Source organism: Heteronotia binoei, chromosome 3 (genome assembly GCF_032191835.1).
Source record: "Heteronotia binoei isolate CCM8104 ecotype False Entrance Well chromosome 3, APGP_CSIRO_Hbin_v1, whole genome shotgun sequence".
NCBI lineage: Eukaryota > Metazoa > Chordata > Lepidosauria > Squamata > Gekkonidae > Heteronotia > Heteronotia binoei.
Window position 1 is genome coordinate 154,838,860 of NC_083225.1, and position 288,358 is coordinate 155,127,217.

Consider the following 288,358-nt stretch of genomic DNA (forward strand, 5'->3'; position numbering starts at 1 on the left):
AAGCAGGTAGAAACATGGCAAACCATAACAAAACGGTAGACAAGCTGATTCCCCTTTTATACGAATAAGTCTTTTTATTGAATTTGTTTAGACAATTAGAAAGAACAAAGAAAGAGGAGGAAACCATCTCATGAACAGTAGAACCCCAAAAGAGCTTTCCAAGCACTGGAGTGTAGGGCTACTATAGGCAGCACCTTACATTTCCTGTTGTTATAAAAGCAGAGAGAGAAAGAGTTACTTTGTTCTTCTCTTTTTTCATATTGTGATTTTGAAAGCCACTTTTGCCCCCCCCCGGCCCCCAACTTCCAACTACTGAACGGAGAACCCAGCAGTGAGCACATGAGGAGAGAGGTTGCTCCCTGGAAAACATGTATAAAGACGGCAGCCATCTATCTGCCTGGTGTGCTCAGAAGTCGATGGAGCAAGTTGTGTGTGTCCTACATGAGGAAGGAGGGACTCTGTGTGTGTGTGTGTGTGCGTGTGGACAAAGGGAGAATCAATTGTTTTTTTCAAAAGCAAAGAAGGCACAGAATCTCAGCTCAGCTTCAAACACAGCACAACCCCAGGGGCTCTCTCTGGGGAGGGCAACTAAAGGAAGGCCCACGCTGGCAGCTCTCCCTCAGTGACCTCCCTGCCCATTTGGAAGAAAAGAAAAGTTAGGGTGAGGCAGAGTGGAAGTGGAAGAGCGCTTGTGGCTGACCTTTAGGAACCCCATTTCCAGTGCATGGCGGAAGGTGGAGAAGAGCCCGTGGAACAAGCCGCCTCGTTCGTAGTGCCAGGGTTAGATTGGAAAGATGTCTGTTGTCAGTGCAGAAGGAAAGCCTCTTCAGTGCTTTTGAGGGGAGTGTTTTCCCTTTAAGGAGATCAGTGTGTCAGCATTACAAATGAGGCAGGTCTGGACGGCGGGACTCCGGAAGGTGTCCCTTGGCTCTGCCTCCTCGAGGTATTAGGAAACGGCCCCCTGGCTCTGAATCCCCCTCTGGGGCATGAAAGACCCTCATCGGTTTCTAAACAATCCATTTTGATTAAGGCTAGTTAAATTGCAAGAGTCAGAACCTGTCAAGCCGCATGGGCAGGTGAGAAGTGAGGGTGACCAGGCCTTGCGCCAGCCTGCTATGATGGGATGCCACTTGGAGCTGGCCAGGCTGCAAATGGCATATGGGGGGGAGAGAGAGATTAGGGGGCCAATGCAGCCAGAAGCCATCCCTGGGCTGCTCCTTACTCACTCTTTCCCCCTCCTCCCAGTACTAAAAAGAAGCCCAAAAGAGGGAAGGTTCAATGTGACACCTCCGTGTGAACATTCCTCAGATGCCTGGCCAGCCCCATCAGCCCTGTAGGGAGACCCTGCCATGCAAAAGGCCTAAGCGTCAAAGCCCAGCTCCGGGGAAAGGGAAGCCACATGTCTGGGGAAACACAGCAGCCCATTTAAGCAAGGGAGGCTTCAGCTATCCATCCTGCATCATTCCTCAAACTCCTCCTCTCAGCAACAGCAGCAGCAGCATGTTCTGGTGCCAAGCAGCTCATCAAAGGCAGGGGGGCAAAGCTGGGGTGACAGCGGTTTCCATGGTGGTGACGAAGGTGCAAGAAAGCATCCAAAAAACTAGTGCAGGGAGAACATCCAGTTGGGGAAGCAAAGAGAGGGGAGGGAGACCAAAAGAAGAAATAAAGACACAAACATAATTCTCCAGCCATTTCTCCCTAACCCCAATCCTTTTCTTGCTTTGCCTGATTTGTGATTATCTCTCTGCCTTGTCCTTCTTGGCCAGAAGCTCACTGCTTGCTCCCTTTTCAGTTTCTGTTTGGAGCCCAGTAGTAGACATGCCAAGGTAAAGCTGTTGAGTCCTCTCCTCTGAAGGCCCATCCTTTGACCAGAAGACTCTGCAAACCCTGTCTCACCTCACCCACCGTCCTTGTGGCCACCTTCCTGACTTCCCATTAGGCAGAGCTTGGCAAGCAAGCATGGCATCATTCCCCTGCGATGTGTTGAGTTGCCCCCTTTTCCCCTGGCCTTGGCACATCCAGCTATAGCTGAGGAGCCCCCTGAGATCATAAGGGTAGGGTAGCAAGGAAAGGACCAGAGGATATACTTGATAGAGGGTGCAAGAGAGCACGAGGAGTGGTTTGATCTTCTCCTTCAATGCATTTCAGGCAGGAAGAGGAGAGTCTCGTTTGGATTAGGTCTTCACCCCCCCCACTCAGTGCAACAGGTTCTCATGTTCCTTAGAGCCATGCCTACACCAAAGAGCCTGCTCGGCTCTGAGCGGGCACCATGACAGGCACAGCCCCTATTCTCTCCAGCGTTGCCTGACTCACGGCATAGGAGCGTGTGTGCTGGGGTCTTGGCTTCCGGCTCACTGAGCCATTGCTCCTGGACATCTCCTGAGGAGAGGGGGCGGTGTTGGTTGTCACCACCAATGTCTTGGGTGGAGGTGGGGTCGGGTGGCCTCCATTGGCATAGATGGGGCGGGCGTTGGTGCTCCCAGAGCGGGAGAAGGTCTGGCGTGCATCATTGTTGAGGCGAGTGAAGGAGTCTGTGGCATGGTTGGCTTTGGGGTCATTCCAGTACCGGCTGTTGTAGGTGTTGGATGAGGTGAGAGTGTCATTCTCTGATGAGGAAGCATCGCCATGAAATGCTTTTGTGGATGAAGAGCATTTGGGTGGCAGATCATCCTCCCTGAAGGAAGCCAAAGGAGATTATTAGGGTGGCAGTTGTGCACCTTTTTCAATACTCTTATCCTCAGTATGTTCACAGACACACCCAACACTCTAAATACTACACTATGCTTGGTCTCAGCTACATCATGGAGAAGACAGGCATTGTCATTATAGCCCCATCCACCATTACCAGGCCTTGAGTGGTCACAATGCTGCCAGTAATATTCCAGAATGGGGGAGTTTGCCTGTCCTCCATGTGGTGTCCATGGGTACCATGGTGCCTATTGATACCTTTCCTGGCACTGACCAAGTGTTTTTAAAAAGTGCGTGGGGTCAAATGGGGTTTTTGCCTAGCAAAGCTTCTGACTGGCCACTGGAGATTCCATTTGCTGTGCAGATTTTTTTTTAAAGATTGCTTTAACAGCAGGTTCCACCACAGTAGAAGGATCCTCACTGTTTGACTGAAAGGAAGATGCAGCAGCCATTTTGTGACTAGCTCCACCTCCTGTGGTAGCCATTTTGTGGTTGTCATTTTGTGGCCACACCCACCATGCTATGTCAGAATTCCAAAAGTGCCTGCTGGCTCAAAAAAGTTGAAGACCCCTACCATATCTGATGAGGTAAAGAGCCTAGAGATTCTCCCAGAGCTGTTGCTGGGAGTGCCATTTTCCATTTGTCCTTAATGTTGAAGCTTTGTTTCTTTCTGGTCTCAGCACTGAGACTCGTGGTCTGTAATTTCCAGGCCTGATTACTACAATGTGTTCTATGTGAGGTTGCCCTAGAAAACAATACAGAAATTTCGCCTCATGAAGAAAATGCTGGTCAGCTCCTATCAGGTGCTTGGAGACCTCTATGGCTGTAAAATATTCTGCATCAGTTATAGAGTTGGGTCCCATGTCATGCATTTTTCCTATATTCCCTTCCCTCTAGTATCCCCTTCCCATCCTGGGAAAGTTGACTCCTGTGTTCTTGAGTCCTGTATGATGACAAACTAAGAGCCACATGGATTGAAGGAGAAACTGCAGCAGCAGGAGGGGAAAGAGGCAAAAGTCATTTATTTAATTCATTTATACCTCACCTTTCTCTCCAGTGGAGACCCAAAGTGGCTTACATCATTCTCTCCTCCTATCTGCCATCACAACCCTGTGAGATATATCAGGCTGAGAAAATGTGACTGGCCCAAGGTCATCCAACAAGCTTTTATGTCATGAGTGGGGATTCAAATATGGATCTCCCAGATACTAGTCTGACACTGTTAACCACTATGCTGCACTGCCTTTCCTGCCTTTTCCATCAGCAGAGGAAGGAAAGGGTGGCTTCAATCCTTCAACTTTCAGCCCACCCCTCCCACCTGATTCTTAGTGCATCCATGAGAGACCTGTGACCCCAGGAATCAACTAGCCCAAGATGGTAAGAGGCTGCTGTGGGGAAAGAAACATGGAAAGAACCCAAATCCTTGTGCTTACGGGTTGCAGGAACCAAACTATATTGATTACCAATTGGCTTCTGGAGTTAATTCAAGTTGATGGTTTCAACCTTGAAAGCCTTACATGGCTTGGGATCCTCACACCTCAAGGGCTGTGTCTCCTTCTGTGAGCCTCACACCAACTGGGAGGTCTGTCCAATAAGCATTGCTCCCTGTTCTATCTCTACAAAGGACTAGGATGGTGGTGGCTACAAACAGAAACTCGATGGATGTAGATACAAATCTTCTTTCCTGAAGATGGTTATAATATTTACCTTGTTATAGGGTTCCAAGATACATTACAAGACCTTTCTTTTCCAGTAGACATCTAGCTGAATTAAGTTCTTCTGTGGTTGTTCTATAGCATGCACCATTTTTTTTTTTTGTTTAATTCATAAATTAAGTTTGGTTCAATTTATGAATGCTATTTTTTGTTTAATGTTTAATTACTTAGAGACAACTTGGAAAATTTATATATGAATATCGTAGATAACTAACGAATGTAAAAATCAGGTACGAGATCCTTGCATGCTGAAATCTAATTCTTATTGGGAAAGAGGTGCTCTCCTTAGAACATACAGCTCAGTGCAATGCAAGAGGAAGCCAGCTGATATCTGATTGATATCTGAGAGATCCTTCCCCCCCCCCCCCCCCGAATTTGATTTGCTTGGCTAAAAAGAAAAAAAACCTTCCAAATAGTGCTGGGGACCCCTTGCAAATGGCCTGGGCCACACCCATCTACTGCAACCTAAATGTTTGTTTCAGAGAGGGAGCCCTGTTAGTCTGTCAAAGCAAAACAAAACAGTATTTATGTGGCACTTTAAAGTCTAACAGGATTGTATTTTGCCGTAAGCATTTGTGGACTAAAGGACACTTATTCAGAGGCATTGAGAGAATCCATTCACTGCATCAGAAGAAGTGGGTTCTAGTCCCTGATGGATAATCTAGGAATAAAATTTTGTTAGTCTTTAAGGTGCTATGGAACTCCTGCCTATTGTGACCTATAGTTTTGTGACATACTTGCTATTAGGTGGTGAGGGGGCAGAAGAGACAGGGGCAGGGGAAGAGGGAAGAGGGAGGGAGAGAGATGTGGCTTCTCTAAAGTCAAACCTTATCTCATTGGGAATTTCCTCCTCTTCTTCCTCCTTGTGTTTGTTTTTCCAGTAAAAGAGTGTCACAGCCACCAGAACAATGCAGATGACAAGTACCACTGCTCCTGCTGCAGCAGCTCCAGCGATCAGGCCAATGCTCCTTGGATGTGCTGCATAAGACATGAAATATATGAGAATCTGAATTGGGAGAAAGCATGGCATGAGTTCACATAGGCACAACTTTTTTTTTTTTTTGCAACATGAGAAGTGCAAGTCTTGCTGAGGTTAGCCTCTCATATATTACTTCTACACATCACTCCATCAAACAGCATCAACCAGCATCCAAGCCAGGACCCCTAAAGAGAGCTGGGCAGAAGCAGTTTTGGAATCAAGTCATGACCCTCTGTGCTACAGACTGCTCAGCCTATTTCAAAAATAACATCTGGTGATTAAAAATATAGTATTCTCACTCAAGAATTAGAACATGCACAAAAGTTAGCCTAGGGCATCCAAAGGATGTGCTCAGGATGTACTAGGATGTTGCTGAGGTGACAGATGGAAATGAGAAACCAGTGTTTATACAATTGTTGTCATGCTGGAGGTTTTGGGGCATGTACATGCTACAGTGGACTGCAGAACCCATTTGATTCTCCGCAACCTTTTCTGGAAGTCTGGCAGAGTGGAATGGTCCCAAGCACTAGAGGTTTGCTCAAAAAGGCCAAACACGAAGAGGCATGGCCATGCTGAATGGCAGGTAAAATGACCCTTTGCCACATTGGAGTTCTCCTGAGGGTGATCTTGGACTAATCTGGACTGCCACATTTCATGTTCTGAGTCCTCTAGACATTTCTTCCTTGCTAAGAGGGAAAAAAGACCAATTTTATAAGTCCTAGACTTCATATACAATCATGGTTATTTTTGAAACTTCATTTTGTTAATGATTCTTTTTAATTATATTTAATGTCTTCAGTACATTATGTGCCTGATATGTGGCATTTATAAAATAAAATCAAAATTACACTGGACTTTCCCCTATTTTTTCTCTACTGGTTTTGGTACTACTTTCAGCTTAGCCCCTGATTTCCATACACATTTTTGTGCCTTTAGTTTTTGCTTCTGTTTTGGAAGGCGTGCAGTTTTTTTCTGGTACCTTTGAGACCGCTTTTAAATTGATCATGTTTTAGAAGCCATTTGGAGTTGAGATTTTCCTTGTGCATCATCTTTCTGTTGGTTTTATTTGACCCACCCACTCCCATCCACCTCTATCCCACTTTTCATTGGCTGGGCTGTGGTCAACATCAAACCACTCCCTTTCCCCCACCCCTGCCCTGAAGATGAGTGGCTTAATTTTGATGTTTTTAAAAGGCATATATATATTTGTCAAGCAGTTTCTCTGGATCCCCAGCTTTCATTTTTTTTAAAAGTAAGGCTCTACCCCCCCCCCCCGCCCTCTGTGATATGTCTTTTTCCTGACAACTCCATGATGGAAGGAACTGGAAACTTACTTTTTGTAAGCTGGAGATTTGAGAACTTGCTTGACCTGTTATTACCACGATTTATCAATATAAGCACTCACTAAAATTAGTGGGGTAGTCACAATGAGGACAGCAAACTCCCTTGAAAATCTTGATTTTTTAAGGCATGGGCAGAGGAAAATTAGATAACTCTACAACTGTGAAAATGCAGAGGGAGGGGCAGGTGTGCAGAAGAACTGTGCCCAAACCATTTCTAGTGCTTGCGGATGGACTGCCAAGAAAATCAGGAGTAAGTCAAGTGTACAGAAATGCCCATTGAGAAATGTGTTAACCAGAACAAGACAAAATTGACACAAGAAAAGAAAGTGGTGCAAAATAAAGATTCAGGTTCATTTTGTAGAAAGGAAATTGAAATGAGGATATTCAAATCAAACCAGGCAGTTTTTCAAATGCAGTCTTATTCTGCAGAATCCATTACAGAGGCTCCTGTTTCCCTCCCCACATGCTGCCTTCCAAAACCTTTTGTAACAGTTCTGCCCATCCCTAATATAATTGATAAACAATTTGCTCTCTTGCTTTATGGTCTGTTCCAAACCTGACAGCACAGTCCCCCTTTTCCTGAGGCAAACCCCATTAGTTTTAGGCTCTCAGTTCCTGCTTTTTTTTGGGGGGGGGGGGTGAGACAACAAGCTTACATCTGAATTTCTGCACATGGACCAAAGTTTAACATTACTAAAGAAGATGTCATTCTTATATTCCTGTGCATAGTGTCACATCAGGACAAAAACTCAAAGACCTCACTTTAGTAAAAATGAGAGGGGATATCTGGATGCTTGCAATGTTTACAAGATCCACAAATGTCCAGATCACACATCTAACAGAGATTCAGGGCTCCCACTCATAAGGTCTGTGGTCAAGAACATTCACAATTTTTTAAAAAGGCTAAAACAGTCCTAGGGAAGGAGGCTATCTAGAGTGGAGCCACAGGATGTGGGATATTTACCACAAAAGGGATTCCTGATTTAGATCACCCAAACCAGAGAGTTTCTTGACCCATTGGTGGACAATGGCAAGTACCCGAATCGCTTATCTGTATATGGCTGTTTTTAGGAATTAGTAATCATGCCTAAACTGTTCCTGAGTGAGTGACTCAACTTCTCTATGATTGTGCAATAAATAAAACAAGACAGCAACAGAATGGGAATTGGACAACCTACAGCTCCAGCAAAAAGCAATAATGCTTTCCCTGCATCCTATTTGTGCATTAATATCTGGTAGACATAAATAGATGTGGAAATGATTTAATGGAACAAAGCCTTGCTTCAGGGATCACAAACAACTATTTTTATTATATATTATTGTATTTACAGTTAGGGTTTGTAGAATCTTTCGGGCTCAAGTGCCGTGTTCTACTGGAGAAAGTTTTTCTTCCAGACGTTTCGTTCTCAGCTGCGGAGAACATCCTCAGTGGTGTTGCAGCCGGAGCAGGCGCTCTGACCTTCTTGGCTGCTGTGCATTGAGTGGGGCCAGGGCTGCTGGAGAGCTGCTATTTCTAGGCTGAAGGGGGTGTGGTGAAAGGGCAATTGGTTTATGGATGTGTCCATTGTTTGGTGGGGCTTCCTGGAAGGGTAGTGATAAGGAAACTGGCTGTTGAGTGTGACCATTGTTCTGTGTTAATTGCTGGGAGGGTTGGAAGGGGTGTGAAGATAAGGAAGATGGTTGTTGAAGATGGTTGTTCCTTATCTTCACATCCCTTCCAACCCTCCCAGCAATTAACACAGAACAATGGTCACATTCAACAGCCAGTTTCCTTATCACTACCCTTCCAGGAAGCCCCACCAAACAATGGACACATCCACAAACCAATTGCCCTTTCACCACACCCCCTCCAGCCTAGAAATAGCAGCTCTCCAGCAGCCCTGGCCCCACTCAATGCACAGCAGCCAAGAAGGTCAGAGCGCCTGCTCCAGCTGCAACGCCACTGAGGATGTTCTCCGCAGCTGAGAACGAAATGTCTGGAAGAAAAAACTTTCTCCAGTAGAACACGGCACTTGAGCCCGAAAGATTCTACAAACCCTAATGATGTTACCAGCCATGAAAACCTGAAATCTTTGATATTTACAGTAAGTTTGTGAAACTAGAATTCAGTTCCCAAACTATCACTCAAGTCCTGGTTTGCCTCTACAAATACTAGTTGCCTCTACAAATACCAGTTTCTTTTCCTTGCCTCTGTTGCCTTGGGAGGATTAATTAGAGAACAAGCCAGAATTAAATTAGAACTCCTGCATTCAGACCAGGCCTCGGATTCAGCAGGAGCTTACAGGAAAGCAGCTCCTGAACCTTTCTGAGAGTTCCACCTCCTCCTTCCCACCTTGCCCATTGAATAGTAGGTGCAGCTGCACAACAATTCCTGGATGAGCTCCACCACCTGTTTTTCTACAAAATGACCCCTGATTCAGACATTATGTGAAACCATAGTTAAAGCTAACTGTGGCTAATAAACTAACCCTTAGATCTTGGCTTCAAATACTGGTTTGATGAATGCAAAGCAGCCACAGATACTGGAGTGGCCTGTATTCAACCACACCAATCAGCGTTAGCTTAGTTAAACCATGGTTTTGTGTGATATCTGGACCAAGCCAGTGCCTGTCACTAAAACAAACTTACGTGTAATCACTTGAACTTCCAGAAAACAGGTGCTGCTTCCAATGACATTAGAAGCCACACACTGGTAACGTCCTGATGACATGGTGCTGATATTGCGCAGAACAACTGTACCCTGAACTTGGTCTGGATGGAAAGGAATGAAAAGTTATCAAATTAGGAAGAAAAAAAAACGACCACCAGCTCACCACAACTTCAAAAAGACAAATCTAGCACACTGAAAATTCTGCTACAAGACTCTGGGGAGACACCATAGAGAACAATATTAAGGTATTTGTGTTTTTTTTTAAAAAAAAAAAAACGACATTTAACGCAGATAAGATGAACATTTTCTTCTAAAAGATTGTTTTTTTCATGCATGTGAAAGCTTAGGGCTGAGAAAACAAAACAGGCAAGTAGCAAGTGCCTCAACAATCTAAATATAGTTCTAACAAGGTGTAAATGTAGGCTGTGCTTGGGCCCCACAGTAAGCAACAGCTTTGCCACGTGTCTTTTCAAGTCCAGGTTTTTCAAATGGAGGCCAACATTTTACCTGGCTACCCATTCGGAATGAGTGGAAGGTGGGATGGGGTGCAAAGAGAGGCCTTGGTTGGAGCTGCCAGCAATGCAGCAATGTCACTTTCAGTGTGCACCAGAAGTAACATCATTACTTACATTACCAGTGATGTAGAGATGCTGTGGGTTTTAGTAGAAGTCATTTTACCATATAATTTTTTACCCAAATTCCAGAGTATCCACGTGTTGTTGGTGACATGATGCCACTTCTGTGGATGGGCATGAACTGGGAAAATGTGGTTCAGTTGTGGTTCGGGTGTGCCTGGTTTATGAACCATGGATCATCATAAACTTTTTGAAGCTAGACAAACTGGTTCAGTTTGTGTGGTTTGTGATGCAGCAGAAAGGCCCCTCCACATATTAGAGATAGCAAATTTTCAGGAGATCTCCAGCTGATTCTCCTCTATCTTCACTCCAGATTTGGTGAGGATTTGATTTAGGGGGTCCAAGTTATGGCCAGTGTTCCCTCTGAGCTGAGTTAGTGTGAGCTAGCTCACAGTTTTTTAGCCTCCAGCTCACACGGTTCTGTCTTAGCTCAGGAAGGATGGCCTTAGAGCAAACTCATTTATGCAGTAGACAAATCACTCACAACTTTAATCCCAGTAGCTCATGAAGTAGAATCTTTGCTCACAAGACTCCACAGCTTAGAGGGAGAATTCATTATGCCCCCCGTCCCCCCCCCCCAAAAAAAGGTGTCCCCAACAAAGTGCTTTCTGGGGAAATGGCAGAAATAACAGGTGCAGGAGTGTATAGAACAGATCCAGTGCAAGCTAAAGGCATCAAACTCCCATGCAACCTCCTGGACTTTCAGTTATGGATCCCCCCCCCCCAAAAAAAGAAAGGTCTCCCCAGTGCTCTTGCTGGAAAAGATAGCTGAAGTTACAGGAGTCTTTGGAACAGCTCAGGATCAAGCCAGTTACACCAAACTCAGAGGGAAACTTAACCTGGGCAGAACCCCTGGAGCCAGTCATTGGAAGCAAGACAAGCATCCCCTATATGCTTGCAGCACCCCCTCCAAGTCTCCAAAGGCAAGTTTTGAAGAACAGAAAGGCAGACATCTCCCAGAGTTCTGACAGGGGCTCCCAAAGTAACCCCATGAGAACTTGGCAGGTACCCTAGCCACACCACATCAGCAAGGGGAGAAGAGGAGTAGCCTTTGAAGCAAGCTCTCAGGATTGCTCCTAGTACTGCAAAATATGGTTTATGCATTATGAAGTGTTAAAAGCCAGTCCTCTGCTTGCTTCAAATTCCTGAACACCTCTGTGTGCTGTGAGAGTGAAAGTGGGTGCAAGCGTGCTTGTTGTGGGGGGAAGAAGTCCACAGGCCCCTGTTCCTGCACGTTAAATCCATCCTGTCATGCCAATGGAGCCCAACCCTAGCAGGGCATCACCAAGGGTCTCAGAGCCTCCTTCCCCTGCTCCATGTGCAGGGGATAGATACAGACCACAAGACTCAAAACTGCGTGATTTAGGCTGCGATCACACACACTAAATAATGCACTTTCAATCCACTTTCAGTGCACTTTCCAACTGGATTTTTTCCAGTTCGCAATAAAATGCAGTTGGAAAGTGAACTGAAAGTGGATTGAAAGTGCATTATTTAGTGCGTGTGATCACAATCACAGAGTAGCCTGAGGGAGCACATAAGAGAAGCCATGTTGGATCAGGCCAATGGCCCATCCAGTCCAGCACTCTGTGTCACACAGTGGCCAAAAAAACCAGGTGCCATCAGGAGGTACATCAGTGGGGCCAGGACACTAGAAGCCTTTCCACTGTGCTCCCCCCCCCCTCAAGCACCAAGAATACAGAGCATCACTGTCCCAGACAGAGAGTTGCAACAATACGCTGTGGCTAATAGCCACTGATGGACCTCTGCTCCAAATGTTTATCCAATCCCCTCTTGAAGCTGTCTATGCTTGCAGCAGCCGCCACATCCTGTGGCAGTGAATTCCATGTGTAAATCACCCTTTGGGTGAAGAAGTACTTCCTTTTATCTGTTCTAACCCAACTGCTCAGCAATTTCATTGAATATACACAACTTCTCATACTGTGAGAAAGGGAGAAAAGTACTTCTTTCTCTGCCTTCTCTATCCCATACATAATTGTATGGGTGGGTGGAGGCAGCATTGTCCATGGCTACATGGTCATAGATATCTGTGCCAACATGCTGGCAGAGGTGAAGCATGTGCGCTTTAATGCATACATGTTTCAGGTGATGGTGAAGAATGCTCTAGGGTTCATAATCAGGAAAGAATAAATGAATGTGATGTGCTAGTCTGCTTTTAACAAGTTCCATGCCTCTCTGCCTAACTACCAACAGCCAACAGAAGAGAGGCTGCAGAGCTGAGTTGATATATAGCCTTCTGATCCTATAGAGCAGAACATGAACTCTGTAACTGGCAGCCAGCAGTGCCTGTTAAATTTTTGAGGGCTCCTATTGGTGTTTCCAAGGCTGGGGAAGTCAACCCCACGGTTTGGAGTTCTGTAGAGTTTAACTGAGTGGAGACAGTCTGTTTGGAAACGTATCTATTCACAAACCACCACAAACAGCACCAAAGTTTGTGGAATGTTTGTGCTGGTTGCCCTTCCATAAACATTTGCAAACCACAAACCAACCAAAATTTATGCTGAACTTTAGTTTGTAAGTTCATCTCTAGTCACTTATGATGATGTCACATCATCCATTATGTATAACAACCTAAATTATCCAAGTCCCCGAAACAGAAAATCAGATCCAATTTATAATCTCAGGCCTGTCTTTTTCTCAGCTCCTCCCCTTTCCCCTTTCTTTGTAATTTGTTAGATAAACCCAAGGAAAATTATTTTCTTTCTTTCCACAGCATCTGAAGAAGTGAATTCTGACTTGTGAAAGCTCACACTGCTTGCTAGGTCTTCAGTTTGCAAGAACCGAGCAAGGATGGTAGTGATAGGATGTTTTGGAGGTCATTCATTCATAGGGTCGCCATAAATTGGAAGCACTTAACACACACACAGGATTTAAAGTGGACTCGTGTTTTGTTTTGCTTCAATGGAATGACATAGCTACCCCTCTGGAATATTTATTTAGTCAGTCAGTTTGGATCTCTGCAAGACATGGAAAGTGTATCTCTAGAGAAAGGGAACCACACACAGCACAAACAGCCATGGCCCATGGCACATCTGGAAAGAAGGCCCATGGGCCTAATGATGGCAGATTCAGATCTGTAGACCTGCCTGCCTGCCCTGCTCTTCCTTGTTGCGTCTTCCCTAGTCCTGCAATCTAGCAGCAAAACTACATGGCAATTCCACCATGATGCACTCTAAAATGTCATACTTTGGACATGACTTGGCCAAAAAGGTTAGCCACCACTGCTTGACGGTTTTTAAAAAATTCACTATAATGAGACAAACCACTAGAGGGCACCTCATACCCTATAGGCTCAAATGCATGAATGGCAATTATATTTTATTTAGTTCATTTGCATTTATCATGACAATATTTAGGGGTTGTTTTGTAGAAAAATAGGTGGTGGAGCTCATCCAGGGATTGTTATGCAGCTGTACATACTATTCAATGGACAAGGAGGTGGAACTCTCAGGAGGAGGTGGAACGCTCAGAAAGGTTCAGGAGCTGTGCTCCTGTGAGCTTCCACTGAATCTGAGGCCTGACAATATTTAACACCTTCCTCCCCTCCGCTCCCCTCCCCATCATTAGGATTAAGGTGTCTCCACCCATCCTGGAAGCCCTTTGGGGTTAGCCCAGCATCTGCAGAATGGATAAAGTTGTCAGATACCCAATTAGGCCATTGGTCCCTCTAGCTCAGTACCAACTGCTTTAACTGGTAGTGGTTTTCCAAGACGTCTGATGTAGATAAAATTTGCCTGCACTTGCTACCTGATATTCCATGAACTAGATCCAGTTTCCATGAACTGATCCAGAGGCTTTTCTACATGCAAAGCAGGTACCCTCCCAGCCTGTTCCCCTAACAAGCATAGCAAAAATAAAATTACTGGTGGGGAGAGGGGATGGAAAGAGTGTAAGAGTCACCTTGTGTTGCCGTTGGAGGCAGCTTGGGAGTGTTGTCCAGTCTTTCCCAGTAGTACGTTGGCCGAGGGATGCCCTCTTCAGAACTGCAGGTCAGTGTGATGTCACTGCCAATGTTCAAGGAGCCCTGAATTCTGCAGACTGGGGCAGAAGGAGGAACTGCAATCAGAAAAGAGGGGGAAGGAATGGCCAAGTCAGGAGCTGCGTTCATTAACTGCTTTTCCAGAAGACATACAGTTAAATGAAACCAAGAAACCGGCTGACAGAGGAAATCTTGCAGATGGCTCCAAACTTGGAGGGAAGCAACAGACGAGGTCACCTGCTAAGGCTTGCCTCACTGGTAAGCAGCCTCAGTCATAACTGCTGACTTTTAATTGTGGCCATTTTCCATTAGAGTCCTCTGTGGGGAAGAACAACATCTGCAGCTTCCCACCAGTTAACACAATAAAGATATCACTAAAACTTTTAGCTTCAAGCCAAGTTCTGGTATTCGGATAATGGGAAGTTCAACATTAGCTCCTATCTCTAAGAAGACAGCACTGCTGATTGGTAGGAATTATGTCCTTGGATCCATCAGATATGAAAAAGCATTAGGGATGAGAATGGACCATACATAGCTACAGTCCCTTGTTTCCTTTTTTATACACTCCTTCCCTGAAAAGATATTCTGATCTTTCTACCATTCACCGTCCTTGAAATCCAGCTCCCCTACATATCTATATTTGTGCTGTCAAGTCACAAATTTTCCAAGGCAGGTGAAAAGCAAAGGTGGACTGCCATTGCCTGCCTCTGAAGAGTCTTCCTTTCTTCCTCATTCCTCCCATTTAGCTTCCAGGATTTGATGAGATCAGGCTGCACTATACCATTCCACACACGCATGCACTCTCACACACCACTCTCACACGTCCTCTATTTCTGCAAGTCTACCATTACAGCCATCTGAACTGCAAACTACCAAAGGACCACTGGGCAGTAAATCCCAGACTGAGCTTCTGTGATGCCACAAAATTTTCACAAGCATTCTAAGTGCTGAGGAAATGAAACCCACGACAGAATATTTGCTTAACAGCCCCACTTATGCAAGGGAAGCAAATGTTAAATTTAGCTGGGGGGTGGGGATGAAGGTTGAATGGCAGAGAAAAAGTCATAGACAGGACTAGACACTGAGGGCTAGAATGCTCAATGGTCAGAAATTTCAGGACAGGCTAAGGAACATGAATTCAGAGGCCAGGAAGCTGAAGGAAGGGTTCAGACTAGTCAATGAACAACAGAGGCAACAGTAAAGAGAGAGGCCTAAGGGAAGGAGGGAATGGGGGGAGAAAAACTTGAGAGGAAATAATGGGGTGGATCCAAGCATCTTCCAAGTAACCTTCATTCAGCCTAAGGATATTTTCTTCTGTCTACGAGAGACTTCCACTAATGGAAGAGCAATTTAAATTGGAGCAAAGCTCTTTAGGTTACAAGAAGTCTTGCCAAGTTCCCTGAGACCACCAACACTGATCCCCTGGAGTACTGGTTACGCAATGCTGTTATCTGACCCAACCTGTCTTGTTTGACCATGAGCCCTGAGTCCACCTAACAACCCAAACAACCAGCAGGGAACAGGAGTTAACAATCAGGAGAGTATAAAACCTGAATCCTCAGCTGAGAGTGGGGTGGCTGAGAGCCCTGACTCCTTCTGATACCCAAACCCCAGCAGAGGAGAAAACCTTGCTCAGTAGAGCGGAAGGATATGGGTATGTCACTCCAATGGCTGGTGGAATTACAGAACTGAAGAAGAAGAATCACATGAAAAAGTGAGCCAGGAAGACCTTGTTTAAGACCTAAGAAGAGGAAGGGCAGCAAGCTGCAGAGAAGAAGTTAGTGGGCTCCTTTGGAAGGAGCCAGACTGTGAGCCATGAAGCAAGGAAAGAATGGTCCACATACTGAGAAGGATTTTGTACTTGCACAACTGGCAAAGGACAGAAAAGTCTGGAAGGTACAACTGTTCTTGTCACTGAAGCACTAAAGAGGGAAAATCCTTTCCAAGGATTGCTACAGCATGGGGAAAGGTATAACTTACCCTGTCTGTGGCTTGTCTCATTTTTATTCTTGCCTTCCACTGAAGCCTATTTGGGATCTCCTACAACCCAACATTATATCCCATGTCTCCCACAATTTGCTCTGTGTTGTTATACTGCCTTGAGGTATAGCCCATGTTGCAAGGAAGAGAAATGAAATGGTCTCCCATATTAGGATTGTATAAGGACCATCCATATACCAGATGCCTTACCCCCAGCCATGTGGACTTAAACAGCCAGGGGATCGTTGGAGGGCATTTTCAATTGAAATGGCAAGGAGGGAAGAATTCACTATTACCTCTGCCCCAGCACCACATCTCCAATTTGTATGAGATCCTCCCTCAACAACAATTTTCACACTAAATCAGAGATCTCCTGACAATCTCCTGGTCAGATCTACACATTTGTATCTAAAATACCTATGCACAGGAATTGCCTGACCTCATCTGCCATAGACTGCTCTTCTTGCAAAACACATACCCAAGACATTGAGCCCAATGACTCCAATATTCCGGCCACCTCGGTCTGGTAGGTTGTTGACCAAACACTGGTAAGTCCCAGTGTCCGAGAGCTGGGTGTTGTTGATGAAGATGGAGGCACTGGTGGTTGGCATTGTCATTGCAAACCCCACTCGCCCATAGAACTGGGGTGCACCATCGAAAATCTGACCCCCTTGGTAAATAATAACCTGGAAGAGAAAAGAACAATACCTCCTTGAGGAGAGCAAAAGTTGCAATAAAGGCTCATTAGCTCATTAGGCACAGACTTTAATGCCCTGTGGTTTTAGAATGCTAAACACACACACACACACACCAACTGTGTTTCAGAGTTTAAGAACCTTAAGGAGTCCCTGGGTGCTAACTGCATAGTTTGTTTCAACTTCTGCTACCATGAAGAAGTACTCCCACTGTACATTTCAAAGAAGTGCCCCCAAGTGAAGACCTTGTTTGTTTCACTGTTTCCCTTCACACTTGGAAGCACCACACAAAAAGAGGCTTAGAAGTAACAACAGTGGGGAAAACGTTCCAGGACAAAGTACATGTTTGCATTTCTTGAACAAATCAGTGGGAAACAGAGGACGGAGGGCCTGCATTCATTTACTTATTCAGAGTTTCAGAGCCATGCTGTTTTGTATCCTTACAGTAGAATGGCTGAAAAAATCTAAGGGTCTAATCTGGTCCGTGCCCTAATAAAACTGGATGCCAACTTTCGATAACTCATTTAGGAGGGATCTCTGTACATGATAAAAAGGATTTTATGTATTATGTTGGACTTTTAGGCTGCCCTTCCCTGCAAGCAGGGCTCGGGACAGCTTACACCAAAATATAACACAGTATTATATTAGACTACCAATATTAAAACATAGTATAATTCCAATGAAAACTCAATTCCAAGGTGGCAAATGATTTAAGTTAGAGTTATACTCCCCAAAGCCTCTCGAGGGACAGGTGAGGGGGAGGTGGGAAACTGGAGAGCGCCAGACGGCCTCCTATCCTGTTGCTGTCCTCAGCCAAAAGCCAGGTGCAACAGCTCGGCCTTCCAGGCCCTGCAGAGGGGTAATAAATCCTGCAGGATTTAATACTAATTTTAGAAATCAGGGGATTTGTTGAAGGATACTTTGTTGTCTAAATCAGCCAGCAACCCTATTTCCAAGAGTAAACACAATATGGGGGTAGAAAGTATTCTTAAGTCACAACTGACTTACGGGTCAAGGGGGTCGAGGCAAGAGATGTCCAGAGGTGGTTTGCCATTGCCTGCCTCTGTGCAGAGATCCTGGTATCCCTTGGTGGTCTCCCACTCAAATACCAACCAGGGCAGCCTCTGAGATCTTAGGGCTAGCTTTATCCATCTCAGTCAGGGCTCACAATATATTAATTGCTATTTGTTAAAAGGAATGGTCTCTCCAAGACTTGATTCTCTGATAACGGAAAAAAGTAAGTAGCTAGCCCCTTCCTTTTAAGATATATGCCTTTTCCCTTGTATGTTCATGAGGAAAGGAGACAGAGGCTTAATTTTAAGTGAAAGCTGGGAATTCAGAGAACCTGCTAAACCCCTCGTTACACTGCTGTATCAATATATGGATATTTTAGCATCTTTAAGAAAAAACCAAAAACAAAACCACTTGTCTTAGGGTGGAGGGGAAGGAATGGTTTGACAATAACACAATCCAGTCATTGAAAAGCAGGCTGGAGATCGGCAGAGTAGGCAGGACAAAGAAAACTGACAGAACTGACAAACATTACACACAAGGAAAAAGGCAACTCCAAATCAGCTTCCAGAAAAAGAGTGGTGCGAAAATACTCTCAAAATAACAGTGGGAAAATGCAGCTGTGTGTGTTTTGTTTGCTTTACAGTATTATTTGTTGAAACCAAGACTGTATTTGGTATTTTCTCATGAGCTGCTTCAAGTCGCTGCCAGAAGCACCTCACCATCTTGGTTGTCTGGTCTGTCTAGTACTGGAAGGCTGTTTTCCCCTGGCTTTTATCAGAGAAGGACTCCACTACCATTGATCCAAATAAGTAGCCATGTTGGTCTGAAGCAACAGAACAAAGTTAGAGTCCAGTGGCACCTTTAAGGCTAACAAAGTTTTTTTTTTAAGGTATGAGCTTGCGGAGAGGGCGGGATAGAAATTTAAAGTAATAAATAAATAAATTTTGTGTGCACACACACTTCTTATCATGCATGCACACACACAATGATTAGAAAGAGACAATCAACCCCCAGCAATCCATATGGGGTGGAGCATTCCAAAGATAGACAAGTCCTTCTCCAGTTACAGTCAAGGAGAGGAGGAGAAGAGGATAGGAACCAGGCTAAGAAGCTAAAGCTTTAGGTTGTTTTTTTTTTTAAATGCATTGTCCCTTAGCTGCTTTGTTGCTCCTATCCTCTCCTCCCCAGGCCATAATCAGAGAGTGGAAGGCAGTGCTTTCCAAAGATGGTCCCTACCCAGCTATGGCTGGGGAGAGACAAGGTGGAAAACAGACAGGGAACCAAGATCTCCCTCAATCCCAGTCTGTGCTGCTACTGCCCTGCACATCACCAGGGCAGCACAGAGATAGCTGATGGCTTTAACCCTAACCCTGCATATTCAGATCAGAAATAAGGAAACCACAGGGACAACCCTAAGCATACAAACTAAGGTGGGGGGGGGGGAAGCAGGTCTGTGATGCAGCTACGCTCAGGATACCTGTTCGGGTTGGTTGGCATTGGAGAGTGGAGTGACCATCCAGATGACATTAAGGTTAGTGAGCGCAGCACTGGTGGTGAAGGTGCAGGGCAGGACTGCTGTCTGGCCCCGAGCCACTTCCACACTCCGTGTATTCATGAACACTTCCAGGGGGCTCACTAGACCTGCAAAGAAAGAGGGAAAGCAGACAATTATTCCTCAGTTTTCCCTTTGTTTTGCACAAGAGACTCTGGGGCAAAGGTGCCTCACACTGTCCAGAAAGAGGGGAGAAGTTCTTGAAAGTAGGGGTCTTCAGACAGAGATACAAAGGGAAGAACATATACTTCCAAAGGCCCCTTTTCGTGTAGAATGCCAAAGAAACAAGCTAGCAAGATCAGTCAGTGTCTTGCATTATGGGTTTCACTATCTAGCTCTCTGCTCTCTCCTGCTTATTCTGCCAATTTGTATTACATATAGAACATTTGAACAAATGCTTCATTGCATGATTTGCACTACAAAATAGCCTAATAATGTATTTTAAAAAGACACTGGCTGGCACAGCTTACTGTGATAATTTATTTACTTGATATATATTCCACCTTTCTCCTCAAAGTGGTTCGCCCCCATTTTATTTTTACAACAAACTTCTGGTGTAGGCTCGGCCGAGTGTGTGTGGCTGGCCCAAGGTCACTCAGCAAGCTTCCAAGACAGAGTGGGGATTGCAACCAGGTTCTCCTGGATCCTAGTGTAACACTCTAACCACTATGCTACATGGGGTCTCTATGTGCAAATGGGATTGTATTTTTCCAGGGCTCACAATAACTCTTTGTCACTTTCAACTCTGGTAATCCTCCCGCCACCCAGCAGTGTAGCAAAAAAGTCAGAGATCAGCAGATTTGTATTCCAAGCCCTTATTGCTTCAACTAGTAGCAGTTAGACCAGGTAGAAAAGATCTCCCAAAAGCTGAATGTGACTATGGCCAAAAAATAATGTTGACAATACTGTATCAAGGGGGGAGGGAGTCTTTAAAAATATCCTTCCAATCATGAAACACCCCTCCCCCTATACCTTTGACTAGCACACTGCCAAAATCCAGTGACAAGCTGTAGTAGATGTGCCAAGATGATAACCGGCTTCACTTCTTCCCTGCTGAGCCACTAAGCGTCCTCCCTTTCCTTCCCTCCTATGCCTCCAGCCCTCTCCAGCCACACTTCCACCTTGGCCCAATTTCAGAGACCTCCCGCAGCCTTGAGTAATCCAGGGCAGTCAGCGCCTCCCGGTGCACACAGGATGCAAGAGAAAGATTCCTATGGCTAAGCTAAATAGCACCTGCAGGGCTACAGCTGGGAAAGGCACAGGCAAGGGCTCCTGACAGGTGAACCTCACAAAGGTGAGGAGGGCTTTCAGAGGAGGAGGAGCATGAGTGTGCCTCTGCTTATGTCGGGACAGGCTGTTTTCGACCCTTATGGGCACTGCAGAGGCATTGAAAGCAAAGGGAAGGCAGAGAAAGTGATGGAGCTCTGCATGCTTATTGTTTCAGCCAAGGCTCCCCAAGGCTCCCATCAGCACCATTTCTTATTTCTAGTACTTAACTAAGCACTTTACAGTAAATAAAGATTTCATAACAGTCCCTGCCTGCAGGCTCATACAGTCTCTCTGATATATGCATTCATATCTCACAACGGTGCAACAAAACATTATTTTTCATTTTCAATTAAGAGGCTGAGCAAAAAAAAAAAAATCCCAAAAAACAATGCACAGATGTGTGTGCCTGAAGATACGTTATCAGGATGCTTGGACAGTCCTACACAGACAAACATGAACATGATTAAGCACTAGTTTATAACCATTCAACAGAATCCACGGGTTATGCTTCTCTAGGCTGGAGCTGGAGGTGTCTGGGCGGTGGTGGTGAGAGGAAAGGATGTGTGCAGGGGTGGACTGGCCATTACAGCAACCAGAACTTTTCCTGGTAAACCAAATGCTCCCCCCACCTGGGGCTGGCCAGCCCTGTGGCAAAAGGTTGGCACCCAGTTCATCTGAGCCTTGAGAGAGGCAGCAACCCCAAGCTCACTGAGCAGGCAGGCTGCTTCTCCTTCCTCCCCTCTTGGGGTGGGATGTATCGGAGGCATTTTTAGGGCCATTTCCACCCTCCACCCCCACGTTCCACCCATGGATGTATGTTTGATGACTTTCTGATTTAAAGCTCCTCACCCCAGATATAGAAAATTAGTACATCAGAGAAAGCGCTAGCCTAAAGCTCTCCTTAGCAAGCTGGGGTTGGGGAGGGGGGGAGTTAAATGTTGGAGGCTTGTTTTCTCCCTCCATTTGGGAAAGCAAGATTCTGATAGCAGTTTAATTTGGGTTTAGTCCAGGGACAGCATGACCTCTTGATCCTGTGGAATGATGCTCCTCACCTCCTCTGAATTTGCCGGTTTTAAAAGTTTATCCTTATAAATATCTACACCCAGTACCAAAGTAGCCATGAGAGTTCTATCATTTTGGCGGGGAGGGGGGGCAGGGAAGGTGCAGCACATGGCTCACTTGTTTAAAGCATCAGCAACCAGAAGCTACACTGATCCTCTACTACAACCCATTTGTGCTCTTTTTGTGGCACATTGTGATAGTGTAACTGGTAAGTAATTATATGGAGTGGAGCCATGATTCAGCAGCATGGCATCTGTCCTGCAAGCAGACATTCCCGGATTCAATCCCTGGTATCTCCAGTGAAAAGGATTAGGAAGTAAGTGATGTCAAAACCCCCGCCTGAGATGCTGTAGATCCTCTGCCAGAGTAGACAGTACTGAATTCAACAGACCAATGGTCTGACTCAGTATCAGGCAGCTTTCTGTGTTATTATGTGTGTCCATAAATATGTGGTGTAGTTTTGTCCTGATGACTGTATGAAGTCATCCAATGCCATCTTTCTTACCTACCAAGAGAACTTTGACAAGGATGACTTTGTATGTTCACTTTGAGACTTTTGTCTTTTCAAATACTTCTCACCATGCAAAAATTATGCTCAAGTCACAATAATTCTAAACATTCTGTTTTACAGAACCGGTGAAAAACACTTACTATTTGCTCAAATGGAAATGCATTAATTTAAAAACCCAAAAGATATATTAGGTCACTAGATACGCACCTCTTTGTGCACAACACAGAGATAAAAGGAGCCCGAAACTGGAAATGCCCTAAATCTAATAGCCAAATTCCCTCCAACAGAACCATCTCTGAGTCATCTGATTATGTATAGTCACAGTGTGTTCCCCAGACACAGCCATTTGCATAAATGTTATTGTATGAGGTTTCAAAATAGAATAAGGTTCCTGGTTAGGGGAAAAAACCTTACTGATTCCAATTCAGAAAGAGTTTCTGAAGTATCAGATTATTTATCTATACAAATTGGCATTTTGGATGTCCAAAATTAGATCCTGACACTTGGAGTCATTATGAAGCCTTATGCAGAGGCTAATTATTGATAATACCATCATCTGTACTTTCTGAGGGTCCACAAAAGTCTTTAATTCTACTGTGTAGGGCTCCCCAGGAAGATTATCACCTGCACCCCAGGAAGATTATCACCCTCCCTGCATCACTGTGGGTGAATCAGTTCTGAAGACAGTCCAGCAGTTCAGCTACCTGGGGTGCATCATCTCCTCAGATGCTAAGATCGACAAGGAGATTGACAACAGGCTGGCAAAGGCAAACCGTGCCTTTGGCCGACTGCACAAAAGAGTGTGGAGCAACAAGCATCTGAAAAAAGGCACAAAGATCAATGTTTACAAAGTGGTTGTGATGACAACCCTCATCTACGGCTCCGAATCGTGGGTTTTATACCGTCATCACCTGCGACTCCTTGAGCGCTTTCATCAGCGCTGCCTTCGCACCATCCTCAACATCCACTGGAGTGACTTTGTGACCAACAGTGAAGTTCTCTAGTGGGTGGAGGTTACCAGCATCGAGGCACTGCTGTTGAAGACGCAGCTGCTCTGGGCAGGGCATATTTCTAGGATGGAAAACCACTGCCTTCCCAAGATTGCCCTGTATGGCGAACTCTCCACCGGCCATCAAAATAGAGGGGCACCAAAGAAGAGGTACAAGGACTCCTTGAAGAAATCCCTTGGCACCTGTCGCATCAACCATCACCAGTGGTCTGACCTAGCCTCAGATCGCAAAGCATGGAGGCACACCATCCACCAGGCTGTCTCTTCTTTTGAGAACGCACGCATAGCTGGTCTTGAGGACAAAAGGAGATTGAGGAAGAATCGCACTGCTACAGCACCAACCCTAAATCAGACTTTTCCCTGCAGCCACTGTGGCCAGACCTGCCTGTCCCGCATTGGTCTTGTCAGCCACCAGCGAGCCTGCAGCAGACGTGGACTATTGCACCCTTCTTAAATCTTCGTTCGCGAAGTCAAGCCGAGAGAGGGCTCCCAGAAGCTAAAAATCATGAGAATCATCAACCCTGAATGAATCACTTTATCTGCAACAACAGTGTTCAGAGCTTCTGTGGAGCTCATGCAACGTGGAGCTATTAGCAGGTTCTGCTATTGGTCCCAGAGGGTGATTCAGTGGGAGCAGCCCAATATATATGCTGAGGGATATTTCTGGGCTATTTAGATGCAATTGCATGTCCCAGTCATCCACCACATTCTTCATCTTGAATGGACACAGCTGCCAAATTTAAGAAGTCCCAGGTTCAATCACTGGCATCTCCACGTAAAAGGGCCAGGTGGTAGGTGATGTGAAAGACTTCCACCTGAGATTCTGAGAGAGCTCCTGACAGCCTGAATGGACAATACTGACCTTGATATGCCAATAGGCTGAGTCAGTATAAGGCAGTGTCATGTATTTTTTAGGGGAGGGACTTTGTGTGCAGAAAGTCCCAGTTTCAATCTGTGGCATCTCCAGGACAAGAAAGACCAGGCAGTAGGTGATATGAAAAACCTCCCTCTGAAGCCTTAGAGAACTGCAGTCAGTTTAAGAGATGGTGTGGTGTAGTGGTTAGAGTGTCAGACTAGGACTTGGAATGACTGGGTTCAAATCCCTCACTGGACCATGGAAGCCTGTCAGGTGACCTTGGGCCTGCCACAATCTCTCAGCCTAACCTACCCTCACAGGGCAGCTGATGTGAGGATTAAGTGAAGGAGGGGAAAAGACACAGAAAGTGGGATATGAATAAAATCAAAAATCAGCATCAGTTGACAATACTGACTTTGATGGACTTTGATGGACCAATGGTCTGATTCAGCATAAGTCAATTTCATGGATGGATGGATGGATGATAGATAGATAGATAGATAGATAGATAGATAGATAGATAGATAGATAGATAGATAGATAGATAGATAGATAGATAGATAGATAGATAGATAGATGGATGGATGGATGGATGGATGGATGGATGGATGGATGGATGGATGGATGGATAGATAGATAGATAGATAGATAGATAGATAGATAGATAGATAGATAGATAGATAGATAGATAGATAGATAGATAGATAGATAGATAGATAGATAGATAGATAGATAGATAGATAGATAGATAGATAGATAGATAGATAGATAGATAGAATGTATTTCTACTGCCAAGGAAATCTGAGTGGTGGGAAGTGCTGTCAAGTAGTCATTCACTTATGACAATTCCTGTAGGGTTCTCAAGGCAAGAGACAAAAAGAAGAGGTTTACCACTGCCTGCCTCAGCATAGCAATCTTTGACTTCCTTGGCGGTTTCCCATCCAAGTACTAACCAAGACCAATGCTGCTTAGCTTCTGAGATTTGGCAAGACTAGATATCTGAACACATACAAAAATAGTTCAATGCAGAGCTTTTTTTGTAGAAAAAGCCCAGCAGGAACTCATTTGCAAATTAGGCCACACCCCCTGATGCCAAGTCAGCTGAAACTGCATTCTGGTACATTCCTGCTCAAAAAAACAAACAAACAAAAAAGCCCTGGTGCAATATATAACTCTCATGCACATTGATGCAATGACAAAGCTGCTTCACAAATGCTTAATTTTATATATGGATATTCTTTTAAAAAGTGACAAAATAGACATGGATTTTATCACACATATACATGAATATATGCATGTGCACTTTTCCTGTATAGAATAGTATGGAGAAAAATCTGAAGAAGCCCCTAAGTGTCTAGCAGTAATCGAAGAACCTTGACAAGCAGAAAATGAGGTTACAGTCCCCTAGGAATGTCAGCTGCAAAAGATCTACTGAAGTTAAAGGAAGTCCCACTCAGCTCAGTGGGGTCTGTGTGGGGAAGAAGTTCATAAATGGAATGTCCCTCTGCTAAGCTAAATTCTCTCCTTTGAAATGCCCACTTTTCACCTAAGGCAACAACTGACTGGAATTATCTCAGGCATGCCCAGTTCTGATGCTCAGTCTTGGTAATGCACCAGCTACCGGATGCACTTGAAGAAGGCTCCTCACTTACATTAGTGCCAGGGGAGCAATCTTGTTCTTAACTGGGGCCGGGGGAGGGGGTGTCGCTAACAACCTGAGCAAAAAAGAATCCCTGTTAGTGAGGTTCTCTCTATTGCTTCACATTCTGGCCCTGAAGCCTCCAGCAGCCAAGTTAATAATAAATGTTGCAATTCCATTTCTCCTTTGTGTAGGAGAAACGTCTGGCAGATCATTGCTTTGGCTTGGAAACATTTTTTTAAGAGACAGCAGAAACCTGCTATTCCCAGAACTTTCTTTTTAAAAAGCAACAACAGTAGTAAAATTATTGATATTTGACCATTCTCCAGTGCCCCCTCCTCAGGTGTTTTTTTTTTTTTTAACGCCTTCCTGTTTGCCTCCCCAGACTGTTAGTCCTGTGCTTAAGAAGACACAAACTAACCTTGGAAAATAAGAAACCATTGCATATTTGTGAACAATTACTTTGTTGGGCTCATATCTCATCCTATATCCTGGATGCTCAGCGCAGATAACATCAATTAAAACAGCAACAGATAATAGATAGAGATGACAAGCTTCCCAGCTGACTCTGGACACTGCGCATGTCCAAACCAAATGGCTTAAGTGCTGCTTCTGAAATGGTTTCACATCAGGATTTGGCAGACATCACAGAGAAGGGTGGTCCATAAATCTCATGTAGCCAGTGAGAACCACTCTAGTAAAAGGTAGTCCCCTGTCCAAGCACCAGTCATTTCCGACTCTGGGGTGACATTGCTTTCACAACATTTTCACAGCAGACTTTTTACGGGGTGGTTTGCCACTGCCTTCCCCAGTCATCTACACTTTCCCCCCACCGAGCTGGGTACTCATTTTACCAACCTCAGAAGGATGGAAGGCTGAGTCAACCTGGAGCCGGCTATCTGCACCCAGCTTCTGCCAGGATTGAACTCAGGTTGTGAGCAGAGAGTTCAGACTGCAGTACTGCAGCTTTACCATCTGTGCCACTTTGTCTGTTTACTGGTCCTAAATATTACAAGCTTGTAGAGAAACTCTCTACAAGCTTCTAATATTTAGGACCAGTAAACAGACAGATTCCCAGAAAGGTCTCACTCAAATTCCCAAAAGATCAACAGCAATCCAAACCTAAAGCCAGGTGAAAGTCCAAATCCAAAGGAAGGAGCTGAAGATTCACCCCTGGAATAAGTTCCGGGGGAGATACAGTAAATTACGTTGTGGGGAAGGACAGATTATTGGAGCCTGTAGACAATCTAAATTCATGTGCCTGCCAACACATCTCCAGAACTCACAGTTGCTTACTCCTGTAGGGTCCAAAATTTGATAATTGGTATGATTTTGTAAAGATGACATTCTTACTTCCTTACAAAAAGATCATGTTAGTCGGGTGATGTTAATATACTGGTGGGCCCTGGGCAAAGGTTAAATTAGTGGGGTCTTGGCTTACTCTCTCTAAAGACAGAAGTAATTGGAAACCTGGCTACAGATTCAATTTGACATTATAGTGAATTTAACAGAATTATGTCATGAAAGAAGTCTCCTTACTCAACGAGTTCAGCACACATAATGTTTTGTAAGCATAAGTACAAACTGCCTTTTTTAGTGTTTGAAAAAAGGGTATCTTGGGAGAAAAAAATGCTTTAAAGTGCTAAACAACATTTTCAGAGAAGGAAGCAGAACCTGCTTATACTGGGTCCCCTTTTGTCTCCATGTACATGACTCCAAGGAAAATGTGTCCCATGATGCTGAATGAAAACTGTAACAAGATGAATGAGGCTCATACACATTTGGCATCTGCCTGGTCACATCCCTAGGGGAGGGACGGTGGCTCAGTGGTAGAGCATCTGCTTGGGAAGCAGAAGGTCCCAAGTTCAATCCCCGGCATCTCCAAAAAAGGGTCCAGGCAAATAGGTGTGAAAAACCTCAGCTTGAGACCCTGGAGAGCCGCTGCCAGTCTGAGAAGACAATACTGACTTTGATGGACCAAGTGTCTGATTCAGTATAAGGCAGCTTCATATGTTCATATATGTTCATGTTCATCTCCCTTCTTTGTATTGTAACTTGGGTAGAGGGTCATGTGGTTCATCAATTTCTCCAAGAGAATTCTTAGGAGGTTTTCTATTTGAATGAAGTGTGGTGGTGTGACAATTTCTGCCCCAAGATGAGTTCCAGGCTTCTCCACCTCTATCACCAGGCAACCTGGCAGTGACAACTTCATTTTGGTTTCCCCAGTCTGCTATATTGGTACCATGTACCAATGGAATTTATCTTCCCTTCTGTTTAAAAATCCTCTCCAATGCCTTAATAATTGCACAGACTGCTGCAGGACAAACGATCAATGGCTGAAGAGCTCGGGAGGCAGGGTTTGAGAGTACCTCGGGGAGAGGGTAGCACTGCAGCCCCCACTGTCATAAAGCCCTCTGAGCAGAGTGAACCTGTGGACGTAGGTCTTACAGCAATGTTTTCTGACTCCAGCCAATGTAAATGTGGTGGCCCAATTACTACTGGTATGGAGCACTTCTCCGTATGGTTAAACCAGGTCAACACCAACTTTTTACACATTTGTGTCTGTGGGAACTCTCTAGGTAGAGGTTTTGAAAGCATCTGAACAAAGCCAGTTGTCAGTAAGAAGAGGTCTAGACTAGCTTCCACCCTGACATGCCAGATTTCTATGCAGAGATATTTTTTTCCCAATGCAGTGCTCTATGTTCAGTCTTAATTGTTTACAGTTCAGGGACAATTTTACCTGGTGAACTATTTGTACACATAAGGGCTGAGAGCATGAGAAGCTGGCATCAGGATGTTGCCAAAGCAGAAAACAACAACAGCACTAGTTTACTTCATCAGCAACTGAAATTAAAAGGGTCAAATTATCTTCATTGCCCCTGGTGACATGGAAGACTTATTCACTAAAAAGGTGGCATGAGTGGGTTTTGACAGCAAAAATGGGAAGCAGGCTTTTCCTGCTCCAATAAAAGATTTCCCCCCCTTAAAAACAGTTGACTGGCACATATATGAGCCCATACAGTGGATGCACAATTTGATAGCATAGCCTCCAACAAGCCACCATGAAAGACATTCAGTTCCAAGCACCAATGACATTGACACAGCAAGGGCAGCCAAACTGCAAGAAGCATGTTGTCCCTGCCACAAATCCCTTCTGGCCTATGTATGAGCCAGCAAGCTGCCAGGAAACTGTCCATTTCAGAGGGGGAAAGGTGATCTTTCCAAGGAAGGAAGGAAGGCAGGCAGGCTTTCAGTAGTACATTGCTCATCAAGGCTACAGAAAAGAACAATGTTCTGATCTACCATGCAAATATGGAAGAGGCAAAGAAAAGACCTGTGAGGGTGGGGTACTTGAAGCTTTCTGTCAGCAGACTGCCTAGATTTAATGACACTTCGAATGGGGGGGAGTGATTCCCTAGGGGAATGGGGGAGGAAAGAATTGACCTCCCTTGCCCCAACACCATGGACTCATCTAGACTCCCCCCTCTCTTGTAGATGCTTTTAAAGAAAGTGGAAATAATCTAATACATTTTTTGCTAGTGTTTTCTTCTCATTGTTCAAGTTGTCTGCACTTCCACAGCAGGTCTACCAATTCAACAGGAACTAGATATATCAGTTCATGTGCCTGACTGCAAAAGCACAATAGCAGATATGTGGGGCGAAATGACGCACTGTTATTACTGATTTAATAAATACCCAAGTCCCAACTAATACAAAGAACCTTTAGAGATGGAAGGGGGTGGGAAATGGAAAACAAGGACTGTTGTTAGTTACCTTCATATCTGTACATTGTTACAAGCCATGTAGGTGTCTATATAAGGAGACATGTGCAGCAATTAATACTTAAGAGTCACTTAAGCCTGAGAGGTCCCTGCGGATTATCGGATGCTCTACCAATGACTCTCCTGACAGGCATGTCCATTACTCATAAATCTGCACTGCTCCTACCTGACCTCTCTCTTCTGTAGCTGATAGGCTGTGCCTGAGCCAGACCAAAAGAAAACAGAATGACCTGGTTATCTGAGCCTCATTGACCCGTGCTGCTCCAGATTCTGCTAGTGGCCTCAGAAGCGATAAGACAATCTCCTGGCCCTTTCCCACTGCAAGAAGGAGTTGCTCTGCCATTTTCGGAAGGAGGGTTGGAGACCATTTCCAGATAATGGAAAATATGTTCCAATTCTCCTTGCCAAGCTGCCACTGAGAAGAGGAACGCAAAGCTGAGAAGAATGCGTCAGATAGTTGCTCCCACCAGACAGGGTGCTGCCATTTTATCCCTTGCCATTATGAGACTTTTTAAAAAGGTAAAGGTAGTCCCCTGTGCAAGCACCAGTCATTTCCGACTCTGGGATGATATTGCATCACGTTTTCACAGAAGACTTTTTTTACAGGGTGGTTTGCCATCTGCACTTCCCCAGTCATCTGCACTTTACCCCCAGCAAGCTGGGCACTCATTTTACCGATCTCGGAAGGATGGAAGGCTACCTGAACCCAGCTTCCGTCAGGATTGAACTCAGGTCATGAGCAGAGAGCTCAGACTGCAGTACAGCAGTTTTACCACTCTGTGCCATGGGGCCGCTGTTATAAGACTTACCACAATTCAAATGTTTCTAGTCTTACTTCAGAGGACAAAAGTTTTAGTTGAGCTAGATAAGACAGATGCTGGTGAATCCTTTCAAGATATTGCATACATACTAACAAGGAGATTCAGATGCTGCTCTGACACCTTTCTGAGCCTCCTGTTTGCTCTCGTAATTGGCTACATATGCACATAAACTCCTTTACTAGTAGATTTGATTTGGTGCTGATGGGTGTGAGCCACTGGACGCACTGCTTATGTTCTAAGCAACAGCCTCTCTTCACAATAATCTGCTCTTCTGTGGACACACCTTCAATTACAGGTGTAGGCTCTATCACAAAATCCTGTATGTTTGCCACATTTTGAAGCACTTGACAGAGTTGCCATCTTTAAGCAAAGAAAAGATAGGTAGGGAAGAGATCCTTATACACATACACAGAGAGAGAGAGAGAGAAAGAGAGATGTTCTGCTTCAAACTACCCCTTTTTCAAAGCCGTTTCCTTCTTCTTAAAAAGTACAGCATTTGCTTTCTTTACATGTAATTATATGTAACATGTTGTTCCTGAGAATTTGAGCTGTTTTTATTTAATAAAATAAACAAAAATGAACAAGCTTCAATTTCTGTTGGTTACAAGAGCATCCGAAATTGTTAGATTTCAAAACAAATGTTTAAGATCTTATAGAAGGTCTGGGTGGATCTTTCAGTAAGGACTTGGTCAGATTCTGAGCACTTGGCTGTAAGTCCTGTTAAACTCAGTAGGACTTACTTCTAAAGTATAGAATTAAGCTACATGTCATTTTCTCTTCCTACCTGCAAACGTTTGTGCATTCCAAATCTCCTCCCAGAAGTACACAATTTAAAAAGAAATGTGTAAAAATGATTGAACATCTGCACCAGAAATGTGCAAGGGAGCAAGGGGTTTGGTTTACATAAGGTTGTGTAAATTAGCCTGCATGTATAATTCATTCAAAATGCAGAATTTGGTATTTTTCTAGCTGCAGGGTTCGGCGATTCATTTGTCATCTCGGGCTCCTTCTCCAGCCTCAAGCCAAGGCTGCAGTTGCATTTTAAAGGATAAAGATACCAAAGTTGTTTTGTACTATTAGTGAGAGTATAAATATAGGAAAGTACACGGAACTAAAAATAGCTTCTCGAATGACATTAGCTGGCATAAAACTAATCAATCCCCATCAATCTCTGGGGCATGCATTAATCGCTTCTCTTTGGTGTAGCATTGCACAATTAGGTGCATTATAGGAGGTTTAATGCTTCCCTCCAATTTATTTATTTACATTAGACTTTTATCCCGCCCTCTCCACAAGCGGACTCAGGGCGGCTTACAACAGTCATTTACATGATTTAAAACAATAAGTCTATAAAACATTAATACAATTAACTTTTAAAAACTATTCCACGGTGCTGTACCATTACTATGTTGGCGGTTCTGCTTTTCAGATGGTTGGTCACCGGGAACTCTAGCTGATGTCAGGTGGCAGCTCTCTCTCAATGCATCTGACACCGGTCTATGCTGGAGAAGGTGGTGAGTTTTTTAACAGATCTTGTGTTCCATACACTTTCATTTGGCTGCAGAGGCATTTTGTAACAGCTGCACTGGCAAGATCCAGTGACACTTTGCATGTTTTAATGAACCAAGGATGCCATTTCCTAACTATTTAGCTGATGCTCATTCTGCCTCTTGACCCTGCTGAGAAGGGACAATGCAACATCTCCCTAGTTTGACAGGACCCAGAATTATCTGCTCTGTGCAAAAAGGCTAGTTCTGATCATGCAAGGCATATTAACCAGCAGAAGCCTCCTTCCCTGGGTATGCTGATCAAAAGGCATACTATTATTGACACTAGAAGGGGGTGCTCTCTGTTTCTTTGGAGGCAGTACTTCCACCCACCCACCCCACATCCTTCCAAATGTCCACAAGTCCTTTTGTACTAATATTTTGCTGTATTGAATATAACTGCTTCTTTTGCAGCAAGAATTAAATGAACAATTCATTCCTTTAAAATCATTTGTTTAAAATGCATTCACTTAAAATCAGAATAATCTTTTGGAGGCTATTGAGTTCTTTAATAATTAAGTTTTCAGTTAGATATGCAAGACCACTTTTACAACCAGTAAACTCATTTCCCTGCTCAAACAGAACCAGACCAGAAACAAATTACAACAATCCCCTTTATTTCAAAGGGCTTTGCCAGGATCAGTGGATGTCACTGGGCAGATTACTTCTCCATCTTACTGTAGCAATGGATCTTAGGGTCATTTCATAGAAAACCTGCCTTTGCCACTGAATATGTGTTAGACAAGCACACCTGTGTGACACATGCGCTTGCTCCATTCACTGTTTGCATTTTTAGGGGTACACAACTCCTCTTTGGTACATACTTTAAAAATGTAACATATACATTGACCTTTAGGATGCTTCCTGGCCTGCTATTGGGATAGACCAGCACCCAGGCAACACAGGGAGTACACCAATCCCCATATGAAGCCAAGTTGGGTCAGACGGGAGATGGTGGATTATAAAGTTCAACACAAATTGCACAGAATAAATGAGGAATTCCCTGGAGAACTGCAAACCCTGTTTGTGGACTCTACATCAACATTTTTTTTAAAAAAAAGAAGACTTAGAGCCAATGTTCCCTCTAAGCTGCAGAGTCCTGTGAGCAAAATTTTTGCTTTGTAAACTACTGGAATTGAAGTTGTGAGCTACTGCATAAATTAGTGTGCTCTGGGGCCATTTTTCCAGGGATTGAGCTGTTGGATTTAAGTCCAGATTCTCTATCCAGGCTCAGCAAAACAGTCCAGAGTTTTCAGGCTTGATGGCCAGCTGTGAGGTTCAACTGGAAGGGCGCGGGTGCCTGTAAAGTGCTGTAAGATCTTTGGAGGAACGGTGGGGTACAAGTTGTGCTAAAAGTAAGTGTTATTTCCTCCATTCGCAGAGATCCTGAGCCTGGGCGTGACTGGTATACCCTGACCCCCCCCCCCCCCCTTAGCCAAAATGGGATTTGGGGCCCCAGTCGCCTAACCTCTGCACTGGCCTCCCCCAGGTTAGCCCTATCGCCTCCCACTCGCACAGACCATCCCCATAAGAGACACCGTCCGCAGCGTTATTAAGAACGAGCTGTCACCCAACACAGCCCGAAGGGTAGGACGCTCCCTTCAAAAGCCTCTCTGAAATCGGCAGGAAGTGCTGCTGCCACTGCCTCCCCCAGCCCGCCCGCCCTTCTCTGTTCACATTCACTCGGCAGAGCCAAGTCAGCAGAGATGCACTGCGTTGCGGATCGGTGCCAAATGCAGTCAGCAGCGGCGACGGAGGAGACATGCATCTCTTGCGCTGACACAGCAATGCAGTTCTCGGGGGAGAGGCCGGCTGCCAGGATCTGCGCGGCAGCACACGCTGCATCCGCCGCCTCCCGGAATCAGAGAGCGCCACGGGTCAGGGCGGCCCTACCAAGGGGCTTGTTCCTGTTTCCTGTTCGCCCAGCCGTAAAGAAACACATCAGTGGCCCGGCGGCCTCGGTCCTGATTTATGGACAGAGGCATAATTTTTCCTTCTCTTTCCCCGGACAAAAAAAAAAAAAGTGACACGGTGATAAACTGCCTAATAAAGGGAAACGACTCGAGGCTTAAACATGATCAATAATAAAGGAGGGCGGAGAGGGAGGGGCGCAAAGAGGCCCCCTGGGGCGCGAGGAAACCTTCCCCGTGGGGAGTTGGGTGAGCAGATGCGGCTCGGCGTTGTACGCGCGACTGTGGCTCCCGGGACGGCAGGAAGGCGGGCAAGACAGATGGGGGAAGGCGAGACTCCGTTTCTGCCCGGCTCCGGAATGCCCTGGCAGAGAGCAAACACGCGGAGGAGTATTAATCAACTTGAAATACCAGAACGCTTAGCAAGAATCTGGGCTTTGACGTCTTGTTTGCGGGGGGCCCCGTCGAGTCGGCAAGTCTGCGGAGCCTGGAAGTGCCTCGAGTATTCTTGGCCGCTGCATTACTAATCCATAATCATAAATAACAATAAAAGGGGGGGGAGGAGGTGTTATTCTCCCTTGGAACAGGAGCACAGCACACACAGCGAGTTTGACAGGGATTAGAAGAACCACTCCGAGGGATACAAATCAAAACCTGGCTGGAGGCACCTGGGAGCAGCCCGATTTTCTGTCCAGCAGCAGGTGGAGGCTTGGAGCTGAGTCCCGGGACCTCCAGCTCGAAGGGAGCCAGTTGTGACTCCTTCCCACAACTCATTTGTCATAACCAGAAGTACAAGACTGGCGAGCTGTAACAGTGACAGCCGCTCTCCACAGATGGTAGGCCTGACTATGCCTGTGCTTTTGATATCCACTTGGAAATCAATCGGAGTCAGTGTGGTACAGTGGTTATGAGTGTTGGACTATTACCTGGGAGACCCAGGTTCCAATTCTCCATCATGCCATGGAAGCATGCTGGGTAAGCTCGGGCCAATCACTCTCTCTAAGCCGCACTTACGTCACACAGGGTTGTTGTGCAGACAAAGTAAAGAAGAGAATGATGTGAGCTGTTTTGGGATCCCGTTAGGGAGAAAGGCAGGGTATACGTGAATAAAATAAATATTCAACGCAGCTGAACTAAGGACCAAAAAATATCCTTGCCTCACAGAATATTTGCATTGTTTTGATGTAGGGGTCCTTTTGGTTTTCCTTGGCTGCTGCTGCTTCCTGGAACCATTTTCTTCTTTACCCTCACTCTCCTTAACATTGTTAGCTTCACATGTAATTATTTGCTTTAATACATCCAATGAATGAATTTCTTTGCTGATGTCAGTGATGCTACCACATTAGACAATGACATCACTGACACAATTACATAGATTATGTGAACTAGGGGTACACTGGAAGGGAAAACAACTCTGATGTGAAGGGAGAAATATTTTGAACTGCACCCAACCATAAAATGAGGTGAGTGGTGTTGAGAACAACATAAACAGAGAAGAACATTGCTATCATAGCTTAGAAGGGTGTAACCAGGCCTCAGATTCAGTGGGAGCTCACAGGAGCACAGCTCCTGAACCATTCTGAGAGTTCCACCTCCTCCTCCTGAGAGTTCCACTTCCTTATCCATTGAATAGTATGTGCAGCTTCATAACAATCCCTGGATGAGCTCCACCACCTATTTTTCTACAAAATGACCCCTGGATGTAACTCTGTTTTGGATTGCAGTGGAAGTAATCTTTCATAGATTAATTCCATCCATCCTCCATGAGCTCAAAGCAGTATACCTCCCTCATTTTATCCTCACAACAACCTTTTCAAGTAGGTTAATCTGAAACAGAATGCCTGATCCCAGGTCACCCACTGAATTTTGCAACAGAGTGGGGATTTGAACCCAGGCCTCTTGAACCCTAATCTGACATGCTCACCACCAGTGTTCCTTCTAAAATGCAGTCTTGTGAACAAAAATTCTGCTTTGTGAGTCACTGGCATTAAAGCTGTGAGCTGCTGGCATTAAAGCTGTGAGCTACTGCATAAATTATTGTGATCTGGGGTCATCCTTCCTGGGCTAAAACAAAAATGTGTGAGCTGAAGGCTAAAAATCTGTGAGCTAGCTCATGTTAACTCAGCTTAGATGGAACACTGCTCACCACTACACCTCATTATCAACTGCCATACTAAAACCACAGTCAGAGATTTGTCTTTTAACAAGCAGGGACCTGTCACAGACTTAAGAAAGAAACTAGTGGTTGTGTAATAGAGATGAATGGATTTCCCTTGTTCCATTCTTGTATTCAGTCTCTCTCTTTCTAGTGTTTTACTCCCCACAAATCTGGTTTAACTAGGGGAATTTCTAAAATGAATTCCAAAACTGTATTACAGTTTGCCACAGACTTCAGTTGTTTAAATTAACTGCATCTCTCCCCCATATTACTTAAACTCATGTGTTTTGATAAAATATCACAATAAAGCAGACTTAATGTGATAAGATATATGACTGCATCAAAATGCTAGTGTATAGTATTTTACTTGAAGTGCTCATGAATTCCTATGCATCATGCATCATGCAAAACAATTTTGATACATTGTATATACAGTCACATTGATTTCTCTTTTGTAGTGTTTTATCAGTGCTCACATGTAACCCTGGGAAGATGCGAACAGGTCAGCACATCATTTTACCTGTTTGAGCACCAAGAATTTTTCATTCTGCCTTAACCCAAAAGCTCAGGTCAGAATCTGAGGAATGACTTATTTTATCAATGCAAGAGAGGGGGGTGGAAGGAGAAATCCCTATTAAGCATCTTGAGTAAATGGCTGTCCTTCAAGGAGGACAGAAGTCCCAACAATTAAGCACAGTAACTCCAGTTTAATACACACATTCAGTTGCCAATGTGATATTCAAATGTGTATATATAAAATGTATACAGGAAAGTCATTACACATATAAATTGTTGATTTTGTATGGTAAACATTTTCTGGGAAGAAGCCCCTCACATCACTTCTGAAATTCAAGCAAAAGTAGCAAATCTCTCACCGCACCCAGGGGAGCCACATTCAAAGACACTGGCACATATTTCTTCTACTTTGCTCAGCAACATTTAAAGCCTTCCTGCAGCCTAAGATACCACCCTCCAGCAAGAGGACTCCTTGCCAGAGGAAGAGCACCTTAAGTTAGAGGAAGAACTCTTAGGTTGCAGGAAGACATCCGACTTTGCTGAGGGGATGGAAGGAGAGGTGCCTGTATTTACCACAGAGGAATGATGAAATACACTCTTTGTGGTGATTTTAGCACCTCATAATCTGAGGGTGGAAATTTGGGCTGAAGGAGGAGGTACAATAAGGAGATAGCAAAAGTAGTACTGAATTATTTCCTCATTAGTAAGGATGGTTTTGAATTTCTCATTCCTGCTGTTTCAGTCCCAAAATCCCCATTTCAATTTTGTTTCTCCTTTATTCAAATTGAACCCATGAGTCTTTATTTGCAGACCATTTTCCTCATACTGATATCTTTCCTGAAAAAAGTATGTATTTTCAGGGCTCTTCATATGTCCATAAATGCACCTTATAGATTATGCATATATTACAGGTATAAGTCTCATGCACTTAGTACACAGGCAATAGATCAAGATGGGTAGCTGTGTTTGTCTGTCTGTAGCAGGAGAAAATAACCAAGAGTCCAATCGCACCTTAAAGACTAACAAAATTTGTGGCAAAATTTCATGAGTCACTGCTCTCTTCTTCAGGTATCTAAAATGTATTGGTCTTTTAAGTTTCTACCGCTCTTGCTTTTTTCTGTTAGTACACAGGCAAATTGTTTATGAAACCACACTGTACCAATTAATCTGTTAAACCAACCTTGAAAAGCAGAGAACTGAAATAAAATGAATATTAAAAAGATACAAAATAGTGATGCATTAAGACTGGAAGCTCACTTTGGAACATCAAATTATTGGTCCTGTCCAGTACCATTCACCTTTGTTCACGTGACCATAGTTTGAAGGGGGGGAAACAAATCCCTTCCCTTTTCCAACTCATTCATTTTTGCTCCCTTCAGCTGTCAACATGCATTCTCCAGGAACTCTGCCAGAGGCCTCAGGTGGCACTTCTCTCTGTGCCCACGTTGATTGGCCAGAAAAGCCCAAGCTGCCTTTGCCACAATGGAGACGGATGATCCAGAAATAACAAAACACTGAGCTATTTAAATGAACAACTTTCACCCTTTCTCTCTCCTGAATTATGCATTTGTTTCACTGCACACGCATGACATCATATACCAAAATAAAATAAACATGCTCATGGTTTACATTTATATTAACCAACATTTTTGGAGAACTGGGTCCCCACCCCATCCCCCCCAACATCCTGTGTAGTGTGAAGTATGGGTGGCCTGTAATGCCTCGCTTTGCTCTTCTAAACTCTAAATATAACTCTAAGGTAGGAGTCCCCAATCTTGATGAACCTGTGGGAACTTTCAGAATTTTTAAAACAGGCAGTGAATGCCACTACAAAATGGCTGTCATGGGAATATGCAGACAGACACAAAATGGCAGCTAAGGGGGCAGAGGACAATCACAAAGCATTGGGAGGTTCATAGTGATGTGTCTCAGTATTACTGATGGAGCTGTTTCTCAATGGGTGCTTCCTGAAGGCACAAAGTTGTGCTGTCTGGGTTCTTTTGAAGCATATTTCACTCCAATAAGATGGAAGAAAGATAGGAGAATGAAGTTGGTGTCAGGAAACGAGTTGAAGAGCATGATGTTGAAAATCATTGTCTAAAGAGTTCTCATTTTCAAATGAGCTACATTCTTTCATTAAAAAAGACAAAAATATTTAGGTATGAAGAACTTACTTGAGTTGCTTTCCAATCTACTTCGGCTCATGTATTCCAGAATCTTCATTCAGAACTTTGGACTACTTCATATTAGGCATTTTTACAGGAGACTGAGAGTACAGACCACTTGGAGGGGGCAGAAAGGTCCAGGGAGGAAGGGCCACTGCAGGCAGAGCCGAGGGTATTTTTCTTCCCACAGTTGTGAAAATTGAACACTTCTATTTCTACTTCTGGCAGACCTACAATAACCCTCTACCAATAGCAGCTTTTCAATGTATACAATGTATTCAATGTGAAATGGTCACACATATGCCATTATCACACTGGATGCTCTATAGGTGGTTTCTGCTTTTCTGTACACAGAGGTGCATTATATAACAGAAACCTGTAATTATAAGGGTCCTCACAGAATGAGAGATGGATCCAAAGCATTAGTACTTCCTAAGCTATGCTTGTGTAACACATATTCCCACCAACTCCTTCTTGCTGCAGCCTACTATATCCCAGAAAACCTGCTTAGTTAGTAAAATCCTTAAAATAATGTAGGGTGCGCCATCAACCAGAAGAAGGAATTAGTAGACATCCAGTGTTAGCTAAAGTGAGCCATAGAATCTAACCCTGAGCCTGGACATTATTGTCAAAGTATGTAGATTTGGAAGCACCATTTTTAGATTTCTAAATACATGAGAAAGCTAGAAGATATGCTGAGATTTGTACTCACAAAGATACAGGTCAATATCACCTTGAGTGAAATTTACATCTTTCTGCTTCACATCCTTTTTAAAATGAAAGGATTCAGACTAGGATTTCCTTAATTTTACTCAATTACCTTTTCCCATTTGTTTTGTCTTGAGTTCCAATCTAACTGCTTTCAATTAACAAAGGAGACTTTTAGAATGCTGACAATGGAATTCACACAAGAGAAAAGGTTTATGCTTTTGGAATTCATAAATATAATTTTTAAGAAATCAGCTTACTGAAAGAAAAAAAAATAGAGTTGTCTTTCTGAAGAAGTGTTGCAGGACTCCAACACTACTATATGCCTCCCAATTAAAAAAGTGCTTTTGTACCATGAATTTTTATTGGAGGAGTACAATGCTTCTATGGAATATGAAAAATGATTTTTAAAAATGTAGCCGTTTGAAATGAAAGGAAAATTTTTTTTCCAGATATTTTTTTCAAGCAATTGATTTTGAAGGGGGTTATTTCTTCCCTCTTCTAAATTAACAGATTCAATTGGATTTTTTTAAAAAATATCAATCCCATTTGCTGTTCACCTTCTAGAAATCTAATTATGCTTTGGTAAACTTAAAATTCCTAATGGGAATATAGGAGCATTTTGTAAACATTTTTCATGCAGCCACTTTTGAATCAGAACATTCCTTTAAAATTTATTGCAGAATTCTTGTTAGACATTCTGGGTGCTCTTTCAGCAAGTCACTGCACTGCAGCTATACAAGTCATTTGGTCTCCATTGGCCAATATGGCTAATAGGCCATAGATGTGCATCCTATAATGTTGATGGTTGTTTTTCCACACTCCAAGAATTCTATTATTTTGCTGAACCAGGAGCACAGGGGAGCCATCTCCTGAATGGGTCTTTTGTTTCTGCAGCCATCTGAGGAGGTTCTTGTTGGTAATTATATTGGCTTGTCTCCAACAACTGATTTCCATCTATGGAAAGATGTTTCTGTTGTTGGAACTGTGCTGTGGCTGGTGGGTCCTCCAATTCCCATATACAGTGCTTCAGACAGCATGGTGGGCATTGGAAGGAGGGAGAGGCGGGAAATTTCTGTTGCATGAGCTCTGTTCCACCCATGGTCCTCTTTGGATGCTGATGTCATGAAGAACAAAATTATTTAAATGTTTTACTTATGTAAAAAGGTTCAACAATGACTTGAGTAGGAAAGTGTAGGAAAGAAGAAAGTGGGCTTGTTCTAGATAGATGATAGAATTGCTATCCGAGTTTTATGTGACTTCACTCCCTGACAATTTGTGGATGGCTTCACTTTTGTGGTTGGCTTCACCTCCTGGAGTAGCCATTTTGTACTTGCATTCACCACCTTGTGTCAGAATTCCAAAGGTGCCTTTAGCAGGGCTTTTTTTGTAGCAGGAACTCCTTTGCATATTAGGCCACACACCCCTGATGTAGCCAATCCTCCTGGAGCTTACAGTAGGCCCTGTACTAAAAACCCTGTAAACTCTTGGAGGATTGGCTACATCAAGGATATGTGGCCTAATATGCAAAGGAGCTCCTGCTACAAAAAAAAAAAAAGAAAAAAGCCCTAGCCTTTAGGCTTGAAAATATTGAGGACCCATGTCTTAGATAATACGCAGGGGTTCTGGCTATATTGTGCTTTCGCAACAAATTAGATGAATGGAAAGAACTTGCCCAATCCTCCTCTAGATCTGAATATTGCAAAAGAAGCTCCAAATTGGTAAGAACAATGCCTCAGTACTGATCTTCCCATTGATGATTCCCTGGAACTATTTTGAAATATCTGAACTACAAGTACAGTTTCCTAAAAACTTTGGTTCTCCTATAAGGCCACTGTTTGTAAATATATCCTATTATCCAGGGCTTTTTTGGTAGAAAAAGCCCAGTAGGAACTCATTTGCATATTAGGCTACACCCCCTGATGTCACCACTGCTTTTTTTGAACAGGAATGCACAGGAACACAGTTCTGGCTGGCTTGGTGTCAGGGGGTGTGGCCTAATATGCATATGAGTTCCTGCTGGGCTTTTGCTACAAAAAGCCCTGCTATTATCTCTGGGCACTATCCTCTTTCAATAGCCCTAAATGTCCTTCAGTCTAATCCCAGGTATGTTTATGTCACCTGCAAACCTGAGCAGCAGGTCCCTGAAAGCTGCATCAAGTTTTCTGCCTCATCTCCCTCCCCAGTACAGCTCTGCAATAATTTCTCTTTGGTTTTTCTTACTACTTATTTTTCTGTATTCACCTACCCTTAGAGATTTCCCTACATCTCCGGGGCTATCCAGTTCCTTCTGCTTCCTATCCTACTGCACTTTTCATATTGTCTTTGCCATTTTCTCTGCTTTTAGATTTGTTTAACACAACTTCTTGACCTCAAATTTTGGTTTTCCTGGAACCTGGGTGTTGCTTTCACAAGAATGATCTAATCTGATAGAATATATGTGCTCCCTTCTCCCTAGGCTTGCCAGCCAGGTACCAGCAGGGGTTCTTCCACTTTCCCAGGCTCCTTCCCACCCCCAGTCAGCTGGCCGGCGGGGTGAAGCCCCGCCCCCACACCATCATGTGCCTTTCCCCCTCCAGAGGCTTCAGTCTCCAACTGGAAAGGCTTCCTCTTGGGATGGGGTGTCGGTGTGACTTGGAAGAAGTTGGCAGCAACTCATGAGTAGAGAGGCCAAGCCCTCACTTCAGAGTCGCCAGAAACGGGGGAGGGGGAGGGAAACATCTGCTGAGCACTTCATTATTCCCTATGTGGAGATCGATTCTCATAGGGTATAATGGGGAATTGATCTGGAGGTTTCAGGGGCTCTGGGGAAGCTGTTTTTTGAGGTAGAGGCACTGAATTTTCAGTATAGTATCTAGTGCCTCTCTGCAAAGTACCTCTCAAGTTTCAAAACGATTGGACCAGGAGGTCCAATTCTATGAGCCCCAAAAGAAGGTGCCCCTATCCTTCATTATTTCCTATGGAAGGAAGACATTTAAAAAGGTATGCTGTCCCTTGAAATGTGATGGCCAGAATTCCCTTGGAGTTCAATTATGCTTGTCGCACCCTTGTTCCTGGCTCCACCCCCCCCCCAAAGTCTCCTGGTTCCACCCCCAAAGTCCCCAGATATTTCTTGAATTGGACTTGGCAACCCTACTTCTCCCCCACCCTGATCTAGATATAGCTTGACACTTTCTAAATCTCTTTACATGCCAAAGATCTAAAGAAGTTCTTAGCATAATCCTTTAGTAAATTTCTCTATAATAAGATCTATAAATGAATAGTGTTTGCACTTTCTGATTTTACCAGTTATATATCTAAAATGTCCCCAAGGACCAGCCATTTTGTTCCTATGTTTTTTCCATATGACACACTACAAGCCAGTAAAATGTCAACTAAAAACGATAATACTTGGGAAAGCTTTTAAAAAATCCTCTACAAATTGGAAGGAAACGACATGACTTTATTTGAAGCTCATGTTACATCTTTAATACACAAAAATGCTTTCAAATATAAAGAAGCCACATAAATGTCAGCTGCATTATGGACTCCACTCATACCTAAATAACTTTTTTAAAAAGAGCTTTTAAAAACATGGTACTTTTCAAATGTTTGGCACCAATGACAGTAATGTTTTCAAGTGTTTGTACTGGATCATGCCTAGATTGCCACGGGCACAAAGAAAGAGAACATTTTTTTTTTGCCAATTCTTCCTTCTTACAGAGCCCCAAATATACCCCAGAATGCTGGGATTATAAACAAGGTTGTGATCTGAGTCAAATAAAGGCCCCTTTAAAGTAAACCTGACCTTCAGTTGTTAATCCAAAGATTTAGGATGCAAACTGAAATAAGTAAAATAAGAAAATCCTAAATGAAAAGGGGGAAATAGCAGAGGCTCCTTTTCTTTGACATTTTGAATTAGAAAGGGCTTACACTCCATGATATTCCTGAGCAGCTCCTTATGGCAAGCAATTAAGGAAGAGAGAAATACAGTAAGCTTTTATGACCCAAAGGGCAAGGAAAGTGACAGAGGGAAATCAGTCTCTCTTTAACAGCCTGAAAGTACACAGTGCACACGCAATATTCATGTACTAGATTTTTTATTGGGACCACGCCCCCCAAAAGGTCACCAAAACAGTGAGTGCAAGCTTTGGAGCTCAAACAGAAGTTTCATCAGGCTGAATGTTAAATACAAAAAAGGGGGAAAGGGTAGGCAGACAGAAAAAGATGTTTCAGGTTATACTGAAAAGGCTGTAGTTTGTAAGTTTTTCTAAATACTGAGGCTAGGAGAACAGACTTAATTAGATAACACAACGTTGGGCACAGATTCAAGATTTCAAGGTACTTCAGAGGCTACTGGGATTAAAAAAAAATGGAGTCTCTCCCTTAGAAAATACAGAAAACCATTAAAAACCAATACATTCCTGCCGGTATGTGAAACATACCAGCCTTGTAACACACCAGTGTTTGTCATCACAACATGACAAACATTATATTTACAAAGTTGGAGGTTTTAGATTATAGGTTAGACCAGAGGTATCAAACTCATCTACTATAAATGCGACTTTGTCAGGCTGGGCCATGTGTGCCATAAAGCATAATGCCTGGTACTGGAGAGATAAACTTTATAAAGGACAGCAGCTGTTCAGCTCCAGGTTGCTGTGTCCTCACTGCAAAGCCCTATGGGCTGGGGAGTGGGGTGCAGAGGAAAACCCACATGAGTAGACTAGACAGCCAGGGGTGCAGCTGTGGGGAGATGCTCCCATGCTGGCTGGTGTGGGGAAAACCCCTTGTCCAACCTGCTCCTGCCACCAATACCATGAGCCTAGGTCCCTGGGTAAAAACATAAAGTGGCAGGGTGTTGCAAGCTTCCGCCTGCCCTCCCCCACCACCAAGGAAGGAGACTGGGAAGACAAGCTGAACTAATCCTCCCAGGTCTGATGACATGTGCATGGGTGTGGGGGTGGGGGTGGGGGCAGACCAAGCAAAACCCAAGAAACTGGAGATGCCTTTGTGGCAGCAGCCACTTCTGGCCAAAGCTGCTAGGCAATTCATGGTGTGTGTGTGGGGGGGGGAGGGGCAGTTTGCTGGGATTTTAAACCATACTATCCCCATGTAGCACCAGCTGTCCCAGAGGCCCCTGGGTAAAAACATAAAGTGGCAGGGTGTTGCAAACTCCCCCCTGCCTCCCCCCCCCACCAAGGAAGGAGACTGGGAAGACAAGCTGAACTAATCCCCCCAGGTCTGATGCCATGTGCATGGGTGTGGGGGGGGGGCAGACCAAGCAAAACCCAATAAGCTGGAAATGCCTTCGTGGCAGCAGCCATTTTTGGCCAAAGCTGCTAGGCAATTCATTGTGTGTGTGTATGGGGGGGGGGGGGGTTGCTGGGATTTTAAACCATGCTATTCCCATGTATCACCAGCTGTCCCAGGCTGAAGGCTGCCGGATTATCTGATGGGGGAGTGAGCACCACACACATAAGGCTGCACACGTGGCAGAGGCCCCATCAGGGTAAAATGCTATAGAGTTTACCCTCCAAAGCAGCCAAGGAACAACTGTGAGATGGTCAACACCGAGAAATTAGCACCAAATTAATTGATGGTTTAAATTAGATGCTTTTAATGTAGGATAACAATATGTTTATATGATCTGTAATATGTTTTGCATACACCTTGTTAACTGCTGAAATGTAGCATACTATGTTATGCCATGAGAGCCGCCCTGAGCTTGCTTGGCGGGGAGGGCGGGATACAAATTAAAGATTATTATTATTATTATTTCCTCCCGGGGGAGTGAATTTACTCATTTGGAGAGCAATTGTAATTGTGGGAGATCTCCAGGTGCCACTTGGAGGTTGGCAAACTAAGGTTAGGATGGTACTGAAAGTGACACTGGCACATGAATAGAGACATTCTCTCCTTTAGACCAGTATAACCAGAGATCACTGGTTATATTTGAGCACTGGGTGAGTGATGCAATCTTGTTCATGTTCATTTGAATTTGTTTTAGATTTACTTTCTGTGATAATAATGGTATGTGTGTATGTCAGTTCCAAACTTAATTGCGGCCAGGACGAAAAGACAGAAACATGAAATGTACCAAGGATTCATGTCACCGCTGAAATACTGCATATGCTGCATATTCAATCCATAAGATGTTCAGAGTGTGATCTACCTTTGAGCCACCAACTAATAGAATTGGTATGAAGGAAACTGACAAACGTTTTGCAAGTTACTACAAGTGTTAAATCGGCAGGAGTAGATGCACACAGGGACATTATTGGGACTGTTGCTCTAAGTACTGTTTTTGCACACAGCTTACCTCACAGTCACAATCCTGTTCCCTCCACAGCATCCGGTCGGATTTCCCACCATCTGTGCCGGAGTTACAGGAAGTGTCGCAGCTTCTGTGTAGCAAACATAAACTGGGTTTTAGCGGTTTACATTTGCTATGCAAAAGCTGCAGCACTTCCTGTAACTCCGGCGCAGATGGTGCAAAATCCGACCGGATGCTGCGGAGGGAACAGGATTGTGACTGCGAGGTTAGCTGTGTGCGAAAATGGTAAAGGTTTGATGGACGGTACAGTCCTATGAGTGTTTGCAATATAACTTTGGTCTTTGTAATATTGGAGAAATTGTGAAGTCTATACAATATATAAAATATGGAACACTGAGAGTATTTAAGATAAGGTGAAATAGTTTGCAGCTTTTTTGTGTGTATGTATAAATCCATCTGCTGAAGTTTCCTTGAGTGTTTACACCCCCTATGGGGTGACAGCCACCTACAGTTGAAGATTGCTGGGTGGTCCATGGCGGAAGGAAGCCCGACCACTGAGTCACATGCTTGGTGACAGGACTAGAAGCCCAATGGGTAATGAAATTGCCAAAGAATGGCCCCCATGGGCCAAAGCACAGCAGCCGTATGGAAGGTCCAAATATAGCAGGACTGCTGGCTGCCAGAAGGCCCCAGCAGAGGATCATTTGTACCACTGCACATGCAAGCAACGATCCCTGTGACCATCCAGGACAGCATCCCCAGAGATGTAGTCTGAGTGGGGAGATGTACAACCTCACCTTGGAACCCCAAGCCGGCATGTATTTGGCTGCAGTGGCTGCCAACTTACCAATGAGACTGCCACTGAAGCAAAGGGATCTATTTGATTGCTGCAGACATAGTTGTTTCACTGTGCTGAAGCCACAATCTAACTCATTCTCCTTCCAAGCAACCTCCTGTTCCCTCCCTCCCTCACACCAGTTGCTCATGGGCTGGATAACAGCCTTGGATGGGGCAGTTCAGCCATATGTTTGACACCCCTGCACTAGACAGCAAATAAGACCAGCCTACATATTTGCCTCTTTTGCAATGTCCAGCAACATGCAAGTGTTTTCGGACTCTGTGTCTTCCCCTTTTCAAAAATATGGGGGGAAGAGACGTTCTGTCAAAGGAGATTGCTATGATATGCAGTGCAATCCAGTGAAAACAATGACCTTAGATAAGAGTAAGTTTGCATAGGATTGCACTGCTAATGAACCTATCACCTTGGACTAACTTCCAAGGGAGAGAATACAAATGTGGGATCAAAACCTCACCAAGGTTACAATGCCATTGCATAAGATGGGGCAAGGACAATGAGCCCACTAATGCTTCTTCAAACTGATGGCAGCTGTCAACTGCCATTTGCCAAAAAGGAGTGACATGGGGAAAGGCAAGACCTCTGTCTGGGTAGAAATGGTCTGGTCGCTTTTCTCAATACTTTAAAAAGACAAAAGGAACAGTCAGTGATGCAACAAAAAGAAAAGAAAAGGGAAGAGTGAAAGGTGCTGCAAACTCATCAACAGCTTTAATTCTAGGGACATCACTAAGCCCGTTGGGTTTTGACAATCCAGCCTTGCACAATGGAAGAATAAAGCAGCTTGTATTTTCCATCTAGCTGTGATATGTGCAAATGAGTCAACAATCAGGAACTCTGCTTTTGAGTGTGTATGAAAGAATACATATGCCTTATTTAGACAAACTGCAATGGTGACATAGTAAGAGGACAACACATAGTGCAATCTCTCCCTCTATGAGGTTGGATTGCCAGAAGCCTAACAGGGGCCGTTTTCCCACTCACATTTTACTGGGGCCACGACCCTCCTGACGCCGGCGAATCTGCCTGGATTTCGCAACAGAAGCGCCGGCGCTCCCAGAAGCGCCGGCGCTTTCCGTCGCTAAGCCAGCGCAAACGTTTTCCTGCATCTTTGCGATTTCCGTTTGCGCTGGCTTAGCGACGGAAGTAGCCGGCGCTTCTGGGAGCGCCGGAGCTTCTGATGCGAAATCCAGGCAGATTCGCCGGCGTCAGGATGGTCGTGGCGCCAGTAAAACGTGAGTGGGAAAACGGCCAGGGTTATTTGAATCTTACCCTCAGCACATAGCAACCAGCAGAAAGGGAGAGAATCAGATCAGAAGAGGGAGAAAAGGATCAAAGTATCCAACAGCCTTGTTATCAATTGTGAGTGAAAGCCCCTTCAGTACTGTAGGTCTTGCTACCATAAGAGGTGGTGATGGCCATTACTTTAGATGGCTTTAAAAGAATTAGACAAAAATGTGGAAGACATGACTTTAAAAACCAACCAACACTCTAAAAACAACCTAATGAGGAGTGAGTATGCTGTAGGCGGCAGGAGTGTTAAGAGCAGCTGAGAGTCAACTCAAGGGAGAGAGAATTTCTCTGCTTAAGCCCATGAGAGTTTAGGGGAATGTGAACAAGGTGGTTCCAAATTGCTTCCTCCTCCCACAGTTACTCACATGCCCACAGCTTGTTGATGATCAGTAAGGGTTGTGTATGTGTTTTGCCACCAAGTCACAGCTGGGGTTTTCAAGCCAAGAGACATTCAGAGGCAGTTTGCCTTTGTCTGCCTCTGTGTCATCATGACCCTGGACTTTTTTGGTGGTCTCCCATGCAAGTACTGACCAGGGCTGACCCTGCTTAGCTTCTGAGATCTGATGAGATCAGGTTAGCCTGGGCATGGGTATCCTATCCTTTCTGTACATTAAAGTATACAGAAAGAATATACATGAGATGCAAGAGTCAAACAACAAGGGTAAAACAACATTTATAAACTCCTAAAAACCTCTGACTGGACACTATCAGAAAGAAAATCCTGGATGAGATGAGCCTTGGTCTGATCCATGTGGTGGTTTCATGATGTCACTTTACACAGGAGGGAGTCAGCCCCACTAGATTTCAGGTGGAGGACATTAGACATAGTGATCTAGTGTTCTTTAGCAATAAAGAAGGTGGAACAAATCCTGAAATTTTCCCTTCCCATCCCATCCTATATCTACAGTAGGCCATTTACAGTTGTACAGCTCTGAGCCCAGAGGGCTGAGAGTGTTCACTCAGTTTAAAAATTGTTAATGTCTTGTGAGGGTAAATTCCATCACTTGAAACGCCAGATACATGTTAAAACTTAATATTAAATTAAGGATTAAAAATTAATTCAAAACTCTTCCATTTGGGAAAATCTGTAAATGAGTTGCATTATTAAAAATGCAGACTGGCAATAAATCACAAGTTTTTGCCAAGTCTTTCCCTCTCTCTGTGGTCAACAGAACACAAAAACCATCACATCTGATGCCTGCAATAAGCAGAAAGAAATTGAAAGGGGAAGCAGGCAAGTTTATGAAGAGCTGAGAAAAATCTAGTTCCTTATAGATCAAATGCATGTTTCAAACACATTCAGCATCTTCCAGGAGAATGAGGAGCCAAAGCTGAGCTGCAGTAATCCTTGCCTTCTTTTGAAGTAGCACAGGTTGTTCAGCAAGACACGCACAATTGCTTACATACATGCATGCACCAGTAGGTCACATCTGTACAGAGGATGGAAAGAATCTGTAAGTTCTACAGTGCACACACATGAAGATTCACATGTGTTCAGACTCAGATGATCTCCTGGCAGTTCCTCTCTCTCTCCTCACACACACACACACACACACACACACACTGGTGGGAGGAAACAATGAAGGATAAATGGGACCTAAAAGTGACTTCACTATGTCAGGAGGACAATGCTCTAAGATTCTGCTGAAGCTATATAGTAAAACCATAGAGTTTCAGTAGAATCAAGTGCCATCTTGATGCAATGACATCACTTCCATACCCCCATGCCACTTCTGCCCTCCATGCCATTTTCAAGAGCCCAAATTCCCAGCATTTGGACTCTTGAAAATGGTATACATTTGGGCATATGAAAATGGCTCCCTCCAGCACTGTAGTATAGGCTTGCCAATCCCCAGGTCCCAGTGGGAGTTCTTCCGCTTTCCCAGGCTCCTTCCCGCCCCCAGTCAGCTGGCCGGTGGGGGGAAGCCCCTCCCCCAGAGGACCATGTGCTTTTCCACCTCCGGAGGCTTCAGTCTCCGATTGAAAGGCTTCCTCTTGGGATGGTGTGTCTGTGTTACTTGGAAGAAGTTGGCAGCAACTCATAAGTAGAGAGGCCACTCCCTCGCTTCAGAGTTGCCAGAAACTGTGGGGGTGGGAGGGAAACGTCTGCTGAGCACTTCATTATTCCCTATGTGGAGATCGATTCTCATAGGGTATAATGAGGAATTGATCTGGAGGTTTTGGGGGCTCTGAGGGAGCTGTTTTTTGAGGTAGAGGCACTGAATTTTCAGTATAGTATCTAGTGCCTCTCCCCAAAGTACCCCCCAAGTTTCAAAATGATTGGACCAGGGGGTGAGAATGATGTAAGCTCTTTTGAAAGAAAAACTGAGTATAAATTAAATAAATAAATAAACTGGTTAGTTACCACCACTTCTAATTTCTTCTAAAACGATGATTAAAATGAATATTAAAAGTTCATGACAAACATCCTACTGTCAATTCCAATACAATATCCAACATTGCCAGGTTGTAGGAAGATAACCAGTAGTAGTAGAAGAAGATGATATTGGATTTATATCCTGCTCTCCACTCTGAATCTCAGAGTCTCAGAGCAACTCAAATCTCCTTTATCTTCCTCCTCCACAACAGACACCCTGTGAGATGGGTGGGGCTGAGAGGGTTCTCAAAGAAGCTGCCCTTTCAAGGACAGCTTTGTGATAGCTATGGCTGACCATTCCAGCAGCTGCAAGTGGAGGAGGTGGGAATCAAACCCGTTTCTCCCAGATAAGAGTCTGTGCACTTAACCACTACACTAAGCTGACTCTCTCATTAAATAAATATTAAATGAACTACAACTTTATTGAAAAATGATCAAAAGATGTCAGGAGAATTTTTTTTTTTTAAAAAAAAATTATATTTTATATACTTATGATATTCGTTAGTAATTATTTATTGTTTGGAGTCATGCTTGCTCCAAGCATTTAACACTCACATGCACACACAGGAGCCAGTTAAAATGAGATAACTAAAAACAAAACAAAAACAAAGTCAAATTACAACCTTATTCCCTGCCATTTTAAGGCTTAGCCCTGGTCCTTGGAAGCCAATTGAAGTGTGTGTGAGAGTGGGGGGAGGGGAGGATCTTATGCTTTCAGAAGATGCTCTGACTCAGCCTTTGGCAAGTCTCCAGAGTAAGGAGTTTCCAAACTGCAGGATGGCCACTGGAAGGGACTTACGCATAAATATTGTCAACTAGCCAGTATGTTACAAGATCAGCCAGTGGAACTGTGATCTGTTAGGCAATCAGTGCTGAAGGCTGAAAAGCCCCTCAATTCCATCTCCTGAAGCCAGCCTCTCACATAAACAAGCTTGTTCTATAGCCTTCTTCAGTTACAGAGCAAACATTACATCAAAAAAATCCTAACCAAAATTTTCTGGTTTGTGGATAACTATAATGTTATGAAATTTAAGGCAATAGAAACAACACATTTAACCCTTCATTTATAATATTAACAAGAGAATGATCAATAGTGCTTAAAATTTTGGAGTAAATCTTCTGATGGAAGTCTGTTATACCTACGGTCTTTTTCAGGAATTTTTGAATGGGAAAGCCTAACATCACAAATTCACACCACACTTTTTTTCCAGCTAACAGTGATACACACAGTTAGCATTACCAGCACCTCTCCTTGTAATGTGCAGATCAAGCCTTGCATTTTCAGACACATATTTCAATCATTTTACATATGTATCTGTCCTGATCTGGATGTCACAGGCTAGCCCAGGACTCCCAAATTTCCAACATGTGGGCCACACCCAGCCCACCAGTCAGGCCCAATTCTCCCCTCTCCTTCCTCTCTTGCCCTCACTCTTTGAAGCTTGAGGCTGCCAAGGATGTTCCCAGATCCTTCTCCCTTGTCGTTGCCTGATTCAACCGGAAGTTCTTCTGGGCTTGCAAAGCTGCAAAGAAAAAGTGGAATGGATTTTCCATTAAGGTTTCTGCACTCAGATAGACTGGTCTATATGGGCCCAGAGAACCTAATGGAAAATCCATTCCATGTTTTCCTTGCAACTTTGTGCTGCAATGCATTTTAACGGAGTGGAGCAAAAGCAGTTTCACTTTTGCAGCATTTATGGCTAGTTGAAACTCCTTGCAAATAAAGGCTTGATGCTTCAAGCCAGCTTGTCTTTGCTGAATGGACCTGAGAAGTGGTGCTTAGTGAATACCTGGGAACCTACAGCCAAAGCAGGATATTACACTGGAGAGTCATTGTCAACCTGAATATACCCAGGTGGGGGAGAAGCTTGCAATGCCCAGCCATTTCATGATTTCCAAGGCTCAGAGCATTATATATATATATATCTTAGTTTCTTCTTTTTTCTCGATGTTTTATTTTTAAAATTGCATTGCCAAATCCCACTATTCCCCCATCTTTCCATTTTAAACAAAAAATCACAAGAGTTTTAAGTGTGTTTGTATTTTAAACAATTTATTAAAAATAATATATTTAAATGTGTTTATCTGCATCCTTTACAAAGCTTTTATCTCTGCATCCTGGCACTGCATTTTGTGACACGCATGGCTTTTGTGTAAAATCCATCCCTCATAACAAATTGAGTTTGACACCCTTGGGCTAGCCCACTCATCAGATCTCAGAAGGTAAGGACTGTTGGCCCTGGTTAGTACTTGGGTGAAGGAACAGCACAGAAGGGCTGTGATGCAGAGGCAGGCAATAGCAAACTGTCTCCGTTCACCTCATGAAAACCCTATGGGGGTCACCATAAATCAGTCTCAGCTTGAGAGTACTTTACATACATGCGTGCATGCCTATAACAATGTAATGTGGGAAGTGGCCCTTAGTTTAACATCCTTGAGATTTGTTTTTGGAAGATTTACATCTTTGGAAAAGTGAGCTTCAAAGTTCAGATAAAGTTAAATATTCCCCTGCACGGATCTGTATTGCCTTAATAGCATTAGCAATTAAGTATTTGTCCAAAGACATACAGAGTTTTTTTAGAGAACTGCTCAACAAACCAGACTATTTTACTATATATAGTTCATGTTATACAGAGGAGTGACAGGACCTACCCAAACATGTAATACTAAAATGAAACCTTATATTTATATTTTTGTGTGTTCATTCTACAAGTTGCCAAAATGCTGCACAGCATGGCATAAAAATTACAGTATGCAGATTTGTAGCCTTTTAAAGCTGAAATGCGGCCTTCCCCTGGGGCAGAACATGGCAACCGTATAGCAGGGAAGGAAATAAATTAGAGAAATATATAAAACTGAAAATAGAGAAGTTGCAGAGATGAGAGAAGTCAGAACAGAGTTATATAACCTGATTTTTTTATGTACAGATACATACCTTCCACTGTATATTCTAGTCCCAGAAAAGCCAAGAAAAAGTCATTGTTCACTGCCTCATTAATAACACAGCACTACCTTCTGCCAATAGCATCATTCCCAGACATGGTTCCAGGATGCTCCTAAAATATTCTTCCTTTAAAACATCCAGTTTTGAGGGTTTGGGTCTGTTAAATAACCAGTTAAAGAGAGAAGCAATGTAGTTTGGTCATGTAAACAGACATGGCAATCTCCCAAAATGGAAGATTTAAAAATATATATATCAATGGTCACTTGTTAAGATTGAAACCCCTAGAATTCCTGTTTTCATATGATCCATGCCATCTTAAGCAGAGTTATACCATTCTGAGTCCACTGAAGTCAATGGGCATTGGCACTGTATCTCTCATCGCTGTGCTTGGCAGTGACGTGGTAATTTTCTGCATGTTCTTAGCACGTGGCCCACCGATGACAGCTGGAGGGCCCTTTAAATCTTGCAGGAGGGGAGGGCCACTGGCTGCACACCTGAACTCCAAGCAGCAAATTTGCTGCTTGGAGTGCAGACGTGCTGAGTGCCAGTCCCCCTGTGTGATGTTATCATGTTGGGGATGTCCCTGCCACCTCCAGAAAAAGTCTCCTGCCAGGAACTAAGAAGGACCTGGCAACCCTAAGCTATTCACATGTCTTGGAGGTTCTGTGCCATTGCTGCAGTTAACAAGAACGTTGCATCAACCATCACCAGTGGTCTGACCTAGCCTCAGATCGCAAAGCATGGAGGCACACCATCCACCAGGCTGTCTCTTCCTTTGAGAACGCACGCATAGCTGGTCTTGAGGACAAAAGGAGATTGAGGAAGAATCGCACTGCTACAGCATCAACCCCAAATCAGACTTTTCCCTGCAGCCACTGTGGCCGGACCTGTCTGTCCCGCATTGGTCTTGTCAGCCACCAGCGAGCCTGCAGCAGACGTGGACTACTGCACCTTTCTTAAATCTTCGTTCGCGAAGTCAAGCCAAGAAGAAAGAACTAGGGTTGCCAGTCTCCTGCAACTGATCACCAGATGACAGTGATCAGTTCCTTAGAGAAAAGGGCTGCTTTGGAGGGCAAACTCCTCCTCCACAGACCCCATGCTCCCAGGGCTCTACCCCCCTCCCCCAAATCACCAGGAATTTCCCAACACAGAGCCAGCAATCCTACTTCCCATGGCTTTATTTATTTATTACAAACATTTATAGTGCATGCCTCCCTTCTTCCATGCTATGATGATTTTTATTATTATTATTTTGATTAAATTTGAATCCCGCCCTTCTCACAAGCAGGCTCAGGGTGGGTCTCATATCAATAACAATTAAAACACAACATATTAAAAATCTCCAGGTATTTGGAGCTGGCAACCCTATTGGTAACCCTGTCTTTTTCACTACCCAAACCATAGCACTCGAGCGCTACAAGATTAGATGGTCCTTCACCTCTAACCACCAGCCTCCACTTCTGGCCGATCCTTATTGGATGCAATGCTCCCTTGGTGTACCACCTCCTCTTCTGAGGGTACCTTCCCAAGGCATAGATAGGCTTTGCATTCTGCTAACTTTATCTCCCAGCCTTCTATTGCAACTGCTAACCAACTGCCTTGCCTATTTTCTAGGGATGCAATTCTTAACAAACCATCTAGCAGGGGAAAAAAGCCTTGTTTTACCAAATGCTTCCTCCCCAACAATATAGTTGCCTCTGTTAATCATGGACCTTTCGACAGGGCCATTTCCATTTCCAAAATCTCTGTTGAGCACTGGTGTTTAGCATTCAGAACGATAATTTGATTTCTGGTTCAAATCCTGCAACCCCCTATGGCATCTCCATACATCCTACAGCAATCCAGTTTCCTCTTGGCAGGCACAGCAGGCTAAAGAACCAGACCAGTTTAAGCACTGCTGGGATATATAGGGTATACTCTAGCATAGCTTATGTGTTTCTCTTTGCCAGATGGAATTCATAGATGGATGCAACATGCCTGGCAGGGACAGAAGCTCATGGGGGTTAATTAATGAGCATTTCTGTAAGCCCCAGGCACTATCATCCTAGAACATAAATGAAAATGTCACCATATGAGCAGAGAGCTGTTGCGCTTTAGCAGCAAGGTTACAGAAGGCTAAAGACGTAAGCTCCAGTTGGAGGCCACTTCAAACAGAGGAATCAGTAGCACAGCACAGCTCAGCCAATGGCAGAGACAAATAGGGGTGGGGCCTTTCAAAGTTAAGAGACTGATGGATCGAGAACAAATGGCAGCCACAAGGAACATCAGCATACAGTGATTTGCCCAATAAACAAGGTCAACAAAGAGGAAAATCTTCCAAATGCATTGTTCATTTATTAATGGTAGCCATTTTGGACAGTTTTAGGACACTAAGACCTGTACAGTGAGTCACACTGATGGTCCAGCTAGCCATCTACTATCACTCCTGACTTTTGCTGTGCAAAAATCTCAGGCAGTGTTCTTTCCCAGCCCCACTGCCTTTGTCTGTAAGAGCTAGAACCTTCACCTGGGTTTTATATATGTTACATGCACAGTGCAGAATGCCCCTACTTGAATCTTCCCCAAATTATTTTTTTTGAAGTTTCAACTTTTACCAAATTATTTTATTATGGGAATAGAACTCTATTATTTATTGCATGAGAGACCTCAGAGGTCCTGCTTTCTCACATATTTTACCCTAGGGTGGGCACACGTATGAACACTTGAATATGCCTTATACTAAGTCAGACCATTGGTCTATCAAGGTCAGAATTGACTATTAGCAGATCTCCAGGATGTCAGGTGGAGGTCTGTCACATCACCTACTACCCTATCTTTTTGAAAATTAGAGATGCTGGGGTCAGTCTTGGGCTTTCTGCATACTAAACACAGGCTCTACCATTGAGCAACAGTCTCAGCCTCAAGCCCAAAAAAGGTGTGTGGTACACTGTCAAAAAGTTTGATTTGTCAAATTCTGGTTTTTCTAAGCAGATCCACCTGGTCCTTGTGAAAAGTGCAAAGCTTCATATGTGAAGGCTAGATTTAATTGTGGTGATCAGGATGCCTTGTTTAGGCACACCTAAGATCCATAGTTCAGATATGCAGAGATTAATTCCAGTCATGTTGGTCCTTCATCAATCCAGAAAACTGCCGGGTTCAGACACGAGCTATGCAGCTGAAACCAATGGCTTTCCTGAAAAGAGGAAGAAATGTCAGGAAAGGAAGACTTCCATCTTTCTCCTGATACAATATTTACCCAGGAGAGAAAGATGCTACCTGGCCACACCCTAAGTTCCACCCACTTAAAATAATCATCATAAGAAGCAGCTTTATTGCCAGTAAGTATCCAAAAATGGCAAATAAAAACATGTGTGACCATCAACAAATATATAGGATTGCCAATCCCCAGTTGGGGGCAGGAGATTCCCCGGTTTCAAGGCCCTCTCCCTGCTTCAGGGTCATCAGAAAGCGGGGGGGAGGGAAATGTCTGCTGGGCACTCCATTATACTTTATGGAGACCAATTCCCATAGGGTATAATGGAGAATTGATCTGTGGGTATCCAGAGCTCGGGGGGGGGGCTGTTTTTTGAGGTAGAGGCACCAAATTTTCAGGATAGCATACAGTGCCTCTCCCCAAAATACCCCCAGGATATCCCCCTATCCTTCATTATTTCCAATAGAGGGAAGGCATTTAAAAGGTGTGTGGTCCCTTTAAATGTGATGGCCTTTGAAGTTCAATTGTGCTTGTCTCAACCTTGCTCCTGGCTCCATCCCCAAAGTCTCCTGGCTCTACCCCAGTCTCCAGATATTTCTTGAGTTAGACTGAGCAACCCTAAATAACAAATATGCTTGCACCCACCTCCGGAACTTGGCAGAATAATCTAGCCAGAGGTGCCAGACTAATTTGTTATGAGGGTTGGGTCTGACATAAATATCACTTTGTTGGGCTGGGCCATGTGTACAGTATTATATAATGCTTGGTACAGGAGAGATAAACTTTATAAAGGACACAGGCCAACCCAAGTAAGGATATTAGTTTTTACTCAAAATACAAACATGCTTTAATCGTTAACACTCTTTCAGTATTTCCTTAAAAAGTATCTGATGCCCACCCTCCCACTTCTACCACCTATTACTCATTAGCACTGGGACAGTATACAGGGATAGAATGCAAAGCCTCTGTCTGTCATCTGGCGATAAAGGTAATGACCAATTGCTTGCAGCTGGATAAGAGCCTTGGATGAGCCAGTTCCAGCCCACCAGGCCACATGTTTGACACCCCTCATCTAGACAATGATCTTGAATATCACTGTCACTCTGTCAAGTGAAATCTGGCTTCGTGCTAGGCAAGATAATTAACTAGGAAAATATTTTAATATCTGGTATCTTCTAAATGATTCATTTCAGTTCCTGTCTCCCACTGTTTCTCCCCTCTTTCCATCTTTTTAAAGAGGGGGAGAGGGAAGAAATGTGAGCAACCTTGAAAGAGAGAATGTTTTGCATTTCCCTTCCAAACCTGAAAAACTTAAACATCAGCACATCTGACTTTATTGGGAGAGCTGGAAATGTGTGATTGGCACAAGAAAACCATTTATGTCAGGGCAGCCTGAAAAGACAATGTTCCAAAATTAAAAAAAAAAAAAAATCAAGTCAGCTCCTGGCCCCAGTTGTCCTGTGAGCTCATTGAATCAGCTCTGCTGTCTTCCTAGTCTAACATCAGGAGTCCTGTGATGTCACTGACAGAGCAGCTTTAATATGCTGGCCACCGGGAAGCCACATGCCTTGGTAAAGGTTATTATTGGCTCATTACTGCTTTCCTTCTGGGCTGAAGCCAAGATGCAGGAATTTGCAAAGTTGCTGAACGCAGCATTTCTCTTTTGTTGGAATGACATCCAGACACAAGCAGTCTCCCTGTGCTCGGGACCTGTAGCCTCTCATCACAAAGACAGAGATAGGAACTTGTGACATCTGAGATGCTTTTGAGTGTCACATTAATCTCAAATTCATGGCTAATAGGTGAAAGGGGTTGGGAGACCTCTCAAGAAGCTAGCATTTGCTTTCAGCTTTAGAGATGTGTATTCTCACATTCTAGCTGATTTCAGCATTACTAATCAGTGTTAGTGAGTACAGACTTTTAAAAGAGAGTTGTATATTCAATTTAAGATTTACCAACAAAGGTAAAGGTTCCATTAGAAAAAAATACCCAGTGTCCCCACTAAATTTCACAAGTGGGATCTGGAAAGATTTTACAAATTCAAATTTGAAAATGTTGAATTTCAAAAATATGATATCTTTCACTTGTTCAACCTCAAAGCTAATCACAAAAGAATTATTACCATTATAACTGAATGAACATATGGCTAAATAGCAAGTAAATGTTTATTCTTTTCTATAAGAAGCTGGGGTTGTACTCTAAAAATCCCACAGCTAGCAATTTGCAACTCCCTTAAGAGTTCAATCGTGCTTGTCACACCCTTGCTCCTGGTTCCACCCCCCCCCCCCCCACTCTCCTGGCTCTACCCCAAAGTCCCCAAATATTTCTTGAGTTGGACCTGCAAACCTAGCTATCAGGCATGAACTCTTGCATCTGGTCCAAGCCTCAGCCCTAGCCCTTTGCCTCCCGTGCTCCTGGAGTGCTTCAGAAGACCATAGCAGGTCTTCTGGGACCTCCAGGCCTGAAGACCTGCTGGCTCCGAGCCTCTCTGGGTAGGCTCTGGAGAGTCCACCTCACTGGGAGGGTCTACGAAAGCAGCTTCAGGGTCAGGTTGTCTTCCTCCACCAAGGACTCCTCTTCCCATGCTAAATCAGTGCAGTCAATGACATGATGGCAAAACTCTCTAGGGAACTTCCTGACCTCTGTGGTAAAAACCATAGACATGGTGGGTATACCTAGAGCATGCGGTCTCAGATCCAGGTACAACCAGACATGACATTATGCATCATCACTTCCTACTTATTTTTATTTTTTATTTTTTTTTATTTGATTTGATTTATATCCCGCCCTTCACACTGAAGCAGGCTCAGGGCAACTCACAACATAAAACCACAACAAACAGTTAAAAACAATACATATTATAAATTACACATTCAATTAAAACAACCACACCATCAATAATTAAAACAATTGGTACTAATCTCTTTGATGATATGTCTCAGTTTTCAATGGCAATGGTATTTCCTCAGTTTCCCTACGACACAAGCTCAACATATTTTTACTCCTGCTGCAGGGTTTGGCACCCAGGCTTGGGAGTTTGCCTTCTGCTTCTAGGAAAATGGCCTTCCTGATTTCATCTCATTACTAGATGAGATCATGTCAAAAGTTTATTTACTATACATTATGGAGAAGGTTGTTGCCTATAACAGCTATTATCCATCTATCAGCTTTGCTAGTGAGTTTCTAGAATGACCAAGAAATGGAATGCAGATCACATAGATGAGAGCTTTACTCAGTTCTCAGTGTCTCCCTTTTGGTTTGATGTACGGTTGCCAGCCTCCAGGTCCCAGCAGGGGTTCCCCTACTTTTGAGGGCTTTAATCCACAGCAGCCACCTGGCCAGCATCATGCATGACATTCTGCTCACTTCCAGAACACCTCCCAAATCCCGCTGCCATGACAGTGAAGGGACCTAGGAACCCTAGCTTGATGCAGAGGAGCAATATGCAGGTTAGAACATGAGGGTGCAATTGAAAAGAAATAACACCTGCTCCTCACACCATCAAGAAAGATCACCAGAGCACAAACTCAATGATATTCTCACATATAAATGGATGGCTGCCATTCACTTCTGTGCATAAAATCAAAGCCTTGCAGTTAAATCCAAAATTGCAGTGGGGTAAAGCCTGCCCTCAGGTGCTGGAATCCACCAATGGAGTCTCTTTGTGCAGAATGCACACTACATCTTTTGAGGCATTCCCCCTACATAAAGAAGGATTTTTACAGGGCCAGCTGATATAAGATACAGGGAAGGGGGATAAAAATTCAGGATCAACAATTAAATACTATCCTTTGTCGATCAAGGACATTTCCATTTACTTCATTCCAGTAACCCTCACTTCAGACCTGTAAGGATTATTATTGTTCAGATTCAGATTGGGACTGATACTGGCAGCCAGGTACTGAAGGCTACCCAGTGAGCTATAGGCTATGATTTGAACTGGGCATCCCTCTTGTGGCTCATGCCCCTAACTACTATAGTGTCAGGCTTCAGCAAACTAACTAACCTCTAAGGTTCAGTATTGTCACCCGGTTGCTTTCAAAGTGACTAACCAAGTGTATTCAACCATCTTTGATTTGCCAGATTCAGAGCCGTGAACAGACTGAGCTTGGGGAGTGCCAGGCTGCCATGCTTGGATGCTAGACCTTGATGATACAACATACCAATGCAAGGTTTAGCCACTCAATCCTGCAGTGCACCTTCTGTGCAGGTACAGGGCGAACTGTGAGCAATTGCTTTCAGCCACAAACTGCTTGTTGCCCCAGCGCATTCCAGGAAAACGATGACTGCATCTACTTTGGCTGAGATGGGAACTTAAAAAAAAAAAGATTTAAATAAATATCCTAAAGTGCATTTTTAATTTCCATTTAGATCCAGGATTAAAATTTTATTTGTTAATTTGCCAGTAATCTCCTTGTGCCTCATTACCCACTGACTTTTACAGCCAGGAGAGAGGACAAGAAGGGCAAAGGGTAGGAACAGACGGCGAGGGTGGGAAGGTGGGAGGGAAACACAGTGAGGGCAGAGAGTATTGTTGACAGCATCTGATCCCCCGATTAATGTATTTCTAAGCAGATTAACCGAATCCCAACTGCTCTGTGCCAGGTCTCTTCTCTTAAGCTTCTAGCTCCACCATGTAAACAAAAGCTCCCCCCTCCATATTTCTCTGAACAAACGCTCACAGCCAGGAACGGGCCCAAATACTCACTGTTTTTCTCCAGCCACAAAACAAACACTGTAGAAAAAGGGAGCAAGACTAGAGGAAATAAAGTGAGATGAGGCTCCAAATTTGTTTAAAATGACAGCAACTGACCCATCCTCTTTTGTTGCTAATTAGTCCCAAACTTAAAATAGAGCTGCCCATCTCTGGGAAAGGAGGCCACACACAGGAAGAGACAGAATGGCCCTCATAGCGGCAGTGGGCAGGCTGGCCCCAGATGTACATGACAAAGTGTGACCTCATTCGGCTTTCCTTATCCACAGCCCTCTCCATAGCAACCGTTACAATGCCGTGGCAGGGGAGGGGGAAAGCACAACAAAAACAATTGGCAAAGAAATCGCTGAAACAACAGCTTCTATGTAAAATATAATGAATCACTGGCATGCTGAGCCTTGCACCCTATTCAATGAAGGTGTCCGTCTGAAGGCTGATCATGGAAGGATCTCTCTTTGTCACCTTTTGCCTTGACTAAGGCATGGAACTCAGAGAGGACCAATGTTGAGGAAGAGGTGGGCCTACAGATATAGGAGCTGGCTTCATGTATGGCTCCCATTTAGTTTTATGTGGCAAAGCGGACAAACTTTAATAGACAACACCATTTACAGTAAAATAAACAAACAACTGATTGTCACTGTTCCCCAGATCAGATGCAACAGGCTACTTTTATCATCCAGCACAGTGAGATCTCTGAGTTTCTTTCACCCACAGACATGAATGGCCATGCTTGAGGACAAAACCCACCCACCTATCTCTAATACGTCTGAGACTTCTACTGAGTGAGAGGGAGTTCATGAAAAGAGGACTGCTCTCAGAGGGATATCTATCGTGCCCTCCTCAGGAGTTCTTGCAATTAAGCACATAAGAAGTTCCCTTCTGGGATCAAAGGGCCATTTAGCTCAGAATCCTGGCCAGCTAGATACCCCCCTCACAAGAGGTCCATAAGCAGGACGTAAAGATAACAGTCTTCTTCCACTGCTGCTCCCTCATCCCAACCAACTGGCTCTCAGTTCTCTAGCAGTCTTGGTATGCAGCTTTTATGCTGACTCAAGTTGTTATTAAATTATATGGTTGCAATACACCAGTTTCAGGTGTTAGTGTTACATATTCTCACTGCAGCAAGTTTGGTGTTTCCAAAATGTCCTAATTAATACCAATATAATGCCTTTTACTTTTGGTTAAATAAAGTAAAAGACATTACTTAAATGGAATTACAAAGATTTAGAGACATAAAGAAAATGGATAAAATATAGATCCCTACGATAAGAAACAAGGGAAATTATTGTTGACATTTAGAAGTTAGGGTAGTGTTTGAGTAGCATTAAGCTAACAGCTGATCCATCAATTTTTTTTAAAAAGAAACCGTTCCTTCATTACTATTATTCCTTCACAACTGGGTGCCGCTCCCACAGGAAATGGAAAACCATCCTGGAATTCTCTGTGACGTCACAGCACAGGTGCAAGCAGACATGACAAAAGTTACATTGTGGTGGAATAGGCCTGCTCTGGTCTGCAGGCCCTGTTTCACTTGGCCCGCCAAGGTTTTCACAACATCTGGAGAGGCCTTTCTCTCTCTGTGGTAACTCGCCGCTGCCATCTTACCTTTGCAGGCTTTACCCACGGGGAGAGTCAGGATTCTCAGATTCCCTTGAGAGTTCTGAGGCCTTGCTTCTGTGTCTCCTGCTGCCTAGTGCCTGGTCACTATGGGGAATGTTTACTGTCTTGTGTGTCCCTAGAGGAATAGGCACTTACCAATCACTGGCCTTTCCCCTGGCGCTCCTTTTAAAATAGTGTGACCAAGATAGTAGAGTTCTATGTGGTACAGAGAACTACTATGAGCATCAAAAGTTATAAAGTATTTATTAAAAAGAAAATGTTCACAACCATACTTTTAGCACAGCACCATATTGAGCAATGGATTCAAAAGAAATGGGCAAAACACAAATCCTCTGTCCTTCTCTCTATACGTGCCCTATCAGATATTAAAATATAGGACAGACTCCTTAAAGCTTAGGAAGTCACAAATCTCTACAGTGGTCTCCATTACTTTGAAGCTTTCTGTAGCTGTCCAGTACTGCATATGGTTAAATGGCTGCCTCCTCCAGACCTCAGTTAAGAGTTCTGTCTGCTCTGATGGACCCAGCACAAAAGAGACCTTCCTCTTTGCTCCCCTGAGTCTTATCACTTCTCTTTTCCTCACCCATTTACTAGAACAGAGAAGTCTTTCCTGAAGCTTCTTCCTGGAGATTATTGCTAGATCCTTTTTAGTCTAAAGCAGGGTGCCCAACCCTGCTTAACATAAGCGCCACATAGAATAAATGTCTGATGTTTGAGAGTTGCAAGACATGGATCAGATGTTTGAGAGCCACAAGAAGGAAGGAAGGAAGGAAGGAAGGAAGGAAGGAAGGAAGGAAGGAAGGAAGGAAGGAAGGAAGGAAGGAAGGAAGGAAGGAAGGAAGGAAGGAAGGAAGGAAGGAAGGAAAATAGTTGGGAGGAGGGAGAGAGAGGTAGAAAGAAAGCAACTTTAACTTTTAATACATTCTCCAAGCCATCAGCTAGCTTGGCTTGGATAAGTGATTTTAAAGAGAAGAAAGTATTTTCCAAGTTGGCCAATGGGGTAGTGGGGGCTTTGAGAAAGCTCCACATGTGGCTCCCAAGCTGCAGTTTGGCCAATCCTGGTCTAAAGTCCTAAAAATTTCTGCTCCTTTCTTGAAGAAGGGGGAGAACTTGAGTCACCCATTATCTCTCCTGCTAGATGTCCCCTCTTCCTGCCTGTTCTCTGCCCAGAGTGGGGGGGGGGGGGAGGACTTTTAAAAGTCAGAGTGAAGGTTTAGCCTGCTTCCAGCCTCCAAAGAAAAAACATGTTTCTTCACCCCATGTTTACTTATAGTGAGCTGCACCATGAAAAGATTTGACATGCATGAAAAGAACTCACCATGTAAATCAGGAATTCCTTCTGAGAATAAAATGCAGTAGTGTAGAACAATTTTGTCAGACACTTTGGGTCCACAGTGAGGAGAAAAGTGTGGTATAAATAAATGCCTGGTGTAATCAACACACTAGCATACTTTTCCATCAGCTGTCCAATCAATGCTTCTTTGAGTGTTTATGAATGTTTCATATATTTGAGACATGAAGGACCTGGTGCCAATCATACCAGTTTGTGATAAGTTTATTCTTTCTGTTTGTGGTGGGTTGGATTGGAATTCAGGGCCTCACTAGACCACTACCACTTAAAGGAATTTAAAAACACCATGAGGATCTGATCTGATTCAAATGTTAGATGAGAATTTGGCTTGCTGCATAGCCGTGGAAAAGTTGCTGTAAGAGCAGTTCATGACTGGAAGACTGCATTGCAAGTCATGACTGATTGACTTGCCACTCAGTCTTCATGTTTGGTTTGCCATAGGAACCAGTGGTGAACTGATTAGCAAACCAATCCAAAGAGTCCACTGTAGATATGTATGCATAAAGCTAATAGATTAGGCTACAAGAAAAGCATTGTTTTGTTTCTGTTTGTTTAGTAAGGAAATTTCACACTTTTTTATAGACTGTAAAACACAAGGATATGTATGTTCAATGTATACATTTCTAATTAATTGTAAATATAAATTGTGCATAAAACACATACAGGGCTGAACGAGGACAAATTCAAGGAAATATACAGAGCAATCCTAAACAAAGTCACACCCTTCTAAGTATATTGAAGTCAATGATCTGAGAAGGGTATACAATTCTACTTAGGATTGCATTGTTAAGCTTCCTAGACCACACCTCACCACATACTGCACAGCAGAAAATGTGGAGTCTCAAGATATCTTAATTCTAAAGATATTGTCATTGAATTTACTCTCTCTATGAGGATAGAGAAGAACATGAAGCAGGAAGCTTGGTGTTAAATGAAACATTTTATCCTTAGAAGAGAATCCTCCTTGAGATGATGCCACCTTGGCAAGATGCTTGATAATAAAATCCTGATTTTTGTTGTTGTGCTTGAGTGTTTTTTCCCTTGTTCTAACCAATGACTTGACTAAAACCACTGACTCAAATAAAACAATAACTTCTTAAAGACTCTGAATTAAAAACTGGGAGGGGGGGGAATGGCACAGAAAGCAACTCAAAAAAATTCTATACAGAGTTAGTTAGGGCTGCAAGGAGAAGATAAGGACAAGAAAAGAAAGGAAATGAGCAGATGCCCTAAAGGGAATAAGAAAGGATTTGCAAATATATTGAGGGGAAAATGCTAGAAAGAAGGTAGGCTCATTAATAAATTAAGATGTGGGTGAAATTAATGATTCAAAAATGGCTAAGATATAGGACAGCTTTTTTTTTAATCTTAAAGATGAAAAATAAAGGAGCAGAGAGTACATTTAAAGAGAACAGACTTTTTAAAAAAGGTCATACCATCTTTGCATATTTTGCTCATGATTCCGCCCAACAAGAACATATTGCATAACTGGTGTACAGTAGTGGACTCCAAGTGGCCCATGATGCTTCTTTCAGTCCTTCTGGTTTGGCAAAAAACAGTTTATAATGTCCCCAAAGGCCATCAGCACACAGAGATCAGGTCACTTTGGTATCGCATTGGCACTGGACCTGGCAGATTTAGGGAACACCTTGCCTTTACAAAGGGAGTATAACCTCATACAAATCGGGGGGGGGGGGGGGGGGGCAATCTGAAGTCCCTGATCTGCCTTTCTACCAAACCAGAGAACCTCTTTATAGTCAGGATTAAGTTTCAACTTGTTCACCTTCATCCAGCCCATTATGGGCTTCAGGCACTGTTGCACAACATGACATGGTCAACTGCCTGACATGGTGGTTGCCTGCAATCACCTGCTTGTCTGCTGAGGAAGGCAACCATCAGCAACAGCTTTCAGAACAAGGGAGCTCAGGCGGTCTCTGCTTATAACTAGCTAACGGAGCCAACTAAGCAAGGACTCCACTTCATGAGAATAACTAACTCCCCACAAATATCTCTATTCCATTGCAATGCATACAACAAGTACACCTCACACACATCACCTTCTGCCTGCTCCTTTTAATTGGAAATGCTGGGGATCGAACCAGAGACCGGTTTTTGGCGGTTTACATTTACGCCGCAGGTGCTCCGCAGCAATTAGTGCGAAAACCGTGCAGACGCTGCGCGGTGAAGAGGGACATCGCTCCGGCTTAAGGTAAGTGTGAAAACGCCCCTTGTCTGCAAAGCAGATGCTCTGCCACTAAGACAGAGTCCCACCCTGTGACAATTGTGTAAGTGCTGCAGAACTGCCAGGATGGTGAAAACTACAGGAAAATACAATATTCACTGCTGTTTTAAAGCAAATTCCCAGAGTCCCTTTAGTTAAAAAAAGAGTCTCACATTTGAAAACAGGAAAGCAATTAGGGTTGCCAACTTCCAGGTGGTTGCTGGAGATCTCCCACTATTACAACTGATCTCCAGGCAACAGAAATCAATTCACTTAGAGAAAATGGCTGCTTAGGAAGGTAGACTCTGTTGTTAATACTTCATAAGCAGAGAAGCCTGTTTTTGCAGCCACATGTACAGAGCGCTGTTGGTACTGCTTGAGTCTCTGGTTTGGGGGTTATGTACTCAAGTTTTGGTAGTAGCAGAAACAAGTCAGAAAACTTACGTAACCTCCCCCCCCCCAAAAAAAAAACCACACCTGCATTTGCAAAGGTGTCTCCCTAAATTTACAGAAAATATAACCTAATAATTCCTGGTAGTAGTTATCCTGCAAATCTGGGTAATTCTATGCTAGTAAAATAAAATAAAATATATTGTCAAGGGAAAAAAATCTAAAAGTGGGGAAATTGTAAAATCAAACAAGTAGTACAAACTAAACCTGCTTTTCAAAAGAAGGATTTATAGCATTACACATGTGATAAATTTAAACTATGAATTTGGAATTAAATTCTGCCGAGATGTGAACTGAGCCCACTTGCGGGGAGGGTGGAATATAAATAAACAAAATAAATAAATAAGGTAGGTTAGGGCTCTTTCTCACTTTATGCTTTTTAATCAAGGAAGATATCCCATCGGTGTCCAAAGGGTAAAGTCTCAAAACAGACCTGGATATACAAAAAACCCGGGAGTGGCTTTTTGTATGTGGATTCCTCTTTAGTATCAGCGTGTAATTTCTTTTCTGTTCTATCAAATTGTTAGCTTTATACACAACATGGCAGGCTGATATTGACCTCCTCTGAATAACAGAAATGTGTTAATGTTTACAGTGTCACTGTTGCAATCTTTCTTCCAAAACAGAGAATGGAAGTTTGCTGAAAATAGCCAGAGATTAACCAAAACCACAGGAACACAAAACAGAAGCATTTTAAGCTGCAGGTAAAGACAACCAAGAACATTCCAGCCAGGGAGCAAAAGAAGAGTGCACTGTTTGGCAAAGGAGTTCTCAGCATAAATGCCCAAAATCATAAAAGTATTGTGGAAAGTGACCTTAACATATCTAATCAGCCAGCGTTGTATAGTGGTTAAGAGCAACAGACTCTATTAGGGTTGCCAATCCCCCGGTCAGGGCTGGTGTTCCCCCGATTTTGGGGGCTCCAATCCACTGCCAGCCAGATGGCTGGTGGGGGAAGGCCCACCATCAACAGCCCCCTCCCATGTTGACATCACTGATGCAATGATGTCACCCTGAAGTGATGTCATCACACCGGGCACATTGAATGTTGACGCTCTTAGCATTTTGGCCACAGAGTTACCATAGAGTTTTTGATCAAAATGCTAGAGTGTCAACACATAACATGCCTGACATGATGACATCACTTCCATGTGATGTTATCATGCTGCATGCACTTTGTGTGCACAAGAACCATCCTTGAACAGACCCAGGAGCCCCCCGCTGGAAGCCTGGTAAGGCCTGACAACCCTAACCAGGTTAAATTCCCTTCTCTTCCACATGAAGCCTATTGGGTGACCTTGGGCTAGTTCAAGTTCTCTCAGAACATTCTCAGCCCCACCTACCTGTTGTGGGCAAAGGAGAGGAAAGGAGATTGTAAACTGCTTTGAGACTCCTCAGAGTAGAGGAAAGCTGGTTATAAAAACCAACTTTTCTTAATATGAACCTCTTAAAATTTATTTGCCTAAAATAATATTTATACAGCGCTTTTGCCAATTGTTCAAGATGCTTCATATACGTTATTGCCATAAGCCCTCACAATAACCCTAAGAGGTGGGCCTGGCATTTAATCCCCCGAGTGAGAAAAAGAAACTTTACTAAAGCCACCCAGGGAGCTCAGGTCTCAAAGCTCATTATCTGAGACCACTGTACTGTTTTCAGTGTATCCAACTGTGTACCTCTTGGGTTTTTTTTAAATTCTACACTAGTTATTGGTGTTCGGCTGTGTTTTGCTTTATATTTTATAAGAGGCCTCATTCTATATGTATGTACCCTGTGGAATTCCCTCTCCTGCCAATGTTGCATTTTTTAGCTGCTCTTGATAATTTCATGGCCATTAACACACCATAAGGCAAGATTATAATGGGCATTAAATCTCATTATTTATTATTAATTTTAGGGCAGCACTTAAAAGGCCTCTCGGGTCACTGTCCCCATTGACTGGGCACTGCATCAACACCAGTGGAGCTAACCGGAGCTTTCCCACTGACTCAGCCAGGTCTCACATAATGCTATCTTTCATCTATCAGTCTATAAACCGATGAGCAGGGACCATCCTGGTGAAATGCATGTCGTGTCCAGCCCTTAGATCAGTAGTGATTTGAAAAGATGGATTCTGCTTTTCTACAATGAAAAAGAAGCACTCTCAGGGATCAGACAAACCATAACTCTGCAGACAATTTATGCAGGGCTGAAACATTTCATTGATCAGTCCATTAGATCAAGCTACTTAAAACAATTTTGACTGATCGAAATGTGCTCCTGGCTTTTTTCAAATTATATATATATATATAATGCAAAGACATTAATTATTGAAGTTTTGTGTAAAAACTGCAAATAGCAGACAGCAGTTTAGAAGAGGCATTCCCCACACTTTCTTGGAACACCTCTTCTACGGCATACAGATGCCACCATCATTCAGACAAGGCATGGTATTATTTTAACTGACCAGAAGGGGGTCCCTGATCTAGATGACTGTCACCACTTCAGAAGAGACATCCACCCTTTCTCACACAACAGAACATGTGCTGTGTGCCAGGTGGATCACTGAATTTGGATAGAAGAGAACCAGGATAAAATTTTGACTAAGCTGTATAAAATTAATCAGGTAGTCTTAGACAAGCATGGGCAGAATGAATGGTGGGTTCAGAGAAAGGCTTATGTCTTTTCCTCTCCTTGCTAATCTTGATTATTCAGTAGGCTAAACATATCCTAGCAGGAACTTCTATCCCTGATCATGCACAGAGTATGCATAGGTTTCGGGGTGAATACCTGGAAGTCAGAAGCTTAGTCCATACTTATTTTTTAGAGGGGGCTGCTATCTGTCATCAATTCTCTCTCATAAATATTGACAGTGGTGTCATTTTTCAGTGGAACTGAATTCTTACTGAGTCTGCTAAGGAAGATGAAGGATGGGAAAACTACATGGGCACCCTGGATTCAAGCAAATGAGTGGGCACTAAGGGATTTTCTTATGCATACGTTGGTTAGATGGATGCAGGGAAAGATGCTAGAAAATATTAGGTATCTGGGACACAGGGTAAATTTCAGAGTTCTCTGTAATGAACAACAACAAAAATGCAGAGGAAATCAGTAAGCACCATTCTTCAACTGTGCTCTACAAACAAAATTTATGCAATTTATTGCATTGAAATCCCTCTCTTCTTCCAAGGTATCCAGGTTGCCTGCCCAAGGCTACCCTGTGAGCTCCAGAGCCAAACAGGAACCTGGATCCATGTCTCTACAGCTCTAGCATTTTGTTCATTAAATCTCAAGGCACACAAACAGTTCAAAACACAAGCAGTTTTCAAGGTTCTTTTAAACCTGCCCAGATTTAAAGGCACATCATGGCTGTTGGGGTCAGCCATACCAAGGTACTCACTCGTGCAGCAGAATCATGGCCAGATGATGTGCTCTGGCAAATAAGTTGTGCAGTGTTGCACAGAGCTTTCTTGATCACTAGTGAGGGCATGGTAATGTCACCCAGGGTCATGGTCAGGTCACCAAAGCACAGACTCACAAGCTCCCAGTTCACCCCCTCTTTGCATCTCTGCATTCAGATGTCGCTTTTAAATGACCCACAGCCATTTAAATAAATGTTGTTCAATCAGATCCTGACCAGCATAATGCAGTTTTCTTCCCCAGTAACAAACACTAGATCATTTGTCCGTAGTGCTCCAGGAATATTGTGATAAAACCACCTGGAGAAATGTTTCCAGTAAAATAAGCACAGGGTCTTTAAAATAATTGTAAGTATTATTCATATTACAAAAAAGTATATGAAGGAGAACACTCTTTATCAAATGACAGAGATAAGGTGGAGGAAATAACGGAATGCTGTAGTATCACAAAAGCAAACCGACAAGAACCCACCTGATAATAACACACTCTCAAGATGTAAATCCAGCAAGACTATGACATATTTCACTGCGTATCTGATGATCCCAAGTCAGCACAGGTAAGGCACCACTTTCCTATAAATTGTAGAGTGACTTTTAGTTAAAAACAGGAAAATCCTCTGCTTCCCTACTAATGGTCTTCGTCTGAGATTAACATTTTGAGATTAACTCTACCTTACTGGATCTGTGAGCGCAGATCCATTTTAATTTCAGATTACCATCTTGCATTTTCAGTACCTAGGGATTAATGTATCTGCAGCATCATTTGTTCCTACAAGTATCAGTTACCCCTCCCCCTCGTTCACAAAATCAACTCAGATCTGACCAGATGGTACATGTTCCTGTACTCCGTGTCAGACTGAATTAATTCAGGGGAAATGAACTCTCTTCCAAAACTATATTTATTTCTGAAGCTACCATGCTGCATTTACTGAGCTTCCCTTGGAGAAAATAACAAAAACCCAACATTCTATGGGTGAAGCAGGAAGACCTCAGTAGGAGGTTTGGGATGGAACAAATCAAGAACAGGATGATCTTTCAACTGAATATTCTGATGATAATTTCCATCCACATATTCTTTCTACTCACATAAGAATGTAGACATTTCCTCAAGTTTACCGCAAAGGGAAAGAAAAATCTCCTGGCACACAAAGCAAGCCAATGAAGCCCTTAACACAGGGTCCCCAAAACTGTGCCTGTGGGCACCATGGTGACCAATGACAGCTTCCTTGGTGCCCACCAAGTCTTTTTTAGAAAGTGGGTGGAACCAGGTGGGGCTTTTGCCTAGCATGCCATCTTGTTGGCAACTGCAGACCTGAACAACTATGTAGATTTCAGCATTTTAGTGGCAAGTGCTACTACAGTGTCAGTTCTATTTTGTTTTTCACTCCTCTTTCCCAGTGTGGACTTGCTCTCAGATAGTGCACATGGTTTACAGTTTCCTGACATTATTCAAAGTCCAATTTTGAGAATATCTCTACTTTCTTCTCATGAGATCACTTCACAGAAATAGAGAAAGGATCCCATGAGAAGAAGATTAAATACAAAATTCATTTATGTTCCAAGACTACTAAGGCAAGAAAGGATGGGGGAGGGAGGAAGAGAGAGAGAGATGCACAAGTGAGTGTTCCTTATGTGACTTATTTGTATCTGTACTTGTCAGTGTTTCAGTTCCTTGTTGATAGTTTTGTAGTTATGTTTCTATGGTGTACATAAGGGTTTTTTACATAATTAATGTCAATTTACACTGTAATCATAAAATGCATATCATTTATATCTGTAATATACACATAGCATAATGTTGATACATACATGAAACTGAACAATGCATACATTTTATGGTAACAATTTGGTACAAGAAAACAAAATGGTATGTTTTGGGGTTTTTTTAAAAAAAAAAAAAGATTATATGGGTATAATTCATACAACAAGGAAGTGAAAACCAAGTGGTGAATTTCAGTCAGACAGCAAAGATAAGAAATCTGAAATCTCTCCTAGCCAAAATGTAGGTCCCCTCCTTGCAATGGACACCTCCCCATGTTTTTATGTAGGCTTGGTATTGGACACATGAGCACATGAAGCTGCCTTATACTGAATCAGACCCTTGGTTCATCAAAGTCAGTGCTGTCTACTCAGACTGGTCGTGGTGGCTCTCCAGAATCTAAGTCTTTCACATAACCTCTTACCTGGGTGTTTTAATTGGAGATGCTGGGGACTGAAACTGGGACCTTCTGCATGCCAAGATGGTGCTCTACCACTGAGCCACATCCCCTCCACAGAGAATAATATGTCCCCACCCCTGTTGGAAGCTGTGGTTCTACCTTCTATTTCAATGGGGACAAAAAAACCCACAGACATTTTACCTTAAGTCAAGAGAACCTTCAAACAATGTCCTTGGAGTACTTTGACAGAATATGTATTAATGCACTTGTAAATTCACATTTGTGTATTTCTAGTCAGAAGGCAGAGGTCTGTAGTATCCATCTATTTTGTATTGTCAGTTGTGTGAAGCTCCAAGGGAAAAAAAACCCTTTGGATGCTATATAACAAGTATATGGATATGTCAAAATCTGGAAAAAAAATCACTATCTTCTTTTGGAACAAGACGAGTATGTCACTTTATAAGACAGCTTTATCTGAATTAGCTGTCCAGAAATAACAGAATCTTTTACAATGTCATGCCAAAGTGATAATCTTTTTTAGAATGCAGTGACCCATGAAATAACTCAGCATATAAAATGTAGGTTCCAGTGGACACTTATATGGCATGAGATTTGGTTCATAACAAACACTTCTGTACTTTACTGTGTATGTGATTCAGTTCCATTAGTTTGTGATTACAGTTTTCAACAAAGTTTTCAACAAAGAAATGATCTTGGCCAGGTTACTTAGGGTGATATCCTAAGGCCTACTCTAGTTGCAATCCTTAGGATAGCAACTAAGCCTCATGCCAATATTACTTGGAAATATGCCAATGTTTGAGGCTTAAGACTGAGCTGCCTTCACTTGCAAGTTTTCAGAAAGAACCTCTGTCCAGAACAACAATTACTAAAATTCATTCAGCAACCCCCCCCCCTCAAAAAAACCCCCCAACTTCTAATATCTGGCTTCATCTTAGGAGACACTCTGATACTGAAGTAATTCACAGCAACTCTCTCAGATCCTAGGATATAAAGCTACTGCACTGCACATGACTATTAATTAGCCTTGCACTGCAGTTTTTTGCCTGTATGGGCTCAATTTACAAGTAAAGAGATACTTTTGTCCACACTTGGAGGGTAACAGGACACTGAAATAATATACCAAGGTCACTGATGGGGTTCAAAGTTATGAGCCTTTGTAATTTAAAAAATGAGACCAATAAACAGAAGCTCAGACAAAAATGATATTCCTGTTTACTGGGGAGTTTGCTAAAAAAATTTATCTCAGTTGAGTTTGTTTCAATATATTTCTAGCCCAACACTGCAGGTGAGCCCCACTGTCCATTTTTCCTTGTGTGCTGGACAAGAGAAGGGCGTTTACATCTGTTCACCTCTTTTATACCCCACTTTTCTCCCCAACGGGAACTAGGGATGCCAGCTCCAGGTTGGGAGATTTGAGGGGGGGGGTGGAGCCTGAGGAGGGCAGGGTTTGAGGAAAGGAGAAAGTTCAAAGGGATATAATGCCATCATGTCCACTCTTCAAAGCAGTCATTTTCTCAGGGGAACTGATCTCTGCTGTCTAGAGAGATCCAGCCACCACCTGGAGGTTGGCAGCCCTAATGGGGACTCACCCAAAATGGCTTACAACATTCTCTCCTTCTCCATTTTATCCTCATAACAACTTTGTGAAATAGGTTAGGTTAACAGTGTGTGACTGGTGTAAGGTCACCCACCAAGTTTCCATGGCAGACTGAATATTCAAACATGATTCTTCCAGAAACCAGTCTGACAATCCATTATACTCTATGCTGGCCAAATACAGGGAAGCCAGTGGTGGTTCTCTTGCATAGATTACTTGGTGAACATTAGAATCACAAGGCTTCTTACCCCCACAACGTGATTTACTTTTTAGGTTTGTTTTCCCACATATGCTACTGGTGCATGTTGGGCTCCAGATTGCTCTAAGAGATTTGTCTGCTGCCATGACCAGGTGCTTTGCTAAAGCCCTATTGCAATGACCTCTGAGAGTTGACGTGATAACTCCTAAGTAAACTCTTCAATTTGCCAGAGATTAAGCCTCCTACTCTTTTTCCAGGCTCAAGCAATGAGACTGTTGGGGCAATGACAAGGATGCAAGTGAGGGAAGACTCCTGACCAATCTGACCCCAGATGATTTACAGGTTCCTATAAGGGCAATTCTGGTAAACGACTGTGATCTTACTTTTCTGCCACCATAACACTCTCATCAAGTGGAAATTTTTATCATGGCACATGGGCTGTTCCTCTAAGGTATCCTTAATATGGGGATACATTAAAAATAAAAGTTTTAAAAATGAAGAATACCTTGAACACACAATTTTTGAAGGAGGGGCTTCTCTTGAAAGAAACCCATGGAAACTGACATCAAGTCTGAAGGCCTTTTAAAACATCCTACTAGTACCACAGATGAGGTTATCAGCTACAGTTATGATGGACCCTGTTTTGTAGAACTGCATCTCGGAGATCTGACGTATCTGTGTTGCTATTCCTTTTAGGAAGGAGAGTTTTTTTCTTTAGTTCATTTAAAAATATGCACACAGAGCTTTCTGCTTCATAAGGACCACCAAAATGGCTAATAAATTATACATAATAAAATCACATCTTAAAAACCATTAAAACCAACACAAATCACTTAAGCAGAGCTAAAACACACAACATAAAAATCTCAACTAAAACACTGATCATTGAGGGAACACCAAACAATCAAACAAACAAAAAGGTCTTTGCCCACCATGGAAGGGGACAGGCAAGTCTTCGTGGGGAGAAGCTTCCCGAGTTGCCATTCCCACCCCAAAAGGTCTTTAAATGGTCCTTACATGGGCCTTGGTATTATGAATTCAGATATTTTCTGCTGTTTTATATTGTACTGTTGATGTATTGTATTTATGGTGAAGACAACTCTCTCCTTTTTTCTTTTCTTTTTTGCCATCAAACCACAGTTGACTTATAGCAACCCTATAGGGTTATTCTAAAACAACAAGATCAGGAAAGTCCTCATAAACTGTTCAAGACGTTCGGAGGTGGCTTGCCATTGCCTGCCTCTGTGTCATGACCATGGTATTCCTTGGAGGTCTCTCATCCAAATACTAGCCAGGGTAACCCCACTTAGTTTCCAAAATCTGATGAGATCAGACTAGCCCAGGCTATCCAGGTCAGGTCATATCCTGTTTTATAATGTACTATTATTTTATAAATGAATTGTGCTATGGTTTAGATTGTGTGTGTGTGTATATATATATTTAAAAATAATTTGAGCTACTCTGAGAGTTATTAGTGGGAAAGCAAGGACTGCAGAAAGGAGGGAAATATGGAAGAAGAAGAAGAAGAAGAAGAAGAAGAAGAAGAAGAAGAAGAAGAAGAAGAAGAAGAAGAAGAAGAAGAAGATGATGATGATGATATTGGATTTCTATCCCGCCCTCCACTCCGAAGAGTCTCAGAGCAGCTCACAATCTCCTTTACCTTCCTCCCCCACAACAGACACCCTGTGAGGTGGGTGGGGCTGGAGAGGGCTTTCACAGCAGCTGCCCTTTCAAGGACAACCTCTGCCAGAGCTATGGCTGACCCAAGGCCATGCTAGCAGATGCAAGTGGAGAAGTGGGGAATCAAACCCGGTTCTCCCAGATAAGAGTCCGCACACTTAACCACTACTCCAAACTGGCTCTCCACATTCTGGGTATATCTACATATGAGATATTCGTTGAGTTCAGTTGCTGGCTGTTTCTTTCTTCTTTTTTACCCTGGGACAAAGGTAAGAAATGTTTGCTACAAGCATTTCACAGTACCTTGGACACTTAAACAGTGGTATGAGCTATACAATGATGTCAAAGACATGCATTTTTCCTGTGCCAACTCGAATGAGCTAATGGAGTACTCCATGCAGCTTTGTGTTTGAAATATTCCAAAATCTCACCAGGAAACATGATGAGTAATATGGGTTATTCTAAAGCAATGAGATCAGGAAGGTCCTTATAAGCAGTTCAAGATGCAGTTTACCCTACCTAAGCCCAATCAGCATTTTAAAAAATACCAAAAACAACAACACAACTTCTCTAGACTTCTCTAGCAGTACAGAATGCTTAGATCAATGGTCAAAGTTTCTTACTGCCAGAAGAACAGATTCAATGATCAACCTGCATACAAATCCTTTGGCATTGATGCAGCCTCTCATCTTTCCAAGGTAAATGAGCAGCAGCTTGCAATGAGTGGGTGGTAGAAGCGCAGGCAACTGAAATTCATATTGATCTCATTAGTTCAATTACATATTGACTTTTGCCTCTTGCCTGAACAACTTTTCTGTAGCCTGTGGGTATTGCCTCTGAACAGATATTTGCTACAGGCAGTCAAGATTCCAGTTTAGCTACAGATTACACTGGATGCTGTTTTAGGCCTCTTTATTTGGTCTCAAGAGCAAGTGAGCAACTTCAGGAGCCTCAGAGTACAAGTAGATGTTAAAGACTTAGGTCAGCTGCTGAAAATGGCATCCTTTGTGTAAGGTTATCTTCCCCACAGTCTATAGGTTCTCTTATCTTACATGCAGGGCTTTTTTGGTAGAAAAAGCCGAGCAGGAACTCATTTGCATATTAGGTCACACCCCTGATGCCAAGTCAGCTGGAACTGCGTTCCTGTGTTATCCTGCTCAAAAAACCCTCTGCTTACATTACAATACTGTTTACCAGTGTTGGCAGTACAGGGATGCATAATAAGATGACATCAAAAGATTGATAAAGGATCATACATGCTATGGGGAGGACTGACACAGGCCTACCAGTTTTAACAATATTTCCATATTATGTGTAAGTCTCCCTTTAAGGTGTTTTCTAAACTGCTTAAAGGTGTAACCTATAGGCCATAGACATCTGTGCAAAACTCTCATTGATGTTCTGAGTCCAGTGGCACCTTTTAGACCAACTATTCAAGGTATGAGCTTTTGTGTTCCTCAGATACATAGAAATAGAAGACAGACAGACAGATAGACAGATAATGTGCACGCATATTTCCTCAGGTGTCTAAAGAAGTATGAATGAACATGAAAGTTCACACCTTAAATAAAACTTGTGTTGGTCTTAAAGGTGCCATTGGACTCAAAATTTGTTTTACTACTTCATGGCTGCCCACCTGTCTATCATCATTCTGGCTGGTTTGTATTCTCAGCCATCTATCTATCAAGTGAATATTTTCCAGGCCTACTTTCAAGGAGTTCAGCAGGGCGGAAATGGTTCTCCCTGCTTTTCTCAAAGCAGCCATATTACCAGAGGGATGCTGAGTGCAAATGTCACCAAAGGCTACTGTAGCCAACCTCCAGGTGGCACCTGGAGATCTCCTACTATTACAACTGATCTCCAGACAAGGTGGACTTCATGGCATTATACCCCAACGAAGTACCTCTCCTCCCAACTCTGTCCTCCTCAGGCTCCAGGCACCTGATAAACTCCCTTCCCCCCCCACCCCCATCTCAGATGTGGGAAACAAAGACCCCTGGTTTTGTAATTTCTTCTAGGCTGTTAAAATCTCTATTTTCTCATAGCTCCATTATCCTCACCTGCTTTGTTTTCATTCAGCACCTGAAATGCCCCAACTTACTTTCAACCAGACCCACCAATCTCAACCCAGACTAGAGTTGCCAAATCCCCCTTGGCCTCCAGCAAGGAATTAGAGGGGCAAGGTTGCCAGCTCCAGGTTGGGAACTCCTAGAGATCTGGGGGTGGAGCCTGGGAAGCTGCAATAGCACAGAGTCCACCCTCCAAAGCACCCATTTTCTCCAGGGGAACTGATCTCTGCAGTCTAAAGATGAGCTGTAGCTCTGGGGGGGATCCCCAGGTCCCACTTGCAGGCTGGCATCCCTATCCCGGACCTAGACCTTGCCTTTATAAAACTATGATTTGGGGGATGGGAGAAGAATATGCCACATATGTACAGTGTGTATCAAAAATATTTCATCATTTCCCACAAATTCATCTTTCTGGTGATCGGTAAATCCTTAAAGCGTAACTACTTCAGTTAACCCCACATTTATGGTTCTAGGCTTATTGTCAGTGGATGAAACGTGGGGAAATGAATGTGCTGAGGATTCAAAGCCCTCTGCAGGCCTAGCAAAGAACCGAACAGAGCATTATTCCTTCATACATTTGAAAGCAGTTCAAATTCCAGCAGCCTGAACTGTTGTCCTTGCGTTGTCAACAGAGCAGCACTCCGTCAAGCTGCTATTCGGGTTCCTTGGTTGAACTCTGGCCACTTTGGTAGTAGCTCCAGATCTCACTGTACCTTTGCTTTCTTTCCTCTGTACACGTTCCAGTCTCTTTCCCCAGTTGCCTCTTCAGACTGTAACTTGTGTTCCAGCTCTCGACTCAGCCTCTGTGCTCTCCTTACTGGCACCACATTTATCTATTTGTTTCTTTAAAAATTTATACCCCACATTTCCAACAGTTCAAGGCAGCAAACAGACACATAAAACAGTTAACGGGCTCAGTACATAAAATCAAGGCAATAAGCCCCACAGTATCCTGAATTAATTAATAAGTAGGACTAATGATACTGCAAAGCTTGCAAATAGAGCACCCTTGGTGCAGATTCCTCCTGTTTGTACTTTTTTTTTCAAATTGATCCCCTAGAATCTCAATTTATTAATCTGTTTGCAATTAAAACAAGATATATTTCAAGTTTATGGGCTGCTTTTGCATCTGTGTGGTCATCATCGTTTATCACACTAGGCAAGTCTATTGGTAGCCACACTTCACCGAAGCTCAGAATGCACTTGATTACTTAACCCTTTACCTTATTGAGAAACTGTCTACTTCCCAGACCTTTATTGCTGAGACAGATCCGAGTTTTTTGACATTTACAGTCCAACAGCATCCAGAGCCATGTACACAATGCTTCTTGGAGCATTAGGGAAATATATGTGTGTTTCAGGCCTGCTTCCGCGCCTCCTTGCTAACAAGAAATGTAGGGCCAAAACAGGAATGGTGGACCCTGAGTTGGATCAGGAGTAGAACACAGGGGAAAAGCACACATGAGCATCTTTTAAGGCAGTGGTGTCAAACACGCAGCCCAGGGGCCATATTAGGTCCCCAGAGGGCTCCTATCAGGCCCATGAGCAACTGGCTGTTGTCTGCTTCCTTCTGTCTCTCTCTTGCTTCCCTCTGCATCACAGCTTGCTTTGCCAGGTTTGCTCAATAGCTCAACAGAGCAAAGCCTCAATTTTCTCCATTGGCTGAGACTCCTTCAGGCAAGAAAGGGCAGAGGAATAGCTTACTTTGCCAGGGTCTCTCAATTGCACAGCAGAGCTACTTCAAGCCAAATCTCTATTGGCTGAGACTCCTCCCCATACACACACATCTCCTAGTTCCCTGGGGAAAGAAGGAAAACTTTGCCTAGTTTCCTGCCTAGATCACAAAGGAGAGATACAAAGAAAGCACCTTTAGAACCAATTAGTGCAAATGTTTTAATCATGTTTTATTTTAAGGGTTTTTTTAAAAAAAATCTTTAATTGTGTTTGTCTGTGTCCTTTATGAAGTTTATAACTCTGCTACCTGGCATTACATTTTATGACACACATGGACCGGCCCAACAAGGTCTCATTTATATGAAATCTAGCCCTCATAAGAAATGAGTTCAACACCCCTGTTTTAAGGGGTGCGGGGGAGAGACCTGGGTCTGCCATTTTATTATTGGTTTTAACTAGGGTTGCCAGGTCTGTGTTGGGAAATACCTGGAGACTTTGGTGGCAGATCCGGGAGAGGGCAGGGTTTGAGGAGGGGAGGGGCCTCAGCATGATACAATCTCTACCAAGGTCAGTACTGTCTACTCTAGCTGGCAGCAGCTCTTCAGGGATCTCAAATGGAGATTTCTCCTATCATCTATACTACCAGATTTCTTAGATGGAGGTGCTGGGAATGAACCTAGCAAAGCAAATATTCTGCCACTGAGTCATGGCTCCTTCTGAAAGGTTTAAGCCTTATCCCTGCATCGCTTTCCCAACATGAAATTACTGCAAGGTGAAACAGTGCAGGACTACCATCCCCATCCCATAGTTCAAATCCAAAGTGGGCTCCCACCATCTCTTATTTAAAAGGGGGGGGGGGGATGGGAGACATATACACCAAACTTCTAGTGCTATGTTTATTTTACTTTCCTTCTCCAGGAAGATGCTACTCTTCCTGGCCATCTGGGAAGGGTTGGGAGGAAACTGCAAGAAGTGGCAGTTGCCATCTCTTCTTGATTAGTGGCTGCCGACAATGTTGCAGGCAAACTGGCACTGCCAGCGCTCCCACTCTTACCTCTTCCTCCAAGGGATCCTTGATGTTGCCAAATAGCACCCATGTGTGCAAACAACAACTAACCTCCAGAGAGCTTCACAATTCTGTACAGGCAGAACAAGGTTGTCTCCTGCAGTTTCCAGGCAACTATGAAAGGATTACAGTGCAATCCAAAATAGATTTACACCCTTCTGTGTATGTTCAAACCAATTGACTCAAAAGGAGGCAACTCTATCAAGGGTTGCATTGTGAATGTCCAAAATGTCTACAGTCTTGATAAGAAATAGCCTTTTCTTTGCAGTGTTCAAGGAAGATGGTCCAGTTTTAATCTGAGCAGAAAACAAGTTAATCCAGCAGTTTACATACCTCCCTGGCTCCTGCTATACATTATGCCGCTTGTGGCAACACTTTGCCCATGACATTAGGGCCAAGATAAAGTGATAGCAGGGGATCCAGCTGCATGGGCGAGAGGGGATTGAAGGTGTGCAGGGCCGGCTCTGCCACTAGGCAAACTAGGCAAGTGCCTGGGGTGCCAGCCTTCTGGAGGCTCCGAATTGGGCGACCCCCCCATGTGACTTGGTGACATTATCAGTGCAGAGGGGGCTGCCAGAAGTTAGCCTTGCCTAGGGTGCCAGACAGTCTAGGGCTGGCCTTGAAGGTGTGACATGCCACAAAGGAACTTAACTCTTTTCCCATAACCATTCTGCCAATGCCAACCACCGATCCTCTTAAGACGTTATTTGCTCTGTGCAGGAAAACATGCAAGAAACCCAACATTGTTATTAACACTTTTTTAAAAAAAAATACAACTGTTTCTGGATCTTCTAAAATCATATGTAGTTTAGCCATTATTCTAGCCAAAATCCCACTATAATATGCCTCCTCAACTAACATACAAACTGACATTTTAAAACCCATACTGGATTTGGTTACTTCCTGAGAAAAAGCAGAAAAGAGTAAGAGTCCAGTAGCACCTAAAAAACTAACAAAATTTGGGGCAGGGTATAAGCTTTTGTGAGTAACTGCTCATTTCTTCAGATACAGCTCGAATGTGAGTCCATCTGTCCTTATATCATGGAGAGTGGAATGGTTTTTTGATGCCGAATGACAATTGTAGGAAAATGACAATAGCAGGTCAATGACAGCATCAGGCATGTACCCATTCTGTGGCATCCAGGAAGTTTAATTCTTGTGTAGAATAATTCATAGTTAGATTGATGGTGAGCTGGAAGTTGTGGAAAGCCTGGTGAAATCTCTCAAGGGTTTCTTTGCCATGGGTCCAGACAATGAAAATGTCATCAAAGATTTCAGGTTTTCACGGCTGGTAACATCATTAGGGTTTGTAGAATCTTTCGGGCTCAAGTGCCGTGTTCTACTGGAGAAAGTTTCTCAGTAGAACACGGCACTTGAGCCCAAAAGATTCTACAAACCCTAATGAAAATGTCATCAACAAATTTCAAGTAAAGGAGTACAAGTTCAGTAAACACTGTCCTAGGTCTGCCATGCAAATGTTGGCATACTGTGGAGCCCTTGGCTGTGCCATTGATTTGAAGGTATAAGTTCTCACCAAACCTGAAGTGTTGTGAATGAGAACAAACATGCAGAGTTCAGTGGCAAGATCTACTGTGGTGTTGTCAGGGATGATGTTTCTAATGGTTTGCAGTCCTTCCTTATGGGGGATGTTGGTATACAGAGACTCAACATCCATGGTGGCTAGAATGCTGTTTCCTGGGAGATGGCTGATGAACTGCAGTTTCCTCAAGAAGTCTGTGGTATCACAGACATAACCAAGGGCAGCATTCTTTTTCTAGCAGGAGCTCCTCAGCATATTAGTTCACCCCCCCCCCCCGCAATGTAGCCAATCCTCCTAGAGCTTACAGTAGGCCCTGTACTAAGAGCCCTCTAAGCTCTTGGAGGATTGGTTACATCAGGGGGGCATGGCCTAATATGCAGAGGAACTCCTGCTAGGAAAAGAGCCCTGACCAGGGGTATTAATAATTTATGGTCTTGCGATGGAGTCCTTATATCCTGATACTCCTACATGATGCTCGAGACGATGCTCGAGACCATGGGACATCCAGGGTTGCTGGGTTTATGTATCTTTGGCAGGAAGTAGAAAGTGCCAAGTTGACATTCTTGGAGCATATCCATATAATTTTGTTCCTGTATGTGTACTGGTAGTTTCTTCATGATTTTGTTAAGTTCTTGCTGATATTCATGTGTGGGGTCACATAAGGGAAACAGAAATGCCATATTATTCCAGAAACCAACAGATCAGCAAACATATCTACATGCCGCCAGCTACCACAGCAAACCATCTATTTCCCCATAGCTAATTCTTACATTATAGTCACATCTGCTTCAACCCCTCAGACACTCACTGGAAGGATCTACAGCAGGCATTTTTGCAACTACAATATCCTCCTGATATGGTGAGAAAGATGATTGGAAAGGCAAGAATGATGCCAATGGATAACTTGATACAAGCTATGACCAAAGAAAATGACAAAAGAACACCACTGGTGATCACCTACAGCTCACAACTCAAGCCAGTTCAACATATTACTAATGACCTACAACCCATGCTGGATAGTGACACTTCCTTCACACAGGCTCAGGGGGCCTGACCTTCTCTTGCTTACAGACAGCTTGCTAACCTAAAACAATTTCACACCCACTCGATAAACTACTTAACAGTAACATGAGCCCTGGTACCAAGACTTGCAACAAACCAAGATGCTAGTTTTGCTCTCATATAGATCCTAGCAACACCATCAGTGGACCCAGCAACATCAACCATCTCTGGTTCATTGTCTTGCTCATCTTCTAATGTGATTTATGCCATCATGTGTCAGTAATGCCTTTCCACTCTCTAAACTGGGCAAACAGGCCAGTCCCTGCAACAAAGAATAAATGGACATAAGTCTGATATTAGAAACCACAACATTCAAAAACCAGAGGGGGAGAGGGGGGACATTTTAACCATCAAGAACATTCAGTTGCTGACCTAAAAGCAGCAGTTTTCTTACAAAAGAATTTCAAAGTTAGATTGGAAAGAAAGACTGCTGACCTGTAAATGCTAATGAAGCTCAAAATAATGCATCCTCCTGGACTGGACTAAGACCTAGGTTTCCAGTCTTATTAGTAATTCTTATTTCTCCACACCTACTACTTCTCTGCATATCACACCTAATCCAATCATACCTGCCATTGTCACTTGCCTGTTATTGTCATTTGTCTGTTATTGTTGTTTGGCACCTGAAATCAATCTACTCTCCAAGATATAAGGACAGATGGACTCACATTCTAGCTGTATCTGAAAAAGTGAGCAGTGACTCACAAAAGCTCATATCTTGCCACAATTTTTTTTTTTTGGGGGGGGGGGTTGAACTTGGCTCTCCCAGATTCCAATCTGATACTCTAACCACTACACCACATTGATTTTCCAGTAATGGTGATGAAATCCTGCCTGGACCAAATACAAACAAGATTGACACAGATTAAGGCACGTGTTAATGCATTGCAGAAGCATGCAAGAAAAGTACTACAGGAGCAAGCAAACAGCCCCCAAGATCAGTTAACAAAACAAGTCCAGACACATACAACAATGGAAGAGATATGCACACATATATACTGGGCCATTGGACCAAACTCTTTGGGTACAGATGGAATTACAGCTTCAGTTTATGACATTCTGTCTGCAAACTACTTAAGAGAAAAATGAAGGAAACTTGGTAAAATTGTTGTCCACTTTGTATCTTGCTGTCACTACACTGCAGTGGTGCTGTCAGAATCTGACTCTGGGGTGTCAGAGTCCAGGGCTCCAACCTATGGATTCAGCAGGGGGTGGACAAAAAGCAGGCTGTAGCTTCCCATTTCATGCATGCATTTGCCATCTAAAAATGGGTCACTCATAAGAGCATTATGTCTGCCGTCTAAAATCACGTAACTGTGCTACTGCCTACATTGCTTCAGTTCCAGCCTCCCATCAATATTGCTTGTCACAAACTACAGAGGCCACAGGTAAGGAATTGCCAACCTCCAGGTGGGACCTGAAGATCTTCTGTAGTTACAACAGTTCTCTAGGCTACAGGAATCTGTTCCCCTGGAGAACATGGCTGCTTTGGAGGATGGACAGTATTCTCCACTGATATCGCCCCTCCCCAAACTGCACTCTCCCCAGGATCTACCACCAAATCTCCAGGAATTTCCCCTCCCAGAGTTGGCACCTTTACCAGGGTAGCCCAGGCCAATGTATCTTTTAATTTATATATAGTTTACCAAAAAAATAAAGCTCTCAGGAAAGAGCTCCCACCCCCAGGGTTCCGTCTCTACAAAAATAATCCTCAATGTTAATATATCCTAAAATGGTCATACAGCTTGTGTTCTCTCTTACGTAATCCTGTAGTGTAAAAGACCTCCATTGGCTTGCCTGACAAATGATATTGCTGTAACCTTGGAAGGGATTATAACCAAAAACACAGAAGGGGGGGAGGCATACACAAAATTACAGCAGATGTGGCAGAGGACAAACATCTCTAGCAGGCCTTCTGGGCATCAATCCTATGCTGTTAGACTATGTGGTTATGGTGTGTTACTCCCACTAAAAAAATCCACACTGTACTGCCAAAGAAAAAATGTCCAGGGGAGGGAGAGATTGTTCTGGGGCCCCAGCTCAGCCTGGGCTTACCCTGATCTATCCCTATCTCCTCAATGGGCAATCAAAGTCCCCAAATCCAAGCAGGTACAGATTTCTTGCCTCAGTGGTACACACACTGAGGCACATCTGTCCTTCCCAGCAGTGATGAAGCTGAGCATCTCTTAAAAGGACTCCTGTCCCTGTGCTACCCAAGCTGCCTGTTATTTTGAAAAGAAAGAAAAAAATATCACAGAACAAAGCATTTTCTTTGCCAAGTTTGTTTGACAGTTCAAGGTTACCAGGATTCCCCCTATAGAGCCTGTGTGTGTAGGGAGGGAGGGAGGAGGAGAAAGAAAGAAAATAATGTGTTCCTCTGTAAACAACACACAGAGAGGCAAATCAGCAAATCAAACAGCAATATTCTGAGATCTCTGACCAAACAACAGAAGGTAAAGCCAGTGAGTCCTAAAATTTTCACAAAAATTCTCATTTTCTTACACACAATTATGTTATTAAAAATGCTATTATGTTATTTAAAAATGCTACATTACATATATTGTTATTACCAACAACAATTATTAGTAGCAGCAGCATTTTAGTTTAACTTCAGCGATTGTGCATTCAATTTATTAACTAATGAAATATGAAAGGAAAAAAAGGACAATTCATGACATAAATAGGATAACTATTACTAATATGAAGTTCAGAACTGGAGGTGGTGTTAACACCACACACAAGCAATGACAACCTTGTAAATGATCCAATGATTGACCTGCTCCCAGGCTTACAAAAACAGATATATTGTGGATTAGAATTTCCACTTTTGTATTTGTTCTTTTTAACTCATGTAATTCATTACTTTACTTCCTCAGACAGTTTTTAGCACAAGTATAGCCAATGCAGTTTGCAATCACAGAAAAAAAACAACCCAAGGCAACTAACATATAATTGAGAACAATTAAAATGCTGTCATTTAAAAACAGAAATGTAAGCATGCCTTGAAGGACATCTGTTTCATAAACAGGGCATTCAGAAGAAACAAATTCACTGGAATTTGAAGTGGTCTTGAAGATGGGCTTAGGTCCTAAGAAAAGTTACCATGTTCTAAGTCCATTGCCTTCAGTGTACTCAGAAGGCTGCCACTCTGCTTAAAACTGCACTGTATGTGCCCTGGAGGAATAAAAGAAACACAGGATAGCAATCTCTACCAACAATGACACACCATTGAAAAGCTAGCTAGCATTGTCCTTTGAGAATAGTCAACATCCTGGGATCTACCTCATTTGGTCTGGGTATGTGCTGCTGCATGGCTGTATAGAAAATAAAGGGTTATATTCATTACATGCAACAGTCACAGTTCTCTTTTTTAATTAATAACCTTGTAATTGGTATTGACTTTAAAAGACTGATGATAGTCTTATGATGAGCCATTCCCAGTCCAACTCTCTATCAGATGCCCTCAGGTCAGGAACAAAATGAACTCCATTATCTGGAACCAACTCCCCTCACATGCACCAGTCTCCTTTCTGGACCCCAGAGGGGTCATCAAAGGCAAGGGGGGTGGGAATTACAGAAATGGCAGCCCGCCAGCTATGTGTCCACAGATGTGCTAAAAGAAAGCAATCTAGTATATTTTCCTCCTTTTTTTACAAGGCAGTCAATTATAAATAGTAGGATTTTGTTCAAGTTGGTGCTAACAAAGTTTGAAGAGGCTGATTCTGAACGCTAGCCACCACACAAACCACTTGAACAACTTGTTGATGTACACCTTTTGCACCTTGGCCAAACATTGCCCAGGAAGAGGTTGCTGGTGGAGGGGATGGAAAACTGAGAGACAAAATGATGTAGTTAGAGAGTCCGACTAGGATCTGGTAGACTTGGGTTCTTATCTTTATTTTGTCATGGAAGCGTGCTGGGTGACATTAAGCCCCTAACTTTCCCTCAGCCTAATCAATGAAAGCTGCCAGGAGGATGAAAAGAAGAAATAGTGGAGGGAGGGGGACACAGAGGGGAGTGAGATCTCCTTGCAAGTTCCCCAGTAAACAATAGGGTTGCCAGGTCATCCCTGGGACACCGGTAGGGGATGGGAGTGTAGGGTTGCCAGCTCCAGGTTGGAAAACTCCTGGAGATTTGGGGCAGGAGCCTCGGAGAACAGGGTCAGTGGGGTACAATGCCATAGACTCCACCTTCTAAAGCATCCATTTTCTCCAGAGGCACTGATCTCTGTGATTTGGAGATGAGCTGTAATTCTGGGAGACCACCAGGTCCCACTTTAGGGCTGGCATCCCTAGTCTGCAAATAGATCTGGCCTAGCCAAAACTGAGCAACTGGGACTGAACTGGGAGCTGGCACCACACAACTTGACCACATCTTTCACTGAGTGAAGCTGCCAGAAGAAGGGAAGGAGGAAAAGTTGAAGACGGGAACAAGTAAAAGTACATTGGCTGATGGGTAAGAAGGAGACAGAGTTGCTATGTCCTACGTTCACACTAGTCCAGGGATTTGGGGGATTTTCTGGAGGGGGCAGAAATGTTGCATGGCATCCTCAATGTGATTACATCACACAGAAGTGATGTCATCATGTTGGGGACATTGTGTGGCAATGCTCTGCTTTTTGGACAAAACTCTATGGTAACATTGCTGTGAGTTTTGCCCAAAAAGTTTGCTTCTCCATGTGACACCCCAATGTGGTGGCATTACTTCTGTGTGACATCATCACATTGGGGGTCAGGGTTTCCCCAAAAAGCGAGGGATCCCCCATCCTGGCCAGGGGAATGGAAACCCTGGAAGGAGAAAAGGAAGAAGGAACAGGGAAAAGGCTATGGGGGCGGGTTAGGGAAAGGAAAGTGGGAGTGGGAGTGGGGAAATGAGATGCCCTGTAAGTCCCTGCAGATCCCTTAATTGTTTATTTATATAGATGTTACTTTATGGCCATTAAGGTCCTGAAAGTGGATTAAAATCAACAGTAAGAAACATAACAATTACAAAAATCATTGAAACATTTAAAATAAATGTATTATAGTATCTTAAATCAGAACTAATAGCAGTGCCAAAGCAATGTATCAGCAAGCTGAAAGCCTAGCATGTTTAAACTGCTTATCTCAAAGAAAAGATTTTACGTTGCAGGTGCTGAAAAAGAACTTTCTTTTCTCAAGAGCCTGCAGGACCTCTGCCAATCAGTGGAGATGATATTGAGCTGAGTGGACCAACCATCTGACACTACAAAGTAGCATCATACATTTTTGGAGCATGATCTGTTAGAAGCACCAGGAGGCATGCAAAATGCATTTGGCCAACATAAGCGGACTCATTGAGCTGAAAAGCAAGGAGAGGCCTGCACCCCAAAGCTTCTTAATCAGCACTCACAGCACTTCTGTTTGCAAGTCACAAGATGCTCGTCTATTCCTCCCAGTAATTTTGATCTATAGATAGAGAACAAAAATTTCTCTTTGTGGCGTTTTTTTCAATTCCTCAAAGACCTCATGGGAATTTAGGTGCCAGTGTCCTGCTGCCCTTGACAATCCAGCCATGCGCTATCTGTGGATGACATAGAACAGCATCAGGAGATGCTGCTGTGCCACTAGGTTTGCCAGCTGATGGCTGGCACCGAGGGAGAGATGGACATCATGAATATGGCAGGAACCATAGTTGTGTGTGACGCAATGTCACTTCCAGGGAAAACTGGAAGTGATGTTGCATCACTCTCAGAATTACCAGTAGCTCTATAGTAAAACCAAAGAGTTTCAAGTGATTCCTAGAACAATGTGATATCACTTCTGGAGAAGTGGCAACCCTATATGCCAGCAACCATCCAAACATAATCTAAGAACATAAGAGAAGCCATGCTGGATCAGGCCAATGGCCCTTCCAGTCCAACACAATGGCCAAAAAAACAAAAACAAAAAAATCCAGATGTCATCAGGAGGTCCATCAGTGGGGCCAGGACACTAGAAGCCCTCACACTGTTGCCCCTCCCAAGCACCAAGAATACAGAGCATCATTTGCCCCAGACAGAGAGTTCCAACAATACGCTGTGGCTAATAGCCACTGATGGACCTCTGCTCCATATGTTTATCCAATCCCCTCTTGAAGCTTGCTATGCTTGTAGCTGCCACCACTTCCTGTGACAGTGAATTCCATGTGTTAATCACCCTTTGGGTGAAAAAATACTTTCTTGTATCCGTTCTAACCTGACTGCTCAGCTAAAGAGCCTCAAGCATTTTAACTTTTCTTCATGGGAAAAGTGTTCCAACCCTTTAATCATTCTAGTTGCCCTTTTCTGCACTTTTTCCAATGCTATAATATCTTTTTTGAGGTGCAGTGACCAGATTTGTACACAGTACTCCAAATGAGGCCACACCATCGATTTATACAGGGGCATTATGATACTGGCTAATTTGTTTTCAATTCCCTTCCTAATAATTCCCAGCATAGCATTGGCCTTTTTTATTGCAGTCTCACACTGTCTCAACATTTTCAGTGAGTTATCTACCATGACCCCAAGATCTATCTCTTGGTCAGTCTCCTCCAGTTCATACCCCATCAACTTGTATTTATAGTTAGGATTTTTGGCCCCAATGTGCCTTGTACTTGGCCATGTTGAACCTCATTTGCCATGTTGACGCCCACTCACTCAGCCTCAACATATCCTTTTGGAGTGCCTCACAATCCTCAGAACAGTAGATTCTGCTGGGAAAAAAATGCTTTAAAGGTTTTCTTTTTATTGACAGTTGCCTTGGTGGCTTATATATTATAACTCTGCTCAGAAAAGTCTGAAATCTTCCTCCAGTCTCAAAAGCCTTCCTCTGATGGAAATGACTCTTTCCATCAAAGATAGGATCTTTAAGTTGCAGGGAGGTTCAGCAAGGTGGCAGGATACAATCCAGAATTTGTGATTCTTAAAGCAAACATGGTTAGAATCTGGGAGACCCAGTATTCCCCTTGACTATGGGAGCTCACTGGATGACCTTGGGCCAAATACATTCTCTTTCAGTGTAACCCACCCCACAAAGTTGTTGTAGAAGAAGATCTGAGTTTTATACTCTGATTTTCTCTAGCTGAAGGAGTCTCAAAGTGGTTTACAATCACCTTCCATTCCTGTTGCTACAACAGTAACCTACAACAGGTAGGTGGGGTTGAGAGAGTTCTGAGAAAGGCCCAAGGTCACCTAGTAGGCTTCATGTGCAGGAGTGGGGAAATCAAACCAGGTTCTCCAGGTTAGAGTCTGTGGCTCATAACCACTACACCATGAGGATAAAATGTAGTGGACAGAAAGATGCTGTAAACCACTTAGTTCCCATTGAGGAGAACTGGGTATATGAGACATGGACTAATACAGAATATTAGACTTAAGATTTGACCCCCATGAGCATGCAAAGAATATAAAGTCTACCTTTATGCAAAACCCTGGAAGTTGTAAGGTCATGTACTGTCTCAAGGCAATCTTTCATGCACCAGCTGTTACTCACCCAAACATTCACCCCTGCACAGAATGAGGAATATCGCAAAAACTCCTTCTCGGACCAAGCTTCATTGGAGAAAGAAAGCTGTTGCTTACAAAAGCAGCTGAGTCTACCATTAACCAGTCTCTTAAAATGTCATGGAGCTCTTGGTCTTTTCATTGTGAAAAAGTGGCAGAAATGAAACTCTACAGTTGAAGGAATAGCACAATAAAACAAACCTGATGGCTCAAGCAGGTGAACCAAGTCCAATGCAGCAGGGAAAGACATTTTTTAATATATAAAACCCTCAATACTCTGAGCCAACATCTGATTTTTATAAGCACTACAGTTGCAACAGTTTAAGGCAATGATGATTGTTCAGTGGCTCAGAAGCCCCAATGTGGGCAGGAAAGCAGGAAACACCATTGCCCAGTGATGGTTGTGGTGGGCAAGCAGTTCCCAGTTAGCACAGAGAGAGGTTCTAACCTAAGGCTGCCATCATTGGGTTGAGAAATAGCTGGATGTTCTGGGAGTAGAGCCTAGGGAGGTTGGGATTTGGGAGGAACGGATCTCAGCAGAGTATAATGCTCCCTCCAAAGCAGCCATTTTCTCCAGGGGCATTGTTCTAGATCATCTGGAGATCAACTGTAAATAGCAGGAGAACTCCAGGTGCCACCTAGAGGATGGCAAGTCTATCTACCCATCCATCTCTTACAACACTAGAGTTCACCTTGAAGAATACTTTTAATACAGAGAAGCATTTTTTTAAAAAAAAAATCCACCTTAATACACACTTTTGGAGTACTTGAAAATCTGCACACCGTTTTGTATCAGATGTCTAATTTGCATGCCCTTCCCCTCACTCCAGATATAAAAGACTGGCTAATGGTTTGTTTTATTGTGCTATTCCTTCAACTGGTCAAGTGTGTGGACTCTTATCTGGGAGAACTGGGTTTGATTCCCCACTCCTCCACTTGCACCTGCTGGAATGGCCTTGGGTTAGCCATAGCTCTCGCAGAGGTTGTCCTTGAAAGGACAGCTGCTGTGAGAGCCCTCTCAGCCCCACACACCTCACAGGGTGTCTGTTGTGGGGGGAAAAATGCAGGAGATTGTAAGCCGCTCTGAGTTTCTGATTCAGAGAGAAGTGTGGGGTATAAATCTGCAATTCTTCTTCTTCTTCTAATGTGCAGCACTGTTGGGAAGGGACAACCTTACATGCTCAGAGGTAGTTTGGTAATTTAAAAGGTTATAGTTATATATACTTAACATTATCCCTGACCTGGATGGCCAGTCTAGCTCAATCTCACTAAATCTCAGAAACAAAGAAGATGAGCCCTGGTTATATCTGGATGGAAGACCACCAAAGAATTCCAGGGTTGCTATGCAGAGGAAGGCAATGGCAAGCTACCTCTGTTAGTTTCTTGCCTTGAAAACCCTACAGGGTCATCATAAATCAACTGCAACTGGATGGCACTTTACACACACACACACACACACACAATATTGTTTATTAGTGTATATTTGTGTTTGGTACATAAAAAACACAGTCATCTTTCGGTTGATGATAATTGTGAGTGTGGCTCTCCATGAAATGCATACAATTGGTTTAAGGGTTAAGTAATCAACCTGAAGTAAGAAGCATTATGATGCAGGAAGATATGCTGTCGAGAGATCAGGAAGAGATTTCATTTCTGAATTGGTCCAGATAGAAGATTTGATTAATATTCCCATAGTAATCTGATGCTTCAGTGCACCTCTTCTAAAAGCAGGAATATTACTGTTATGACTGCCTCCATAGGTGTATATATGTGATTCCAGCAGGAGAGCTGAAGATCAAGCCTGGACTCCAAAGAGGAGAGCAGAGACTGCAGAACCCTCTGAAATCTTTTAGAGCGACTAGAGTGTAGTGGCTGCTATGCTGGCTTGGCATGTTAGAAATCCAGACTGAAATCTGCTATGAAGCTGAGAGAGTAGCTCCCAGCAATTTCCAGTTTCTCATTCTGTCTTATGCCCAACTTAACTGCAAGGCAAAAGGGCTCCTCTGCCCAAGCTCAAGGCCGCATTTAAAATATGCTGCATCCTGAGCAAAGCAGCTATGTGGGTTTATAACCGCAGGGCTACAGTCCTGTTGAGGTCCCTCCCTCCCTTCCTCAACTCCCTCCCTTCCCAGACATCACTAATAAATTCTCTAGGTATCCTCCAACCAGGAGTTGGTCATCCTAATTTTCAGGCTGCAATCTGCCAAAGACTAATAAATAAATATTTGGGAATATACAAAGCCAGACATATGAAAGGAATAATTTTGTTTAGAGGGAGCAGATATTCAAAAGTGATTAACATTTGCAGCTCTTCCAGGACTAAAGCAGAAATTACATACATACGGGTCTAATCTTGCTAACAGCCCTTTTAAAAGACAGGGAGGGCAGATTGGAGGGAACATGGCTGCCATCTGAGCCCGGCATTTGTTTTCCCAACCTATTTTCAGGTATGATGCTCTGGCAGGGCCAGAAACATGAGCTGAATGGAAAGAGCTAAAGGCCCAGCAGCTCTTAGTTTGCAGTTCATGCTGTATGGTCCCAGTAGAGCTGTAGGAAGTACCTAGCTGGAGTAGGGTTGCAAACACCTATTTGGGAAATACCTGGAGATTGGGGGCAGAGTCTGGGTATGGAGATAGAAGAGACTTCAGAGAGTATAATGACATATAGTCAACCATCCAAAGAAGTCATTTTCTCCATATAATCTCTTATCATCTGAAGATCACTTGTAATAATGTAGATCTCCAGCTCCTACCTGGAGGTTGGCAACTCTAAGTGCAGTAGGGTTGCCAGGTCCCTCCAAGCAGCTGGCAGGAGCAAGAAGAAACACTCAGCATTTCAGCAATACAGCTATGCAACCTGAAAGTGACGTGGCATGTTGGGGAGGGTGACACTCTACCATGGCTCCTACCATAGAGTTTTTGCCCAAAAGACAGAGCTTCATTCCCAACATGCCTACGTCACTTCTGGATCATGTGGACACATCACTTTAATTTCCATTGTTCCTCCCACTGGGGGATAATTCTCCCCCTCCGGCCAACTGGCTGGTGGTGGAGAGGTGGGGCCTAGCAGTGGGACCCCCACCAGGAGTCTGGTATCTCTAAAGTGCAGGGATGGCTGACTTTCTCCTTCGTTTTTGAGGGCAGGGCCAGGCAGAGCCACTGTCCAGGGCCATTTTTTCCTTCTCATTGACCCCTGGAATTGGTCTACTGGATCAAGGACCAGCCCAAAACTCCTGGCATTTTTGCTTTTGTTTTTTAATTTTGTCCAGTGCATTGGTTTCTCTTCAGGAAAAACAGAGGATACCAAATTGTATCTTATAATTCCTTTTACCCCAGAATCAATTCTTCTCAATCACTGGCCAAATCATTCTTTGCATTCTTTACAAGCAGAACTTATCTCTTTATGGTTGGTGGCAGGGAAGATGGTGTTAGCCCAAACTAGGAAATCTGACAAAATCCCTAGTGTTAAAACTTGGTTTTTGAAGGTTTGGGACATAGTACGGTAATTAAGGACAAACTTGCTAGACAGATATTATGAATAGAAAATCCAACTCTGGAAAATAATTTTATAAAGAAATTGTTTGCTTTTCTAGATTACGTAAACACCAAAGGTATAGAAGATTGTAAAATACCAATCAAATATGTTGACGTTGTAATATATTAATGCAGTGTTAGATTATCATTTGACTAATTCTGGACATCTACCCAATAGGTGGTTTATGAATGTCGCTACGTTTTTATTGTTCTTTTTTTGTATTTTTTTTTTAAAAATTGTTTTAGAGAGCATTTTAAAAGGGGGGGGGGAGAAAAAGAAAACCACTTCTGGATGAACAACTGAACTGGAGAAGTAAATGGGAAGAACAAACCTTTCCCAATCTATTGTTTGCATACTTGAAATCATTCCCTTTGCTGCCTCTCCCTCACCCCCAGCACCACTATGGGATTCCAAATATCTATTTTGCCTTCAAACATACATATTTAGAACTCCACAGGGAGGAAAGCCACTGGGGCCATGATTTGGTGCACTGAAACATTGGGGATGAAGCAAAAGGATGAAGTCCCCCCACACACATTTATTCTTCTTCTTAAAAAGAGCTGCATATATTTATGTGTAATTTTATTCTGATCCACATCTTTCCTCTAGAACTGCAAGTCCACAAAATGCTTGAAAAGATGATTTCTGCACATACTTACAACACATAAAGCATTAAAAAGTCTATGCTTCATACCCCTAAATGCTCTTAATTCACTGACATGTAAAGAGAACACAAAAAAACAAACTTTTTTTTTAAAAAAAGATTTGGTTTAAAAGAACCCAGTTCTGGTTGCCAAGAAACCACAATATGCTTTTACCTTTCATGATATCATTTGAAAGCTGAGGCATTCACAAGAAAGCAACTCGTAAGATTTGGGCATGAAGCATCTTGCACTGGCTAAAAATTATGATCACTGTGCAGAATGTTGATGCTGGTGAACAGACCAAACAAGGACTTCTGTGCTGTTGCAGGCCATGGTTTGTGACCCTCACCCTCAGCCCAAGGAGAGGAAACATGACGGGAGTGATGGTGTCACAAATATGCTGATGACAGCCAGCTCCAGTTCCCAGGAACATCCGATCCAAGAGCAGCTGGTTTGGTTCATAAGCTGAGCTTTGGAGACTTGAGAGGACGAAGGAGGAGGGTTTTAACAAGCTGAAATTGATACTACACAAAGCAGAAGTCTTTTTATTGAGGGTGCATGCCTCCCAGCCATCAAGCAAGCACACTACCTGGAAGCAGCACTGAATCCTGGCCTACTGCTGTATGCACAAGATACAGCAAAAGATATGACTTTGTGTATCATCTCTGCCTTATTTGATAATCAAAATGTCTGACTAGGATGTTGGAGACTCAGGTACAAATGTCCATGCAGGGCACAACTAGATGGTATGGTGTCCCCAGAGACAACCACCCATTTTACCCAGGAATTTTCTAACTTTAAAAATGCTACAGGGACCCTCATCCTGCAAGGGACTGTGGTGCAGGGGGGAGGACAGGCTCCTGTCTCCCCCTCTGCTGTTTTTCAAGAGCTAGTGCCTCCCTCTCAGCCTAACCTACTTTACAGGGCTGTTGTTGTGAGGCTAAAAAGAAGATTGTGAGGATAATGCTGTAAGCCACTTTGGATCCCTATTTCAGAGAAACGCAGGAATTATATGAGTACTATATTTACTCAAGTGGAAGACTAGGCTGTATGTTTTTCCAGGAATACTATCCAAAAAAAGAGGGTATCATCTTACATTCATCTGCTGCTTAGATTCAGGAATAACAATTGTTTTCTGTGTTTAACTTGGTGGGGTATCACTTTACATTCAGGGTCATCTACCTTTTGGGTAAATATGGTACTAATAAATAATTTCAGCATTTTCCAGAGAGACTATATTAATTCTATTCTTGACAAGTTTTATAAAACAGAGATTTTAAGCTAGTACCCTCCCTGCTATTTTTTTTTTAATGGAAGGGCTGTGGCTCAGTGGTAGAGCATCTGCTTTGGATGCAGAAAGTCCCAGATTCCATCCCGGGTAATCTCCAGTTAAAAAGATGTTACCCTCTCCCCAAGACCCTGAAAAGTGGCTGCCAGTAAGAGTAGATAATACCAACCTTGGAAGACTAATAGTCCGACTCAGACTGCAATTACACACATTAAATAATGCACTTTCAATCCACTTTTCTGTTGGATTTTGCCAGTTCATACAGTAAAATCCAGTTGGAAAGTACACTGAAAGTGCATTGTTTATTGAGTGTGATCACAGTTTCAGTATAAGGCTCTTCATATGTTTAAGTTTCTACCTGCAGAGATGATTTTGATGTTGTTGCTTTTTTAACATGGGATAGTGATCTGGAATTCAATGCAACTACACTAACACTGTATTCCATTGTTCATGCAAACCAGATCTAGCTTAGGGACTTGGGCCTCCTATTGACACAGCAATGACTGAAAGCCAGGAGGGGAGGGGGGCAAAATCAATAAGCTTCTGTATCTTCCTTCTCCAATGCACAGAGTTCCAATACAGGACAGAGGGGCTCAGATAATAATCATAAGCAAATATATTTTTAAAATGGAGAGACATGAAAATGTATGTGGCAATGAAGCCAAGAAGTCAGGCCATTTACTCCACCTGTTTTCTCTTCCTGACAGGAGTATCAAGTACTCATAGCTCCTTGTTCCTATTTCTGCTGCCACAGAGATGTCTCCTACCAAACTGACATGGATTGTCACCTTTAACTTTACCACAGTCAGAATGTCTTTGAAATGCCAAAGATGCAGACTAAGATGGAGAGGGAAACCCAACACCACTCCTCAGAATAGACAAATCCTCCACTCTCAGTCATCTTTTGTAACTGTATCCCTGTGAGACTGAGCATGGAGGCTCCAAACCGCCTTATCTATCCAGGAGGAACATCTCAAGACTCTGGAGCTTAATTCTGTCTGAGGATCAACTGCTGAAGCAACTTTTTTTCTACATCAAGAAACTAAGTAACAGATCCCATAAACTTTACAGCAGGTGGGAAATGAATGGTAAGTGGGACCTACATTGTGTCAAGTTATTTATACACAGAACAGACTTGATAACAAAACAGGTATGGCAGGGAAGAGTGGCTGCAGGCCAATTCAGAAAAATAAGTAGTGTTTTCTTCTTTCTGTTCCTCCTTTCATTGCACATCTCCCCCGCTCCCCATCATACACATGTATTTCCTAAATTAATCGTCCTTCTGCACTGTACTATTTTTCTGAATTGGCCTGCAGTGCAGAAAGATGATTAATTGAAGAAATAAATGAAAGAAGAAAACACTACTTATTAGAATTGTCCAAAATCCAATGACTGTTCTTCTTAAAATAATTTTAGGTAGTCATGTATGTGTACATAATTTGCTCCAGTTTGTGTCAATGCTAGGGATGGGCACAACTGGAAAAATGCAGAGAGGGAGGGGGCAGCCCTCAGCTTCTCAGCTTTCACCCCAACAGTGGTGTAGGGGGAGGGGAGACAGAGTGAAGGTTGGGAGCATCTGAGTTGGCACCCCCAACAGGAAGTCAAGAGGCAGGGCCCCCACAGGACCCTCTGTGGCTACAGGTCTGCATAGGCAGCATATATGATTCTCCTTTTTCTTATATTACCTTCCAAACAACTCTGTGAGGTAGACTAGGCTTAGAAATAAATGCTCAGCTGAATGAAGCCACTTGCCACAAAGTGTGACACTGAGTCTTCATGGAACAATCAAATTCTACAATACTGTTAGGAAACCAGGTGGGGGAAAAATCCATGAGAGAATCTGTGTTGTAAACTATTCCCTGTATTTCAACTGTCACATAGAGCAGAGGTCCCATGTGGAGTTAGTTTCAAGTGTGCTTGACTGGGGGAGGGAGGCATAATGTGATGGCCAGTCCCTGCTCTACAACTAGAAATGGATTCACAGCATTCAGGAACGTGAATTATCAAACAACATTTTATGAGTTCAATGTCCTACTCCTTTACACAGTGAAATGAGAATCTCATGAGAGATTGTAGCATTTATTTAGTTTGTTGGATTAACATTATCTCTCTAACTGGAGTGACACAGAGGTCTTGTGCTACAATTTTGCATACACAGATAAGCACCTTAAACCCACACTGACTTCAATGGGATTTAAACAGCCTAACTGCATGCAGGATTAAAGAGCAAAACTAGAACAAATGCATGCCACTCACCCCCAATAGCCTTTCTTCCCCCAAGAAGCAGTTTCAATAGGAGACATTGTGGAACAGAAAAGATAGAAGAGATGCCTCCTCCCCCAAGGCCATTGAGGGAATGTTTAGTTCAACCCAAAGCTTTTGAGCTTAATTGCACTTGCTATTCATTGTCATTTTTCAGCCCACATGTATGGATTATGTTTTTGAAGTTATTTGCATTCACTTGGGGGGCAGGGGGATGTGAATAGCTGTAGTGTTGGAAAATGCTGTCAAGTGGCAGATGACTTATGGCTATCCTTAGGGTTTTTAAGGGAAGAGATGAACAGAAGTGGTTTGCCATTGCCTGCCTCAGGATATCAGCAAAACCCTGTACTTCCTTAGTGGTCTCCCATCCAACTAATAACCAGGGCAGACCTTGTTTACTTCCAAGACCAGACAAGATTAGGTTCACCTAGGCCATCCAGGTCAGATCTGAGCCGCAATAGTACAATGTAATTCCACAAGGATAGCCATGTTAGGCTGTTGCAGGCAAAATTAAAGAGAAGTCATCTGCATCTATACACACACACACACACACACTAACAAAACTCATTCCAGCATACGTTTTCATGAGTTAGACCTCACTTCATCAGATGAATGCATTGTGTAGTTTGTATTTTGTCCAACTGATGAAGCTAACTCTGATTTGTGAAAGCTTGTGCCAGCAAAAAAAGTATTTATGGTGCTACTGGATGTTGGTTTAGTTATACAGCAATATAGTACATTTATTTCTGTGACTGATAAAATGTACAGCTTGCTCTTGGCATGAAAAGGTTAAAAGCAGAAGGAAGCAACTGTCTCTACCAAAGTAGACACGCACAGACCTGCCACCAAGATCCTTTTTCCCAACAAAAGCTTTCACATTTCTACCAAATCTCTTGAACTGCAGTCAGAATTTGGATGGCAACATCTCAGAAATGAAGAGCCTCTTGTGCTAGAGATGCTATGAATCAAAGTGGTTTTCAGATCGCAAACGAAAAAAAATCAAATTGTAAGTAAGGGGCCTGAAGAGCAAGCAGGCTTTATGAACATCAGACCCACAGAAAAGTGGGGGCTGAATTACACTGTCATGCAGTTCAGGCTGTTGTGCATTCAGCGTATAACAGTACTTCAGGACTGCATTCATTCAAAGTACTGTTTGTGAATGGGAAATGTGATGTACATTGGAGATAACAAATAAAAACTCACAGTGAAGTCAATGGGTGCAGAAGGGTGTCACTCTTGTTTAGGATTGCTCTGATAACATGAAACTATGATCCAAAACAAATTTGCAGAAATCAGTGGTGGTGCAGTCTTCAGAGAGCTGACCAAGGTCTGGAGATGCATGGATTTGTATTCCCTTCGGACAAGAAACTCGTTGGGTGACTTTGTTCTCTCTGAACCTAACCTGTGTATGTGTGTATACACACACATATATTGGCCACTGTGTGACACAGAGTGTTGGACTGGATGGGCCATTGGCCTGATCCAACATGGCTTCTCTTATGTTCTTATGCCTCACAGGGTTGTTTTAAAGACAAAGTTGTGAGGAGGGAGAAACACAAATGCCTCTCTGAGCTCCAGCCTCCAACTGTACTAAAAAAATTTGCTTCTGATTTCCAGCCTTTCATGCCTACAATGGGAAGAGTCTACTGACTGCAGTCATTACACTGCAAGGAATGGAGAGAAAGAAACAGAAGGCGGGGGAATGTTCAGGAGCTGCCAGATCAGGAAGGAGGAACAACTTCAACATTTCTGTGTGACCGGACTGCATTACTTGAGCCTGTGTGAGACCAAAAATGCACTTTTAAAGTCAACATTAGTAGACAAGGCATTTCTAGATCAGACCACAGGAGAATAAATTACAGCATGATTTGCATAAATCTCTGATGATGCTCCACGATGCTTTAGTGAACGGGTCATGGAGCAAGCAGGGAGGAGAGCTGTTGTATGCTACAGAGACTCTGGAAATAGTGTCTCCAAGTAGAATGAGGGCAGAAGATGAAACACACACTGGAATGCACTGCTAGTCAGTTTAAGACGAAGTCCCAAAACGTTGCTTCCAGATATGATGGTGATGACCCTAAAGAAAAACAGAGCATGCTGAAGCATCTAGCAGACTAAAGGCATTACTGTTGCCTCAGCTTCTGCAGGACAGAGCTCACTCTGTCCTGCAGCTAGTCTACAGATGGGTCAGCCACAAAACATTTGGCAGCCTCTCAGGTTTCACAGACTTCTTTGTCATTCTACCTCAAGGGAATGGTAGCCCGAATCAACTCAATGGGTACAAACATACTAATTGTATTGGAAAAAAATAAAATTCCCTTGCTATAAATGAATGGTTCAGTACAACTTGGTCTGATGCTCTATTAGCAAAAAACTTAAAGGAACAATTTTCAAAAGGTTGATAAATTTAATAAAATTGGATCTTGGGTCAAATCTGACTAAACGGGCAATTTCCACTAATTCCCCCTTCCCATTGCAGATGCTGTCATGCCATTCCTTGAGGTCATGCTACTCCTTATCCCCCCAGAAGCAACATTTCATGGAAATCAGAGAGTGGAAAGAGGCAGGAGATTAGGATTTCCAACCTCCAGATGGTGAATGGAGATTTGCCAGAATTACAATTGGTCTGCAGCCAACAGAGATCACTTCTCCTGAAAAAGTGGCTGCTTTGGACATTGGTTTCTATGGCATCATACCCTGCTGAGGTAGCCACCATCCCCAGATTCCACCCCCCAAATCTCCAGGAATTTCCTAGCCCAGAGCTCGAAACCTTAGAAGAGTTTCATTCTGCCACTGGAAAATTTAGTTTCAATCCAACCCATTGTTGTATTTTATTTTGGAATATGAAAATATCTGTTTGCTTTCTATGAACATCTGTAGATTATTTCCATATTACATAACATATTTTTATGTCTCTATATTCTTTTAAATAATAAAAATCAGAAATACAAAATATTTAGGTAAAATACAGGCTTCTCTACAATATCTGATGATGTATACAATGTGCATTACAAAAATTCTATTAAAAATTCTTAAAATGAATTCTATAATAAGGTCTGCAACAAAATAGCTACTGCTAAAATACCAGTCCAGAACTGCTTGTAGGAGTAGCTTTGGGCCAAACTGCATAGGACATGTTTAGAGACTTACTTTTTAAAAAATGAAATTTGGAAATCCCAAAAACTTGCTTGTCGTTTCATTACAGTAGTATATCATTATATTGGTATTTGAGAGTACCTTTTTAAAAAATTCAGCCATGACATTAATATATCGATATAAGAAGAAGAGTTGGATTTATTCCCTGCTCTTCACTTGGAGTCTTAGAGCAGCTTACAATATCCTTCCCTTCCTCTCTCCTCAACAGACACCCTGTAAGGTACATGGGGCTGAGAAGAAGAAGAAGAAGAAGAAGAAGAAGAAGAAGAAGAAGAAGAAGAAGAAGAAGAAGAAGAAGAAGAAGAAGAAGAAGAAGAAGAAGAAGAAGAAGAAGAAGAAGAAGAAGAAGAAGAAGAAGAAGAAGAAGAAGAAGAAGAAGAAGAAGATGATGATGATGATGATGATGATGATGATGATGATGATGATGATGATGATGATGATATTGGATTTATAGCCTGCCCTCCACTCCCAGTCTCAAAGCGGCTCACAATCTCCTTTATCTTCCTCCCCCACAACAGACATCCTGTGAGGTGGGTGGGGCTGAGAGGACTCTCACAGCTGCTGCCCTTTCAAGGACAGCCTCTGCCAGAGCTATAGCTGACTCAAGGCCATTCCAGCAGGTGCAAGTGGAGGAGTGGGGAATCAAACCCGGTTCTCACAGATAAGAGTCCACACACTTAACCACTACACCAAACTGGCTCCAAACTGAGAGAACAGCTCTTGAGAGATCAGCTCTAAGAGAAATGATTGACCCAAGGCCACCCTTTTTGTGGGCTGCATGTGGAACAGTGGGGAATCAAACCCAGTTTTCCCAGATTAGTCTGCTGTTCTCAACCACTCCATCAAAATGATTCTCCATAAGCAGGGAGGGTTTGCTGTGATGCCACCAATAATGACAGCAGTCTCTCATGAAAATCCTGATTATTGAAGACAAGTGCAAACCAAAATAAACTGACTTCACAACTGTGAAAATACAGAGGGAGGACAGATGTGCAGAAGAACTGTGCCCAAACCAATTCCAATGCTTGTGGATCGATGGCCAAGAAAGTCAGTTGAGGCTGCAGAAAGACTGCACCCTAGGCAAGTCCTAGACTGTCTGGCACCCTAGGCAAGGCTAACTTCTGCCCCCCCACACACACACATTGATAACATCACCGAGTCACATGTGGGGTGCCCAATTCGGCTGGTGCCCTAGGCAATTGCCTAGTGGCAGGGTCGACCCTGCATATAGCAGTGTAGATGACCAGCTTACACACATTACTACGGTAATTCTTCATGTGTAAAGTCTGAAGTCAGCCTCAGCAATGGCTGCCACAAGGGAAGCAGCTGGGAGAATGAGAATGCGCTCCTGAAAATCTACTTCCTAAGATCAACTCCAGAAGATACATGGCTGTATTAAAGATGACTACGCTACTGGAAAAGCCAGAAGCCCTTGTCTGTGTTGTTTTTTGGTTTTGTTTTTTATAAATTGAACTCCTCAAATGGGCCAATAATTAACTGCTACCGTAAGCAATACTTTTTTGCAGTTTCAAACAAACAAGAAAATGCCATCCATATGCAAAAATTAATATAAGCAGCCAAGATAAAGGTTTTTTGCCCCAAAGAACAAGGCCCAAAGTTTGATTTATCAGAGACAACAGCAAAGCAGTACAAGATGGTCAGGATGAAAATGGCAAAAAAGGGGCATCAAAGAATAAAGTAAAAGCTTTGAAAGCTAGAAAATCAGCCTCAAGGCTCCATGAGATCTTGTACTAGCAAAGTGTGTGTGTGGGGAGAAAGAACAACCAGAGACAGGGAGTATAAAATGTGTATGAATCAATTCGAAAGTGCTTGTTTTATGTAAAAGATTTATTCTAAAAAAACAGCAAAGTATTGCATTTCTGACAACAAAATAAGTAGAGTGTTATGGGAATATAAAGCATATCAAGGAAGGTACATGCTTAAAAGGGCATGGGGGGATAAGCACCAAAAACATCAAGATCTATATGTTGCAGGATTCCCCCCTCCCCATTGCTATTGAAGTACCTTTAAAAAAAACAGAAATGTGACATGAGCTGGGCCTAAGATGAAAAGCCTCTTCGCTGCCTGACAAAATTTTGTTTCTAGTCAACCAGCACAAACCTATGATCAGATCTGATGTGGTAATGATCATTCTGTGGGTTCAAACACAGCTCCAATCACACTAAAATATGGTTGCAAATCTCCAGGTGATGGCAGGAAATATCCCAGGATTACAACTGATCTCCAGGTGACAGAGATTAGTTCACCAGGAGAAAATGGCCACTTTGGAAGGTTGACTTCATGCCCCAAACCCCATCCTTCTCAGGCTCCACCCCCCAAAACCACTGGGTATTTCCCAACCCAGAGCTGGTAACCCTACATAGAAATGGGGGGGGGGGGGCTCCATGCAAAAGGGCCATGAGGGGAAGCTGAGGGGAAAAGAACTGGAGGTAGAGAAAAGTTCTTCATTCTTCACTCTCACACCCTATTTGCCTTTAAAATTGGATCCTCCACTTCTTCTTTTTCAGTCACTGGGGCACTTTCATGTTTAAACACACATAATATTTTCTATCATGTCTGGTTCAAGATTTACTCCTGCCCCCTTGATCAGTGATTGAGAACCCCCAAGATATGTAAAAAAAAAAAACTGCACTAAAAAAAAAAACAACCAACTCTGAAATCAAAGTATGCTGTGCATACCACATTGTGATGTACATTGTAAAATGCAGACCTTTGGAACCACTACCTGCCCTGGGCTCCCTCTGACACTCTGACAGATTCTTCCCCCACTCCCCAACTGCAGATCTTAATGGGCCCATCTCAATGCCTGACGCAGCAAGCTGGATCTTAATTCTATGGGCAGGGTGCCTGGATGCTGTGGAAATTCTGCTGCCATACCAGATAAATTTTAAAAAGGGAGGTTTTTATTGGATTAAATGTGAATGAGAATCATGCCGGTACTGCAAGCCATTCATGTTATTTATTTTTTCTATTACACCCAGTTTACGTCTTGCTGTCGTTGCATTTTCACAGTTTACAGAGCACCACAATTCCTTGTGTTGATGAATGCACATTTGCACTGGAAAAGTTGCAAGGGGCCGCAGTCACACTCACCATTAAATCCATCCCTAACCCATCGCTATTATACCTCGCAGCTTTTTTACAACAAATTTCCTGATCAGACATCCCTCCATCCTTCAGTTCTAAGCAGCATTGGTCCCGTCATTGGTTGATCAGAGGTCTCAACCGGACCTCATTTTTTGAGATGGCATTCCACACTTGCGCAAGCGCAGTACCGTGGGATATCGTGCTTGGCTTTTTTTTAAAAAAAAAGGTGCCAGAAAAGGTGGGCGATCTGCCCCCCTCCATTTAAACACCTGGAAAGGAAGGGGAAGCCCAGGAGTCCTCTTTCCTGTGTCTCCTCTTGGCGGGGAGACAGCAAATGTGGGTCATCTCCCCCCCCATGGTGTTTAAATGGGGGGGGGAGCACGGCAACTCTCTTTGCTGTTTCTCCGCCTGGCGGGGAGACAGCAAAGGTGGGTGATCTTTCTCCCCCCCCCCCATTTAAACACCCCGACGTGGTGTTTAAATGGGGGGGAGCACGGCAACTCTCTTTGCTGTCTCTCTGCCTGGCGGGGAGACAGCAAAGGTGGGTGATCTTCCTCCCCCCATTTAAACATCCCGACGTGGTGTTTAAATGGGGGGGAGCACGTCAACTCTCTTTGCTCTCTGCCTGGCGGGGAGATGGCAAAGGTGGGTCATCTTCCTCCCCCCCCCCCCATTTAAACACTCCACTGTGGTTTTTAAATGGGGGGGGAGCACAGCAACTCTCTTTGCTATCTCTCCGCCTGGCGGAGAGACAGCAAAGGTGGGTGGTCTTCCTCCCCATCCCTGCATTTAAACACCCTGACGTGGTGTTTAAATGGGGGGGAGCACAGCAACTCTCTTTGCTGTCTCTCCGCCTGGCGGGGAGATAGCAAAGGTGGGAGATCTTCCTCCCCCCCCCCATTTAAACACCCCAACTTGGTATTTAAATGGGGGGGAGCACGGCAATTCTCTTTGCTGGTGGGGAGACAGCAAAGGTGGGTGATCTCCCCCGCCCCCGCATTTAAACACCCCGACGTGGTGTTTAAATGGGGGGAGCACAGCAACTCTCTTTGCTGTCTCTCTGCCTGGCGGGGAGATGGCAAAGGTGGGTCATCTTCCTCCCCCCCCCATTTAAACACCCCACCGTGGTGTTTAAATGGAGGGGGGAGCACGGCAACTCTTTTTGCTGTCTCTCCAACTGGTGGGGAGACAGCAAAGGTGGGTGATCTTCCTCTCCCCCATTTAAACACCCCGACGTGGTGTTTAAATGGGGGAGAGTACGGCAACTCTCTTTGCTGTCTCTCCGCCTGGCGGGGAGACAGCAAAGGTGGGTGATCTGCCTCCTGCCCCCCCCCCCCCATTTAGAAAGGTCCCCTGTGCAAGTACCAGTCCTTTTCGACTCTGGGGTGATGCTGCTTTCACAGAGTTTTCACGGCAGACCTTTTACAGGGTGGTTTGCCATTGCCTTTCCCAGTCATTACACTTTCCCCCCCAGCAAGCTGGGTACATATTTTACTGACCTCAGAAGGTTGGAAGGCTGAGTCAACAATTGCTGGTGCAATGATATCATTTGGAGTGGGCTCTCGCAGGGAAGCGGATGTGCGCTTGCCACGAGTCAGCTATAATGGAGTGTTCAAACATAGAAAGTACGCACGGGAGTCATCGGAAGCATTCTTATTCCAGATTTAATGTACTATCAAAAAAGTCCGCGTCTCAGTCGTGGCAGTTCAGGACACGGACGAGCCAAAGACCATTACCAGATGCTGATGTTTGGACAACTGCATAAAATCCGACATGCATCTGGCTTTCATCCATGCCCATCTCATCAGTTTATTTGCGTCTGAGCTCGGCCAGGGAGTGAGACAGACCGCTGCAATGGGAGACAAGCATTTCAGAAGGGTGAGATCGACCATGGGACCAATCCAATGCAGGTCTAGCCAGAAGTCATTCCCATTTTATTCAGTGAAGCTTACTCCCTGCAAAGTTAGGATTGCAGCGGTAATGGCTTGGCATGCGACACATCAATTGGGTTTTAAAAGGGCACAGCTCCATTGACAGATCTGCAGTGCAGCCCAAACCAACTCTTGACACATTACAGCATTGTGAGGGAAGAGGGGCTAGAGGTCACATCTTTTAGTTGGAGGGGGGGGTGGAATCTGTTGTCATAAATTGGTTAGAATGTAGCTGCCTGTCCAATGGGATCCAGATGCCAGTGTTCTACACTGAGCTTCCCATTGACCCACCAATGGGTCACCACCATGCATGGTGAAAGGTGGGACAGGCAGGGCACTTCTTCCACACAGTCTCCATGCTCAGTACACTCTAGTCCTCAGGAATCAGGGACAGTCCATTCCATGCCATGTCAGCCTATGAAGCAAGCCCTGCCTGACCTGTTCTTACAAATATGCCCCAAGCCAACCTTTTAACCTGATTTAGTGTTCCTTCCAATATCTCTGAGCTCAGCCATGGCAAACATAGGGCAATCTACCTGCAAGGATGCCAGCCTCCAAATGGGACCTGGGGATCCCCCAGAATTACAGCTTAACTCCAGACTACAGAGATCAGTTTCCCTGGAGAAAATGGATGCTTTTGGAGGGTGGGCCCTATGCCATTGTAGCCCACTGAGGTCCCTGTCCTCACTAAGCTCCATTCCCAAATCTCCAGGAGTTTTCCAATGTGGATCTGGCAGCCCTACCCCCACCCTCACCCCCCACTGATGGCCAGAGGGAACTTGGCAACCCTAGCTATGTGTTACCAAGTCCTTGTATTTGCAATTTTTTCGGTGCAGATGTGCATTCATCAACCCAAGGAATTGTGGTACTCTCCCAGACTCACGGGTATCCTTTTCCCCATCACCGTGGACCACAATCTGTGGTATGCCTCCAGTCCCACAGTTCCTCAAAGTGCCCAGAACTGCTGTAAGAAACTTAAGTGCAGCAGTGCAAGTGACACACAAATTCTGCAAATGCTGCAAACAACAGCTCCATGGAGCAGTTTGAGGAAGTGAAAATGACTGGATGAAAATGAATCCCCAATTTTAGTGAGTTCTGAAAATATGGAGCAGGAAGGAGAAAACTTTGGGTTTGCACCTGGTGGGGAAAAATGTACTCCAGAAAATTTCACATAATGCACAGTTAAAAAAAAAAAAGTCAATGCAGGGAATTTCACTACTGCGGAAATGGTCTGAAGGGTGTGTATTAAAGCCGCTTTTATCATTACACCATAGTCATGAGTGAGAAAGGGCATACATAAGCCTGGGATTCCTGAAGTTTCAACTGAATGTCTGATGCAAAGGCCTGCTGTAGTTCCTATAGTGAACACAAGGATTTGGTAGCACATAGACAGGCCTGGCCCTAACAGCGTCAATGCTAGCACAGGTCAAGTGTTGCTAGTTCCCCTGAATACAATCTTCATGTCCTTGTCCACCAGCAGCTGCACTTGCACTAAATGAAAGTGAACACACTCACAAAACAGCCAAAATAAACAGTTTGCAAATACACAATTTTGTGATCTCACTGGGGCAAGTTACTTACAGGAGTTGCTAAACGTAATCATCTGCTGTATTTCCACCAACTTCTTCAGACTAACTCAGGAAATGAAAGGTTCTAGTTTACTATCTATTTTACTATGCAAACAACTTCTGAAAGGAATGTAAAACAAATGAAGGGAATGTGCTGACTTCTATTTCTTTTTCACAGACTCATCAGGAACAGCTTTGCTCCTATTGAGATTTAAAGGCACACACACACCTTCCAAGTTTCCAGGCTTCTTCTAAGCTTTCAAGCTTTTTCTAAGCCTTCTATGGTAAAAAAGCACATTGTGGCTGTTGGGGCAGGACTTTCCCCCACCAGCCAGGTGGCTGGGGGTGGGGAGGAGCTTGCAAAACCGGAGGATCCCTGCAAGGACCTGGGGACTGGAAAGCCTCGAAACTTTATACCCATGTTTCTGAAAGCATGGGGGCACAGGCATTTAGTACCCTTGACCCTCTTCCTCACCATCTGTCTTAACAATGTGACAAGATGAAGCAGCCCTACACCCTCTGATCAGGCAAACAGACTTAGGAAGTTGGGTAGGGGTCCTCTAGTAATTATGCTGATTGTCAGGGCTAGGGCCTATGAAACACATTCTAATTTTCCCGCATGCTCTGGAGTCTCTTGGGAGATATTTTCCTTGGACTGCCCTAGGGTCCAGGTGGGGCCTGGAGATCTCCTGCTTTTATAACTGATCCCCAGATGGCAGAGATCAGATCCCCTGGAGAAAATGGCTGCTTTGAAGGGTCACCACCATGCATGAGAGTCTATGGCAATGTACCATGCTGTGGCCCCTCCCCTCCCCAACCCCTGTCCTTTCCTGGATCCACCACCAAAGTCTCCAGGTATTTTCCAATGCAGATCTGGCAACCCTAGGCTGCCCCATTGCCTTGGCCCTTGCCATTGGTTGTCTTCCCTGCCTATCTAAAAAGAAAATAGTAGTTATCAAAATCACAATGATTTGCTTTTGCTTGACAAGTTGGGTGTTTTTTTTAAAAAAACAACAATGGGGAAATTCCTTAGACAAGATTTGAGGAATCCTCCCCCACCCACCCACACACACACACATTAGACTACACTACACTACTTGTGAGCTCTGCTTTGCTTTGGCTTCTTCCGTCTCTTTGAGTTGAAGCTGACGCCAGGCACTGCTGTCTAAACCCTTGCGAGGCCAGAAGCGCCTTATGAGTGCCGACACGCAGCCTGACAGTACTGGATGGCTGGAAGCTGGATTCCTCTGCTTAATGTTTTAGTGCATTAGGATCCCGAATGGCCGTCTGCTGAGCTAGCAGGGCAGGCTGACTGCTGTGAGTATACTGAAACACTGGTTGGGCATGCTTCAGTTCTGTCAAGTGCTTTGTGATGAAATCATTGCTGAGTTTCTGGTTTTATCAACACAGCTCCAGTGCCCTCTGAGAACACTCCCCAGTTGAAAGTTAAGAGGCTCTCCTCACAGTCCTCACACAGCCAGACTCTCTGCTTCATGGAAAAGTCAGATATCCTTCAGCAACTAGAACTGTCTGAATCATGAAAACAGCAGAAGAGGGAAAGTTTGGTGAAAACCAAAGTGGCCATAAAAAGGTCAGCATCTGTACCAGCTGTACAAAATGAGCAGGAAGCTTTGCAAGCAGCAGTGGTGTTTGCTAGCCTGGCCAGATGGCCTAGTCCTCCTGAGGCATTTGGGAACTGACTTTGCAACTGCTTCAGGGGAGCCAGAGTGCACTGTGGCATGAAGCCTTGCCACAGCAGGGGAGGCAGATGGCATCCCAGTGTGATACCTGTGGTCTCACTCACAACAACATACTGTTCTGCTTGGAATGGGGTTTTTCTTATGCTCAAGGTCCAACTGAGCGCCATTTTTTCAGGAGAGGAAATGTTTTCTTTCCCCGGAGAAAAAAAAAGGTATGATTCCTGGATTTTTAGGTTAATTAATTCTTACCCATTAGTACCTTCAGTTCATGTGGCCTGGCTTGCTTGTATGAGTCCCTTCAAGCTCATATAGAAATACATTATAGTAAAGCATATACAGTGAAAACATATGGGTTGAGATTCACACTTTTACATTCTATATATATTTTCAGAGGCGCTGGACTTTCTGCCCCACAGCAAATCATTTATTGTTTAAAGCTGGTTTTATGTTGTTATGTATTGTAAGTCATCCTGAATGCCCCTTTGTTGACAAAGATGCAGCATGTAAATTTGCATAAATTAATACAATGATGTCCCAAAGCAAGAATATTCTTTGTTCGGGATTTTTTTAAAAAAATTAGAGCATTAGAATTGGCATGCTGGACAAGACCAAAGGTCCATCTAGTGCAGTATCCTTTTTTTCAACAGTGGTCAGTCAGATGCCACAGGAAGCTTACACGCAGGATCCATGGACAACATCCCTCGTCTGCTGACAGCCTCTCAACATCTACAATTGGCAGCATTCTGCCTCTGAAACCAAAGGTCCCATTCAGGTGTCATAGCTAATAGCCAACAACAGGCCTGCGCTCCAGAAATTTGCCCAACCCCATTTTAAATTCATCTAAGCCAGTGGATATCATTACATCTTGTGGCAGTGAGTTCCACAAATCAACTGCCCATTGCCTGAAGCTGTAGTTTGTACGTCTTGAATTTAATATCAACTAGTTTCACAGGGTGACCCCAAGTTTCAGTATTATGGGGAGGAGGAGAGTTTCAATAGGTTTATTTTTTCTGCATTGTGTGTAATTTTGCACCTCTGAATCTCAATGCCTGTATATTGTATTAAATGCCTGTATAATGGATTAAATCTCAGCAAAGTACACATCATAAACTGCATTCAGATGCAAGTCAGTTTATCAGAATGGGCACAAGCCCCTTTCCATTATATAATTCACACTTTTTCCTGTGCCCTGGTATAGTAATCAAGTCCACATCTACTCTACAAATGAAGTTGCTTTTATTTAATGCATGTCCTGCCTTTCTTCCCTCATGGAATATGTACCGGGGGGGGGGGGGCGTGTAGAGTTGCTAAGACAGTGGCTGGCACTTGGCAGGAGAACAAGGGGGTATGTGTGTCAAGTCTGAGTATAACTCTGGCTCAACCAGAGAGCATGCTGGGTAGAACCAAATGCTGCTAGTGCCTCTCCACTGTTCCCCCTCCCTTTCCTTAGAAGCTCTCCCTGCTTTGAAATGGTGATGTGTGAAAAGTCTTATCTGAACCTTCTCAGCCCAGGCCTGTGGGAGTCGTAGGAGCCTGGTAAAACATCAAGGCCACTACGCCTAATCAACATGAGAATGTACTAGTAACATCTATGTGTGAATGTCCCCTGCACAACTCCCCTGCTTGTAGGAATGCTTTTGAAGTGATCCTTATATGCAATGTATTTACTGTATGGTTTTAGTTTCTTCAGACCCTGGCTCAGGCCACAAGTACCCAGTATCAATAAACTAGCTTCTTTGTATCTACATCGACTCATTATTGAATCTGCAGACTTGACAATGTGGAGGTGCTTTGTGTCAATGGTGTATGTCATTTCCAAGGCAAATGTGGAAGTGACATCATACAGCTCTAGGATTCAGCAGAAACCTTACAAAAAATCTAGGGTTCTCAGTTCAGCCCAGAAATGGCATCATGCCATCACTGTTCATCTCCCCCACACACTGGTAGGCCAAGCAGTTGCATGGATCAGAGGGTTGCTGGCAACCCTAGATTTTGGAGATGACTGAGACCTGTTTCCTGTCAACAGATTGTGTTTCCCTACCAATGCTCCCATACAAACAATGCTTCACATCTATATAAAGCATGCAAAGTTTTTCACATGTACAACTATTGCTAAACTGTTCCTTATTGCAGCATCTGGATAAAGCCACAGAGTTACTCCAGGTGTAAGTTTGAGGCAACAAGCCAGGACTGGTGATTTGGGCTTGCTTGGTAATACCTTTCCAGCAATGCCTGGTAGAGGTTAGGATGAGATTCAATGCTTGGTTTACTCATTCGCAAAACAAGCAGCAGAGAACAACAATTCCTATCCACTTCAGCCAGGACCTCAAAACAACAGTGGGTAAAGAGGTCCAAATAACCTCAACTAAAAGACACCATTTCTTCCTGACATACAGAATCCTGTCTAGGAATAGGAATGCAGCTGCATATGTCTCTTTCACATAGGTGATTCTCAGCATAAATTTGATAGCAACAATGAAGTTAGAACTGGTCGTGTTGCAACAGGAAAACTAAAATGGAGAATGGGTTGACTCTCTCCTTCCAGCAAAACTGAAAATGGAGAATGGGTGGAATGGCATAGTTGATAGCTAAAAGATTGGATGTGATGTTTTATTAATATGACCTAAAACACAATTTTAGGAGTGTCATCACTGTCCCCTTGTTGTGCTGGATGTCTCGAAGCACAGGAAGGAAAGCCTAGTGCAGCCTGGGGACTCCTTTGGGGCATGCAGAACAGAATGTAATTATTCTGCTCTCTGCAAAAACAATTTAGAAAAGTTCCAGTCATCTTTATCCTTAACCCACCCTCCCTATTGCTCTCCTGAGCATTAGGACAGTAGCAGAGAAGATGGGAAGTAAGACTGAGCTGCAATTGGGGGTGTCTTTTGTGAACATGGTTACTGTTTGTGGAAAGTGTCCCCTTTCAAGCAAGCTGTGACGAACACTGTGAAGAGCAGCAGAGGTATTTACAGTATTAACAGTATTGTATGGCGCAGAGTGTTAAAGCTGCAGTACTGCAGTCCTAAGTGCTGCTCACAACCTGAGTTCGATCCACAGTGGAAGTTGGGTTTTCAGGTAGCCGGCTCGAGGCTGACTCAGCCTTCCATCCTTCCAAGGTCGGTAAAATGAGTACCCAGCTTGCTGGGGGGAAGGTGTAGATGATTGGGGAAGGCAATGGCAAACCACCCCGTAAAAAGTCTGCCATGAAAACGTTGTGAAAGCAACGTCACCCCAGAGTCAGAAGTGACTGGTGCTTGCACAGGGGACCTTTCCTTTTCTTCCCTTCCCAAAACCTGCTGTACAAAGGCAATACTTCCTTCCCTCAATACAAACCACGTGAGTAAAACTGCCGCTTAGCCGTATCCAATTGTTTACATAACATCAGGCAGGAAACATTGTCCTTGCTGTAAACCAGCTTCATAGTGCCATTGAACAGGCAAATTTTGGTTGGATGTACAGTGATGTGATAGCACTCTGCTCACTATGTGCTCCCTGACAGGCTGGGCTCCAGCAGTGAAGTAGAAGAAAATGGGGAACACAGTGGACAAGAAGCACAGGAGTGGGCAGGATCAAAATGGATGCCTTTGAACACATAACTTAGACTAAAGATTGCATGACACTAGAATGGTAAATGATGGAAGATATGAACTGCACCCTGCAACAACCTGGCCATTTGTTATTTGAGATGAATATCAACAGTAATCAAGGCAATCTGATGAGGTCTTTGTCTCCTCTATAATCATGAGAGTCAAGCAAAGCAATTTCTCCTGGCAATAGTGTTGATATTTACATTCCCAGAATGCCAAGTTGCCACCTACATGCTTATAAATGGCTGAAGCATGTCAGTAAAATTCTTTATACCCACAATAGTGTGACAGCAACTATGAAGGTAGCAGTGACCATACAGGGAAAACTTCTGCCAGGGGCACTGGTAGGTTCCTACCAATTGGTGACATGATGGTGACACATTATCTCTCAAAAACCATAGAGCATTATTCTCACCGAAAAGCAGAGGAGATAAGCAATTGAGTTATAAGTGCTAAATGGCAAATGTTAGGTGACATGATGGAAGTTTACAAGATAATGCATGGGATGGAGAAAGTAGAGAAAGAAGTACTTTTCTCCCTTTCTCACAATACAAGAACTCGTGGGCATTCGATGAAATTGCTGAGCAGACAGGTTAAAACGGATAAAAGGAAGTACTTCTTCACCCAAAGGGTGATTAACATGTGGAATTCACTGCCACAGGAGGTGGTGGCGTCCACAAGCATAGCCACCTTCAAGAAGGGGTTAGATAAAAATATGGAGCAGAGGTCCATCAGTGGCTATTAGCCACAGTGTGTGTGTGTGTGTGTGTGTATATATATATATATATATATATATATATATATATATATATATATATATATATATATATTTGGCCGCTGTGTGACACAGAATGTTGGACTGGATGGGCCATTGGCCTGATCTAACATGGCTTCTCTTATGTTCTTATGTTCTAACCAGCCTTGGTATGGTCCAAGCTTACAAGGAGGCTTCCCCAAAACTGAAGTTGAGGAATAAATGCTTCTTCATCGCCAGACTTCCCAGCACCTTGCAGTGTTTTCTCTGGTGCCTTTTTCAGACAGGAAAGGACCATAATGTTGCCAACATACCATAATTAAAAATGGCATGTGAGGCAGCTAGGGTGAAAATCTCCCCCATTAATTTTTCATCTTTCCTCAGGCAACTTTGCCTATGGATCTAGTAAAGGTATTAAGGAAGGCTTGTTGACTAAAGACCATTAGCTCATCCTCCTCTTGGGCCTTGTCTTCTTGATGCGCACTCAGCACAGTCACCGCCACAATACTAAACTAAGGTGACCCCAACATGAAGCTGCTTCACTAGAAGTGTACAGCAGATCAAGTAAATTGTTTGGCTCCTGCATGACATGTGCTCCCAGAAAAGTTGTGGGTAACCTCAGACTGAGTCCTTGGGAACACAGTTATTACAAGGAGTGTGATGGATTTTTAAATGATTTTTGGAGGTTAGGTGAAGAGTTCTCCCTGACAAACTTCCTATTCCAGCCTGCAAAGCAATCAACTGAATCAAAAGCACAAAATTGGCTTATGGCCACCTCATGGTGTGCACCCCAGTCCTACTTTCTGGTTAATGCAGTGCACAGAGGTTGGTCTGGAAATCCAATCCTTCCTAACAAGTTATCCAGCCATTAGACCCATGTTCTTCCCTGTTTCCCCACACAAGGCAATACCAATCTGATTAATTTCACCTGATATCTCTTGCCCAAATCTTTTCTGTCCTCACCTAGCAATCTCCCCCCCCCCTTAAGCTCTGTCACATCGCAGCTCTGGTGAAATGTAAAAAAAAAAGGGGGGGCTACCTAAAGAGGTCAGAACAAGAAAGCCAGAGAAACATTGCAAACCTGTTGCCACTGCACTTTTGGTCATAACCAAGCCTCACATTAAAAGCATAGTCCCCTGAATGGCATTTGGAAGCAAGTTCTGATCTACATGTGCAACAGAAAGAATTGTTAAAATGAAGCATATTACTTCAAACAGAGGTAGGAAACATATAAACTCTTGCAAGAATAAACCCACAAGCTTATCAGAGAGGAATGATACTCCTCTTGTTTTAGGACAAACAACTTGTAGACAGTTTTCCTTTTGCATTCAGGAATGTATTAAAATGTGATCTACAGTCTGAGTACACCATGGAAGTAGATTCAACTTTCCACAGGAACAGATTTAAAATTTAGGACAAGCATATGGCATCTGCTTCTTCCTAGGACCATACCACTTCAGATATTGGGACAGCCAGTGGGGGGGGGGGTTGCAGAAAAAGCCCAGCAGGAACTCATTTGCATATTGGGCCACACACCCTGGTGCCACCATTGTTTCACATAGGACTTTTTATGGGAAAAGTCAAGCAGGAACTTATTTGCATATTAGGCCACACCCCTGATCTCAGGCCAGGCTGAACTGCATTCATGTGCATTCCTGCTCAAGAAAAGCCCTGGGGACAGCACAACTGAATGTTTGTTTTGAACAAGTTCTGGATGCCTAACTTTGGTTTTCAATACAAAACATGATAAATTTTGATATCACAGGAAGCCATTAGTTTAATTAATGCAATTATCTGAATGCAAACCATTCCATTAACTATGGTTAATTGAGGTATTATCAAACCAGGATCTGAAAAGATGACTTCAAGACGGTTTACCATCCTGACATCATTAACCAGCACAGCAAGCTTCAGCGATGGCTTTGCATGATGTGTGAACACTACCTTGAACCCAGTTATAGAACAATGGCCAAGAAATCTGCATGCAAGTCCACCCTCCAATGCAGCCATTTTCTAACTCATCTCTGTACTCTGGAGATTTGCTGTAATTCCAGGAAATCATCAGACCCTGCCTGGAGGCTGATAACCCACGTAAACCCCACTGAACACAGAAGGACTTACTTCCAAGTACATAAGCATGAAGTTTTGCAGCCAGACACTTGAAACACTCCATTGTGAATCACTATGATCAACATTGAGGCAGAGTCCTTGTCTTGGAAAGCTTTATGTTTGCTGCTCACTTCCCATAAAACTGTGCCAGTGCCCAGCTTCTGCACCCAATCCCCATGATGCCAGGTGGCTGCACAAGCTGTCGAGCATTCTGATGAAGAACACATTCCACTTTCCCAAGTCATTTTTCTTCTAATTCCTTTGAAACGCCAAAGCAATTTTAAAATATGTTGGACACAATGATTTAGAAGTATCCCCCCTTTTCTCCTTTCCAAACTCTCTTCTTCTCCTCCACCCCAATAATTCAACATTACTTCCTTATCTTCTCCCATATTCCTCTTTCACATTTAAAATTTTCATGCAACCCCATCCTGCGCCAAACATCTCTCTTCCCTCCATCCACAGTGCAACAGGCTGCATTCAGGGATCTCATTTAACCACAGTTATAACAAAAATGTACACAAATCCAGATTGGTGTGAGACTTAAACACACATACACAGCTCTTTTTCCTCTTCCCTTTGTCCATTTAAGAACCACTGGTTGAAGGGTAACTCTAGGAATCTGTGACACATGAATAGAAATATGTAGATTAACTGGGATCCTAAATCAAGATTAAACGTTGCTGGGGACAGGAGAGTGTCTTATTCAGAAAATTGTGTTTGTGTATCATGGTTCAGTCTTAAACACACCACCATTCCATCATCTGATTCCTGTGTGAGAAGAGATGAGGAAGAGGATCCAGGTGCATGTGCAAAGATAGCACAAAGTGGGTTCATGCACATTTTTTATTCAGCTGTGGTTTAAGTTGGATATCTGAATGCAGCCTTGATGCAAAACAATCCACTGTAATGGATAGGAAAAAAAGGTAAAGGTAATCTCCTGTGCAAGCAACAGTTGTTTCCGACTCTGGGGTGACGTCGCATCATGACATTTTCATGGCAGACTTTTTTACAGGGTGGTTTGCCATCTCCTTCCCCAGTCATCTACACTTTAAGAAGAAGAAGAAGAGCACAGATTTATATCCTGTCCTTCTCTCTGAATCAGAGACTCAGAGCGGCTTACAATCTCCTATATCTTCTCCCCCCACAACAGACACCCTGTGAGGTGGGTGGGGCTGAGAAGGCTCTCACAATAGCTGCCCTTTCAAGGACAGCTCCTGCAAAAGCTATGGCTAACCCAAGGCCATTCCAGCAGCTGCAAGTGGAGGAGTTGGGAATCAAACCCGGTTCTCCCAGATAAGAGTCTGCACACTTAACCACTATACCAAACTAGGTGTGCACCAAGCTGAGTACCCATTTTACCAACCTCGGAAGGATGGAAGGCTGAGTCAACCTTGAGGCAGCTACCTGAACGCAGTTTCTGCCGGAATTGAACTCAGGTTGTGAGCAGAGCTTGGACTGCAGTACTGCAGCTTACCACTCTGTGCCACACGGCTCATAATGGATACAAAACAGACCTATAAAATTGAGAACTGTTCAAACAGTGGGACAGAAGTATGCAGAATGTTCTTTAACTTGAGCTCCTGTGCAGATCTAGGTGAACTCTCTCTCTCTCGGCTTGGCTTCGCGAACGAAGATTTAAGAAGGGTGCAATTGTCCACGTTTGCTGCAGGCTCGCTGGTGGCTGACAAGACCAATGTGGGACAGGCAGGTCCGGCCACAGCGGCTGCAGGGAAAAGTCTGATTTAGGGTTGGTCCTGTAGCAGTGCGATTCTTCCTCAATCTCCTTTTGTCCTCAAGACCAGCTATGCGTGCGTTCTCAAAAGAAGAGACAGCCTGGTGGATGGTGTGCCTCCATGCTTTGCGATCTGAGGCTAGGTCAGACCACTGGTGATGGTTGATGTGACAGGTGCTAAGGGATTTCTTCAAGGAGTCCTTGTACCTCTTCTTTGGTGCCCCTCTATTTCGATGGCCGGTGGAGAGTTCGCCATACAGGGCAATCTTGGGAAGGCTTTCCATCCTAGAAATATGCCCTGCCCAGCGCAGCTGCGTCTTCAACAGCAGTGCCTCGATGCTGGTAACCTCCGCCCGCTTGAGGACTTCAGTGTTGGTCACAAAGTCACTCCAGTGGATGTTGAGGATGGTGTGAAGGCAGCGCTGATGAACTAATGTGTGTTTTGTCCACATGAGAATGGTGGAAAAGGTAGCATTAAAGAATCTTATTATCTGAATAGAATGTATTGGGGTTATATTCATCCTGCAATAAAAGTTCCCATTAGCACCAAGTAGTATAGTAAAATATTAATGTGGATGGCAGAAATAGATAACCTTGTTCTAAAGCTATAGGCTCATGAATGTTCTGCCTTAATATTCTTTCCCAATCTGACTTGAGACCAAAATAAAGGTATTTTATTGAATATACGACAACTGCATATTTGATGCTGGGCGCATTCAGTGTTGCAATTATACCCATATTAATTGCAATCAAATCTACTCGGTAATGTATTTGCCCTTCCATTGTCTTTATCCAGGAGATTTTATTTTAATTAGATGCACTTCTCTTTCTTCCATAGTTAGCAACACCCTCACCACATCACAGGCAATCTTCTCTCCAAACAAATTGCAAACACCCTCAGCACTGTTGCAATGTCAAGTCAATCTGACACAATAACCTTGTCATGACCAGCTCAGTCATACAACTGTGCCTGGCCTCATTATCGGCCACATGCAATGTGCCACTTGCTGAACTGGCCACATGACTGTCAACTCTATGCACTGATGTAGATAAGCTTTTTGTTTGTAACTGGGAACAGGGACTCCTTGCAGTGAGAAGCAAACAGCCAATCTGGACAAAGCAGCAGCCACAGAGTACAATATAACCAAGTACAGCAGTAACTACATTACAGGTGAGCAAGCAGTTGGGCTTTTATTTACTCCACAAGTAAGTCTTAGTTACGTCTGGTCACATCCCAAGCTTTGCTTAGCATTATGATTGCAAATTACAGTTGCCAACTCTGGGCTGGGAAATTCTTGGTGATTTTGGGGTGGAGTCTGAGGGGGGGCAGGGTTTGGGAAGGAGAGGAACCTCAGCAGAGTATAATGCCACACAGTCCACCCTCCAAAGCAGCCATTTCATCTAGGGAAGCTGATCTCTAACTCCTGGAGATGAGTTGTAATTCCAGGAGCTCTCCAGGGCCCAACTGGAGGTTGGCAACTGTATTGAAAATTGTTATTTCTCCTGCCCCTAAAAGAAAGAAACCCCACTGTATCCCAAGCAACGCACTGCTTAGATTTCTGCAACCTTGAAATTTGGAATAACTCAAAGGTTTCAAAGAGGAGAGACAGCATACCTACTGAACTCTCTGACATGAAGTTGTTAGGCATCCAGGTACATTCTCCTTCAAAGCCAGGTGTTGGCACACAACTGGCCTGCAAGATAGCCAGGGCACAATGTAGGAAACAATTCAGAGCTGTTTCCTTTCCATTGCAATGCTTTAATTTATAGAATGGTGCTTTCCCCTCCCCTGAAGTCTCTCACCCTCAAAGGTAATCAGAAATCAATTAACTGAATTAGATGTGGGAGAGCTATCAGAAGTGTTCAGCTTGCATCACGGCAAAGCACTTAATTGGCCTCTCCTTCTCTTTATTTTTACTCAGTACTAAGCTAGCCGTCAGCAGATCCATTCTCATTCTAGTTACCAGGACACTGTTTCTTTCAGTTACAATTTATCACAGTTGTACTGAAGTGGCCAATATTCCAAGAGACTCTTTGGAATCAAAGATATATTACTCAGCAAACCCTTGAGGAAAAACATAAACAGAGCTGCAGAGCCTCTGCAGTCAGGAGGACACAAGAGAAGAACTCGACCTGAGCAGTGGCCCACAGGTTCAAGGGAATGCAACAGGTGAGAAAGCTCAAAGACACCTTTGCCATTTATGCACAGCCAACACAGAGAGGCTTTATTAACCTGCCAGTTATTATTTATTAACCCTTTGTACCAGTAGAAAAAAAGGTAAAGGTAGTCCCCTGTGCAAGCACCAGTCGTTTCCGACTCTGGGGTGACATCACATCACAGCGTTTTCACCGCAGACTTTTTACAGGGTGGTTTGCCATTGCCTTCCCCAGTCATCTACACCAGTAGAAAACCCCCACAAAAATGATAGGACACCAAAAAGAATAGGGTTGCCAGCTCTGGGTTGGGAAATACCTAGAGATTTTGGGGGTGAATTCTGGGGAGGGGCCTCATCAGGGTAAAATGCCATAGAGTCCACCATCCTTTATCTTGGTTATCTGGAGATCAATTGTAATAGCAGGAGATCTCCAGGTACCACCTGGAGGTTGGCAACAATACAGGTAAGAATATAGCTTTGGCCCTAGTTCATGCTTTCTCACTCTGGTTTAGAGAGGAAATGTATCATTTCTTAAAAGGCTAGTGGTTGTATGTCACTGATTAACAAGCACTGCCATCCTAGGAAGCATTATATCCTTCTAAATTCATTAGAAAGAGAAACTATGCTTATGACAGTACCGTTGGTTCTGTTCTGGTTGACAGACTATTAAGAAGACTCATCAGGGTGGAAAAGTATATTTATACATAATGAATACTGGGGGGGTTTTAGTGGGGGAGGGGAGATGCATTTTAATTAGCTTGTTCCTATATAGCAAAAACATTACCTTAATTCCAGAAATAAGAAAGAGATATTGAAAGTCTGTAGGGGCAAATAATACAGTTAAAATGGCTCAGGAGTAAGCCAGGTGATCTCCAGACTACAGAAATCAGCTCCCCTGGAGAAAATGGAGGGTGGGTTCTATGGTATCACATCCCTGCTGAGTAGGGTTGCCAACTCTTGGTTGGGAAATTTCTGATGAGTCTGAGAAGGCTGAAGTTTGGGGAGGGGAGGAACCTCAGTAGGACATAATACCCTAGATTCCACCTTTCAAAGCAGCCATTTTCTCCAGGGGAACTGATCTCTGCTGTCTGGAAATCAATTGTAATCCCAGGAGACATCCAGCCACTACCTGGAGGTTAGACAAAACAAAAGGGGGACAAGCCACGGAAGGTTGCAGACTAGGAGGTAACTGTGCTAACGAACCACAAATATCACAACAATAAAGCTGCTTAAACGTACTTCTAAGTAGGCATTTATATCATAGAGTCAAGCAATTGCTGATACTTTTTAATGAACATGCATTAGATAACAAGAATGATGTACAAATCAATTTATATACACCAACTCATAATCCAAAAAGCATGGTCCACCGACTAACACAGACCAAAAAGTTCATATTTTGCCAAGGTACCAAAGTTGCTAACTCCAGAATGAATAGAATTGTGACACGATTCCAGTAAAGTCGTGTTTCGATGGCAACTCTTCTGACAAAAATTATTCTTTCTGGAACTGAAAGAAATATTATACATAGGTAAAGGAAACAATAAACAATAACATACGAAGTATACAAGATAATCATAAATATGCAGAAAACATATATTAGTAAATGGCGTAACAGTGTGCAGAACTCACACACAACTCAACACATTCAAAATGCATGTCAGTATCCAAGGTAGTGCCGGGGTCATTCAACTCAGACCTTGCCAGCAAGGCCAGCAATGGGTACTGGGCTCACCTGTTTTCTTTCCTCCTGCACTCCTTGGCTGCGTTTCTTTTTACTTGTCAGTGCCTTCCCCTGCAAGAGCAGTGGCTTGCAAATAACTTTTCCTGTACGCTGAATGGACAGTCCACCCCTGAAGGTCAGCCTTAGTGGAGGGCCCAATATCTCCAAAGTTAATGCAAAAATTAAAATGCAAACTACAGTCCATTCTTTTTGCCTTAGCATGGATTTCATCATCAGTCAAATGAACCAAAGAACAAGCACAGGGGACCCAAACAGGAGTGCAGGACTGTTCTTTTGCTGCAGCCAAGCCCAGAGCCCCTTCCAACTTCTCTCCCAGAGTACCTGAATATCCCCCGCCCATGCCTTTCACATTACTGGGTCATCAGCTGTGGTCTACATCTATGGAATGGTACCACAGATATTATTCTACACTCCACAAAACACAAGAAGAAAAGCTTAGTTTATTTTAATCATGCTTTGTGTTAAAGGTTTACCTTCTGGAAATAAAAAAGGTAAAATCATGGGGGAACCTAGCCTTTGTTTTGAAGTGAAATGTCTCTCTTATGGCCAACAGGAGAGAGATTAAAATAATTTAAATCTATCATGGCAGCAGGATAAGTTCAAAGTAATGTGCTGTCCCGAGCATGGTACACCTCTTGCTACTTGTCTTGATCAAAGCTGAGCTTTGCTGGCTTGGACCGGACAAGTGGTGGTGCGGGCCCAGTCAGCAATGCTGTCTTGCCTATCATACCCATCAGTAGCCAGAAGCACCCCAAGCCCTCCTGTGTCCTAAGGATTTGCTTAGGGGGCTTGGTCAAAAAACTGGTCTGGCCTGATGGCTTATGAAAGACAAAGTAAAAAATCAAGGGGAAGGGAAGGGGAAGAACTTGGGAAAAAGTGTTTCACTGTAAGCGTTTGTCTCAAAGATGGCTTTTAATTTTTAAAGACAATGCGATTGTCAGCCACAAATCAATCACATGTCTACGTGGAATACAGAGAAGACCTTGGGGATCAACCACAGTCATTTGGCAAACTCTTTTAAAATCTAAGTTCTGCCCAGAGGTGGAATGTTTATAATGTCCAAGCATTATCCTCATTACTATGTACTCAAAAAAAATTAGACTTTTTTTCTTGACATCTTGCTGTATGATTATCAAAGAAGATGCATTTACCTCCAGAATTTTGGTTGGTGATTAAATCGACTTTCTTGTCCCATACAATATCACTCTCAATCCATCCAGTCTTTATGCCTGTATAATGGGATGCATTCTTTAGATGACCAACATCCAGGGCCTTTTTTTTTTTTAGCAGGAACACACAGGAATGCTGTTCCGGCTGGCTTGGCATCAGGGGGTGTGGCTAATATGCAAATAAGTTCCTGCTGGGCTTTTCCTACAAAAGCCGTATGTGGAACAATGGTGACATCAAGGGTGTGGCCTAATATGCAAATGAATTCCTACTGGGCTTTTTCTACAATAAAAGCCCTGCCAACATCAAATATGTACCTACACAGTACCTTTGTTGCCTACACAGTCAGTTGCTTTCTATTCATACAGTTAAACAAAAACTGATCACAAGGTTAGCTACTGTATGCCCAAAGGCACACGGAGAGACTTAAAACTTGGAGTCTTCTGCACTAGACCTTTAATCCTGGTTCAGCCCCGTCCCCAAACTGATTTTCTATGCTAAAATCATAAAATGATAAACTCATAGAGCTGATTTCTATGATTCCATGTTTCACGTGTAGAATGCCAGGTTGGGGACAGGGCTGAACCAGGATTAAAGGTCTAGTGTGGAACTGCTGAGTCAACTTAAAAAATCACAAATGGGCTTTCCCCTCTTTTAGCTATGTTCCTTTTAACAATTGGAGATGGTTGAAGAAGCAGACAGGTGACTGGTGATGGCAGCTGGGAGAAAGCAGTAGAGTCATGCAATCAGATGCATCCAAACAGCCAGGGTGGGAGGAGCTTCAAAACTGCAGTCAGTGACCAGAATATGAATTGAGTTGCTAGGTAATAAGACACTCCTGTTTACAACCAGATTTAGCTCAACACATTTTAGGACAAGAGGTAACTCAAGGAAACACTTGAGCCAACAAAAATATGTTAGCCCAGAGGAAATCCCCTCTGGAAATATTTGAGGCACATCAATTACAATTAGGTCACAACAATGGCAACATTTCTAGTTGCAAATAAAATTAAAGCAACAACAGAAGGTACAGCTCTTTATTTAGCCCTAAATAGTGTCCAACTGGTGCCAGGCATAAGCTGTGCTGACAAAAGACTATAATGCTCTAAATTCAACAGATGAACATGAGGGGAAATCGTGTAGAACCGCCAATACTAACAGTCATATTTAATTTGAAAAGGGGCGAATTTCTTAAGAATGAAAAGATTACTTAAAACTCAAAGATACAGTTTGGAGTCAGATCCCCTCCAGAAATTCAGGGGAGGAAATACATTATAACAAAGTCTTGGGAGAAAAAATATACCACAGATTAGAAAAGCAGTCCCCAGGGATGCTAGAAGAACTAAACAGCAGAATCAAGGAAGCTATAAAAGATAAGACAAGTTCTTTGCTTTAATTAGAAAACAGAAATCGTATTCCCGTGAAGAAAATAGAAATGAATACAAAACTCTGGCAAGCCAAATGTAGATGTCAAAGCAATAAGAAAAAGTAATCCGATGAACAAACTGCTAAAGATAACAAAAGAGTATTGAAGTATCTTTAAAGATGCAAAGAAACAAATGAATTAGAGTGCTAAAGTTTATCAGAATCAGGAAACCAACCAATGAGGCTGTAAGATTATTAGCAATGAAGAAAAACAGCCAATAGCATGATATTGTTCAGGTTTCCTAAATCATAATCAACTACCCTTTAGCTTAATGGAACTTACACTCAGGTAAGTGTACATTAGGCAGCAGCTTCTACAGTTGTCATCCCAGGTGGGGCCTGGAGATCTCCTGGAATTACAACCGATGTCCAGACAATGGAAATCAGTTCCCATGGAGGGGGGAATGGCTGCTTTGAAGGGTGGACTATGTGGTATTATACTTTACTGAGGCCTCTCTTCTATTCAAACCCTGCCCTACTGAAGCTCTACCCCCATAACTCCAGGAACCTGGAGTTGGCAACCATAATGAGCACTTCAAATCAATCTTCATTTCAGAGGATGTGGGATACATGCATATGACCCAAGTTTTTGAAGTGTATAGGGTAAAGGGAGAGGGAAGGTATGTGAGGTTGAGATCACCAAGGAAGACTCTGCAGAGGAAGGCACTGGCAAACCACCTCTGCTTCTCACTTGCCTTCAAAACCCTCGCTGGAGTCACCATAAATTGGTTGCAACTTGATGACAGTTTACACACATACACAGGAGGGGGGGGGGAGAATCTGAAGCACCATGGTTGTTTCAACAGCAGTGTTCTGCTCCACCCTGCATCACTATTTGAGTGGGGGGGGGGGTTGGGGGGGTCATTTTGTTTTTTGGAGTATCTCTATAACACTGCCCCCCAACTGTTCTCTTTCTGTTGTTTCCTCAACCTTTGTTCCTAGGTTTTGCTCCTCTACTTCCAGAAAGATCAGATTCAAAGCAGGTTTGCCCACCATGTGGATGGGAAGGTACAGATTAATGAAGTTCCCTGCCCATATTGATACCATTTTCCCTACCTATTCCTTTAGAGAGCCAGTTTGGTGTAGTGGTTAAGTGCATGGACTCTTATCTGGGAGAACCGGGTTTGATTCCCCACTCCTCCACTTGCACCTGCTGGAATGGCCTTGGGGCAGCCATAGCTCTGGCAGAGGTTGTCCTTGAAAGGGCAGCTGCTGTGAGAGCCCTCTCCAGCCCCACCCACCTCACAGGGTGTCTGTTGTGGGGGAGGAAGGTAAAGGAGATTGTGAGCCGCTCTGAGACTCTTCGGAGTGGAGGGCGGGATATAAATCCAATATCATCATCATCATCATTTTATACCATTTTTACCTGCACTTACATTAGATTCTGTGCTTGTGTGTGTATGTATACAAAGACCGACAGCTGCATCATCATAACACTAGAATGATGCAGCTACCGGTTGTTGTGGTGGGGCAAGTCAGAAAAAAAGCCCTTTGGTGGTGGTGGAGAGGGGAATTGGCAGGCTTAAGGAGTTAATAATACCCCATGTAGTTGGTCCCTTGTCATTATGAATGCCTCTGCATTTGCAGAAACAATGAGCTCAATAGGATATTGCCTCTGTTTAAAAGTAGCCAGCATTAACTAGACATGTTTTGTGATGTTTCATAACAAAATTACAACTTTAAAAGTTTTATGTCACTGGGCTGGATTAACTTTCATGCAAGAATTCATTAATTTATATTTCAGATGTGCAACTGAAGAACTTCCAACTTCGAAGTTACCACTAAAATTACACTGGGGGTTCACACTTTCAAAGCATGCCGGGAATAGTATGCAGTGCCTCTCACTTAAGAGCTGTAAGTGACTTAACTGTGGCCTACCTTGCCTACAGGTTAGTGAGATTTTTCTGTAATATAAATCCTTTATTTCCTTCAGAAATGTAATTAATGTCAGATGGACAAGCTTACAGGGTGGAATCTACCAACTCTGCTGCAAAAATGTACATATTTGTGCTATCAATTGAAATATGATTTCAGACATCTCTTTTCTTGGTGCAAAATTCACCTTGAGTGAATTGAGTGAGAGTACAGCCCAGGATTAGAAAAACCTGCCATACAAGAAGCACTCAAGTCATAACACAGATGAGTGCAAGGTAGAAAGATAAAGGGCTATGGGTTGGCCCTTACCCTGTTGTGAATGAAGCACTCCACAGAAGGGATCTTTTTGTCTTTTACTTGCCAGTGCGGTACTCTGTACCCTTCAAGAAGCTTCTCCTGAGGATTAGGGGACACTCGCAAACAACATAAGATGTGGTGGAGGGGCTACAGTCAGAAAGGAGAACTTGCAAATGTCCCTTTTGATCACATGTTCTGCACACATACTTGTGCAAGCATGTGTTCCATTTGTAGAACTTCCTCTAGGCATTCAAGAATGCTAGGGAAGGATCTGCCTACTGCCCCTTCTAGCTGAACCCTCACCCCGCATGTTGCATCCCACATTGTCTCCAGACTCCCAATAGCAGCTATTTATAGGACACAGACTGCTTCTGACACTTCCTGTATTCATGGAAGGGGTGGATCCAACTTGACAACTGCAGAATCGGCACAGAACTACGAGCTAAACTTTCATAGGCCCTTTTCACACTTACCAGTGGAAACCGGAAGGGAGTCGGTATTGTGCCGCTTGCAGTAATCCGAGACAGGGATGGGAGTTTTCAGACACATGTTTTTTTTTCCAGTAGGGTTCCGTGATTGAAGCGAGCCATTTCACACTGTTCCGCTCTTAACTCGCTTCCACCAGCGCCAGCCGTTTTTGCCTGCCGGCTCGCGATCTCCAGCTTATTTTTTGGGGGGGGGGAACGTCGGGCTAAGATCGCTATAGCGCTATAGCACTATAGCGCTATAGCGACGTATCACAACAGCAACACCATAGAGATGGCTAGGCTCTATTGAGATAAGTTACCAGGTTTCAGCGGTGGCGATATCTGGCATCTTAATGGAGCCCAGGCATCCCTATGGTGATGCTGTTGTGATACGTCGCTATAGCGCTATAGGGCTATAGCGATCTTAGCCCGACGTCCCCCCCCCAAAAAAAGCCGGAGATGGCGTGCGCCGGCGGGCGAAAAAGGGCACGAAAACTGCTCCCGGGTTAGATACTGGACATTTCACACAGCACCCCATAGCGATTTCAACCCGGAAGGAGGGGTTGAAAAGTGGAAGAAGCTGCTCTTTGTTTGTAACGACTCAGGCACGCCTCACTACCGGGACAGCCGCGGGAGTGTGTGAAAAGGTGCGAGCATTCTGGTAGCAGCCAGTTACTGAATCGGGTCTGTCTGAAATGCCAGCAGAAACCCGTTACTGTTCAGTAACTGACCAGCTTCCATACCGGAATACATAGACTGTGTGAAAAAGCCCATAGTATAAGAACACAGTGGGAAAAAGCACGTGCAGAGTATGCTTGATTGGTCAGTTCCCAAGAAGTGTTATGATTGTATCATTCTTTAAAGATGAAACTCACACATCATGGTGTATCCTTTGGGCTCTTTGGAGACACCATTCCCATCTGCGTGACTGTCTTACATGCTCAGTAATGCTGATCCAAAAATTGGAGTGTTGCTTTCTTTTTTAAAAAAGCAGGGAGTAACAGTACTGCATCACAGCTTTCCTGATCTGGCCTCGGGGTATCTTGTGATGAGTCTTCACTCCCTGGTATGTTTCCAAGGGTTTCAATTTCATTGCTGTCACTTTCTTTTTGCCATGTTCAGAGGATGTGGGTTATGAACTGCTGACAATCAAATAAATAAGGTACAAAAAAAGAACTGGAAATGGCCAAGACAATCTTCATCTGGAGTTGCCCTGCCTTGCAGCTACAAACTGGGCACAAAATCCCATCTTCTCTTCTTGATAAATTCTTAATATTACCTGACTTGTATAGAAAAAAAATGCATAGAAAGGGAAAGGAGGGAGTGGAAGCCCAGTTAAAAGTTAGTCATATTGCCATTGCCTTCATTTTGCCAGCTGTGCATACTGTGTCATTATGAATTGCCTATTCCCAATGTATCTATTTGGGTTCTGTAGAGCCTCACAGTCAAAACAGGGAAGAGAAAAACTATTGTACTTGGAAGAGATGCACACAGTGGCCTTTCTTTGTAGCAGCTTGCAGCACTGATAGCACTGTAGTATTTTCCCCCTTCAGTGCTAAGAAATACAGTCATTTACAAGGCATGTTTACTGCTACAGCAGGGAGCAATGAGCATTCAGAGTTAGAGTTTAATCAACAGCGAAACACTTAGGATGGTACGGATATGTGTTGTGTTACTGTCCCTCTCATTTCCCACCATGAAATGGGATTAAAATTGGTCTACTGTACAGACTTGCATTATGTGCTATTAAGTAGGTAAGCCCAATCATTCAACCTATCAGGCTAAAATAAGAGACTCCCCAGAGTTGCCATCTCTGAAGATTCCCAATCTTATCAAGCCATTTGTGATAACTATTTCTCTAGCTATCTATAGAGCCTTACAATCCATGTGTCAGTGGCCCTGTGAGCTAAACGCAATTGTAAATGTATTGATATTCTAAAACAAAAAAAAGTGCAATGTCTACTAAAATTGGTCTTACCAAATGCAGGAAACATAGCACTGATTTTTAAAAAAAGAAATATGCGGGTATTGATGAAATTATAGGTTAGTTAATTTAACAGATATTCCAAGTAAATTGATGGAAACTGTTACTGAAGAGAATTAATAAGTGGATGAAAGGACAAACCCTACTGAAGGATTGACAGCACAGCTCTTTGTTTTTGGAATTATTTAAAACGGTAACAGCTCCCTCACCAATTACACCTGAGTAAATTTAGCAGTGATGGGAGAAGAAGACAGGCACTCTTGTGGATTATTGGCTAGGTAAACAGCAGTAAGCAGAAGGCAGGAGTAAACAGTTCTCATGAGAGTGAGTAGTGAATCCTTCAGAGATCTACATTAGGAATGTGCGCAGGTGGATGGAAATATCCTGTAAGGGTTAGATAAGGTACAAATCAATAACATAAGGGACAAGCTGTGGGCCCACAAGGACTGGTAGAAAGCATCTCATTTTCCCTCCCCCACTATGCATTTTCCTCTCCATTTTCTCCTCTCCCCCCCTTACCTTACATCATTTTTCTGTCTTCCATTTAAAGTCTTAGAGTTCATCATCTAAAGCAGCCAATTTATCCAATAGAACTGATCTGGGTCATCTGGAGATCAACTGTAATAGCTGGAGATCTCTAGGGGCTACCTGGAGGTTGGCAACCCTACCTGTGAGGTGTGTTAGGGTGACACTGTGTAACTGGCACAAGGTCACCTAGTGAGCTTCTATGGCAGAATGAGAATTCAAACTTGGGCCTTCTTGTTTCTATTTCAAAACCCTAACACCTATGCCATATTGGTTTTTCTGCTGCTGAACAGTTCGTGGCTGTGCCTGGGAGAATCATGGGACTGGCCCCTACCTGGTGGAACTCTCTGCCAAATGACATTAGGGTCCTACAGAAACTTATGCAATTCCACAGGGCCAGTGAGGCAGAGATGTTACACCAGACCTTTGGTTGAGAGCAGCAACAGTTTATCTTGGCTGGAAACTTTTCCTTTTTTTCCACACACACTCCAGACACTTTGTAAGCTTTCCCACCACCACCACCACCACCCCTTATGATATCCTGGTAGTCCATGCTGTATATAAATATTCATTTGAGACTGTTTTTAGAAATTTTAATGTTTATATATTATGTTGGTTTTAGTGTATGTATTTGTTTTATTATATATAGGCCTTGAACTCAGCAGGAGCTCACAGGAGCACAGCTCCTGAACCTTTCTGAGGGCTCCCCCTACTCCTTCCCACCTTGCCCATTGAATAGCAGGTGCAGCTGCATAACAATCCCTGGGTGAGCTATTTTTCTACAAAATGACCCTTGCTTATGTATAATGTACATAGCTCAGAGCCCAGCTTGCCAGGATTGGGTGATAATTTTTCAGTTTTGGGCACCACATAATCAGTGTTCAGTTTTGGGCACCAAATTTTAAGAAGGATATAGACAAGCTGGAATGGGTCCAGAGGAAGGCGACAAAGATGATGAGAGGTCTGGAGACCAAGTCCTATGAAGAAAGGTTGAAGGAGCTGGGCATGCTTAGCCTGGAGAGGAGGCGGCTGAGAGGTGCTATGATCACCATTTTCAAGTATTTGAAGGGTTGTCATATAGAGGATGGTGTGGAATTGTGTTCTGTGGCCCCAGAAGGTAGGACCAGAACCAATGGGTAGAAATTAAATCAAAAGAGTTTCCAGCTCAACATTAGGAATAACTTCCTGACTGTTAGAACAGTTCTCAGTGGAACAGGCTTCCTCGGGAGGTGGTGGGATCTCTTTCCTTGGAAGTTTTTAAACAGGCTAGATGGCCATCTAACAGCAATGAAGATCCTGTGAATTTAGGGGGAGGTATTTGTGAGTTTCCTGCATTGTGCAGGGGGTTGGACTAGATGACCCTGGAGGTTCCTTCCAACTCTATGATTCTATGATCATCATAATCATCATCATCCATGCAATGGTCACTGCCAGGTTTGATTACTGCAACTCACTTTACTTGGCTTAGAAAACCTGGAAACTTCAGCTGATACAGAATGCAGCACTGCATTCTGAATATGTCCGCCATAACATCTCCAGTGCACTTAGCTATTATTCTTAATAATGTTTAATTTGTTGCATCTTATATTTCACTGTGTTATAATTTCTGCAATGCCTTCTATGAGCATTGTACTTAACAGAGAAAGAGCTTGATGTCTGCCCTGAGGAGTTTACAATCTAAGAAGCTCCAAATAACTCTCTCTGATATCTGTGCATAACAAGAAATAATGACCCTTGTTCCAAAGATATTGCCATGCTCCAAAATATGTTGGTATGTTCGGATCATGTGCCTATTGAAGCACATATGGTGTAACCTGCTTTACAGTCTTTTTTATGTTCACAAACTCCTTAAGAGGTAGACCAGTATAGCAGGAATTCTAACAACAAGCCTAGATGGAAGCCTGAGTCTCTATTATGTTTGTACTGTATGGATATACTGGAAGAGCCTACAAAGAAAAGCTGATTTTGGCTAGAAAGTTTGGTGGGCTTTTTGGCCAAAGTCTGTTAACTGGCACCAAAATGTTCTGGCACATTGAAATTTGAAAGAACATTGTGGGAATTGGCACACCTAGTGTCTTTTTAAGGACAATTCTTTTGGAAGCTTCTTCTCTACATCAACAATTCTTACTGAAATAAATCTTGCAAAACACACAGAAGAAAGAAGCATGTATGTCACCAGCAGCAAGATATAGGGGATGGTGAAGTTTTTAACTGTAAACATCTTCCACTTTCCCACATGTTAAAGTAACTGCAGGGGCCTCACAGAAGAGTCAGTTTGGGTTAGCCTCACAGGAACAACAAGAGGAGCCCCAGGAAAAAGAACAGGTGAAGCTCAGCCACCCTGTGTCATGGCTGCAATATTGTTGCCCCTGAGCGATCGCCTTCAAGCTGTCCAGTGGACAGAAATGGAATCCATCAATGCAGAACCCAAAAGCAAAGGAATGCATGAGAAAGATGGGAAGTGAGCAGGATGCAGAAAATTAAAGAATGAACAAGACGAATAGCACACACTGCGCCAACTCCCAGGGACATCTTTAAACATAATAAATGCATTAGCGTTCAGATATTAAATGAGGTAAGATTCCTAAATAGTAGCTCTTCTGCCACTAAGCAGTGTCCTCCACCCACCAGGAAAACCTGAAAACTCCCAGACAAAGAGGAAGAAATGAGGGAAGAGGGAAATAATTCAAGCTCCAAGAGAAAAAGCATGAAAAAGAAATCACCTCATTCTGTGACCCACTTGTAGGCCTCAGTGATTCTTCAGTAAGTCACACCCTTGTTTATTCATTCTCAGAGTGATGTGATATTTAGGAACTGAGAAAAGTATCTGGCAGGGAATAGAGAACAGTAACATGGCATTTGGAAGTAAAAAAGAAGAAAAGAGGCTGCAAAATGCCCCTACTAGAAAGAGGCAAAGCCTGCCAGGGCAGCAAAATGCATCATTATAGAACTAGGTTTTTTAAAAAAGTTATGAAAACCCTGAAACTAAAACAGGGCTTCATAATTGTCACTAAGAACACTGTGGCCTGATAATGTCATCACAGACAGAGGTGAAAGGCTTGTTCACTTGAAAAATGCCCCCCCCCCCCAATGTGGTACAAGGGCCAAGGAAACGCCATTTTGAGGTTCTGGTCAGAAATAAGTAATGGCTCAATAGAAGATTTCACTGCCTGCTTGCTTGTAGTATAGCAAGGGAAATTCTTTTGTATGGCTTGTAAGATAATGAGCTACACCAGGCATTGTAATTGAAAAAGGTTACCTAACGGTCATAGTGTCCTATCTTCCCTTGCCAATTAAAATTGTACTGAGAGTTTTTAGGGAGTTACCTGCATGGTCAAGTACTGAAGGAAAGCAGATGGGGAAGAGATAACTATGCATGAGATAGAAGGGTATGTGATGTTCAACAAAGAAATGGACATCTGCACATGTCGAAAAGGCTGTTTGTGCAATACTATAAAAGTCTGTATCTTCATTTGCTCTTTGGAATCCAGTCCTTTGGTACCTGGGTTCCTTTTTATTCAAATAAAGCTTCTTGCTCACTCCAGAGGCCTTGCTGGTTGTTTTTCTGATTGGGATGAATGCACCAGTCAACAGCCCATTTGGTTTACACAGAATCATAGAGTTGGAAGGAACCTCCAGGGTCATCTCATCCAATCCCCTACAAAATGCAGGAACTTCAAAAATACCTCCTCCCACGCATCCCCAGTGACCCCTGCTCCATGCCCAGAAGATAGCAAAAAAACCCTCTAGGATCATTGACCAAACTGGCTTGGAGAAAATTGCTTCCTGCCCCCAAAATTATAACATCTAACAAATTATAGTGTTGCTAATCTCCAGGCAGTAGCTATAGATCTCCTGGAATTTGAACTAATCTCCAGGTGACAGTTATCAGTTCCCCTGGATAAAATGGCTGCTTTGGAAAGTGGACTCTAAGGCATTATACCCTGCCCATCTCAAACTCCACCCCCAAAATGTCCAGGAATTTCCCAACCCAGAGCTGGCAACCCTAAGGCAGCTTGTGAATGCTAATATGGATGTTAACAAAACTGACCTCAGAATGTGTCTGATTCAAGTTCAGGCTAAGGGAGGGGGGAATTTTACTCATTAGTGTTCATCAGTCTAACATACACCTTGAAAGAATTACGGGATTACTTGGGAGAACTTGTGGTTCCTTTTCCCTGCCTGTAAAATTAAATGCCTTTTAATTTTCTCCCCACTCCCAGACTCCTTGAATGGAAGAATAATCTCTCTCAGCTGTCAGCCTCAATGATCTGAAGATATATCCAGCAAGAAGCTTTGCGTGATCCATAAAAACCACAAGTGGCTGAATGTCTCAGGCAGAAGATGACACCTGCTGTAGTTCAGCACTGCCTGAGGGAGAAGCAGATCAGTTTACCACAGTCTCAACTTCCCAAAATACCAGAAAAGTGTATGGGATTCCCACCCTTCTTATCCTGATCCATCTAATCCATATATAAAACTTCAGAGAGCTGCCAGCATCATACTCACCACTACCCAAGGTGGCAAAGCTAAAGACAAGCACACTGCAACAAGGCCGCTCCAATACAATAATGTAAAAGCAGATTAAATTAATGGAGTTGTTCCAGGGTCAGAAAGTTATCCATTACCTAGACATTATTTAATGTTCACTAAAATTCTTCCAGCACAAATGTGCTGCCAGCATTATCCATTCTGCTGATCCAGCCAACCTTGCCGCCTCCTAAAATAATACATTGGAGACTTTTCTTTAAAAGCTAAATTTTGTTGGTCCTAGACTTTGTGCTAAGGGTACTAAAGGAATGTGTGGGGTTGCTTAGCTGCACTGAATCTGGATATCCAAACATGGCAAGCCACAGAGAAATCCATGTACAATCCTCAATAATCCCCTGCCCAACTGCACTGCACAAATGCTTTTTTTCAGAATAAGCAGAGGAGGCCAGATTATTAATAAAGTAAGACCCATTCTTGGATATATTTGGGGATTTAATTGTCCCTCCCACAAGTACATTTAGAAAGCATTCACTGTGGTTACATCTTAGACCTCATCATAACTAAAGAAATTTTAGTAATGCAGAACAATTACCTCACCCACCCACCTTTCAATGCAAATGAATTTGACTCTTGGGTATGCATGCGTAACATAAGCAAAGCAGGACTGCTTCACTTGTGGTACATTAGAAAGATTTCTGCTGCATTAGGGTCAATAAAAGGAAAATGTAGTTTCTTAGAAAGATGTGCCAGTGACAACACCTATGACTTGGCTATTACCAATGAGAGATAGCTTTGAGATTTGGGGGAGAGTTTGGATGCAGAGTGTGGAAATGAGCATGGACTTACTTCTTTGTTTCCAGTTTGATTTCAGAAATTAATTGATCTCTGCCTAATCTACCTGCTGAGCAAAGCAGCCACTACTTCTAGCAGCAAGCACAAAGGCACAATATGGTACACAGGACCAGCCATGATCGGTAGTGTATATTGTAAACTGTAGTTGGAAAGGCACTGCTGTGAACTGTTGGTGCTATACCTCTGGTGCATTGCCCCCTTTAATTGTCCATTAACAATAATCACAGTGTGTAGAACTGTACTAGAGGATGCTCCTAATCACATCTGGTTTGAAACTACTGCCATTCCTATGTGGCATCTCTGCGATACCCCAGATTGTGAAGGCACGAGGACTCGCGGGCATGAAACTACATTGCAGATGGTACAGCACCAACTACCGCTTTTCTACTACCAAGAGTCAGTGTGGGCAGTGATTTGTAGCAGAGTGGAGTCATTTATATATGGGACTGTTCTGCAAAACCACATAGCTAATATGACCTTAGATGGGAGATACTTCTGGTTGTGCCCTAAAATGCCAATCTAGAATTGTAAAGAATCCCCATACAGAATACCATTTCCCTTAAGATTTCACAGAGCTACAGTCTTTCTTTTATGCTAAGTCTATGCCCTCTTCATCAAGCAGCTTGGTGTGGTCTATGTGGTCCCCCCCTCCATTTTATTCTCAGAACAATTCAGTAAAGTAGTTTAGCCTGAGAGAGAGATTGGATCAAGGTCACACAGTAAACTTTACGGCTGAGTAGGGATTAGAACCTTGGTTTCCCTAGTTCTAGCCTGACACTTTAACCACTACACTGCTAGAATGTCTTCGCCTTCAGATTGTACAAACACCCAGCCTTCAGATTGTACAAACATTTGGTTGTTTGGGGGGGCATATTAAGGAAGCTGATACAGGCTGTTGAAATGATAAACACACGTGATGTATTTTGTTTTCTACCAAGAAATGCCTCCAAGATGATCAAAAATGTCATCAAAGAAAGAGTTCTTAAATTCAGCAAGCAATATAGCCCCCATAACTTCTCATTATACTTGATCATGGTCAGCTATGAATGCCAGACATGGGGGTCTCTCACCACCAGGCCCCACCTCTCTGCTGCTGGCCAGCTGCCTGGCTGGCTGGCTGAGGGAAATTACCTCCCCCAAAAGGGAGGAACACCGGAACTTAAGCAACATGCCAAGATTAACCAGAAGTGTCGTAAGCATGCCACAGACATCAGGGGCGATGCTCTGGTTTTGGGGGGAAACTCTGTGGTACAATTAGCTTATACCATACCAGAGCATCGCCCCCAATGTCTGTGACATACCTATGACACTTCTGGGTAATGTTGGCATGTTGTTCTAATTTCCAGCGTTACTCCCTTTTTAGCTGCTACTATAGTTTTTGCCCCAAACCAGTGTCACCCTCCCATGTGTACATTACTTCTGGGTCACATAGGCACATTGCTGAAATGCCAGGTGTTCCTTCCTACTCCCAGCAAGCACCCCCCAACCCCTGCCAGATGCTTGGAGTGACCTGGCAACTCTATGTTCAGCAAAATTAATATTTGGAGCAGAAAGCTTGCATCTGGTGAGAGATTGTGGCGGGGGGGGGGAGGGGTTGTTGTCATCTTCATGACTTAACATCACTTCCAGTGGAAACTCAGAACTGATGCCATGTCACTCTAGGAACTGCCAGAAACTCTGTGGTAAAACTCTATGGTTTCTGGCAATTCTTAGAGTGATAAAACTTAACTTCAGGGTTTTCTCTATAAGTGACATATTTCCCACAACAGCAGCAATTAAAAAAAATTTCATACCACCCAAAGGAACAGGTTGCCAACAGAAGGTCTGGCAATCTTAAGTAGCTTTCATTTTCAGTGCAAATATTTTTATTCTTACCAATTATTCTCTGACCCCCTGTCAAATGATGTCTCTCTTCCTACCCTTGAAATTATACACAAACTGTCATGCAGTTTCTTTTTAATCAACACTTACCTAACATATAAACTTACTGAGTTCTTTTCACCTTAAAAACAGATTGGACTCTTCTGGCCCATTTAATAATTGCTGTTGTTCACTGAGTCTTTTCCAACCTGTCAATCACATGGGACACAACACTGCCCAGAGCTGAATGCAGCTGAATTGCCTAAACTGTACATTAATTTCAGGAGAGAGAGAGAGAGAAACAAAATTACCACAGTACAAAGTGGCAGGCTTTTGGCCAGGTCTAGCTACTTTGGGAAAGGAAGCATGGTATAGCCTGACCTTGTTAAATTTCAAAAGCCAAGCATGGTTGTTACTCAGATGGGAGATCCACTAAAGAAGACTCTGCAGAGGAAGGCAATTGCAAACCACCTCTGACTTTCATTTACCTTGAAAGCCCCTTACTGGGATTACTATAAATCAGCTGCATCTTGATGGCACATATGCACACATGAAGCCTATTTGAGTACATGCCACCTGTGCTAGGGTTGCCAGGTCTGTGTTGGAAAATACCTGCAGACTTGGGAATGGATCTGGGAGAGGGTGAGATTTGGGGAGGGGCCTCAGCATGGTACAATGCCATAGAGTCCACCCTTCGAAGCAGCCATTTTATCCAGGGGAGCTGATCTCTGCCAGCTGGAGAGAGGTAAAAGCGAGAGACCTCCAGGACCCACCTGGAGGCTGGCAACCCTACTTGCCAGTGTGGTATATGCTCTGGTAATATCTAGTATCCTTGCGCAGAAATTGATGGGTGCAACAAGACATGATTATGAGAGATCCATGAAAAATCCCCCACTTTTTAAAGTGGTACACAGAAACTATTGGAGATCAGAGAAAAGCCACAGTACAAGGAGAGCAGATAATCCTTCCTCCATGGAACATCTTCATAGTATCTACAGGCAGGCTGTTAGCTGTCCAATTGGGTAAATATACAGGTACCCAGTTGGGTAAATATACAAGTACAATCGCTCTAATGAGGCAAATAGGAAGCTCAAGGGAAAGGGAATTTAGGGATCCCAACCTCCAGGTGGAGCTTGGAGATCTCCTGGAATTACAACATCTCCAGACAACATAGATCAGTTCCACTGGAGAAAATGGCAGCTTCAGAGGGTGAACTCCATAGCATCACATCCTTGCTGAGCTCCCTCCCACCCCCAAGCTCCATCATTCCCAGGTTCTGCCTCCAAATCTGCAGGAACTTCCTCACTCAGAGTTGGAAAACCTACTTTTGCACTATGGTCCCAATCCCTGCCATTTACCTTTTAATTTAAAAAATGATATCTATTTTTTTTTTAAGATATCTATGAGTGAATCATTATATCCAGGTTTGGTCTCTGGAGATGTGCCAGGGACCGAACCTGGAGGGTTTTTTGCATGGAAAGCATGTACTTTCTCACTACATTTTGGCCTCTCTCTTCCCATATCATCATCACCATGCACAAGAGCAAATTCTTTCATTTGGTGTTATCAAGCACTTGTTGGGGCTAAGGATACCCCCAAGCCCCTGATCCCATGGCCTACTACTGCTCAGAATAGTAGAGGGAGAATTAAAAAACAAAAATGCAAATCCCAGATTTCTTACCATAAGTCACAAAGGGTAGCCCTAAAAATCACCAGTTTCTGGCAATTCCTAGACCTACCAATTGTCACTCTATTATTCCCTATGGAAACTTATTCTCATAGGAAATAATGGAGAATTGATCCACGGGTATCTGGGGCTCTGGGGGGGCGGGCTGTTTTTTGAGGTAGAGGCACCGAATTTGCAGCATAGCATCCAGTACTTCTCCCCAAAATACCCCCCAAGTTTCAAAAAGATTGGATCAGGGGGTCCAATTCTATGAGCCCCAAAAGAAGGTGACCCTATCCTTCATTATTTCCTATGGAGGGAAGGGATTTAACAGATGCGTGGTCCCTTTAAATGTGATGGCCAGAACTTCTTTAAAGTTCAATTATGCTTGTCATACCCTTGCTCCTGGCTCCGCCCTAATGTCTCCTGGCTCCACCCCCAAAGTCCCCAGATGTTTCTTGAATCGGACTTGGCAACCCTACCCATGCCCCTACCCACAAGTCTCTCACCAGTTGCCAGGCACCACCTGGCAATCTAGCTCTCCTCATTCTTTCCCAACATCCTCCACAAAATCTCACATTTCTGGGAACACCTCCTCCTCCCCTTCTCTAAAACTTTAAACAATCATCTTCTGTCACAATGAAGGGATCTAAGAATAGTGAGGAGGTGTGTGACATCATGAAAAAGAGAAGGGAAGCAATGCACTACTTTGGAATAATAGCCCTAATTTTTTAAAAAAAACAAAACTTAGAATGCACTAAAAATATAGATATTAGCAGCTGTGAAGCTGACATGATGTGGATTAGTACTCTCATTAGGACTGCCAGGTCTACTGCTATGGTAAAGCTATAGATTTTCTATCAATTTCTAGAGTTTCCCTATGTCACTTCTGTGTTTTCCCTGGAAATTACATAGAGGTGCAAAGGCTTCTGCTATTAAAAAAAAAATCAAATCTCCAACCTCCATTCAACTTGGCAACTCTATTCTTCAAATGAAGTGGAAAGTTCTTCTCTCCCTTTGTTGTATGAGCACACCCATGGCTAGTGATATATATCTTTCCAGTCAAAATTATCAAAGTTTTACACTTTTGTGGTGGGGAGGATGTCAGACAGTTGGGCTGCTAACTTACTGCATATATAGAATGCAGTAAACCAAAAGCATAATGACCTGACCCCACTGCAGCATATTTCCTTGAGGAACACCAGGAGGCTGGAAGGGAACCCTCAGTAGGTCTTCCTAATAATATTGATATTCTCTGCAATATCCAGAGCCAAGAAGAGTTGCCACATTTAGGGATGGGCACGAACCAGGTGACAAAAGCTCATCACAAATTTTTGCCATTTCATAGTTCATGAAGCAATGTTCGTAAACTGAAAAACCACCATGAACTTTCACAAATTTTGATGCATTTTGTGGCAGTTCGTGAAGAGCAGAAAGCAGCAGAATGGCAGGGAGTTCTCCATCACTCGGCTGTTTGGTTTAAATGGCTGAGAATCTGGGGTGGCTGGGGCTGGCTGCCCAAGAAAACCCCTTTAAACAGCTAAGCCATGGGAGCAGGCTGTCCCTATGGCTCAGCTGTTACAGGAATGAACCTCCTGAACCCATTTTAGTTTAGTTCATGGGGTTCATGGTCCAGTTTGTGGTTTCCCCATGAACCAAACTGCATTATTGTGGCTCATGTCCATCCCCAGTTAACATCCAGTCCTCTATCTCACAAGCAAGAATGTTCAGGCAAAACCTGGACATAATGCAGGTGATCCATGGTTGCACCTTGAATATGTGTGTGTGTGTGGGGGGAGCTTTAAATCAGGTGCAGGGAGCTCTAAACTTGTATGGAGCAGTGTTGTTGATGGAGTTCCCCTACTCCATTTACATACCTTACCTATACCCCACCTGCAACTGTTAGTATTAGTCCCTTCCCGCGAGGAAAACAGTATAGCTACAGCTACTCTACTTTTATATTTTCCTCCATCATTCCCATAGTGTGTGTGCATGTGAGTGAGTGAGTGAGTGAGTGAGTGAGTGAGTGATCTAGAGCATCTGTTAAGTAGAATATCCTCCTCAGGGATAACAGTAACTTATGGAGGAAGGAGTTTTAAACAGACACATGGCACAGAGGAAATGATCTGAACACCCTCTTTCCCAGCACCACTGCTCTGTTCAAACTCAGAGGACTCTGCACCTATTTTAAACAAAAGTCCAAAACTGGAACACTGATTTTTTTCTAAACAAAAACAAAAACTGGCAAATAACAAGAAAGAATTGAGAGAGCATTGATTTTATTTATGTGCTTTATTTATAGCCCTCCTTTCTCACTGAGATTCAAGGCAGATTACAAAATGAAAAAAAAATTAGACAGTGTCAGACATCCAATAAAGAATGCAATATGAGTAGGAGTACAGAAGTAGAAAACACTCTGCCATGGAATCAGTTGACTTTGGGCCAGTCACACACTCTCTCCTTGACCATAGGGTTGTTGGGAGGATAAAAGGAGAATGAATGTAAGCTGTTTTGGGTTCCAATGGGATACAAAGTGGGGTATAAATTAAGTAAATAATTAGATATAAACAGAAACAGAAAACTGTCTACAGCATGACCTACCACCAGGGCTTTTTTTGAGCAGGAATAAACAGGAACGCAGTTCCGACTGGTTTGGTGTCAGGAGGTGTGGCCTAATATGCAAATGATGTTCTGCAGGACTTTTTCTACAAAAAAAGCTTTGCCTACCACAAACAATACAAGAAGTGGATCACAAAGGTAGATGACAGGGCATTAAAAGCAACACAATATATGCAATAACCATTCCAAAAGACTACAGTCCTATTCCTTTATAAAGGGTTCCTCCCAAACTGTTCCATTAAATAAAAATGTTGATACCTTTATAAAAATGCCACCCTGAACATTTCTGTTTCTGGCATTCTGTGGAGTGGAAACAGGAAACCGCATGTGGAATTCAGACTGGGGAACCCTGGATTGGAATCATTTACTCTGCCGTTATGATGGTTTCAGAGGGTGGCCATGTTGATCTGCAGTAGAACAGGTGTATTCGAGACCAGTGGCACCTTAGAGGCCAAAGAGATTTTCTGAGTAGCTTTCAAGAATCAAATCCTCCTGCACCAGAAACCTGCCATCATGCCCACTCTAAAACAGATTCCTCACGCCCTCTCTCAATCTAGCTACCATCTTGTTGCAAGGCTAAAATGAGATTGCGCACAAGTATGTGGCTCTTACCTCCCTGGAGAAACAGTCAGCTACAAACATGGTAAATAAACAATCACAAGTAACTGATAAAAACATAACCAAGGAGTATTTCCTGTCATGGAGACTTGCCAGTTCTCTGAGCATCTTTCAGGACTCTTCACATGGCATTTTTCTAACTGTCAGGGAAATCAAACCATGCACACCGTTGTATGTATAGATCGTCCAAGCAGCTATTTTTCTGACTACTGCATTTGAGAAGTTGTATTTGGCAGAAAAATGCCAATAAGCATGCTTCAGACAAACAAGACAGTTAAAGGAACTTTTCCTTACACTAGGATCTAAACTTGCAGGAGAAGTACCTGGTTAGCATTTTAACAAGGGACTGCCACCATGACCAACCACATCACAACTATTTTGTACCAACTCTACCAGCTGCCAGTTGATTTTTGGGCTAAGTACTCAAAACCATACTTCACACTGCCCAACATTGCAGGATGCACTTTCAAATGGATTCTAAATATATTGTTTGCCTTAGAGCGCCAAATGGCAGCATCATAAAGGGATATAACTTGGGAAATACATTTAGATTTGAGGCCAGTAGCATCTTAGAGAAGAACAACAAAAGTTTTTAGCGTGTAAGCTTTCAGTATAGGAAATATGAGATAGGAATAAGTGTTCAATGAAAAAAGCTCAGTAATATGAAGCTGCCTTATACCAAGTCAAACCATGTACCCCTCTAGCCCAAAAACTTTCTGCTTTGACTGGCAGCTCTTCAGGATCTCAGGTGGAGAAAGTTCTTTCCTGATACTTGAGATATTTTAACTGGAGTTGCTGGGATAAAATCAAACAAGTAACTTCTGCAAAGACTGGATTGCAAGTGCTCATAGAGACAATACTACAATAGAAATGAGATCAATTAAAATATCAAATTGGGAAGGTAATATCATACATAAACATGCGCTCCCAAAGGATTTCGAAAAGCAAAGCAACTCATTCTATTTCAGCTTGGCAATATAAACCCTGTTTGTGGGCTCTGTCCCTCTGGAGGAATGTGATGTGCCATGTAATGCAATGAAGAGGATTTCCACTCACTAAATAAGATGTTCATACTCGCAGTAGTTTATTGGGTAAAATAAAGTTTCAGTACTTCTTCCTTGTATCATCAAAGCTATAAAGCAGCCAGCAGGACTGCATATGGGCTCACACAGAAGCATGGCTGCATAAAAGGAAAATTAAATTAATTTCCCATAAAGGAGAATCTGTGGGAGAAAATTAAAAGTTCTGCATTTCAAACTAAAATGATCCTTTCTATGATGTGCAGTCAGATCTTGACTTTTTAAAATTATTAAATGGGGAAACACAGTGTTTGTAATCAGGGAAGAGGTCCTGTAGCCCTGACAGCCACGAAGATGAAGAGATGGAAAGTAACAAGATATTTTGATGGTGCTTTAAGAAGATGCATCAGAAGGCCATAGCTGATCAGAAGTGCATGTGCTTCAGTTATCAATGCAAAGAACTACCATGCATGCCCATGTACCACTGCTATGAAAGGAAAACCCTACTTGTCCAGAGTGCTAGACAATGGGAAGATGCAACACTGAAGGCACTTGGGGGTGGGGAAGAAGTGGAAAAAAATAATTCAGGAGAGCCACATAAAGCAGCCTTGCCCTGGATTCAATCTACCCCTTCCAGTGATAATTTCTAATCCATCAAATGAAGGATTATGGAAGTTAGAAGAGACAGATGGTGATGTGAAGACAGGAGCGTCTTATTGCTTGGCTCTTGCTAGCTTTCCTGAGGTTACAGCCAGGATTTCACAGAGCTCCTCCATCTTAAAACTTTGTTCATCAAAGATGGGGAAAGCGGTTTGAGCACGCAATTCCTATAGATCAACGAGAAGGAAGCTTAGCACTAACAGCCAAGGGGCTGAGGCTGGCAGATGGGGGATTTTGTGGCACAGATCAAAATGAGACAGAGGAAAGTAGCATTTCTTTCTATGGGGCTTTTTAATCACACGCATCATGTGCAAAATGGATGGTGGGTCGGTCATCCAGCCCACTGCTGTGCATTGCCAAATACCTAGCTCCCTGCTCATTTTTAACCAGATCCATTTTTTGAATAAAGCAAAGGTGAAGGTGCCTGGCAACATTAGCAGAGACTGAGGCAGAAAGCTCTTCAGGTACCTATTATGTGAAGTGAGCAGCAACCAAGGCTTTGGCCAAAGTCTCCTTCTGCAGATCTCAGCTGTTTGTTCACATTTGTTTGCAGCTTGAGTTTATCCAGAGAAGTAAAAAGTTGACCTCTCTAAGGAGAAACACTTTACAGAGAAGAGACAAAAGAGAACATAACTCAGCTGGATGGAAAGGAGTAGAGCAGGTGCTTAGGTGTTCAGTGTGTGTGTAGCTGGCTTTAATGCTAAATTAAGAGGAAAACTGGCATAATTTTTCTTAAATCAATCAATAAAGATGCAATGGTATCTTTAATTGTTCTTTTTGGTATATTTATGTGTATGGTGACCTCTTGTGACTGACCCCTATTGGGGACCCAGAGGACGGCTGAATAAAGCCTGCCCCCTGTCCTCCCAAGCCTCTAGTATTCCAAGGAGGTCTCCCCCATCCAAGTGCTAAACCAGAGTCAATCCTGTTTAGCTTCCAAGATCTGTCAAGATCAGGCTTACCTGGTCTGTCCAGATCAGGGCAAGACACAATGATATCTTTAATGTTTTTGATTGTTGGGTTTCCTAAATTGGACAGAAAACAGGCATATTTATTTTATTTTATTTGTTTGTTTCCATTTATATCCTGCCCACTTTATATCCTCCCCATTTATATCCTGCCCATTTATATCCTCCCCACTGAAGCAGGCTCAGGGCGGCAATAAATAAATAAAATGATGAATTATGAGGAGCCCACCATACCTCACTAGTATATAATGTACAACTTGTAAAAATAAATTTTGATTTGTGTTCATACTTAACGCTCAGAGTTTATAAAATGTGATGATTCCCCAAGGTGAGAGGACACCTCTCTTTTGCTTCAGACTGGGCAGCAAACTGCTGACAGCAGCAAATGCTTAGCTATACTCAAATGTCCTTATCTTGTATAGACTGAGCTGTCTAAGAACTTCTCCAGTATGTGGTTAGCCCTCTGGCTGACGGACCTTCACACACCTTGGTCCCCATCAGGAAATAAGAACTCCCGCCGACTCTCAGCTTTTCCATTTTGCTTTTTGTTTGCTTTAACAATTCTGGATAGATGTTAGCTCTATATTTTTCCTCCATCTCTTTCTTCTGATGTCTTTTTATAATTTGTGGGCGGGGGGGGGGGGGTGGTATTCTCACCCTACTGTCAATGGCACAGCATCACTTAGCTCAGTGGCTCCCAACCTTTTTAGCACCAGAGACCAATTTTGTGGAAGACAATTTTTCCACAGACTATGGAGGGGGGGGGGGTGCTGGGGTTTTCGCCATCCCAGGATGCCCCCCACCTATGTCCCATCCCTGCCCCCCCCATTGGGGTCTTTAAATGAAGTGTAGGCACTGCCCCTTCTGCCCGCCTAGGGCCTGGGTGGATGAAAGAGGTGGTGGTATGGAGCTGCTTTTGTCTGCCCAAGTCCCAAGAGGGCGAAAGGGGCAGTAGGGCTGCTCTGCCTCATTCTGAGGCAGACTTGGAGTGAGGCTGCACTGCTTCTTTTGTCCACCCAGATCATTGGTGGTGCAGTGGCTCCGCCTCTGCCTCGCTCTGCAGCCCAGTTGCTAACAGGTCACGGACTGCTACCAGTCCATGGCCTGGGGGTTGGGGACCCCTGACTTAGATCATATCACTATAATGGCCTTACAGAGGAGATATGTGAGGCCTCTTTCCCAGTTAGGCTCAGTTTGTTATGTAGCCTTTTGAGATGACATCTATAGATTGACCTCATCTGACACAGATGGTCTCTATGTTTGCATTGGTTTGGGTTCCTATTACTTTTGATTACTGTTGTCTTTTTATTTGATAAATTATTTTTATACCCTGCATTTTTACACTCTGTATAGTAGAAACTGCATGTAAATATATTAAACAAAACGTTTTCCAGCAGAGGAAGAAAATGCAGCCCTCAGAGAAGGTCCTCACTGTAATGAAGTATTAAAAGCCACTGCTTTGAAACCCTTCCAAGCTGTCCACAGTCTTCTTGAATGGTGGTTTCCAGAAATGATAAATGGAACCTGAAGCATGTCATGAAAGAAGACTAATGTATTGCCATCTCCAGTGACCTGAGATGAAAGGTCAGATTACAAAGGGAAGGGTTATGGCAAAGGTTATTGTAGAATAAAAGATTATTTACATCTCCTGTGGGCACACTATGACTGGTCACTTCTAGGCAACCAATGAGGGTTTGGTAGTCAGTAAAGCAGTTATCAAACTGCTTCAGTGCAGAACAAAATCCCCAATTATTGCTTGATGAGCTGTTTGAAGTTAGATGGCCATTCTGTCATGTATTGAAAGTTCAGAAAAGTCTGTTGTTGCTGTGTGAACTCTGGGATCATGGGAACTGGCTCATCAACAGGCATAGAACATTCCAGACTGCTTTACCCTGAAAATGTTAGCAAGTCCCTTGCCCATTCTGACAAATCCCAGCATGAGTCATCTTTTGTAAAAGTAAAGTCTGCTTGCATTTTAAAGTGTTGCAAAGAAAAGATATAAAGGAAGGAAAACCTAGTGATTTTGTACCACAGTGCAACAAATAACAAGAATACTAAAATTCAAGAAGTGACAAGTAACTGGGACAAAATTGGACATTCTATAAACAGTGCTCTAGCATTGTAGAAGTCTGGAACAGAGCAGAAATCCAAAAGATACAACTGAAGCATAAGTATTAACTTTACACATTAAACTATGCAAAACTACATTATAGGATCCTATTTACTGTAAGCTATTATTATACCCCCGTCCACTTCTCTCTCTCACAAGCAAGGTTTTCCCACCATTTTTCTTTCCCTGTTGTTACTGAGCTGCCCTAGTTATCCGTGTCTTCTTTCCTGAAGAATTCTGGCTGTCCTATCCTATCACAGTATAATATTATGGAGGATTTGCCCAGGACCCTGAGGGAAGGAATGGGAGTCCCTTTTAATTTATATGACTTAAATGGCACTTGACAAGTTTTTATATTCCACATTAACAAAATATTTTATCCAACATAGAGGGGAAAGATCAGGTGAAATAAGGGGTAAAATTTCTGAACCAACTCAATATAGATAACTCTACGGTAAAATTAGTACATGCAGAAACAAGGGAGCCACACCGGAGAAAGCACTTGTCCAGGCAATTGTTCATTTCCCAGTTAGCAAGTTGGCACCTGAAGACGGCCCTGCTTAGATGAGTTATGATGCCATACATCCAGGGCTTTTTTTAGCAGGAACGCAGTTCCAGCTGGCTTGGCATCAGGGGATGTGGCCGAATATGAAAATGAAAATGAATATGAAATTGTTGGGCTTTTTCTACAATGATGATGTCAAGGGTATGGCCTAATATGCAAATGAGTTCCTGTTGGCCTTTTTTGTAGGTTTTCCTTCTGTGTACATTACAAGAGTCCAGGACCAACACACCCACCTTTACACTGCACTTGTTTCTAGATGCATTCTCTGTTTTGGTTTCTGGGGCTAATAATGAATGCAGGTCCTAAAATAAGTATAAAATGGCACAGCAATAATGCTCATTGGTAGAAAGCCAGGGGGGTTATTTATCTCTCAATTGAATTTACTTCCAGAAACTGCTCCTTAAAAATGAGCTGGCATGACTAATACCTTTGGCCAGTGTTCAGGTCTCAGTGGGTAATGCAGAAAGATGTTTGCTGTTAGGAAGTTGACAAGATTGTGGATTAGCATCTGTCACTGAAACAGTCATCAGTCTCCTTTCTGCTCTTCCTATTGGGGAAGCATGGTGGTAGGCTATGCCCCCCCCCCCAATATTCTGCATGAGCTGAATACTCCACAGGTCAAAGAAGCTGCTCACAATGGCCACTGAAACCCTCCCACCCTCTCCTTTCTCTTTGATCTACGGTAGTTTTACTCTTGTCTTGCCAAGGCTTCAGCACAACAAAGAGCCCTTGAGATACCCTAGGGTGGTATATATATATTTTCTAGATAGGAAAAGAATTGGACAACATGATGCACTGTTCCTGCTTATCACCCTTGTGAATAATCAGAATAATTGCCTAATTATTCCACAATTCCTACGGAAAGAATAATGATGTGTAACAATACTGCTGTTTATAAATGAGGTTTGTGGGAAGTCCTTGGGAAGCCAAGGACAGAGGCCTAAACCTCTGTCTCTCTCCAATTCATAATGATGCTTTAATTCCCTTTGATGGCCAGAGACATATATGAATGATGTTGTTTCTAAAACCGCTGAAGCTGGGAAGTGTTTCTTAAAGGTAGCTAACATGGTCATTCCTTAATCCCAACAGTTGATATAGATAGATACAAAAGACAAATCATCTCTACCTGTTGCCAAGCAGCCACACTTTCTATGGAATGTATATTTTTTAATTGGATATTATTAAAAACTTTGCTCCCATCAAAATAGCTTACTCTACTCCCCCATCTTATTCGCACAACTACTCTGAGAAAGAGTGAATGAACAAAACTCATTCAGCAAACTTCCATAAATAGCAAGGTCCCCTGCAGCTTCTGGCGGGGGACTTTTTCCTGGCGTGGCACAATGACGACACCCGGAAGTGACATCATCATACTGGTGATGCCACACGCTGGCTGCTCTAGGCATTTCCAGGAAAACCATGGTTTTTCCAGATGCTCCCAAATTGCTAAAGCATCCGGGAAAACCCCTAGAGCAGCCATTGTGCAGCGTTGCTGGCATGATGATGTCACTTCTGCGTGATGCCATCGCACCGGTAACATCCAGGGAGGTTTCCCCCACCGGCGCAAGGTGGGCCAGTGGATTGGAAACCTCCAGGGTAGGAAAACCCCAGCCCGGCCCGGGGGCTTGGCAGCCCGAGGTGAGAACTTGAACTTGAGTCTCCCACATTGTAATCTATTCACTCATAGTAATTGCAAAATAATGTTTTACAAAACCCCATAGGGGTCTTGTGACATTTAAAGAGGGGTTTTCCTCCTCTCTCATACACATATAGCAGAATTGCCTGTTCTAAGATGCCACTTGCTACAACAAATATGCACATAGCAACTAAAAACAGAGAATTTTTTTTTCTTCAAAACTATTTCTTTAATCAGTTGTGAACTTATGAAGTTATAAACCAATTAAAATTCATGCAATTAATTAAGATGTTTATAACTGGGCAAATGTTCTCTTTTATTATATTCTATTCAGGCTTCAGACACACACTGAACAACTTTCTCTGTATGTCACTTGTTCCAAGTGCTCAAAGGCACACACATTGCAGCAAAATGAGCCACAAAATTGGCTTTACTGACAGTTTGCTTTTTTAAAAAAACCATCTTATTTGTTTTTGCATTGTCAGTCTTGAGAATGCTAGGAGAAGCACCTTTCAAAGCTTATCTCCACTCTTCAGAAGAGCAAAGAATCTCAAAATATTGAAAAACAGAGAAAACTGCAGGCAGCCACATTACTACATTACAAATAATCCAAAACAGCAGTTGTAGCACAACAGGACAAGGAGATGTTGTCGGATGCAAAAAAAGAGAGGGGAAAGGTATGTGTGTTCTATCCTTGTCTGGTCTCCAGCCCAATTCAGTGGATGCTGGGTCCACCTCTCTCTTTTTGTCCTCTGGGTGACTGCATTTGCTGAATACCAGGGTTGTGAATAATAAACAGATCTCTTCTGTGATTCAGACATGGAGGCAAGACGCCAAATAAGCAGAGAAAACAGGGGCTTGGCCAGGCAAGACCGGTGGGCCACCGATAGCCCAGTTGGTTCTGCCTGACTGCTCCGTATAGTAAAAGCCTCAAAGTGGATGCTGGGGATGGCATCAGTTTGTTCTTTTAGGGTGGCTTCTCCTTGTGCAGAAAAAACATTTCAGAGCCTGGTCCTGACTGCCCATACCTTGTTCTGGAATCCTGGGACAGAACGGATATTCATTATCTAGCCTGTGGAATCTAGCATGGTTTCAGTACTTTCGCCAATGCTGTTTAAAAATCTATATGACTCTATATGAACCACTGGGCACCCAGTATTAAGGCTTTTTTTTAGAAAAAGCTCAGCAGGAACTCATGTGCACATTAGGTCACACCCCCTAAGGTCACTACTGTTTCACATGGCTTTTTTGTAGAAAAAGCTCAGCAGGAATCATTTGCATATTAGGCCACACCCCTGATGCCAAGCCAGTTAGAACTGCATTCCTGTGCATTTCTGCTCAAAAAAAAGCCCTGAGTATCAGCCGTGTGCTGACTGCACCCTGCTATATCTTTCATTAGCTAAGCATTCAGGAGCTGCTGTTTCAGTCCTGCCTGAACCTGTGCTTGAAAGGCATGGTTGAACTATCAAGGATAAATAAACTGAAATACCCAGACCAGTTTGAGCGATGCTGGTAGGGAAGTCTTGTGCATCAAGTGGTTTAACAACTCTGTGACTGGTAGGGTTATTTGCTTTACTAATTCAGGTCCATCACCTTGGTGGCATTTTGAGCCTAATATTCCTCTTGGATAGATATGTATGGGATAGGATGCTAGCCTAGATGTATCACTGGTCTGACCCAGCAGGCTCTTCTTAACCACATACCTGTGGTTCTCTAAAGCAATATTCTACCAAGTTCCTTTGCTGCATGTGCTGTGACTCAGGCTGTCATCAGATAACTACACATCATGCCCCTTGAGTTAGTTTAATCAAGCCCCACTGTTACTCAGGATTTATAAAGCTTCCTGGGACCACTAAAAGCAGCTTCTCTACCTCTGTAGCTTACAGGTGCAAAACTGTCTGCAGGAGGAAAAGGAAGGTGACAAAAAAAGATTATATTGGTCAAGCACCTGGTGGAAGCTCCAACACTCTTACCATTAGTATGCAACATTTACAACCTAATAAACTGCTTCCTCTGAAGAATGTTCTACTTAATAAGTATGTTTAGAATTTCAGAAAACTACAGGTCAGGTAGTAGATCTCATTTTGTATGAACGGTGTCCTTAGTGTTTGCATTAGCAGCTACTGGAAAATATTTCTACATGAGATTCTGTAGAACTAATGCAAGTAGCCACTATGGGGCAAAATGGGCAATCTGACTCTGATGAAGTTCAGAAACCATATTAGAGAAGGAGGAGGAGGAGATTGAATTTATACCCTGCTCTTCATTAGCCAAAGGAGTCTCAGAGTAGCATACAAATCTCCTTTCCCTTCTCCTCCCCACAACAGACACCCTGTGGGGTAGGTGGGGCTGAGAGAGCTCTCCCAGAACTGCTCTTGAGCAGAACAGCCTTGAGAGAACTTATGGCTGACCCAAGGTCACATCAGCAGGTATATGTGGAGGAGTAGGGAATCAAACCCAGTTCTCCCAGATAAGAGTCAGCACACTTCACCACTACACCAATAATACTTTATGAAGGCAAAGAATATTCTGTGATAGATTCTTTGGAATAATCATGTTCATTGATGTGAACATTTAAACACTTGCATCAAGGTGTGCAGGGGGCTTCCCCCTTTCCTCATTCACCTCCTCTAAGGGAGTCTGGCTCAACTCCTCTGTGGAGAGGATGAGGAACAGGGGAAATCCAACCAAGAGGAGACCACAGATCACTACTATACAATAACCCTACTTATAAATTACACTGAACATGCATACAATCCATGTACAGTGTACATTTGATTATTCTTTGTATATGCATTGAGTAATTCTCATGTTGCGTTCAATGCACACACAGCTGAACAAGCCCTATGTTTATCCAGCCACTGGCCCCTGGTTTCATTTGTTGAGTGAACACACATTAGCCTTTTCTTACAAATGAGGTACGCATATACAGGCAGGATGTTGGTGTGTTCACTGCAACATATGAACAGGACTCATATTTATTTTTATACTTCAGTGATTCCATTTATTTGAATAATTTCTAGACCACTCCTAAAATAGTTAATTTAAAATACAAGAAAACAAATCAGCAGACACAAAAAGGCCATTCTCCCTTTGCATCATTTGATATAAATCTCTGGCTCTGCAAGTAGAAGGATTACCACATTTTCCTTTAATTCTGCTCCCTACCTTAAAAGGCACTCATCCACTCCAATTAGTCCTGGATATGGATCCAAATGCCTGCTGGCTTTTATATTTTCAAAGGCAGAGCAGACATTGCTTCTTTGTCCTAGCATGCCATGGCATAATATGTGGAGGAGGGGGTCCCTTCCCTTTGGCACAAACTAACTTAATTTGTCTACGCAAAGTTTCCTGAATCACTGTCTGAAGTCAGACACCTACCAGCAACACCATTTTCTCTTCCCATTCCCTGTGCTCCCCTTTTGTTTGCTTGCTGAACGTCCTGCCTGAAAAAGAGTTTAATAAAACTGGAAAAGCAACTCTTTGCTTCAGTGGCTTTCAGTCCATCCTAATAATGACATTACTCCACAGTTGCTGGAGGTCCCCTCCATATTTAAAGATTTCATGCCTGCAAAAGAACTTTTAAAATCATGATCAACTCATGTGACTTGGAAACCTTGCAAAACCTCTTTCTGGGGGAATTCTGTCTGGCCTCAAGCAAGCTGCCCTAATTCGACAAGGAGGGAAGCAATATGTAAACAGCAGATGGATGGTGGTTAAATCTGATTGAGAGGAGTCTCTTTGCTCTAACCCTACTAGTTCTGAGACTTATTCCTGCCAGCAAGTAGAAGAAGAACAGCAGACCGATGTGATGTTGGTGCTCTGTTTTAATTTGCAGATTTTCTCTGAAGTCTTCATTAGCCTGAAACTCCCTCAGCCCCAAAGGTGGTACTCATTAAGGGGGATGCTTTGCGTCACTGCCACTTGTGGAGGACACTGGTCTAAAAAAAAACCCCTTCTAAGTGACTCCTCTCTGCTGCCAATTGTCACAGCAATCACTTGGCTTTTGAATGCAAGTTTCAGATCAGCAAGCATTTCCTTGGATTTCTTTTTTCCCCCAAGCTATATTCACACCTTTGAAGGCCAGGGCTGCAGGTAAGGAATGTCGCAGCTACTGGGAGTGCTAATTAGAGCCAATTATAACCCAACTGACCTGCTGGCGGTACAGAAAATGCCTTGACTCACTCATGTCTTTGCGAGGCAGGGATCTTTATTTCCATGTTTATGGGTGAGATAAGCACACACTATTGCGTTAAACAAGATATAATAAGAGGAAGAGCCATCCTTCCATCAATCAACTGCATTCCCCTTCAAATGAAACTAGGCAATTTCAGCTTTCCTAATTACTGAATAGATTAGGGAACAGAACAACCCCCCTTTCCCAATGATTGCTATAGGGCTATTTTAACTAAGAGTTGTATTTCAGATTTTAAAATTATCAGGCTTTACATTTCCGGCATAAACAGCATACTACATCACAGCAATACATCATAATATTATCACCTGTAATAACAGATTACATCATATATAATATGCATTTCTCCCCAAAGAGGACAATCACCATTTAGATCAGAACAATGGTGTGTGTGTGTTCAGGTAAGAACCTGAAAACTACTCTGCTCTATAGGGGCTGTTTCATTCTGATTTGCCATACCTAGTGGCCCCAAACAAACGGCAGGAGATCCTTTGTATGGAAATATGCCTGGAAGTCCCACTGAATGACATGAGAATTGGATTGCTCCTAATGGTAAGGAAATGGAACTGGATGGGGGCAGGAAATATCAATTTCTTAAGGCAAACTTCACTTTTTCAAGAGCCAGACTGGCATAGACCCAGTGGAAAGAGGAAGATCCAGTTACAAATCTTTACCGTTTTCGCACACAGCTTACCTCGCAGTCACAATCCTGTTCCCTCCGCAGCGTCCGGTCAGATTTCCCACCATCTTACAGGAAGTGCTGCAGCTTCTGCGTAGCAAACGTAAACTGGGTTTTAGCGGTTTACGTTTGCTATGCAAAAGCCGCAGCACTTTCTGTAACTCCGGCGCAGATGGTGGGAAATCCGACTGGATGCTGCGGAGGGAACAGGATTGTGACTGCGAGGTAAGCTGTGTGCGAAAACGGTCCTTTACTTTGTCATGATTTCTATTAATCACCTTGGGCCAGTCACTCTTGGCCTAACTTACAATATGGGATCACTGTGAAGTTAAATATGTAGAAGGGGAGAACCACCCCACAGGGGTAGGGCCTGGAGGTCTCCCAGAATTACAACTGGTCTCCAGACAACAGGTTGCCAATCCCCAGTGGGGAGCAGGGGATCCTCCAGGTTGGGAGGGCCTCACCCAATTCAGGGTTATCAGCAAGCCAGGCGGGGAAGGGGGGGACGGAAATGTCTGCTAGGCATTCCATTATTCCCTATAGAGACTGATCTCCATAGGGTATAATGGAGAATCAGTCCATGGCTATCTGGGGCTCTGGAGGGGCTGTTTTTGAGGTAGAAGCACCCAATTTTCAGTATAGCATCTGATGTCTTCAACACCTCCATCCCAAATTTCAAATAGATTGGACCAGGAGGTCCAATTCTATGAGCCCCTAAAGAAGATGCCCCTATCCTCCATTATGTCCAATGGAAGAAAGACATTTAAAAGAAGCACAGTCCTCTTTGGAGTTCAGTTGTGCTTGTTGCAACCTTACTCCTGGCTCCACCTCCAAAGTCCCCAAATATTTCCTGAGTCTGACCTAGCAATCCTACAACAGAGATCAGTTCCATTGGAGAAAATTGCTTATTTGAAGGATGGATTCTATGGCTCTGTAGTCTGCTAAGACCCTTCCCACTTCCCTTCCCTGGCTCCACCCCCAAATATCCAGGAATTTCCCAACTGCAAGATAACAATAAAAACATAGGTCACTATTAAAAAAACTGGGGGGGGGGGAATACTGGAAAAAACTGAGGGGATGACTTACCACAATAAGGGAACAGACAAGGAAGAGTTTATTATGACCACATGTTTACTGCAGCTTCTTATGCAGCCTTTCATTATTCACAAGAGCTCAGGGTAATACATATGATGTTCTCACCAAGCTACATTCAAGCATCATTAAAGCATCATTTGGGCATAGAACTCTGGTTAGTCTGACACAAAAGTCTGCAATCTTTTATAATTAAAGTGCCAAACTACATCAGAATGAAGAGCCAGAGATCAAAGAATCCGTTTGTGTAAGAGTATTTGCATAACTGAAAATATACAACTTTACACTACTTTTCAAACCTGAAAGCTAGCCACCATACACCACATCTGAGAAACAGGGCATGCCCCAAGAAGATGCCACATAGTCTATGCTTAAGACAAGAAGTCTCTCATGCCAGCTCCTCTTGGCTGTCTGGACAAAAAGTGTAACAGAATGGGATAAAGCATCCTGCCAGTGTTTGTGGCAGTGACCAGAACCACTGCAATAGTACATTCATGGTACATCAAAGTTGTCTGGTGCCAGAACCCAGCAGAAAACACATATCCACATGTGGATAGTTTCAGGAGGTAGACTTTGGTCTGCAGTAAGAATTAGATTCCAGTCAAGTAGCACCTTTAGAGCAACAAGATTCTTCAAGGCATGAGCCTTTGGAATTCAAAGTCTCCATCATAAGGGAGCTTTGACTCTCGAAATCTAATATCCTAAAAATCTTGTTGGTCTTGAGTCAACCCCCACTTCAAAGAGTAGTCACCAAGAGAGAGACTCCTTTCTCCCCAAATACATAGTTCCTCACAGCAACACAGCGTTCATAGCTGAAATAAAACAAACAGCACCCCTTGGCTAAACTCAACAGACATCCACAGCAGGAGGACTCCATGGGCTAAATTCAGGAGCATCTGGGAGAGGCCCTGCAGCCAGACTTAGTCTTTCAAGGAGAGGGAATCATCTCCCTCTCCCAGAGCGGGTAACCCTGGAGATTAAGTAACAGTTGCTTGTTAATGATAGAAGGCTATGCAAGGCAGACAGGCGCTGATGTTGTACACAGAGTGCCAGCGCAGTTTGTCATTTTGCTGAAAGAAAGGGATAGGAATAAAGCAGGCTGAAGGCACTGAATGTTATTGGGGCATGTGCTCATTTTTCTCCTCCTGTCATTGGGGCTAGCAAGTAAACCCAAAATTTAGCACCTGCACTGCAAGGTAAAATAGTGATGAGTGCAAACCCATCCTTGAACAGGGGAAGCCAGGTTGCAGCACATCATGCTCAGCTCAGTCCTATATTTCCAGAGGGAGCACATCTTGGATAGTTACTAATGGATCTGGTAGACCCAAAACTGCAGCTTCTTGGAACTGCTCCTATTTCTTTCCTTCCTATCCAGTTAATGGAATGAGCTGGCAAACACCATGCTAGATTACTCAGCCTTTTGCAAGGGATTATACATTCCACAACTGTAGCTGTTACCATGCACAAAAGCGATGACCCATGGCTTTTTGAGTATCTGCCAGCAATAGAAATGGCAGAATGCATTTACCCAGGAGAACAAGCCAATATCTTGCAAGATTGTATGGAGTGAGGGAGCAAATATCTGCATACCAAATGATCACTTATAACACATATCCCAAATGTTCCTAAATCTTATATAAACATCTGCACAAGTTGGCCAAGAGGACAGCAAATCAAGCTACTTTAGGTGATGTTGCCCAGTCTGAGCCAAATGGGATTCACTAACACAATCCAATTGGCTCAGAGGAGTCATGTTGCTTAAAATAGTTTTGTCTTACTACCCTCTTAGCTGATAAATGGCTTTCAGCTTCTCCCCAAACCAGCTTGCCACATGCAGAAAAGTGGCTGCAGGGAGCCTACAATGTCAAATAGTACAGGATACAACCTGTATGGATTACATGGAACTAACTCAAAGTACTGTCCAGATCTGGAACATAATAACATTTGGACTACATATACCCAACTGGGTATATCAATTGAAATTAAACACACCATGTGCTCCAAGTGGACTTTAAAGCATGACACAGTAAATATTTGTAATAGCAAAAGAACAGAAAGAGAATTTTTTTTTGGGGGGGGGGGGGCTGAAAATGCATAGGTGTTCTGTCTACGCTATGTATAGCCTACTAAAAACTGAGGAATTATTTTTACAGTTCTGTCCCTGATAACATGGAAGAAGAGAAACATTTCATGTGTTCATCCTGAAACAGAAGCACTGAGGAAAGACTAGGAAGGGAAAAACCATGAGAACTGGAAGAGCACAAAGCACCACTGGTATATAGTCGTAAAGGAAGGATGGGGGGGGGGGGGACCTTGGGCCAGTCATGCATCTCAACCTAGCCTATCTCACAGCATTTTACCATACCATACACCTTTATGGGCATAATAAAATGTAGAGACACAGCATTTTTGTGAGGATAAAATAGTGGGAATTATGTACACAGCTTGACCTCCTTAAAGGAATGATGGGGTCTGAACGTCAGAAAAGGGACAGGTGAAAAAGTATGATGCGCCCAGAAGTAGCCTGTGGTTATCTCATTCACATGATTCATTTTCATATAATTAAGTTGGGTGTGGATGGGTGCGAACAGGACCAAGAGGGAATATTTGTTCTGGAAGGCCTGCAGTAGCTCTCAGCAGCTCTGTCCTACAGACATCTGTTTAGATCCTTTCTCTAACCACAGTCCCATCATAAACTTTTTACTAAATTTCATAAACCTGCCTTCTTGGTTCAAAAACTCTAATTTTTTAATGGGTTCTTTAACTAGGAGTGAACTACAACCATCTCCACACCACCAACACAATAGAAGAATTTGATGGGAATCTGACACTTATTTTTGAAGTCAAAATGGCATTGAAGAAATGAACATGGAAATTAGCTAAGAAAATAGGTAAGACAAAAAAAATGCAACTAATATGTACAAAAAATGCCATATTCCTACATCACTACACATTTGTATGACATTGTCAAGACACACAGACAGAAGTGATAGAAAGTGATAGAAAAGATAAACTCTGATGCGCTGAAGGCCACTGATGGCTGTCTTCATTGTAGGTAGGGCTGCCAGCCTTCATTATTATTATTATTATTAAATTTTATTTGTATCCCGCCCTCCCCGCCTATATCTATTCATGTAATCTATTACTATAACTCTCCATATGACCAAGATAAATTCCCTTGGAGAAAATGGCTGCTTTGGAGGGTGAACTGTATGGTACTGTACCCTGCTGAGGCCCATCCCCTCCCCAAACCCCACCTACCTCAGGCTCTGTCCCCAAAATCTCCACTTATTTCCCAACCCAGAGCTGGCAATCTTAGTAACTTAGAAACAAAGCCTACTAGTTCAGTTGTGTTTTCTCCCCTATTCTGGTGCCTTGTTTGTTTTTCAAAGCTTGCATTGCCTGAGTCAGCAGGATGTTTTACCTATATCTTCCTCCGTTTCCTATCAGAACTGTGCACTCAACAGGCATGCTTTTAAAGTCAATGTTATGTTGTTACTTCATTATGGGACAGCATTTCAGCCAAGGATACAGCAGGCACTTTGGAGAAACGGCAGTGAAACCACACAAGCTCCAATCGCATTTATCAAAGCTCTTCCAGATCTCATGTCAAAACAGCAAGAATGCTTATAAATAATGAGCAGCAGCCCTGTGCATCTTTCTACATTTTAATAAATAAAGGAAAGAAAAAATCTTAATGGCACTGCAGCATTTTATTCTCCACTTCTAGCTGTCTTTTCTGTTCTTTTTTTTGTATGCTGTGCACCTTGCTATGCTTTCTAAAAGCTTGCAAAGAGCACACACGCACACACACACACACAAACAAGACTTGCACAAACCCTCCCAGGTTCTTTTTTTTGGGGGGGGGGGTGAGAAGGGGGAGACAGAAAGAGGTGCCATGGAAAATCAATTAGAAATTCCCTTGATGTGTTTTCCAAGGCAGCATTTTCTGTTGATGGTACTGAAAGATGTGTTTCGGAAACCCATGCAGATTCTTGAAGACTAGGTTCTGAAAAAGCTTTATTGTTTAAAACAACAAATAGGGGATAAGTCAAAGAGGGTGGTTTGCTTATAGTAAAAAATGTTTGATTCCTTTATATTATAGATCAGGGTACTGAACTCATTTGTTAGGAGGGCCAGATCTAACATAAATGGAACTTTGTCAGGCTGGGCCATGTGTGTCATAAATTGTCATGCCAGGGAGAAGAGATATAAACTTTATAAAAGACACAAACACAATTAAAGATATTATTTTATTAAAAACTTAAAATGCAAACATGCTTAAAAATAGTAACACCCTTGCAATATTATGTTTATTTAACAGTCTTTGAAATCTGATAGCTCCCAAACCTCCCCACCACACCAACCCTTCAATATATCTGCCTAATGTGGATGCCAGCATCCAGGTGGGAACTTATAATAATAATAATAACATTTTATTTATATCCCGCCCTCCCCGACGAAGCAGGCTCAGGGCGGCTAACAACATCTCAATCCATACGATAAATTATACAACAGGTTTTAAAATCACATTCACTTAAAAACATTCCAATTAAAATTAACATTCCTGGTGCTACTCTATTAGGTGTAAATATTATGGCGGAATCACTTAAGGCGAATCATCAGTCTTTCAGTCAGGTAAAAGCCATCTTAAAAAGGATGGTCTTGGAGACCCTGTGGAACTGTTCAAGGCTCCGCAGGGCCCGCACTTCTTCCGGGAGCTGGTTCCATAGCTGTGGAGCTGCAATGGAGAAGGCCCGTGTACAGGTATTCTTTAATTTTGCCTCCTTTGGCCCGGGGATAGTCAGCTCATTCTTCCCAGCTGACCTCAGTGCTCTCTGGGGCTCATATGGGGAGAGACGGTCCTTCAGGTAAGCAGGTCCTCGACCATATAGGGCTTTAAAGGTGATAACCAGCACTTTGTAGCGAACCCGGTATACAACTGGCAGCCAGTGCAGTCTGCACAGCCCCGGCTGTATGTACTCCCATTTCGGGAGCCCTAATAACAGCCTAGCCACCGCATTCTGCACCAGCTGCAGCTTCCGGGTTCAGCACAGAGGCAGCCCCATGTAGAGGGCATTACAGTAATCCAATCTTGAGGTGACCGTTGCATGGATCACTGTTGCTAGGTCCCGACGCTCTAGGAAGGAAGCCAACTGCCTTGCCCGCTTCAGATGAAAAAACGCCGACTTGGCAGTGGCCGCTATCTGGGCCTCCATTGATAGCTACTGGAGCACGCCCAAGCTCCTGACTCGATGCGCTGCTTTCAGCAGCACACCGTCAAAAACTGGGAGAGGAATTTCTCCTCCCAGAGCGCCGCGACCCACGCAAAGGACCTCTGTCTTCATCGGGTTCAACTTCAGCCCACTCAGCCTAAGCCAACCTGCCACAGCCTGCAGTGCCAGGTCCAGATTCCCTGGGACACAGTCAGGCCGGCCATCCATTAGCAGATAGAGCTGGGTGTCGTCTGCATAGTGATGGCACCCAAGCTCATACCTCCAGGCAATCTGGGCAAGGGGGTGCATGTAGATGTTAAATAACATCGGGGAGAGAACTGCTCCCTGCGGCACCCCACAATCTAGTGTGCACCGCTGGAACAGCTCACCCCCAACTGCCATCCTTTGTCCCCATCTCTTGAGGAAGGAGGAAAGCCATTATAGGGCCAACCCCCTAAGCCTTATGTCGGCGAGGCGGCGGGTCAGTAACTGATGGTCGACCGTATCAAACGCAGCCGACATCAGCACTGCCACTGCCACAGCATCAGCACTGCCACGCCACCTTGATCCAGATGCTGCTGGAGGTCATCTACCAAGGCAACCAGCACTGTCTCCGTCCCATGACCTGGGCGAAAGCCGGACTGGCAGGGGTCAAGGATGGAAGCATCATCCAGGAAGCCTTGCAACTGCAATGCCACTGCCCTCTCTATAATTTTACCTAAAAACAGTAGAGACCGGTCGGTAATCTGCCAATTCGGCCGGGTCTGCTATACTCTTTTTCAGGAGGGGACGGACCATAGCCTCTTTCAAGGGTGCTGGAAAACGCCCCTCCGAGAGGGATCTATTTATGAAGTCCCATAAAGGACATCTAAGCTCCCTCTGGCAAGATTTAATCAGCCAGGAGGGGCAAGGGTCCAAATCACAAGTTGTTGGGCGTGCAGTCGAGAGAATTCCATCAACTTCCTCCAGGCTGAGTGTGTCGAAGTGATCCAGAACTAAATCAGAAGGCAGGCACGGAGCCTCAAGTTCATGTACTGTATCCAATGTGACAGGCAAGTTCTGGCGGAGCGACGTGATCTTATCTGCAAAAAATTTCGCAAAAGCCTCACAGCCTATCTCTAATTCTCTCACGTTTGGTCTGCCTTGAGGCAGAGTAGTAAGGTTTCCAATTATTCTAAATAATTGTGCCGGGTGCGAATTTGCAGACGCAATCCTAGCTGCAAAGTAATCTTTCTTTGAGGCCTTGACTGCCATCTCATAAGACTTCATAAACATTCTATAGGATGTTCTCATCGCTTCGTCACGAGTATGCCGCCACTGCCGCTCTAGCCGTCTGAGACCTTGTTTCAGCTGTCGTAGCTCCGAGGTGTACCATGGAGCCAGCCTCACACGAGGGCGCAGAGGGCGTTGAGGTGCGATCTCGCTGATAGCCCTGGATAGCAGGTTTTGCCGGGTCTCAACCAGGTCATCAAGGGAATCGCCAGGGATCCCACAGAGCCATTTGGAACCGTTCCGGGTCCATCAGGCTCCGCGGGCGAGCCAAAATAGGCTCTCCGCCCATACAGGGTTGAGGCAGCGTCTCCATACGGGCCTTGAGGGCTAGGTGATCCGACCATGGCTCCGCTTCTGCCGCAATATCGTTCACCAAAATCCCGGATGCAAAGATCAGGTCAACTTGAGATCCCCAGAAATTACAGCTCATCTCCAGAATACAGAGATCAGTTCGCCTGGAGAAAATCAATGTTTTTTGGAGGATGTAGGCATTGTACCAGCTGAAGTCCCTGTCCTCCTCAAGCTTCACTTCCAAAGCTCCAGCAGCTTCCCAACCTGGTTTTGGCAACCCTACCCCACATCCCCTGCTGGTTGCTAGAGGGGATCAAGCAAACCTATTCCCTAAAATTGAGAGGTGGGGGGATACTGAGATTCGGTAATGCAATTTTTAAAAATAAAACATGAAGAAAAAGCACAAAAATCACAGCAGAAATTAAAAGATATCTCTCTGTGTGCGTCTGTGTGTGTATACAGCCACACCCCCTGACATCACCATTGTTTCACATAGGGCTTTTGTGTAGAAAAAGCCCTGCAGGAACTCATTTGCATATTAGGCCACACCCTCTGATGCCAGGCCAGTTGGAACTGCACTCCTGTGCATTCCTGCTCAAAAAAAGACCTGGGTTTAACCCACCCACCCCACCACATAGTTTCAAAACCAATCCCACTGTGTTTATTATGTGTGTGTGAATTGCCTTCAAGTCACAGCAGAATTCTGGTGAAACCAACAAGGGGGCTTTCAAGGTACGCTTGCCGGCCCCCAGGTCCCAGTGGAGGATCCCCCAGTTTTGCAGGCTACTCCCTGCCACCAGCCAGCTGGTCGATGGGGTAACCCACCCCAACAGCCAGGATGTGCCTTTCTACCTCAGAAGGCTTAGAAGAAGCTTGGAAACTGCCTGTGTTTTGGACTATGTGTGTGCCTTTAAATCTGAGCAAGAGGAAAGCTGAGTGAGCAGAGAAGCAAGCAGAGCCATGTTGGTCTTCCTGATGAGTTTGTGAAGTATGTGAAAAAGGAACAGAAGCGAGCAGAGTCCCTCTGTTTGTTTGGAGGAAAACTCCAACCCCTAGGCTGCTCTGCTTTCATTTTCCTGTTAGTCTGAAAAAGTTGGTTGAAATACAGCAGATGGTTACACTCAGCAACTCCCATGAGTAAACTGCCCCAGTGAGATCACAAAAGTGTGTGTGTGGTTTATTTTGGCTGCTTTGTGAGAGTGTGTGTGTCTGTGTTCACTTTCATTTAGTGGGCATGCAGCTGCTGGGGAAAAAGGAAATGAAGACTGTATTCAGGGGAACTGAACTGCTGTATTTTTATTTATTTGTTTTAGGAAATGGCAAAGTCTCCTAACTCCACCCCCCAAGTCCCCAGATATTTTCCAAGTTGGACCTGGCCGCCCTACTTCAAGGCAAGAGAAGCAGAGTTGATTTGCCACTGCCTCCTTCCTCAGAGTCTTCTTTGGTGGTCTCCCATTCAAGTACTGACCCTCCTTAGCTTCCAAGATCTAATGAGATCAGGCTATACCATGCTGCCTTCTTTCCTGCTGCATTGTCATTAGCTCCTTATAAAGCAGAAAGGTGTAGTCACTTTTTTTTTGAAGGGCTCTAACTCAGGTTGCCACCTCTGGGTTGGGAAATTCCTGGAGATTTGGGGGTGGAGTCTTGAGGAGGGTGGGGTTTGGGGGAAGGGAAGGACTTCAGAAGAATATAATGCCACAGAGTCCACCCAATAAGCTGCCATTTTCTCCAGGGGAACTGATCTTCCTATCCTAGCTGTAACAGTGTGGGAAGATGGTTTTGATTAGCAAAATAATATGGTAGGATCTTCCAATATAAGATGTAACTGAGTCAGGGCCTACACAGGGCCTACACAGCCATAATACCCCATGAAATGACCCTGGGAAAAACTACTCAACAGTTCTTAGGCTGTTCTGACTATTTATTAGGCCTGAAAAGCAATAACAACAATGCAATTCTTAATTTTAAATGTAGACTTTGCAATAATGAATGTTATAATACAACATTATTGATTTTGACTTATCTTTTCTTGCTTGATCAAGAGCAATGGCTCAAAATATAATGAGTGGGTTACCAGAAATAAATTCATTATCCCCATAGGTTTGTTTTTTTTCTAAATACACTCTAAAGCATGGAAGTTATTGAATGATGATGATGATGGGATGTGTGTGTGTGTGTGTGTGTGTGTTAAATCATACAGAAGCAGTCTGTGCAAAACTTTAGCATGGTTGTTGAGCAGACATCACTACAAAATACTCCGTCCAATACCTCTAATCAGTATGGGATCATGTATCCTCCCTTTCCCCCTGCTGCAATTATGACATAGTTACATAAAATATTCATTTTGTAATTGGAAGACCAACTCCAGTGATAAAACTGACATAGCCCTTCTATAGTAAATCCCAAAATATTAAAGAGATCAGCCCGCCCACCCCACATCTAGGGCTGCAGGAGCCTGGCTTCCAATGTAAGCAAACAAAACACCTATGGTAGATTGGCAGATTGATATATGGTAGTTTGCCATGGACAGCCCAACAACATGCATATTCTAACTGGAGAGCCAGTTTGGTGTAGTGGTTAAGTACACAGACTCTTATCTGGGAGAACCGGGTTTGATTTCCCCACTCCTCCATTTGCAGCTTCTGGAATGGCCTTGGGCTAGCCATAGCTCTTATAGGAGTTGTCCTTGAAAGGGCAGCTTCTGGGAGAGCTCTCTCAGCCACACCCACCTCACAGGGTGTCTGTTGTGGGGGAAGGAGATAAGAGATTGTAAGCCGTTCTGAGACTCTGATTCAGAGAGAAGAGCAGGTTATAAATCTGCGGTCTTCTTCTTCTAAATCAGGGATGTCAAACATGTACCCTAAGGGCCAAATCAAGCACCCAAAGGGCTCCTATCAGGTTCCCAAGCAACTGGCTGTCATCTACTTCCTTCTCCCTCTCTCTTGCTTCCTTCTGCATCACAGCTTGCTCAATTGCACAGGAGCTACAGAGCAAAACCTCTATTTTCTCCACTGGCTGAGTCTCCTTCCTTGGTGAGGAAGGGGGGAGGCAGAGCTTGCTTTGCCAGGCTCTCTCAATCACACAACAGAGCTACTGAACCAAGCCTCTCTTCCTTCTATTGGCTGAGGCTCCTCCCCCTCCTGGTCCCCTAGGGAAGGAAGGAAAGAGCCAGAGCTTCCTTTGCCCAGTTCCCTGGATCCCATGGGAGAAATAAGCACCTTTAAGACCGAGTGCTAATGTTTTAAGCATGCTTTATTTTAAAATCTTTTTTTAAAAAAAATCTCTGAGGCTCAGAGCTCCTTTTATACCTCTGGAATTGTTCAACATACAGCATTAGAAGTTCACCACATGGGGCAGCAAACCTCCTGATCTAACAGTTTCTATTTCAGACCATGCAGGTCCTTACAGGTGAGTTTTTCCAGGGAACCAGACCAGTTTCCATAGTGATAGCTATGTGTGATCAAGGATACCTTTTATATTCATTTACTTTATTTATACCCTGACTTTCATCCCAGTGGGGACCCAAAGCAGCTTACATCATTCTCCTCTTCTCTGTTTTATCCTCACAACAACCCTGTGAGGTAGGTTTGGCTTTTTACTATGCTCTGTGTGCTTAATTTATAGAACATATGTTTGGTTGCCATGGGATTCTCTCTTTTTGGTAATCCATCAAAACTTTAATCCCCCTCCCTTCAAATGCAAATTTGTAAGATCCCTTTGGGTTCTGCGTTTTTAAGTTTTATTTTTGAAGAAATTACAGCTAGGCAGCAGTTAGAGCTTCTGAATCTCAGACATAATGTATTGACAGTTTTTGAAAGTGGCAATACATTTTGGACTAAAACACTGCAAAAAGAGAGGTGGCAAAAACATTCCAAATCCTGAGATGCCGTTGATATGTTTTTGCATACACAGGCTGACAGACATGTGGGACTTTCCAAGTCAAACACACTTAGTTTAGCAATTTTAACTGGATTCTAAATTGATATTTTATATTTTCCTTCAAATCTATTGCTACCAGCTGTGAGTATTTGGGATGGGGTTCAGCTGGCTTTTAAAAATAAAAAGTTCACTACCATAGATCAATGGACAGCCCAATAACATGCATGATCTAAACGGTACCATTTTATCCAGTCAATACATTCACAAGATATAAAGAAAACCTCCCTCTGACATACGTGACCTTTAAAGATTCAGCTTCAAACATTTTAAGCAAATGTACAGGCCTATGCAGATAGATGGATCTAATGTAGGGATCTAAAGTTATTTATTATTTATTTTATTTAAAACATTTTATACCACCTTTCCAAACAAGCAGGGTCCACATGGCAGTTGAACTTAAAAGCATTAAAACATTGAAACAATTAAAATAATAAAATTCAATTAAAAATACATAAACAACACTAAAAGGAGGATCAATAACTGTTACTGGGAATACACCGGATGAAAAATAAAAGTCTTCACCTAAAGGCAAAAGACAGCAGTGGAGGGAGACAGACAAATCTCACTGGGGAGGGAGTTCCAAAGTTTGCGTGCCACGGCAGAGAAGGCCCTTTTTCAGGCTGCCCCCCTTCTACAGCTTCAGATGGCAGGGCCAACTGAAAAAGGACCTTTGCAGATGACCAAAGTGAGCAGTAAGGTTTGTATAGAAGAAGGTGATGATCCTTCAGGTACGTTGGCCCAAGCCACACAGGGCTTTAAAGGCCAATGCCAGCAACTTGATTTGAGCCCAGAAGCAAACTGGAAGTGAGTACAGATGGAACAAGACTGGAATTCTATTATTCCTTTAACCCATACCAGTCAACACTCTAGCCATAGCATTCCATAGCAACTGTAGCTTCCAGACAGTCATCATGAGCAGCCCCAGTACAGTACATTGCAATGATCTAATCTAGATATTACCAGAGCATATACCACACTGGCAAGTAGGGTTGCCAGCCTCCAGGTGGGGCCTGGAGGTCTCCCACTTTTACATCTCTCCAGCTGGCAGAGATCAGCTCCCCTGAAGAAAACGGCTGCTCTGAAGGGTGGACTCTATGGCATTGTACCATGCCAAGGCCTAGGCTTCCCAAACCCCCCGCTCTGGCGGGGGACTTCTGGGTTCGCAGCCTAATATCCCGCCCCCCAGAAATTGGGAAGTGGGGGTGGGGGGGTGGGGGGTGGAGGGGGAGGGGAGAACATACCTGCAGGCTTCATATTGTTGAGATCCTGAGCCATTTGTAAAATGTGTGGCCCCTTTAAGGCTGGGCAGCAAGCAGGAAGGGCTTCGGAGAACAGCCCCTCACTTTTTTTTCCTTTCGTTTTCACAGCAAGAGTTGTCCGGAAGAAGATCTGGTAAGTATTTGTGTGTGTGTGAGAGGGAGGGGGCAGGGGATTCCCTAGTTTGGAGGCCCTCCCCCCCTTTAGAAAGCGTGGGGGGGAGGGAAATGTCTACTGGGCACTCTATTATTCCCTATGGAGAACGATTCCCATAGGGAATAATAGGGAATTGATCCGTGGGTATTGGGGGCTCTGGGGGGGCTATTTTTGAGGTAGAGGCACCAAATTTTTAGTATAACATCTAGTGCCTCTCCCCAAAATACCCCCCAAGTTTCAAAACGATTGGACCAGAGGGTCCAATTCTATGAGCCCCAAAAGATGGTGCCCCTATCCTTCATTATTTCCTATGGAAGGAAGGCATTGAAAAGGTGTGCCATCCCTTTAAATGTGATAGCCAGAACTCCTTTGGAGTTCAATTATGCTTGTCACATCCTTGTTCCTGGCTCCACCCCAATGTCTCCTGGCTCCACCCCCAAAGTCTCCTGGCTCCGCCCCCAAAGTCCCCAGATTTTTCTTTAATTGGACTTGGCAACCCTACTGAGGCCCCTCCCCTCCCCAAACCCCACCCTCTCCCAGATCCACCCCCTAAGTCTCCAGATATTTTCCTACAGACCTGGCAACTATACTGTTCTGCTCAGGAAGAGTCAGAGCCTAAACTGCTAAAAGGCACCCTCGGCCACTGCAGCCATCTCTTTATCCTGAGTCCAGGAGCACCAAACCTGCTCCTATAGGGGAAGGGCAACCCTATCTGGAACAGAGAATAACTTGACCTGACCTGGATAGCCCAAGCAAACCCAATCTTGTCAGATCTTGTAAACTAAGCAGGGCCGACCTTGACAAGTATTTAGATGGGAGACCTCCAGAGAATATGAGGGTCAGGAGACAAAGGCAGGCTATCAAGCCACTGCCCTGAATGTCCATGCCCCAGTAGGAGTCACAAGAGGTCGCCATGACTTCCAGGCATGGGCACACAAACACACACAATGCAAAAAAAAAAAAATCCACAAGAAATGAAGGAAGGAAGGAACCATTTCCCAGGTCAGACCTTCCCTACATCAGTAGCATCTACATTTTTTCAGGATTAAGATTCAGCTTTAGGCCCCATCCATTCCATTACAGCTGATTTGGCAACTAAACTTCTATACTAAGAGCTACTATCCAGTGTCCTATAAAATAGGTTCTCTTCAGGAAGTTTGGGATCTTAAAATTATTAACAAATGTTTCTATCAGTCAGAACTCAGCAAGGGAGTCAAAGATTGTTTTATAAAGGAATGGTGGTCTGTTACTGCTTTTTTTAAGAAGAAAAGCCTCTAAGTTGGACACAATCAAACATATATAGGACAATATCATAACAATCTTATTTGTTTACTTGTCAGAAAATGGGGCAGGAAGAATAGGGAAGCATGTGTTGTGCCACCATCACTTCCAATTTATGGCAACCCCATGAATGTAATGACCTCCCAAACCTCCTGTTGTTAACAGCCTTGCTCAGGTCTTGCAAACTGAAGGATGTGGCTCAATCTGTCTCATGTTGGGTCTTCCTGGTATGAACTACAATCAGCAGACAGAATAGGGCTTCTCCATCTTCTATTCCTGATTATGTAATCTGATATCTATATGGGCCATCTGGTGATGTCCACATACACAATTGTCTATTCAGTTGTCTAAAACAAGTATTGTCAATGAATGACTTGTTGTCTTCATAGAATTCTATGAGTCACTCTCCTGCTTCATTTCATGCTCCCAGACAAATTTTCCAACAATATTTGGTTCTGCTTTGCTTCCAACTTCTATGTTTCCAGGCACCTATGATTATCAGCATGTTCTGCTCAAGTGTCTGATTAATTTCTTCCTGGACTCTTGTACAATGCTTCCAATTTCTTCCTCTTCAGCATCTGTAGTTGGGGCATAAACTTGAATGATGGTTCTGTTGACAGAGGAGTAGGAAGGGGAATGGATATTTATGGTTTTTGTTTTTATTGTTTACATTGTTAATTTAAAAAGTTTAAAATGGAGTCCTCTAAAGAATCAACTATATGAAGACTGCACATTGTTCAAATCACTAGGTTAGCACAGAAAAACATGGAGGCTGTATCTTCCATAAAACTTACTGTAATCTCCAAGTTCTACTCAAAACGCACTTCCAAAATGCACTCCAAAACCTACTTACAAAATTCTTACCTACTGAATATTCACCTGCGAGCCCCAATAACAAAGATAATTTAACTCAGGAGGGCCAAATCTGACATAAATGAGATTTTGTCGGCCGGGCCATGTGTGTCATAAAATGTAATACCAGGTAGCAGAGACATAAACTTTATAAAGGACACAGACAAATACATTTTAAAGATTTTTTTAAAATAAAACATGCTTAAAACATTAGCACTTGTTGATCTTAAAAGTGCTTCCTTTGTATCTCTCCCATGAGGTCCAGGGAACTGTGCAAAGGGACCAGGAAGGGGAGGAACCTCAGCCAATAGAAGGAGGAGAGGCTTGTCTCAGTAGCTTTGCTGTGTGATTGAGGGAGGCTGGCAAAGCAAGCTCTTCGTCATCCGGAGGAGCATCAGCCAAGCCTGGCAAAGCAAGCTGTGATGCAGAAGGAAGAAAGAATCATAACATCATAAGAGTTGGAAGGGACCCCAGGGTCATCTAGTCCAACCCCCTAAGAGAAAGGGAAAAGGAAACAGATGACAGCCAGTTGCTTGGGGTCCTTCCAGGGGCCTGATTTGGCCCCCAGGCTGCATGTTTGATACCCTGCTCTAACCGATAGGACCCTCTGGTGGGTTGTGGGGCCCTATTTGCTAGATCACAAGCCCTTGTAGATCCACGTCTTTTTCTTTTGGAAGTATTTGCTGCTAGGATCAGAGCTTTTCTGTAGAAAAAGCCCAGCACAAATTCATTTGTATATTAGGCCACACCCTTAACACCTAGCCAGCTGGAACTGCATTCCTGCTCAAAAAAAGCCCTGGCTAGGACATATAGAGAGCATAGCTGTCACAGTACTGACTCTCTTTCCATGCACACTGAGATAGAAAGCTGAGGTCAGTAAGTGGTGTTTCCCCCCACCCAGGCAAGACTTCTCTTCTTCCAGTTCTGTGATTTTTATGTCATGAAACTTCCTGTCATGTGCTGGAAAATCAGTGCAAGCAAGTGTCAAAGGTGAGAGGTGGGCTCAAGCTATGTCTTTGGCCTAGAAAGTCTGAAGACTGCTGCTCTATTTGAATGGCTCTTCCTTAAAAAAATAAATAAATAAAGGAGAGGATGTTAGGCAAAAGGGACAGCTAAATGGAGTGCCTTGAAGTAAGCAAGACCAAGTCGTAGCATCCTTTAAAGCATTGTGCCTTGAGAGATTTTTGTTTGTTTGCTTTGTTTGCCAATTATGTAATCTTAGTTCCATTCCATTGTTTATTGGATATCTTATGCTGCCTGGTCAAATTATTATTATTTTTTATATTTTGAAATCAGCCTTGAATTTCAGCAATGAAATGAAATGAAACAAAAAAATATGAATATTTTTCCAGGCTTGCTTTAAAGGGTTAGGGTAAAATGTGAGGATTTCTAACATGTATGGGATTTTAATTTTAGTCCAAAATATATTTTAATACTTTTAGAGTGCAGCCATCTGGGCCTGCAGTAGGACAGCTAGATTTTAGTCCCATGGCACTTTAGACACCAACAAGAATTTAGAGGGCATGAGATTCCAAGAGTCAAAGCTTGTGGTATCTTATGAAGAGGGACTCAAATCTAGTTATTATATTTTTAATGGTTAGTTATGTTTGTGTCTGCCCTTTGTGATGCAAAAATTAAATACCCACATGCAATAGGTGCATTTTTGAAGCAGACTCAGTGTGTGAAAGACACAAACGAGTTAGATAGTGGGTATGCTTTATCCTTGGTTGTTCTCAGGTTCATTTCATTTGCAAAGCAAGGCATGCCTGCTCTGCACCTGAAACAAACCATTTATCTCAGAACAGAAAATAAATTATTCCCCTTTAAATAGTCTGGAATACTGAAATTCCGCATCCAAACCAAAATCATTAACTCTGTAGCACATAACAACTGCTACTAACTGCAGGTGGGGAAATTGTTGTAGATTTAGGGGTGGAGCCTGGGAGGGTGGAGTTTTGGCATAGGAGGGACCTTAACAGGGTAAAATGCCATCCACCAAAGCAGCTGTTTTCTCCATGGAAGCTTTATAGTGTAGAGATCAGTTGTAATTCTGAGATTTACCTATGTGGCCCAAAGAGATTTTTATTAATATGCTGCTACTGGTTTTAACTAGTTTATCTATTATTAATTGTATATATTGTAATGAGTCATTAACTCTGCTCCTGTTGTGATCTGCCCTGAGCCCACTTGCTGGAAAGGCAGAATAAAAATCTGAATAAGTAAATAAATAAAATCCTATGAAGCCTAGCAACACATATAGATTCCAGGTTAGGGTTATCAGACATCCCAGACTAGCAAAGGGAGCCCTTTGTCTTCGGGGCTCCAATCTGCCAGCTGACAGGGGAACCTCATCCCCAAACAGGGACATCATTTGGGCAATGATGTGCTGTTTGGGGGCAAACTCTATGGTTTTGCAGCCAGAAAGCCACAGAGGTTTTGCCAAAAACCTAGAGCATTGCAAGCAATGTTGGCAATATCACAATGCCACTTCTAAGTGATGTCATTGTGCCATGCACCTGAAGACTCCAGGAGTGGCAGAAGACTCCAGGAGCAGCTCCAGGTTCCCCCCAACAGCAGTGAGTAGGGTTGCCAAGTCCAATTCAAGAAATATCTGGGGACTTTGGGGGTAGAGCCAGGAGACTTTGGGGTGGAGCCAGGAGCAAGGGTGTGACAAGCATAATTGAACTTCAAGGGAGTTCTGGCCATCACATTTAAAGGGACAGCACACCTTTTTAAATGCCTTCCTTTCATAGGAAATAATGAAGGATAGGGGCACCTTCTTTTGGGGCTTACAGAATTGGACCCCCTGGTCCAATTGTTTTGAAACTTGGAGGGTATTTTGGGGAGAGGCACTAGATGCTATACTGAAAATTAGGTGCCTCTTCCTCAAAATATAGCCCCCCCAGAGCTCCCGATATCTCCAGATTAATTCCCCATTATGCCCTATGAGAATCGATGTCCACATAGGGAATAATGAAGTGTCCAAAAGACATTTCCTTCCCCTTCTTCCCATTTCTGGCAACTCTGAAGTGAGGGATTGGCATCTCTACTCATGAGTTACTTCTTCAAAGTAACACAGACACACCATCCCAAGAGGAAGCCTTTCCAATCAAAGACTGAAGCCTCTGGAGGTGGAAAGTCACATGGTGGCTGTGGAGGCGGGGCTTCCCCCCTCCCCCACTGGCCAGCTGACTGGGGGCGGGAAGGAGCCTGGGAAAGTGGAAGAACCCCTGCTGAAACCTGGGAATTGGCAAGCCTAGCAGTGAGATAGGACCTGGCAACCCTATTCCATGTGCATGAATGGCAAAATGCAGATCACAGAGGTCAGACATCCATCTGGCTGTATCTCAAACAGTAACAACACCCTGGTACCCTAGCCACAGGAACAGTCTAAGGTATGACATAAAATGGAAAAGGAGACTACTAGGCCTGATAGGACTAGAAACCATACACATGACAAGAGCACAGTACTGGTTCTTACTTTGCTAAGGGAAGGATCTTATTCTCATGTAGTAAATATAGCAACATTAGATTGTCTGCAGTGCTTCAATTATAGCAGAAGAGGATTCTGACATTCATCAATCCATCTTACACTCACTGCGAATCACATGGAGTTCTCTCTTCTGCAGCAGTAGAGAACAGAGTTAGCAAGCGAGCACTTGCTCCACTGCGCACCCTGCAGTGGTTGCTCCTTTGTGCCAGGTTTGAGAGATATTTTCTTTATGGCATGGAAAGTATCAACTCAATGCTAATGTGATTAATTAGAGCCCTGCAGAAAAGACAGTTAAATCTGTGGCTGGCTGCAAATTTGTCCTCTCATCCCTGATGTGATGAGATGCAGAAGGGTCTCTTGTCTATAGCTCTACCCCTAGTGGTCGCCTCTGCACAGACATGAGAAGAGAAAGGCCCTTGTGGGCAAAAAACTGTTCCCAGCTGAATAACTTGCTGTAATGACTTATTCAAAGCAGTGCACATCCCATGAAGCCTCCACTCACTATTACTACAACAAACAAAAATTCAAAACAGACAGCTCTCTGGCCCTCCTTGAAGGCAGAAGTATGGGTATATCGAGCAATATATATATTAATGAAAATAAGAGAAACTGGAACACCTACTGAATCATCTGTTCCCATTTAAGGAGCTCAAATGACAAGTATCCAGGTTGAGGATTTTTTTCTTTTAAAAAAGAGAGAACAAAGAAAAATACTGATATGTTGTTAATCTCACATCAACAGACTGAATCCAGTATCTGCATTTCAGCTTGATAAGGAACAACCGTCACCAGTGTTTGGAACTGACAAGCACCATACAGAGATTAGTAACAATAAAAACACTGAGGTAGTAAAATGGTGGATTCCAGATAACAGAACACCCTAAAGGAAATTAGGATTCTTTGAGGAGGTCCGAATAATTATTAGAACACAGAGGGAGGGAAACATGTTACACAGACACACATCTATTTGCATTCATTTAGAATTGCCTTTTCAGTAATTGCTCACAATATTACAAATACAGCAAAGTTTTAGAAAAGGTTTTATAGGAAATAATTGAATAGATTCTATCATTAAGTGAAAGAAACTGAAGGGTTAGAAGAATAGGTATCTGTTTAATTCATTTGTACCCCATCTTTCTGCCCAGTGGGAACCCAGAGCAGCTTAAAATCGTTTTACTCTCAAAACAACCCTGTGTGGCAGGTTAGCCTGGGAGAGTGCGACTGGCTCAAGGTCACCCAGCAAGCTTCCATGGCATAAGTGAGGATTCGAACCTGGGTTTCCCAGATCCTAGTCCAAGACTCTTAACAACTGCATGGCACTGTCTGGAATTTTTGACATGTAGGAGGGGAGAGGAGTAATTGGGTGAAGGAAGTGTCAAAATACAATAGGGAACAGAATAGTGGAGTGGATTATCATGCACAAAGCTTAAAATCAATGTATATGAGCAGGGCTTTTTTTAATTTGTATTTGTAGAATTTGTATTTTGTAGAATTTGCATATTAGGCCACATCCCTGATGTCACCATTGTTCCACACAGGGCTTTTTTGTAGAAAAAGCCCAGTAAGAACTCATTTGCATATTAGGCCACATCCCCAATGCCAAGCCAGCTGGAACTGTGTTCCTGCCCCCCAAAAGCCCTGCATATGAGATTTTCTGTTTTCTTCAAGAAAACAGGCAGATGCCTACCTAAATTAGATACAGAAATATTGCTTTAGAATACGTAACTGTTTAACAAAAAAAGAAGTGACCACTTCAGCATCAACATGAAACATGGCGGGAGCATGCCTAAGTGGGTCTATTCGAAAGCAAGTCCTATTTTATTACATGGTGCTTGCTTAGGGTTGCCAAGTCCAATTTAAGAAATATCTGGGGACTTTGGGGGTGGAGCCAGGAGACTTTGGGGGTGGAGCCAAGACCAAGGCTGTGACAAGCATAATTGAACTCCAAAGGGAGTTTTGGCCATCACATTTAAAGGGACGGCACACCTTTTCAATGCCTTCCTTCCCTAGGAAATAACGAAGGATAGCGGCACCTTCTTTTGGGACTCATAGAATTGGACCCCCTGGTCCAATTGTTTTGAAACTTGGGGATATTTTGGGAAGAAGCACTAGATGCCTCTACCTCAAAAAACAGCCCTCCCAGAGCCCCAGATACCCGCGGATCAATTCTCCATTATTTTCTATGGAAATAAATCTCCACAGGGAATAAGAGTTCCCAGCAGACATTTCCCTCCTCTCCCCCCGCTTTCTGACGACCCTGAAGTGGGGGGAGGGCCTCCAAATTGGGGGATCCCCTGCCCCCACCTGGGGATTGGCAACCCTATGCTTGCTCCTAGCAAAGTGTTCTCACTGGATTGCACAGTTTGCATCAGTTGGAGGTGGCAATTGCACCAACTGCAGCAGAGAACAGCACATCAATTGGGCTGCAAGCTTACTTAGGGTATTCCTGAGGGCAGATCTGGAAGTACCTGGGGATTCCAGTCTTCCCACCCCCAGCATTCACTATCAGGCTTTAGATAAGCCAAGCAATGCACCAATGTATCAGCACATATCCTGCTAAATTGAAGGCGTGCTGAATAGAAAGCTTTTGGGTCCCACATGCAGAGGGCAAATTAATGCTGGAGTCCTCACTCTTCTCTCTCAGTAAGGCACTCCCGCTTCTTCTCTGTGGCCAGCTTCCAGCTCTTACCCACCAACAGTCCCTGGCAGAGCTGCACACGATCAACTTCAGCTTCACACATTGAATATTTGACTTATATTCCCCTATCTGATTATGAAGAGAGCCCAGAGAGGGCTCACTCAGCAATAAGTGAGATGCTCACATTGCAGGGGTGGCCAACAGTAGCTCTCCAGATGTTTTTTGCCTACAACTCCAATCAGCCCCAGCCAGCATGGCCAATGATTGGGGCTGATGGGAGTTGTAGGCAAAAAACATCTGGGGAGCTACCGTTGGCCACCCCTGCATTAGAGGACTAAATTTTAATATCCCAGTAAGATAAATGATTCATGTCACTTTCTGTATACTTCCCTTGCCCTTCTGTGTCCCAAGAATGACTTTATTTGCATTCAATTAAAGACTCCTCCATGCTGACTTCTCTTGCAGGAGCAGACAAGTCCTCTTGCGCAAAGGGACATTTCAACATATCTAAGGGATGCTGCGCTCATCAGACTGCACTGTAGAACAGTGCCCCAGATATCAGTAGAGACAGTCTCAGCCACATCTGGCAGGAGCAATCAGATTCCTGATCCACAATCCAACCCAACAAACTTCCAGGTCTAGTATATGGAAATAGATTACAACAGAACCAAAGAATTCCCTTTTCTTCTTTTACACTGCCTCTCCTTTCCATCACAGGACAGCCCATGAGTCCGCTTGCGGAGAGGGCGGGATATAAGCTTAATGTAATAAATAAATAAATAAAACCAACATTAAAAGGTTTTTTTTAAAAAAAATACCAAAAATTGAGAGGGGTCATAGTGAAAAGAGAGTAAGAAGGCATAAACCCCAATATGATCTATAGTGAGTAAAGTCATCAAAATCATCACACGTTGCAAGCACATCAAGACAGCAAAGGACAGAATGAGAGGGCATATTGAAGAAGATCCAAAAGGACCACATGAAAAGCAGCTGGAAGTCTGTTAAGGCCCTGTGACGAGCCAAAGTGGGTACTGGGAGGGAGGAAGAGAACCGATGGCGAAGCTGAAGTGCTACAGTGTGGAAGGATATGTTCAACAGAAGCAAACTGCTTCCCCCCTCCTCTGGCAAACCCCACACCCTTTGCCCACACCACACATACAGAAAAGCATTGAATAAGAATGCATTGATAAAGGCAGCGACGTCAGGGTTGGCTGAACATTCAGTCCATGAACAGTGGCTTCCTTGTCTCTGCTGGCCTGGACTGCAGGGAAAATGGGAGCAAAAAGCTGGCTATTCAAATGGAAATCAAAGGCTTGCAACCAAGAAAGGACAAACACCATTTCCTAAGAGGGGCTGGAAGATCAGGGAAAACATTTAATAGGGATGAGAATCTGGAAAAGAGGCCAAATACAGGAGGAAATATTATTGTAGTTCTACCCCCCCGTGCCCCCTTCCAGGCAAGATTATGTTCCCATGTATTTGACAGAATTAACATCCACCACAGGCATACATTGTCAGAAAGTAGCAAAACTTGGGAGAAGGGTTTTTGAAACTTGGTAGGAAATCAAAACCCATGAGAATTAAGCAGAAGCTATTATGATTTATTTGCTTTCTTCATGGCTCAAACTCCAAAATGCTTGGGGGATCTTCTTTCTGTAATTTTCCCAGGGAGGGGACTGCAAACTGAGCAATAATTTTTTGCAGCACACTCTTCCCTCAATGCTAAGAACTTCCAGGAGATCTCCCAGAATTACAACTCATCTCCAGACAACAGAGATCAGTTCCCCTGGAGAAAATGGCTGCCTTAGAAGATAGACTCTACTATGGCATTATACCCCTCAGCTGTCCCTCCCTTCTCCAAGCTCTACCTCCCAAATCTCCAGGAATTCTCCAACCCAGAGCTGACTCAATACTCATTTTGACCAAAGCCGATGCTTCCCGCTTTCACTCCAAACTGGCTTTAGGATTAGGGTGGCCACTGATGGAACTAGGAGTGCAGGGCACCCTACATTCCCACCCACCACTCATAATGTACAAATAATTGAGAACCCCAGCAAGGACCAATTTCATTAAAATTAGCATGGTGGTTTCATTTGTGTATTGTGAATTTTTTCAAAAATTTACAACAGCAGCTAGGAAAATACTGAGAATTAAAATTGATATGCACTCATCACTCTGAACACCAAAATTAAATCATGGAATTCATTGCCAGAAGATAAAGTAATGGTCATGACCTTACTTTAAAAAAAAAAAAACCCTGGAAGATTAATTTACAAAAAAACAGATGATCTTCCCATTTTGCCAGGACTGCCAAACAATCTTCTGCTTTCAGCATCAGTTTTCCTGAGCAACAGAACCTGGGTATAACCTGTATATTAATAATCTTTCTACGCATTGGGGGTGGGTGGGAATCATCTGGGAGAGATGAGGACTTCACAGAATGCTGTTTTAAATATAGGCACTTGTTTTCTCAATCTCTTTTTTCCTAAATCAGCCCCAGAGATGTGCTGTAACAGACTGTTGCCAACTTCAGTGTGGGGCCTAGAGATCTTCTGGAATCATAATTGATCAATTCCCTTGGAAAAATGGTTGCTTGATAAGATTTTTCCCCACTGAGATCCTCCAGCCTCCTCAGGTACCACCTGCAAATCCCCAGAAATTCCCCAAGTCAGAATGGGAAACTCTAGTTGGATTGTGTTTGGACAGGGCTTTTTTTGTAGAAAAAGCCCAGCAGGAACTCATTTGCATATTAGGCCACATCCCCTGACATCACCATTGTTTCACACAGGGCTTTTCTGTAGAAGAAGCCCAGCAGGACCTCATTTGCACGTTAGGCCACACACCCCTGACACCAAGCCAGCCAGAACTGCGTTCCTGTGCATTCCCACTCAAAAAAAGCCCTTTGTTTGGGCATGAGATGTATACACAATCTAAAGATTCGAGATGACCTGAAAAGAAGGCTTTTTCTTCCCACCATCATTTCCATGCCAGCACAAAGAGGTGAGCAACATGGAAGCAGCTCCCACTTCCAGGGAGTTCAGAGGCTTGTCACAGCCAACAAGTCTATTCAGTGCAGGCTGGATGGAGTGTCAAGAGAGCAGTGTCAACACAGAGAGAGCACCACACACAATACTGGAGAGATGTGACTGTATGTCAAAAAAAGGGAGGGAGGAACTCTACACATACCCTGGCATCACAAACTGTAGCTTTTTCATTTCTCACTGCCTTTCAGCCAAACAGGTGAGCCAGGCAACCGCCATGCTGGGAGGCAACCGCCATGCTGGGAATAGACTAGACAAAGCAACAGGAAGATTGCTCTATATTTTTTTAAAAAAATGACTGCCATATTCACAGCTCAGCATTTTTTACTTTCATTGGCAGTAGCTCTCCAGGGTCTCAGGCCTTAGTCTCTCCCAGATCCCCTCCTATCTGACCCTTTAAATTGCAGGGCCAAGGACTGAGCCTGGGACCTTTTGCATGCAAAGCAGGTGCTTTACCACTCAGCCACGGGCTCTCTCCACAATTCATGACTTTTAACATAGCCAAAATTGGAACCATACAGACTGAACGGCCACAGAAAAAAACAAGCCACTGTGAAATGATAGCCAGCAACACAGGCCAAATGAGTGAAGGAGCTTACAGGAAGCTCCTCCCCAAACCTCTCCTTCAGTGCATAGGCATTGGACACAAACCAAATTTGCATCCTAGCTTAAGAATTCCCTGCAAGACCTGCTGTTATGTTTTGGAATATTTTCACTTTTGACAACTTCTTCAGATTGGACAACAAAATACTGGGGTAGATTTTAGCTACTAGGTTAAAAGTGACAGGAGAGTTAGCTAATTTTCTTGCATAAACCTGCATAGCTTGGTTGAACACTGAAGGCCATACATTGTCCAGGCATGATAGAGGAAACAAATGAGCTCCATGACACAAACGAGAGATTAAGAAAGAGAAGGGCAGAAACTCCTGACCTACATTTACAATGGAGCTTATTTTATGTTCAGCACAATGGGAGATATGAGCAAACCTCAAAATTATCTTGGAATTCAACTGACATTTGTAGCCCTGGATTAAAAGAGGGCAATTAAATAGGAATAGCAGCCAAAGAGCAACCTGTGATATTTTCCTCTGTGACCCTGCTACTGCAATCCAACAGCAGGGGCCTTGTGAAACAAAGACACCACTGCTGGCCCTTTCTGCAAGAATTCCCAGGCAGCTGCAACAGAAAGGCAACTGTCCATGTAGCACTCCTCGGCGCAGATGCATTTGCAGCAGCAGAGCAGTCACACACAGCAGTTTTTTCCAGCCCTTTGCCTATATCAGTCCCAATTTCCTCCCCCTTCATTAGAGGACAGGGTTGCCAACCTCCAATAAGTCAAAATAATCTGTACACTGTAACAAATATATAATATATTTTATTTCCACAAAGTAATAAATTCAGTCCTTTATAGAGTCCAAGGAACAATTCAGTCAGAACACCAGTCCCTCCTCTTTCAACAAAACAATGCTCAGACTTCTTCAGGGAAGTTCCAATGGAAATAATGGCTAATGTTTCGCAGGGGCTCTAGTACAAACCTGATGCCTTATGGATTGCTGGCTGCACTTTTTTATGAATTGGACTGATTGAACATCCATTATATCCATCGGAACTTCCCTGAAGACGTCTGAGCATTGTTTTGCTGAAAGAGGAGGGACTGGTGTTCCGACTGAATTGTTTCTTGGACTGTATAAAGGACTGAATTTATTACTTTGTGGAATTAAAATATATATTTGTTACAGTGTACAGAATATTTTGACTTATTGGAGGCTGGATTTCACGGGAGCTTTTGCTTTGTTTTCCTCTGCTTTTCTTTGCCATGATTCTTTTTTGGTTACACAACCTCCATGTAGTGGCTGTAGATATCCCACTATTACAACTGATCTTTGAATAACAGAGATCAGTTCAGCTGGATAAAATGGCCTCTTTTGAAGGTGGACTATATGACATTATACCCCATTGAAGTCCCTCCCCTCTCCAAAGCCCACCCTCCTCGGTAGGGTTGCCAAATCCAATTCAAGAAATATCTGGGGACTTTGGGGGTGGAGCCAGGAGACTTTGGGGGTGGAGCCAGGAGACATTGGGGGCGGAGCCAGGAACAAGGGTGTGACAAGCAGAATTGAACTCCAAGGGAGTTCTGGCCATCACATTTAAAGGGACAGCATACCTTTAAAAATGTCATTTCCAAGCTCCGGGGTGGTGCACAGCCCCTTGCTCCGCGGGTGGCAGCACCACTTTTTCTCCTTGGCACAGCTGCTCTGACTGCAAGGGGTGGAGCCGGTGACGTTACAAGGAAGTTGCTAGGCGGCCCGTAGGCATCGTTCTGGTTCTGCGGCTTGGTTTATAACGCGCCTGGTGTCCGCCACAGTCTCAGCCGATGCCCGCCCGCCCCTTCCTCATCACCTTCGGCCGGAGAAGAGGCACCTGAGGGGTGCACGAAGGGGAAGAGGCGAAGACAGGGGGGGGGGGGCACTCGGGTGTCACAGCAACCCAACGCTCGCCACCTCTTGCGCTCTTATTTGCAAAGCAAACACGATGCCCCCAAGACTCGCTCCGACCCGGCCACAGCCGGCCGCAGAGAGAGAGCTCAACCTTTCATTAGCACGCAAAGCAGCATGGGACTTGTAGTCTTCTGTGACATCCAGCAGACGAAGAACACTTTTAGTGAACTACAAGTCCCATAAACTGCAGAGAGAGCAGTCAAACGGGAGTCTGAAGAATACTTTTTAAGGGCCCGCCGGGAGTGAAAGGGGGAAGGGGCAGGACACGCGCGCTTCTCTCCCTCCCTCCGGGGACAGCTGGCGCTCCACCAGCAGGGCACGGAAGAGCCCCCAGCTAGCTGGGCTGAGGCTGGAAGGGAAGCTGCGCGGCCACCACCAAGTGCTCCGAGAAGGAGCGCCCAGCTCCAGCCCACCCCACCAGCGCGGCGCAAGACCTCGGTCAGCAGAAAACCCAGCCAGAGGCCCGCTCGCACTCGGCTCGGCTCGTCTTGTCTTGGGCAGATGGGAAGGGCCGCCATCCCCCCCCCCCGCTTTCCAGATTTCTGGGGAGCGGGGGGAGGAGCCTCCAAACCAGGGGGCCCCCGCCCAGGCGGGGGATTTGGGAAGGCTACTCCTCGGGCTGCACCCCCAAATCTCCAGGTATTTTCCAAACTGGAGCCAGCAACCCTAACAGAGGATGCCATGGGTCCTCTCGTAGGGCTGCCAAGCTCCTAGGCAGAGCAGGGGTTCTCCCATTCTGGAGGTCCCCAACTCACCAGCCTGCAGTGGACCAGTGATGATGTTACTTGCAAGTTTTCGTGGAAGTTCCTAGAGCGGCCAGCACACAATATTGCCTGTGCGATGACATCGCTTGCAAGTGATGTCATCGTGCCCTGTGCATTGTGCAGAAAAAAAGTCCCCACCAGAGGCTGTGGAGGACTTGGCAACCCTAGTCCTCTGCCACCTTGGGGAGCACTGAAAGGAGTGTCTTCTCTACCTGCTCACCTTTCTCCTCCACAATGGCTTCTTGCCTTGTCCCCACTTCTGTTGTATCTGCCTCCCCCCAGGACCTGCAACAGCTGACTTCCCTGTGCTTCTCCTTCAAAGAAAGACAGTACAGGGAGCCATGCAGGCCCTTAAGGCCCTCCCCACTCTTGTGAGATTCCCTTCCTTTTGTGAGAATTCAGTGCATCACACTGGTGGCCAACTTCCTCTCAGACGAAAGAATGTCTTGAGGATTTAGGATGCCCTATAAGGAAAGTATGATTTGCTGCCTATTTTTAAAAGAGGGTTGGGGTGGAGGGGGTAGGCAAGGAGAAATAGCTGCTCTGACTCCCTGGCTTTGGGCAGCATTATGGGTTGAGCTGCCACTGGCACAGTGTTCTTGTCTGTGTTGTTATTCACAGCAGTGTTAGTCTTTTGTTTTGGATTTTTAAGCTACTCACAGATGGCATCATGCAAACAATACTACAAGGCATTTAAGTATGTTTAACAAACTAAACTAACAATCTAAAACCAATAGTCTTACTTCTATATAAAACAAGCACTTTGAACCTTCTGTAATTTTAGGAAAATGATTTTATCTTATTAAGCCAAGGCTATTGGAGACAAGGCTGAGTTTGGCTGAGTTTACCAATATTTAAATCTCATTATGCCTCCTCTCAAAATACCCACGCACCATAATCAAATTGCAAAAAATAAATAAAGGACATAAGGCTATAAGAAGAGCCCTGCTGGATCAGAATAGTGGTCCATCTAGTCCAGCATCCTGTCTCACACTGTGGCTAGCTAGTTCCTCTGAAGGATCAACAACTGAGTACAGAGACCAAGGCCTTCCCCTGATTTTGGCCCCTACACTGGGATTCAGAGGCTGAATACCTATGAACGTAGAGGTTTCCTTTACTCACCACGTCTAGTAGCCACTGATAAACCTATCTAATACCCCTTTAAAGCTGTTTGTTCCTGTGGCCATCACTGCATCCTCTGGCAGTGAATTCTGCATTTTAATTATACTCTGTGTAAAGAAGTATTTCCTTTTGTCCATCCTGAATCTACTGCCCATCAAGCTCACTGGATGCCCTCCAGTTATAAGATGATATGACTCAAGGATAAGATTTGGTTCCATTTTTTTCTGCATTTTCAGTGTGTTTTCAAGGGTTCCCTCAGGGGTTTGCTTTTCATTCAAGCACTGCTGGGAACTCCTGTGTGGTCAACCCAACAATGGCTAAGCAAGTAGTGATGGATATTGTCGAAAATCATCATGTCACACCGTGTGTAGAGGATGGGATTTAAAACTTGACAACCTTCATATCAGTTAATTCTTTGGTTGTTAAAGACTCTAAATCTCAGATTATTTGGAAGGAAAAACAGTGCTTCTGTTCAGTGAATCTTATGACTGCTTACTCACCCCAGCCTTTAAAATCACTAAAACACAACAAATTTATGCTGTACAATTCTGAACTCTCCATTTTAAAAAGAAACTTATATAACAATATTGGGCAAGAACTCAGAGCACCGATGACTTTTTCATGCTGCAAATTAGCACTTCTAGCAAGGTATCAATGAGCTTCCAACAGGATATCAATGAGCTTCTAACAAGGTATCCCCATCTCTGCTAATAAAACAGGTGATAAAAGGATATCTTAGGAACATGTTTGGGGAAAGAGAAACTTTGCCAAGCATCAGCAACTTTTCACATTATTCTGTGTCACTAACCTAACTAACCCAACCTTTATCTGCTTTCAGGCATCCACAGACATGACAGTTTGGCTCACAAGGATGAAACTGATCCCTGTCATTGACTCTTCTGGTTGCCCAAAGACATTTTTAGGACAAAAAAATATATATTTTCCAGAAGCAGGTAAAAAGTAGCCAATCCCTGCTTTGGAAGTTACCTTGAAAGCCTTTAGGGGACTAAAAAGAGACACAGGTTATGGTGCCATGGTGGAGCAATTAAGATAGGATGGCCAACTCTGGCTTGGGAAATTCTTGGAGATTTGGGAGGGGAAGGACTTTAGCAAGGCACAATGTCATAGAGTTAGCTCTCCAAAGCAGCTCTTTTCTCCAGGGAGACTGATCTATGTAGTCTGGAGATTCTGGAAGAAATTCTGGAAGATCTCCAGGTATCACCTGGAAGTTGGCAACCCTAAATTAGGTACAAACATTCTACAAATATGGTGTAGGATGTGGGGAGATGTCTGTGTTATCATTTTGCCTAGTGCTGTTCCTTGGAAATTTTTCTGGAATTCCTCAAAAGGGCAATAACATCAGCCAAGCTTTCCTGAAAGACCACTATTAAGTTGTAGTGCCCTTGCAATGTGTATCTGCAGATCAGCACTGGGAATTTTCTAGTCCAAAGTCTCTGTTTATACAGGCCAGATCCACACCACACCCCCAGAATCCCCTGCAACAGTCTTCAGCTCGGCTGATTTGGAAACAGTTACTGTGCTAGGACTCTTACGAATGTGTTGCTACTTATTGGAGCATTCTTTATGATCCTCAGTGTCACTTCAACACCTGTACTACAAGCTACACAATTCAAGCACTGCCAGGGTTATGAATGCCATGTCCTCAATAACAGCAAAAGATTGCTAGCATACATAGGGAAAGGCCATGGCTCAGAGGCAGAGCATCTGCTTTGCATGCAGAAGGTCAAGGTTCAGTTCCTGGGATCTACAGTTCAAAGGTGATGTGAAAGACCTCTACCAAAGACCCTGGATAGCTGCTGTCAGTTAGAGTAGACAATACTGACACCATGTGTTCTGACTCCATTAAGGTTGGCAGGTCCTTTGCAGTGGAAGGGATTTGGGAATGTTCTGGGGGGAATGAAACATTGTCTGATGACATCATTCAGAAGTGATGTCATCACATTGGCAATGTCACTCATGATGCTCTGGTTTGGGGGCAAAAGTCTGAGGATTTTGCCTTCAAAACCATAGCATTGCCATGCAATGTCCCCAGTGTGATATCACCAGGAAGTGACATCATTGTATAGGGGACATTGTGCAGTGATGTCCCTATTTGGGAGTGGGGTTTCTTCCACCAGCTAGCTGGCTGGCCGTGGATCAAAGCTTCCAAATGCAGGGAAACCCAAGCTGGGTCTAGAGAGCTGGCAACTCTAGACTCCATATAAAGCAACTTTATGTGATCTTAGCAATCAACCTCTTCCCTATTCCTTTAAGTTAGTAGCCCTAGAGTCAGGGAGTGTGGAGCAGCTAAGGTGGGACAACATAGTATATAAGAGGTCAATGTGAACTTTGCTCACTGACCCAAGTCCCTAAAGAGACCTAAATGACACATATAAAATTTCAGGCCATCAGAATAGAGGATTTCAAAGGTAGATGTATTAGTCCACTGTAGCACAACAAAACAGAATTCCGGTGGTTCCTTAAAGACTAACAGCATTTATTCCAGTATCAGTTCTGGGGAACTGGAGTTCATACCTTTAGACACAATAGAAAGGGAGAAAATAATTTTCCCCATATTTATCCAGAAAATTGAAAAAATACGCTACATTATCTACATTGGGAAGGGGTAGGGTGGCCATGTTTTGTGGCAAGCCCTGGGTTACCTCTTACTTAGCAACCCTGTCTTGGTCATTGCTTGTAGCCTCTTTGCATACATGTGTGAGGTAGAAACCCAAAGGTAATGCAACAGGATCTTCTATGTGCTGATGGAGAAAAAAAATTAAGCTTTCTTCTCTGCAGAAAGGATTTGCCACAAACACTACACCAGCAAGAAAGCAGAAGTAGACAAATAGCTATCAGCAGAGCAGCCACGGTAGTATACCATTAAAAAAAATAATAATCTTTCCAATCCACTTGGAAGGCAAGTAACTAATTATTTCCATTTTACAGATGAGAAAACTAAAAGCAGGGAGCTGAATTGCTTACCATAGGGGGAACAAAAAATAAGTGGTAGATGGAAGATAATCACTTCTGGTTCCCCAGACTGGGCTCCATCTGCCAGGCTGTACCTCTCTTATTCTCCTTTTGACACCTGGCTCATCCTTTTCCTACCCTCTTCGTTTCACGCCTGGACAAGCAGAGAGCTGGGATTATTTATTAAGGGCAGCCCTAATCACAACTGGATGAAGAACAATCTAACAAACCAGACTAAGATGACAAGAAATAAACTGATATATCCCCCAGCTGAGTGGATTCTACGTCCCACACATTCTCCATAGCAAAAAAAAGGCAACTATTTCAAAGTGTGCACAAATCCACATATTGTACAGCCTCTTTTGCTGCCTTGCTGCACACTGGAAGATAAGGAACAGCTGCAGACACCACCTATCTACTGGCAACGTTTTTTTTAAAAAAAAAAATTATTTGCAGTTGTACATTATGCAGGAAATTGTCTCTCTGTGAAGATGGGGTGGTGGGGGGAAAGGTAGAGCTGTTCAAAGACTGGGAGCAAGTCCATTCCCAGCAGCATTCACCAGTGCCTCAACGGCTCACCTCTGTGCACAGCAAAATTGTCCAGGGTGCTGCTTTTGAGTACATTTGCCAGGGTTCACCTGCCCATACTACACTACTTCTGTGAGGCTGAAGATAAAAATGTAGTCAATAAAATAGTTGGGAAGTTCCACATTCTCCTTCCAGCCTCTCCCCCAAGAAAGGGATTGGAATAGAGGTTAGCTAGATGTGACGTCACCCCAGAGTCGTAAACGACTGGTGCTTGCATAAGGGACTACCTTTAACTTTTTAGAGAGAGAGTCCCCCCCCCCCCCCCGGTCCTCCCATCCTTTGCTGGGAGACTCCAGATTGCAACAGACCTTGCTTGGCCTGTGATTACCTCAGTGTTTATTCACTGTTTTGGTGTATGCATGAGAGTATGGATGTGACATGCTAGTCATGATTTAAAATGAAAGCTCATTTTTCTATACTGTAAAGTAAAGCCCCATCTGGAGGGAAAGCAGCTAGCAGGTTTCAGCCTCTGTTGGCATAAGCTTTCTAATGAAGAGAGAGTATATTGAGGCGGGGGGAGTGCATCGAGAGATACAGACAGACATCAGCGGGAGCCCCGGATTTATCTCCCATCAGCAGCTGACTTCCGTTTCCACTCGTTAGCACTGTCCTAGCATGCGCAGAGACCTCCCCCTCGGGTAATTTAAATTTATTTTAAAAAGGCACGTATTTCTATATTTAGGAGGTTAGGATAATCGGGGTGGAAGAGCCCATCTGTTTGACATTCACTCCAGCTGCTGTGGATGCAGAAATTTGTGTATTATTCCTTCTCCTTGCTTGTTTTGTCCTGTTTGACTGCAACAGAAGTGATGAGAGCTCAATGCTCAGCAAAGCCAATGTGTCAAAACAGGTTTGAAAAGGCCCAGAATCCCACTGGACCCCCAGCCAAACCTGTTTCCTCAGGTCACCATTGGGATTTTTGATGCAGTAGTACACAGTATTGTTTTGTGGGCAGTGAAGGCATTTGAGGAGGTGGCTCACGATGGTTGACCTGCATTATAAACACCTTTTTTCTGATGCTCAGGAAAAGACTTTTATGTACCAATATTTCTCTCTCTCTCTCTCTCTCTCTCTCTCTCTCTCTCTCTCTCTCTCTCTCTCTTTAGAAAATCTCTCTTTGTCAGGAAAGTGGCTCAAGTAAAAGCTGAACACTCTCCTTACCTCCTCCTCAGGGGATACTCTCAGCAATTTTTAAAAATTACTATGAAATTTAATTTGTCCCCTCTAATAGTTCAAGTCATTTGTTTTTATTTATTTTATTACATTTATACCCTGCTTTTCTGCTCTCATAAGGGCTACCATTTGAGTTCTGTCCTCAGACCCTTGTAAGAGCATTTAGTCCTCCTTATGAATCTCCAACCGTGACAGGAACTTTGGACTCCCACTTACCATCCCAAATTTCTTGGATTAGGCTGCCTGTTTATCTTCACTATCCATGTGCCAGCCAGGACACCCCTCCCAGCATGCCTATATGGTCAACCCTGCTTTCATCAAATGCCTTTCTGATAGGGTTGCCAGGTCCAACTCAAGAAATATCTGGGGACTTTGGGGTTGAGCCAGGAGCAAGGGTGTGACAAGCATAACTGAACTCCAAAGGGAGTTCTGGCAATCACATCTAAAGAAACTGCATGCCTTTTAAATGCCATCCCTCCATTTGGAAATATTGTAGGGGCACCTTCTTCTGGGGCTCATAGAATTGGATCCCCTGGTCCAACCTTTCTGAAACTTGGGAGGGGGGGTGTCTTAAGGAGAGACACTGGATGCTATGCTGAAAATTCAGTGCCCCTATCTCAGAAAACAACCCTCCCAGAGCTCCAGATACCCACAGATCAATTCTCCATTATACTGTAGTGTATGGGAATCGGTCTCCATTGGGTATAATGAAGTGCCCAGCAGACATTTCCCTTCTCCCTGCTCTGCTTTCTGATAATCCTGAAGCAAGGGAGGGCCTCCAAACAGGGGGATCTCCTGGCCCCAACTGGGGATTGGCAACCCTACTTGCTGAAGCCCACTGTAATGATTTGAACTTATATATGTGTGGTCATTTAATTGTTGGTAAGTTGTACTAGAGACCGAGGGGGGGCTGAAAGAGGGGGATGAGCAAGTGAGTTGATTGGTTGGTGACTGAGAGTATGGGCAGAGCTAAGAAGTGGGGGGAGGGAGAGAGGGGGGGTCAGCAGAGTGTCAGCAGTTTTGAATCAGACTAACCTATCTCTTTTTTTGAGAAAGTGACTACCTTGCTGGACCAGGGAAATGCTGTAGACATAGTTTATCTTGATTTCAGTAAGACTTTTGATAAGGTTCCACATACTATCCTTGTTGACAAGTGGTAAAATGTGGTTTGGATTCTGTTACCGTTAGGTGGATCTGTAACTGGTTGACAGATCGCACCCAAAGAATGCTTGTGAATGGTTCCTTATCCAATTGGAGAGGAGTGACAAGTGGAGTGCCTCAAGGATTTGTCCTGGGGCCTGTTTTGTTCAACATCTTTATAAATGATTTGGATGAAGGAATAGAGGGAACGCTTATTAAATTTGCAGATGATACTAAATTGAGAGAGGTTGCAAATACAGTAGAAGACAGAAATAGGATCCAGGATGATCTTGACAGCCTGGAAAACTGGGCTAAAACCAATAAAATGAATTTTAACAGGAATAAATGTAAAGTTCTGCATTTAGGTAAGAAAAATCCAATGCATGGTTATAGGATAGGGGAGACTTGTCTGGGCAGTAGTATTGTGCGAAAAGGATCTAGGGGTCTTAGTGGATAATACGCTGAACATGAGTCAACAGTATGATGTGGTGGCTAAAAAGGCAAAAGCAATAGTGGGCTGTATTAGCAGAAGTATAGTGTCCTGATCACGTGAAGTGATGGTATTGCTTTACTCTGCTCTGGTAAGACTTCACCTAGAGTATTGTGTTCAGTTTTGGGTACCACATTTTAGGAAGGATATAGAGAAGCTGGAACTGGTCCAGAGGAGGGCAACAAAGATGGTGAGGGGTCTGGAGACCAAGTCCTATGAGGAAAGGTTGAAGGAGTTGGGCATGTTTAGCCTGGAGAGAAGGTGGCTGAGAGGTGATATGATCACCATCTTCAAGTACTTGAAGGGCTGTCATATAGAGGATGGTGTGGAATTGTTTTCTGTGGCCCCAGAAGGTAGGAGCAGAACCAACGGGTTGAAATGTAATCATAAGAGTTTCCGGCTCAACATTAGGAAGAACTTCTTGACCGTTAGAGCAATTCCTCAGTGGAACAGGCTTCCTCGGGAGGTGGTGGGCTCTCCTTATTTGGTGGTTTTTAAACAGAGACTGGATGGCCATCTGACAGCAATGTGGATCCTTTGAATTTAAGGGGGGGGGCTGTATTTGTGAATTTCCTGCATTGTGCAGGGGGTTGGACTAGATCCATGGAGGTCCCTTCCAACTCTGTGATTCTATGAGTGTCAGTCATGGTCAAACAGCAGTATATAGAGTCTGAAACCATAGTCTTCTGGTTAGAAACCATCTAGTGCTGTGAAAGACATTAATGTTTCTAAAGAAGAGATTGATAATATTAAGAGGACATATTAAGGAGCTAAAAAGAGTCAAGCCTAATACTGTCAAAGTATTATAAGAGTGTGTGAGAAAGAAGCTGAAGAAACCTGAGTTTAAGAAGGAACTGAGAGTGAGGAGTGATAGTGAAGTGAAAGAGTGTGACACTTCAGTTAGTAGTCATTAATTTCCAACTGTTTTATCCACTGAAATTATTAGTTATACATACTGAAACCAATATGCTTCATGTACAAATAAAGTTTCATTTTGTTTTATTAAAACCCAGATTCATATATTTAATAACATAAGTGTCTCATCCTCAGGGCCACATAGTCCAATGACGAAGCCTAAGAGCTTAGGCACAAGCCCATGGAGAACAGTAAATAAAATGTTTGGAATTAAATGCCAGCATTACATTGGGGAAGTTATGACACCTACAGTCTTCATTCCCAGTTTCAGCAAATCTTAGTGCCTGTGATAGCACTTGCATAACCATCCTTCATCTCACTGAGGGGGAACCCACTGGCTGAGTCCCTCTACACAGCTTGAACAGAAGGACAGGTGCTGCAGAGCCCTAAGCACTGAACACCCCAACCCCAGTTTTCACACTGAGGAATGACTCCCATTTCCCTTTCCTCTCTGCCTCTCATTCTCTCTCTGCCTAACTGCCTGCTGCAAAGTAAAAATAGCTGCATGTGAGCTAGGGGTTTATATCCATTCTGTTCCCATAGAGCAGAATGGGAGCTCTCTTGTTGGCAGCTAGCACTGCCTGTCAAGCTTTAAAAACCAAAACTAGTGTTTCCAAGGCTGCAGAAGTCCACACTCACCCATTGCTTTGATGATTAATTGATCAGTGCCAGCATGTCTACTGCATGAACCACAGATATGAACAGCACAAACCTCCAGGAAAACCATGGAGGTTCATAGCGGATGTGATCACATGACCCTCAGCTCACAAGCTATGGACCAGGCAATTTTTGTGACAAATTTTGTGACAAAGTTTGTGCCCGTTCATAGTCTTAAACCAGCTTACAATTGCCTTCTGTTCCTCTTCCTACAACAGGTACCTTATGAGGTAGGTGGGGTTGAGAGAGTTCCTGGAGAACTGTAACTGGCCCAAGGTCACCTAGAAGGCTTCATGTGGAGAAGTCAGGGATCCAACTTGGTTCTCCAGGTTAGAGTCCACCCCTCTTAATCACTACACCATGCTGGCTCTCATGAGAGTAAAGTATAATAATCATATTTTATAAATAGGGTTGCCAAGTCCAATTCATGAAATATCTGAGGACTTTGGGGGTGGAGCCAGGAGACATTGGGGGTAAAGGGGATGAAGCCAGGAGCAAGGTTGTGACAAGCATAACTGAGGGAGTTTTGGCCATCACATATAAAGGGACCGCACATCTTTTAAATGCCTTCCCTCCATTGGAAATAATGAAGGATAGGGGCATCTTCTTTTGGGGCACATAGAATTGGACCCCCGGTTCAAACTTTTTGAAACTTGGCAGGTATTTTGAAGAGAGGCTTCAGATGCTATGCTGAAAATTTGATGCCTCTACCTCAAAAACAGTCATCCCTGAGCCCCAGATAACCACAGATCAATTCTCCATTATACTCTATGGGAATCAGTCTCCATAGGGAATAATGGAGTGCCCAGCAGACATTTCCCTCCCCTCCCCTGCTTTCTGATGAGCCTGAAGTGGGGGAAGCGCCTCCAAACCGGGGGATCTCCTGCCCCCACCTGAGGATTGGCAACCCTAATTACAAAGTACACATTAAGAATGGGTAGGGTTGCCATCTGTGGGTTGGGAAATACCTGGAGTTGTTGGGGGTGGAGCCTGGGAAAGGTGGAGTTTGGGGAGGGGAGGAACCTCAGCAAGGTATAATGCTGTGGAACCGACCCTCCAAGGCAGCTATTTTCTCTAGGGAAAGTGATCTTGGTTGTCTGGAGATCAGTTGTACTAGTGGGAGATCTCCAGGTGCCACCTGGAGACTGGCAGCTCTAAATGGGGTAACCACAGTAGGTCAGAAGAAGAAGATGATATTGGATTTATATCCCACCCTCCACTCCAAAGAGTCTCAGAGCGGCTCACAGTCTCCTTTACCTTCCTCCCCCACAACAGAGAACCCTGTGAGGTGGGTGGGGCTGGAGAGGGCTCTCACAGTAGCTGCCCTTTCAAAGACAACTTCTGCCAGAGCTATGGCTGACCCAAGGCCATGCTAGCAGGTGCAAGTGGAGGAGTGCGGAATCAACCCCGGTTCTCCCAGATAAGAGTCCACACACTTAACCACTACTCCATACTGGCTCTCCAGCTGATATTTTCTCCAGAGGAACTGATTTCTGTCATCTGGAGATCAGCTGTAATTCTAGGGGATCCCCAGGCCTCACCAGGAGATTGGCAAACTAGATATAACCCAGTCATCCATGAGTTACAGGTTCACACAATGTCATCTGTCTTGAGTCTCAGTGACAAAGGCAAGATAGAAGTTATACAAAATCTGGTGCCAATTTTAATGCTAGCAGTTCCATCAAATTGTTAGTATGTTTGGGGGTGAGGAAGCAGAGAGAGCAGTTTCGTCCCAAGCAGGGAGAAGCCATATTAAAAACTGGAATTCTCAACTCTGCAGAGCACAGCCACAAAATCGAGTCAATATGCATCTTTGCAAAGCAGAAATTGCAAAGCAGAAATTGTCATACCATACAAAACCCTGTTTGGTGTCTACATTTTGAAAGGACAATAAAAATCTAATTCATGTAACAGGACTGACAACTGAGTGAAGAAGAACATACAAGCTACATGCTGCATAACATTAAAAACAAAAAGCTGTAATTATCACATTTATATTGTGATCAGACCTGCAAAATTAAGCCATCTGTTGGGGAAGGCTTCTGCAGGCATGATGTTCCTTGCGCAGTATGCACTGCAACAGGAGCCTATTAATCTGATTATAGAATACATATATTGCCCAATTAAATAATGCAAGCACAGCTCACACTGAAGTTAGTGGCCAGACTCCTGTTGGCCTCTGTGCAAAACCAAGCTACCACTTCATAAAGAGCAAACTAGGCACCTGACCCAACACTTTCTTCTGCCAGTGCTTAACTTCAGTGGGTTTTCATTCAAGCACTCTGCTTAGAGTTGTGCTCCCAAACTTCCAGAAGTGTAACCACACACTTCACAGAACTTGGTTTTTCAGCTATCCAATTATTTCACCACACCTACACACTCCAGCAAGATTGCAGCATCTAGAACTTTCTCCCTGGCAGTGCATTAATTTTAAGCCAGGATTTCTCAGTGTAGTTACAACAGGGTCTTCTTTAATGCAGCCATGGAGACACAAAGTAGAGGAAATGGGATTGACCTAGTAGAACAAAAAGGGAAGGTAGGGAAGGTGGGTGTGGCCCAGAGGACAATCCATCAGAGTCGGAAGTTGCAGGTGAGGGGAAATCCTTTTATAGATTCCTTTACCACAGATGTACCCAGAAGGGCTTTAGAGGGATAGACATAGCCATCTTCCAAGTAGCTTTCCTCCAGCCTAAGGAGATTTCCTCATAGTCGAGAAGTCAATACCGCCTATACTGGACTGAAATAGCACTATAGAATGGTTTTAAAGTTGATATATGTAAATTATGCTTTTATATGTTTTATTGGATTGATTGTTTTTTATGATGTTGTAAGCCTCCCTGAGTCCGCTTGCGGAGAGGGTGGGATATAAATGGAAAGTAATAAATAAATAAATAATAAACAAGGAAAGAGCACTTAAATTGGACAAAGGCTCTTCAGATTGGCAGAAGGCTTCAAACCTGAGCCAAAAGGAAAGGCAGGGTATAAATGTTTTAATAAGTCAACAGACAGATAAATATACTTTGCTCAATGGATTATAGGATAGGGGTAGGATTCACCCTAATGTATATTCCAGTCACAGTGGCAAAATGCAGTGGGGGAAGTAATCCAGAAAGGAGCACAAGAGACATGCTATTGTGTCTTCCTCTCAAACCAATATCTCTCCTTCATGAATGACATAGAAAGGATTTATAGCATCTGGCTTGAGTGGATCAGCCCAACTGGTCTTTTACAGAGTATAACCATTATAGGATATAGTGCTGGACTTCGAAATGTGGCCTGGATCAAGACATAGGTTTGATCAGCAACCAAAGAACTGGTTCAGGACCAGAAAAGGAAAAATGGGGAGACTTTCTCACAATTTGCCACAGAGACCCTTTTTTATTTGCATGGAAATATACTCAGACTTCTTTTCCACATAACTACCATTATTTTTTCCCAGTTAAAGGATAAAGGAAAATAAGGCTTTCAAAGAACTCCCCCATTCTTTGGGGGAGTGAGAATCTTTAGAAATGAATGACTTTTCAAATCCTAAAATGTTTTGTTTTCTGTGCATTTGAACAGAGGGAGGGGAATCTGTGGTTGCTAAATGTGCTGTAAGGGCACAGTGTCAAGGGATAAATGCAAGTTGTGTGTTAGGGGGCACCAAGTGTAAATATAAGGAAGTGCCTAGTGTTACCAACCTCCAGGAGACCTCCTGAAATTACAACTGATCTCCAGATGAGTTCCCCAGGATAACATGCTTTGCAAGGTGCATTCCATGGCATTATACTCAGCAAAGGTCCCTCCCCTTCACAAACCTACCCAACACATCTCCCATCTCCAAGAATTTCCCAACCTGGAGTTAGGAATCCTAAAAGGTGAACTGCCACCTCCCTTTCTGGAATATAGCTCTGATTGCACAGAACTGACCTTTGTGCCTTGATGAATTCAAAACCTGCACTGCATGGGGACCAGGAAGGCCTTTCTAGGAAGTCCTGTTATGAGGAGGCGAGTTTCACTTCCCAGGATTCACTTTTTAACATACAGCCTATTCAGATACAGAATCACCCTATTCTCTTTTTAAAAGAAAGATTTTCTCTTTCATATCTCTGAAAACAAATCAGTGCATCCTTCTGTAACTTCAGCCCTTGCAGTTGTTTCGTGTGTTACAAACCACACAGCAGTACTCTAGCAGAAAGACAGGAAGAGTTGGGAAGACACTGCTGGCCTCCCTCTCAACCTAGCAATCACAGGGTTGCTGTGAGAACAAAATGGAGCATTGCATAGGCTGCCCCACCTTCTGTTGAAGAATGGGATAAAAAATATAGTAAATAACATTTTTGTAAACATGTGCCTTCAAATCAGGCATACCACCCAAAAGACAATCAATGCATGTCAAAAAAACGAGGCTCTCACATTTCTAGCATTCCACAGAATGTGTAAAATAGAATTGTACAGAAGGGGATTTTAGTAAAGGTGGCAGTTTTAATTGTCTGTTTAAAAAAATGTAGGCAACCATCTTTTCTCCCCTTCGTAATGCTTTATTTCATTGCTCTCTAACAGTGCAATCCAGCTTTATTGCATGGGTTACACTGGTCTTTATTGCATTGCTTTATAATTCTGTAACCCACCTTGAATCTCAATGATAGTAAGTAAGTAAGTAAGTAAGTAAATAAAAGTTATTGATAGAATGAACTAAGCCAAGGCATAAAACTTGGCCAGTGTTGTACAGGAGTTAAGATCATATTTCAGTGACCATTCAAAAACTCTTGACCAAAAACAAAGCCCTCATTCTGATTTCAGTCTCAGTCGTCATAGATTATATCTTTGTTGGTGTGCAAATAAGCAAAAGACAATAATTTTTTTTAAAAACCCATCTGTTGGAATGACCTCCTACCACATTTGTCTCCAAACCATCATTCCCTTTGTGCTTTTAAAAGGAGCCTATATCCAAGATAAAACAATGTCAAGGGAGAAAGGTCAACAAAAACCAGAAGAAGGTGGTGAGGCACTAGGAGTGACAGAGGGCAGTCATAGCAAAGTTTCACAGCAGTCAAACATACCTTGGTTGATACTCACAATCAGATCAAGAGCTAGGGTTGCCAGCCTTTACAACTGATCTCCAACTGGCAGAGATCAGCTCCTCTGGAGAAAATGGCTGCTCTGAAGGGTGGACTCTATGGCATTGCACCATACTGAGGATCCTCTCCTCCCCAAACCCTGCCCTCTTCTGGATCCACCTCCAACATCTCCAGGTATTTTCCAACACAGACCTGGCAACCCTACCAAGAGCCCATCAGGATACATCCAGCTTGTACCTAGCAACTCAAACATCTGTCAAAGTTTGCAGCTGCTTGTTGGTCAGAAGCTGACTCAAGTTGGGTTCTAATTTCCCAGCACTTCCCTGTATCTACATTTGTTCTGCTAGTACACAGGAAAGATTCCAGGGGACTTGGAAGCAGATTCACAGTTGATGAAGGATCAGGTGGGAATGGGCTTCTTATCCATCCCCCAAAATTGCTATACTGTGAAGGTGAAGATCAGCTTCTAACTGCCTAATTGCAAAAGGGAGAGGGGGGAGATTGTTTCTCTCTCCCCACTCTAACTGGACAGATATGAGCTGACCTGGCAGGTGTTCAAACATCTTAAAGAGGAGTAGAAGTATAAATAGAGCACACACCCCTAATCTCCCAAGTCTCTGGGGTAACATTGATGAGTCATGGCTACAGATCCCCAACTTCTATAACTGCAAATGCTTCTATAACAGATTTTGAAGTTACCTCCAATCATGGAAACCAGTTGATGGAAGGAAGTTCCATCATTCAGTTTTCAAGGTAAAAGCAATTATGTTCTTCATCATTATGATTGCACACCCTTCTTCTTTCTTCAGATCTTATTTCCATAAGCACCATCCTGCCTTCCTCTTTGTGGTTCAAGGAAGTGGTTCCATATCATTCCACTAAACCCACAACACATCAAATAAAAAACAATTGCTTACAAAGTCAATTGAGTGACCGAGCAGAAGCATTTGCAGGTCAGAGCCACCACTGATAGAAGGCATATCTGCAGCCACTGAGGCATGTGCCATTGCTCAAGACCATTAAGGGGGAGGGAGCTTTCTCCAAAGCTTTTGAACCAATAGAGGAATATTATAGTATAGTTCAAGATAAGTAATCAATAAAGCATCATCTATTTACATAGCAGTTAATATGTGTATTGTAAGCAGCAGTGGCACAAGAACCCAGATGAAGTCAAACCTCCTAGCCTTTTCAGACCTCAGAGACAAAAGGATAGGAAACCTATGGCAGTTGCCTACTGACTCCCAGAGCAACTCAGCAATCAGCTCTGGGTCGCTCAGAAGCAGTATGAAAACCCACCTTGCAAGACAGCGACAGCACACTTACTTCCCCTTTAGTGGAACAGCAGTGGACACATATACAGCTACCATTAGCAACAACTGGTACATGCTAGCAACTCTTCATGACAGATATTGCTGGCTAGCATCAGGTTACCTCCAGAAGCAAGGGAGGGGAGATAGCAATCCAAAGTGTCTTACATCCACATAATTTAAAAATGAGAAGTTAATAAAAGGAAAATCTTAAAATCTGATGTGTACAGCAGACATCTGTTTTCTCCAGTTTCTTGAAGGACACGCCCTGGAAATGAGTATACTGGAAATTTGTATCAATATTGCAAACAGACTTTGAACAAGAGTGCTTGAACAAGAGTGCTTGAAGAGTATATCTCAGGAACTGCACCTGCTCTGTTCTTGTCTTGTCTGGCCTGGTGACAGAAAGAGCAGGTAGGGATGCAAGAGGATACAATTCAATCTATAACAGCAATCTAGTAAATGACACTTTAGTGCAAGCCATTAAACTTATGGAAGTTCTCGCATGCTTTCAGCAAATATCAGCAATAGATTTTCAGACACCTGCTGCTCGCAGTCATTGATAACCTACTATTAAACCTGCAGTAAAAAATCATTATGATATAATTTTAGGAGGTTGTGTAGTTTCAGTAGAATTGATTGATCTACTCTTCCTTTGAGCAGTAAAATCCTGCTCAAGAGCCACAAGCAATATGTGAACACACATGAACATGTAGATATCAAGGCAGAATTCACAAAGTTCTTGGAGAGTAAATCTTTGGAATGGGATGGGATTGAAAGCAGTGGGGAAACACAATCAACATCAGCACTGTGATTGTGATGAGTGGAGAGCTATGTCCGAAAATCATTTTATCTCACAATGACTGAACCACAGAAATCAAGAAAAGAGGGGAGGGATCATGCAAGCTTCTTAGACATAAAAAGAGAAGAATTGGTTTTTATACCCTGCTTTTCTCTGCCTTAAGGCAGCACCATAGCCAGGAATTTTTCTTTGGGGGGGCAGGCAGGGGGAAGTTTTGCATGGTGGAGTTTACTTTCAAAGAAGCCTGCTAAGTTGTGCAGATGGAAAAGCTGCACTTGTTTTGTTTTGGCTGAGCAGCTGACCTGTGTCTATTCCAGGTCATGCCTGGCAAAGAGACATTCATAGGAAACTTTGTATTAATTTTACTTGTGAAGTACTTTGGAGGTTTGGATTGTTCAAAACTGTCATCTTCATTTTTGCATAGTCTCCAGCCTCACCCAACAACCTGTTAAAAATGTTAATGACCTTCCTGGCCAGAGACAATAATGTGGCCAGTTCACACCTCCAGCTAGTCAATTTCACTTCAGCCCAATTCTTAATGACCTCCCTGGCCAGACACACCTCCAGCTAGAAGCTAACAGCTAGAAAAGAAATAAAAAGAGCTTTTACCTACAAAAGATTTTTTCCCCTCTGCCTCTCCTTCCAGAGTAGACACGGCACAATCAATCTTCTGGCTGGACTGAACAAATTGGGGAGGGACCTTTGCCTGTTGAGAGCCCTCTTGCAGCTACAGACCTGCCTTAAGGAGTCTAAAAGTGACTTACAATTGCCTTCTCTTCCTACAACAGGCACCTTGTGAAGTAGGCGTGGCTAAGAGAGTTCTGATAGAGCTGTGATGGGCCCAAGGTCACCCAGCAGCTGCATGTGGAAGAGCAGGGAATCAAACCCAGTTCTCCAGATTAGAGTCCACAGGGCAGACCACAGACTATCTGACACCCTAGACAAGGCTAACTTCTGGCACCCCCTTTCACCAATAATGTCACTGAGTTAAATGGGCCACCTAAATTATTTATTTTATTTTATTTATTTTGATTTGATTTGATTTTTAACCCACCTTTCCCGCAGAACAGGCTCAGGGTGGGTTGCATCATAAAAAAAACAATCAACAGTAAAAAACCAATTTAAAATATCTGAAATCTAAAATTACAGAATAACCGTAGGTACTAAAATGGCAAATTCTGCCTCACAGACATGGCCTATTGTCCAGGTCCAGTAGGTCTTATAGCAATGGGATGGAATGAAGGGGGGAGGCCGGTAACAAGTGATGTCCACTGCCTCAGCTGAAAGCCTGGCAAAAGAGCTCCCAGAAGGCCGGCACCCTAGGCAATTGCCTAATTTGCCTAGTGGCAGGGCCAGTTCTGTTTTAACCACTATACCACACTGGTTCTCAGAGATATAGCTCACAGACCATCCAAAGGAAGCATAACCTGGGAACTGTGTTCTAGTTCTTTACATGAAAAAGCAGCAGTCCACAGTTTTGATGGAGTCATAGAACCAAGAAGTCAGAAAAACCAAGAAACAAACACAGATCATATGATCCCTTTCATTGCCCTTTCTGATTTCTTTTTATTTATAGCGTACCTTTCTCCTTGAGACTCAAGACAACTTACACAGGGTAAAACTATGCAATGAAATAGCATAATAAATACGGGAAGCAATGTAATAGGACTGGGATTACAAAAATTAGAAGCAATGCAGAAATGTATTAGACATGATATGTTTAAGTGTGCAAAAAACTGGATTACAGAAGTAGAAAACGATTCAAGATAATACATATAATAAACAGTGGCACAGACAATGTTCCTGTTCTCTTTACAAAAGCACATTCCCGAACGATTCCATTACAATATAGCTCTATACCCTTTATAAAAATGCTTCCCTGAACAATTCTGTTTCACATTGTTTGCAGAATGACAGAAGTGTGGAAGCAGGAGGGGGCCAAGAACAAAGAATACATGTGTATGGGCAGTTGTCAATCTTACCCATTTGCAAGGTGGCACCATTAGAAGGCACTGCTCAGATGAGCAAAGCTATCATGGCGGAACACAGCAGGAGAGGCGGTCCTGCAAATCACAAGCACATAAAGAGGAAATCAAGGAAACATTCACTCCATCCTCTGCTGTGAGAATACAGCCTGAACTGCCAATATCAAATGGAATGTTCCCATTGGTCAGTACACTCCACAGATGGGGGTACCATTCTACCACTGTGTCTCTGTGGTACAATCACTAGTAGTCTGGCATTGCCAATTTGATCAGAAACTGGTACTTTCAGCATAATATTCAAAGTGCTAATAAGGACTAGCCCCCCCCCATTAGCAGGGACTACCAAGGAACACAGCTGTCCCCCTCATACTCCCTATAAAGAAGTTTGCCTCATCTCCATTGTGTTCATAAAACAGAGGCCTAGCCATTATGCAGTCCTTCAGTGGTTTTATGAAGGAACCTTTCACTGTAAACAAAATAGGGACATTATTGAATGCAGAGGCACTCTCAGATAACTGTGCTATTGATGGGGCCCTGCATTATGGTTAAATCAGCTCTGTATATCTGGGGGAAAAGTGCATGCCTTTAATTACATAGAATTACAAGGCTGGAAGAGGCACTAAAATAATCTAATCTAATCCTTGGGAGATTTAGCACATCCAAGCTAATGCTGGCAAATCAATCTATGTAGTGGAAGAAAGCACCCTGCAACTCAACCATACTAGAGCCATCCACAAAGAGAAGTACAATGACCACAAGAGATGATTAATTTGCTAGTTTAAAAACAGTGAGGCAACTCAGTCTCTCCAAACCCAAAGAAATCTTGTACCAAAGTTGCTATTGTTTGATTTCTTTACAGACAGTAATGTATGGCCTTTGCATATTTATATAATCTGTCAAAGATAGACTATCCAGAAATACATTATCATTATCAGCAATATTTTAAAACAAGACATTATTTTGCTGCATGCACCTTTCTCCAGCCATAAAAATATTGGCTGGATTGCATCCCAAGATCTGTGTTCTGAGAGATCTGAGTTCAGATGCCACCATAGTAATGTAACAGAATCAAAAGATAGCATTAAATAAATCATTAGGTAAACACTGAAGCTTAATTTTAGGAAACAAGCTATTTTTTTCTTCACCCAGGCTTTTAATTTTTATCTTTTTGCCCTGTTTTCTCCTAATTTTTATGCTAGTCCAGGGGTGGCCAAACTTGCTTAACGTAAGAGTCAGATGTTTGAGAGCCACAAGACGGAAGGAAGGAAGGAAGGAAGGAAGGAAGGAAGGAAGGAAGGAAGGAAGGAAGGAAGGAAGGAAGGAAGGAAGGAAGGAAGGAAGGAAGGGAAATAGATAAGGGAGGGAGAGAGGTGAAAAGGAAGTAATTTTAACTTTAAATGCATTCTCCAAACTGCCAGCTGTCTTGGCTTGGAAAGTGATTAAAAGAGAGAAATGACTTCTCCAAGCCAGCTGATAGGGTGGTGGAGGCTTTGAGAGCCACACAATATGTGTAAAAGAGCCACATGTGGCTCCTGAGCCACAGTTTGACCCCCCCATGAGCTAGTTGCTTTCATGCCTGCTGTTGTACTAATAACTACAATGGTTGTCATTTTTAAACACTGATGACTGAACACACAGACAGACACACAAAGTTACCTGGCTTATACTGAGCTAGACCAGTGAACTATCCAGGTCAGTACTGTTTACTCTGATGGGTAGGGTTGCCAACCTCCAGATGGACCCTGGAGATATCCTGGAATTACACCAGGACCAATTTCGCACTAGAGTTTTAATCCTGATTTAACTCTGTCCTCAAACTGACCTTCAACAGTAGAATCATAGAAGCAGAGAAACCAACTTTATGACTCTATGATTCTATGGTTTTAGTGTAGAAAGTCAGTTTGGGGACAGAGTTAAACCAGGATTAAAGCTCCAGTGGGAAATTGGTCCAGGTCTCCCAAATGACAGAATTCAGATTCCCTGAAGAAAAATGGCTGCTTTCAAAGGTGGACTGTATAATGTTATACTCCACTGAGCTCCTTCCCCAGACTTTGTCCTCCCCAGGCTCCACCTCCATATCTCCAGGAACTAGCAGCCCTGCTGATGAACCATCACTCTCTAGTGTCTCAGGGAAAGGTTTTTGTGACACCACTTATGACATAATTATTTTCCCTGGAAATGCTAGAGACTGAACTGGGAATCTTCTACATGTACAGAAAATGTTTACCCTGATACACTGCTTTTTTTTTTCTTTTTGCTGCTGTTTTTTGCTTTTTTTAGTTTACCAAGTTATTTCCTTGGCAAGTATTGTGAATTTTAAGTTGTATTTCTATTTTATGTTAAGCACTTTGGAAAGATTCCCAAAGTTGGTGGGACTTAAATAAATATTACACTCTGCCTTATTCTACACCTGACCCAATAGTTAGTCAAGAAGGAAATCTAGTGTGATAATTCCAGTGATTCACAATGGCAGCAATATTGTATTAAATCTTCACTAAGTGCAAACCTCCACATCAGTGTTTTTAAATAATCAAAGTTGGTAAAACTTTCCACACAACATTTTTCCTCCCCAGGAATGGATCCAAATTTAGTGCCCTGTTACCCTGCATTTTCCGAATCCACTTTTTTTCTGTGATTTTTTCCCCCCTTCAGTTCTAAACTCATAGTTTTCCAGTGAGGAATTCCTGATTTTAAATTTTGTTTGCCACAGCCCTTCAGTGTAATCAGCATTATTTGTTCCTCCTCCCCACCCTCCTCAGGTTCTCACCTGAGCAATCTGTTAATTTTTCAAATGAAATGTTAATTGCCTTTTGATGCAAAACTTCTTTCAGACAGAAAAAAATAGAAAATGTATTAATATGTGGATTCCTGCGTCTAAAAGAAAGCATACAATAAACACCTTTTCATTTAGCAGGGGATACCCACAAGGAGACAGCTCATTCATTTGAAATGTGTTGTTGGATAAGAGTTTTATGGAGAACTGGGACAGCCAAAAAGTCAAATAATTAGGTTCTAAATCAAATCAAGCCTGAACTCCTACCAAAGCTAAATAGCTAATCTGGGGCTGTGATCACACACACTAAATAATGCACTTTCAATCCACTTTCAGCGCACTTTCCAACTGGATTTTACTGTGTGAATTGGAAAAATCCAGTTGAAAAATGCATTGAAAGTGCATTATTTGGTGTGTGTGATGGCAGCCTTTGTGTGACAGACAGGCTAGGTTCCACCTGTCTCTAGGAGCGACCAATGGGAGCTGACAGAATGTTGGGGAGAGACAATTGGGAAACAGCAGTTAAGGGAGATCAGTGGGGATTTGGCAGCTTGGGAGCTGAGAGAGAAAAGCATGCCTGTACAAGGGAAACTATGGAGAGAGCTGCTTAGAGCTGTTTGAAAAGAGTCAGTTTGTAACAAAGGATCCCAAATGCTGGAATAGAGAAACAGTTCAGAAGTTCAACTGGAAATGAAAGGTAACATCTGCCTTACTTTCTTCAGTGTTATGTTCAATCCATAAAAAAAATTAGCTCCTTGTTTTTTTTAATTCTGGGGGCTTTTTGTATCAGGGAAAGAAACAGCCAAGTTAACATCTCAGAGTGGGTGTATGGGTGGGTGTGTAAATGGTGGCAGTATGTAAACAGAATAGTGTTTGATCCTCCAGTTCCAATAACTCTGTGAAGTGTTTGAATGAGGATTTTTATTAAAGGGGGCTAGGCAACCTTGCCTGCTGATGTCTATGTGAGTGAGAGGACCAGAAGTGTGACATGGCCTATATATTTAATCTCTGTGTGAGTGTAAAGGGGCATCACATGAGGCTATCATACTTTGATCATATCATGAGAAGACAAAATTCACTGGAAAAGACAATAATGTCAGGGAAAGTTGAAGGCAGCAGGAAAAGATGAAGGCCCAACATGAAATGTATTCACTCAGTCAAGGAAGCCAACTTCAGTCCTCAATTTGCAATAGCTCAGCAGTCTGCCAATGATAGGATGTTCGGAGGTAAGTAATTCGTAGGGCTACCGTAAGTCAGAATTGCATTGATGGCACTTACATATACACAAGTATCCAATCTACTCCTATTAAAATATCTCAGCTGTGCTGTGTGAAAAGTTCTTCAACACTTAAGAGCTCCAAACAGAAGACAGACTGGTGGCTTTGGAAACCATCTTCCACATACGAACGACAGCAAAATAAATGTGATGCTACTGAAGAAGCCTGGCCAGACACTGCACTACTGTTTTATTTCTTTAAGTTAAGATGGGCAAAGTGTCACCTATATTTGTCACAGAGGCTGACAGTCAATCCTAAGGCTAGGGGATATCCATTAAGTTGCCAACTTCTGGTACTTCTGCTCAGAGTGTCTTGACATTGTTATACTATCCCTGCTATGACAGATCTACACTTGGTTGATTGCTTTACATATAAATCCAGCACAGCCACTAGCCTAGAGCTTACACAGTCCAAATTAGATTTACCTCAACAAGGAATTATGTTCAACAAAAGGAAAGGTGATGATGAAGAGGATTACAAGAGTGGGAAGAAAACAAAAACAAAATCAAGGATATGCAACACATTTTCATAGCACTCTCATATTTATCTCCATAAAGGCAACAAAAGCCCAATTTTATATGCTAATTTACAAATGATGCATTTTCTGTTGTTAAATCAGTAAAAGTAGTTTTGGTTTGATAGGAAAGCAATTTCCCTTAACATATCTTTTTTTTTCCCCTGTGGCTTCAAAATTTCCAGAAATTTTACATCGCTAACCAGGAGGTATGCCATAGTGAGGGCATGAGACAATGGTCACAGTTGTGAATGAATGGAGTTCCTCTCCACTGCTGAGTGACCTTGCATGGAACCCTTGCTCTCTACATGTGCCCACTAGCAGCAAGTCTTTTTCCAAAATAGGAGGACAATGTGGTTCCACAGGTGCTCATGACCCAGAAGAGGGGCTCTGCCTCAATTGAAGCTCCCTATATACAGGTTGAAGACCACTGCTTTAATGTACTATATAAAAGCTTTAGTATTACCATCATCATCCACCATATACCCCTGCAATGTAGGCACAAGCTCATTTGATTTCAATGGGACACGCAGCCTGATCCTATGCATGTATACCTTGGAAGCAAGCCCTAATGATTTCAGTGATGTTTACTCTTGAGCATGGGTCGTTTTGCAGAAAAATAGGTGGTGGAGCTCATCCAGGGATTCTTATGCAGCCACACATACTATTCAATGGACAAGGAGGTGGAACTCTCAGAAGGAGGAGCTGGAACTCTCAGAAAGGTTCAGGAGCTGCGCTCCTGTGAGCTCCCACTGAATCTGAAGCCTGCTCTTGAGTAAGTGTGTACATGACTGGATGGGCCATTGGCCTGATCCAACATGGCTTCTCTTATGTTCTTATGCTGCCCAAGAGCCTTCAGCACATTCTGATTCTTCACATGTCCATCAATGATAAGTAAGTCATTGCAAAATTAAAACAGGCAGTATAGTCCCAGTGGATGTGTCTATTTGCAGGAGTGTCCCAGGGAAAAAATGACAAGACAGTGTGCGATTGCAATAAAAAAGGCCAATGCCATGCTGGGAATTATTAGGAAGGTAACTGAAAACTAATCAACCAATATCATAATGCCCCTGTATAAATCGACGGTGCGGTCTCATTTGGAATACTGTGTGCAATTCTGGTCACTGCACCTCAAAAAGGATATTATAGCATTGGAAAAAGTGCAGAAAAGGGCAACTAGAATGATTAAAGGTTTGGAACACTTTCCCTATGAAGAAAGGTTAAAACACTTGGGGCTCTTTAGCTTGGAGAAACGTCAACTGTGGGGGGTGACATGATAGAGGTTTACAAGATTATGCATGGGATGGAGAAGGTAGAGAAAGAATTACTTTTCTCCCTTTCTCACAATACAAGAACTCGTGGGCATTCATTGAAATTGCTGAGTAGCTGGGTTAGAACGGATAAAAGGAGGTACTTCTTCACCCAAAGGGTGATTAACATGTGGAATTCACTGCCACAGGAGGTGGTGGCGGCTACAAGCATAGCCAGCTTCAAAAGGGGGTTGGATGGAAATATGGAGCAGAGGTCCATCAGTGGCTATTAGCCACAGTGTGTGTGTGTGTGTGTGTGTGTGTGTATATATATAAATTTTTGGGCCACTGTGTGACACACAGTGTTGGATTGGATGGGCCATTGGCCTAATCCAACATGGCTTCTCATATGTTCTTATGTTCTTGTCTGTCTTTTTCCAGGGTTCTAGCTTAACACTAGAGCTGAATAGAGAGCAGAGGGAACTAAAGTGAAAATTATGTTCATAAAGAAAGGATTGGAAGGACGATACAAAGTGCTTCACGTCCTCTTCCATCACCCACCGTTCTTCATGACCTGTGATATCTGGTTGACCAGATTGATGCCCTACAGAAATACTGGAACAGGAATAAAGGACAATCAGTATCATCAATCAAAGCCTTGAAAGAGGATCTCATTGTGAAATGTGATACAGCCCATTTGAGCTTCCTGTCAGACAGAAAAAAATGAGAATTATAGTTTTCAGGGCAGGATGCCCTCATTTTAGACATGCCTGCCCATGTCCCATAACCTATGGGAATGAAGGGAGAAGACTCTGACAGGTTAATACAATACCATGTAAAGTGTCAAATGTCTAAGCCATATGGGAAAGGGCTGTCTTTTAAATAATACCATTTTACCTAGGCACTGCTTCCAAGATTCATCCTTAGCACCTTGATTAGATGTTTTAAAGATGTTTAAATGGTAGAGGAAAGAATGCAGTCTCAGCAAATGCATCCTTCAATGCTGAGAAAGGGAAAGGGGGAAAAAACAGTAATGTACAGAACAGAATCACCCTGTTAAGTACACTGACTTAATGAATAGCAAGTTTTCTATAAATATGCCTCAGAGGGAGGAAGAAACAATAATTCAGTAAATGTTGTCTTAAAAACGGAAAGAGAAACCATTTCACATTTATTTCTTAATTATTTCACATATATACTGCTCTATAATCAAAATTACCCAAGCGGTTTGCTCACGCACACACACAAATTGTGAACAGCCAGTTCAAAAATAAGAAAAGCAGTAACAGGAATCTAAAAATAAACATTGTAAGGATTAAAGCAGTCATCCCCCAGTATAAAAGCAATTCATCAGTTAAAAGCCTTCCACTGAGGAGGGGGAGGTTTTTACCTGTCTCTTAAAAGATAGATGCCAAAGGAATCTTCCTGGAAGGTTCTCCATAGCTCAGGCACCATGGCCAAGAAGACTTTAGTACTCGCAGCTACCTGCCGCAGAGAAGACCTCAGTGTGTGGAAGAGGGGTTGTTATCATTATTTGCTGAATTATCGAGGGTTTTTTAAAGCAGGAACGCAGCTCCAGCTGGCTTGGTGTCAGAGGGTGTGGCCTAATATGCAAATGAGTTCCTGCTGGGCTTTTTCTACAAAAAGCCCTGTGAATTATTATTTGACATATATGAGGAAGATATTCATAAATGGAAATAAGTCTGAACATGGTCTAAAACAAGTAAAACATCATGTACAACCAGGTTCAAAACTCTTATAATTGTATATGAACTTACTGACAATAAAGGATGCTAGTGCTTCCAAAAATTGAAATGGTGTATCATTTAAAGAACAAACTCTGTATTGTATTTGAGCAACTAAAGAAATGCCACAAGAGCCTATCACCCTTTATGTAATATACAAGGGGGGGGGGAGCCCAGCTCAAGGGCTACGTGTGTGTGTATGAAGTAAACAGAATTTCACAGGATGCTGAGACGAAGTGAGGCTTGAAAGACTATGGGGACTCATAAAAATCCCATTTCATGTGTCTTCTTCAGTTCTTGCAACTACAAACATCAAAGATTACAAATATGGAAGTCAATTCTATGTACTAATACAGAAAGATGTACAGCTTTACTAATTCAAATCCAAAAAGTGTCATCAAGTTAACATCTTTTACAATGCTGAAGGAACTGCCAATCAAACATATCTACGTGGTATTAAAGGTACAGAAATTCACAGCTGGCTGAAATTCTCCTCACCTACCTCATAGGGTTGTTGTAAGGTGAAAATGACAGAGAGGAGAATGATGTAAACTGCTTTGGATCCTCACTGGAGAGAAAGGTAGGAAAAATGAAAAAAATCTATATTAAGCTGGGCCACCAGGGCTGTCAACTCTGTAATGAGGCAAGGTGAAGAGATGAAGTCAGGTGGAAAGTGGGGAGAAAGCAACCAACACCTTCACCTCACTTCTACTCCCATCACCCACATTGCCTCTAGCCCAGGAGGAAAGTGGGGAGAAAGCAGCCAACACCCTCACCTCACTTCTACTCCCATCACCCACATTGCCTCTAGTCCAGGAGGAAGAGCAGTTCCTTTCCTCATTATTACTCAGGCACCTGGGAAAACTAGGGTTGCCAAGTATCTTCCTACTGCCAGTGGGGAGATCTGGGGGGCATTCTGGGGTGGGGTGGAGACGTCTGCAATTATCACAATGACATCACTTCTGGAAATGAAGTCATTGTGTCAGTGACACTGGGGTGACACACTACTTTTGGGACAGAACTCTATAGTAAAAATGGCTACAAACCATAGAGTTTTGCCCCAAAAGTAGACCATCCCTGTGCAATGTCACCAATGTGATGACATCAGTTCACGAATTCTTATAAGGGTTTGGGAAGCCCACTTTGGCATATGCAGCTTGTGGTGCTGTTTTCTCTAGGCTTGCCAGTCCCCAGGTGGGGACAAGGGATCCCCTGTTTTTATGAGCTGTGGCCTGCCACTGGCCTGTTGGGGAAACCACACTCCCAAACAGATGTCCCTGTACAATGTCACATGGGACCATCTGTTTGGGAGTGGAGTTTCCCCAGTTGGCCAGCGGCAAACCAGAGCCCATAAAAGCAGGAGATCTCTTGCCCCCACCTGGGGACTGGCAAGCCAAGGAAAAACAGCACCGTAAACTGCATATGTCAAAGCGGGCTTTCCAGAGCCTCATAAGAATATGCAAAACCCCTACTGGGCATGCATAGCTTGCTGCACTGTTTAAGATGGTAGGAGATTGGGGAAGAAAAGAGCAACTAGTGGGGCACTGCATAGAAGAAGATGTTGGTCTAGATGGGCCACTGGACTAATGCAGATGGCTCTTTACTTATCAGTTTTAGCTAGTCTAGGTCCTAGATATGAAACGGAATAGAAGGTTGCAGCAGTGGGTGACAGCCTCAGACAGCATCCTTATTAAGCTGTCATTGTGGGCTACCTTGAGCCATGGTCACTCTTCATTCTCCATGGTTATTTCCCTCCTTCTGTAGGATAGACCTGGCAATGTCTGATGCCATTGCCCGTGCCAATCGACTTCAGCTCCCATGCTTATTATCTCTAAAGGCAAAGGAAACTGTGCCACTATGTTGGCAAGGTGGCTGAGCAATATATTTGTTAACAACTTACTAATTCTCAAATGAAAGGCATAAGGGAAAATACTACTATTGCTATAGAACACACCACATGCGACAAGGTCGTTCATCTCTGCCCCAGGAGATCGGCCATTACAATTCCCATTTTGAATATGGAAACAGAGGCTATCCTGGAGACCAAAATAACTGTCATCAGTATTGTTGCTACCTGCAGCAGCAATGTTTATAATTAACACATCAGTTCAGTTTTGGCTTTTCAGAGCCTGCTGGAGCCAAACAGATACAGCCTTCTGTTGGAGAGCAATTCACTTTCAAGCCAGGAGGATACCAACCCTAGGAAGTGTGAAATATCAAAGAGCCATCAGACTGTGCTAGGTGGCTTCTAACTCAGCACCAATTGCCCTGTATTTTCAGAAATCACTCAGTTAGAAAGTGGTATCTAGCACAGTAGGTAGAAAATTCAAGCTCCATTTAATGTACATCTTTTTCTTAAAATTTAAGATAAGATACAGCCTTAAAAAATAGTGAACTGCATTCAACAATGTTACTCTTTTTATTCAAGACACTAGGTGCATTCAATGACACTGGGGAGAGCCAGTTTGGTGTAGTGGTTAAGTGTGCAGACTCCTATCTGGGAGAACCGGGTTTGATTCCCCACTCCTCCACTTGCACCTGCTAGATTGGCCTTGGGTCAGCCATAGCTCTGGCAGAGGTTGTCCTTGAAAGGGCAGCTGCTGTGAGAGCCCACCCACCTCACAGGGTGTCTGTTGTGGGGGAGGAAGGTAAAGGAGATTGTGAGCCGCTCTGAGACTCTTCGGAGTGGAGGGCGGGATATAAATCCAATATCTTCTTCTTCTTCTACACTAAATAATGCATTTTGCAGCTGGATTTTTACCATGTGAAAACAGCAAAAATCCAGTTGCAAAACACATTATTTAGTGTAGTGTGAACGCACCCGCTGAATCATCAAATGCCACAAGCAAAAGAATTTGGCTTCATTATTTGTTTATTAATGTTGCTATGTATATACAGAGAACTCCTAGGGAAGGTAATTTTTGCCAATTTCTCCTTCTTCCAACCAACCCCCCCCCCCAAAAAAAACCCATAAGCATTGTTCCTGGGGTCTCCTGTGCCCCACAAGCAGCATTTTGGGGCTGCAGCAGGAGAGGGGAAAGGTGGAATCCCTTCTGTCAGCAGAGATATGCCACAGTATCCAAAGGGCCATATGCTATGAGGGTTAAAATACAGGCTATGTTATCGACAAATTGTTACCTTTTCATAACAACCCTAACCCTGCCACTGAAGCAGGAAGCACTTTCCACATTACTTATGTTGAAATAAATAAATAAAAATGATGCTTTGTCTTCCTCAACTGACACAACCACCACCATCCCACTGCTTAGTTAAAACTGAGCACAATATATGTTTTGTGTTTGAGGGAATACACTATGATAAAAATTATATGAACATGCATTACTATTAGATGAAGGTATCAAATTCTTATCATCAGCATTCTTATTGGCTTTTTTTTGTTACGAAGAAACTAAATAAGTCCCACATCTCTAGGAATAAACTATCTGCCCAAACTTCTTGTATGGGAACGAGAGAAGGTGTACCCCATGGTATTATCCTAAGAAGAGTTATTTATTTATTTATTTATTTATTTATTTATTTATTTATTTATTTATTTATTTATTTATTCGACTTATATCCCGCCCTCCCTGCTGAAGCAGGCTCAGGGCGGCTCACATTCAAAGGTCATTAAAAAAACAGTATTAATAAATCATAACATAAAAATGTAAAGTATATCATAGATAAAAGCATATAAAACAGTATCATAAAACAATGTCAGGTGTTATACCCTTCTAAGCCCATTCACTTCAACTGATTTTGAAGGGTGCAATTCTGTTTAGGATTATACTGAATATGTGCTATGCTATGGCCAACATCAGCAACAGCACCCGAAGAACTTGCAGGTTAAATGTGGAAGTGGCAATTTCAAACTATTTGTAGTCCCAAAATCTCCAGAACAGTACGTAAGCATTAATGGGAAATATCACATGCTGCATTTAGCAAACTGTGCTCTGTTTGCCCTGTGTTACAGATGGGGAGACATGCCCAGAAGGGCAAATTAAAGTTGAAACAAGCCTAGCATAAGTGACTTCATTTGCAGTGGACATCTCAAGCCAAATTTTTCAGTGACATACAAAACAAATTGCAATAATTAGTTATACATCAGGGAAATATTCCTACATTCACTAATGCCAATTTGGTAAATATCCTAGTTAATTGCAACAGGCGTCCATTCAGTCTAAGAAATGAACAGGCCAAAATTAGGGCTAACTCCAAGCAAGGAGGTATGTTTGCAAACATTTTTAACATCTGTAAAATGTTATATCCATTTGATAATGGGGAGAGATATGGCAACATGGATGAAAACATCAGTATTGTGCAAACCATGATTTGACACATATCTTAATTGCTGGGAGTAAGCAGTTTAGGTGCATCCAAGTTTTACAATTATACTGCTTTTTCATATGATTAGATTGCTTTCTCAACAGCAACTCACTGCCACCAAACTGCTGCTGCTGCAGCCACCAATTTTTAAAAGGCACATAAGGCGATCACAAAAATCAGTGAAGTTTTTAGGTTGAGATTTACTACTTAAATGTTTCTGTGTACTTTGACATCTACCAATGATACCAGCTGCTTGTACAATCAGCTCTTGTGATCATTTCTCAAAAACATGCTACTGACTGAACAGCCACACAAGCAAGTAATGCCGGCTACCCAATGTTGGCCATTTAAAGGATGTGTCCAACTTCTCAGGCATGAAGAGGGCTTGAACTGCTTTACAATATGAGTCAGTCAACTTAATGACCCAGCCATGCCCTGGAAGATACTGCCTCTTCTCAGTCAGTGGTGGGAGACACAGGCATCCCCATGTCAGGTCACTGGGAAGGAGGAGACAGCAACTAGATAACTGCTGGCTCCTCCCTCTAACTTCCTCTTGCAGCCTTGCAAGCATCCTTTCTGCTATGCTCATATCCCAGTATCTAAGTTTAGGCTCTGGATACCAGTGGAAAGACACATTGCTGAAGGATTCATTCTTCTTATGCTTGCAGTCAAACCAGGTCAAGCCAGTTTCTCTCACCACAATGTTCTGCCTCAGTTGGGGCAGAAGGTTGAGCAGGACTTTCTAGGTCAGAAAGCCAAGAGTCCAGGCCTTTGGTCGCACTACAACAAGAACATCTTCCTTCCCCTTTTTCTCCCTTGTGCTCAGTGGTAATGCTGCTGAACATTGCACTATGGAGGAAAGCCCAAAGTTAAGGCAGCATAGAAACAGCTAAAACAGACCACAAAACTCAGGCTTCACTCCACCGGAGGCTAGCAAAAGCCTCCTTTCTGCTGCAGTCACTTGGCAAGCACACACCTCACTGACTCAGCAAGCAACCAGCACCTCTTGTCAATTACATCAAGATACTGCTGACGCTGGGAGGGCTGTTTCATGCAGTAAGGAAAGGTGGCTCTTGGAAGCCTTGCGCTGCTCTCGTCTGCCCACCCAAGTCAGCTTTCCAAAGGGGGGGGGGGGTGGTTCTCTAGCACACCGGCTGAGCAGTCTGCTTCTAACACTAGTTGTAATGTCACCTGCTTGGTCCTCCATGCAAAGAGAAAAAACTTAGCCCTGGCAATCTATCAGGTACTACAGATTCTATAAATACCTTTTTGAAGCATGGTTGGGCAGACAGTAAAGAGAGGGAGAGCTCAGGGGAACAGGAGAATTCAGCGGAAATAGATGCAGCCTGTAGCCAAAGAAGACTCGAACAACATTACAACTAAAATGAGTTGTTTTTCTATATCATCTGGCTGAACAAGAGGCAAAAATCATTTGCATCACAGCACCAACAGTGTGGTGATGAAGATCCTGGTTATGAATGAGTCTGGTAAAAAAAAAAAAAGCCGGGGGCATCCCAGCTGTTTCAAGGGTAAATGAGAGAGAGAGAGAGAGAGAGAGAGAGAACGAACACGAACATAAGGCTGCCCTTGACAAATCTAAAGAAAAAGTCTGAGGATCTGTTGTCCTTCTGACTCTGAGCCAAGGTCTTCTTTGACTATTCTGGTCATGAGATTGTGACAACAATCCCACAAATCAACTGTATCCTTTGGATATAGCCTCCTCCTGCCAAGAACTAAAAAGGTTTGTTCACATCACAAAAAGTAACTTGTCCACAGTTTCTTAAAAAAGAGTCTATAGTTCAACGGAGGAGTTCAATCAAGGCCTTCCATGACCAAGCCTGAAATTCTGCTCCGCTAAAGCTACATCGGCCGTCAAACATTTCTTTCCCTTTGCTATTTATTTGTTTATTTCGTTTCATTTGTACTCCCTGCTCTTCTCACCTATGGGGACCCAAAGTGGCTTACAACATTCTCCCCTTCTTCATTTTATCCTCACAATGATCCTTCGAGGTGGGTTAGACTGAGAACACAAGACTGAAAGCTTGTATGTCAGAATGAGGATTCATACCTGCACCTCCCAGATCCTAGTCCAATAATCTAATCACTGAACCACACTGGTTCTGGATACAGGCCACATAATGATTCCCACAAGCACTGCATTTCCATGTTAGCAAACTTGACTTATTCCTAGCTACTGAATTGTTATGAACAATTTAATTACAAACACTATTCTGGGCAGAATGATGCACAGGAAGCATAAATTTTCTTGGGTAAGCATTATTATCTATTCCTCAAACACAGCATATGTACATACCAACTGCACTCTTCCCCGCACCCCCCTAGGGTGCCTGACAGATTCCTACAAGCAGCTTAGTTAGGATACTTGCACAATTCTGTTTTATTTTAGTTCCTTCTTTTATAGCCCGCCTTTCTCACTGAGATTTAAGGTGAATAACACAGGGTAAAACTATGCAATCAACCTGCATGAGACAGTCAATGCAATAGGATGAGAATTACCAAAAATTAGGGGGGGAATGCAAATAAGATATCATCTATTATAAACAAATGCTGAACATGGAATCATAAAAGCTGAAGATGTAGTAAGTGAACACTATAATACATGCTCTCTTAGAATAACAACAGGCCTGTTCCTTTATAAAACAAAAGCAACCCCCTGAACAATTCTGCAGAGTGAATGAAGTGCAAGAACCTTCCTGAAATGCTCAGGCAGTTCATTCCAAAAACAGAGAGCCACAACAGAGAATGTTCCTGTATAGGAAGCTGTCAATCTACTTGCAGGGTAGCACCTACAGAAAGCTTTGCTCAGATAAAGTTGTCTCAGTAGCTAAGTGATGTATGAATATTACACCCATTCTGCAACCATTCCTTTGGTTACCTGTCGGTTACCAGGTTCAATTCAAGGCACTGGTCATCTCTTACCAAGTCCTCTGTGGCCTTGGACCCTCAAATCTGCAATACAGCTTCTCCCACTCTGCTAAGCTGCAGCATTCTGTACCAGCTGGAGCTTCTAGGTTGACTTCAGGGGCAGAACAAGCACACACAAACACACATTATTACACCTCTACAGAAGGTTCCTTAGATGCTTGGTAAATCGTATCTAGACATGCAGCCAAATATTGCAGAATCTGGTGTTTAATACTGTATAGCTCTACAAATAAGAGGCAACTTACAGCCCAAATGAACCATTTCAATGGGGAAAGAGTTAAAATTAGGCTGAACTCACCTATTTAAATCAATGTAGTTTTAAACCAACAAATATCGGTAGTTCTGTGGTCATAATTTACTGCAGAATACTGTCCTGGAGGCTCAGAAATCAGATTAGGATGGCCAAAGATCAAGATGGGTAGCAGCCATGTTAGTCTGTCTATAGCAGCAGAAAAAAAATAACAGTCCAGTAGCACCTTAAAAACTAACACAATTTGTAGCAGGGCAGGAGCTTTCACAAGTTACTTTCATGAGTCACTGCTCACTTCTTCAGATACAGCTAGAATGTGAGTCCATCTATCCTTAAACTTTGGAGAGTGAAGTGATTTCAGATATTGAATGACAATAGCAGGCAAATAACATTAACAAGTAAATGATTGGATTAAGTGTGATATGCAGATACTAAATTACACATGGTTTGTTGTTGTTGGTTTGCCAGAAAGGATGTTTTAATGCACACACAAATTCAGCTTGCAATCTGAAGCAGAAAACCCATGTGGGCAGAGCTGAAACATAGTCATCTTCTAGAAGCTCTTTTGCATTGAAAACTGCTTCTTCACACACCTCCATGGGGAGAAAGGTACTTGTACACTTATGTACCCGTGTATTTTTCCCATAGGAAGGAAAAGCTGGAGAATGCAATTTTCAGCAGCAAAACCACAAAAGAACTGAATTGCAAAGCACCCCTTTCCACATAAGACTTCTGCTACAGATTGCAGCCTCTGCTGCTGCATTTTGTTTTTTTTTTTTTGGGGGGGGGGGGAATTTACCCAGTTCCATTTCACATATAGAACTAGGGATATTAACACCACCATCTTAAACAGATGAAATCAATGAGCTTAGAAAGGTGTAATTCTGCTTTGGATGGCACTGTAACAGTATCCATCTTTGCCCTGAGGAAACCATGGTGCTTACCTAGGATTGCCAACTCCAGTTTCCTGGAGGATTGTGGGTAGAGCCTAGAGAGAGCAAAGACAGGTAAATTGTCATAGAATCCACCTCCCCAAAGCAGCCTTTTCCTGCAGGGAACTGACCTTTGTAGACTGGAAATTAGTTGTAATTCTGGGTCAAAGAGGTTGGCAGCCCTATGCCCACCAATGCATTCTCTGTTGCCCATTTGCTTCTTCCCAGAAGCATCTCTTCCTCAAAGCAAAGAGCCACTCTGAGTTGTTCTCCACCTAACTGGAGTGAAAGGTGCTTCAGAAGAGTCCACAAGGTGTCAGCCTTGTGTGGTAGGGACAACCATTCAGAGACAGCTGCCTCCATTGTAGGCAGATACATAGAAGAACAAAAAGGGAAAGCATGCTGGCTCTAAAGCAATTTGTTCTGGTATAATCCTTTTTGGTTTGGCATTCCAGGATAAAAAAATTGAAGATCACCAAGTCAGTTAAAGGAAATGTTAACTTTTTTCTGCTTGGAAATAGAAAATCAGTAATCCAATCTCTGATATTTCATACTTCCTGAAAGTTAGTGAATAAAAGATTCCCATTCATTAAGAACAGGATCAATTCACTCAAGCAAAAGGATTCTCCCATGTTTCTCAGCATACAGAATGTTACAAACTGGACCAATGTCTTCTTTCAGCTAATCGAAGAGTGCTAAGAGATGGAGATGTTAGCGAGAGGAAGGGGAGGAACAAACTGATGACCTGAGAGTGCATCTTGCAAAGATTTAGTCAAATGTTCAGCCTAATGCACCACTGCACCATAGGGTTGCTGTGAAAACTGCTCTCGATGTACAAAATAAAATTAAGCTCCAACATATGTTTTTGCAGTTTTAATAAGTACAGGAGAGTGCATACACACAGTCACCACAGCAGGATACTGCTGCTTGCACAATTTCGAGCGGCTGAAAACATGAAGCTCTTAAATATGTATCTGCCATTAAATGGAAGTGGTGAATGCTAGCAAATGCTGCACTGTACTTTTCAAGGTAGCTGGGACTTCCAGTTCATTAAGCCCTATTTGGTTAAGACATAAATTGCCTGAAATGGTAATTAAAGTGATGGTTTAAATGCATTCAAAAATAAATTACATGGACAAACTAGCACTAAAAACCGTGTTGCTCAAAACACTTAAGAGTGCAGTGCTGTAACTTGGCCTCTCGATTCTGCATGATTTCAAGAACTGATTGAAATGAGTTTTCAGATCTTGTGGATACGGGTAGGGGAATCATCAAAATATGAATAGCTGTGTGTGTGTTTAAACTCAATAGGAGTCAAGTAGCACCTTTAAGACCAACAAAGTTTTATTCAGAATGTAAGCTTTCATATGCATGCATACTTCTTCAGATGAGGGGATGGGATACAGTGATCTGAAATACAATTTGGGCAATGAGGAGAAAAACTTAATTGCTGGCATCATGCAATCTAATGTCACTTCTGAGGAAAACCATAGAGTTCCTGGTGATTCCTAGAGTACCATACCATTACTTCCAATTTTCCGTGGAAGTGGCATCATGTGTGACACCCCTCATGTTACCATCCCCCCCCCCAATCTCCCACCAAGTGTCAGCCATCAGCTGGCAACCCTAGAACCACCACTGAGAAAACACATGAACAGGCAGTTGCCAATCTTACCCACATGAACAGGCAGTTGTCAATCCACAGGGTGCATCTTCGGAAGGTTTTGCTAAGATAATCAAATCTGTTGCAGTGCAGCATAGCAGAAAAGGCAGTCTTACTGGTATGTAGGTATTAATCAGTACCTTAAATTGCACTGGGTAACTGGTATTTTTTCCCATAGGAAGGAAAAGCTTCAGAATGCTCAGTGCTAGATAGTAGCCAGGCCAACTGAAGAGTCTGAGTTGACTTTAAGACCATGCAGATTGCATTACAGTAGTCAGGGACTGGTTACAGGGATCAGATCACCTCTGTGCTAAAAGATCATCACTAGTCAGTCACCCATCCATTTCTGAGCACAACTCAAAGGGCTGGTTCTTACCTTTAAGATCCTATACCAGGGGTGTTAAACCTGTGGCTCATGGGCCACATCTGGCCCACAGAGGGTTCCAATCAGGCCCTCCAGAAACTGGCTGTTGTCTGCTTCATTCTCACTTCCCTGCTGTGTTCAGTCGCCATTTTGTATTTCTCCCCAGCGATCAGCCTGCCAGCAAAGCAGCCTTTATTTGCTCCTTCTCTGTCCCCCCCCTCCATTTTCCCAAAGGGAGAAGGAGGAGCCTTAGCCAATGAAAGAGCCTGGCTCTATAGCTCTGCTGGGTGATTAAGTTTGCCAGACTCAACTAATCACCCTGCAGAGCTACTGAGCCCACTCTCTCTTCCTTCCTGGCTGAAGCTTCTCCCTCTTGTGCCCTGGAGGAAGGAAGGAAAGAGTTCCAGCTTCCTTTGCCCAGTCCCCACCATCGGAAGAAATACAAACAGTACTTTTAAGACTAGCAATGTTCTATTGAAGGTATGAGCTTTTTGCCTTGCTACGGAGAGAGAAAGAGAGAGGGAGATTTGTTGGGCTTGTTATGGGTGCAGTTGGGTTCCCCTCATCTTTTTCAATGTATTCATGCCCTCCAGTCTTTCTCAATAAGAAAGTATGTGAACTATTTAGAAGAGAAATAACAACAAGCTAGCATTAGGCTGAGTGTGTGTGTGTCTAGCCCAGGTTTACCCAGGAAATTTCCATTGCTTTTTCTTTCACATTTTCCTTTGATTGAGGATCTTGAATTTAGACTTCCTAGATAGTAGACTGATACTAATCATTGTACATGGCTGTCTCTGTTCTTGTACTACCACATAGGAGTTGTAGTTATCTTTCTGGAGAAAACTATAGTTCTGGAGACAAACACATAGCTCTCAGTCTGTGCCATGGTGCCTTCACATAATCTTGACCAGCATATGAAGCAATTTATGTACAAAAGCTCACAATGCCCAGCTGCTTCATGTTTTCCTCTGGGTCTGAAACTCAAAGCATTGACTATGAGATCTTTGTAATGAATGTCAATAAATCAAAAGTAGGTTTCCAACTTATAGATGTGCACACTTGAACAACACTTGAACAGCATATTCAAGACTGATACAGCACAGACATTGTCTGCTGTTTTTGATGCAATAATTCATAGCAAGAGATGACATTTTTGTTGATGTTGTTCAGTTGCACAGTCGAGTCCAACTCTTTGAAACCCCATGGACAAAGTCACGCCAGGCCCTCCTGTCTTCCACCATCCTCCGAAGTCTGCTCAAATTCGTGTTTGTTACATCAGTAACGCTGTTCAGCCATCTCATCTTTTGCCGTCCCCTTCTTCTTTTGCCTTCTGTCTTTCCCACCATCAGGAACTTCTCCAGTGAGGGCTTCCTTTTCATTTGGTGGCCAAAGTATTTCAGCTTCAGCATCTGACTTTCCAGGGAACAGTCTGGGTTGATTTCCCTTAGGACTGACTGATTTGATCTTCTTGCAGTCCAAGGGACTCTCAAGAGATGACATTTATCAGATTGGGAAAAAAAAATGTTGCAAGAGTGCTAATGTTTTAAATAAAAAAAAATTGTGTTTGTCTGTGCCCCCTTTATACAGTTTATATGTCCGCTATCTGGCATTACATGACACACATGGCCTGGCCCGACAAGCTCTCATTTATGTCAAATCTGACCCTCATAACAAATGAGTTCAACACCCCTGCCCTAAACAGCTTGGGACCAGGGTGCCAGAAGGACCATTTCTTCCCATATGACACAGAATGCAAGTTAAGATCTGCCTTTTAGTCCCTGATCTCTGTGGATCCATTTTCAGCAGTGAAGTGGCTGGTGACTAGAAACAGGGCCTTTTCTGTGGTGGCACCTTGCCTTTGGAGCACCCTCCCCCTTGAGGTTCACTGGGCACCTACTTGAGATTTTTTTCAGACACCATATATATACCCATTTAATTAAGGGTTTATCCTATTAACCAGATTAGGGGTTAATTAATTAAGGGCTCTCTTATCAGCTTTTTAATGGTCTGTTCTGTTTTGTGGATAGTTTATATGCTGCTTATGTCTAATTGTTACTTTAATATACTGTGGTTTTAAAGTGTAAATTGCCTCAAGCAGGACTCTGAAAAAGCAGCTCAGAAATATTAAAAATAAATAAATAGTCCAGCCTTTGCATTACCAAGGCACGTACCCCTCACCATCACAGAATATAGCAATTGCTTCAACTCTTCTTGAAAAAGACTTGAATGGACCTCAGCAGTAGTCTAGGGAGGTTAATAGTCCATGCAATAGAAATCACCAGACCAGTGGTGTAGGAGAAATGGTTGATCTAGGTGGAGAACTATGGTCCTTGTCTGCGAAGTTACCAGCCAAGTTGTGCATGGATACGAGATGTCAGCATATTGATCTGATTTATATCCTGTCTTTCCCCCCAATGGAGCTGCAAAGTGGTTTACATCATTCTGTCCTCCATCCAAACCTCACAACAACATTGTGAAACAAAGTTTGAGTCCAGCAGCACTTTTAAGACCAACAAAGTTTTATTCAGGGTATGCACATGAAAGCATCATGTCAGTGTCCAGGGGGCTGGAAGCAGGGTCTGAGATGGACCTTCAGGTATAACCAGTACCTCAGGGCTTGAAGTGCTTTTGAGTGTGTGGGACAGTATAGTGACAACCAAATTTATACTGGGCACAGTTGATTTTTTATTTTATTTGGGTTATCCCAACTTAGGATAACCTAAGCTTCAGTTCGTTCATTTGGCTTGACTAGCCTTGATAAGCACCCAGTGGGAGCGCTGTGGTTTTCTTTGTATACTGTTAAGTTCTGCCAACTGATTTACTTTATTCCTTCATTTTATTTCTGTAAATACATTCCCATCTTCTACCTTTGAAAAACCAACAAACCTTTTCTTTTGGTTTTAAAAATTAAAACCTTTTGTGTGTCCCACTTTTTTCTCAGGGTATTTCTGTCAGATGGCCAGGCTGGTCTGTGAAAAGAAAAGTTTTTATTAAGGGATCGCCTGGGCTGGGAAGAAACCTCGGCTGGATAAGGGCTTCTTCACAGTCACCCAGCAAGTTTTCATGGTACAATGAAGATTCAAACCTGGGTTTCCCAGACCCTAATCCTACATTCTAACTACTGCACTACGTTGTCTCTTGCCGTTGATCCTAAATGCATTGACTTGCACTTGATCCCCTTTTATTTCAGAGAACCTTTCTTCCAAATAAGTGTGTTTAGGAGGGCAGCCAAAGCCTCACAGATAAAACTAGCAAGGAGACTATGCTGGCACTGATATAAAAATAAAAGTTCTTCCAGAGATGTGCCAAGACAGAAGTGGATGGCTGAATATTACATATTCAGCACAATTTTTTAAAACGAACATGGCAGAGTAATGGGAGGAGAGGAGAAATACAAATGTTTTCTGTATTAGGATTGGGCAGGTTAATTTTATTTTATTGATCTGTAAAATGCAGAAAGAAACAGGATCATAAAGTAAAATGCCAATACTTATATTTAAGATTACTTCTTACTAAGCCTGCTTGATATCTTCTTTAAAGCGGTATTCCTGAATTTTAAGAGGCTGACTTAGGGTGGTCCCACACTGTCAAGGTTGGCTGAACGGCTTGGAAATCTGTGATATGGATCTTGGGGATGTGAGATTTTCAAGATCCATATCACAGTTGCGTTGTAGCAGGTAAGCCAAAGAGCACTAAACGCAACAACAGAGCAGGTAGTACAAAGTTTTAAGAGGTCTGGTACCCATCCAACAGCCCCTTCTCCTAAGCCACCATATGTCAAAACAACAGTAGTGGGAGATACTGTTCGTTCGAGAACATTACAGATGAAGGAGGAGGATGGATTTATATCCTGCCCTATACTCTGAATCTTCTTTACCTCCCCCCCACCAAAAAAAAAAACACCTTGTGAGGCAGGTGAGGCTAAGAGAACTCTTACAGCAGCTGCCCTTTCAAGGACAACTCCTGCGAGAGCTATGGCTGACCCAAGGCCATTCCAGCAGCTGCAAGTGGAGAAGTGAGGAATCAAACCCGGTTCTCCTAGTTAAGAGTTTGCACACTTAACCACTACACCAAACTGGCTCTTAATGCCAACCTATATTAGTTTCACAAGATTTATCTCTATAAAAGAAATGGCCATTCTCCATTGTATTGTTTTGGGGAATGTTGGTTTATCTCTCTCTCTCTCTCTCTCGGCTTGACTTCGTGAACGAAGATTTAAGAAAGGTGCAGTAGTCCACGTCTGCTGCAGGCTCACTGGTGGCTGACAAGACCAATGTGGGACAGGCAGGTCCGGCCACAGTGGCTGCGGGGAAAAGTCTGATTTGGGGTTGGTGCTGTAGCAGTATGATTCTTCCTCAATCTCCTTTTGTCCTCAAGACCAGCTATGCGTGCGTTCTCAAAGGAAGAGACAGCCTGCTGGATGGTGTGCCTCCATGCTTTGCGATCTGAGGCTAGGTCAGACCACTGGTTATGGTTAATGCAACAGGTACCAAGGGATTTCTTCAAGGAGTCCTTGTACCTCTTCTTTGGTGCCCCTCTATTTCGATGGCCGGTGGAAAATTCACCATACAGGGCAATCTTGGGAAGACGGTGGTTTTCCATCCTGGAGATATGCCCTGCCCAGCGCAGCTGCATCTTCAACAACAATGCCTCGATGCTTGTAACCTCCGCCCACTTGAGGACTTCAGTGTTGGTCACAAAGTCACTTCAGTGGATGTTGAGGATGGTGCGAAGGCAGCGCTGATGAAAGCGCTCAACGAGTCGCAGGTGATGACGGTATAAAACCCACGATTCGGAGCCGTAGATGAGGGTTGTCATCGCAACCGCTTTGTAAACATTAATAAAGCAAGCAGAAACAGAGATACATCTTTCTAAGTCCATTGAAAGAAATGGGCTTACAAGGGTGTAACCTGAGTCACCCAAAACTGACTAACTTCTAGGGTTGCCAGGTCCAACTCAGGAAATATCTGGAGACTTTGGAGTGGAGCCAGGAGCAAGGCTGTGACAAGCCTGATTGAATTCTGAAGGATATTCTGGCCATCACATTTAAAGGGATGGGGACACCTTCTTTTGGGGCTCATAGAATTGGATCCCCCAGTCCAATCTTTTTGAAACTTGGGGAGTGTTTTGAGGAGAAGCACCAGATGTTATGCTGAAAATTTGATGCCTCTACCTCAACAAACAGGTTCCCAGGGCCCCAGATACCCATGGATCAATTCTCCATTATACCCTATGGGGACCAGTTTCCATAGGATATAATGGAGTGCCCAGCAGACATGCAAACCCCACACCACCACTGCTTTCTGATAACTCTGAAATGGAGGAGAGCCTCCATACCAGGGGATCCCCTGCCCCCAACTGGCAACTCTACAAACTTCTCAAGGTTCTAACAAAATTAGAGAGATCCAAGCAAATTAGAGACACCAAATCACCAGTGCTTGTAGAGGAAAAGTTAGGAAAGCTAAAGCTCAGTATGAGCTTAGGCTGGATGCTAAAAACAACAAAAAAGCATTCTTTTCTTATGTTCAGAGTAAGAACAAGAGCAAGGACATGGTAGGCCCATTGCGAGGGCAAGAAAGTGAAATTGTAATAGTTAATGAAGAGAGGGCGGAACTGCTCAATTCCTACTTTTCCTCAGTCTTCTCTTCTAAGGAAAACGGTGCTCAACATGGCAAAAACAGAACATATAAGGAGGGTATGAAGTTCCAACCTAGGATCAGCATAGGGGGAGTACATAAACACCTAGTTTCTTTAAATGAAAATAAGTCCTCAGGGCCAGATGAATTGCATCCAAGGGTTCTAAAAGAGCTTGCAGATGTCATTTCTGAGCCTCTGGCTATTATTTTTGAGAATTCTTGGAGAACAGGAGAGACTGGAAGACTGGAGGCGGGTGAAATTAAATCGAAAGCGTTTCTGGCTCAACATTAGGAAGAACTTCCTGACCATTAGAATGATTCCTCAGTGGAACAGGCTTCCTCGGGAGGTGGTGGGCTCTCTTTCCTTGGAGGTTTTTAAACAGAGACTAGATGGCCATCCGGCAGCAATGAAAATCCTGTGAATTTAGGGTGAGGTGTTTGTGAGTTTCCTGCATTGTGCAGGGGTTGGACTAGATGACGCTAGAGGTCCCTTCCAACTCTATGATTATATGAATCTGAAGGCAGAGTCAAATCAAATGCTAAGGAGTTGTAAAGAATGACAACTTGAAGAAACCCAGAAACACAAAGAAGCTAGATAATTCCAGTATGAACACAACTTTTAACTTTCCTTTCCTATGCCACACAGTCTTATTGAAATATTGCAGGAGGGAAGCCAAAGCATACAAAAGCATACCTGTACACTTTCTTGGATCGCCAGCCACAGAAGACAAGACCTTGGCCTCATTATGGACTGCACACGGAAAATATCTGTGGCATACTCAATTTTAAAAAGCAGGTAAAATACTGCATTGTCCAGAGAGAGGAGCAAAAATTCTAAACTGCCTCTGTGGAGGAAAAACTGTTGTTATCTCAATGTACCCATTCCTACACGTAGTGAGAGCAGCTGAAATCTCTGAAGAAGAAACTGAAGCAAGACAGCCTTTCTGCATGATTTACATATTTAAAGTGTATAATGTCTCTTTTCCATTATTTTAAAATAATTTGTATTATTCTTGTCTTACAAAACCTAAAATTACAGTGATAAACATTTTAAAAAGAGAAAGAAGGAAGTATTTAACTGGCTCAGTTTAGACATGACACAAAAATGTGGCTTGGGAAACCGAGACTCAACTCATAGACTATCACTCATGTCCTGATTACATCACTGGGGCCAAGCATGTGTGTGGGGGGAGGTAGGAGACAATGATGTCACAGAACAGGTGCAGGTTAAGCCGTAGTCATATGTCACAGGAAAGTTAAGCCTAAGCTGTGGTTAATAAACCGACTTCAAACCACAGGTTCAGATCGGCCTTGATGTGCCCTAACCAGAGCTAGCAAAATTGCCCACTCTCAGACAGCCACACTAACCAGAGTCAATTAAATGATGTCAGTTCAGTTCACCAAGCCAGTAACTCTTTCATGTGATCCCCTCACACAAATAGTACCAGATCCCTGACACAAAGCAAAGCCGTCCTTTCAGAGTTGCCAATTTCCAGATGGTTCTGGAGATCTCCTGAAATTACACTGATATTCAGACTCTAGACATCAATTTCCCTGGAGAAAATGGCTGCTCTGGTGGGTGGACTCAATGGCATTGTACCCTGCTGAGCTCCTTCCCTGACTCCACTCTCACAGTCTCCAGGTATTTCCCAACCCAGAGCTGGCAACCTTACCTACTTTGCATTTTTAGACCTATCAACCAAGGAAGCAGAAATACTCAGAGAAAAGTGTATTCTCACATTCAGATAAAGTTCTGAATAGATGACGATGCAGCCCACAATGCAGCCTTCATACTCTACTAACCCAACCAACTGGCCTGAATCAGCTAAATATCACCATTTTCTCACTCCTAAGGAGATCTATTTAACAGTTTGTAACCTTAGTTATAATATCTATGACATATAATAGGATTTCAACTTCTTCTTGGTGTTTCTATGTAAGAATTTTTGAACACAATTTATAGAATGGGTTTTAAATCAATTTTCCCCTTTAAAAATATTCTCCTAAAAGAGATCAGGTCTGAATAGAATTCTAGACAGGACTATCTTCAGGGCAGATGTTTCTATTACCTGAATGCCACATGATAAACATGATTTCTATTTGTCTGAGAGACTGACAGCATGGCTAGTCATTGGACAGGCACAAAGATGGTCCCAGGAGGTGCTTGAAAGAAAACTAGCAGCTTTGCAAGGCAAATAATGAAGTGGCAATTAATGCTTTAAATATTATACAAACAAACAAGCCCAATGTAGATAATGTACAGCCTTCACTCATCATTCAGATCCTTACATAGTCCAGAACCCCTTATAATACCAACAAATGCTTGTGCTCTTAACCAATCACTTTATGCAAAACTCCTAAAATGGTACCAAACATTGACTGGCAACCAGAAGAAGCTGGGGGGAATGGGGGGTGGGGGGGTGGGGTGCCATATGGCATTTGGCACAGCTGTGTTATGTCACTTCCAGAGAAAACCTGGAAGTGATGTAATTATATCTTCCAGAGAAAACCTGGAAGTGATGTAATGCTGCTGCACCTTTGGCAATTTATTTTTTTCTCCTGCTGGTACAGCAGTAGGAAATGGCAACCGGAAACAAAATAAGGACAAACATCACACAGAAGTCTTAATCATCCTCAACCCAAATAACTGAATCAGATTAGATCTCTAGTATAATATTTATCATATTAATGTGCTATCAGAAAGGCTTTCAATTTCTTGTGAATACATCTCATAAAAAAACATTTAAAAGTATATCAAAGCTACAACCCCTGGACAGCAGGCTGGAATTTCAAACAAAGAATTATCTTCTAGTCCCTCCATCTCTGTTATGTAGCCTCAAGAGGGCAAACTATTATGCTAAGTATAGACTAACATTTGTCTCTGACATCACCTACTGAACTCCTTCGACACATAAAGAAATCAGATTATCAGAATGGACTCTATTCTTGCTGTGTAGATAGAAATTATATCTGCTGTAATTGCAAGATGACATGCACATGGGCTTTCAAAAAAGCATGACCATGCATGTGTATGAGTAGGACACACAAGTCAAAATGCAGCTTATTTTATGCACCCGTTGTCCCTTCCTCTGCTCTCTGCAGGGATGTTTAGGTTAAAAGCCTAAGGCAGGGGTGGCCAACGGTAGCTCTCCAGATGTTTTTTTGCCTACAACTCCCATCAGCCCCAGTCAGCATGGCCAATGGCTGGGAGCTGTAGGCAAAAAACATCTGGACAGCTACCGTTGGCCACCCCTGGCCTAAGGCATGCCCTGCTGGAAATGAATATATCTCAGCAATCCCCAGTGCCATCCACATGAGTGCCCTGCCCTCCAATGTGTTTCTTCATTTCTACTCGCTTCTTGAGTCTTGGGGGTAAAATCCTAAATAAAAGAACAGGGAGTTACAAGTCACTCCTCATTAGCTGGTTGACTAGCAAAGTGCTATGCTTATCCTAGGCAGGATAGCCATGTAGATACCAGAGGTATCTTGTGTTTCTGGCCATGGCAAGCTCTTCTCCCCAGCCCTTTGGAAAACAAAAGCAAACAACTTCTCTCCTTAAAAACAGAGCTGATCCTGTTTATTCTCTGCTTCCTTGGAGAAGGAAGAGTTTCAGAGAAGCAAAGGAGTATCACCTTCTCTTCTGTAGACATTACTCATTTAGAAATAACTGCCTCCATCACAGAAGAATGCGTAGAACCTATTAGCATTTTATTTATTTATTTATTTATTTATTTGGTGACTTCTATCCTGCCCTTCCCACAAGTGACTCAGGGCGGCTTACAACGACAATAAAACAGTAAAATCAGAGCAAGTTATTACATCTAAAATCAGACAATTAAAACCTAAAAACCTTAAAATTAAACATTAAAACTATACTTTTGTGATTGGCTACCATAGGAGATGTCTGCCATTCTCAAAATTCCAAAAACATGTTTGTAGGCTCAAGAAGGTTGGAGACCCCTGCAACTTTTTATTTTTGCCATCAAGATGCAACTTACTTATGGTGACCTCATGGGATCTTCAAGACAAGAGATGTTCAAAAGTGGTTTGCCATTGCCCATCTCTGTGCAGAAGCTCTGGGCTTTTTTGGTGAAATCCCATCCAAATCCAAACCAGGACAGACCCTGCTTAACTTCTAAGATCTGATGAGATTGGATTAGCCTGGGCTATCCAGGTCAGGGTGGTAGCTGTGACTGTTCCTCATTTTTATAATTTTACAGTAAATGCCAGTGTTAGAATCATAAAGTTGTAAGGCACCTCCAGGGTCATCTAGTTCAACCCCCATCAATATGCAGGAAATTCATAAATACCTCCCTCACACACATACATCCCCGGTGACTCCTGCTCCATGCCCAGAAGATGAAAAAACCTCCAGGATCTCTTATCACTCTGGCCTGGAGAAAAATTGCTGACTGACCCCAAAGTGGCAATCAGCATTAACCTGCACATGTAAGAAAGGGCCACAAGAACTAAGCACTGATGCAACTCTTTCTGCCCTCCTTCTCATGATCTGCCTAATTCATAGAATCAGCATTGCTGTCAGATGGCTATCTAGCCTCTCCTTAAAAACCTCCAAGGAAGGAGAGCCCACCACCTCCTGAGGAAGCCTGTTCCACTGAGGAACTGCTCTAACTGTCAGGAAGTTCTTCCTAATGGCTCACCCGCGTAGTCAGATGGACCCGTTGCGGCTTCAAATGGCTATACGGGACCCTTGGCCCACCGGTGACTCGTTGGATGAACTAGTGGAGACCTGGAATAACCGGCTCTCCGAGGGCATCGACGAAATCGCTCCCCGACATCCTCTTCATCCTCGATCACGATCCGCTCCATGGTATACCCCGGAGCTGTGATCAATGAAGCGACGATTAAGACGACTAGAGAGACAATGGCGCCACGCTCGTGACGAAGCTACGAGAACATCATATAGGTCATTTATGAGAACCTATGAGATGGCTATTCGGATTGCAAAGAAGGATCACTTTGCGTCCAGAATCGCATCTGCGACCTCGCACCCAGCACAATTGTTTAGTATAATTCGGTCATTAACAGAACTGCCGCAGGGCAAACAAAATAATAGATAATTGGAAATAGGCTGTGAGGCTTTTGCGAGCTTTTTCGCAGATAAGGTCTCGTCGCTCCGACACGACTTACCCGCTATAATTAATACAGTAGATGAACTTGGGGCACCGAGCACGTCTTCTGGTCCAATTCTGGACTCCTTCGGTCCACTCAGTCTGGAGGAAGTCGACAGGATCCTTGCAGCTGTGCGCCCTACGACCTGTAGGTTAGATCCATGCCCGTCTTGGCTTATAAAGGCCAGCCAAACGTGGCTGCATGAACCACTACAGGACATTATCAACAGGTCCCTGATTGAAGGGATCTTTCCCACACCTCTTAAAGAGGCAGTGGTCCGTCCCCTCTTAAAAAAACCATCAGCAGACCCGGCCATATTGGCGAACTATCGGCCGGTGTCAAACCTTCCCTTTCTGGGTAAGGTCATAGAGCGGGCGGTGGCGATTCAGCTACAGGGATTCCTGGAGGACACTTCCTCACTGGATCCATTCCAATCCGGCTTTGGGCCAGGTCACGGGATGGAGACAGTTCTGGTCGCTCTCACAGATGACCTTATGCAACATCTGGATCAGGGCGGCTCTGCGGTGCTGTTATTATTAGATCTGTCAGCCGCTTTTGACATGGTTGACCATCAGCTACTGACTAGCCGCCTCGCCGATGTGGGGATTCGGGGATCTGCCTTACAGTGGCTGACCTCCTTTCTCCAAGATCGGGGACAAAGGGTGGTGATAGGGGAGGAAGCATCCCAGAGGCACTCTCTTAGTTGTGGGGTGCCGCAGGGAGCGGTCCTATCCCCGATGCTATTTAACATCTATATGCACCCCCTTGCCCAGATTGTCAGGAGGTACGGACTGGGTTGCCATCAATATGCAGATGACACCCAGCTCTATCTATTGATAGGTGGCCAGTCTGACTGTACCCCGGAAAATCTAGACCTGGTGTTACAAGCCGTGGCTTCTTGGCTCAGGCTGAGTCGGCTGAAATTGAATCCGACGAAGACGGAGGTTCTCTACCTGGGTCAGGGCGGTCCGGGGAGAGAGATCCAGCTGCCGACTCTTGACGGGGCACCACTGACACCGGTCCCTAAGGTCAAGAGCTTAGGCGTGCTTCTTGAGTCCTCCCTTACAATGGAGGCTCATATGGCAGCCACTGTTAGATCTGCCTTCTTCCATCTTCGGCAAGCGCGGCAGCTGGCTCCTTACCTGGAGCGCACCAACTTAGCGACGGTAATCCATGCTACGGTCACCTCAAGAATAGATCACTGTAATGCTCTCTACATGGGGCTACCCTTGACGCTAACCCAGAGACTACAATTAGTGCAGAACGCTGCGGCACGGCTGTTAATGGGGCTGCCGCGACGGGAGCACATTCAGCCAGTGCTGAGAGAGCTGCACTGGTTGCCTGTTGTGTTCCGAGTTCGCTTCAAGGTGTTGGTATTAACCTTTAAAGCCCTCTATGGTCAGGGACCTGCCTATCTACGGGACCGCCTTTCCCCATATATCCCCCAGAGAGCACTGCAATCAGGGACAAAAAAATCTGTTGTCTGCCCCTGGCCCAAAAGAAGCCAGGCTATGTGTAACGAGATCCAGGGCTTTTTCGGTGGCAGCACCAGAACTTCAAAACACCCTCCCAGAAGCCATAAGGGCCCTGCGGGATTTGTCTGCGTTCCGCAGGGCCTGTAAGACCGAATTGTTCAAACAGGCTTTTGTGGTTTGATCGAAAAAAAGCTGCCGCCGGACATCCTACAGAATGCTGGCGATCTTGGTCGAGAAGTCAATACCGCCTATACTGGACTGAAATAGCGCTATAGAATGGTTTTAAAGTTAATATATGTAAATTATGGTTTTATATGTTTTATTGGACTGATTGTTTTTATAATGTTGTAAGCCGCCCTGAGTCCGCTTGCGGAGAGGGCGGGATATAAATGGGAAGTAATAAATAATAATAATAAATTAATACCCGGAAACTATTTAATTTCAACCCATTGGTTCTGGTCTGACCTTCTGGGGCAACAGAAAGCAATTCTGCACCATCCTCTATATGACAGCCTTTCAAGTACTTGAAGATGGTGATCATATCATCTCTCTGTCATCTCCTCTCCAGCCTAAACATACCCTGCTCCTTCAGCCTTTCATCATAGGACCTGGTCTCCAGACCCCTCAACATCTTCACTGTCCTCCTCTGGACATGTTCCAGCTTGTCTATATGCTTCTTAAATTGTAGTGCCCAAAACTGAACACAATACTCTAGGTGAGGTCTAACCAGAGCAGAGTAATGTGATACCATCACTTCACACGATCTGGAAAATATACTTCTGTTGATACAGCCCAAAATTGCATTTGCCTTTTTAGCAACCGCATTACACTGCTGACTCATGTTCAGTGTACAGTCCACTAGGACCCCTAGATCCTTTACACACATACTACTGCTAAGAAAAGTCTCCCCATCCTCTAATGAGGCACTGAATTTTCCTACCTAAATGCAGAATGTTACATTTATCCCTGTTAAAATTCATTTTAGCCCAGTTTTCCAGTCTGTCAAGATCACATCTTCTATCCTGTCTCTGTCTTCCACTGTATTTGCAACCCCTCCCAATTTCGTATCATCTGCAAATTTAATAAGTGTTCCCTCTATCCCTTCACTCAAATCATTTATAAAGATGTTGAACAAAAGATGTCCCAGGACAGATCCTTATGACACTCCACTTGTCACTCCAAGAGGATGAGGAACCACACACAAGCACTCTTTGGGTGCAATCTGTCAGCCAGTTACAGATCCACCTAAGTGCTGCATAAGTGCTTCTCACAGCAAACACATAATGTATGATCATACCCAGATGTACATACATCTTTCAGAACTCTAGCTCAAAGTATGACTGTGAGTGTTTCAAAGCACATGTATACAGATACATGGTACCCCCATACATTATGTGGATATGCCCTATATTCTATCTACAACAAAATACACCTGATGAAGGAAGCTTTGACTCATGAAAGCTTATGTGGGAATCTATCTTCTTAGTCTTCCAGGTGCCATGGACTCCTGTTTTACTGTGTTGCCAAGAAAAGGTTTGGTCCAAGGAGCTAGGTTCTTCTAATTTCACAAATGTCTTCACTCTCAGGGTCACAATCTTCAAAATAGGAATAACATATGAGGTAGACTGTGCTTTATGCATATGAATGAAAAAGAGGGAGGAAAATGGAAAATCTGAACAAATTTAAAAAGGCAAAAACAGTATTTAAAACTGCTAATGGGAGATTGCTTGTACTTTCAAGAATTCAGAAGTGTTTAAAAACTTGTTTGGAACTAATATGGTCACAAAGCACCACCAAAGCCAAATTAAAATGTGTGCCATAGCAGATTGTATCATTTATTTTATCTACTTACAAAATTTATACCCTTCCTGGCTGCTCTCCTCAGGGCCACCAAGGTAGCTAACAGATGAAAAACATCATAAATCATAATTCTCTTGTGGGGTGGCCAAATGGAACTCTCCCATTCATTTAGGAGTGCATTCCATGACTCCAGAAACCATTGGCTGATCACAGCTCAGTCAGAGTCCCTTGCCTCCCACTAGCTGACTCCCCTGCCCCACCTACTCTGACCCAAGAATGTTGAACAAACTCCCCAAAGCAGTTTTACCTCAGGATGGTTGGCTGAGAAGGAGATAGGATTGCCAACTCCAGGTTGGGAAATTCCTGGAGATTTGAGGGGTGGAGCCTGGAGAGGGTCGGGTGTAAGGAAGGGTGGAGTCTCAGACAGGTACAAGGCCACCCTTCAAACCAGCCATTTCCTCCTGGAGAACCATTGTTGCTAATCCCCAGGTGAGGGCTGGAGATCACTCAGAATTATAACTGCTCTCCAGATGGCAGAGATCAGCTCCCCTTGAGGTGGGGAGGAGTAAATGCCTTCACTTGGGTGGATGGGAAGACAGTAAGGGTGGGGGGCACTCGCCCAGGGACCTTTAGTGATACCTTTCCAGGTTGGTGGGAAATTCCTGGAGGTTTTGTGGTGGACTTTGAGGAGTGCATACAAGTTAGAGCTTCAGGATGGGGTCTGCCAGATCCAGGTTCTTGCTATGGAAGCTGACTGGGTGATTTTGGACTAGTCACAGAATTCTAGCCTAACCTGCCTCACAGGGTTTGGGGAGGGACAGTGGCTCAGTAGTAGAGCAGAAGGTCCCAGGTTCAATCCCTGGCATCTCCAACTAAAAAGGGTCAAGGCAAATAGGCATGAAAAACCTCAGCTTGAGACCCTGGAGAGCCACTGCCAGTCTGAGTAGACAATGCTGACTTTGATGGACCAAGGGTATGATTCAGTATAAGGCAGCTTCATGTGTTCATATGTTGTTCAGATCAAATGGGGGAGAGGAGAGTGATGTAAGCTGCTGGCCCCCAAACTCTGGAGAAAGACTGGAAAGTGATGGAAAGCTGAAGTCAGAGAGGCAGATAAAGGGAAGGAGATAAAGTTGCAGCCAGGAGATGGTGGGGTTAGAGGAGGGATGGGACCTCAGACAGATACAATGCCATTTCTTCCTGGGGAACCACTGTTGCCAATCTCCAGGTGAGGGCTGGAGAACACTCAGAATTCCAACTACTCTCCAGATGGCAGAGAACTGCTCCTCTTGAGGTGGGATGGGGGGGAGTGAATATCTTCACTTGGCTGGGAAGACAGCAAGGGTTGTAGGCACTCACCCAGAGCCTCCTAGAGCCTGTTGTATTTTTCTTACTCCTAGTATATAATAAGAACATGTCTTAAAAACAGCCATTTGTAAAGAACACTGCAGTAAACTAATATCAGTGTATCCAGGGCATGGGCCACTGTGGCCAGATCTTTAATGCTCAGGAAAGGCCACAGCAGGCTAACAAGCTGAGGCTGGTAAAAAACACTCTTGGCCACAGCTGGAAAACTTTATGCTGTTCGACAGCAGTACATTAAAAAAAATTAGCATTTGCACAGAAATGGACAACTAAGTTTCCCATATGGAGAAACTATATGAAAAGTCTTGGTTGTAAACAGCTGTATTGGAAGATGTTTTTAAATGTTGATGCCCACTCTAATCCCTCATCAGCCTGAACTCACTTCCAGATCAACAGTGTCAAGCTATCTATTAAAAAGATGCACAGTAGTAATGCTTCAACACCTGTCAATTCTGCTCACTTCCCATTCACCAGTGGTGATTAAGCAGCCAATTAGTTGATGGGCTGTTTGGCACATGTTCACGTGTATGTGCAGGAACAGGCTGGGGACTCGTTTCTGATCTCCTGCTGGGGAAATTTTCTTCTGTACCCAGCAATGGTTTTGGGAGGGGAAATAGGAGCTGACTCCCAGCTGATCATCTGGAAGTCAGGTTCTTCTGATCTCCAGTCCTGGAAACATTGTTGCCTCCCAGATTTGTTGAGATGCAGCAAACTGGGGGTGTCAGCTTGGGCTGCTGAGAAAAGGAGATAAATGAGCTCTGTCTCCTGTTTTCCAATGCAGACATTAAAAATATTGCTTTGCTTCTTGCTCAAACTGGAGGATACAGAAGAGAAATGAGCTCTTTCTTCTCTCCCTTTTGCTTTTTCACTGTGCAGCTATTTTTGCTGAAGGGACTGGGTAAGAACCCAATTCCCAGTTAATCTCCCAATCAGCTGTGAGTCCACTCCTGACCAACAGGCAACTGCAAACTTGTTCACTGACTGTTCAAGCTGCTCAGTGCAATCTGAACATATTCCTGATTGACTCAGAGTCTGATTGTGAGATGAATTTGAATGCAGAACAGGTCTGCTGTGAAATTTACAGCATTCTAAATGAGCAGCATTTGAGTTACTCCCAAGCAAACATTTTAAGCACTTCACAATTTATAAAAAAATTGTACCAATGGAACAATGCCAACAGAAAAACTTCACTGCCATTCGAAAGCATGAGCAGACTTTTAAAAAAAAATCGGAAAGCTAGCTTATTGCTCTCAAGAACACCAAATATGTTGTGTGTGCAATTCTCCTTGAAAGAAACTGTTTACAAGCACTATTGCATACTGTATTTTTAAAAAAGTATAATAGTAGCATCCTGACAAATTGATGAGTCACCAGAAACAAGTAGCTAAATATCCCCTAAGGGGTACCATGGGGAATACTGCTTATTTTGCCATCAGATGTAAAATGTTCTCTAGTGGTTAAGAATTGGCCCAAGAAGCCAAGAATATGCCATCTATTTGTTCCAGTGCAAACCTGAACTGCTGAGTGCCTCTACTTCCTGTTGTGTAAGATGGATGCAAACTATTTTAGCTCTCCTCCAACAGACCTTGCGAGCAGCATTCCAAATCACAGCACTTTGACTATCTGAAACTCCAAAGACATTGAAGGGTTTGGGGCACAAGACAAATCACCTTTGTTGCCAGGGAACAGGGGCACAACAGATTGACTCAGCCAACATACTGCCACTCAGAAGGTCAACCATAAAAGTTAACTAAAGCTTGTTTCTGCCAAGAATTTTGTCTTAAAGGTTGAAAATATCCATTCCACTTCCTCAAACGATTGAACATGGGCTGCCCAAATCCAGCCAACCAACATTATCTACCTCGGTCCACAGGCATTTTCAATATAGATGTCAATGGTTGAATCTGTTTCAACTCAATATTAAATTCAGTGTAGACATGACCTCTGATAACTGTCCGTGTAAAGCTGGTACTAGAAAATGCTGTAGTATAATGTGAATGCTACGTAGAATGAGGCACAAGAAGTGACCAGGTGTGAACATTGTCATCCTGAGCTACTCCTTGAACATTTTATTTGTCTTCATTTAGCTCTAAAATGGAGATAATTTTGAGATCATGCTTGAGTAGCAGCCTGTTTACATATGTCTGTTCCCTTCACATTAGGAAGAAAGAGAACAGAAAATATCCCTATAACACTAATTCAGTGTGAACATCTATTAAAAGATCATACCCTGTCCCAATAGGAACCAGGTCCATTTGTCCAAATTGTCATTGCGTAAGGGGAGAGCAAATGTAGACACTACAGATGCATCGGAAGCCTAGATCTGGCGCACAGATCCCACTGTCATTCTGAATGCAGTAGTTTATAATTAGAAAATCTTGGACAAAAAAAACTGAGAACATGTAATTATTTTTGCTACTGATATAGGCATTGAGAGAGTGGCTTACACAGACAAAAGGAAGCATAAATCTGTTTTGCTGCACTGTGATGAATAACGAGAAGTCTTTGATATAAATGATGAGAAAACGTTGCTCCCTGTTAAAAATAGGTGGCACAAATAGGCTCCATTGGGAAACACAATCCCCCAAATCATTGGCAGTGTAGGTTTGGGGAGGGGCCATGGCTCAGCAGCTTTGCATGCCTCTGGGCTGAATCCCTGGCACATCCAATTAAAAGGATTTGGCAGCAGGTGACGTGAAAGACCTCTCCACCTGGGACCCTAGAGAACCACTGCCGCTCAAAGTAGACAATATTGTCCTTGACAGACTGTCTGACTCAGCAGAAAGCAGCTTCATATGTTTGTGCATCTCATCTGAGTATGACCTAAACTACTTATTAATTCTGGTACACTGAGTCAGCCTTCTTAATTCAAAAAGAAAACTGATTTTGATTCTCGCAACCTTTCTGTTGTCTTGATCAGAAACGACATGGCTACTCTCCCTCTTAGAATCAGCAAGAACGTTTTGCTCTAAAGTATGAGGGAAGCTATTAAACATTTTTTTGAATATACAATAGACATTTTTTTTACATATCCAGAGCAGAAAACTATGGGTGACAAAGGAAAACAGGGATTGCTAAAGGAAGATGGGGAGATGGCAGAGAAGCTCAATGACTTTTTTGCTTCTATAGCAGGGGTGGCCAACAGTATCTCTCCAGATGTTTTTTGCCTACAACTCCCATCAGCCCCAGCCAGCATAGCCAATGGCTGGGGCTGATGGAAGTTGTAGGCAAAAAAACATCTGGAGAGCTACTGTTGGCCACCCCTGCAGAATGCGAAGCACATACCCATGCCACAGCCATTATTTTCAGGGAATCTGAAGAATTGAGCCAAATCGAGGTGACCAAAGTTTGTTCTACACCTACTGGGAAAATGAAAAACTGATAAATTTCCAGGTCCTGATCAAAGAGTTCTCAAAGAACTCAGATGTGAGATAGTTGATCAACTAACCTGTATATGTGACCTATCACTAAATTAAGCAGCTGTACCAAAAGAATAGCAAATGTTACACCAGTTTTCAAAAAAGGGATCCAGAGTGGAACCATGAAATTAGAGGCTAGTCAACCTAGCATCTGTCTCAAGCAAATTAGTAGAAATTGTAACCAAAAACAGAATTGTTAGGCACATAGAGGGACAAAGAGAAAAATCAGCATGGCTTCTGCAAAGGAAAGTCCTTTTGGAATTATTTGAGAAAGTGAATGCACATGGAAACAATGGTAACCTAGTAGACATTATATACCTGAAATTTCAAAAACTTTTTATAAGCTACCTCACTAAAGACTCCTGAGTTCACTTTGCTGACATCAGATAAGAGGATAGATTCACTTATGGATTAAAAAGTGGTTAAATGACAGGAACAAAAGAGTAGGAATCAATGGACAGTTCTCACAATGGAGGGAAGTATACAGTGGGGTCCCACAAGGACCAGTATTGGGGCCAGTACTATTTAATTTATTCATCAGTGACCAGGAACTGGGGTGAGTAGTATAGTGGCCAAGTTTGCAGATGATACAAGTTATTCAAGATGATGAAAAATGAGGAGCAGCAGCAGCAGCAGGGCCATAGCTAGGATTTTTTAGGTGGGGAGGGACTTTTTAAAAATTCAAGGGGCAGTTGAATTTTTAAAAGCCCCCTCCCATCTAAAAATCTATCCCCCCACAACTTCCCTCTCAGCCACAGTCTCCACCCCAGCTTGAGAGCCGCCTTGTCAGTGATTTAAATCACATGGGAGGGCAGGCAGAATCAGCCGGCCAGCCTCTCTGTGCCATTTAAAGACCCTGTCAACCAGCTGATCACACAGAGAGGCAGGCAGCTGCTCCTGTCACTTCTCCTGCACAATTTGGATTGTGGGGAGTGAGGAGGCAGTAGTGGGGAGTGAAGGCTGCTGGTTGGGGGCCCCGAGTTGGGGAGCCAGGACCCCCACAGCCCCCCCTTCTGTGGCTACAGGCCTGAGGAGAAAGAGGAGAAAGAAGAAATTGGACTTATACCCCTCTGTTCATTCAGAGTCTTAGAGTGTCTTACAATCTCCTTCTCTTCCTCTTGCCACAATAGACACCCTGTGAGGTACATGGGGCTGAGAGAGCTTTCAGAGAACTATGCTTGAGAGGACATATCTGTGAGAACTGTGGCTGACCCAAGGTCACCCAGCAGCTGCATGTGGAAAAGTGGGGAATCAAACCTGCTTCTCTCAGATTAGATTCCGTGCACATAACCACCAAACTGGGTGAGTGGGCTCCCTAAGAGCTCCAGGAGAACCTCCACAAACTGGGTGAGTGGGCAACAATGTGGCAAAAGAAGTTCAATGCTGGTAAATGTAAGATGATGCACACTGGGACAAAAACAATATCCCCACTTCAAGTATAAGATAATGGGGTCTAAACTTGCTGAGGCTAAGAGGGTAAAAGATCTTGGGGTCATAGTGGATAGTGTCAATGCAAGCGTCAACCCAGTGTGCTACAGCAATGAAAAAAGCAAATTGTATATTAGGGGGACTAAGAATAAAACAACTGATATTGCAATGCCCCTGTGTAGATCTATGGTGCCGCCTCAGTTGGAATACTGTGCATGTACAGTTCTGGTCATTGTATCTCTAAAAGGACATTGCAAAGCTGGAAAAAGTACAGAGGAAGGCAACCAAGATGATTAGGGGGTTGGAGCACATTCCCTGTGAAGAAAGGCCAAACAGCTAGGGACTTTCCAGTTTGGAAAAGAGATAGCTATGGCAGAGCAGGAGAGAGGTTTATAAAGTCATGCATGAAGTGGTGAGAGCTGACAAAGTGAAATTTTCTCCCAAAATATTAGCACTTGAGGGCATCCAATGAAACTGATGGGCAGTAGGTTCAGGACAGACAAAAAGAAAGAGTACTTTACACTGAGAGTGATTAAAATGCAGAATTCACTGTCAATGATGGCCACAGGAACAAACAGCTTTAAAAGTGGATTAGATAGATTCATGGAGGATGTCTGTCAATGGCAACTAGCCATGGCAACTGAGGGGAACTTCCACATTCAGAGACACTAATCCTCCAAATCCCAGAGCCAGAAGGCAACATCAAGGGAAGGCCTCAGCCTCTATGCAATGTTGTAGGTTGTTCAGAGGAATTAGTTGGCCAATGTATGGGATAGGATGCTGGATTACATGGACTATTGTTCTGGTCCAGCAGCGGTCTTCTTATTGCCCACAAAAGCCCTCCCTCTCCCTTATTGTACAGTATAAGTGTACTTTTCTTCCACAGAGACTTCCAATCTTCTCTCAAGGTATATTGAATTTTCCACCACTGCATGAGCTATATTTTTTTTTTCAGAAACCCAGAATGTCACTGGGTCCATACGAGAGGAAGGTAAATTCTATGATGGCAGAAGGCTGAAAGTGTTGTTTCTGGTGTCAGAAAGATCAAGCAGGAACACTGATCACACCTAGCAGCCATCCAAAACTTTTCTTAAGAGAAACCACATAATTTGTGGCCTCCTAGTGTAATATCAAAGGATCTGAAACCTCTTTGGTCAGAATCCCAAGCTGTTTCAGAATATTTGATTGAGCTGTGTAAGTCTATAGCAGAAAAACAAAACAGAAGTCTAGCAGCACCTTAAAGGCTAAAAGCATTGATTGCAGTATGAGTTTCAGTGAGACAGAGCACAAGCCAGCTCTCTCTCACAAAACCTACAACAGAATAAATGTTGTGATTCTTCAATGTGCCACTGGACTTCTGCTTGGTTTTGTTTCCAAATATGCCTTGGAAGACCTAAAATATATTGCTTAGTAACCTCCAGACAGATAGAGCTATAGTGAGGTATGCAGAAGGGAGGGATAGAGTTTGTACTATGTGTGTAAATTTCCATCATCACAGCCAACTTATGGCAGCCCTGTAGGGTTTTCAAGGCAAGAGACCTTTGGAGGTGGTTTTCCACGGCCTTCCTCTGCGTAGCAACCATGGACTTGCCTGGTGGCCTCCCATCCAAATACTAACCAGAACTGACCCTGCTTAGCTTCTGAGATCTGGCTAGCCTGGGCCATCCAGGTCAGAGATCCTTCATAGGGAAACTGGCAGAGTTCAAACAACTGATACAGCATATGTCAAAATTGTGGAAACCTCATGAGAAAACTCCAAACTTCTAACACCCAGGAGTGCTGTGGAATCAAAGCGGCAAAAGGTACCAAACAAATTGCAGTTCAGCTGGTGCTGTTCTGTACCTGACAGCCTTTCATCCCCAAGCCTCAGTGGGCAAAAAGTTCCCTGCCAACTCACCACTTGCTGGGCAGCAATCACGGGATACAGAAACAAGATCAGAGTAGAAAACTATACACATACTTTTTTGAGATTACTAAAAATCCTATTGTGACTTGCAATAGGATTTTTCTTTCTCTTTCACTAAGAATGCAATCCTAAAAGAATAACATCCTAAGTCTAAGGCTTCAATGGAGTTAGAAGAATGCTGTCAAACTTTTCCCCTCTGTGTCTTGATACTTCACAGATATGGCGAGGATGATGAATATTAAAATATTTCCATGTAACTGAAGACATAACAGTAAACCTGATCCCTGCTAAGCTTCCCCCCCCAAAAAAAAAATCCTTTTTGCCTTGATCCATCAGTAGGAACAAATGAGGAAAAATAGAACTGATGATAATTGTATGGATTCCAGTTCTTTCCCAGTTTTTAATACACTGAGCCAAGGTAAATTATCACATCCTGGTCTTGTACAAGATTACAAATTGGAATTAAGTCCCACTGATTAAAATGAGATTTATTCCTAAGTGTGTTTGGAATCACAGCCCAACCTGCACGTCCACTGTGTCACTTTTACAGATGCACTCAAATAAGTATATGGAAACTGGATTTCATCTTTCTGCCGCATACAAATACATCACTGGTACGTTATAAGCAATCCTGATGTAACTGTTTAGTGCAGTGTTAAAGACACACATTTCTGATGCCTATTAACTTCCATCAATTCAGATAGTTATAAAATACCAGCTATGCTGGGCCTTTTCTCGCTCCTTAGGGCACAGAGATTATTGCCTGCTGCCACAGACCAGAAGGAAGCTAATGTTAGAACCAGTAATTATTTGGGATCAATGGGATTATGCAAAAGTAGTTACTAGATTGTATTTTTTCCATGTCTGTATGCCAAGAGGTTTATAAAACTTAAAGAAAGAAAAAAGCCCACCCCATAAACTTTCCACCAAACAAAGTACCAAATCAGAGCTGCCCACAAGTTATGCATCTTTATCTAAATATGAATTTTGGTGTTGCTGTCCTTCAGGGGCCAAAAGTTCTCCTAAAGTCAACTTTTCGGCATGCCTGTCAGAAGATGCCAGGTGTAAGCCAATACCTGAAAGTTAAAGGAACTTCACTAAATTAAGTTGGTCCAAGCCAAGTGACATACAGTGTAAAACAGGAAACATCAAAAACAAAGGATGTATTTTCAGGGACTAATCATAATGAAATTGTTCAGGAAAACACCCCGTCGTTTTTTTTAAGAAGCCACAACTGCATGCGCCTGGGAAAATGAAGCATTAATCCATTTTTCCAAAGCTACAACAATCAAAATAATGTAACATTCTTCTAAATGTAACATTCAGTTACCCTTAAACACACAAACTCACACACAAATCTCAACCCATTTGATTCATAAAAAGCTCATGCACAGTGCTTCTAAAAACAAACTGGGAAAAATCCACACTTCTCAGCCTTCTGGAAAGAACATTATACCTCTGCATTATAAAGAGTACAGGAGTAACGCGTTTCCAGTTCCCTATAATACAATCACCTCTCCAGCTACTGTTCCTTAAAGGTCACAGAAGCAGACAAGACTTTCCCCCGCTCCTGAACCTTCCCTTGCACCATTTTTCTCCTCTGCAGAGAGTGCCAAAGGAGAGCGGGCGGATCATTCTGCAAAGTAACCGGGGCGCTGAGGGCGACGTTTCTACGGAGGAGGGGGCGAGACTGATCACTCTCTCCGGGACTTTGCAATAACTTGCTCGGGTTCGCAGAAGCAGCGCCCAACACCTGGGCTGGGTCTGCGCCGCCTGCTCTGCCCACCCTCGCCGCGCCCTGGCGCCAAAGTTGGGAGTTCGAATCCAGCGTGGGGAGGAAGGCAGCGAGCGAGGGAGGGAAGAAGGGAAGGAGGCGAGCGTCTCCAGCCGTGCCATCCCGCCCAACGCGCCCCCCCCCTCGTCCCCGGCCGGCCGGGGGTCTCCTTACCTCGCAGTGAGAGCAGCGCCGCCAGAGGGGCCAGCCAAAGCGCCCACCCCGAGGAGCCCTTGCAGCCAGGCATGCCGGGCGCGGAGCGGAGCTGAGCGGGCACCTCGGCCGGCGGCGCTTCCGCGGCGGCAGCCAAAGTCCAGGCGAAGCCCCCCTCAAGGGGCGCCAGGGGCGCGCTCCGCAGCCCGGCCAAGCGGAGCTCCGAGCCGGGGCGGCTCCCGCTGCAGCAGCGAGCCGCTCCGGCTCCTCCCGCTGCAGCAGCTGCTGCCGCTGCTGCTGCTGCTGCTGTCCCGGGACCGCCCGCTTGCACCGCCCGCTCCCCGGGAGGCTCTGGCGCTCCGGAGCCCCGGCAGCCCGGGGACGCAGCCAGGCTCCCAGCCGGCCCGAGAGCGCAGCCTGGCGGCCCCGCGGCGCTGCCGCAGCGGACTAGCAGCCTGCCTTTGGCCACGGCGCACCCGCTCGCCGCCAGCCTCGCTCGCCTTCTGCAGCTGCTGCTGCCCCGGGAGAGGGGCGTGGGCGTGGGACCGCTCGGACCGCTTCTCCCTCTGCAGGCCACCGAGTTCGAACGCACCAGCCCCGCTAGGCGCTGCTCGGACCTCCCGAGCCCGACACAACTTTTCCCCAGCCGGCATTCCACCAAGAGCCCGACCTGATTCCCAGCCGCTCACCTTCATTCTCAAGTGGTAGGAGCCCAGTTACAACAGCGGGAGGTTTATAGCCAAGCATGACCGGAGCACACCTCAAATAGGACAGTCACTGACTCCAGGATAGGGGCCTCCTCCATTTAGGTCACCAAAAACCCTTTTTCAAAGTTCATGGGGCATGCAAGTTTCTGCCTGGTTTTTTTAAAAGACCTTACCTTTTCTCAGCATGCTTGGGCAGAGCTCACTGAGGGAGCACCCACTTTGCATGCAGAAGATCCAGGCTTCAGTGGCATCTCCAGTGAAAGGGATCAGGTGATGTGAAAGACCGGCCCCTGGGCCCCTGCAGAGCTGCCGCCAGTCTGGGTAGACATTGCTGATCTTGATAAGGCCAATGGGCTGCTTAAAGCAGCTTCATGTGTTCAAGATGGCAGCCAGAATTCAAACATGGGGTTCCCTCCAGTGGTTCCTGTTTCTGTTGACTCAGAAGAAAGCAAGCAATGTGTCTGCCTGTAAAGGAGAAGTCACCTTTGTGCAGGCCACATTTCAGAACTAATTGGCAAGACACTCAGACATAACATGATGCATGCAAAGGATATACTACCTCTCATGCAAAGATGCTGTGGCTCATTTCTGTGACCATGTGGTGGATACAGTGCTGGACTCCAGTTCTGGAAAGACCTAGGTGTCGCAGACTCAAATCCCCACTCAACCATGATGAGGTTCACTTGGTGACCTTGGATGTCTCTTCCAGTTTGGTGTAGTGGTTAAGTGCGCAGACTCTTATCTGGGAGAACCCAGTCGGATTCCCCACTCCTTCACTTGCAGCTGCTGGAATGGCCTTGGTCAGCCATAGTTTTTGTAGTTGTCCTTGAAAGGCAGATGCTGTAACAGCTCTCTTATCCCACCTACCTCACAACCAGGTTTCTGTTGTGGTGGGGGGAGGTATAGGTGACTGTGGCCGCTCTGAGACTCTGAGATTCAGAGTATAGGGTAGGATATAAACCCAATATCTTCTTCTTCTCAACCCCACAGCACTGTGGGGCTCCTCAGAATAGAGGAGAGGAGAACCATGGCTTGGAAGAAGGGTGTAATTAAACTGAGGTAGAAAGACCAGAGAGAGAGGCAATGGAGAAGATACAGACTGGAGGTGTTATTCTGCAGCATGCAAAGCAGAATATCTTGCACATCTTCTCTGCAGAAAGAAGCTTGATCACTCAAAGAGATTTGCCCATTCAGATATTGCACTGAGTGGCCAAAGAAAGGAAGTGCCATTCACTTGTGGTTCCTCTCCTTCACTTCTGGGTAATGCCCAAAGCTTCCCTCCATATCTTGATAGAGACTAGAGGTGAGCAAGCTGAAGCTGAATTGAGCAAACAAAGAAGCAATGATGACTGTGGAAGGGAGTAAGACATGGGCTAGTTAAGGGGTTCAGTTCCTCCTACCCCGGGTAGGTTCACAGGCTCAAAGTTCTTTTGTCATTGTATCTAGCTTCAGCACTAGACAGGTCCAGAGCTATTTTCCTCCATCTGTTGAAAATAGCATTTTTTGGCTGATACCAAACTGGTGGTGTCCTCTTTCCATTATTACTCTATGGAGCTGTCCAGCTCTTGAAAGTTCTAGTTTCATCTGTTACAGAATGGGGATGAAGGGTGAGATCACAGTGGCTTTGCTGTGCTTCTGTGCTACCTTCCTAGTATCCTCTGGGTTTATACAAGGTGCTGATTTTGAGCTACAAAGCCATAAATGGCTGGGCACAACATACCTGTGTAGGCTGACTCCATCCATGTATTCTTATCTCCCACAACAGGCAGAAGGCTATGAACACTCAACATCTGCTCTCTAGGATCAAAATACAAAGTTATACAGAGCTGTGCTGTAGGTGGCCAGGCTGCAGCAATCTCTTAGCAATCTTTTAGAATGCGTTCAGTCCTGTAAAGCATTGAGATGCACTAGGCCCCAACAGCAGAAGCTTCCGTATGCAGAGCCACAGGTAGGGCTGCAACTCTGCGGAGGTTCTGCAGATGCTGTAACAATGTATCAATATTAACCCATGCCTTCATGGGAAGGAGTCACAGTATTCAGCTGCCACCCTGTATGCAAACTCCACAGCTTGAAGGTTTGTTTAAGGTTTATTGGATTTATATCCCGCCCTCCCTGCCGAAGCAGGCTCAGGGCGGCTCACAACCAGCAAAATAAGAACAATTTAACAATGAAACAACAAAACAAGTTAAACAATTAAAATGGTTAAGAACCAATTAAAAACAGTCTGGTGCTAATTGCATCTGATGTTTCCTCGCTTCAGATGTCATTCAGTCGATATTTGATGTATCTCAGTCACCCCATATCAGTCCTTCGATGTTAAATTAAAGGCCTGCCGGAATAAAGTTGTCTTACAGGCCTTGCGGAACTGGGCGAGGTCCCGTAAGGCCCTAGTTCTTCCAGCAGTTGATTCCACCAATAGGGGGCAGCAATCGAGAAGGCCCGCTCTCTAGTGGACTGTAGTCTAGCCTCCCTCGGCCCGAGGATTGCTAATAGATTTTTCGTCCCAGATCTAAGTATCCTCTGGGGAGCGTGTGGGGAGAGACGGTCCCTAAAGTAAGCAGGTCCTCGGCCATATAGGGCTTTAAAGGTAATAACCAGAACCTTGTAGCGACCAACATTTATCTCAACTGTAGTTTTTCTAAGCCAGAGCTCACTTACTATCAGATGCGCAAAGTACCCTTCCAAAGTAGCTAAATTTATACCATGGAGCTCAAGTAAAAGAAAAGGGGTGGGGGTCTGGGGAAGAAGTTATAGGGAGAAGCCAGTATAAAACATGAACCAATCAGAGTAATCAATCCATTCTGAGTGGGTGTGAACCAATCCAAACTGTTGACAGACAGGTAAGATAGGATTAATGTACAATCCAATTAAGGAAAATACAGCGTGAGATGTTAAGCAGATTCAACAGGGCAATAAATAGACTATATAAAAGTGTAGCTGAATTAATTAATTAATGGCTGTAAATTGAGGGTCATGCTGAGATTAGCAGCAACAGTGAATGAGGAGACCAAGGTACTGATTCAAGACTAGGAAGGGAAGATAGAATTTGGGAAATATAGACAATTTTAGCATATACTTTATTAGGATATCTCTATTTGCCAGGTGTATATTTATTTGCAGGTGTATAGCATGCAGGCATCTTTTAGGGAAAAGGGTTATCTGAACTGTGATTTGTAAACTGCCTTAAGTCATGGGGGAATGGGACATAATTTATTTATTTATTTATTTTATTTCATTTTATTTATATCCCACCCTCCCCACCAAAGCAGGCTCAGGGCGGCTCACAAAATAAAATCACTACAATTAAAATCAATAAATATTAAAAATTACGCATTCAACAGTGAAAACACAATATTTATTTAGTGCTATTTCAGTGGTGACATTTCTTCAAATTCCTTGAGATACAGGCGCTGTGTCAGTTAAATGCCAGCTAGAAGAGATCAGTCTTGCAGGCCCTGCAGAACTGCGCTAGGTTCCGCAAGGCCCTCACTTCCTCTGGCAGTTGATTCCATCAACAGGGGGCTGCAATCGAGAAGGCCCTGTCTCTGGTGGTTTTTAATTTGGCCTCCTTCATCCCAGGGATTGCTAGTAAATTTTGTGATCTCGATCTAAGTACCCTCTGGGGAACATGTGGGGAGAGATGGCCCCTGAGGTAGGCAGGTCCTATAATAAAGAGCTAAGGTTTTGATTAGTTCTATTTTAGCCCTTTCACATTGGATTATAGTCAGTGTCTTTTTCCACCTCAGTTAGGAATCTCCCATTGGAGTCCAACAGAAAGACTCCACCCACTAAAGGAAGTTTTCCCACCTTACAGAAGGAAACCGGTGGGCACCTCCATTGATTTGAATAAATAACTAAATAACAAACAGCAGAGATACAGTAGTATTCATAACAGGTTCTAAGGTAAGTTCCTACCAGCAAACTGATAATTAGTGTCATATTAAGTTGCAAAGACATTTTCTCCTCTTTACATGCTTGGTGACAGGGGCACAATTCATTGCAGCTCTCCTTACATATTGTTGTTTCACAGCTGGATTTAGTAATGCTTTTAGAAGTCCAGGAAATGGTTTTGGCCAGCGGTCCTTTTTTCTAGCTTAGGCTGGCCTGTCAACCATGCTTTCTGCAGAAGATGGATCTGGATCACTGTTATTCAAGTCTAGTAACATCCAAATAAGATTACATTAGTGTGCTATTGGGGCTGCCTTTAAAGATAGCTTGGAAGGCTCTAAATGTAGTGGCCACAATATTAACTGGGGCATGTCAAATGGCATATATCACTTCAATAATGTTTCAGTATCACTAGTTACCAATGTGGTGCCAATAGATTCGAACTCTGACTTGCCAGTAACAGGGTGTTCCACAACAAAGGTCTGGAACAAGGTTATCTTAAAGATTTACCCAAATTGCTTGGAATTTGCATTAGAGGCTTGGAAATAAACCAGACTGGGGAAGAAGGTGCAGCAGACCAGGTCTGTAGAGCAATAGAAGCAGCAGAAGGGCAAGTGTAAAGTTAAGATAACAGGATGGATGCCAAACCAAAATTGGGTCTGAGAACGACCCTTTTATAATTTTTTTCAAGGAGGGGAAGAAGTGTTGCCTTTGGAAGGTGGGACTGATGAAAATTCAATCTCTCCGGAGATGAGCTAGTTTGAAAATAAAGTTTTGTCTGTATTGTAAAGGGGAGTATTCCTTGTTTGCATTAAAGTGTCAAAATATCCTTTTGGAGAGACAGAGGGGTTAGATAGGTAAGTATAGAAGGCTGGCTATTTGTCATGTTTGAGTACAGGCAGAAACTTTCCTGTCCAGTCTTTAAGATAAGGAGAATCTAGCTAGGATTAGCCTGCTGTTTATTGTTTTGGATACCTGGGTTGGAAGAAGAAGAAGAAGAGGACGACAACTATAGATTTATACCCGCCCTTCTCTCTGAATCAGAGTCTCAGAGAGGTTTACAATCTCCTTTATCTTCTTCCCCCACAACAGACACCCTTGTGAGGTAAATGGGGTTGCTAGAACTCTCCCAGAAGCTGCCCTTTCAAGGACAACTTCTGTGAGAGCTATGGCTGACCCAAGGCAATTACAGGAGCTGCAAGTGGAGGAGTGGGGACTCAAACCCAGTTCTCCCAGATAAGAGTCCACACACTTAACCACTACACCAAACTGGCTCAAATTATCCAGTAGGAGGCTCCAGGGTTCTTGGAGAAATTGGCTCTTTGATTGCATCCCTTTTAGGAGGGGCTTTTGTATGATCAATGGAGGAGCTGCCCTGCATTCCTTTAATACAGACTCCATCTTCCATTGCTAGGCCCAAGCTGAGATGTGCACATGTCCAAGTGGGGATCAAGTGTTGAAAAATGAGGGTATTCTTGGGGTGAGTGCCCCTCGAGGCATCAACAGCCTCTTCCCAGCCAGAATGTTAACAGCTGCAGCAGGGAGATAGGAGGAAGCATCAGATAGTGAAAAAATAGTTATGGTATACTATACTAGATCAAACTTTATGAGGAAAGATTGAGGGACTTAGGGATATTCCGTCTGAGAAGAGAGCAGGGGGATGATTGTTCTCCTAAAGCATTTGAAGAGCTGTCACTTAGAGGAGGGCAGGGAGCAGTTCCTGTTGGCAGCAGAGGAAAGAACTCACAATAAAGGGTTTGATGTTTTCTTGGCAGACTTTTTATGGGGTGGTTTGCCATTGCCTTCCCCAGTCATCTACATCCCGCCCCCCCCCCCCCCAGAAAGCGGAATACTCATTTTACCGACCTCGGAAGGATGGAAGACTGGGTAAACCTTGAGCTGGCTACCTGAACACAGCTTCCGCCGGGATCAAACTCAGGCCGTGAGCAGAGCTTGGACTGCGCTACCACAGCTTACCACTCTGCGCCACAGGGCTTCCTTTCTTCTTCTTACATTGTGAAATTGTACTGTACTTAACTGTTATAATATGGGGGAAACAACCTGCTCAGAAATAGCCAAATTGCTTACAAAAAAAAAATCAGCTCCCTGCTTGCAACAGCAAGAGCAACATGAGCTGAATCGGTGGGTGTTCAGGCACCCCTGCTTGCAACCCAAAACACTCCCAGGGGGCTGAAAAATGATAATGAACAATAAGATGCCAAGTTATTGCTCAGGCATGTTGTTATTAAAACCTTTTGCTCAACAAACTGCTTGGAGAGGCAGGATAATAGCTGTTTGATGGGCCCGCTGAATGAAATGTTGTGACTTTATTTGCATGAAGCATCTTCCTGTTTTTATTACTGTTATATTGATCAGAATATGTCCATGTCATGGGAGAGTTACATTGCATCCAATCCAGTTCTAGATATGTCCTGAAAATTCTTATATATAAGTTAGTGCTAGAAAATCCAATGTACATTGATGCGGAAAAGGCAGACAGAAGTTAAACCTAGAAGGTGGAGGTGAATGTGTGAGGAAGGCCTCCATGTTGCTGATATTCCAGCACCACTGTAAGACAGAGTGATTAGAAAATGAGTAGTTTTGATGAATAAGAAGGATATAAATTCAGGTGTGTACCCGTGTTGGTCTGAAACAGCAGAACCAGGGCTTTTTTTGTAGCAAGAAGTCCTTTGCATATTAGGCCACACACCTCTGACATAGCCAATCCTCCAAGAGCTTACAGGGCGCTTAGTACAGGGCCTTCTGTAAACTCCAGAAGGGTTGGCTACTTCAGGAGTGGCCTAATATGCAAAGGAGTTCCTGCTACAAAAAAAGCCCTAAGCAGAACAAAGTCTGAGCCCAGTGGCACCTTTAAGACTAACAAAGTTTTATTCAAGGTATACAGTTTTGTGTGCACATATGTTTCTTCGGATACACTGAAATAGAAATTACCAGTCCATACATAGAGGTAGAGCATGCATAGTAAATTAGAGTACAGCATAATGAAGATGTTTAACAGATTCAAGGACCAAATAGGATTAAGAAGTTTAGTTAGTGATGCACTGTATTCTTGGTGCTTGGGAGGGGCAACAGGGTGAGGGCTTCTGGTGTCCTGGCCCCACTGATGGACCTCCTGATGACACCTGGGTTTGTTTTGGCCACTGTGTGAGACAGAGTGTTGGACTGGATGGGCCATTGGCAGCAGAGGAAAGGATGGACCATTGGCAGCAGAGGAAAGCACTCACAATAATGGGTGTAAATTAAGGGTGGGAAGGTACCAGCTGGATATTAGGGGGAAAAAATTACAGTAAGAGTTGCTAATTCCAACCCTTCTTCTTAAAGTTAAAGGTAGTCCCCTGTACAAGCACCAGTCGTTTCCGACTCTGAGGTGATGTAGCATCATGACATTTTCATGGCAGACTTTTTATGGAGTGGTTTGCCGTTGCCTTCCCCAGTCATCTACATTTTACCCCCAGCAAGCTGGGTATTCATTTTACCGACCTCGGAAGGATGGAAGGCTGAGTCCTTGATTTATTTATTTATTTATTACGTTAAGCTTATATCCCGCCCTCTCCGCAAGCGGACTCAGGGCAGCTCACAACATCACATTACTTCCATTAAAAACCAATAAAACATATAAAATGAATTACATATTTAAATTATTTAAAACATTTCATGGTGCTGTATTAATACAGTACAGTATAACGGTTCTGAAAGTTCGATGGTGACCATCGGTACTCTGCATGGTGCTCTATATGATGTCCAGTGGCAGCTCTCTGAAGCTCTCTGAGCTGGCTACCTGAACCCAGCTTCCACCGGGATCAAACTCAGGTCGTGAGCAGAGAACATGGCTTCTCTTATGTTCTTATGTTTTTAGTTTAGATGGTTACTGTTTGTTTTGGTTCAATTTTGGGAGAATACCAAATGAAGGAAATAAATAAATGAGGTTAGAAGAGATATTGGTTTCTTATCTCACTACATATACTGATCTAATTCAGCCCTCTTACATATGTATTCTCACCAGTCCCCCAGAAGGGCCATATGTCTTCTTTATTTCTTTTGTTTAGCAGATTGTAATGTAATGAATAGTAGAATGTAATTTAATTTGGAATGGTAGATTGGGATGTATTTCTCTGGTCTGGGGATAGGGGAGATAACTCTACATAGCCAATTGGCCCACTTCAAAGAAGATACTGTATGGGTGCCTCCATGCTTAAGAGGAGGTGGTTGGAATGTAACAGCAGGGCCTCAGCGAATTACTCTCAGCATTCCACAATTAAGAACACATCTGCCCATCAGTCTCCAATATGGACATATTTATTTCCTTCACTATATTACCCCCTGGAATCAAACCCAAACAAATGGTAACCATATAAAATCAAGTTTGTTATTCCTGTTTGGTCTTTGAATCTGTTAAACATCTTCATCATGCTGTATGCTAATTTACTGCTCACTTATATGTATGGACTGGTAACGTCCATTCCATTGTATCTGAGGACGTGTGCATGCACATTAAAGTTTATACCGTGAATAAAACTTTGTTGGTTTCAATGGTGTCATCGGACACTCAATGGTGTCATCGGACTTGTTAAGAAGGATATGGTTGCTTGTCTAGAATGATTTAAGGTATTTAATGTATTTAGCCATTTTTAATTTAATATGAAATTTTAATAACTGTGCAGCCTGCCTTGAGTCTATAAAGAGAGCACCAGTATGGTATTCACGATTGCCATGGCACTTGTCTATACTTCCCCAAGGGCTCAATGAGCTTTTCAGAAAGTAAGCAGGCCTTTTGTAAAGCAGCACTTGATATTGGCCGCACTCATTCAAATAAAAAGGTTTTCCATGGCTGCAGTAGCAGTCCCAGCCATTGGACAAATGATAAGCAACTGGGCTTGTGGTTAAATTTTCCCTTCAGGCTTTCCTTTTTTAAATTCCCTTTTCTCCTTCTCAGCACACCACTCCCTTCCTTTCTTTTGCAGCTATTGTGTTTGACTCTGCCTCCTACAGCAGCCTTTTTTTGTTTACATTTTAGGGTACTGCTCATGACATCCTCTCAAAATTCCAAAGGTGCCTAGAGGCTCTAAAGATTGGGGAGCCCTGCCTTAATTAAATAGCTATACATTGAAAGGGTTGAGAAATCTGTTTTAATTCAAGATCACATCCTTTTCTTCTGCATTCTTATATTATTAATTTACTGTATTTATAGTCCACCTTTCACTGAGACTCAAAACAGATTATGCAGTGTAAATTGATATCAGTCCACATGAAAGACATCCAATAAGCACAATTAGTAAGAGAAGACTTCTGACAAACAATGTACCAGTAGTATTTCCAAAATTTGATGAGCATAATTTGCTTAGATAAATCATTAAGGACTGTGGTCTATGTTGCTGTGTTTAGTTTATTCAAAGTAGGATCCTATTTCTGTAATTTCTGTACCGCCTAATGCAGGGGTGTCAAACTCATTTGTTAGGATCTGACATAAATGGAACTTTGTGGGGCCGAGCCATGTGTGTCCTAAAATGTAATGCCTGGTAGAGGAGATATACTCTTTATAAAGGACAGAGGCAAACACAAAAAAAGAAGAAGACAAAGAAGAAAAAGAAGATGATGATATTGGATTTATATCCCGCCCTATATGCTGAATCTCAGAGTTTCAGAGCAGCTCACAATCTCCTTTATCTTCCTCCCCCACGACAGACACCCTGAGAGGTAGGTGGGGCTGAGAGAGTTCTCACAAGCAGCTGCCCTTTCAAGGACAACCTCTGGTTTTTAAAATAAGTCTGTGGCTTCCCCACATACCAAAGGTTAGCGTGCCAGCCGGCCTGGAGATCAAAGCCTTCTATTGCTAATATCCGCCTGTTCTCTAAAAGAACCCAATCTTTAAGCCATAAAGTCTTGCAGGCTAGGTGGTAAATTTCCAGGTCCGGGAGGGCCAAACCTCCGTTTTGCTTGTTATCCAACAGAATTTTCCATCTGATTCTGGGTTTCTTACCCTGCCATATGAAAGATCTGAACTGTTTATTCATTTTAACAAAAAACGGCTTCTTAGCAGCGAAGCATACCGTTTGCAACAGAAATAAAATCTTTGGTAAAATACACATCTTAATCAGTGCTGCCCTCCCCATAAGTGATAGTCCTAAATTATTCCACTTTTTAAGCGATATTTCCGTTTCTTTTAATAACGGTATAAAATTATTGTCGTAGATGGTACTACATCTATTTGTAAGGCGTACACCTAAGTATTTTATTTTATGTTCTAATTTACAACCCATCTTCTTTTCTAATTCCAAAGATGCTGAGCCGGACATGTTTTTTGTTAAAATTTTTGACTTCTGTTTATTAACTTTTAAGCCTGCGACCTCACCATACTTAATTAATTCTGTTAAAGCTTCCTCAGCTGAGTCAAGAGGGTCCTGCAGAATCAAAACCATATCATCTGCGTACGTCAAAATCTTGTACGCCTCTCCTTTTACTTTAATGCCTTTAATTTTATCATTCATCCGAATCGAATTACTCAGGACTTCCAAAGAAAAAATAAATAGCAGAGGGGATAGCGGGCAACCCTGTCTCGTGCCCTTTTCAAGAACTATTTCATCTGTTAGATCTCCATTCACCACAATCCTAGCTGATTGTTTGTCATAAATCGCTTGAATATTTCTAAAAAAATCTCCTCCACAATTAAGTTTCTTAAAGGTTTCAAATAAAAAATTCCAGTCAAGATTGTCGAACGCTTTTTCCGCATCAATAAAAATAAAAGCAGCCTGCTTATCCCTACATAGATCCAAATATTCCATAATGTTAGCAAGAATACGAATATTATTGCGTAAGTATCTAGATGGCAAAAATCCCGTTTGATCTGGGTGAATTGTGGTGTGTAAAATCTTTTTAAGCCTGTTAGCCAAAATTAAAGAATAGAGTTTATAATCAACATTCAACAAAGATATTGGACGATAGTATTTAATGTCGTCCAGTTGTCCCTTCTCTTTCGGTATGAGCGTCACATTACTGTGTCTCCAAGAGTCCGGTATTTTTGCCGAACACCAAACCTCCTGTATTAAACTTTTGAATTGATTAATTATCAGGTCTTTAAAAGTAATGTAATATTCTGCCGGAATACCATCCGGGCCTGCCGCTTTGTTCTTCTTTAACTTAGACCAGGCTTCCTCTAATTCAAACATAGTAATTGGCTCATTTAAAATTTTTATTTTATCTTCCGGTATTTCCATCAATGGCTTTTTGTTCAAGTAAGCTTCTTGTTCTTCCCTACGAATATCTGCCTTTTTATATAGAGCTGAATAAAAATCTTTTATAATCATCTTTATATCTTCCAACCCTACTTTAGGTCTTCCTTCTTTATCTTTTAACACTTTAATTATTCTTTTTTCCCTTTCTATCCTTATTCTATGGGCTAGCCATTTCCCTGGCTTATTAGCGTTGTCAAAATATTGTTGCTTAGAGTATGCTATTTTCTTTTCCATTTCCTCCAGCATCAATAAATGTAGTTTATGTTTTAGGTTCTTAATTTCCTCTTTAATTACCCTTTGTAAGGGATTTTGCTTTAGTTGAGATTCTTTATTTTTAATTAAATCAGTCAGCTCGGTTCTTAATCTTGCATCTTCCCTTCTCTTATTTGCCAGAAAATTTATAACCAATCCTCTAAAGTAAGCCTTACTTGTTTCCCACAACGTCGTTTGAGACACCTCAACCTGTGCGTTTACTTGAAAGAAAAACGTCATTTCTTTCTGTATAAATTCCACAAACCTCTTATTATTAGTTAAATTATGGTGCATTCGCCAACCAGATCTCCTCTCCTTACTTCTCATCTCACACATTAAGGGACAATGATCTGCAATCGTAGAGGGAAGAATTTCTACCTCTTGTAATGTTTTGACCATACCGGCTGAAAGCCACATCATGTCAATCCTTGACCAGGAATTGTGCCTATTTGAGAAGTATGTGTAATCCCGCCTATTTGGATTTAACATACGCCAAATATCTGTCAGACCATAGTCTTCAGCCAAATTAATAAAATTTTGAGGGAGGACACTACTTCCTTTCCTTTTAGTTTTCCCCCTATCCTTGTTCAAAACACTTCTATCCAAGTATGAATCTTTCACAGCGTTAAAATCTCCAATAATAGCTATCTTTTCATATTCACAGTTTCTCACCTTATGACATAATTCTCTATAGAAGGTACCTTGTGACTCATTGGGTGCGTAAACGTTTATTAAAAGAAATTTATCACCATGACTAACAATCTCAATGCCCTGAAAACGGGCATCCTTCCCTTCAAAAATTAATTCCGCTTGTATGTCACCTGAAATATAAGTTACCAATCCTCTCTTTTTTTTACCCTCCTCGGATGTACAAATAGCCTTCCCTAAGCCCTTATTCAATAGTAGATGCTCATCCTTCTTTTTTATATGCGTTTCCTGTAGGCAGATAATATCTGCCCTAAATTTTTTAAGTTGATGAAAAACACGTTTCCTTTTTTGGGGCAGATTTAAACCGTTTGTATTAACTGAGATTATCTTCATTATGTTCAGTTGATTCTAACCTTTACTTTATTTTTATTTTATTTTTTAGTTTTGATCTTCACTCCCTCCACTGAGATTTTTTCTTTTTCTGCAACCTAGTTTCTCTGTAAAAGCCTTCTTCTTCTTGACCCACTTCTCCCTCTTCCCGCTCCTTTGAGTACTGATCAGAATCATTCTGTGGGATTCCCTCTTGTAGTCCTCTATGATTTTTTGACCAACCCTTTCCCTGGAAATTCTTTGTATATTTATTAATAAATTCTTCCATCTCCGGAAGGGAATCTATTCTAAATCTGGAGTTGGTGTATGTAAAGGATAGTCCTTCAGGGATTAACCATCTATAAATTATGCCTTTCTCCTGCAAAAATTCAGCTAATTTTAAATATTCTTTTCTTCGAATCCTTATTGCCCAAGGCACTTCTTTCATAATTTTGATTTTGACTCCTTTTATCATTAGTTGGCGATCCCTAAGTTCCTTCCAAACCTTTTCTTTGATCACTTTTCGGACAAATCGCACGTGTATTTCACGCGGGAGATCATTCTTTTTGGCGTATAGTGTGTTGACCCTATAAATACTGTCAATCTCCTTTCCCACTTCTTCCTTCTCTGTACCTACACTATTTGTTAATGCATCCGCCATCATTTCTAGTAGACCCTCACCTTTTTCTTCAGGCACATTTAAAAATCTGAGCACATATTCAGCCTGTCTCATCTCCATCTGGGCTATTTTATTATTTAATTCATTCTGTTTCTGTTCCAGATCTCCCATTTTAATTTCAGTCTGCTTCATTTTATGTTCTATTGATTTGGTTATCTTAACCACTTCTGCTATGTCTTTTTTGGTATCCGTAACTTTATAGTCTAAGCCATCAAATTTTTCTCCCAGCGCTTGTATCTGTTGAGATAGTGAGGCTTGTACTTGATTGAGTGCCTCGGCAAAACTCTGCTGTAGCTCTTTAATTGATTCTTGTGCAATTGCCGCACCAACCGTTTTAGGTTGCCCTGGAGAGGCTTTAAATTTCCCTTGTTGAGACATCCTATCAATCTATAATCACACTTTATCAGCACTGGTCAAAATAAATTCTTTTAGCGCTTATTTTGTTTCCAATTAATACCTTCCACAATACTAAACGCACTAATCGTATTCAATAGTGCAATAATACAATTAAGAATTCACTGTCTTAACTTATAAACTTCTTACACAACCCGCGTTCGATACAGCAAACAAGGTGGACTAAACCCCACTACCACAGCTCACTAGAGAGTTCTTATGTCTTGTACTTCCCGCTGGTTTTATCAACAGAGTAATGTCTAGCCAACAGAGTAATATCCAGCCAGCCAAAATAGCATCACATAGCGTCACACAGTCTACTTATATAAACCTATTTTTGTAAAGTCCTTTTTCTTATTCTATAAACCGATAGTCCACTTGGCAGATTTATTCGATTAAAGTTCCTTCACTAGTATTGCTCAAGAGTTCACAGTCCTATTCTCTCTGCTCTTCTCGCTTCAGACTGAGCTCTCTGGGCCACCGTCGCCTCTTCGTTGTTACTTCCGCGTTCCAGCCAACGCCCCAGATAGTTAGTCAAACAAACAAACAAACCAGCAAAGTCAAAACCGCTCCTTCACCGTTGATTTTAAATAAACATGAAAAGTCAAAGGCAAGAAAGGAAGGAAAAACCGAAGAAGTTCTCCTGCACGTTGCCTTGTCGCGTTATTCCACGGCAGCTCTCTCACGTGGCCTCCGCCCACCTCTTACGCCCTTCTGGTGTCTTTTTCCAACACACTCGGACGGGGAACACCAGCCGAATAGCGTGGAGCCCACTTTCAAATCAGGTCAAAAAAAAAGACTTAACAGAGGAAAGGAAGAAAAAAAAAAAATTCAAGCCTCTTCCATCCGACCTCCACGCACAACCTCCGTGACCAGTGGCTGAAGCTAAGACGTCTACCGACACTTGCTGCCTTCGGGAAATAAGGTATGGGGGATACACGGAGAGCCAGCCTGGTTCTTCCTCTCCCCTCGCCCCTTCTTTGTACTATCACCCTCCAACGGGGTGAGTACGGACCTTCGGACAGGCCCCCCTGAAGGCTAAAAGTCGGCAGGTTTCAGAGCTAGCCCGAAATCCTGCCGCTCCGCTCCGCCATTTTGGTCGAGTCCACTTGATTCGAAAGTCCCTTTTGGAAGGCTGGATTAAAATCAAAAATAAGATTTATAGGGGGAAGACCCCTAGATGGCTATCACCGGAAGAGGCAGTAGTTCAGCCTAGTTTATGGAAAGTCACAAAACCAATTAGATACACTGATCTCTTGGATGATATGGACAAATTAAAAAATAACGAGGAGCTGGCCAATCAGGGAGTGAAAATTGACTGGTGGTTAATGATGCAGATTACTGCGAAATTTAACAGAGACAAAATTTTAGGATTTACTAGACCGAACTATGATTTCGATAAACTGCTAATATCAGGCTCATATAAATTAATTAAAAGGGTATATAATTATGTTTTACATATGGAGTTAGAAGATGAAGTAGTCAAGGCTACAATGATAAAGTGGGCGCAGAACCTGGAGAAAAACATCATGTTAGACCAATGGGACATTTTATGGAAAAATAATTACAAAATAATCAAACCGGTCAGTTATAGAGAGAATTTCTTTAAAATGTTTCATAGGTGGTACTTTACTCCGTCCCGGTTGAGTAAAATGAAGTTGGAAACGTCACCAAAATGTTGGAAATGTGAAGCAAAAATAGGTACTTTTTTCCACTGTTGGTGGACGTGTGAATTAGCAAAAAAGTATTGGGTGATGGTTTATAATTTACTAAAAGAGATCTTAAAGGTAAACATACAGCTAAAAGCCGAGATAATGCTTCTATCACTAGTCAGGGATAATTTACCAAAAGAAGATGAATACATCACAGTTTACATTCTAACGGCCGCCAGAATTCTTTATGCCAAGGTCTGGAGACAAAAAATTATTCCTCAAAGGGATGAATTAATACAGAAAATTCTGAATATTGCGGAGATGGATATTCTCTCGAACATGATAAGAGGTTTATCGAAAAGAGAGGCAATTGACAAATGGAAAAAATTTCATGATTGGCTGGATTTATTAAGATAAATGAGGAAAGAGTGTGTAATAAGAGGATTGAAATGTTGAAATGGTTGTTAAGATAATGTAAGTTGAAATTATCTATGTCTGTATACCCCACAAGCAACTTCAATCTGTATAGCGTATTGAGATAAAGTACTTTATGTTCTAAATAAAATCTTAAAACTAAAAAAAAAAAAAAAAAAAAAAAAAAAAAAAGGACAACCTCTGGGAGAGCTATGGCTGACCCAAGGCCATTCCAGCAGCTGCAAGTGGAGGAGTGGGGAATCAAACCCAGTTCTCCCAGATAAGAGTCCGCACAGCATACTTAACCACTACACCAAACTGGCTACACCAAAGATACTATTTTTTAACTCAAAACACAAACATGCTTAAAACGCTTGCAATATTTTGTTTAAAAAAGAAAGGTAGGGGGATAGTGGGATTTTGCAATGCAATTTTAAAAATAAAACATCAAGGAAAAGCACAAGGAAAATTAAACACAGCAGAAAATTAAAAATATAAAATGCTCTCAGCTTGGGAGAACATGAAATGGCAAGGCATTGCAAACTTCTCCCCCACCCCCCCCGGTCTACTCAGATTAGCAATGGTTTATCAGTGTAATATCCCACTTTGGCTGTGGGTTCTCAAGTCAGAGTACTCACTAGGCAGAAAAAGAAGAAGAATTGCAGATTTATATCCCACCCTTCTCTCTGAATCAGAGACTCAGAGCGGCTTACAATCTCCTATATCTTCTCCCCCGACAGACACCCTGTGAGGTGAGAGGAGCTGAGAGAGCTCTCACAGCAGCTGCCCTTTCAAGGACAACTTCTGCCAGAGCTATGGCTAACCCAAGGCCATTCCAGCAGGTGCAAGTGAGTGGGAAATCCATTCTGCATTTTCTCTGCAGCTTCGCTTCTGCTTTAGTCTCTGCAAAGAGAAGGCAGAAGGAGCTGTGAACATCAGCAGCCTCAGAGCTTTTCAGGGTGAGGACAGGAGTGGGGAGGGGGAGAAGAGAGCCCCACGGTCCTGATTGAAGCCCTCCAGGGGATGGTTTGGCCCGCGGGCTACACGTTTGACAACCCTGGCCTAATGTGACTTAGGCTATGTGACTTAGGCTATGCTTCAGTTCTTCTGCTGGTTTCAGACTTCTAAAATTCTAATGTATTGGTTGTTGAATGTCCCATTTTTGTGATTGAACTGGCTCAGTATGTGTTATCTGCTTTGAATTTCTGTGAGAAAAATGGACCATAAATAATACACATCTGCCATTGGTTGTGGTGTCCGCTCTATCAGCCATTGGCCTGTCAACTGCCACTTAAGTTTCATTGCGTTCCATTTGTTGAATTTACTCCTCTCTCCCACTGTTGCCTAATGCCTCTGTGGCATTCAGAAGATAAAGTAGGCAACAGCAGGGAGACACCAAAGAGACAGGGAACAAAGGTGGCAATGTGACTAGGCAACACAGCCTGGCTCCACTGGGAACATTTTCTCAGAGGCTTATAATCTCCTATATCTTCTCCCCCCACGACAGACAGCTGCCTCTTTCCTGTCACTTCCTCCCTCTCTCCTCCTCAGCCTCACCCCAGGACAGACAAGGATTGGGCCACTGGGGAAGCTGCTAGGCAATGGATGTTACTAGGCAACCATCTTGGTTATGTCAGTAAAGGGAGAGGCCTCAGCTGAATATAATGTCATAGAGGCCACCCTCCAAAGCAGTTATTTTCTTCAGGGGAGGGGGAGAGATCTGTTGTCTGGAGTTCAGTTGTGATACCAGGAGATCTTCAGGCTCCACCTAGAGATTGGTTGCTCTAGGCCTGGCTGCTTGCTCCTGTTCAGCAGCAGCCCCAGTATGACAGCCAGTGTGGCATAGGAGTTAGAGCTTCAGAGCAGGGTCTGCCAGACCCAGGTTCTTGCTGTGGAAGCTGACTGGGTGATTTCAGACCAATCACAGACTTTCAGCCTAACCTACCTCACAGGGCTATTGTTCAGATTACATGGGGGGGGGAGGAGAATGATGTAAGCTACTTGGGTCCTCACTGTGGAAACAGACTGTCCTTTTCCTAGGTAGAGGCTGTACGGAGGGGGAGGAGATGGAAAGTTGGTCAGAGAGGCAGATAAAGGTAGGCAGAGAAGAAGACAGGGTTGCCAACTCCAGGTTAGAATATTCCTGGAGATATGAGGGGTGGAGCCTGGAGAGCCTCTTTTAAGAGCTCATTGCATTTTTCTTCACAAACAGGCCTTATTCCTAGTAAACAAATAAAAATAATAAAGTAAAAAGTGGTACTAGAACATAAGAACATAAGAGAAGCCATGTTGGATCAGGCCAACGGCCCATCAAGTCCAACATTCTGTGTCACACAGTGGCAAAAAATTTTATATACACACATACACTGTGGCTAATAGCCACTGATGGACCTGTGCTCCATATTTTTATCTAAACCCCTCTTGAAGGTGGCTATACTTGTGGCCGCCACCACCTCCTGTGGCAGTGAATTCCACATGTTAATCACCCTTTGGGTGAAGAAGTACTTCCTTTTATCCGTTTTAACCTTTCCGCTCAGCAATTTCATCGAATGCCCACGAGTTCTTGTATTGTGAGAAAGGGAGAAAAGTACTTCTTTCTCTACTTTCTCCATCCCATGCATTATCTTGTAAACCTCTATCATGTCACCCCTCAGTCGACGTTTCTCCAAGCTAAAAAGTCCCAAGCGTTTCAACCTTTCTTCATAGGGAAAGTGCTCCAGCCCTTTAATCATTCTAGTTGCCCTTCTCTGGACTTTCTCCAATGCTATAATATCCTTTTTGAGGTGCGGCGACCAGAACTGCACACAGTACTCCAAATGAGACCGCACCATCGATTTATACAGGGGCGTTATGATACTGGCTGATTTGTTTTCAATTCCCTTCCTAATAATTCCCAGCATGGCGTTGGCCTTTTTTATTGCAGACACACACTGTCTTGACATTTTCAGTGAGTTATCTACCACGACCCCAAGATCTCTCTCTTGGTCAGTCTCTGCCAGTTCACATCCCATCAACTTGTATTTGTAGCTGGGATTCTTGGCCCCAATGTGCATTACTTTGCACTTGGCCACATTGAACCTCATCTGCCACGTTGACGCCCACTCACCCAGCCTCAACAGATTCCTTTGGAGTTCCTCACAATCCTCTCTGGTTCTCACCACCCTGAACAATTTAGTGTCATCCGCAAACTTGGCCACTTCACTGCTCACTCCAACTCTAAATCATTTATGAACAAGTTAAAGAGAATGGGACCCAGTACCGAGCCCTGCGGCACCCCACTGCTTACCATCCTCCACTGCGAAGACTGCCCATCAAGTTCAACTTTGAGTTCTTTCAGAAATCTCGGATGTATGCCATCCGGACCCGGTGACTTATTAGTTTTTAATTTGTCTATCAGTTGTAGGACCTCCTCTTTTGTCACCTCAATCTGACTTAGGTCTTTCAACACCCCTTCCAAAATTAGTGGTTCTGGGGCGGGCAAAAAGTTCTCGTTTTCCACAGTGAAGACGGAGGCAAAAAATTCATTTAGCTTCTCAGCCATTTCCCTATCCTCCTTCAGTAATCCTTTTACCCCATGGTCATCCAAGGGCCCCACTGCCTCCCTGGCTGGTTTCCTACTTCTAATATATTTGAAGAAAGTTTTATTGTTGGTCTTTATGTTTTTTGCAATATGCTCCTCAAAGTCCCTTTTTGCCTGCCTCATCACAGTCTTGCATTTGATTTGCCACAGCCTGTGGTCCCTTTTACTAATCTCACTTGGACTGGTTTTCCACTGCTTAAAGGAGTCCTTCTTACCTTTTACAGCTTCCATTACTTTGTTTGTTAACCATGCAGGCCTTTTCTTATGCCTGTTTGTGCCTTTCCTAACTTGTGGTATGTATTTTATCTGCGCTTCTAGGATTATAGTTTTAAATAGCGTCCAAGCTTCCCCAAGGGTTTTGATCGTATGTACCTTTCCTTTCAGTTTCCTCCTCACATGCCTCCTCATCTCAGTGTATTTACCCCTTTTAAAGTTAAACGTGGTTGTGGCGGTCTTTTTTATATCAATAGAAAACAATGAAGTTACAACAGAGTAATATATGTAGAAAATTGATAAGTTCTATGCACAATGGAATAATTTATTTATTTTATTAATTTAAAACATTTTATGCTGCCTTTCCACTAAATCAGGATTCCCACACAGTCCTTTTCTCTTTATAAAGTTCCTTCCTGAAGTATTCCTGTTACCTTTATCGGAAAACCTCTCCTGAACAACTACATTTTACATTTGACCTCCTCAGCCTGCCTATCCCACAATAGAGAAAACACATATATAAGGTGATCAGCCTTGTTGATGTGAAGCAATAGAACAAAGTTTGAGTCCAGTAACACCTTTAAGTTCAACAAAGTTTCATTCTGGGCATAGCTTTCATGTGTCTTCCCATTTCATCATGCACAGAGCTTAGACATGATCTTGGATACCGCCTTAATGATGGAGGCTCAGGTTATGTGTGTTGCCAAGCTGATGTTTTTCCATTTGTCTCAAGCATGGCAACTAGCCCTTTTCCTTTCCTGCCCCAACCTAGCCACACTAATCTATGCAATGGTCACCTCCATGCTAGACTACTGTAATTTGCTTTATGCTGGTATGCCCTTGAGACTGATCCAGAAACTCCAATTTGTCTAGAATATGGCAGCAAGAGTCCTGACGTGAACACCAAGGACAGCATATATTCAACCTGTGCTGCACTAGCCACACTGCTTTCCAATGAAGTATTGGGTAAGGTTCAAGGATTTGGTATTGACCTTCAAAGTCTTGAGCAGTCTGGGACCCACTTATCTTTGGGACCACCTCCTCCATTATGTCCCCCAAAGAGCTTTATGCTCTGCTGAGAACAACAGACTGGTGGTCTCTGGCCCAAAAGACATCCAGCTATCCTCAGTATTCAGTATCTTTTTCCAGCCCTGGCTCCTTCCTGGTGGAACTCTCTGCCAAATGACACTTGGACCCTGCAGGCCTTGATGTAGTTCTGAAGGCCTTGCAAGGCAGAGAGGCTTTTGGTTGAGGACAGCAACAGGCATCTTGGCTGGCTCTCCCTATCCTTTTCCCAATTCCTTTCCCATCTATTCTAATACCACCTTTCCCATAGTGGGGAGATAAAGGGAAGGAGATTGTTTGTTTGATTGATTGATTTCTAGTCCACCCTCCCCACAAATGGCTCAGGGAAGGTTACAGCATAAAATGTCAACAAACACATTAAAACACTGAAAAACATACAATTCCCAGTCCAAAAACCAATAAAGATGACACTACAAGATGGCAACCTAAGAATCATGACATATCATCTCTGTTTCTAAATTTGTTTACATTCCAATGGTATTGCCAGATCTGGGGGTTTCAGGTTACAAACTCCCACCTGCCAGAATTAGAAAGTAGTTTGGCATTGTGGCAGAGAGTTTGAGCAAGAGAGGCCAGATAATATTGGACCCCTCAGCCTCAAATGAACTGATTGTAAGTCACTGTGAGACTTCATATGAAGGGCGGGGTATAAATCCAGACCTCTTCCTCCTCCTGCAGGCCTGAAAACTGACTTGTTAATCAGCTTATGTTAACGCCATCTGAGAACTGTTTAAATCTAAACTGAATCATTATTATGTTTTGTTGTTTATCACTCATAGCCCTAAGTAATCAGGGATTGAGCATTTCATAAATCTAATAAATAAATAGGTGCCACTGGACTCAAACTTTGTTACACTGTCAAGAGGTTGGAATAGACAGATATAGAGCTGGCTAAAATAGTGTTAAAAGGTCATCCCCTTGATATGAGATCATGATATCCATCATGAGAGTCCAAACTAACAACTGTGACAATCAGCCTGGTTAGAAACAACACTTTTGCTATGGTCCTCTACCATAGTGGAGAACATTAAGAAAAATCATTTTCTAGGAGGGCAATTGCCCCCGCCCCTTCCCACACATACCACTTGTGGCTCTCCCTCTGCCCTGGAGAGAATCATTTACAATGAAAGCTTCCTAATATTTATTTATTTATTTATTTATTTAGATTTATATCACGCCCTACCCCACCGAAGCAAGCTCAGGACGCCTCACAACACAAAAATTCTAACAATAAAATTAAGAATTAAAATACATTAATAATTTACACAATAAAATAAACACAATTCATCAGTGTGCTATCCCACAGTCTTCCTTAAAATATTCAGATGCCGGTCAGTTGTATGCCAACCGGAAGAGGACTGTCTTACAGGCCCTGTGGAACTGCCCAAGGTTCCGCAGGGCCCTCACCTCTTCCAGCAGCTGGTTCCACCAGCAAGGGTCTGTGATCGAAAAAGCCCTGTCCCTAGTTGACTTCAAACGGGCCTCCTTTGGCCCGGGGATTGTAAGGAGATTTTGAGAACCCGATCTCAGTACTCTCTGGGGAACATATGGGGAGAGACGGTCCCTAAGGTAGGCAGGTCCTAGGCCATATAGGGCTTTAAAGGTAATAACCAGCACCTTGTACCGAACTCAGTATATTATTGGCAGCCAGTGCAGTCCCCGAAGCCCCGGCTGAATGCGCTCCCATCTAGGCTGAATATGTGCCCCGGCTGAATATGCGCTCCCATATTCAGCAGAACAGTTAATTCTACTGTAGACCAACATGGCTACCCTGTAAAATGAATATTCAGTGTGGCTATTTAAAAAGAGCAGGCGGAAACTGAAACTTACCACTTACACAATAACTTCTATTTTTTTCAAAGAGCACAGGCATGAACACATCAGTACAGAAATATTTATTTATTTACAAAGATGGGTATCCTGCCTTCCAGCTACAGGTGTATATGGTGTTCCTGGATTCTTTCTCCAGTAGATGCCCCACTAGCAAAGCACAGTTCTCCTCTCTGTGGCTGCAACGTTTGGCATCCTTACTGTGGAATCAGCTCCAGTTTCCACAGTAAGGGTTATTCCCAAATAAATAATCAGGGGATTGACCTGCAAAGTAGAAGTCCACAAGATACTGCCCAGCAATCAAAATGGCTAAAGAAAAAAATGTTGTCCCCATGAGATTATTCTTTTCACCTGAAGCAACCTCATTCAGGCAAGTTGATCAAATTACTGGCAAGGTGGAGACTTTGTGTCTGGCATCTGAGTACTTGAGGGTGCTTTCGCCAGCACATCAAGAGCTGAGCAAGAAGGCTGCATTTGCCCAATGTAGCTGCATTTTGCTGAAAGGCTGTTCTTATCTGCAAAGCCCCAGAAACTATCTTGTCCATTTTGAGGAATTAAATGCTTGATAAATAATTATTCCACTGTGCTTAATTCATATTGTCTGAATTTGCTGTGGGTTATTGAATAGCATCTTATCTACCTGTCAACCACTAAAATGAAATTAATCAATTAGCAATTTCCTTTCCTGGCCCTGACCAATTACTATGGTTTAATCCTGTCCCATACATTACTGTGGCAGTCACTGAAGTGGGACAAAATATGAGTGCAGCATTTTTGCTTGGTAATCTATAGTGAACCTTCTCCTGCCAGCACTCTGGACAAGAACTATGGATTATTCGGTTTTTTTGCATTCAATTATTTAGCATGAATATCAAAAGTGGATTAAAGAAATATAGCATTGCAGTTCTCTTCTCAAACATCATTTTGCTCCTGGAAAGATGATTCCTTTTCAAGAGCAAAGGAGTCTATAAGACTCTGTATGTTCATGCTCACAAAACAACAAGAGAAGCTGCAGATTTGAACTTCCTAGGACTCCCTATTAAACAGCATAACTAAGGTTGTGGTCAGACTACAGGCTGGCACAATTTGGCTGTGCCTCTAATTACACCGTTTTATTTTGTAATGGGAAGTTTGATCAGACATGCCACCATGAGCTGGCTACACTACGTTCTTGCCTGTGGTCAATTGTTCAGATTGTTGCGGCATCCTTTTTTCTTTTCTTTTCTTTCTTTCTTTCTTTCTTTCTTTCTTTCTTTCTTTCTTTCTTTCTTTCTTTCTTTCTTTCTTTCTTTCTTTCTTTCTTTCTTTCTTTCTTTCTTTCTTTCTTTCTTTCTTTGGTCTTTCATGTATGCACATAAGAGTGTATCCAAAGATCCACTCTTTTTTGACAGCTCTGCAATCCCTCCACCAAGTACTGTAGCCCCTCTCAGCCTCCTTTGCATTGCATCTCTTCCTTGGAACATTGGGGGGGGGGGGGGGAGTGTAAGCATCATGCAGATTTCCATGACTAGCTTCATTGACTTAAATACATTTATGTCAATCATGGGATACTGTCCAACAGCAACCCCTTTTTTGCTAACACAGTTTGCATGGGAGAAAGTGGGATGGGGAGTAGGGTTGCCAGCATCCCCAGGCTCCCTGCCAATATGGGAACCTAACTAGGGACTATTTCCATGGCTTTCCAACCCCTCAAAACAGGTAGGGTTTCAGGGGGGATTGTCACTCAAAAATAACAGTGTTGGGTGCAGAAATGCACAAGTGTGATTCAAAACCCTAGGGCAAAGATCCACGTATGCCCACATTACTGCCTGACATTTTTACAAGCGGCAGAATGGAAGGTTCACACATCCCAACTGTCGAGTTTGCAACAGGGGAGTTCAGACATCCAGAAATGCAGGGTGAAAGTGCTGGCGTCTGTAAAGATTGGACGTTCCCTGGTGCCTAAGAACTTCAATTGGAGGGCAGGTCAGAACAGGGTGCCAATAACTGGGGGACAGGAGGCAGATGTCACTGTCTATATACTTTAAATCCAGAAGGAAATAGCAACTACATCAGCTCAAAGTGCTCATCTTTTTTTTAACTTTAATTTTCTATCCCACCCTCTTCGCAAGTGGACTCAGGGCAGCTAGCAGACAATTCAAAACAATTTAAAATTATAACTTAAAACAATAAAAATAATTAAAATACATTTCATGGTGCTGCTCAAAACTTCAGTATAGGCGGGATCATAACTTTCTTTCTTCTGACAGTGCTCCTATAGTAGTCGTAATTCCTCTTGAGTGATATCGCTCGGCAGTGTAGGGTGGCAGTCCTCTCCCATTTAAGTGTTAAAGGTCTGTCAAAATAGTTCATTTTTTCAGGCCCTGTGGAATCTGACAGCAGCCCAAGAATACACTAGACTATTCCCCTCCTAATAAACAGGTTGATGCAGCCTTTTCTAACTTCAGCCCTTACAGTTATGCTACACATCGCAGGTTGTGTGTATCCTCCTCTATTAGGAGGATAGGAAGGTTTGGGAAGACATTGTTAGCCTCTGGCATCTGCAAAGTAAAATCCTGAAATTTTGCAAAACCTCCTTTTTTTGCCTTCTCCATCTCTTTGAATTTCTCTTTCCTTAAAATGAACCGGAAACAGACTCCAATTTCCTAAAAAAGAGGAAAAGAAATAGATGATTGAATTTCTGGGGAAAATCAGGTAAAGAGGAATTAAGAGATTTTTTTCCCCTTAATAACACTATAGGCCACAGAACCCAGATGCATTCTCTTCATAGCTGAATGAGGGATCTCACAGGGGAAAGGGTACCCTGGGTCCTGAAGTGAAACTGCCTGCGTTTCCTGTTTAAAGTACCAGAGTGAGAAAGCAGAAAATGGAAATTAAGAACCTCACTTTATAGTTTAGAGAAGAATTTGAGGCATTTGTGTGTGTGTGTGTGTGTAATATGCACGCTTTCATTTTCAGTGGTATAAGATTCAGTCACTGACATCTGAAGTGGAAGGCTGATATAGAGTTGCCAGGTCTGTGTTGGAAAATACCTGGAGACTTTGGGAGTGGATCCAGGAGAGGGCAGGGTTTGGGGAGGGGCCAGGATACAGTGCCATAGAGTCAACTCTTCAAAGCAGTCGTTTTCTCCAGGGGGGCTGATCTCTGCTCCTCTCTTTCATCTATGCCACCAGGAGGGGGAAAGAACACCCTGCCTCATTTCTAGCTCACTTGCTGGCTCACTGGCTCTCACTCACACACAGCCAGGCACACAAGGCAGGCACACTCACGTGCACCTCTGCTTTCCTTCCACCCTCCCCCCCCCCACCTCCCACAAACCCCAAGCAGACGAGGCAGTGGGAATCTTTCTTGCCTGGGTGAGGGTCCAGAAAGTTGTAATCATCCCTGGCTTGAACTTTCACTAAACATGCTTTTCAGTACACTTTTTAAAATGAAGCAAACAGCACACAAGAAGCTTTCTATAGAAAATCTTTCTGCTGTTTTGAAGTTGCACCATTCTCTTTTCACAGTGGCACCCAAAAAAAGCAGCTTTGTTTTCCTCATGATGTACTACATATCCCAGCAGGCATTGGGTGAGGGGGAGCCGGGAGGAGATCATGTAGGGTTAAAAATCGGCACATGGTTGCTAGAGGTAATGGGAGGAGTTAAGCACTGCGAGAAAACAGTTCCACTCCAGAAAAGTTTGGAATTTGGCCCGAGGCAAATGAAAGGAGTGCAGCAGCAGCAGCTGCATTTTGAGTAGATCCAGGGCAATCAGGAATTGGCAACTGATTGGACCAAAATAGATGCTGAAGGAGGAAGAAAACATGGCAGGAAAGGAGGGCAAAAACTGAATGAGATGTGAAGAAAAGCAGCAATGAAAGAGGAGCAAAGCATAGGTGTAGAAAGGGCCTTAATGTAAGGTGGATATAGTACATTTCCAAGATAAAAGTTGACTAAAATCAAGGGAACATTTTCACTTCACATTCACTCGACTAACTCTGGATATCAGACAACTAATAGTTAATTATGTCTGCCGTGCCTCCCTGTGCCACTCTCCATCTTCTCCCCATTAACAAGAGCTGGCAGCACCAAACTGGAAGTGATAGTAGTGCCTCCTAGAATAGGTACCTACTTGTTTTGGCATGCAGTCACTTCCCCACACTCTGAATCCCTACTACAGATTGTTAGGGGTGCTAATTCAGTAACTACCAACAGAATTCTTAAGGACAATTGAGCGGAAATTATGAATAGAATTCATCATGAGCTTTTCAAACCATCTGTGAAGATTCTACCCATAAGAGTTCATACAAAATCTAGTCTTTCATTGATACTGATATATCTCAATTGCTTTACATAGATATCTGCAACTAAAGCCACAGAGAGGAAAGGATGGCAAAGTGTTTTTTTTTCCTGCAGCTGATCAAGAAGCTATCTAGGCCAAAGAATCTGGCCATGCTGATCCCTGCCACTTTAGCTTAAAGCACTGACTTCTATAATGCTATCTTTAAGGAGCTGCCCTTGAAGACAAAACAGGAGCTTCAACTGGGACAGAATGTGGATGTCCATTTATTTATGGGAGGTGCATTCACTTAGCCCATAATGCCAATTTTGAAGCAGCTGCAATAGTTTCCAGTTTTGCTTCAGGTTCAGTTCAAGGCGCTGACAATTACCTTTCAAGACCTTCACAACCTCAGTCATGCATATCTGAGAGACCACTCTTCCTGGTATACACCCATGGTATGACTAAGATTGAATAACAATACTTGCTGACCATTCTGTATCTCAGGAAGCCAATCTGATTCTGATGAGAAACTGGGCCTTTTCTAGTGTCACCTCCCACCTGTGGAACTGCCTCCCTAAGTCTGTTCATCAGAACCAGTGTGGAGTACTGGTAAAGAGTGGTGAACTCTACTCTGGACAACCGGGTTTGATTCCCTGTTCTTCCACATAAACCCCAGTGGCGAACACACACGCACCCTGTGTTGCTCTTGCAGAAATTGCACCCATGTATAAACAGTCTGTGATGGTTAGACTATCAACAGGAATTTTAAGCATTACCATGGGCCCACAGTTACCTGGCTCCATTGGCCCCTAGGTTGACCAAGACCTGAGAATTTTCTCCCCAGGTCCCTCCCCTTTGGCAGCCCTGAGTGCTGGACCACGATCTGGGAGACCCAGGTTCATATGAACACATGTAGCTACCTTATACCACATCAGACGATCAGTCTATAAAGGTCAATATTGTCTACTGATTGGCAGTGCCTCTTAATGGTTCAAGGTGGAAGTCTTTCACATCATCTGCTTCCTCATCATTAAAAAAAAAATACCTGAAGAAGCCAAAGATTTAACCTGGGGCTTTAAGCATGCAAGGCAGATATTCTACCACAAAGCCATAGTCTCTCCCAGTTCAAATCCTCCTTTTGCAATGAAATTCACTGGATGACTAGAAAAGCCAATATGATATTGTGGTTACACTATTGGACTAGGACCTAGGCAATCCAAGTTTGAGTCCCCACTTTTCCATGTAAGCTTACCAGGTAATCTTGGGCCAGTCACATACTCTCAGCTTATCTACCTTAAAGGTTGTGTTGAGGATAAACATTTACTAGATAAGCCAATTCTTAAAGTTTTACTGAGGTAGTTATGGCTGGATTTTTTTTCTTTTTATAGTTTTTAGTATTGTGAAGATTGTGTATTTTAACTTTGGTGGTGAGCCATCTTGAAAGCGTTGGGAGCATGGTGGTAAAAATATTTTAAATAAATCACTAAAACTAATAACTGGTGCATTTTCTTCTGTCTATATGCTCAGCTCCCTCGCAATGTCTAATGAGGATAGCTGTATATAAAGAAAAGGAAATCGGTGATAAAAACCAGAGCAGAGAGTTAGCAGCTGTAAATTTCTCTTTTATGTTTTTAATGAGAAATGGTGTGAGATAATGAAGCTTAGTGACTAATAGCGTTGGTGAGATTGTGCATTCATTCTATATTTAGCAAACACACAAGGTGAAAGATTCCATAATTATCACTTGTATTAGCCTTCCTAAATATCCTGGTAAGCAAGACTGTTTCAGTGCCCCCAGGAAATGTACTTTTTTTTTTTTTCTAGAACAGTTGAGGGAAGACCCTTTCCAGGATCAGTGCCAAATTGTTTCCAAAATGTTGTACAAAAACAAAATACAGATCCATCTGTTCTAGGAATTTTATCAGGTGCCAAATCCAGAGTTGCCTCTTCCCATCTTCTAAACCAATATTGGGTTACTCGTTGTGAGGCTGCAATTTATTAAAGACGACAGTATTCACGGCTTGATCAAAATCGGTTCTATCCGAGTGTCCTCTGGAGGTATAAAGTAATTGATACAATTTACTGAAGTGACCATTAATAACCTTGGTCTGCTGAAACCAACTTATCTCACAGGGCTGTTGAAGAAATGAAGTTGGCAGCCAGTTCTGCTTTAAATCTATTTAGGGAACATGATGGCTGAACATCCATTTAATTATCTCTTCATCCCCACCCCACCCCACCCCCGAATAAAATATTTTTTTAAAAAAAATTACTGGACAACTAAGACTTTGCAAGTAATGGACTTGCATAGTGAACTGCAGAAGCATGACTAATAATCATCTAGGCTATCTTACATTATTTTTATCTTTACTGAAAATAAGAGTTCCACAGCTACAGATCAGGCAAGTTATCTGAAATCAATACATGAACTTCAGCCACTCTTTGCTCTACAAATCTTGGCCATGTACATCTCTACTTTCTGCTCATTCTCTCTTCCAGTTTTTCTCTGTGTAGACTTCTCTGCAGAGCACAGCACTCCTCTATTTTCTATATTGTTCAGAGTCATATGGTTGTCTACTTCAGGTTGGTAAACTTCTGGAGATTGGAGGGGGGTTGGAGCCTGGGGAGGGCAGAATTTTGGGAGGGACCTCAGCCCTGGAGTCCATGCATAGAGTAATGCCATAGAGTAATGCCCACCCTTAAGGCATCTATTATCTCCAAATGAACTGGTTTCTGTTGTCTGGAGAGATCAGTTGTAATTCCAAGAGATTTCCAGGTTTTACTGGAAGTTGGCAACTCTACAGGGTCACCAGACCTCTTCCAATGCTCCACTTCCAATGCATCCCTTGACCTACTACCTTCTCAGGGATTTGTTGTCTTCTTTCCTGAAGTATAGAAACTCTACCTCTTCCTAGCTGCCTGGCCCTTTAACTGGATCCAAGTAGTTTAGCCATTGACACTCACCCCCCCCCCACACACACACCCCTCTGTGACATAACAGCTGAACTGCCAATCAGGGCAAGTAGCTTCATCATCACCAACAGGAACAGTACAAAATCCAGTGATGTTCTGAATACCTATATTTTCCCAAATGACTGAATTCGCTCATATAAATAATGTGGGGGAGGGCAAGAAAAGGTCCCCTGTGCAAGCACCAGTCGTTTCCGACTCTGGGGTGACGTTGCTTTCACAACATTTTCATGGCAGACTTTTTACGGGGTGGTTTGCCATTGCCTTCCCCAGTCATCTAGACTTTCCCCCCAGCAAGCTGGGTACTCATTTTACCGACCTCGGAATGGTGGAAGGTTGAGACAACCTCGAGCCGGCTACCTGAAAACCCAGCTTCCACCGGGGATCGAACTCAAATCATGAGCAGAGCTTAGGACTGCAGTACGGCAGCTTTAACACTCTACACCACAGTGCTCTTTAAATAATGTGAGGTTCACTGAAATCAGGCTTAGGCAGCCTTTTGAAAGCGAAAGTTGAAGCATTCAGTAGGTGGAACAAAACGTTGCATGCTATTTTTTCTGGGGAAGGCTGAGATAATTTTTTTTCCGTCATAAATCTGAATGAGAATGTAAAGTTATATTAAGGAAAACAGAGGATGTACACTTTAGTTTGCTACCACAAATGTATTGGGAGTGTTATATTGCCTCTACAGTAAGACACCTTTTTAGACAGCATTTCTAACTAGGGTGTACTGATCCCTCCCTGCCCCCTTCCTTTACACTTCAAACTGTCGAAAAGCAAAAGCTAGAACATAAAACAGTGGATTTATGTTTGCGTTCCTTCATACGCTAGAAATATCTGCTCATGGCAGGATTCAATCATTTCAGAGCCAGCAGGTGGGGCTACGTTGGCACACAAGCTATACACCATTTACTTATTGTACTGGTACGCAAGTCATACCATAAGCAGACAGAATGGGAAAGATGCATGTCTGCCCAGGCTGAATGCGTAAGTACTTGGCAGGGACCTGGAACAGGGATGAGCAAAATGCAGGATTGGGGAACACAGCAAACCTCTGCTTGGGTGTGTTGGCACAGAACTTTCACAGAAGGGAGAGAGATAGAGAATACTCCAGTGGGGACACACACACACCCTGTGTTGCTCTTGCAGGAATTGCACCCATGTATAAACAATACCCTGGATGAATCGCCATTTGATAAGATGCAACGTGCATGCTACACACAGGAAGCAGACAAAGCAACAGGGAAGGAAGCTGAGGTTTCAGTCTCATAATGGCTTTCAAATCAAGTAGAGTGAGAGATTCTTATCTATATCCTTGCAGGCACAAGAAAGCTAAAACCTGAGTGAAATATTTCAGTATTCAAAGTCCTCGCTGCTGTCCATAAATTCCAGTGGTAATTTGCTTGCACTTGATTTCCTAGAACCCCTTATCTTGTTTATCACAATGAAGTGGAAGAATTTAGCCCTTGAAAGTGACCAAGCATAGTTATATAGTAGAAAAGCTAAGGTTATTCAAGACACTTTATTTCATCTAAAGTTGTATTGGGTCAGGAGAACACTTTTATAAAAGGAATAGACTGTAGTCTAGTATACTGTTTATTATGTGTATTATTTTGCCCTTACAACATTGTTTTTACTTTTGTAATCTATTCTCTGCACTGCTTATGGTATGGCATGCCTCATCCTGTTTCTGTTTGCTTTGATTCCTAATTTTGTAATACTAGTCCTTCTGCATTGCTTTTGTCTATATATCTATTTGTCTTTTAAAAAAACTTTTGATTTTGCTAATAACTAGGGCTTTTTTGTAGCAGGAACTTCTTTGCATATTAGGCCACACACCCCTGAGGTAGCCAATCCTCCAAGAGATTACAGGGCTCTTAGTACAGGGCCTACTGTAAGCTCCAAGAGAATTGGCTACATCAGAGGGTGTGGCCTAATATGCAAAGGAGTTCCTGCTACAAAAAGGCCTGATAATAACATAAACAAAGAACAAACATTGAACAATAAAATGGAACTGTAATAGGTTACAATAACATTAGTTGAGATGTTACAATAATATATATTTCTTAAGTGTGGGTAGATCTGTGGATACCTAAATCTGTGGACTGAGCCAGCTGTCAAGCACACTGATTTCTTGACTGCATTTTCTATGTAGAGAACAGGTCATCAGCTCTTCACCTCTCCCCTCTTATTTACTGCCAGTAAAACCATCTGGCCCTGAGATGTTTATATTACAGACTGGCTGTTAGTACCTTCAAGTCGCCTCCCCCATGGATTCACACAGACAGACTTTATCTATCTCCAAAAAGTGTGAGAAGGTTTGATGATTCCAATAGCCTAAAATTCCTTAGTAATAAAATAGATAGTTGCTTAGTAACCTTTGAACCTGTGACTCAAGTATGAATCTGAAGTGTAACCTTTGATGATATCTTATATAGCAACTGTGTAATTGTTTGTACTCCATTACTCCCAAGGCTCGTGTCCTTGGTACAGCTCCTGAGTTTCTAACAATAAACTTACTTTTGATTTAAAACAAAGGACTTGGTTATTGAGAAATATCAGCGCTTGACATTTTGGGAGTAATCACACCTGGAGACTTAACCGAATTGGAAACTTTCTAACGCGATGGCAGAGAGAGCTCCAGATAACGGAGAGGCCCCCGATAACCCAGAAAGGCCGATCGCTGAGGATCAAGGACCCGACACAGCCGCAAGACAACCTCTGTGGCACATACTCGATGCCAGGAGGCCAGCTGGGAGAGGGTCCCCGCTGCACATACAGTGATTGTTCATAACCCCAAAGGATTGGGTCCCCCGAAGGTCTACTAGTCTGATGGATGAAGCACCCACTCGGAGGGAAGCAATCCTAGTGCAGCCCCCCACACACACACACCCCGGTGCACACAGATGGGGGATGACAGTGATCAAGGCACCTCTGAGGCAAGTGGGAGCAATGGTTGAGAAGAACGGGGTCCCAATCCAATCCCAGAGGAGGAACAAGTTCCCGACCCATGGGATTTCCTCCAAATGATGAGGTTGGAGATAGCAGAGATGGCCAGAATTCTCAGGGAAGAAATGCAAGTGAACAACACCTTCATGACCCAAAGAAGTGAGGAGGCAGCTCAACCAAGCACTGCAGCCACCAGCGCCAAGAGGGGGGCAACCACAGCAACCCCTCCAGCCCAACCTCAACAACCACAGCAGCCCCAACCTCTGCCACCGCTGAGACCCAGGGATTACGGCATGGGACGTGAGTTAGATGCCACCTTCGACAGGGACCCCGAGGAGGTGGAATACTTTTCGATAAAAACTAATAACTTCATGTACTATTGGGGGCACACCTTCCCCAATGAGTTTAGCCAAGTGGATTACTTAAGTTCCAAACTAAAAGGAGCTGCCAAGAGATGGTACGTGAGCCTATACAAAACCTGAAGCCCGGAGCTAGATACAGTGGCAGCATTCCTGCGGGCACTACTAATGCAGTGCAAAGATCCTTTACAAGAGACCCGAGCGCTGATGACCCTGCAAGACCTACAGCAGGGGTTCAAGGCAGTAAGAGAGTACATGGCAGAGTTTCAGGCCAATGCCACTAAAGTACAGGGATGGAACGAGCAGATGAAGATTGAGCAGTTCCAGAGAGGCCTGAATGCCAGCGTGCTGGATCGAGCCCTCCAACAAGCTCGCCCTACCTCCCTGGTGGGGTGGATGCAACTAGCAGGAAAAGTAGAGACCAACATGAAGAAAGTGGCTCTCCAGTGCCAACAGCAGCAAGGGGGTAAGGGGGGACGTGAATCTCGGCCGGGGGCAAAGGCAGATGGGCGGAAGGCAGGCCAGTCCGGGGGAGGCAACTAAACCACCCACCCCCCGGCACTGCTTTCAATGTGGAGACCCTAACCACATGGTGGCAAACTGCCCCAAGCGGCCTCGAGGGCTCCCCCCCACTCCGAAAACCAGCACACCCAAAGCGAAGAAGGTGGAGAGATGAGCAAAGGAGCCAGCGAAGGGCAGCTCGACGTCTGCAACCCCACGAGAAGAAGAAATCATCGTCATCAACGAACTTGGAGAAGAAGCCTGGGAAGAAGAACTGGTGGGAAATGAGAGCGACCTGCACTGAGCAGTGCTGAGCAGCAGGTCGTGGAACTAACGGTGCCACTGAGGGTGAGAATTATGAGGACTTTGTTTTTCATCCCACTGACTTTACTGAACCCAAATGTTAAGCATTTTATACACACCCAAGCGCTACTAGATTCTGGGTGCACCAGAGACATAATCACACCCAAACTAGTAGAGGCTCTCAGACTCCCTACAAGTTCCCTGCAGCACCCCATACAATTTGAGCAGATGGATGGGACGGTGATGAAGGGGGAACCCTGCATGGAACAAACTGAAGGGGTGCCGGTAGCGATAGAAGATCACTGGGATACGGAGATCTTTGTTGTGGCCCCCTCATCATCATTTGACATCGTCTTGGAAGTGGGGTGGCTAGCCAAACATGAACCAAACATAAGGTGGGGGGACCAAATCATAGACTTTAGAGATGGAGGGTGCGAGCCTCACAAATGGAACGAGGAGTGGGGTCCTGAACCTCCCCCCCGAATAAGAAACTATGCCTCACCATAGAGGAAGTGAGATCGATCCCGAAGGAGTATAGAGACTTAAAGCAGGTGTTTAGTGAAGAAGAAGCTAATGAACTTCCACCCCACCAGGACACTGACTGTGCCATAGAACTAATCCCGGGGAAGAGCCCTCCCAGAGTCAAATTATACTCCATGGGATGGGCTGAAAAGGCAGAGCTCCACAAGTTTTTAGATAAGAACCTAAAACGTGGGTTCATCCGGCCAGCCACCACCCCCCCCCACGCCGCCCCAGTACTCTTTAGGAAGAAAAAAGACGGGGGTGGGGTGCTGAGACTATGCACAGATTTTAGGGGGATCAATGCGATTTCAACATCCAATGCATACCAGAAGAGCAGTGGAGTGGGGGGAAGACTGATTAAAGAGGTAAAAAAGAAGGAGATGCAATCTCAGAGGAGGTGAAAAAAGGGGAGGGAGGCTTCTGGTACAAGAACAGTAAACTTTACGTACCAGAGAGCCTCCAAAAAGAAGTGCTGCAATTCTGCCATGACAACAAGATAGCTGGGCATTTTGGGTATGTCAATACCCTGCACCTAGTGAAGAGACAATTTTGGTGGCTGTTTATGATAAGAGACATATCTGAGTATGTAGCCTCTTGCCCAATTTGCCTAATGGCTAAAAGGTGAGGGGGGAAACCGCAGGGACTATTACAACCATTGGAGACAGCAGCCCAACCTTGGTCGGTGGTGTCACTGGATTTTATTGTGGAACTCCCTCCTTCTCAGGGAAAAACCATAATTCTTGTAGTACTGGACATCTTTTCTAAACAAGCGCACTTCATCCCATGCTCCCGTATACCCACAGCTAAGAAACTAGCCCAATTGTTCTTCCAACATGTGGTGAAATTACACTCCTTTCCTGATAAGTTAATTAGTGACAGAGGAGTACAGTTCATTTCCAATTTCTGGTGGGAGTTCTGCAAGTTAACCAGAATCGAGCAGGGATTGAGCTCTGCATATCACCCTCAGACTGACAAACAGACTGAGAGGGTGAACGCATTGCTGGAGCAATATTTAAGGTGCTTTTTGAACTATCAGCAGTCAGATTGGGCCGAGTTGCTTCCTTTTGCGGAATATGGTTATAATAATAGCATTCATAGCTCCACCAAGTCCTCTCCCTTCCTGATGGTGAACGGCTATGAAGGAAAACCTTTTCCACAATTGCCGGGAGGACCGATAGCAGAAACCCCATCCACTTTTGAACAATGGTGGGGAAAGTTGGGGAAAACTTGGAACAACATCCAAGAAAATTTAGAATTGGCTAAAGAAACATACAAAAAACATTACGACAAGCATCATTCTCCTGCTTGGGATTTTAAAGTGGGAGATACGGTATTCCTATCCACCAAGAACTTGCAATTACCACAAAAACTGGCCTACAAGTTTTTGGGACCATTTCGTATAAAACATGTAATCAGTAAAGTGACTGTGGAACTAGAATTGCCCAAATTGTTTAGTAATATACACCTAATCTTTCATTGCAGTTTACTTCGAAGAGATCCTGGATGACGCCCTGGCACCCTAGGCCCAAAGCTCCCGATCCCATTCCGGTGGGAGATTAGAATCACCATGAAGTAAAAGAAATTCTAGATGCTAAGCTGAAGCGGGGTGTATTGTACTTTCTGATTAAATGGAAACATTTCTCAAACGGCCCATGATGAATGGGTAATTAGTTTGAATGTAAGAGCCCCAGCCTTAATTAAACAATTTTATGCTAGATACCCTTCAAAACCCAGAAGGCGAGCTTGGGGAAGGGGGGGCAGTATGTTAAGTGCACTCATTTCTGGATTGCATTTTCTATGTAGAGAACAGGTCATCAGCTCTTCACCTCTCCCCCCTTATTTACTGACAGCAGGCAAGTAGTAAAACCATCTGGCCCTGAGATGTTTATATTACAGACTGGCTGTTAGTACCTTCAAGTCGCTTCCCCCACGGATTCACACAGCCAGTCCTTATCTATCTCCAAAGACGTGTGAGAAGGTTTGATGTTTCCAATAACCTAAAATTGCTTAGTAATAAAATAGACAGTTGCTTAGTAACCTTGGAACCTGTGACTCAAGTATGCATCTGTAGTGTAACCTTTGATGATATCCTATATAGCAACTGTGTAACTGTTTGTACTCCATTATTCCCAAGGCTTGTATCCTTGGTACAGCTCCTGAGTTTCTAACAATAAACCACTTTTGATTTAAAACAAAGGACTTGGTTATTGAGAAATATCGGCACTTGACACCAGCACTTACAGGAGATTTTTCTCCAAACTTGGGAGGACCCCCAGGTTTGCAGAAAAATTAGAAATTGGTAAAAAAAAAATGGCATTGGGGGTTAAATCCTCCCCAAAACAAAAGTGTCTGTGTATGTGCAAACAGCACGCCAACCTATGTCAGAATCTCAGAGGTAATGATGGGGGGAGGCACAACAAGTGAAGCCTGGGGCTGCACTGGGCTCACCAGCATCAATGTCAGTGGTGAACTTGGCAGCCCAGTGGTGGAAGCTTTAAGGCAGAGGGCTTTGGGAGCCAAAGCAAGCCTAGCAACAAAGACCTGGAACTGCACAGGGCACACCAACATTGATGTCAGTGGTAGGGATGTGGGAGTGCTGTGGCCTGGTAGCAGTGGCTGTACTGGTGGGGAGAGGACCCACAAGACTCGGAGGAGGGAATCCCTTCTCTCTCATAGCTGATGCTGACTGGGGGGATTAAAGTTAAGAGGGGAAGGGATCCCCCTATGAGTATTGTGGGTCCCCATTTGTATTTAGTAATCCACCTAGAGTCTCCACAAGAAAGGTGGGCTGCAAATAAAGTAAGTAAGTAAATAAAATCTTTTTGGAATTAGTGGAGCAGATTATGTCATGGGACAGATTAGCTGCAACTAACTTGGTTGAAATGAAATATGATCCTAGACATGTTACTGGTCCTATATGGTTGCTCTCTCTCTCTCTCTCTCTCTCTCTCTCTCTCTCGTTAAAAACCTTGATAGGAATTACAGGGATAGCAGTGAGGTATACGGGGAGGGGGTGGGGGAGACAGAAGCTTCTATGGTTGATTCTCCTAGAAGTCTCCAAAAACAACATTTATCCTTGATACAGGCTCTACTGAAATCAGTATAATTTAGTTTCTAACTATAGATAATTCAAAGACAAATTCTTGACAGCAGATTCTTCTCAAAAGCTCAATGGTTCAAACAATCAGAATGACTCTGTGATGTGAGGAACCATTTCTGAGATCCTCCTGAAGTCAAAAGGCTCTCCTTCCTAGTCTCAAATTATAATAATCCATCCTGTAAACCAAAATTAACAGGGACCATAAAGCTTGGGGTGATTTTTAACGCTGTGTGACCTGTTATCATTTATTGACACCACCAGCCTCCTGGGCTGTGTTTGAAACAATAAAGTTCACTTTGTCTTCACATTTGATAATTTAATGTGATGGAAGACCTACTTTTGTATATTTATATTTTATACCTACAGGGCACATTTCTGAGTGCCTCAGTACTTCACAGAGATAAGCATACATAAAACAGAAGTTTAAAGTATTCACCTTTAGCAATAATAAGAAACGCAGGCATTTCATGTGTGCATGAAGTTTTTCTTATTGCAGGGTGGGAAAATGTCATCTGAGAACTATTAAAGGCACAACGCACCAGATAGAAAAGATCAAACTCTGGGCAGGATGTATGCCTGGATAAAACATGGTTGCATTTACCTACAACTGACATTCATCGCGTATCCAAGCCATGTGCAATTCCCATATGGGACTGCCCAGAAGCCACAATGATGTACCTCATCATTCTTCATCAGGCCTTCAACAGTTGTGAGAGAGAAATGCAGCAATTGCAACTTTTCCAAGGATACAGGTACAGTAATGAAAGCTTTACCAGTTGAGCTTTTGCCTGGGTAAACAAGATGTGGTAAGGAAACACAGAGAAAGGATATAGAAATACAGATGTAGGTCATGAGAAAGTATCAGGGACGTTCAACAGAACATAAGTGATCTACCTACTGAGCAACCCAGTTTATTTTTGTTATGTATGTGGACTCAAGGAAAGACTTTGGTGTTTCCGCCTGGCTCATTGGAGCCATATGGACTGAGCTTGGGGACTTGGGAACAAAGGACTGTAGGATTCAAACCCCCACAGCCCAGGACCAATCACAAGCCCCCACCAGTTTGAATGACCCAATAACGTGCTTGCATGGGAACCCATATATAAGTTCGGCCCATATATAAGTTCGGCCCAAAGCCAGTCTTGTACTGTGACTTTTTACTATGTGATTCCGATTAAAGAGTTTGTTATCACTTACTCTGAGACTCTGCCATGCATAGAACCCACTATATTATAATTTTAGATATTTACACCCCACTTTTCTTCCTAGTGGAGACTCCAAGCAGCTTGTAACATCCTTCTCCTCTCCCTCATTTTATCCTTATGACAACAACTCAATGAGGTATGTTAAGTTTATAAATAACCGGCTCAAGGTTACACAGAGAGCTTCCATGATAAAGTGAAAATTTGAACCTTGGTTTCCCAGATACTAGTCCAACACTCTAGGTACTTTACCATTTGTCTTGGGCCTGCCTGCCAACCCCTCCTTAGATGGGGAAGAGATGGAGGAAGCTGGTCTAAGCCCTTGGCTGCTGCAGGAAGACAAAATGGAGACTCCATCAGGTGCAGACAGTGTCCCATGCTCTCAGGCCTGCAGCCCAAAATCAGAAGCCAAGGCAGAGGCCCTGCAGCAGTTAGTCTCACCCCTGGGGTTGCTAGAGCCCTTGGAATGCCAGAGAAGGTGGCACAGTAGTACACAGTTGGCAGCCAGAACCTGGCAACCTCAGCTTGTCAGCTGGAGTCATTGCAGGATCAGGGCCAACAGCCCTGTAGGCTGCTCAGCCGTTGAAGACTTGCACATGTCCCTGTCCATTGTCTAGGATTGGAAAATACCTGGAGTTGGAAAATACTTGGAGATTTTGGGGGTAAAGCCTGAAGAGAGAAGGATTTGGGGAAGGAAGGGACTTCAGTGGGGTATCATCTTTTAAAGTGGCCATGTTCTCCAGGTGAACTGATCTCTATTCTCCTGGAGATCAGTTGTAATCCCATGAGATCTCCAGCCACCGTTTGGAGGTTATACAAAATGAAAAAAATGGGAACTACAGTGTAAGAGGTAATACACAAATACATTATTGTATAAAAAAGACTTTGCCAAATAATCAAGAAAATCTTATTGTAACATTCAATTAATATTATATTAAAACTTATTTATTTCTTCTTGTAAATAGCAACTAATCAGCTCTACAATCACACAGACATACAATATTATGACCCATCATAGGATATAAATCTTAGAAAACACAGCTAATCAGCTCAGCAAATATATATCCAGATTACAGCCCACCAGAAAAAAATGAAGCTCAAAGTTCATAAACATTAATAAGTGTCCCATACTTCAAATTGTAGATCAATGCCCTTGAGATCCTATAATCTTGGCACCACTGTAGAACTCTGCAGCTAGAGACTTGGCAAAGTTGACAACAAGACAAGGCACCCACAACTCCTTGTTTCAGGTGTAGCCTTTACCACAAGCCAAAGAACTTCTTCAAATAACAGTGGATAAACTCACAAAGTGGGCACAGACTTCTTGTAGATGTTAAAGCATGGATCATGCCATTAATCTTCAACAACTGGATAAGAGTCCTTCAAATTTGAATTATGTATTTGCTTGCCAGTCATAAATACATTTTTATATAATATTCATTGAATGCTATAATAAGATTTTCTTGATTGTTTAGCAAAGCCTTTTTTACACAATGGTGTATTTGTGTATTATTATTTGGTGGTTAGCAACCCTACCATTGTCCCATTCCACAGTGCCACTAGAAGGGTCCAGGCCAGGGCTACTCAGCTCAGATTCAGCTGGAGTGGTACAAGAATAGGCCATGTGCAAGCCTGTATATTGGGTCACTCAACCTTTATTTATTACAACTGTAACCACCACAAAATGGTGAGGAAGCTTTGAAATTTCAGAGCTTTCAAAAAACACCAGCGTGTTTCTTGGGAATGTTAAAATTTTATTAGTTTTGCGATGTATTACATAGATTTTGAATTCTTTGGAATTTTTCTGTGGATCAATCTGGCTACTTATAATCTTTGTCCTTTATACAGTAAGGTTAATCACTTGAAAACACAGGTATCTTGTTTTCCCTCCACATCTCATCAGGTTACCGTATATATAGTTCTAAGCACTAGAGACATTTTTTCTTATTTCTTAATATATATTTATAAATGATACAGACTACCTTGCAATTTCAGGATACAAGACAACCACCCAGCAAACATATTGAAAATGTTACTAGGCAGTCTCTTGAGGCTAGAAAAAATAAGGAGTGCATATCCCAACCCTTGATTTATATTTTAAACAGAAGATATTTTCTTTATCAAAAAAATTGTAACTACCAGATTATAATATTCATATAATTGTAAAACTATTCCTGGATTCTTTAGAGCAGCAACTCTATCTGGAGAACCAGGTTTGATTTCCCTGTTCTTCCACATAAAGCCTTCTTTTTCATGGAATAAAAATACAGAATGCCAGACCTTAAAATATAATTTGCTTTTTTATCTCATTGCCTTTGACCTGGTCCTTTTCAAATTTAATAGCCATTCTACTGGAATCAGAGAAATGTCTTTCCACTCACCTGTCTCTATAGTAACACATTAAGTACATCCTGCCCCACCCTGCAGCAGTGCCTGAATTATATCTAAAACCAGGGTAAGTCATTTACACTTTTGAGATCTAACAAAATTAATTACATGCAGTGAATCCCCTAGCAGTTAAAAGAGGGTAACAGAGGAAAATTCTCTAAATTAATTATATTCTTTGTCAGAAGTGGATATAAACAGTTTCTTCTATATAATGCATCACATATTCTATTGTATAAAATTCCATTTTTTCCACATTAAGAATGAAGCTGTAAATTCAAGGAGCATGTAAGACGAAGTGCTGGTTCTCATGTTCACATTGTGGGTACAGCTGTGATTCAGAAAACTCACCAGGCATTCATAACTTCAAAATTCAATTTTTGTCTTTTAGTTTTCTTTAACTTATTTCTTAGTTCTGAATCATATGACTGATTATACTATGTCAAGTAGGCTTTGGTAATTATAGAAATCCCAGCAAATATTTAGTGCTTCATGTCAACTTCCGTTTGAGGATTGTGAATGAAAACTTGTAGCAAATTGACTAAATGAATCATGACAACGATCAGTAAAATTACAATTTAAGGTGCAATCCAAAATCCATTCCATAGCAGTTCAGGATGGCAAAGAAGTTCCGATGCTAGTGTTAACTGGAGATAAGCAGTCATTACTCAGAGATATGCTAGCATTTCTGTTAATATGCCAACGCATAAAACAGGTGGACCACCACACTACACCCCCTCCTGTTGCATATTGCATAACTCACACCAGGACTCTTCCTTTATAAAACTACACTTTTTCCAGTTTGAAGCAATAAAATTACATTTTGAACTGAATATATGAGATAACTAACAAACTTCCATGTATTTTACAGAAAGACATCTAAAATGAATATTAAGTAAAGTGTGGATCTAATTTCTATTTTATGAACAGGAATTAGGTATATAACCATCAATATATCTAATTCTTAGACCCATTTCAGTCTGGCTTCCAGCCAGGTCATGGGATGGAGACAGTACTGGTCACCCTCATGGATGATCTCTTGAGACATCTGGATCGAGGCGGCTTGGCAGTGCTGTTGTTGTTAGATCTGTCATCTGCATTTTACACAGTCAACAACCAGCTTCTGTCCTGCCGCCTCGCCAACATGGGGATTCAGGGGTCTGCCCTTCAATGGCTTACCTCTTTTCTCCAAGGCCGGGGACAAAGGGTGGCTATAGGGGAGCAGTCATCCCAGAGGCATCCTCTTGTATGTGGGGTCCCTCAGGGGACAGTCCTCTCCCCAATGTTGTTTAACATCTACATGCACCCCCTTGCCCAGATTGTCCTGAGATACGGGCTGGGTTGTCACCAGTATGCGGATGACACTCAGCTCTATCTATTGTTGGGAGGCCAGTCCAGCTGTGCCCTGGAAGATCTGGACCTAGCATCGCAAGCCATAGTGAAATGGCTCAGGCAGAGTCGATTGAAATTGAACCCAGCGAAGACAGAGGTCCTGTGCCTGAGTCGCAGCGGCCTGGGTAGGGAAATCACCTTGCCAGCCTTTGATGGGATGCTATTAGCACCAGCATCGAGGGTCAATAGCTTGGGGGTGCTCCTGGAGCCTTTGTTGACAATGGAGGCCCAGGTAGCAGCCACTGACAAATCCGCATTCTACCATCTTAGGCGGATAAGGCAGTTGGTCCCATACCTGGAGCACGATGACTTGGCAACAGTGATCCATGCAACGGTCACCTCGAAAATAGACTACTGTAACGCCCTCTACATGGGGCTGCCCTTGACTCAACTTTGGAGGCTGCAACTGGGTCTCAAAATCTCCTTAAGATCCCTGGATTTTTAATATGTATGGAAATGTTTTTTATATATTTAATTTTAATATGTTTGTAAATTGCTAATGTTTTTAAACTGTTGTTAGCCGCCCTGAGCCTGTCAGGAGAGGGTGGAATATAAATCTGATAAATAAATAAATAATTCTGAACACACAATGGGGCCATGTACAGTGAAGGGTTATTTTATTGTTGGTTGGTTGTTTTTACAAACTGAGATATTCTCAGAATTGGCAGAAATATTCAAAAAGAAAAAAATGGTGAGTGAGGTATTATAACCACTCCAAAAGGAGAATTCTGATGAAGATGTCATGAAATTTCACAAGCTCATGGTTGGCACAGTGGGGTTTCCTAGCAACCACACCAGAACATGAGGCTTTCAGTCTTGAAAGTTGAAAGTTACTGAAAGCAGTGAATAGGAGGTGAAAAGGAAGAGGAAAAGTAGTAGGAAAGGGAGATGAAAAGCAAAAGGGAAAGTGAACATAAACTGGAGAGGTGGCATTAGGGAATGAAGTAAGAATTGACCTCCCCTGCAAAAAAACCGATTTCCATATCTTGTGATGTTTGGTAGCTCAGTAATGCACAATACTCTTTCATGAGTATCTGCATTCAGACCACATAAATCTCCTTGTATAGGATTCTGGAAACGCAACAAGAAGCATGGCTTCTTCACAATTTTACTGCTTGTACTTCCAGATAATTTCTGAAATTGCTACCTAGTGAAATAGTCACAGACATGAGTTTTGCTCTTTAAAGAGGAAAGAAACACAAATGTTTCTCCCAAGCAAGAGCATCAGTATGTATAAAAATGCTGCCACCTTAGTGACCCAGAGCAAGCTAGCTGTCAATGCACACTTCGTTTGTAATCCATCACTGCGTTGCTTTTCATCTTGTTTTAATTTGCTTCTGCATTGGTTCCTTCTCATTTATTTCTGTAACCAACTCCCCTTTTTTACCTCTTAAATTATTGTCTCTGATGGCAGAACATTTATGGCTACACAAGAAATAAATAAGTCCCTCAGCATGAAGATCCAATAATATTCTGCTCCTGATGTAAAATATTCTTGGGCCTCAATTCTTGGGCCTTCTTGGGTGTGGCTCTTAGCGCTGCTACACTAAATTGCAGTTACATATTAATTTATCATGCATGTTCCACATGGGAATATTCCTTGAGCATTTGTCAAATATTCCCTACCTCTGAGCAGACTCTAAAAGCTGCCATAAAAAAAAAGCCTGCTAACAAATTATAGAACAGCTCACTGTTTCCAAAATGATATTCCTGGGGACTTGGTACCTTCCCCCGGCAGCAGTCACAACCCTTTTATAGAGAAATATGCCATTGCAAGCAAGTCACAGCCAACATCTATGAAAATCTATGCAAAAACTGCACATTCAGAAATGAACAAAAGCCACCCACCAAGGAAGAACCCAACCTGATATGACACAGAATTCTTGACAGGACAGAGAGTCCTTTTTCCTCTTATTTTTAATAGAAAAGTTTCTATGCTTAAAGCCATCATCCATAACAACCCATACTTTTTCTCTCTCCCATACTTTTTATTCCTTCCCCTTGTTCCCTACTCCATTATATCTGCACAAGTAACATCTGAGATAGGTTAGACCAGAGGTATCAAACCCTTTTGCTACAAGAGTCAGATCTAACATAAATGTCACTTTGTTGGGTCAGGGCATGCATGTCATAAAATGTAACATGAGGCACCAGAGATATAAACTGGATTCAGATGTTGAATGGCAATAGCAGGTGAATGACAATAGTAGGCTTGATTGGATTAAGTGTGATGTGTAGAGGGGTAGTAGGTGTGGAGATAACAGCATTAGAAATGAGACAGGAAACCTAGGTCTCAATTCCATCCAGGAGGATTCAGTCAAGGAGAGTGCAGAAATTAAATGGATATAAGTGACATTAGAAACCACAACATTAAGATGCTGACCTAAAAGTAGCAGTGCTCTTACAAAGGAATTTCAAAGGGAGATTGGAGAGAGAGATTGCTAAATTGCAACTTTTAATGAATCTCAAGACAATGCATCCTCCAGGATTGAATGGAGACCTAGTTTCCTGTCTCATTACCAATGTGTGCTATTATCATTTGCTGAAATCACTCCACTCTCCAAAATAAGGACCAATTCAAGTGTTCCAATTCCTAACCAGAGAAATCAATTTTTTTTAACAAAAAACCCCACAACTTTTCAGAATAAGTAAAAATAATTTTCTCAATGTACATTGTGCTTGTCAGAAGAGTCTATTCATCCGTCCGTCCATCCATCCATCCTCCTTCTCTTCCTCTGAAGAAGTGTGCTTGCACACAAAAGTTTAAGAACATACGAACATAAGAGAAGCCATGTTGGATCAGGCCAATGGCCCATCCAGTCCAACACTCTGTGTCACACAGTGGCCAAAAAAAACCCCAAGTGCCATCAGGTTCACACATGCAAGATTATGCATGGGATGGAGAAAGTAGAGAAATAAGTCCTTTTCTCCCTTTCTCACAATACAAGAACTCGTGGGCATTCAATGAAATTGCTGAGCAGTCAGGTTAAAATGGATAAAAGGAAGTACTTCTTCACCCAAAGGGTGATTAGCATGTGGAATTCACTGCCACAGGAACTGGCGGCAGCTACAAGCATAGCCAGCTTCAAGAGGGGATTGGATAAAAATATGAAGCAGAGGTCCATCAGTGGCCAACAGTGTGTGTATGTATTTTGGCCACTGTGTTGGACTGGATGGGCCGTTGGCCTGATCCAACATGGCTTCTCTTATGTTCTTATTCTTCTGTGTTCTTTTCTCCAATTCTTGAACATCCTTCTGAATACTTTGAATTTTCTTCTGTTCTTGCCTCGAATTATTGCATCTGATTCACCAATGCTCTTGACAGCTTTTCCATCAGTTCTTCATTTTTGTCTTCATCAGTTTCTTTTACTTTCCTTTTGCCTTTTTGACATATTCCACTTACCATTATTTTTTACCCTTTTTTCTAAAAATATTATACATATTTCCCATATACTATATTTTTCATATATTATTTCCATATGAAAGTTTAAGACTATCACTTTTTATATTGCTAATATAACCAGCCTGTAATAAATATCTATTATAAGGAGAGAAATTATCTTGTCTTTATGAATAACAGTTAAAGAGATAATGTAGGTTATTTCCTAATTATTTCATAATCATAATAATATCACCAGCAAAGCATTTTGTGTCTTCTACTAGAATTTAAATTTAATAGGGAAGGGGGGGAATGACAATGGAAAAAAAGAAGAGAGAATGAGAGGAGGAGAGGAGAGGGGGGGGAGAATAATTTTGAACTGAAAGGGGAAAGCAGCCTTTTCCTGCCCCCCCTTTCTCTGCTAATTAATTAATGGGGTTGGATCCAACTTACTTTTCTTCTGGTACAAAACAAAGGTAGGAGTTCCCCTTTGACCATCCCAAACGATGGTATTAGGAATTCTGGGATCTGAATGTACAAAAGCCACAAGAGAAGGGGGCTATGG

General features: G+C 43.2%; 1 protein-coding gene across 1 annotated transcript; it reads right to left on the reverse strand.

Moving 5' to 3' along the window:
• Positions 1–1,180: 1,180 nt before the first annotated feature.
• On the reverse strand, positions 1,181–241,651 carry IGSF11 (immunoglobulin superfamily member 11). Its single transcript, XM_060234659.1, has 7 exons — positions 241,528–241,651; positions 19,177–19,340; positions 16,469–16,676; positions 13,932–14,087; positions 9,354–9,476; positions 5,231–5,381; positions 1,181–2,674 (listed from the first exon to the last, which is right to left on the reverse strand). The coding sequence occupies exons 1-7, from the start codon at positions 241,598–241,600 to the stop codon at positions 2,233–2,235; spliced, it is 1,317 nt and encodes a 438-aa protein (XP_060090642.1). The 5' UTR covers positions 241,601–241,651; the 3' UTR covers positions 1,181–2,232.
• Positions 241,652–288,358: the final 46,707 nt, after the last annotated feature.

What these genes read in the sequence shown, in the direction of transcription:
- IGSF11 (XM_060234659.1), bottom strand. Translation starts at nt 241,600, where the DNA reads ATGCCTGGCTGCAAGGGCTCCTCGGGGTGGGCGCTTTGGCTGGCCCCT. An exon ending in GGCGCTGCTCTCACTGCGAG is followed by an intron (nt 19,341 to 241,527) that starts GTAAGGAGACCC and finishes CTTTCTTTGCAG; the next exon opens with GTCTAGTGAGCCCCCTGGAA. An exon ending in GAAATTCCCAATGAGATAAG is followed by an intron (nt 2,675 to 5,230) that starts GTTTGACTTTAG and finishes GGCTTCCTTCAG; the next exon opens with GGAGGATGATCTGCCACCCA.